Here is a 240458-nt window from a genome sequence, read left to right on the forward strand (position 1 = left end):
AGGTCCTGGTTCTGCTCTCAGGCCACAGAGAGAGGTAAGTCATGCCTGAGGCATCAGAGCATCCCTGCTACAATCCGCAGGTGGTGAATGACTATCCTCAAGGCTGCCCTTTCTGCAGGCAGAAACAGCCATAGTCTTCTGAACACAGGGTCTCTGCCCCTTTCTAAACCTGGCTGCTTCTCCAATGTGCTTCTGACCATCAGTCCACCTCAGCCTACATCCCAGGTGGGCTGCCAGGATGACCGAGGAGCTCTTGGAAAGGTGTGTGAGCCCAGGTTGGTAGAGCACTCACTCCCAGGCTTTTTTTTTTTTTTTTTTTTTTGGTACCGGGGATCGAACTTGGGACCTTGTGCTTGTGAGGCAGGCACCAGAACCACCGAGCTAAATTCCCGGCCCTCTCCCTGCCTTCTGATCCCAGTCTCTGTTTAAGAAGCTCAGGGCACATTAGTTCTGAGCCACCACAGGGCATCTGCATGCTGTGTTCAAAGCCCCTTCCATGACCAAGTCTTTTCAGCCATGCACCCCAACCCAGCAACACTCAGGCCACTGGTGTTTCAAACCTCAGAATGTTATACCTCAGTTACGTCTACTATTTACTGTCACTCAAGTCGGTTTCAGATACCAATTTCAGCACCCAGCGTGTTCTTCCCACATTTTGTTACATTTAATCCTTTGATTATTCTAACAGTCATGTCTGCAACCAGCAAGACTGAGGACAGTTACCATCTCTTTTGCATTACTATATAAAATACCTGAGGCTGGGTAATTTATAAAGAAAAGAGGTCAAGGGCCAGGGATTTAGCTCAGTGGTCCCACCACCTGCCTCAAAAGTGCAAGGTCCCAAGTTCGATCCCTGGTACCAAAACAACAAAACAAAGAAAAGAAAAGATTTAGGCAGAATAATGAACTTGCTGTTGTCTTCATTTGGATATTAAATATGATTTAAGAAGTTGAGTTTGGTTGTCAAGTGGACAAGGGGTGGATAGTGACAGTTAATCATGATTGTCAATTTGATTGGGTTAGAAATGCCTATCAAATAGTAAGACACACTTCTAGGTGATTCTGTGGGACTGTTCAGAAACGATTGGTAAGTGGGTCAGCAAACTGAGCAAGACCCACCCCAATGTGAGTGGCACCATCCAACAGGCTTCCACCCAAGATGGAATGGATGGGAAGAAGGAAGAGGTTGGCCCGCATTTGAAGTACTCCATTCCGCCTGAGTAGGTGAGCCAGGGGAAATAAGCACTTCCAGGCCATGCTCCCAGGGACCCACTCCTCTGACCAGGCCTCACCTCCCAATATCTCCTTTAGCTATAATCTCATCAGTGGATTAATCCATTGATCATCCCCCCATGATCCAATGAGCTCCTGAAAACTCTGCCTGTGCACACATGAGGTTTGGGGGCAACATCTAGAGATATATTGTAACATCTAGATATACACTAGGCTTGTTTGATCTGCAGAACTGCAAACATACATACATACATACCACACATGCATTGTCAGAGTATATTGGGAAATTTCTATTCAAATTCCTTCACACTTATTTTTACTTTAAAAGCATCTCTTCTGAAAAAAAGGAATTAAGATGCGTTACGTACATGTACCAACTTCCCACAAGAAAAGTAAACATTATGTACTACAAGCATGTACTAAAAAACTAAATGAAATTTTTAAAAACAAATGACACCAAAAAATCAAAATGAAGTCACTTACGTCAAAGTCATATGTCACCCAAAAATAAAAAATAAAACAAAGCTGTTTATCTGATCTCCAAGACACCAGGAGAAAGAAAGGTGGTAACAGCCAAATTTCCAAAACTGGATAGTTTGGAATTGGCATGAAGTAGCCTCTGTTTTAATCCTCATGCAAATAAAATTACCTAAAGTAACCTGATATTATTTTTCTTTTTTTCTTTTTCTTTTTTTTTTTTTTTTTTTTTTTGGTACCGGGGATCGAACTTGGATCCTTGTGCTTGTGAGGCAGGCTTTGGAACCACTGAGCTAAATCCCCAGTCCCCCTGATGTTATTTTCCTACCTTCTTATCCCAACTTTATAAGAAAAGTTACTTGGAAACAACTAATCTGTTTTTTGTTCTTTGTTTTGCATTCTTCAACCTTTATCTTATGAAGTGTTGCCTAAATCTAAACTTGAAAATAAAGCCAATTAAGATCTTTCAAAAATAGATCTATTCATTTCACCATATTGTAAGACCGAGGGCCTTACCAAATGCTCCGAGGAGCTGACTGTAGCGAAGAACACCCAGGAAGGAACGCACCAGACAAGTTGGAAAGTAAAACAGACCTTTATTAGTCTGGTCAGACGGCACTCTCCAAGCACCAAGCTTAGAGAGGCAACTGGCTCAGAGTCCAAGGCTGTTTTTATAGGGGCTCACAGGGGAAGTTGGCAAGCAGAAATACAAAAGTGGAGGAGAGAGATAAAACAGACCTTTTACACATTGTCCTTAAGATAACATATTCAGATATGGAGTTGGGCAAGCATGACGGAACACTACGCACACAACAGACCTTTCTGGCACAACAACAAGCACATCCCTGGAACTTGATGTCTACCTGGTGATCCGTAACAGAAGCAGACAAGTTGGGGCCCTATTACAAAATGGAGTAACTGTTGTTCAGTCTCACAATATTTAATCAGTTAACTAACCATCAACTATATATTCCATGAAAGTGAAGTATTATCTGGTCCTTCATTCTCAGATCCCAGGGACATTGAATGTTACCAAGCTTGCAGTTACAGTCACAAGTATTTAAGTATTTTCACCTACTTGTCAGGGGACTGTGTTTAAGAAATGAGAGAGAGAGAGAGAGAGAGAGAGAGTGTCTGTAAAGACAGGCTTTATTTGAGATGAAGACCTGAGAAAGGCTGCTGACTCGGAAGACTAAGGTGTTTAAAAGGGGTAGCAGAAAATGAACTGGTCGGCCAGCCAGGAAAGGTCCGGGGTAAGGCCTGATTTTGTAGGGTGGTGGCTTGATCTCGTGGCCTTCTGATGTCAGCAGGTTTCCTGGAGGAAGGCACGGAACCCACCTTTTTGCAGTGAGCAAGTTTAGGCCTCGGCGGTTTTGTAACACAACAGCAGCCAGTGAATTGATTAAATCTTGCAGCTCCGTGAGTTTAACAGAGAAAGGGCAGAGACGGGATGAAGGGGAGAGGAAGTTGTCAGGCAGGTGGATGGCAGGGCAGTCAAGGGGAGCCCTGGGCAGTAGCAGGTGACTTTGTCTTGTACACCAGAGCAGTGAATTGTATTTGTTCTTAGTCAGGACCAGAGGTTGTCAACATGGGAAACCATTGGGCAGGGGCTAGGGCTGACTTTTAGTTTGTCTGGTCCAGGGCCAATAGCAATTGGCTACTTTGATTTTTGTCAGGAGGGAAACTAACTGAACAGGTAACATGCTGGCTGCATTCATAGAAAGTGGAGGCAGAAAGTGGAAAATCTGATTTGGATTGGAGTGAACTCAGTGAAGGTGTCCTGGAGCCAAAGGTCAGTGACTATTGTGGGGAGTGAAGTTGAGGTTGGGGGAAAGAATGTTTGTGCAAGGGAAAGGGTTAAAGTGAATCCCTTATGAGCTGAGTATGTTGACACGTACCTGGAATCCCAGCACTCAGGAGGCTGAGGCAGGAGGATTGCTGAAAGTCTGAGGCCAGCAGGAGTTACACAGTGAGTTCAAGAGAATGCAGCTTCGGGGCTGGGGATTTAGCTCAGTGGTTCCACTGCCTGCCTTGAAAACACAAGGACCCAAGTTCTAATCCCCAGTACCAAAAAACAAAAACAAAACCAAAAAACCACAAGAGAATGCAGCTTCAAAGTGTGGCAGCTCTGTAAATAACAGATCTACATCACGGTGCCCAGCACCTGGCTCCTCAGGCCTTGCTGCACACCTCTGCCCATCCAGTCCCCTAAAGCTTGCCATGATCACATCACTCCCCTGCTCCACAACCTTCAGTGGCCCCCCAGTGCCTAGACCTCCTATGATTAGACAGTTTCTGTCCTTCCAAGTCCACCTTGTGCACCAGCCCCATGTCCTGGCCCTGGTACAGATGCCCCCAACCCTTTGCCAAATGCCATCTCTGTTGCTGCCTATGCCCTGTAATCTGCTTCTCCCTTGGTTTGGTTTCCTGCATCTGCAAACAGAGCTGATCCTGTCCTGTTCCTGGGAAGCCCCATCTCACGGGCCAGTGTGCAGCACCCGCAGATCTGCACCCCAAGCCCACTCCGATCGTGAGAGCCTGGGCTGCAAAGCATCTTTGGCTTCTTTACCTGACACTGTCCTGACAGCAGCTGCTCCTTCTGCATTTTAAATAAGGTCAGCCACACACAGTGCTTGCTCTAAAACTGGCATGGCTGATACTCAACTGCCACTGTCTGAGTCACCAAAAAATACCATCCCCAACGTCCTGCAGGGTTTGATGGGAAGGAACAAAGCATGTGCTCACGGGCACGAGAACACAAGGAAGAAGCAGAACCCCTGGGGATGCAGCAGTCTTCATACCCCAGGGCCCCAGACACTGAAATGCACTCCCAGGCATGTGCCACACAGATGCTAGGGCACAGGCAAGTGTCAGGCAGTCACGCTGTCACGAGGCAGTGGTGTGTAAGCTGCCCCCTCCCGGCCTTGCTGGGGAACCAAGGGGAGGTGAGCACTGGCGGGGGGCGGGGGGCGGGGAGAAGAAAGCTCTGCTCAGTCAGCAGGACAGGAGGGGCAGAAGCGGAGGATGCCCCGTTCTGGCACTGCACCCCTCTGAACTCAGCACACTCATCATTCTTCCCAGTCACGCAGGCCACCAAGGGAGCCAGAAGCTCCTAACTTCCCCGCAGCGGTCCCAGCCCCAAGCCAATGGCTGGCTACAGATTGGGGCCTGCAGCTGCCCGACGGTCAACCCACCCACCCAGCCCATGGGAAATGACCCAGGAGGGGTCCAGTCCTTGCAGGCTGAACTAAGAACCTGGGCTTTAAAATACTGGAGACTGGGCTGGGGATTTAGCTCAGCGGTTCCAGTGCCTGTCTCGCAAGTGGAAGGACCAGAGTTCCATCCCTGGTACCAATATATATATGACTGCAGTTCCCCACATCATCAGTAGGCGAATTTGAGGCGCTCTTCTCACTTGTGTGTCAGTCTATCCTTCTGCAAAACGAGGCTGCTTCATGCCAGGCTCAGTGGGGTTGCAGAAGAGACCCTGGTGGGCAAGACAGCTGTCACTGCCTAGCATACGGAAGGGCACAGAGAGGACAGAAAACTGCCGGAGTAGCGGCGGAGCGCGAGAGGCGCCCGGGTGCACCGCGCCCGCGCCCGGCGTGAGCAGGAAGCGCCGGCCACGCACGACCAACTGAAACAAAGTGCGGCCCCGCGCGCGCCCGCCGCCGCCATGGCCTCCGAGGAGCTGTACGAGGTCGAAAGGATTGTTGACAAAAGGAAAAACAAAAAAGGGAAGACCGAGTACCTGCTGCGCTGGAAAGGCTATGACAGCGAGGACGACACGTGGGAGCCCGAGCAGCACCTGGTCAACTGCGAGGAGTGCCTCCATGACTTCAACGGGCGCCACAGCGAGCGGCAGAGCGAGAGCGCCGTCCCGAGGGCCAGCAGGGCCTCTCCCGGCAACGCCTGGAAGCAGATTTCCAGCTCCACCAGCAGCGGCTTCTCCAAGTCCGCCCCGGAGGCACCGGTGATGGGCAGGGACCCCGAGTCCAGGAGCAGTGCGCTGCTCGCAGCCAGCCAGAAGCTCAGGAGAAGCACAGCATCCGCCCCGCCCAGCCCGAAGAGCATGGACCTCGCAAAGTCGGGGATCCAGATCCTCGTGCTCAAGAGCCCCACTAAGAGCAGGACCGCTGTGGACAGCTTTCCGAGCGAGGGCCCTGGGAAGCTGGACCCCGTCGAGCAGGGTCCCGAGGACTCGGGGGCGCCAGAAGTGGCGGCAGAGAAGCCCGTGGGAGCTCTGTTGGGCCCTGGGGCGGAGCGGGCCAGGATGGGGAGCAGGCCCCCGCTACACCCGCTGGTGCCTCAGGCGCCGGGCCCCGTGACCGTGACCGCAGCCATGGCCACAGGCTTGGCCGTCAACGGAAAAGGTACGTCTCCGTTCATGGATGCGCTCACAGCCAATGGAACAACCAGCATACAGACGTCTGTTACAGGAGTCACAGCCGGGAAAAGGAAATTTATTGACAAAAGAAGGGACAAGCCTTGTGACAAGCGGGTGTGTTTCACTGTGAGGCAAACAGAGAGTGCCTACAGATACAGAGATATTGTCGTCTGGAAGCAGGATGGCTTCACCCACATCTTTTTGTCCACAAAATCATCAGAGAATAACTCACTAAATCCAGAGGTCATGAAAGAAGTCCAGAGTGCTCTGAACACGGCCGCGGCCGATGACAGCAAGCTGGTGCTGCTCGGCGCAATCGGCAGCATCTTCTGCAGTGGTCTCGACTTTATTTACTTCATACGGCGTCTCACAGATGACCAGAAAAGAGAAAGCACGAAAATGGCCGAGGCGATCAGAAACTTCGTGAATACTTTCATTCAGTTTAAGAAGCCTATTATTGTAGCAGTAAATGGCCCAGCCATTGGACTAGGAGCATCCATATTGCCTCTTTGTGATGTGGTTTGGGCTAATGAAAAGGCTTGGTTTCAAACACCCTATGCTACCTTCGGACAGAGTCCAGATGGCTGCTCTACCGTTATGTTTCCCAAGATTATGGGAGGGGCATCTGCAAATGAGATGTTGCTCAGCGGGCGGAAGCTGACAGCACAGGAGGCGTGCGGCAAGGGCCTGGTGTCCCAGGTGTTCTGGCCGGGGACCTTCACCCAGGAAGTCGTGGTTCGCATCAAGGAGCTCGCCTCGTGTAATCCCGTTCTGCTGGAGGAGTCCAAGGCCCTCGTGCGATGTAACATGAAGCTGGAGCTGGAGCAGGCCAACGAGAGGGAGTGCGAGGTGCTAAAGAAGATCTGGGGCTCAGCGCAGGGCATGGACTCCATGTTGAAGTACTGGCAGAGGGAAATCGAGTTCTGATCGGTGGCCACGCGTCGGGGACACTAGAGCTGGCCTGAGCGGGACGTCGGCGGCTGCAGTTGCCACGGTCCCTCCTCACGGTCTGAAACACACTCACCCATAGCTCATCCTTGGAAGCAGGACTGGAGACAGCCAAGCTACTTCCGAGGAGCTTTTCAGTCCTCTACCTTTAAGATAAATAACCACAAAGCTCTTTTGTCCAAACAGCATTATTTTATACTTATCCACACACAAGTGTAAAAGCGGAGTGGTGAGCACTAGACTGCTCTCGGAAACTCGCTCTTTGTTTCCTTTGGCTGGTACTGTATAAAAGAGAATTGTGTTTTGTTCTTTGAGTGACAGGAAAGTCTGGAGTGTTTGTTTTCCTCATTTTTCCCTCCTAAAAGCCAGCCTCACCTTCTGTGCCCCGCATAGAGATACAAAGATCTGGGATGTTTCCTTTGCCTCCAAGGAGCCAGGCGCAGATACTTCCAAGATGCAGAATTCTAAATTAGAAGCAAAACTCAGCTTCTAGGAAAAGTGTTTCCTGGGACAGACTCAGGCACTTAGGGTCCATTGCAAAGCACCCTTGGGTTCCCCCTTCTTTCCTGGTATATCCACTTCTTACCCAGTTAACATGAGGAAACCACTGTCTCTAGAAGAAAGCCTGTTTTGCAGTATTAGTGAGTCGCTCACTAGGTTAAAAATGAATATCTAAGTTACAAGGTAGTCCTAGTGGGCTTTAAGTAGTTTTTCTGACCTTTTTGGAAAATAACTCCCTTAAGTGCTTCTTGTTGCTGGGTGAGAAATACTACTTTATATACAGTTTTGGGTTTCTATCTGCAGACATGATTGATGTATTACACCCAATAAAAGTATTTTTGTGTTTATAAAGTGTAATTTTTAGGTTCACTTAGAATATATTTTATTTACTAAGTTAAAATTCTTCTGACACACTATTAAATACAGAAAGTCCTTTCCAAACAAAAAGAACTACCTTTAGTCGACACTTAAACTGCTCTCGGTCCTCACTCTTCCTGCACGCCACGTACTATGCACGGCACGGGTCTGAGAGCACCCCGTGGGATGGGGCGCCCCCTGCAGGAGGGGGGCTGATTCCCGACTGCAGAAGCCTGTGAGTGGCTGGGGTTCTGGGTTTGCAATCATATTGAATGTATGAAGAATGCCATAAAATCAAAACCTTATTTTTGTACAGTTTTGAAATTTATACTTAGAACTGACCAACTCCCCGGCCACACGGAGAGCTGTATAGTGTGTAAATCTGCCTTTACCTTGGATCGATTGGTACAGTATTTTTGCATCTGTGGGACCTACTTTTTCGTTCAGTAGTTTGAACTATATATAAACTGTACAATCTGTAAAGGTTTTATAGAACAAATATTCAGCTGTGAAAACTGGTTAAATAAACTAATATTTCTTAACACACACACACACACACACACAACAAAAAAAAGATCAGCACTTCCTAATATTGTGTTAAGAAATTGCACCAAACGTGATAAAGGGAAAGTGGATGGAGATTAAGGAGAAAAACAAAACAAGAGGAAGAGGGAGAGGACATGAAAAGAAATTTGACTCCATGTATTTGTATATTGGTACCCAAGAAAAGCATAAAAATGTTCACAAATGGTGATTCAATAAAACTATCTTATGCACATGGAAAAATGAGTTCATGACTCATGCTTTATGCTATATAAGTTATGGTGGGTTGTAGACTTAACCATAAAGTTAACTGCTTCTTTTTTGGTCCCAGCCCAGACCCTGGCACAGAAAATGCTCAGGGCAAGGATCCCGAAGAAATTTCAGTGAAAACATTTTTCAGAATTCCCAGAAATTCAGATAAGAATTCTGAAAGGAAGGCCATTTGCCTATTTCATGTCTTATGATATCTTTTTTTTTCTTCCTTGAGGCAGAGTCTTCCTCTGTAGTTCAGGATGGCCTTGAACTCACTATGTTGTCCAGGCTAGCCTCAAACTCAGTGATCCTCCTGCCTCAGCCTCCTGAGTGCTAGGATTACAGGCAGTCAGGTCCTTTTGTGAGATGAAAATACTGCCTCTCAAAGGGCCTAATAATATAGCACAGATCCAACCTTCTTCGCAAAACCCTGACTCTGAGATATCCTAAAAGACTCCGTAAATACCTCTTGTGAAGAAGTGGTATTCATTGCTTGAAAGAGGCACCGTGCGTGGGAGTCTTTGCAGATGTTAAGGTCACTGTCTCTGTCCAGGTCCTGGTTCTGCTCTCAGGCCACAGAGAGAGGTAAGTCATGCCTGAGGCATCAGAGCATCCCTGCTACAATCCGCAGGTGGTGAATGACTATCCTCAAGGCTGCCCTTTCTGCAGGCAGAAACAGCCATAGTCTTCTGAACACAGGGTCTCTGCCCCTTTCTAAACCTGGCTGCTTCTCCAATGTGCTTCTGACCATCAGTCCACCTCAGCCTACATCCCAGGTGGGCTGCCAGGATGACCGAGGAGCTCTTGGAAAGGTGTGTGAGCCCAGGTTGGTAGAGCACTCACTCCCAGGCTTTTTTTTTTTTTTTTTTTTTGGTACCGGGGATCGAACTTGGGACCTTGTGCTTGTGAGGCAGGCACCAGAACCACCGAGCTAAATTCCCGGCCCTCTCCCTGCCTTCTGATCCCAGTCTCTGTTTAAGAAGCTCAGGGCACATTAGTTCTGAGCCACCACAGGGCATCTGCATGCTGTGTTCAAAGCCCCTTCCATGACCAAGTCTTTTCAGCCATGCACCCCAACCCAGCAACACTCAGGCCACTGGTGTTTCAAACCTCAGAATGTTATACCTCAGTTACGTCTACTATTTACTATCACTCAAGTCGGTTTCAGATACCAGTTTCAGCACCCAGCGTGTTCTTCCCACATTTTGTTACATTTAATCCTTTGATTATTCTAACAGTCATGTCTGCAACCAGCAAGACTGAGGACAGTTACCATCTCTTTTGCATTACTATATAAAATACCTGAGGCTGGGTAATTTATAAAGAAAAGAGGTCAAGGGCCAGGGATTTAGCTCAGTGGTCCCACCACCTGCCTCAAAAGTGCAAGGTCCCAAGTTCGATCCCTGGTACCAAAACAACAAAACAAAGAAAAGAAAAGATTTAGGCAGAATAATGAACTTGCTGTTGTCTTCATTTGGATATTAAATATGATTTAAGAAGTTGAGTTTGGTTGTCAAGTGGACAAGGGGTGGATAGTGACAGTTAATCATGATTGTCAATTTGATTGGGTTAGAAATGCCTATCAAATAGTAAGACACACTTCTAGGTGATTCTGTGGGACTGTTCAGAAACGATTGGTAAGTGGGTCAGCAAACTGAGCAAGACCCACCCCAATGTGAGTGGCACCATCCAACAGGCTTCCACCCAAGATGGAATGGATGGGAAGAAGGAAGAGGTTGGCCCGCATTTGAAGTACTCCATTCCGCCTGAGTAGGTGAGCCAGGGGAAATAAGCACTTCCAGGCCATGCTCCCAGGGACCCACTCCTCTGACCAGGCCTCACCTCCCAATATCTCCTTTAGCTATAATCTCATCAGTGGATTAATCCATTGATCATCCCCCCATGATCCAATGAGCTCCTGAAAACTCTGCCTGTGCACACATGAGGTTTGGGGGCAACATCTAGAGATATATTGTAACATCTAGATATACACTAGGCTTGTTTGATCTGCAGAACTGCAAACATACATACATACATACCACACATGCATTGTCAGAGTATATTGGGAAATTTCTATTCAAATTCCTTCACACTTATTTTTACTTTAAAAGCATCTCTTCTGAAAAAAAGGAATTAAGATGCGTTACGTACATGTACCAACTTCCCACAAGAAAAGTAAACATTATGTACTACAAGCATGTACTAAAAAACTAAATGAAATTTTTAAAAACAAATGACACCAAAAAATCAAAATGAAGTCACTTACGTCAAAGTCATATGTCACCCAAAAATAAAAAATAAAACAAAGCTGTTTATCTGATCTCCAAGACACCAGGAGAAAGAAAGGTGGTAACAGCCAAATTTCCAAAACTGGATAGTTTGGAATTGGCATGAAGTAGCCTCTGTTTTAATCCTCATGCAAATAAAATTACCTAAAGTAACCTGATATTATTTTTCTTTTTTTCTTTTTCTTTTTTTTTTTTTTTTTTTTTTTTGGTACCGGGGATCGAACTTGGATCCTTGTGCTTGTGAGGCAGGCTTTGGAACCACTGAGCTAAATCCCCAGTCCCCCTGATGTTATTTTCCTACCTTCTTATCCCAACTTTATAAGAAAAGTTACTTGGAAACAACTAATCTGTTTTTTGTTCTTTGTTTTGCATTCTTCAACCTTTATCTTATGAAGTGTTGCCTAAATCTAAACTTGAAAATAAAGCCAATTAAGATCTTTCAAAAATAGATCTATTCATTTCACCATATTGTAAGACCGAGGGCCTTACCAAACGCTCCGAGGAGCTGACTGTAGCGAAGAACACCCAGGAAGGAACGCACCAGACAAGTTGGAAAGTAAAACAGACCTTTATTAGTCTGGCCAGACGGCACTCTCCAAGCACCAAGCTTAGAGAGGCAACTGGCTCAGAGTCCAAGGCTGTTTTTATAGGGGCTCACAGGGGAAGTTGGCAAGCAGAAATACAAAAGTGGAGGAGAGAGATAAAACAGACCTTTTACACATTGTCCTTAAGATAACATATTCAGATATGGAGTTGGGCAAGCATGACGGAACACTACGCACACAACAGACCTTTCTGGCACAACAACAAGCACATCCCTGGAACTTGATGTCTACCTGGTGATCCGTAACAGAAGCAGACAAGTTGGGGCCCTATTACAAAATGGAGTAACTGTTGTTCAGTCTCACAATATTTAATCAGTTAACTAACCATCAACTATATATTCCATGAAAGTGAAGTATTATCTGGTCCTTCATTCTCAGATCCCAGGGACATTGAATGTTACCAAGCTTGCAGTTACAGTCACAAGTATTTAAGTATTTTCACCTACTTGTCAGGGGACTGTGTTTAAGAAATGAGAGAGAGAGAGAGAGAGAGAGAGTGTGTGTAAAGACAGGCTTTATTTGAGATGAAGACCTGAGAAAGGCTGCTGACTCGGAAGACTAAGGTGTTTAAAAGGGGTAGCAGAAAATGAACTGGTCGGCCAGCCAGGAAAGGTCCGGGGTAAGGCCTGATTTTGTAGGGTGGTGGCTTGATCTCGTGGCCTTCTGATGTCAGCAGGTTTCCTGGAGGAAGGCACGGAACCCACCTTTTTGCAGTGAGCAAGTTTAGGCCTCGGCGGTTTTGTAACACAACAGCAGCCAGTGAATTGATTAAATCTTGCAGCTCCGTGAGTTTAACAGAGAAAGGGCAGAGACGGGATGAAGGGGAGAGGAAGTTGTCAGGCAGGTGGATGGCAGGGCAGTCAAGGGGAGCCCTGGGCAGTAGCAGGTGACTTTGTCTTGTACACCAGAGCAGTGAATTGTATTTGTTCTTAGTCAGGACCAGAGGTTGTCAACATGGGAAACCATTGGGCAGGGGCTAGGGCTGACTTTTAGTTTGTCTGGTCCAGGGCCAATAGCAATTGGCTACTTTGATTTTTGTCAGGAGGGAAACTAACTGAACAGGTAACATGCTGGCTGCATTCATAGAAAGTGGAGGCAGAAAGTGGAAAATCTGATTTGGATTGGAGTGAACTCAGTGAAGGTGTCCTGGAGCCAAAGGTCAGTGACTATTGTGGGGAGTGAAGTTGAGGTTGGGGGAAAGAATGTTTGTGCAAGGGAAAGGGTTAAAGTGAATCCCTTATGAGCTGAGTATGTTGACACGTACCTGGAATCCCAGCACTCAGGAGGCTGAGGCAGGAGGATTGCTGAAAGTCTGAGGCCAGCAGGAGTTACACAGTGAGTTCAAGAGAATGCAGCTTCGGGGCTGGGGATTTAGCTCAGTGGTTCCACTGCCTGCCTTGAAAACACAAGGACCCAAGTTCTAATCCCCAGTACCAAAAAACAAAAACAAAACCAAAAAACCACAAGAGAATGCAGCTTCAAAGTGTGGCAGCTCTGTAAATAACAGATCTACATCACGGTGCCCAGCACCTGGCTCCTCAGGCCTTGCTGCACACCTCTGCCCATCCAGTCCCCTAAAGCTTGCCATGATCACATCACTCCCCTGCTCCACAACCTTCAGTGGCCCCCCAGTGCCTAGACCTCCTATGATTAGACAGTTTCTGTCCTTCCAAGTCCACCTTGTGCACCAGCCCCATGTCCTGGCCCTGGTACAGATGCCCCCAACCCTTTGCCAAATGCCATCTCTGTTGCTGCCTATGCCCTGTAATCTGCTTCTCCCTTGGTTTGGTTTCCTGCATCTGCAAACAGAGCTGATCCTGTCCTGTTCCTGGGAAGCCCCATCTCACGGGCCAGTGTGCAGCACCCGCAGATCTGCACCCCAAGCCCACTCCGATCGTGAGAGCCTGGGCTGCAAAGCATCTTTGGCTTCTTTACCTGACACTGTCCTGACAGCAGCTGCTCCTTCTGCATTTTAAATAAGGTCAGCCACACACAGTGCTTGCTCTAAAACTGGCATGGCTGATACTCAACTGCCACTGTCTGAGTCACCAAAAAATACCATCCCCAACGTCCTGCAGGGTTTGATGGGAAGGAACAAAGCATGTGCTCACGGGCACGAGAACACAAGGAAGAAGCAGAACCCCTGGGGATGCAGCAGTCTTCATACCCCAGGGCCCCAGACACTGAAATGCACTCCCAGGCATGTGCCACACAGATGCTAGGGCACAGGCAAGTGTCAGGCAGTCACGCTGTCACGAGGCAGTGGTGTGTAAGCTGCCCCCTCCCGGCCTTGCTGGGGAACGAAGGGGAGGTGAGCACTGGCGGGGGGCGGGGGGCGGGGAGAAGAAAGCTCTGCTCAGTTAGCAGGACAGGAGGGGCAGAAGCGGAGGATGCCCCGTTCTGGCACTGCACCCCTCTGAACTCAGCACACTCATCATTCTTCCCAGTCACGCAGGCCACCAAGGGAGCCAGAAGCTCCTAACTTCCCCGCAGCGGTCCCAGCCCCAAGCCAATGGCTGGCTACAGATTGGGGCCTGCAGCTGCCCGACGGTCAACCCACCCACCCAGCCCATGGGAAATGACCCAGGAGGGGTCCAGTCTTTGCAGGCTGAACTAAGAACCTGGGCTTTAAAATCTTGGAGACTGGGCTGGGGATTTAGCTCAGCGGTTCCAGTGCCTGTCTCGCAAGTGGAAGGACCAGAGTTCCATCCCTGGTACCAATATATATATGACTGCAGTTCCCCACATCATCAGTAGGCGAATTTGAGGCGCTCTTCTCACTTGTGTGTCAGTCTATCCTTCTGCAAAACGAGGCTGCTTCATGCCAGGCTCAGTGGGGTTGCAGAAGAGACCCTGGTGGGCAAGACAGCTGTCACTGCCTAGCATACGGAAGGGCACAGAGAGGACAGAAAACTGCCGGAGTAGCGGCGGAGCGCGAGAGGCGCCCGGGTGCACCGCGCCCGCGCCCGGCGTGAGCAGGAAGCGCCGGCCACGCACGACCAACTGAAACAAAGTGCGGCCCCGCGCGCGCCCGCCGCCGCCATGGCCTCCGAGGAGCTGTACGAGGTCGAAAGGATTGTTGACAAAAGGAAAAACAAAAAAGGGAAGACCGAGTACCTGCTGCGCTGGAAAGGCTATGACAGCGAGGACGACACGTGGGAGCCCGAGCAGCACCTGGTCAACTGCGAGGAGTGCCTCCATGACTTCAACGGGCGCCACAGCGAGCGGCAGAGCGAGAGCGCCGTCCCGAGGGCCAGCAGGGCCTCTCCCGGCAACGCCTGGAAGCAGATTTCCAGCTCCAGCAGCAGCGGCTTCTCCAAGTCCGCCCCGAAGGCACCGGTGATGGGCAGGGACCCCGAGTCCAGGAGCAGTGCGCTGCTCGCAGCCAGCCAGAAGCTCAGGAGAAGCACAGCATCCGCCCCGCCCAGCCCGAAGAGCATGGACCTCGCAAAGTCGGGGATCCAGATCCTCGTGCTCAAGAGCCCCACTAAGAGCAGGACCGCTGTGGACAGCTTTCCGAGCGAGGGCCCTGGGAAGCTGGACCCCGTCGAGCAGGGTCCCGAGGACTCGGGGGCGCCAGAAGTGGCGGCAGAGAAGCCCGTGGGAGCTCTGTTGGGCCCTGGGGCGGAGCGGGCCAGGATGGGGAGCAGGCCCCCGCTACACCCGCTGGTGCCTCAGGCGCCGGGCCCCGTGACCGCAGCCATGGCCACAGGCTTGGCCGTCAACGGAAAAGGTACGTCTCCGTTCATGGATGCGCTCACAGCCAATGGAACAACCAGCATACAGACGTCTGTTACAGGAGTCACAGCCGGGAAAAGGAAATTTATTGACAAAAGAAGAGACAAGCCTTGTGACAAGCGGGTGCGTTTCACTGTGAGCCAAACAGAGAGTGCCTACAGATACAGAGATATTGTCGTCTGGAAGCACGATGGCTTCACCCACATCTTGTTGTCCACAAAATCATCAGAGAATAACTCACTAAATCCAGAGGTCATGAAAGAAGTCCAGAGTGCTCTGAACACGGCCGCGGCCGATGACAGCAAGCTGGTGCTGCTCGGCGCAATCGGCAGCGTCTTCTGCAGTGGTCTCGACTTTATTTACTTCATACGGCGTCTCACAGATGACCAGAAAAGAGAAAGCACGAAAATGGCCGAGGCGATCAGAAACTTCGTGAATACTTTCATTCAGTTTAAGAAGCCTATTATTGTAGCAGTAAATGGCCCAGCCATTGGACTAGGAGCATCCATATTGCCTCTTTGTGATGTGGTTTGGGCTACTGAAAAGGCTTGGTTTCAAACACCCTATGCTACCTTCGGACAGAGTCCAGATGGCTGCTCTACCGTTATGTTTCCCAAGATTATGGGAGGGGCATCTGCAAATGAGATGTTGCTCAGCGGGCGGAAGCTGACAGCACAGGAGGCGTGCGGCAAGGGCCTGGTGTCCCAGGTGTTCTGGCCGGGGACCTTCACCCAGGACGTCATGGTTCGCATCAAGAAGCTCGCCTCGTGTAATCCCGTTCTGCTGGAGGAGTCCAAGGCCCTCGTGCGATGTAACATGAAGCTGGAGCTGGAACAGGCCAACGAGAGGGAGTGCGAGGTGCTAAAGAAGATCTGGGGCTCAGCGCAGGGCATGGACTCCATGTTGAAGTACTGGCAGAGGGAAATCGAGTTCTGATCGGCGGCCACGCGTCGGGGACACTAGAGCTGGCCTGAGCGGGACGTCGGCGGCTGCAGTTGCCACGGTCCCTCCTCACGGTCTGAAACACGCTCACCCGTAGCTCATCCTTGGAAGCAGGACTGGAGACAGCCAAGCTACTTCCGAGGAGCTTTTCAGTCCTCTACCTTTAAGATAAATAACCACAAAGCTCTTTTGTCCAAACAGCATTATTTTATACTTATCCACACACAAGTGTAAAAGCGGAGTGGTGAGCACTAGACTGCTCTCGGAAACTCGCTCTTTGTTTCCTTTGGCTGGTACTGTATAAAAGAGAATTGTGTTTTGTTCTTTGAGTGACAGGAAAGTCTGGAGTGTTTGTTTTCCTCATTTTTCCCTCCTAAAAGCCAGCCTCACCTTCTGTGCCCCGCATAGAGATACAAAGATCTGGGATGTTTCCTTTGCCTCCAAGGAGCCAGGCGCAGATACTTCCAAGAGGCAGAATTCTAAATTAGAAGCAAAACTCAGCTTCTAGGAAAAGTGTTTCCTGGGACAGACTCAGGCACTTAGGGTTCATTCCAAAGCACCTTTGGGTTCCCCCTTCTTTCCTGGTATATCCACTTCTTACCCAGTTAACATGAGGAAACCACTGTCTCTAGAAGAAAGCCTGTTTTGCAGTATTAGTGAGTCGCTCACTAGGTTAAAAATGAATATCTAAGTTACAAGGTAGTCCTAGTGGGCTTTAAGTAGTTTTTCTGACCTTTTTGGAAAATAACTCCCTTAAGTGCTTCTTGTTGCTGGGTGAGAAATACTACTTTATATACAGTTTTGGGTTTCTATCTGCAGACATGATTGATGTATTACACCCAATAAAAGTATTTTTGTGTTTATAAAGTGTAATTTTTAGGTTCACTTAGAATATATTTTATTTACTAAGTTAAAATTCTTCTGACACACTATTAAATACAGAAAGTCCTTTCCAAACAAAAAGAACTACCTTTAGTCGACACTTAAACTGCTCTCGGTCCTCACTCTTCCTGCACGCCACGTACTATGCACGGCACGGGTCTGAGAGCACCCCGTGGGATGGGGCGCCCCCTGCAGGAGGGGGGCTGATTCCCGACTGCAGAAGCCTGTGAGTGGCTGGGGTTCTGGGTTTGCAATCATATTGAATGTATGAAGAATGCCATAAAATCAAAACCTTATTTTTGTACAGTTTTGAAATTTATACTTAGAACTGACCAACTCCCCGGCCACACGGAGAGCTGTATAGTGTGTAAATCTGCCTTTACCTTGGATCGATTGGTACAGTATTTTTGCATCTGTGGGACCTACTTTTTCGTTCAGTAGTTTGAACTATATATAAACTGTACAATCTGTAAAGGTTTTATAGAACAAATATTCAGCTGTGAAAACTGGTTAAATAAACTAATATTTCTTAACACACACACACACACACACAACAAAAAAAAGATCAGCACTTCCTAATATTGTGTTAAGAAATTGCACCAAACGTGATAAAGGGAAAGTGGATGGAGATTAAGGAGAAAAACAAAACAAGAGGAAGAGGGAGAGGACATGAAAAGAAATTTGACTCCATGTATTTGTATATTGGTACCCAAGAAAAGCATAAAAATGTTCACAAATGGTGATTCAATAAAACTATCTTATGCACATGGAAAAATGAGTTCATGACTCATGCTTTATGCTATATAAGTTATGGTGGGTTGTAGACTTAACCATAAAGTTAACTGCTTCTTTTTTGGTCCCAGCCCAGACCCTGGCACAGAAAATGCTCAGGGCAAGGATCCCGAAGAAATTTCAGTGAAAACATTTTTCAGAATTCCCAGAAATTCAGATAAGAATTCTGAAAGGAAGGCCATTTGCCTATTTCATGTCTTATGATATCTTTTTTTTTCTTCCTTGAGGCAGAGTCTTCCTCTGTAGTTCAGGATGGCCTTGAACTCACTATGTTGTCCAGGCTAGCCTCAAACTCAGTGATCCTCCTGCCTCAGCCTCCTGAGTGCTAGGATTACAGGCAGTCAGGTCCTTTTGTGAGATGAAAATACTGCCTCTCAAAGGGCCTAATAATATAGCACAGATCCAACCTTCTTCGCAAAACCCTGACTCTGAGATATCCTAAAAGACTCCGTAAATACCTCTTGTGAAGAAGTGGTATTCATTGCTTGAAAGAGGCACCGTGCGTGGGAGTCTTTGCAGATGTTAAGGTCACTGTCTCTGTCCAGGTCCTGGTTCTGCTCTCAGGCCACAGAGAGAGGTAAGTCATGCCTGAGGCATCAGAGCATCCCTGCTACAATCCGCAGGTGGTGAATGACTATCCTCAAGGCTGCCCTTTCTGCAGGCAGAAACAGCCATAGTCTTCTGAACACAGGGTCTCTGCCCCTTTCTAAACCTGGCTGCTTCTCCAATGTGCTTCTGACCATCAGTCCACCTCAGCCTACATCCCAGGTGGGCTGCCAGGATGACCGAGGAGCTCTTGGAAAGGTGTGTGAGCCCAGGTTGGTAGAGCACTCACTCCCAGGCTTTTTTTTTTTTTTTTTTTTTTGGTACCGGGGATCGAACTTGGGACCTTGTGCTTGTGAGGCAGGCACCAGAACCACCGAGCTAAATTCCCGGCCCTCTCCCTGCCTTCTGATCCCAGTCTCTGTTTAAGAAGCTCAGGGCACATTAGTTCTGAGCCACCACAGGGCATCTGCATGCTGTGTTCAAAGCCCCTTCCATGACCAAGTCTTTTCAGCCATGCACCCCAACCCAGCAACACTCAGGCCACTGGTGTTTCAAACCTCAGAATGTTATACCTCAGTTACGTCTACTATTTACTATCACTCAAGTCGGTTTCAGATACCAGTTTCAGCACCCAGCGTGTTCTTCCCACATTTTGTTACATTTAATCCTTTGATTATTCTAACAGTCATGTCTGCAACCAGCAAGACTGAGGACAGTTACCATCTCTTTTGCATTACTATATAAAATACCTGAGGCTGGGTAATTTATAAAGAAAAGAGGTCAAGGGCCAGGGATTTAGCTCAGTGGTCCCACCACCTGCCTCAAAAGTGCAAGGTCCCAAGTTCGATCCCTGGTACCAAAACAACAAAACAAAGAAAAGAAAAGATTTAGGCAGAATAATGAACTTGCTGTTGTCTTCATTTGGATATTAAATATGATTTAAGAAGTTGAGTTTGGTTGTCAAGTGGACAAGGGGTGGATAGTGACAGTTAATCATGATTGTCAATTTGATTGGGTTAGAAATGCCTATCAAATAGTAAGACACACTTCTAGGTGATTCTGTGGGACTGTTCAGAAACGATTGGTAAGTGGGTCAGCAAACTGAGCAAGACCCACCCCAATGTGAGTGGCACCATCCAACAGGCTTCCACCCAAGATGGAATGGATGGGAAGAAGGAAGAGGTTGGCCCGCATTTGAAGTACTCCATTCCGCCTGAGTAGGTGAGCCAGGGGAAATAAGCACTTCCAGGCCATGCTCCCAGGGACCCACTCCTCTGACCAGGCCTCACCTCCCAATATCTCCTTTAGCTATAATCTCATCAGTGGATTAATCCATTGATCATCCCCCCATGATCCAATGAGCTCCTGAAAACTCTGCCTGTGCACACATGAGGTTTGGGGGCAACATCTAGAGATATATTGTAACATCTAGATATACACTAGGCTTGTTTGATCTGCAGAACTGCAAACATACATACATACATACCACACATGCATTGTCAGAGTATATTGGGAAATTTCTATTCAAATTCCTTCACACTTATTTTTACTTTAAAAGCATCTCTTCTGAAAAAAAGGAATTAAGATGCGTTACGTACATGTACCAACTTCCCACAAGAAAAGTAAACATTATGTACTACAAGCATGTACTAAAAAACTAAATGAAATTTTTAAAAACAAATGACACCAAAAAATCAAAATGAAGTCACTTACGTCAAAGTCATATGTCACCCAAAAATAAAAAATAAAACAAAGCTGTTTATCTGATCTCCAAGACACCAGGAGAAAGAAAGGTGGTAACAGCCAAATTTCCAAAACTGGATAGTTTGGAATTGGCATGAAGTAGCCTCTGTTTTAATCCTCATGCAAATAAAATTACCTAAAGTAACCTGATATTATTTTTCTTTTTTTCTTTTTCTTTTTTTTTTTTTTTTTTTTTTTGGTACCGGGGATCGAACTTGGATCCTTGTGCTTGTGAGGCAGGCTTTGGAACCACTGAGCTAAATCCCCAGTCCCCCTGATGTTATTTTCCTACCTTCTTATCCCAACTTTATAAGAAAAGTTACTTGGAAACAACTAATCTGTTTTTTGTTCTTTGTTTTGCATTCTTCAACCTTTATCTTATGAAGTGTTGCCTAAATCTAAACTTGAAAATAAAGCCAATTAAGATCTTTCAAAAATAGATCTATTCATTTCACCATATTGTAAGACCGAGGGCCTTACCAAACGCTCCGAGGAGCTGACTGTAGCGAAGAACACCCAGGAAGGAACGCACCAGACAAGTTGGAAAGTAAAACAGACCTTTATTAGTCTGGCCAGACGGCACTCTCCAAGCACCAAGCTTAGAGAGGCAACTGGCTCAGAGTCCAAGGCTGTTTTTATAGGGGCTCACAGGGGAAGTTGGCAAGCAGAAATACAAAAGTGGAGGAGAGAGATAAAACAGACCTTTTACACATTGTCCTTAAGATAACATATTCAGATATGGAGTTGGGCAAGCATGACGGAACACTACGCACACAACAGACCTTTCTGGCACAACAACAAGCACATCCCTGGAACTTGATGTCTACCTGGTGATCCGTAACAGAAGCAGACAAGTTGGGGCCCTATTACAAAATGGAGTAACTGTTGTTCAGTCTCACAATATTTAATCAGTTAACTAACCATCAACTATATATTCCATGAAAGTGAAGTATTATCTGGTCCTTCATTCTCAGATCCCAGGGACATTGAATGTTACCAAGCTTGCAGTTACAGTCACAAGTATTTAAGTATTTTCACCTACTTGTCAGGGGACTGTGTTTAAGAAATGAGAGAGAGAGAGAGAGAGAGAGTGTGTGTGTAAAGACAGGCTTTATTTGAGATGAAGACCTGAGAAAGGCTGCTGACTCGGAAGACTAAGGTGTTTAAAAGGGGTAGCAGAAAATGAACTGGTCGGCCAGCCAGGAAAGGTCCGGGGTAAGGCCTGATTTTGTAGGGTGGTGGCTTGATCTCGTGGCCTTCTGATGTCAGCAGGTTTCCTGGAGGAAGGCACGGAACCCACCTTTTTGCAGTGAGCAAGTTTAGGCCTCGGCGGTTTTGTAACACAACAGCAGCCAGTGAATTGATTAAATCTTGCAGCTCCGTGAGTTTAACAGAGAAAGGGCAGAGACGGGATGAAGGGGAGAGGAAGTTGTCAGGCAGGTGGATGGCAGGGCAGTCAAGGGGAGCCCTGGGCAGTAGCAGGTGACTTTGTCTTGTACACCAGAGCAGTGAATTGTATTTGTTCTTAGTCAGGACCAGAGGTTGTCAACATGGGAAACCATTGGGCAGGGGCTAGGGCTGACTTTTAGTTTGTCTGGTCCAGGGCCAATAGCAATTGGCTACTTTGATTTTTGTCAGGAGGGAAACTAACTGAACAGGTAACATGCTGGCTGCATTCATAGAAAGTGGAGGCAGAAAGTGGAAAATCTGATTTGGATTGGAGTGAACTCAGTGAAGGTGTCCTGGAGCCAAAGGTCAGTGACTATTGTGGGGAGTGAAGTTGAGGTTGGGGGAAAGAATGTTTGTGCAAGGGAAAGGGTTAAAGTGAATCCCTTATGAGCTGAGTATGTTGACACGTACCTGGAATCCCAGCACTCAGGAGGCTGAGGCAGGAGGATTGCTGAAAGTCTGAGGCCAGCAGGAGTTACACAGTGAGTTCAAGAGAATGCAGCTTCGGGGCTGGGGATTTAGCTCAGTGGTTCCACTGCCTGCCTTGAAAACACAAGGACCCAAGTTCTAATCCCCAGTACCAAAAAACAAAAACAAAACCAAAAAACCACAAGAGAATGCAGCTTCAAAGTGTGGCAGCTCTGTAAATAACAGATCTACATCACGGTGCCCAGCACCTGGCTCCTCAGGCCTTGCTGCACACCTCTGCCCATCCAGTCCCCTAAAGCTTGCCATGATCACATCACTCCCCTGCTCCACAACCTTCAGTGGCCCCCCAGTGCCTAGACCTCCTATGATTAGACAGTTTCTGTCCTTCCAAGTCCACCTTGTGCACCAGCCCCATGTCCTGGCCCTGGTACAGATGCCCCCAACCCTTTGCCAAATGCCATCTCTGTTGCTGCCTATGCCCTGTAATCTGCTTCTCCCTTGGTTTGGTTTCCTGCATCTGCAAACAGAGCTGATCCTGTCCTGTTCCTGGGAAGCCCCATCTCACGGGCCAGTGTGCAGCACCCGCAGATCTGCACCCCAAGCCCACTCCGATCGTGAGAGCCTGGGCTGCAAAGCATCTTTGGCTTCTTTACCTGACACTGTCCTGACAGCAGCTGCTCCTTCTGCATTTTAAATAAGGTCAGCCACACACAGTGCTTGCTCTAAAACTGGCATGGCTGATACTCAACTGCCACTGTCTGAGTCACCAAAAAATACCATCCCCAACGTCCTGCAGGGTTTGATGGGAAGGAACAAAGCATGTGCTCACGGGCACGAGAACACAAGGAAGAAGCAGAACCCCTGGGGACGAAGCAGTCTTCATACCCCAGGGCCCCAGACACTGAAATGCACTCCCAGGCATGTGCCACACAGATGCTAGGGCACAGGCAAGTGTCAGGCAGTCACGCTGTCACGAAGCAGTGGTGTGTAAGCTGCCCCCTCCCGGCCTTGCTGGGGATCGAAGGGGAGGTGAGCACTGGCGGGGGGCGGGGGGCGGGGAGAAGAAAGCTCTGCTCAGTCAGCAGGACAGGAGGGGCAGAAGCGGAGGATGCCCCGTTCTGGCACTGCACCCCTCTGAACTCAGCACACTCATCATTCTTCCCAGTCACGCAGGCCACCAAGGGAGCCAGAAGCTCCTAACTTCCCCGCAGCGGTCCCAGCCCCAAGCCAATGGCTGGCTACAGATTGGGGCCTGCAGCTGCCCGACGGTCAACCCACCCACCCAGCCCATGGGAAATGACCCAGGAGGGGTCCAGTCCTTGCAGGCTGAACTAAGAACCTGGGCTTTAAAATACTGGAGACTGGGCTGGGGATTTAGCTCAGCGGTTCCAGTGCCTGTCTCGCAAGTGGAAGGACCAGAGTTCCATCCCTGGTACCAATATATATATGACTGCAGTTCCCCACATCATCAGTAGGCGAATTTGAGGCGCTCTTCTCACTTGTGTGTCAGTCTATCCTTCTGCAAAACGAGGCTGCTTCATGCCAGGCTCAGTGGGGTTGCAGAAGAGACCCTGGTGGGCAAGACAGCTGTCACTGCCTAGCATACGGAAGGGCACAGAGAGGACAGAAAACTGCCGGAGTAGCGGCGGAGCGCGAGAGGCGCCCGGGTGCACCGCGCCCGCGCCCGGCGTGAGCAGGAAGCGCCGGCCACGCACGACCAACTGAAACAAAGTGCGGCCCCGCGCGCGCCCGCCGCCGCCATGGCCTCCGAGGAGCTGTACGAGGTCGAAAGGATTGTTGACAAAAGGAAAAACAAAAAAGGGAAGACCGAGTACCTGCTGCGCTGGAAAGGCTATGACAGCGAGGACGACACGTGGGAGCCCGAGCAGCACCTGGTCAACTGCGAGGAGTGCCTCCATGACTTCAACGGGCGCCACAGCGAGCGGCAGAGCGAGAGCGCCGTCCCGAGGGCCAGCAGGGCCTCTCCCGGCAACGCCTGGAAGCAGATTTCCAGCTCCACCAGCAGCGGCTTCTCCAAGTCCGCCCCGGAGGCACCGGTGATGGGCAGGGACCCCGAGTCCAGGAGCAGTGCGCTGCTCGCAGCCAGCCAGAAGCTCAGGAGAAGCACAGCATCCGCCCCGCCCAGCCCGAAGAGCATGGACCTCGCAAAGTCGGGGATCGAGATCCTCGTGCTCAAGAGCCCCACTAAGAGCAGGACCGCTGTGGACAGCTTTCCGAGCGAGGGCCCTGGGAAGCTGGACCCCGTCGAGCAGGGTCCCGAGGACTCGGGGGCGCCAGAAGTGGCGGCAGAGAAGCCCGTGGGAGCTCTGTTGGGCCCTGGGGCGGAGCGGGCCAGGATGGGGAGCAGGCCCCCGATACACCCGCTGGTGCCTCAGGCGCCGGGCCCCGTGACCGCAGCCATGGCCACAGGCTTGGCCGTCAACGGAAAAGGTACGTCTCCGTTCATGGATGCGCTCACAGCCAATGGAACAACCAGCATACAGACGTCTGTTACAGGAGTCACAGCCGGGAAAAGGAAATTTATTGACAAAAGAAGAGGCAAGCCTTGTGACAAGCGGGTGCGTTTCACTGTGAGCCAAACAGAGAGTGCCTACAGATACAGAGATATTGTCGTCTGGAAGCACGATGGCTTCACCCACATCTTGTTGTCCACAAAATCATCAGAGAATAACTCACTAAATCCAGAGGTCATGAAAGAAGTCCAGAGTGCTCTGAACACGGCCGCGGCCGATGACAGCAAGCTGGTGCTGCTCGGCGCAATCGGCAGCGTCTTCTGCAGTGGTCTCGACTTTATTTACTTCATACGGCGTCTCACAGATGACCAGAAAAGAGAAAGCACGAAAATGGCCGAGGCGATCAGAAACTTCGTGAATACTTTCATTCAGTTTAAGAAGCCTATTATTGTAGCAGTAAATGGCCCAGCCATTGGACTAGGAGCATCCATATTGCCTCTTTGTGATGTGGTTTGGGCTACTGAAAAGGCTTGGTTTCAAACACCCTATGCTACCTTCGGACAGAGTCCAGATGGCTGCTCTACCGTTATGTTTCCCAAGATTATGGGAGGAGCATCTGCAAATGAGATGTTGCTCAGCGGGCGGAAGCTGACAGCACAGGAGGCGTGCGGCAAGGGCCTGGTGTCCCAGGTGTTCTGGCCGGGGACCTTCACCCAGGACGTCATGGTTCGCATCAAGAAGCTCGCCTCGTGTAATCCCGTTCTGCTGGAGGAGTCCAAGGCCCTCGTGCGATGTAACATGAAGCTGGAGCTGGAGCAGGCCAACGAGAGGGAGTGCGAGGTGCTAAAGAAGATCTGGGGCTCAGCGCAGGGCATGGACTCCATGTTGAAGTACTGGCAGAGGGAAATCGAGTTCTGATCGGCGGCCACGCGTCGGGGACACTAGAGCTGGCCTGAGCGGGACGTCGGCGGCTGCAGTTGCCACGGTCCCTCCTCACGGTCTGAAACACGCTCACCCGTAGCTCATCCTTGGAAGCAGGACTGGAGACAGCCAAGCTACTTCCGAGGAGCTTTTCAGTCCTCTACCTTTAAGATAAATAACCACAAAGCTCTTTTGTCCAAACAGCATTATTTTATACTTATCCACACACAAGTGTAAAAGCGGAGTGGTGAGCACTAGACTGCTCTCGGAAACTCGCTCTTTGTTTCCTTTGGCTGGTACTGTATAAAAGAGAATTGTGTTTTGTTCTTTGAGTGACAGGAAAGTCTGGAGTGTTTGTTTTCCTCATTTTTCCCTCCTAAAAGCCAGCCTCACCTTCTGTGCCCCGCATAGAGATACAAAGATCTGGGATGTTTCCTTTGCCTCCAAGGAGCCAGGCGCAGATACTTCCAAGATGCAGAATTCTAAATTAGAAGCAAAACTCAGCTTCTAGGAAAAGTGTTTCCTGGGACAGACTCAGGCACTTAGGGTTCATTCCAAAGCACCTTTGGGTTCCCCCTTCTTTCCTGGTATATCCACTTCTTACCCAGTTAACATGAGGAAACCACTGTCTCTAGAAGAAAGCCTGTTTTGCAGTATTAGTGAGTCGCTCACTAGGTTAAAAATGAATATCTAAGTTACAAGGTAGTCCTAGTGGGCTTTAAGTAGTTTTTCTGACCTTTTTGGAAAATAACTCCCTTAAGTGCTTCTTGTTGCTGGGTGAGAAATACTACTTTATATACAGTTTTGGGTTTCTATCTGCAGACATGATTGATGTATTACACCCAATAAAAGTATTTTTGTGTTTATAAAGTGTAATTTTTAGGTTCACTTAGAATATATTTTATTTACTAAGTTAAAATTCTTCAGACACACTATTAAATACAGAAAGTCCTTTCCAAACAAAAAGAACTACCTTTAGTCGACACTTAAACTGCTCTCGGTCCTCACTCTTCCTGCACGCCACGTACTATGCACGGCACGGGTCTGAGAGCACCCCGTGGGATGGGGCGCCCCCTGCAGGAGGGGGGCTGATTCCCGACTGCAGAAGCCTGTGAGTGGCTGGGGTTCTGGGTTTGCAATCATATTGAATGTATGAAGAATGCCATAAAATCAAAACCTTATTTTTGTACAGTTTTGAAATTTATACTTAGAACTGACCAACTCCCCGGCCACACGGAGAGCTGTATAGTGTGTAAATCTGCCTTTACCTTGGATCGATTGGTACAGTATTTTTGCATCTGTGGGACCTACTTTTTTGTTCAGTAGTTTGAACTATATATAAACTGTACAATCTGTAAAGGTTTTATAGAACAAATATTCAGCTGTGAAAACTGGTTAAATAAACTAATATTTCTTAACACACACACACACACACACACAACAAAAAAAAGATCAGCACTTCCTAATATTGTGTTAAGAAATTGCACCAAACGTGATAAAGGGAAAGTGGATGGAGATTAAGGAGAAAAACAAAACAAGAGGAAGAGGGAGAGGACATGAAAAGAAATTTGACTCCATGTATTTGTATATTGGTACCCAAGAAAAGCATAAAAATGTTCACAAATGGTGATTCAATAAAACTATCTTATGCACATGGAAAAATGAGTTCATGACTCATGCTTTATGCTATATAAGTTATGGTGGGTTGTAGACTTAACCATAAAGTTAACTGCTTCTTTTTTGGTCCCAGCCCAGACCCTGGCACAGAAAATGCTCAGGGCAAGGATCCCGAAGAAATTTCAGTGAAAACATTTTTCAGAATTCCCAGAAATTCAGATAAGAATTCTGAAAGGAAGGCCATTTGCCTATTTCATGTCTTATGATATCTTTTTTTTTCTTCCTTGAGGCAGAGTCTTCCTCTGTAGTTCAGGATGGCCTTGAACTCACTATGTTGTCCAGGCTAGCCTCAAACTCAGTGATCCTCCTGCCTCAGCCTCCTGAGTGCTAGGATTACAGGCAGTCAGGTCCTTTTGTGAGATGAAAATACTGCCTCTCAAAGGGCCTAATAATATAGCACAGATCCAACCTTCTTCGCAAAACCCTGACTCTGAGATATCCTAAAAGACTCCGTAAATACCTCTTGTGAAGAAGTGGTATTCATTGCTTGAAAGAGGCACCGTGCGTGGGAGTCTTTGCAGATGTTAAGGTCACTGTCTCTGTCCAGGTCCTGGTTCTGCTCTCAGGCCACAGAGAGAGGTAAGTCATGCCTGAGGCATCAGAGCATCCCTGCTACAATCCGCAGGTGGTGAATGACTATCCTCAAGGCTGCCCTTTCTGCAGGCAGAAACAGCCATAGTCTTCTGAACACAGGGTCTCTGCCCCTTTCTAAACCTGGCTGCTTCTCCAATGTGCTTCTGACCATCAGTCCACCTCAGCCTACATCCCAGGTGGGCTGCCAGGATGACCGAGGAGCTCTTGGAAAGGTGTGTGAGCCCAGGTTGGTAGAGCACTCACTCCCAGGCTTTTTTTTTTTTTTTTTTTTTTGGTACCGGGGATCGAACTTGGGACCTTGTGCTTGTGAGGCAGGCACCAGAACCACCGAGCTAAATTCCCGGCCCTCTCCCTGCCTTCTGATCCCAGTCTCTGTTTAAGAAGCTCAGGGCACATTAGTTCTGAGCCACCACAGGGCATCTGCATGCTGTGTTCAAAGCCCCTTCCATGACCAAGTCTTTTCAGCCATGCACCCCAACCCAGCAACACTCAGGCCACTGGTGTTTCAAACCTCAGAATGTTATACCTCAGTTACGTCTACTATTTACTATCACTCAAGTCGGTTTCAGATACCAGTTTCAGCACCCAGCGTGTTCTTCCCACATTTTGTTACATTTAATCCTTTGATTATTCTAACAGTCATGTCTGCAACCAGCAAGACTGAGGACAGTTACCATCTCTTTTGCATTACTATATAAAATACCTGAGGCTGGGTAATTTATAAAGAAAAGAGGTCAAGGGCCAGGGATTTAGCTCAGTGGTCCCACCACCTGCCTCAAAAGTGCAAGGTCCCAAGTTCGATCCCTGGTACCAAAACAACAAAACAAAGAAAAGAAAAGATTTAGGCAGAATAATGAACTTGCTGTTGTCTTCATTTGGATATTAAATATGATTTAAGAAGTTGAGTTTGGTTGTCAAGTGGACAAGGGGTGGATAGTGACAGTTAATCATGATTGTCAATTTGATTGGGTTAGAAATGCCTATCAAATAGTAAGACACACTTCTAGGTGATTCTGTGGGACTGTTCAGAAACGATTGGTAAGTGGGTCAGCAAACTGAGCAAGACCCACCCCAATGTGAGTGGCACCATCCAACAGGCTTCCACCCAAGATGGAATGGATGGGAAGAAGGAAGAGGTTGGCCCGCATTTGAAGTACTCCATTCCGCCTGAGTAGGTGAGCCAGGGGAAATAAGCACTTCCAGGCCATGCTCCCAGGGACCCACTCCTCTGACCAGGCCTCACCTCCCAATATCTCCTTTAGCTATAATCTCATCAGTGGATTAATCCATTGATCATGCCCCCATGATCCAATGAGCTCCTGAAAACTCTGCCTGTGCACACATGAGGTTTGGGGGCAACATCTAGAGATATATTGTAACATCTAGATGTACACTAGGCTTGTTTGATCTGCAGAACTGCAAACATACATACATACATACCACACATGCATTGTCAGAGTATATTGGGAAATTTCTATTCAAATTCCTTCACACTTATTTTTACTTTAAAAGCATCTATTCTGAAAGAAAGGAATTAAGATGCGTTACGTACATGTACCAACTTCCCACAAGAAAAGTAAACATTATGTACTACAAGCATGTACTAAAAAACTAAATGAAATTTTTAAAAACAAATGACACCAAAAAATCAAAATGAAGTCACTTACGTCAAAGTCATATGTCACCCAAAAATAAAAAATAAAACAAAGCTGTTTATCTGATTTCCAAGACACCAGGAGAAAGAAAGGTGGTAACAGCCAAATTTCCAAAACTGGATAGTTTGGAATTGGCATGAAGTAGCCTCTGTTTTAATCCTCATGCAAATAAAATTACCTAAAGTAACCTGATATTATTTTTCTTTTTTTCTTTTTCTTTTTTTTTTTTTTTTTTTTTTTGGTACCGGGGATCAAACTTAGATCCTTGTGCTTGTGAGGCAGGCTTTGGAACCACTGAGCTAAATCCCCAGTCCCCCTGATGTTATTTTCCTACCTTCTTATCCCAACTTTATAAGAAAAGTTACTTGGAAACAACTAATCTGTTTTTTGTTCTTTGTTTTGCATTCTTCAACCTTTATCTTATGAAGTGTTGCCTAAATCTAAACTTGAAAATAAAGCCAATTAAGATCTTTCAAAAATAGATCTATTCATTTCACCATATTGTAAGACCGAGGGCCTTACCAAACGCTCCGAGGAGCTGACTGTAGCGAAGAACACCCAGGAAGGAACGCACCAGACAAGTTGGAAAGTAAAACAGACCTTTATCAGCCTGGCCAGACGGCACTCTCCAAGCACCAAGCTTAGAGAGGCAACTGGCTCAGAGTCCAAGGCTGTTTTTATAGGGGCTCACAGGGGAAGTTGGCAAGCAGAAATACAAAAGTGGAGGAGAGAGATAAAACAGACCTTTTACACATTGTCCTTAAGATAACATATTCAGATATGGAGTTGGGCAAGCACGACGGAACACTACGCACACAACAGACCTTTCTGGCACAACAACAAGCACATCCCTGGAACTTGATGTCTACCTGGTGATCCGTAACAGAAGCAGACAAGTTGGGGCCCTATTACAAAATGGAGTAACTGTTGTTCAGTCTCACAATATTTAATCAGTTAACTAACCATCAACTATATATTCCATGAAAGTGAAGTATTATCTGGTCCTTCATTCTCAGATCCCAGGGACATTGAATGTTACCAAGCTTGCAGTTACAGTCACAAGTATTTAAGTATTTTCACCTACTTGTCAGGGGACTGTGTTTAAGAAATGAGAGAGAGAGAGAGAGAGAGAGTGTGTGTGTAAAGACAGGCTTTATTTGAGATGAAGACCTGAGAAAGGCTGCTGACTCGGAAGACTAAGGTGTTTAAAAGGGGTAGCAGAAAATGAACTGGTCGGCCAGCCAGGAAAGGTCCGGGGTAAGGCCTGATTTTGTAGGGTGGTGGCTTGATCTCGTGGCCTTCTGATGTCAGCAGGTTTCCTGGAGGAAGGCACGGAACCCACCTTTTTGCAGTGAGCAAGTTTAGGCCTCGGCGGTTTTGTAACACAACAGCAGCCAGTGAATTGATTAAATCTTGCAGCTCCGTGAGTTTAACAGAGAAAGGGCAGAGACGGGATGAAGGGGAGAGGAAGTTGTCAGGCAGGTGGATGGCAGGGCAGTCAAGGGGAGCCCTGGGCAGTAGCAGGTGACTTTGTCTTGTACACCAGAGCAGTGAATTGTATTTGTTCTTAGTCAGGACCAGAGGTTGTCAACATGGGAAACCATTGGGCAGGGGCTAGGGCTGACTTTTAGTTTGTCTGGTCCAGGGCCAATAGCAATTGGCTACTTTGATTTTTGTCAGGAGGGAAACTAACTGAACAGGTAACATGCTGGCTGCATTCATAGAAAGTGGAGGCAGAAAGTGGAAAATCTGATTTGGATTGGAGTGAACTCAGTGAAGGTGTCCTGGAGCCAAAGGTCAGTGACTATTGTGGGGAGTGAAGTTGAGGTTGGGGGAAAGAATGTTTGTGCAAGGGAAAGGGTTAAAGTGAATCCCTTATGAGCTGAGTATGTTGACACGTACCTGGAATCCCAGCACTCAGGAGGCTGAGGCAGGAGGATTGCTGAAAGTCTGAGGCCAGCAGGAGTTACACAGTGAGTTCAAGAGAATGCAGCTTCGGGGCTGGGGATTTAGCTCAGTGGTTCCACTGCCTGCCTTGAAAACACAAGGACCCAAGTTCTAATCCCCAGTACCAAAAAACAAAAACAAAACCAAAAAACCACAAGAGAATGCAGCTTCAAAGTGTGGCAGCTCTGTAAATAACAGATCTACATCACGGTGCCCAGCACCTGGCTCCTCAGGCCTTGCTGCACACCTCTGCCCATCCAGTCCCCTAAAGCTTGCCATGATCACATCACTCCCCTGCTCCACAACCTTCAGTGGCCCCCCAGTGCCTAGACCTCCTATGATTAGACAGTTTCTGTCCTTCCAAGTCCACCTTGTGCACCAGCCCCATGTCCTGGCCCTGGTACAGATGCCCCCAACCCTTTGCCAAATGCCATCTCTGTTGCTGCCTATGCCCTGTAATCTGCTTCTCCCTTGGTTTGGTTTCCTGCATCTGCAAACAGAGCTGATCCTGTCCTGTTCCTGGGAAGCCCCATCTCACGGGCCAGTGTGCAGCACCCGCAGATCTGCACCCCAAGCCCACTCCGATCGTGAGAGCCTGGGCTGCAAAGCATCTTTGGCTTCTTTACCTGACACTGTCCTGACAGCAGCTGCTCCTTCTGCATTTTAAATAAGGTCAGCCACACACAGTGCTTGCTCTAAAACTGGCATGGCTGATACTCAACTGCCACTGTCTGAGTCACCAAAAAATACCATCCCCAACGTCCTGCAGGGTTTGATGGGAAGGAACAAAGCATGTGCTCACGGGCACGAGAACACAAGGAAGAAGCAGAACCCCTGGGGATGCAGCAGTCTTCATACCCCAGGGCCCCAGACACTGAAATGCACTCCCAGGCATGTGCCACACAGATGCTAGGGCACAGGCAAGTGTCAGGCAGTCACGCTGTCACGAAGCAGTGGTGTGTAAGCTGCCCCCTCCCGGCCTTGCTGGGGATCGAAGGGGAGGTGAGCACTGGCGGGGGGCGGGGGGCGGGGAGAAGAAAGCTCTGCTCAGTTAGCAGGACAGGAGGGGCAGAAGCGGAGGATGCCCCGTTCTGGCACTGCACCCCTCTGAACTCAGCACACTCATCATTCTTCCCAGTCACGCAGGCCACCAAGGGAGCCAGAAGCTCCTAACTTCCCCGCAGCGGTCCCAGCCCCAAGCCAATGGCTGGCTACAGATTGGGGCCTGCAGCTGCCCGACGGTCAACCCACCCACCCAGCCCATGGGAAATGACCCAGGAGGGGTCCAGTCTTTGCAGGCTGAACTAAGAACCTGGGCTTTAAAATACTGGAGACTGGGCTGGGGATTTAGCTCAGCAGTTCCAGTGCCTGTCTCGCAAGTGGAAGGACCAGAGTTCCATCCCTGGTACCAAAATATATATATATATACACATATATAAACATATATATATAAATGTATATATATATATACACACACATATATAAATATATATATAAATATATATAAATATATATATGACTGCAGTTCCCCACATCATCAGTAGGCGAATTTGAGGCGCTCTTCTCACTTGTGTGTCAGTCTATCCTTCTGCAAAATGAGGCTGCTTCATGCCAGGCTCAGTGGGGTTGCAGAAGAGACCCTGGTGGGCAAGACAGCTGGCACTGCCTAACATATGGAAGGGCACGGAGAGGACAGAAAACTGCCGGAGCAGCTGGGGTTGCTAGGCACACAAGTGGGTTGTTTTGTTTTGTTGTTTTACCAAAGAGGAGAGCAAGGAAATCCTGGTGGAGCACAGCTGTGCCAGACAGTTCCGGACACAGGTCCCATTGGGTCAAGCAAGACTAAGCAGGGCCGGGGATTTAGCTCAGTGGTGCTGCCGCCTGCCTCACAAGCCCAAGGTCCCAAGTTCGATCCCCTGTACCAAAAAAAAAAAAAAAAGACTAAGCAGGCAGCCGGAGTTGGAGGAGCAGACACACTCAGTTGGCAGAAAGCAAGCTGATGGTGGAGTCCAGTGGAGTGGGCGGGAGGAGCCGAACTCACAGGAAGAGGTGGTCAAAGTCTAGAGGCATAGAGTGGAGCCCAAGGCCTGCATGGAGCTGAAGGTATGGGCGGGGCCCATGGGAGGAGGCCAAGAGGGTGGGGTGGAGTGGATGGAATGTGTGGGGTGGGAGCCCAGTGGGAACAGCAGCTCAGCGAAAGGTACAGGCTATGGGCGGAGCTCATGGGAGGGAGCAGAGTCAAAGTCCAGTGAGGTCAGGTGAATGCAGGGTGGGCTGGAAGGAGCCAAGTGGCGGGAGGGAGCCCAGCCAACTGGCCAGCATTCCTGAGGTGGAGCCCATGGGCTTGGGTGGAACTGAGCAGGTGAGAAGGAGGTGAAGAGGGTGGCGTGTGTTTTCCACCTCCAGAGCGGAGGAGGTACGAATTCTCTAGAAATCCATCATCGTTGGGCCGCACCCCCTGACAGCCAATGGGGAAACCAGGGCCCTGGAACACCACCAGTCGAGATGTGACCGCAGAAGAGACTCGTTTCCATTCATAGCCTCAGTTTCCGTCTTTATAAACAATGAAGGGAGGCAGAAGGCCCTGGTAGGTCCAGCTCCCTTGAGCCCATCATCCAGGGACCTTTTAAGTATCAGTGTGTTGGACCGGCCTCCTCCACCAGAGTTCCTAACCCGCACACTTGAGCTGGTCAAGGCCCCAGAGTCCACCTTATTTCCATCCAAAGCCTGGGCACTGGAAGAATCCTAAATGGGAAGGTGGCTTTCCTGGTGCCAAGGCAACCTCAGGAGCCCGAGGTTAGGCTCTGCAGTGGGGAGAATGCACATGGCTCCTGCCTCTTGGGCTGGTGGGAGGCTGACTACAACCTCTTCATTCCCTAAAGGAGAGCCTGTGGAGATGGGGCAGAGGATCTGTACGGTGAAAGTGTGACCAGGGAAAATTCCCTCCTTATGTTTTTAAATAAAAACTATCACCTACCAGGCACTGTTCTAGCCTTCAGAGATAAAGGACAGGAGCCTCTGCTCCTGTTGCATAGGAAGCTGCTGTTTCGTGGACTGAGCCAAGAACTGAGGTAGCAAACAGGCCTGGAATGCAGCCTCCTTAGATATCGGATCTGTGGTCACCATCCATGGCTACATTTCCGTTGCTGAATTATTCTATACTACACAGCTGATCACAACACTTTGCTGCCAAAATGCCCTTCCTGCCTATGGGTGAACGGGAGCTTTCCCTTGCTTACTTCACTAGTGGTATCTCCTCATCCTTCCTCCAAAATTTCAAAAACAGCTGGCTGCTCAGCCCTGCCAGTCAGTGCACATCTCTGTAACTCGGCCTGCGTGTGCGTGCGGGCGTGCGTGGGTGTCTGTGTGTGTGTTTTCCTGGTTTAAAGGACTGAGCTACGCATCACCCACTAGATGGCGCCAAAATTGTACTGAAACCCTGGTCTAATGACGTCCAGGAAGCTCTTCAGCCCTCATTTTAGAAGCCGCCTGTATTTTTAGGACACTTAGTGAATTTTGTAGAAGAGGAGAGTTATTACACTGTCTACCTAGTGTTTCACTACCGTCGTCTCTGTGGAGAGCAAGCCACGGGGTTTCCTTCAAAAGCCAGGTAAGGGTCTGAATTCACTTGTGGCCTGGGCCTACAGCTGCTGTCGCTGGAGTGCTGTGCGGAACTTTACCAGGGTGGGAGGATTTTTCTTCTTTTTGACAGGTACTGATTGTCATAAACCGAGAAACAGAACCCAATCTGAAAGGATTTTTGCAAAAGGAAAAGGACCAACAGATGGCGGCAGAGGGAAGAAAGGAAGGGAAGAGGATGAAAGCAGAATTTAGACATGTTATGTCCAGCTACCAACCCCCCACGAGGAGTGTAATTCTGTACCACAAGCATGGACTAATAAAAAATAAAAACAGGAGGGCCGGGGATTTAGCTCAGTGGTTTCGCCGCCTGCTGCGCAAGCGCAAGGACCCGAGTTCGATCCCCGGTACCAAAAATAAATAAATAAATAAATAAAAACAGGAAAAAAAATCCCGGTTTTATCTAACCAAGCATATGATAAAACCAGGTATTCTGCTCTGATTTTTCAGTAACATCTATTTACCTCAACTGCAGAAGATGTATACTCTTCCTAACTCCAAGGGAAGATGAACTACATTCCAAATCAAAACAGTGACAGGATTTGGTCTCACTGGTCCTCCCTGATTTTTATTTATTTTTTTATTTTTTATTTTTTTTTTTTTGGTACCAGAGATCGAATTCGGGACCTTGCACTTACAAAGCAGGCAGCGGAACCACTGAACTAAATCCCCGGCCCCAATTTGCTATTTTTGACAGTGTGCATCACCACCCTGAGACGTGTTCTGCCACCACCTGACATTCCCATCATGAGGAAGGATTTGAGTTTGTGTAATGTTTTGGGATTTGAGTAATGCCTGTATTACTTTCTTCCTTTCCGAGATGAAAGAGTGATTTTGGGTAAGGAAAGTGCTATGGGCTGAATTAATGTGTTCGCCCAAAATTTCCATGTTGGAATCCAATCAACTAACCGATCGTATTAGCAGGTAAGGCCTTTAGGAAGTGGCTAAGTCATGAGAGATCACATTTGGCAAAAGGACTAGGTAACCTCATAAAAGGAACTGAAAGGCAGATATGGTGTCGCACACCTATAGTTCTAGCACTTGGGAAGCTGAGACAGGAGAATCACCATGAGTTAGAGGCCAGTCTGGGCTACATAATGAATTTAAAGCCAGCCTGGACTACACATAGAGAGACTCTATGTGTAGCCCAGGCTGGCCTCAAACTCTCAGCAATCCTCCTACCTCAGCCTCCCAAGTGCTGGGATGACAGGCATGCGCCACCATACCTGGCTACCCACAATTATACCTTTACCAGGAACTGTTACTGTCAATCCCAGGAAAGCAGAGCTTCACCCTGTCCACATCCGCACCTGAGCACTTCCTCAAACCTCACCAAGAATGGATGTGGATCAGCGGTGGGATCCTCACACCCTGATGTCTATTCTCCTGGAGATGTGCCCACGTCCTGTGTCTGTATTAACTCACCTTCTGTCCATCTTATAAACCAAATTCTATCATTTATTAATAATCCCTTTTCTCACAATGAAAGCACTAGGATTCAAGAGTTTGTTTGCCCTGTGTCTCAGTATTGAGAGCCCTAAGTGCCTGAATAATGTGATTTTACGTCTCCAATCTGGGCACATCAGCAATGTTCAAAAATTGACATCAATGGTGGTGCACACCTGTCATCCCAGCACTCAGAAGGCTGAGGCAGGAGGATTACCTCAAGTTCAAGGCCAGCCTGGACTACATACTGCGACCCTGTCTCAAAACAAGCAAACAAATTGGCATCAAGAACAGGTTTTGTTGGGCTAAGAATTTAGCTCCGTGGTGCCACACCCGCCTGGCAAGCAAAAGGTCCTGAATTCAATTCCTGGTACCAAAAAAAAAAAGAAGAACAAGGTATATCATTGAAATAGTGACTTTGTACCTTGCTGGGCTTGTATTCTATCAATTTTTTTTTGTATTCTGTCAATTTAACTAGACATTGGGCCTCATGTGAATCATGAGAAAATGCTAACAAAGCATTCTATAGCTTGCTAAGGAAGAAATTTCTGCAGCTATTTTAATTGACATGCTTAATGAAAAAGTGGATGATACATTGTAGGAAATGTTTCAATGTTTGCATAATAAAAGGCAAAAAACAGTCCAAAAACCTCTGTTTCATGAGTCAGCTGACCCAACTCACCACAAGTACAAGTTTTAGACTGTTGAAGATATTTGTCACACACTTTCAATGTCAGACAGTTCCCCCCTCGGGGACCCTGATCAACCCGGCAACACCACTGGCAATCAGTAAATGTGTCTGTAAAAATAATTGAGGGCTGAGCAGTGGTCCATACACCTGTCATTCCATCTGGGAGGCTGAGGCAGGACAATGCAAGTTCCAGCCCAGCCTGAGCAACTGAGTAAGACTCTGTCTCAAAATAAAAAGTTTTAAAAAGGGTTTGGGGACCTAGCTCAGTGTGAAGGCCCAGATTCAGTCACTGGTACCACACACCAAAAAGAAAGGTTTAGGAAACACATTCTGAGGTTTTAATGCACATGGGAATTGTTATCGTGTCACACAAGTAACTTGGCAAAAGTATATTATGGAACTGATCCAGGGTTGCAACGTGATATGTTCTGTATTTATTTTTATTAGTACATGTTTGCAGTACATAATGTCTACATTCCTTGTGGGGAGTTGGTACATGGACACAACACATCTTAATTCCTTCTTTCATCCCCTTTCCCTCTGTTCCCCCTTTATCTCTTGATCCCCATACCATTTGAGAAATATCTGTCTTCCTCCTTCCTGTTATCTTTTATTTTGCCCTTTACTTATACTTTGAGTTTCTCATATAAGAGAAATCAGGTGCTATTTAAGCTTGTGTGTCCAATTTATTTCACTTCAGATTATAGTCTCAAGGTGCATCCATTTTCCTACAGATGATTCAAGTTTATCTTTCTTTATGGCAGAGTAGTACTCCCTTGTATGGAAATACCACATTTTCTATTCATTCATCTATTGATGGACATATAGGCTGCTTCCAAGATTTAGCTTTATTTTAGATTTTATGAATTGTGCTACTATAAACACCGGTATGGGGGCTAGGGGTTTAGCTCGGTGGTTTTGCCACCTGCTGCGCAAGCTCAAGGACCCGAGTTCAATCCCCAGTACCAAAAAAAAAAAACATGGGTATGCACGGATCACTGTAATATGATGCCTTTAACTCTTTGGGAAGATACCTAGAAGGGGAAGAGGTGGGTTGAATGAATTTCCAGTTTTAGTGTTTTGAGGACCCTCCATACTGGTTTCCACAGAGGTTGTACTAGTTTACACTCCCAACAACAATGTAGAAGGGTTCTTTTTTCTCCACAGCCTTGCCAGCATTTGTCATTATTTGATTTCTTGATCACAGCCATTCTTTCTGGACTAAGATATTGTTTTAATTTGCATTTCTCTAATGGCCAGTGATGCTGTGCATTTCTTCATATATTTATCAGCCATTTGCACTTCTTTGGTGAAGTATCTATTCATTTTGCTTGTCCATATTTGATAAGGTCTAACTTTTTTTAGTTGTTACAATGTGCTATTTTAATATGACTTCTTATAAACAAGAAAGGCAGTGACATTTATTAGAATACAGGATGTATGAAAACACTTAAACTATTTCTAGGAAACATGTCCAGGAATTGTGAGATGGCCTCCCACACATCTGTGTTTGAAGACAGCACTGTGGCTGTCATCCACAGTCAGGCACACTCACCACAGAATAAAGCGTTTACAACATAGACCTTGTAGCAATTCAGTCAACAGACAAGGGGGCAGAGCATCAACGTGTATTCCCAACAGAGAAACAGTCTATGCAGATTCCAGAAAAAATAGAAAATATGAGCAAAGTCAGGTAGGGTGGCGAATGCCTGTAATCCCAGCACTGGGGAGGCTGAAGCAGGAGGATCGCCATCAAGGCCAGCCTGAACTACATAGCGAGGCCCTGCCTAAAAAAACCAAAAAAATTACAAAAAAGGAAATATGAGCATATCTAAAACTAAAAGGGAAACTGAGGCAGTAATTAACCATCCTCAAATGAGTGAAATCTATCAAACATCTATGTCATATTGCTCAACAGCCACACTCAAGCGCATACAAAAAAAACTTAAGAAAGGGAAGGCTTCTAAATGTATTCTGTCGGGCCAAAATTACACTGACAATAAAGACAAAAAGAGAAAACAACACGTTACGCTCTAGAGCTAGAACATTCCCCCAGAAGCCCGTGTGTCCGGGATGGCGCTTTAGGAGGGCGACTGGGTCTTGGGCGCCTTCCTCTCCTGAAGCCTCCGGGTGGCGGCGGATGAACGCGCTGCGACCGGTTCCGGGGCTGGATGATCTCTTTTCCTGGAACCGCCATTCTCTGCTTGAGCTCCCAGGACTCGAGCAGCTGACCTCGCCCCAGGCCTTTCCACCGCGCTGTTTCCGCCTTGGAGTCAGCAGACAGACTGAAACCGAGCCAAAACAAACCTCTCCTCCGGTTGACTGTGGGTGTCAGGTATTTTGTCCAGCAAAGGGAAAGTGACTAAAATCTGGCACAAAATGTCTGTTATAAATGTTGATACAGAGTCCTGCTCTGCTGTTAATACTGACGCAAGAATCTTACTCAAAGATGCACTTATCAAAACAGGATGGTAATGAATAAAGAGACCCAGACCAGTAGGATAGGACACAGAGCTCAGAAAAATCCCACATATACACAGTAAAATTATTTTGGACCAACATAACCAGTGGGTCAAATAAATGGGAACGGGACCATTTTATTTATTTATTTATTTTTCCCCATTAAGTTTATTGGTACATTTTAGGTATAAAATACAGTTACATTCATCATTGGGATCTTGTACCTTTACATGAGTATCTTGGTTCTTATTTTTTCCCCATTCCCCTGCCCTCCTTCACTCCCTCCACCCTTCCCTATTTGCAAAGACTTTGTTTCCATTTTTTCCCTTTTCTCATATTTTTTCTTTTCCCTTCTTTCCTTTCTCCTACCTCTCCCACTTCCCCTCTCCTTTAGACCTTTACTTCCTATTACACAATATCAATTATACATTTTTAAAGTTAAAATATCAAGATCTAGGAGACATTACCACAGATTTTACAGAATTTAAAAGGATATAGAAAGCATATTTCAAAAATCTGTTTTGAAATAAATTTGACAACTTCTAAGAAGTACCTTGGAAGATGAATTAATGAAACTAACTCTGGAGGAAATATAAAATTTGAATAGCACCTATTAAAGAAAGTATATTCCTAGCTTGAAAACCTACCTATATGACAACAACAGGCTCGTATACATTTTAACTGATAAATTATATCAAACATATAAAGCAGAAAAAAGAAAGAACACTTCTCCCCTCATTTTAGGAAATCAACATTGTGCTAATCCTAAAACTGGATAAAGATAATAGAAGAAAAAAGTATGAACATACACAGAAATTTGTTTAACAAAACAAACTATTAGAAGTCAGATCTGGCAGGATATAGAAAGTGGTTTTGTTATAGGGATGGCAGTGTTGGTTCAGCATTGGAAGATCCACCCCCAAAAGTCATCACTTTAACAGAGGAAAGGAAAAAGCCATATGATCCTGTCAGTAGTTGGAGAAAAAGTATTGGACTAAATTCCACAGCTGTTCATGGTAAAAGCTATCAGGAGGCTAGAAGTAGAACAGAACCTTCTCAACAGATTAAAGACATGTACTCCATACTTCCAAAATGAATGAATGCCAAAAAAAAACAAAGTTTGAGGGAATCTTTGCAGGAATGATTCCCACATGTGAGTGAGCTGATTTTTGTCAGTAGAGATAACCAAGTTTTGGTGGGGGTTTTGGGGGCGTTTTTTGATATTGGGGATTGAACTCGGGACCTTTCACTTGCGAGGCAGGCCCTGTGCCACTGAGCTAAATCCCTGGCCCCAATAACCAAGTATTTTAATGCAGCCTAAACAAAAAAGCATGTGCTTCCGAAGAACCTTCGGGGAGCCTGCCTTCGTTTTACCCATAAATTATTTGAAAAGATAGATTATAAATTCTTTGTCATCCATAATATGTTACAGCTTTTGGAAGGTCAATGTGAAAAATGCTTTGTTTGTTGAGACAGGGTCTCACTGTGTAGCTCAGGCTGGCCTCAAACTCATATCGATCCTCCTGCCTCAGCCTCCTGAGTGCTGGGATGACAGGTGTGTGGCACCATCCCCGGCAAGAAAAGTGTCCTTCCTACCATCTGTACCACCAAGAACATCTGTTTACAGCTCTGCTCTCCTTGACCCACTGGAGGAGTTGCACTTTGGGGAATGATTTTCTGTCTCAACAGGCTTCTGTGCCAGAGGCCAGATCGCTGAGCTAGCTACAGTGCGTGCCTGTTTGTGTTTGCGTATGTCAGTGTACGTGTGGATGTTTGTACAGCTTGCTAAACCCTAAGCACAGTCATGTAAGAACGTGTTCTGTTACTCCAGATAATCTGAAAGTCATTGACACTGCCACCCATCTATAGATGTGATTTTCCTTTGTGTCCCTTCTAACTCAATTTTCAATTTCCAGAAATCCTTTACATTTTTAATTAAAATATTGCATTTGACATGGCAAAAAATAAATAAACAGTGCTGGGAACAGAGAATACCCTGCTGTGAAAGGTGGAGGCTGTACATTTATTTGTGCCATATGTTAAAATGAAATCAAGAATGGATCAAAACTTAAAGATTTGTGGGCATTTTTTTTTTTTTTTTTTGGTACCGGGGAGCGAACTCGGGTCCTTGCTCTTGTGCATCAGGCAGTGAAACCACTGAGCTAAATCCCCGGTCCTGGGCAAATTTTTTTTTAATCAAGGGATGGAGGATTACTGTGGCAGGCAAGGGGCAACTCCTGGCCAGAGTGAATCTGAATCTTGGGCTGGAGGAAAGCGGTTACGCTGAGTCAGGGCTATAAAGAAAGCCAGAAGCGGGAAGGTAGATGGAAGGACAAGCTCACTGGACTGAAATCCAGCTCACGGGGTTTCAGAAAGGGAAGCCAGACAGCCCCACCTTACACCCAGGTCTAGTGTACAGACCTCTTGGTGAAGCCCCTGCTACCTGAGGGTGGGAGCGGCCTTTGCATGGCAGCCTGGGTAGACAGAGTAGGCTCCCATCTCTCTGCCTTCTCCAGCAGGAAGAAGAACAAGGCAGGTGAGGTATTCCCAGATCAGGACTTCAGAGAAATTAAAAGGGATACCCCAGGGCCTTGGGAATTTGCAAAGCACGGGTAGTAGTCTGATCAGGGACGGGAATATGAGCACTGGGAGGACTGGGACCTGGGCTCCTCGATGGATCAGCAAGTGGGGGATCAGCAGAGGGGGACCAGGCCAGGCCAACCCAGAAATGACTCAACCATTCCTTTCCACTGACAGTGGGAGTGTTGCTGTTACGGGAGGGACATCCTGCTGGCTGCCCACACCCGGGCAGTACCCACAAGGGCACCCCCAAAGCCCCCTGTTGGGATTTGCCCTGCAGAGAAAGGAGTAGTGAGTGAGAGAGCCCAGGACTTGATGGAGAACCAAACAAAGGGCCAATTACAAGCACCCTCCCCTCCCCAGATGAACTGAGATGGTCTCATCCCCCACCGAGACAAAGGCCTAGGTTAGCCACACCCAGGGAACTACTTGCAACTAGTTGGGGGGCCGGCGGGAGAGCCCTGCTGAGGGACAAACTCTTCGCTCTGAGCAAACCACAAAGGGGAGGGGACCTGCAATTGAACGCAGACCACAATATATATGGGACTGTGAGGGTGCTTTGTTTTTGGACTTTTGGAACAGCACAAGATTTGGTTTAGTTGTTTTTATTTTTGTTTTCCTTCTTGCTCTTTTTGTCTTGTTTGTTTTCTTCCCCCCTTCTACTCCCCCTTCTCTTTTCTCTTTCTTCCACTCTCTCATATCCAGTTCTCTTCCTTCCCTTCCCTCATTTCATTTGGCATCAGTAGGAGGTGTCTGCATAAGTGCAAATGAGAATTAGAATTAACCAGGGCTTTAATTTAAATCGTACCTTTCATGGCCATGTCCGTGTAACTCTTTCCGAAATCATGCATAGAGGATCTGAATGTAAACTACTACCAATATATTAACGGATCCTTCTGTACCTATGTTCTTCCGAGTTTTTTTATTTTTTTAATCATGAATGGATGTTGAATTTTGTCAAAGGCTTCTTCCATCTATTGAGATGATCATGTGATTTTTGTCCTTGCTCCTGTATTACATTTATTGATTTACATATATTGAGCCATCTTTGTATCCCTGGGATGAAGCCTACTTGGGCATGACGTAGGATCTTCCCGATGATTTGTTGTATTCTGTTTGCTGGTATGTTGTTGAGGATGTTGCATTTATGTTCATTAAAAGAGACTGAGCTAGGGCCGGGGATTTAGCTCAGTGGTTCCGGTGCCTGCCTTGCAAGCACAAGGTCCTGAGTTTGATCCCTGGTACCAAAAAAACAAAGAGACTGGGCTGCATTTTTCTTTTTTAGGTGATTCCTTGTCTGGTTTTGGAATCAAGGTATTGCTAGCTCCCAGGAACGAGTTTGGCAGCACACACTCCCTTTCGGTTTCATTAAAGACTTCACACAGGGGTTGCTCTCCCCGCCCCCTCCCTCCTCTCCCTACCAGGTCACTGAGTACAGAGCCCCACCCTCTCCGGTCTAGGCCAATCATAGTGCGCTGCGGGCCGCCAGTCTCCCAACCACAGGCCTACCCAAGACACCAGCCTCTCCGATTCCCATGCTGACTCATCTCTCAGATTTCTCCTCCTACTCTTTTTTTTTTTTTTTTTTTGTATTTTTGAGAACAGGGTTTCTCTGTGTGGCCCAGGCTGGCAATCCTCCTGCCTCAGCTGAGATTACAGTCATGTGCCACCATGGCCAGCTCACTACATTCTTTGTTTCCGATTATTTTTCCAATATTTTTTGACATTACTGACTAGAGATGGATTGAACTCAGGGCCTAGTATATCCCTAGCCCTTTTATATTTTAAAAGGATCTGGTATGTTATCCATGCGGGGCTCGAATTCGTCATCCTCCTACCTCAGTCTCCCAGACCTGACCCCAAAACCAAACCTAACACTGACCCTGACCCTAACCCTAACCCTAACCACACCACTAAATCTGTAACCCTAAACCTAATCCTGACCCTAATTCTTCTGTTTTGCTTTCTTTTTTGGTACCGGGAATCGAACATAGGGCCTTGTGCTTGTAAGGCAGGCGATGGCACCACTGAGCTAAATCCCCAGCCCCAACCTGACCCTAATTGTAACCTAACCCTAACCCCAAAGACTAACCCTAACCCTAGTTTTAGCCATAACCCTAGCCTAACCCCTAACCCCTGATCCTGGCTCTAACCCTAACCTAACTGTTATGGTTTGTATCTAGATGTCTCCCTAAAACCTCATGCGCTGGTAGGTGGGGCTTTACGGAGGTGGCTGGATCTAGGGTGTGTGAATGTGATAGCTAAATTAGTCCATTCATTGGTCTAGCATAGTTCTGGGTGTGGATAATGGCAAGGCCCACCTGAGTGGGCCAAGCTGTTGGATGGATGAGAGCCCGGAAGGCTTGCTGCCTGCTTCCTGCCATGTCATGAACCATTTCTTCTCTGCCTTGCCACCCTGCCTTGGAGCCAGCTGACCATGGACTGAAACCTCTACAAACTAAGCTAAAATAAACCTTTCTCCTTTTACTTGTGGGCACTGGGTATTTTGTCTCAGCAAGGAGAAAAGTAACTAAGACACTAACCTAGCCCTAACCCTCACCCTAACCCTAAAAAATAGGCAGAGACAACACATGTGAAACATCTGAACTGGGCTTCCCTGCTCATGAACAATTAGGGGCCTCTTGGGTACACAGGCACCCTCTGAGAACTGTGGGACTCTCAGCTTCTGAAAGCTCATTTTCCAACCCTTTCACAAAGACACTAGACCAGCCGGGCGTGGCAGCGTATGCCCGTCCTCCAGCACACTGGAGGCTGAGGCAGGAGGATCACCACGAGTTCAAAGCCAGCCTGAGCTACATAGTGAGATCCTGTCCCAAAAAAATAAAAAAGGGGGAAGCAAGGTCCGCTTGTTACCAGATGGAGGGTCCCATGGGGCTTCTCTCCAGGTTCTCAGTGTCCCAAACAAAGAATTGGCCAAGACACACAGCAAAAGCATCAAGGGGGAATATTTACTGAAGGTGGAAAGGTGTGCTCTATAGGGTGAGACCAGGCAGGCGGGAAGGCTCACAGCAGTCCGTGGACAGGGAAAGGGTTCTATTGTATCCAAAATGCCCAAGTTGGCTTCCCTATCTTGCAAATAAGGCTTTGGGACATTTGTCCGGTCAAAAACTCACTTGGCCTCATGCCAGCTTTAAACCCCCTCAGGGAAAGATTTCCAAGGCTACGGGCCAGATGCAAATGAAGTTGAGAAGATCATCTCTGATTGGTCCTGTAAACAATGCCAGATGCAAATGAAGGACTGAAAATAGCACTTTTCTGATTGGTCCTCAGTGAACAGTAGTTGTGGAGTCCTTGTGGGTCCTGTGTTGTGTGGATGTTCTCTCTTTTTAGGAAACATCTTGCTCAACCTGTTAGCCATGGGTTTTTGTGACCTTTCACATATTCCACTCAGTTGTTCAGTTTGCAGCAGCCCTAAACTCCTACATCATACTCGTGGCCCGAGGTACCTGGGAGCTGCCCAGGGGAATAGGCAGGGCCCTGAGGGTGGAACAGCACCAGAGACCCTGCCATGGCACAGGATTCGGGCACCTGTGGAGGGGTTGCAAGGAAGGGTGAGATGCGCTCAGTGCAGACTGCGCCATAGTTTGCACCTGGAATTGGCCATTTTCTTTTTTGTTTTTTTGAGACAGGGTCTTGCTATGTAGTCCAGGCTGGCCTCGAACTCAAAGTAAGCCTCTTGCCTCAGCCTCCTGAATGATGGAATGAAGGCTTGCGCCACCACACCCGGCTGGCCATTTCCTTGGGCAATAAAGCAAAGGTAACAATGAGTCATAAATTTCCAGTTTCTCCATCCAGAATGGAGCTGGAGACACATGCAGGGAGAGGCCCGTGTCGGGCAGGGTGGGGCTGCACACAAAAGAGTGGCCTCACAGTCTGGGCCGCAGAGAACTTGGGTCAGCTTAGTCTCTCTCTTCGCAGGAAGGGATGGAAAGTCACTTGCAATAAAACCACATCCCAGTAGGCACAGGACAAATGTGCAGCAGACCTCCACATCCAGGCTGAGGGGTCTGCAGAGAAAGATACTTCCTCCCCAAAAGCTTAGAGGCCAGAAATAACCACTGGACAAAGGCGCCCTTCCAAGACAGAGACAGGCAGGAAGAGAGGGGAAGGTTCCGTGCATGCATGGGGGATGTCACTCACGGCTCCCATACAGATGTCCTCAGTTTTTGGCCTCTGTACTAACACATTTTTTTCTCCATACGAATACAAATTTCACTGGGGAATGGTAGCACTTCCCAGTCATCCCAGCACTCAGGAGGCGGAGGCAGAAGGATCACTGTGAGTTCGCCAACCTGGGCTACCCAGTAAGTTCAAAGCCACCCTGAACTACACAGCAAGACCTTGTCTCCAGAAAAATAAAAAATAAAAACAGTTTCCAGGCCCAAAGAGAGAAATCTAGGACATGAGGCAGCGCTGGGTTCTGGAAGGATTGGATTCCATGGTCTCCCTGTAAGCCAGATGCTTCTCTGTCCCCTCTGTCACCAGGCCCCTCCCTTGGCTCTTCCTGACTCCTTTCCTGGTTTCTTCCAATCTCTGTGGCCGCCGAGGTGGTCAGATGGGGATGTGTGCATCTGTGCACATTGGTGAGGGGTGTACATGTGTGTCACGGCTATGTGCATCTGTGGTGTGGGAGCGCTGTGTGAATGTACATGCACTTCGTGTGCATGTATGAGTGTGAGTCCACTTGGGGGTGTCGGTCAGGGAAGGAATGTACCCTCTTCCTCCACGGAAATCCTAGATCCTCATTCTATGGGCAAACAATAAAATGCAGTCTCGCTATGTAGTTCTCATGGGCCTTGAACTCACTATGTAGCCCAGGCTGGCCTCAAATTCACTGGATCCTCCTGCCTCAGCCTCCTGAGTGCTGGGATTTCAGGTATGAACCACCATGCTCAGCTCTTCCTCTTTCAAAAAGATTACAAATTAAAGTGATGGCAGGCCAGGGATTTAGCTCAGTGGTTCCGCCACCTGCCTGGCAAATGGAAGGACCTGAGTTCGATCCCCGGTACCAAAAACATAAAATAAAATAAAATAAAGTGATGGCAAATGTCTTACTAAAATCCAAATGCCCTGTGTCAAGACTGAGCCCTGCCCCGGAAGGGCAGAGGGGCCATTCCTGCAGGCTGAGAGGTAGCGGTGGAGGCCCCCCGCCCCCCGCTTTCTGAGCCCTTTGCCCACCCAGCAGAAACAGGATTAAGTGGAGCAGGAGGTGCAGAAAGGAGGGGCAGACGCCCCAGATGTCCGGGGCCTCAGAGGAGCTGCCTGGCCTGTGGCCTCGGATCTGCAGACAGAAAAGGCCCTGGGCTCTGCAGCTGAGCCCGCTGCCCTCCTAGCTTCACACCCTGCACTTATCTAAGCCACACCTACCTGCCAAACACCAAGCCCTTTCTTTGGCCTCTTCTCCTGACTGAAGTCCAAATTTCCCCACCATTGTTCATCTTCAAACTTCTCTCTATATAGCGAGGCTGGCCTCAAACTTGCAGCAATCCTCCTGCCTCAGCCTCCCAAGTGCTGGCCTAACAGGCATGTGCCATCACATCCAGCTCAACAAAAGACATCTTTAGTGAGGAGAAACCAGTATATTCATTTCCTGGGCTATCATAATATAAGACTGCAAACTGCTGGGCCTGAAAAAGAAATTGATTCTCAGCTCTGGAGGCCAGAAAGCAGAAGCCAAAATGTCAGTGAGTCACACTCCTCCTGCAGCCCTCGGGGAGGGCCACACCTTGTCTTCCTGCTTCCTCTGCTCGATCTGGTTGTGCAGCGTCACAGAAAACATTAGCCAGTGCATTCCTGAAAGTGCAGTGCAGAGACCACTGCAGCAGAGGTGTGGAGCGGAGACTTCGTCAACTCCAGATACAGCCTGGGCCCTAAGTGGGAATTTATGGCCAAGGCCAGGCGAGATGGTGCACATCTGTCATCCCAGCACCTGGGAGGCTGAGGCAGGAGGATTGCCACAAGTTCGAGGCCAGCCTGGGCTACACAGTAAGACCCTGTCTGGAACAAAAAACAGTACGGCCGGGCCGGGGATTTAGCTCAGTGGTGCCACAAAAAAAATGAATGGCCAAGGAGTGGGGGTGGGGTGGGGAGAGTGGGTGACAGAAAATGACTAAGCAGGAACCTCAGGTGAGGGTAGTGCTGGCTACAGGCAAGGGGGTCAGGTATTACACCGGAACGCAGGAGCTGAGGAACTGATCAGAACCCGGCACGATCAGACACTGGGAGGGGTTATCCCCCGAGGTGTCTCAGCAAGGCTTTCTGTAACTCAATTACAGGCCCGGGAGAGGGCTCCAGAGCCTGGGCAGTTTGGCCAGAGATTCTGTCAGTCCCATTCTTATTCAGCAAAGGAGACGACATTCTCTTCTCCCTGTGTAATACAGGTCCTTTCTCACTTCATCACTTTTGGTCAGGGACTGGCCAAGCCACCTTCTGGGACTTGATAGTAGAGGGTATTTGCTGCATGGTGCCAGCAGTTAGGCATTCTTTGTTTTGTTTTGTTTTTTGGGATAGGGTCTCCCTATGTAGTACAGGCTGGCCTTGAACTCGGAGCGATCCTCCTGCCTCAGCCTCCTGAGTGCTGGGATGACAAGTGTGCACTATGCCCAGCAGCAGTTAAGGCATTTAAAGAGGAATTTCTATGGAAATAAGGAAAAAGTTTCTCACTGTAGCTGGAAATGCAGTTGGCAGTGCTGTCTGAATAACCCCAATGCTGGGGTGTGGTGCTCTTGTAACTCTGTCCTACACCCCCAGCCCTGCCACCACAGCAGGCTGGAGCGGGAGGCTCTGGTGTGTGGCTCCCAACTCTGAGAACCCTGTTACCCCTCTGCTGCTTTCTGGGAGACTCTGCTGAGGTTTCCTGCTCAGGAGCCTGCCCGACACAGTCCACGAGGCTGAGGGGGCCAGTGTCCAGCACGGCAGTGCCCTGCAGTCACCTCCTCTGTTTCCCCCAGCACCTCGGCCCCCTGTATGGCTCCCAGGCTGTCCGCAAATGCTCCATCAGCCTGCTCAAGCCTGACACACAAACACACAAGGGGTAAATAGGCAGGTTCAGCCAGGTCCAGTGGCATACAACAGTCATCCCAGCACTTAGGAGGCTGAGGCAGGAGAATCTCTGAGAATTTGAGGCCAGCCTGAGCTACACAGTGAGTTCAAGGCCAGCCTGGACCATAGTAAGTCCCTGACTTATGAACATCTGAGTTGTGAACATTAACACATACGCTGTATAAGACTCCCTTTGTCAGATTATGAATGAATCCGACTCATGAACTACTCCCAGAACAGAATACGTTCTAAGTTGGGGACTTACTGTACATAGCAAGACCTTGTCTCACAAAAAGAAAGAAGAAAAGAGAAAGAGAGAAAGAGAGAGACAGAGAGAGAGAAAGGAAGCAAAGAAGGATGGAAGGAAGAAAGAAAGAAGGAAAGAAAGAGAAGCAGAGAGAGTTTTCAGGTGCAGAAAAAAAACAGCAGACACTTAAAAATCAATCACCCAAATCAAAGATGTACTTGGTAAAAAATAAGTTTATGGCTCACCCACTCACTGAAAACGTAAGCCTTAAAGTTCTGGCACAGCTGGGGGACAACAACCCCTGGCACCTGCTTCAGAAGTGTGGCTAAGTGCTCGAGTCTGCACGGCAGTAGGAGGGTCGGGGCCACAGGGGTCACCGTGGTCCTCAGTGTAGCTGCACTGCGCTGGACGTGACCTCGCTCACTTCCACGCTCCATGAGCTCCGGGCCACCACCCACAGGCCCTTGTGTGCAGGTCCCTGGCTGACCCTGGTGCTCTGGGACTATACAGAAACCCACAGGCACATTGTACCCTGCAGAAGCAACACCAGTCCATTCCCGGGAGGCCCCGACCCCACAGCAGCAGGAGGGCTGGCCAGGCAGATCCTGGCCCAGAAAGGTGGGGCAGGGGGTTCCACTTGCCACTGCAATCAGCAGGGACCTGGGCCCACCTGCAGCCCGAACTGCCCACCATGAAGGCGGAGGGACCATGAGCACGCTGGCCTGTGGCCCCAGCTCAGGAGGAAGACCCTGGGAACCCATAGTGGTTGCGCTCAGCCTCGCCAAGGGCCAGGGTCAGCGACAGGCTGGGCTTGCGTGTCACCTCCCCCCCCTCCTCCTCCAGGCAGGGCTGGGGGGGCCGGGCTTTGAAGAAGTCTGAGATGTACCGGACCTGATGGAGAAAAAGAGGGTGGTCAGCTGGCAGGCTGGACAGCAGCCAGCAGGACAAGGACAGGAGGAGAGGAGACTGTAGGCAGGACCAAGGACGGTGGAGCCTGGGATGGGGCCTCAGGAAGCATCAGATCCCGAAGGGCTTGCTGGACAAGGCAGGGTGGTCCAGGAACTCACAGTGAGGCTGGCCACTAGCGCCCCCTGCAGGAGCCCGACTAAGACGTCGCTCCAGTGGTGTTTGTAGTCAGACACGCGGGTGTAGCCCACATAGAAGGCGAAGGTCACCAAGAAGAACTGGACCGTGGGCCGCAGCAGCCGCGCCCACTTCCAGCAGAGCCGGGCCTGCACGTAAAGCTGGGGTGGGCAGGGTGTCAGCCTAGAAGTTCCTCCATCCATCCATCTGTCCATCTGCACAAACCAGTGAACCCCCCACCCCTACCCCACTCCCCGGGGTACAGCTGGCAAGACTGAGGCCAGAGAAGGGGCGTAACCTGTTCGGGTTCTCAACAAGCACCACTACGGACACTCACCGCCAAGAACATCATGCAGTACATCCCGAAGGAGGAGTGCCCCGAGTAGAAGGACAGCCTGGGGACAGCAGTTAGCTGGGGTCAGCAGTTGAGAGCGGGGGCAGCACTCTCTCCCCAGCCCTTCCCCCAGTGGAGTGCAGCCGCGACCCCGCACCCACCTGGCCTCAGTGACATTGGTGAGGCTGCCCCTGCACACATCCAGCTGCACATAAGCCGAGCAGTTGACCCGGCTCCAGTCGGGGTTGCAGATGGCCAGGAAGCTGGGCCGCAGGCGGCCGATCATGTACTTGGCCAGGTCAGTCAGCGACTGGCTCACAGCTGCCCCAAACAGGAAGGTCCCCAGCACCTTGTAGACGGCGGCCACGTAGTTGTTGAAGTCAGAGCGGGAGTAGAGGCGGTCCGTGTAGACGAGGTAGGCTTCCCCCGTGGAGACCTGCCAGGGGCATAGGTGAGGGGCCAGCAGCTGCGGCTTCCCCAGCCCCGTCTTCCCCCTTCTCCTCTCAGGGCAGACCCCCGTCCGCCATCCCTTCCCGCCTTACAAGGACGACGGTGGCCGTAATGGTGACACCGGCCATGAGCCCGTGGGTGATGGTGTCTGGGCGGTAGGGGTAGCTGATGGACTCATCCCCACAGTAAAAGCCTCGCTTGTACGGGGTGTTCACCAGGGTCAGGATGGTGAAGGGCAGAGCAGCTGCAGCAGAAGGCAGGGAAGGATTGGTTCCCACCAGCTAAGCCCTGAGTCCCGAACATCTGCCGCCCCCAGGTCAGTCTTGCCTCTTGCATCTGTGTCACCCCCATCAGAGCTTCTCTGGTGGCAAACGGGAGGCTGCTGCACCCTGAAAAGCCCCTCTAGTTTCCCCAACACTGCAGATCAACCAGATTCCACCATGGGGCCCTGGAGTAGCACCACCAACCCCCGAACTCTGCCTAGCTCACACCCCAAGCCCTAGAGAAGAACCACAGGTCCCTACCCCAGGGTCTTTGCACATGACTGCTCTGCACAACACCCTCTCTGTCTCCTGACTGCCTACCCCTGGGGTCACACAGGGAGAAACCTCCATCCTTCACATCTCCTGTCCCCTGCGGAATTACAGTCACACGTGTGACACCCAACTCATTTCTCCCATCACATGTGTACAACCACAGGAACTAAGGTGTCCAGGGCTGGGGACTAGACCTGTGCAGGACCTGACTGAAGCACAGGCGGGGGGGGGGGGGGGCTTGGCACTCAGCAGCACCCAGAAGAGGGCCTGCCAAGCCTGTGTCCCTGTAGTCACCTCCATGCCAGGTCCTGAGCCATGCTGCAGCGGCACCCGGAGGCTCAGTCCCAAGCCCTCTTTCTGGGCGAGGATGGCCGGCAGGTAGGAGCCCACTGCCAGCACAGGAGGCTGTGACATCCACTGAGCCTCCTCAACGACCCAGCCCGGGGCCCTGCTCCAGGGTCACAGAGCAGAGGAGCAGGGAATAAGGGAATAATAAGCAGGGAATAAGAGCCACAGGAGGGTGTCTGGACAGAGCCAGGCTTTGGGCTGTAGAGCACAGGACAGAGGGAAGACACCCGGACGATAAGAAGAAAAAGGAGAAAGAAGGGCCTGGGGCTTGGGGGGAAACAGGCCCAGAAGTGGCCTTGCATGGGAGCTAGGAGCTGGGGCCAGGCAGAGGCCAGAGGGGACCAGGGCGCAGGTCAGGGTCCTCCCGTCAGCCCCGCCCTCCCTCGCGATCGGGGCGTGGTCCCACACTGGCCTTGCCTGGCACCTTCCGGAGTGAATTCAGAGGCCCCAGTGTGAACAGGAGCTAGGCTCATCCTCTGCCAGAAGGCTGTCCCCCCCGCACCTGGCAGGCACCTCCAGAGCCCCGACCTCACAACTCCTACCACCTCCTAAAACCTCGCTGCCCGAAGTACTCAAGAACTCGGTTTCTGGGATGGACACCCAACTGCCCCGCGCACCACCGTGGGTACAAGGCGGGCAGCGTGCTGTGCCGTGTGACTTCCACCAGGTGGCTCAGTCTCCCGGGACCCACCCAGGCTGTTTGGAAGGAAAGGTAAATTATCTGCTTGTGGCTTGGCGCCCAGCATACAGTAAGTGCCACACAAATATTGAAGTAAACAGCATGTGCGCCGAGAAAAAGACACTCAAAGGTGGCAGATTTCCAACAGGGGCCTCCTGCTGTCTGTCACCCCGGCAGGGTCTCCTCTGAGACCGGAAGGTGGGCCTGGCCTCTCCGCCGGGAAACCCGAACCGATCTTAACGGAGGGGGAGGCAAATCCGGCGCGAGTCCCCAGCTGTCAGGTAGAGTTCGGGCCGCTGTGCACCCGGGCGGGAGCAAACACTCGGCCTCTGTCCTGGGCCGGGGGAGGGCAGGGGCCTGGGCGAGCTCGCCGCAAACCGGCCCGGCAGGTTTGGTCCCCGCGCCCCAGGCCGGATCCCCGCAGCTCCGGCTCCTCAGCCGCCCGCCGACCCGAGGGCGACAGCGCGACGGCGCTGCACCCCGGCCGGACCAGCGCTCGCCGCCACTGGGGACGCGGACCCGAGCCAGAGCCCCGGCGAGTCACTGGCGCCCGCCTCGTAGCGATTTCCTGCACGGTGCGAGGCGCCGCGACCCGTCGGGGACGAGGGACGGGCGGCATCGAGCTGGCGCTGGGTCGCAGGGCCCCCGAGGGCCCGGCACTCACCGATCAGCAGACACAGCACGTCGAGCAGCACGAAGACCCACCTCCGCTCCATGCCGCCGCCGCCAGCTGCCGCCCCGCACCCGCCCGCCCGCCAGCCCGGCCAGCTCGTCCCGGCCCGGCCCGGCCAGGCGGCGGGGTCACATGGCCTCCAGCCGGGGACAGGGGCGGGGCGGCCGAGCTGGGGAGGGCGGGGCGGGGCGGCTCGAGGGCGGGGGAGAGGAAGAAGGGGGGGGACGGTTCCAAAGTGGAGCAGGGGCGGCCCGGGGGCGGCCCGAGAGAAGGGGAGGGGAGAGGTGGGGACCAGAGGTCCAAGGGGAGGGGAGGGCCGTGGCGCAGACGAGGGTCTTTGAGCCGGAAGCGGCCGCCAGACACCTAGGGACAGAGATCTAGAGGTCACCCAGGGCGGCCCCCAGACCCGGGGCAACGGAGTCCCCGCGGGTGCGTGCCGTCCTCGCCGGGCTGGACACCACATTGCCTCGGGAGCCAGGACGCGCCGTGGCTCCGCAGAGGGATCGCTTCCCTCCCAAAGCTGCGATGCTCGGCGTCGGGAGGAAGAGTCCTGCACCCGCTAGGTCTGGAAACCGAGGCCAAGGACTCCTCGCAAACGCTGTGTCCCGACAACTGCACTGGTTCTTTGGGCCATCAGACCTTGTGGTGGGACACACGCGCTGTGGTGTGGGAGTGGTAGGACCGGGATTCGAACCCAGGCTGACCCCGGAGGTCGCCGCCTTCGGCTGCCTAACCCGTGCTTATCTGCATCATCCCTCGACCCAACAACAATCCCCAAATGGGGAGTCTGGGGCTTGTAACACCGGAGTGAGCAGCGCCCACCTGTGGTGCGGGGGCGAGGGGGAGGAGGGGGACTGGAGGGCTCCGGCTCCACCCCTCATTCACTGCTCCTTCCTGGATCCTCATGCACCGCTCATGGAATTAGGGCTGGAGTTCAATCCTGGCATAAATGCAATCCGTGGATGGCATTGCTGCTGCCCCCTCCTCCCACCTGGGACGCCACCCTCAGAAAGTCCAGAGGGCGCTCAGTACTTCCTGCTAAGAAGAGGGTGCGACCTTGTATCCAAGCCCCAGAAACATAGTTCCTTATTGAACACCTACTGAGTGCCGGGCGGGGAGCCCTGCAGGGGGCAGGCAGAGCAAGGAGAGGCCAGGGAGGCTCCCCGGGAAGGAGCTGGGGTGAGGCTGGCCGAGATATGGGTCAGTCCTTAAAATCCCCCAGCAGGGTCAGGATTAAAACCTGTGGGGGCAGCAAAAATCAGGATTATGGTTAGGATTGGTGTCAAGGTTCCTATTACTGGGGACCTCCATGCCTTGAGGAGCTCCTGTCTGCCCCCCTTATGTGGGGTGCCCACAGCTGGGAGGCACCAGGCAGAAAGCCAGGACACCCACTGCAAGTAACAGAGCCGGAAGAGGGCTGGGGTCTTGCTCAAATTCTTCAGACAGAACCCACTCCCCAGGCCACGTGGTCCCAGGCAGTGGGGCCAAGGGCTCAGCGCCAGCTCTGCCCCTTAGTACCCCATTTTGACCTGAGGCCCAGAGATGTCCAAACTGTGTGGAGGGGGCTGGCACACAGTGGGTGCCAATTAAGTGCAGGCACCCCTACTCCACCTTTACTCTGCTCACCTCTCTTGGATCCCGGAGAGGTGAAGCAGGTTGTCAAGGTTAGGTTTAGGACTGGGAGGCCCCAGCTTGGGTCAAGGACCCCATCAGTGGTTCCAAGGCCTGCAGTGGGCTAGCGAGGCTAGCAGGAGGGGCGTGGGACATCAGGCACACCCCGAGGGCTGGGACCACAGCCTTCCCACTCTGGATCCAGCACCCGTGAAGCTGGAACCATAGAGCCGCACAGGCCGCCTGGACTCCACTCCTCAGTGGACCTCTTAATTTAGGATGTCCACCTCAGAGGGGGTGAACCCCAGTGTCCAGGAGCCCCCATTCTGGGTGAAGTCACACCCACCTCATGCAGGCAGTGGGACTGTGTCCCCATACATGGGGGTCCCCTGCAAGCCCAGCACCATCTACCTGGCTGTGTATTCACCCTGCCTCCAGGCTGCCACCAGGAGGGCAGGGCCTGTACACAGCAGGTGCACAACTAATGCCATTTGGTGAATTCTAATCCATCTGCCCAGGTGCCACCCGTATTGCCCATCCTAATCCACAGGGCCAGGGCAGGTGGGCACAGGGGTGCCTTTTCTGGGACACAGGCAAAGCCACCCCAGAGTGGGCCTTCCCAGACACCCTGGGAATTCCCAGGGACCAGCCTGGGGTATGTACTTCACATCCACAATGTCAACATCCACCTGTAGGGACACAGGATTTGGGCTCCTCAATATAGCAAATGGAATGTAGGACACCCAACAGGCTTTGAAACCCAGCAGGAAAGCCACCCATTTTTTAGTATAAGTATGTCCCAAATATTGCATGACGTATGTCTATATTAAAATATTTATAATTAGAATCTAACTGGGCATCCTGGATCTTATCTGGCCACCCTACCTAGGAGCTACAAACCAGGAAAACAACTCTCTGTGCTCCCCCCAGCCCCAGGTGAAGTCTTCATCCCCGGAAGCTGCCTGGAGAGGTCCCTTGGCTGAGGCCTGGCTTCCTGGCCAAGGTGGCCTCCAGGCATTTACCTCTGCTGTCCAGCGAAGACGCCCATGCAGCCAGTTGCAGGGATCACAAAAGACCCTCATTCCCAGCACAAAGAGGAGATCCCAAGTAAATGAAAACAACCAGGGCCACTTCTCAGCAAGATCCTCGGGGAACTGAGGACTGGAGGCTGTTCAGAGGAACAACATAGCTGGAGGCTGCAGAGGAACCAAGGGCCCATCCCAGACCTGGTCCAGAGCTGAGCCTGAACGGCACAGGGAGGCCTCCCCAGGGCCCGCAGGGACTGCAGACAGCAGAGGGGATAGGCAGCCTCCACTCCACCCCCAACAGGCAAACGCACACTCAGAAACACACAACAGTCAACAAAAACGCTCATCAGTCGCATTCCTCTCCCTGAACCACAACTCTGCTGCAGCCCAAAACCCACGAGGATCCCCACTGCCCCCCGTTTTCAAGTTGTCTGGCTCAGAGAGAAGGTGTTCGGTGGCCTGGCCCCCAGCCTTGGTGCTCACCCACAACGGGAAGTGTGCCCCACATGGGTGCCAACCTGGCTGCCCATGCATCTTGGCTCCTGCTGCTCCCTCTGCCCAATGCCAGTACCACCACTCAAGCCAGTAATCCTCCCACTTGGGAGGCTGAGGCAGGACTATCAGGAATTCAAGGCCAACCTGGGTGACACAGTGAGCTCAAGGCCATCCTGAACTACACAGTGAGACCCTGTCTCAAAAAACAAAAACAGGGCTGGGGATTTAGCTCAGTGGGGCTACCGCCTGCCTCAAAAGCACAAGGTGCTGAGTTCAATCCCTGGTACCAAAAAAAATGAGAAAACCCTTCTGCCTTGGTCAGTTCCCCACACAAGACCCAAGCAATCTCACCCAAGGGGTCCTACTTGAACCACTGGGCAAAATTTACACATCTGCCACGGGGAAGGACCACAGGCACAGCCACGTGCCTGAAACTTTCTGGCCACAAGGGGAGGGCCTGGGAGGAGGCAGCAGCAAAACAGCATAGGGACCCTGAAGCCACCCACATCCCTGAACAGTCCCGGAGCCTCACTCCAGCACAGGGCAGGAGAGATCTGGGCCAGAAAACCCATACAAACCAGACCAACAGTTCAATGACTCAAAGAGCAATATGCAAAATAGGGAAACAGCAGCAGTTTGTAGTAATTATTATAAAACAGTGGAAGAATATGAAAGGTGGAGCCAGGCAAGGTGGCCCAGGCCTGTCATCCCAGCTACTACTTAGGAGGCTGAGGCAGGAGAGTCACCCTGTCTCAAAATAAAAAATGGGGAAAAAAAGGGCTGAGGATATAGCTCAGTGTGAAGCCCCTGGGTTCAATCCTCAGAAAGGGAGAGGGGAGATGAAACAACGGAGAATTTTAGCAAAGAAATAAGAAACTAGGTACAAATCCTAAAAATAAAATACATAATATATGAATTAAAGACTCCCCGGTTGGCCAGGGAATAGCCTGGATTGGAGCAGAGGTCTAGTACCTTCCAAGATAGCTCCACAGAAATGATCCAGGCTCCTGCAGAGGAAAGAATGCAGCCCAGGGCTCGGGTCGAGCACGTGGAGACCAGCTGACAGGGTGACCTCCAGACCTGAGGGAGGGGCTGACCCGCAGGGCCCAGGACCTGAGTGGAGCAAGAACCAGGCTCATCGTAGTGCAGACAGACAGAAAACCACGTCAGCGTTCAGCCAGAAGATGCCAGGCAGAGGGAAATAAATAAAAGAATGACAAAATCCCCCAGAAAAAATTGGCAAGCCTCAGGGATAGGGATAAAGGGATGAGGGTGTAAAAAGAAACACAAACCAGGAGCATGTGGCACTTTTTTTTTTTTTTTGGTTAATACTGGGGATTAACCCAGGTCTTCTGCACTGAGCTACACCCTCAGCTTTTTAAAAATTTTGCGACCAGCACTTGCTGAGCTGCCCAGGCCGGGCTTGCACTTAGTGCTCCCACCAGCCCTCAGAGCTTGTGGCTGCCTCTCGATGAACACATTCACGTCTGTCGGCCAGCAGGTGCCTGGGTGTTCACCCAAATGAGTTGAAGACTCAAGTCCAACAAGAAGCCTTCCCGTGCTCGTTTACAGCTAACTGGCAAAAACATGGACACAAGCAAGACGTCCTCCAGCCGGGGCAAGATAAACCAGACCCATCCACGCCCCGGAATATATGAGCCGCAGAGAAGTGAGCCATGGACCTCAGGAGCCATGGAGGAGCCAAGAGTGGAATGCACGCGGCCTCGACGCGTTCAGAAGCAGCGGCCTCACCAGGTGCACCCTGCGCAACTGTCCGAAGCCGAGGTGCAGACAACAGTCAGGAGAGCAGCCAGGTGAGACCCAGGCGAGCTGCAGAACTTCTCTGGAGCTGGCGAAGGCTTAAGACACCCAGTGTCCTCAGAGACCAGGGGTTCAGGGCTCAGTCCCGTGCAGCGGTGTCCAGAGGCAGCCGCTGAGTTCACAACTGAGCAGCCATGAGGAGGTGGGTCGCTGGGGTGGCTGGGAACACAGGGCGCCTCAGAAAGCCATGTGCTGCCCGGCCCCTCCTCCCAGCTCTGCGTCCCTCGAGGCCTCCTGGTTGTCACATGTGAGTGGCTTTGCTCTACCTCAGCCCAGCCCAGAGCAACGGAACTGGGTGACCAGGGATGGGAACCGTGAGCCAAGGTGAGCCTTTCCTCCAGAGGCTTTTCCCAGGCATTTGGTCAGCGTGTGAAAAGCAGAGCCACACAGCACAGGATCAGGAGCACCAAGGACCTGCTGGGACCGAGTCTGGCTCCACCAGACCTGGTGACCCGCCCCCAGGGAGACCCGCTCCGGTCTGCCAGCCTGCCCGTCTGCCAGCCTCCAGGACCAGGGCCTCTGCCTGAAGTGCCGATGCTGTGGACACAGCGGCCCGGCCTCCACAGGCATCAGCTCCACATCCAGTGCTGTCCCTCATGCTGTGTCCTGCTGTGAGGTCGCCCTGTGCACCCTGCCCCACCTCACCCACAAGAGGCGCCTGGGATTCAAATCGTATTTAATAAATAAAACAGCGCAGAGGCGAAGGCAGTTTCACTTCACAGTGTGGTCTTTGGGGCGCGGGACAGTCGAGTCCAGTGCAGATGGCTTCAGCCAGCACCGTGCTGCCCACTCCAGGCGGCCAGCTGCCTGCCGAGGACCCCACTCCGCCTTGTAAACACCAACACAAACAAGCAGGAGGTGGCTGAGAGGACAAGGACCCCACCGCCTTGCTGGGCCGCCTCCAACAGAACAAAGACTGCAGGCCAGGGGTCGTGCTGGCATCCAGCCCCTCTGCTGCTCCCTGCCTAGACGCCAAGGGGAAGGGGCGGCAAAGGGGTGTGAGTCACCTGTCTCCTCAAACCCCCCAGGGCTTGCTGAGGGCCCCACCCCAACCTCAAGGCTCAGGAATGGGGAATGGAGATGGAGAGGCGGGAGGCAGGTGGGGGCATAAAGTGCGGCTTTTCCTGAAGTGGAGACTGGGAGGGAGGCTGGGGACTGGTGGGGGCCGGACAGCGAGGTATATGGCTCTGTGCCCAGACCCGGCACTGAGCTGCAGCTGCCCACTGAGCCCAGGGCTGGGCAGCTCCAAGGCCCTACAGGCGTGGAGGGACAGAGCCGACAGGGGCCAAGGCGCCTGGGCAGAGGCTGCTGGTGCGTGTCTTGTCCGTGTGCCCTGTGGGGCAGTGATGTCTGCCCCCACCTCCGCTGGCTGGAACGGGCCAAATGGCCAGCTCTGCCCTGTGTCCTGAAGGACAGGCCCTCTCTGCATCCACTGCCCAGTGGGTCCCTTGATGCAACGGCAGCCTGGAGCAGAGTGGAAGTGCCAGGCACTGAGGCCCCCTGGGCCCAGTCTGTGAGGAGGGGCGAGGGCTGCCAGCCCGGCCACCTCACCTAGTCCTGATGTCTCCCGAAGCAGAGAAGGCATCACCAAGGCCCACATGGCGGGGGTCAGGAAGACTGACGGGTAGGCCCGGCTCGGTGACAAGTCCAGTCCAGGCTGCCCACGCCCGCCTGCAGCCAGGGGTCAACAGGTCATCACGTTGCAGCTGCCAGAGAGAGGAGGGTGGGTCAGGGCCTCCCCGACCCACAGCTGAGCCGCCTGTTCCTGTCGGAGACCCTTCAGGCAGAGGGTGCAGGGTACTGGGGCAGGGTGAGGACCTGGCACCTGCACCCTCTGCACCTTCTTGGGTTTGAGCCACACAAATGTACCACCTAGTGCAAAAGTGAGTCAGATTCATGGCAGTGATGTCAGGGCTGCCACACTCAGGCCCTGGCAGGTGAGGTTCGGCCTGGGGTGCCAGGCATCTTGTAGGGCATGGGGGGTGGTACTCACTGTGACAGGGGCTCCGAGTGTAGCCCGGGAGCTGGGCATGCTGGGTGGCCAGCCAGGAAAGGGTTCACGTCTCCAATGCCAATGAGTCCAAACTCAGCAACCGACAAGGCCACCTGTGCAGGGGCCACAGGCTCCTCGGGGTCCTCATTGAGACCCACATGGCTAGAGAGGAGGGGTAGCTCCTCCGGCAGGGCGAAGTCCACAGCCAGTCTCGGGCTGGCACCTGGCTCTGGAGTGGCTGTGTCCGAGGGGTACACGGCCAGGTCGTGTACTGGTGGCCTCTGGGGCAGAGGCACAGCAGGGGGCTCATCCAGCTTCTGGAAAGGACAGGGCCCCGGCTCCGAGGATGGGAGGCCATCGGAGTCCACTCCAGGCTCACCGTGACCACCAGACACACAGTCCACACTCAGCGGCTCTGCAGGGGAGAACATAGTTGGGTGCTGGCTGCACTCAGGGAGCAGACCCCAGAGCCCACACGCCAGCCCTCCCAGACCCCACATGCACTTCTGGCCGCCACTGTGCAGGCTCCTGACTGGCCTTCTCAGAAAGATGTGCCACGCAAACACCTGAAACACACACAAGCACAGAGATCCAGCCACACAGCAGTCACGGACCCAGGTAGACACTTTTAATGGTCCTGGCATTTAAAGCTCAAAGACCAACTGAGTGGGTCAAAACCACAATTCCAAATGGGACCGGATACAACCACTGAAAAAGCTGACAAAAAGGCCGGAGGCACTGTGAGGACCCAGTAAGCATGCAGCTGTGTGAACTGTTCCCCTGAGCAGCACAGAGGCACATCATACACAATTTTGAGTTTCTGTTGTTAGTGGTGTTTTATTTTTTTTTTTGGTATCGGGGATCGAACTTGGGACCTTGGACTTGTGAGGCAGGCAGTGGAACCCTGAGCTAAATCCCCAGCCCCAGTTAGTGGTGTTTTTGAGACAGGGTCTTGCTATGCAATTCAGGCTGGCCTTGAATTCACAGTGATCCTCCTGCCTCAGCCTCTCAAGTGCTGGGATGACAGGCGTGTACCATCATGCCCAGCTCAATGCACAAGGGGAACTGGCAGGTATGCTCACCCTCTGGGCAAACCATGCTAGATTCTGGAAATGAGGCATCTCAAGGAAGCAGAGGGCCCTGCTTGTGCTCCTTCAAGGGAACGCCATCAAAAGTTCAGAGGATGTGGGCTAGTATGCCCAGGCCCTGGCTTCTATCCACAGTGTCACAAAACAAAACACCAGAACATTGGGAGAATCCATCGGTGGCCTTGCCCGGCTCCTTGGTGGCCTCCATAGCCTGGTGGTCAAGGCTGAGCACCCCACAATGAGACCAAGCCAGAGAGGCCTGTCGGATGGGACCCAGATAACAGGTGGAATCCGGCCCCCAGCAACACAACTCATGGGGTTGGTCAATGCAGCCCAAGACTGTGGGAGGCCCAGGGCTCAAGGTGGTGCCTGACCCAGGGCAGCTCCAGGGAGGAGCACACGGCTGCCCTGTTGCAGCTTACCTGTGCACGCACCCACCAGGGGCCCCTGCTCGGCACGGGAGCGGGCGGGGCCATCGGGGTCACTGCCATCCAGGTCTTGGTCCACATCCCTATGGAAAGAGGAGCTGTGAGGGGCCACGAAGCAGGGTGCATGATGTCCTGACCCCGAGGTGTCGCCTAGGTGCCCCGCCACACCCAGCCCAGCCTCGGGCAGGTGGCCCAGCCAAGGTTACTGCTGACAGCAGTGCTGCACGCACGTGGTTCCAGACGGGACGTACTTCCTCCGGCCCAGCCGTGTCTGCTGGGCAAAGTAGTCATAGCGCTCCGACTTCTTCCACAGGTAGTAATATTCCACACACTCGCCCACTGACCGTGTGCGCACCTGCAGGACGGCAGGCACCCTTTTGGCCCTGCTGCCCGGCCTCAGCACTACCTCTCCCACCTCCATCTGGGCTCACGGGCTACCGCCAATGGCCCCATGGCCCCCCACTGGAGCGCCCACCTCCTGGCCTGGGACCCTGCTGTCCCTGAATGGCATTAACACCACAAACCAACACTCAGAGGCCCCAGCCCGGGGTCACCTCCCACATCCCTGATCCAGGATCCCAGAAAGGGTCAGCGTCCACCTCCTCGACCTGCTCCTATGGACCTGAACACAGGACAATCACCAAGGATGGAGCTCCCAGAGAGAACACCATGTGAGGTAAGGGACAGTGGACAGAGTGTCACTCGTGTCCTGAGAAAGAACTGCCTGAGCATACACCTGGGTCCTATGAAACCCACACCATAGGTCACACTTAGGACATGGGAGAAGAGCGCGCCAGGGGGTGCTGAGACAGGAGGCAGTGCAGCGGTGGCAGCCCCTGGCATGATGCACACCTGGCCATTGAAGGCACCCAGGACGCCCCTGGGAAGTATCACCACAGCGCCAGGGCTGCACCACAGGAGGTACTCTGGGTGCACACACCCCACTGACAGTGGAAGGCGCCGACGCCCGGCCTCTGAGAACCATCTCCCACCCGGCAGGACACAGGTCTGAACGCACCCCAGAGGGGTCTCTGGGGAGGGCTGGGCAGTCAGTGCTTTGCCTGCATCTACACATCATGCTGACCAACAAGTGCATGGCCACGAGCCCCTAGCAGGAGAACACCTGCCATGGGCTCCGGAAGCCTCAGGTGCTGAAGTCTGAGGATGGAAGAGGGTCAAGCACTGCCTCCGACCCAGTCCTGGGCACATGGTCACCGCAGCAACATCCCCATCCAGGACCTCCTGCCTCTCAACTGCAGAGGAAGACGTCAAGGCCCCTACATCTGTGTGTCCCCAAGTCACAAGGCCAGAGCAAAGGACCAGACAACTAAAATGGGGGCCTCAGGGGTGGAAGCGCTGGTGGCTGGAAGGTGGAGATCTACCAAGAGCCTGGCTTGGGGGTCACCTCAGAAGCCACGGGGCCACTGTGCTGCTGTAAGGTGTGCACAGACTCCCAGAGGACTCACCTCCGTGAAGACCGGGCAGAAGGACCAGTGCCCCTGGATGAAAGAACCAGGAGACCGCGTTCCCACAGCTTTGGGCTAAGTGTGGGGACCCAGCCAATAGATGGGCTCCCCCCTGAGGATGCAGTGACAACAGGACGGTGCCCTGACCAAACGTGGAACACGTCAGGCACAGCTGCCAGAAGTCAACTTGAGTGGGACCTGGTTCTCTGAGGTGGGAAAAGAACCTGGCCAAGATGGTAGAGGAAACTGGAGCGAGACATGGATGGGCACACAGCGGGGGCCTCACCTTGTTGGCCTGGATCAGGTGGAAGTTCTTTCCGTGTACCCGGAAGCCATGCTCGAAGTTCCTGCACTCCTCCTCGCTCCAGGCACAGAGCCCATCTGCAGCAGAGCAGGTGGTCAGTGGGGCACTGCGGGGTGGGGCGGTCAGTGGGGAGGGCGCCTGGGGCCGCAGCTCACCTCGGATCACCTTCACATTGAACCTCAGCCTCCGCAGGGCCTCCTCCACGTTGAAGTTACACTTCACCAGCTCGTACAGCGCCTGGGGGGAGGCACTGCTCACCCTCCCATGCACAGGGGCCGGGTGGGGCATCCACACCCCCCCCAAGTAATACAGGAGGGTGTCTACACCCCCACTCCAAGACGCTGGGGGCATCTCCACCACCACCCTGAGAGAGACACGGAGGTATCTACACCTCCCAGAGTGACATGGGCGGGTATGAACACCACCATGTCTTTGTAGGGGCTTTAACTGCATTCACACCCACACTGGCTCCCATGGCCAGCATCCCTCCCCCGCCCTGGCACAGGCCCCACCTGCTCGCTGTCCTTCACAGCCTCCCCCTCTGGGAGCTGGGAGCCGGCCACCTCTTGCCACCGGCGCTTGGCAGCCCTGTACAGGAACTCCTCCACCTCCCGCTCAGGGAGGGCACCGGGGTCCCACAGCAGCTGGTCCTCGTTCTCATAGACTGCAGGAGAGGGTGAGGTCAGGCCTGGCATGGGGTGGGCACAGCCAGCCCCTCAGGCTCCTGCTCCAGGCCCACCAGCACCAGTTACATGCGGCTCAACGTACAGATCAGGACCACGGCCAGCGTGGGGCACAAGGGTGGCCAGGAGGACATCAGACTCAGGGTGGCAGGACAACAAAGCCAGGGAAGCAGGAGCCACCCGCAGGAGAGGCCAGTGTGGCCAGCTTTGGGGAGGGGCCATAAGAGGGCTTCCAGCAGGCAGCTGGCCCGCTAAGGAAGAGACACAGAAGTCCCTAGGTGCAGGGAGGAAGAGCTCAGGGCTACGCCTCTCCACAATCCAGGACAGTTGTGAGACTAAACACTAAACCAAGAACTAAAAACACACCCGACCAAAGCAGAACAGCAAGAAAGGCTCAGGAAAACTGTTCTCCGCTACAGTACAGGGCCAGCGCTTCCAAACCCCAGGGGGAGGCCTCTCCACTGCCAAGACCCCCACACAACACCACAGACACCACAGCCACCCCCTGCCGCCACCAGGCCACACTGCAGCCTGCCTGGACGAAGGGGTCCCAAGGGAGAGCAGGGCAAAGAGGGGAAAAGAGAGCACTGTGCATGGCTGGTGAGAACCAGCGAGGAAACACGGGAAAAGGTGAGAGGGAGCAGAAGACCACAGGCACTACGGTGTCCACAGATGACAACAGCGTCACATGCCAGGGACAGAGGCAGGACAGTGTGGATGAAAAACACAGGGTTTAACAAAAAACCGAAGGCTGTATGGATTAACAGCCACCAATCAGCTGAAGTCACCACCCCAGGATGGCTTCAGAATGGCCTGCACCAGCATGAGACAAGATCAGCAAAAGAAGCCAATACCACAACACACCAGAAACGGATAGAGAAAGAACCTAGTTTAGGAACTGTGTCAGACACCCAGCCACCCAGACAAGGTGACCAGGTCACAGAAGGAGCGGACCTAAAATCTGAAGAGGTGATGGCCAAGAATTCCCCAAAACCGATGAATGATGCAAGGCACGGTGGCACACAACTATAATCCCAGTACTCAGGAAAGCTGAGGCAGGATCTCAACTTCAAGGCCACCATGAGCAACTTGGTGAGATCCTGTTACAAAATGAAACAAAAAAAGGCTGGGAACGTAACTCACAGGTAGAGCAATTGCTCAGTATGTGTGAGCCCTGGGTTCCATTCTCACAGTGAGTAAAAAAAAAAAGTCCCCCACCCACAGACCCAAGAAACTCAAGCAGTGACAGCGAACCTTTTAGAGCTTTCAATAACAAACAGCCCTTGGCAGCACCTGGGCCACAGGTTTGCCATCACTGACCTCAGCATATACGTAAGGAAATAAAAGACACGTGAGCAGGTACATCATCGTCAAAAAGCTACCAGAAACAGCAAAGGAAAAGCGTCTCAGGAAGTAAAAGGGGGTCAAGGACTACAAAGGAAGCAGGATGCACACAGGATGAACAGGCAACAGCGGGGGTGGAACCTCGAATGGGAACAGAGGGCTGCTCGCCTAGAGCAGGAAACTGTTCTCAAGACAGGGAAAGCGAAGACGGTCCAGACCACAGGCTGTAAGAGGCCTGCCAGCAGACTGGCGGAAGGAGGGGACCCCACTGGGCCCGGCAGCCCCGGGTCAGGGTCCCCTCACTTGCTGCACACAAATGCTCCTGGGAGGGCAGGGCAGGGCAGGGCAGCACGCTGAGTTGGGAAGCGGAGGTGCACGTGTGGACAAACCACGTCCACACGGGAGCCGCCAGAATAAGAATTCGAAGAGTCCTAAAAGACTGAAACGGGGACAAGTCAGGGTAAACTGATGTGCTTATTCAAAAAGAAGACAATGGCTGAGTGTAACACCAGGTGCCTGCGCCCCGGCTCCTCGGGAGGCCAGCTGGATGATCACTTGAGTCCACAAATTTGACACTAGCCTGGGCAACACAGCATCAGGCCCCTCTCAGAACACAGAAGACCAAACAAATTTCAAGAGACAAGAAAAAATAAAAGAACAAGAAGCAAATAGCAAGATGGTAGACCGAAACCCAATATTTTCCAAATGAAAAAACTGGTTTTGTGAGTAATCAAAAAATGCAAATGGACGAAGTACACTACAAAGACTACTACACTGAATAAAAAGCAAGGTGAGATACGTATCCTTTATAGAGAGTGTGTCGCGTTTGCAGTGCTGCTTCCATGCGGGCATCAGAGGGACAAGGACACTGCAAACATAGCAGGACACACATGGTCTAAGATCAGCACCTCCACACACAGAGAAAGAGGAAACATAAGCCCACAGCATAGGAGGCAAGCAAGGGTCTCTCCCAGGAACTAACGGGGCAAGTTTCCCAGAAACAAGAGGCAGGAAGATAGATGTAGTGAACAGCAAGTAATTGCGCTGATCCGAGAGCAAACCTCTACCCAACAGCTGCCCAAATTCCCAGGGTTTGGGACTTTATTTTTTGAGACAGTCTCACTATGTAGCCCATGCTGGCTTCAAACTCACAGTGATGCCCTCACCTCAGCCTCCTGAGTGCTGGGATTATAGCCGTGTACAACCATGTCTGGCTCCCAGTGTTGAGGACTTAAACAGAAAAACTCACAGTCAAAAAAGAAATCACAAGGGGAACTAGAAAATGACAAATGAAATGGAAATAAAGTAGAAGAAAATAAAGATGAAAGTAAAAAACCAGTTACATAGAAATCAAGCCACAGGGAAAACTCAAGAAGCCCAAAAAGTTGGTTCTATGTAAATAAACTACAACACGAATGATCAAGGCAAGCCAGGCATGGTGACTGATCCCTGTAATCCCAGCACTTGGGAGGTGGAGGCAGGAGAAGTACCAAGAGTTTGAGGCCAGCCTGAACTACAAAGCAACAGCCTGTCTCAAAAAAAAAAAAAAACCAATAAAAAACCCCAAGAAACCAAAGAATGACCAAGACCAACAAAAAAGGAGAAAATGCAAATTGCCACATGAGGAGCCACTGCAGATCCCAAGGACATGAGGAAGACACAAGAGGAGTGGACCCAACAGCTAGATGCTACCAATGTGGGCCCTCCCTCAAAATACAACTGTCAAGACAGAAACTCTGGACAGACATCCCTAACCAACCTACCAACTACGCCTGTCATTTAAACACTCCACAAAAATAAGACAAAGCTGGGGGCATGGTGGTCCACTCCTGGAATCCCAGCACTCAGGAGGCTAAGGCAGGACAATCACAAGTTCGAGGCCAGCCTGAGCTATAAAGCTCAAGGCCAGCCTGAAGTACATAGAAGACCCTGTCTCCAAAAAACTAAAACTAAAACTAAAACTAAATGTTTAAATGCCTAAACCCTAGGCCAGACAGCTTCACTTGCAAACACATGCCATAGAGTGGTGTAATCCTGTACCAAACCTTTACAGGGACAAACAAACTGCAGGCAGGGTCTCCAAGAACAGGCACACACCAACCATCAACATGAGCAAATCAGACTCTCCTGCAAGTGAGGAAGCTCCAAGAACTCCCTTGCAGGCACTGAATTAGTGACTGCTCTGTTGCTGCCCCGAAGGGACAGACAGGGTTCGGGCTCCCAAGTACACACCGCCAACTCAGTCACACTGAAGCCACGGTCTGCAGCCCGAAACTCACGTGTGCAGGGAGATCTAACGCACAGAGCTTCCCTGTACTTCAGGATGCTGGGCAGTGCCTCAGCACGCACTTGGGGGCATTTAAGGTGCAGAACTGCCAACCAAGAGCACACGGATGTTTCATCCCATGAAGAGGCATGGAGCATGTGCCAAGCAAGGGAGGGCTTTGCCGCCACACCTCGGGGGCAGCCTCTCAAGCTACCTGGGGTCAGATAACAAGGTGATAGTGCCTCCTGCCTGGACAGTGGTGTCCCCCCTCCACAAGACGGGGAGCACAGCCAGTTGGCCACAGTGATGTCACACACAGACACAGAAAGAAAACAGCCAAAGCAAGGCAGCAGACGATGTGTGACAAATTTCAGTCCCCCAGTCCAAAACAGGAGCGCCAGCAACAGGACATGGGGCTTTTTCAACTAACAAAGATGACAGAACTCCTACAGGCGACGTCACACTTCACGTTCCCTGAGCCTGGCACAGGGCAAGGGCGTCCTCTGTTCCTTGCGCACCTTGTATTTTCAAGGGCTGAAAAAAGAAAGCTAAAGAGATCCTTAAGAAAGAAGCCAGGCTGCCCTTGGCAAAGGACATGACTGGGTACATAGGAAAATGCAAAAGAATTTTCATATCGGAATCAGTTATTTATCACAATTACTACAAAATTAAAGTAATAAGACGCATTTCTGTTAGCAAGAACCAAGCAGAAAACAAAGTATTTAAAATACCCTTCAGCATTACACAAATAAGAGGCCTAATGAGATACAGGAAGCACCCTGAAGACCACACTGATAACACGGGACCGGGACCGGGGATTTAGCTCGGTGGTTCCGCTGCCTGCCTTGCAAGCACAAGGACCCGAGTTTGATCCCCGGTACCAAAAAAAAAAAAAGGGACCTTCAGAAGCACCACCGCCTCTGGGCCAGGAAGGATTTTCCCACAATGCCACCGGGCATCGAGGGCTGGGCCTCACCTCTGGGCAGCCACCCATCCAGGGGATGGAGGAGGAAGCCCGGGCTGCAGAGGACACAGGGTCCTATCACACTAGCAAACCCTTAGAGATAGACCGACATATCCTCTGTCACAGGTGACAAAGGGCGAGCCCCGAACTGGAGAAACAGCAGTGCAGTGCACACAGCCAGCCAGGACAGCATCCAAGCTGGACTCGGGGCAGCCCTGTGCAGGGCGCCACAAGAGGGCATCCGAGTGACCCACAGACATTACCTACTGAGGACGAGACACTAAAGCCTCAAGGAGAGGGCTCGGACCCACGAGAGAGATGATGTCCATGCTGATGAGGTCGTGGGGACAGGTCTGTCCCATGAGCACTGTGGGAACTGGGCAGAGCCTGCCCACCATAGGGCACCAACTCTCCCCAGGCACTGGCACACACACCCACACTCAACTGGGGGCCTCCTGACACTGAGCACAGACAGGCACATGAGGAACACGCTGTCGCAGCATGCAGGACACATCGCAACGGACAGACAGGCTCAGAGGCGGACCTGCCCCTCGAGCAGCAGGCCCTGGCTGTCCCCTGCACGGGCAAGAAGAGCCCAGAGCATGAGGTCCACAGACAGGCTCAGGCCACACTACAGGCACAGCGGTGGTGGCACAGTGCCCTTCTCACAGGGAGTCCCTGGGCCCCCTCTGGCCTGAGGTCAGAGGTCTTCCTGAGGTCTTCCTGTGCCACGACTGAGTCCACACACCCCATCTGGCCACACCGAAGTCTGAGGCCCTGGGAGGGTGTCCACCTCCCTCAGCCCACAGCACCAGGTATCTGTCCCCTCCCTCCCCCAGCCCCGCTGCCGAGTCACAGGGGAAACACTTCCTGAGCCAGGAGCAGCCCAGGCCTGCAGGGCTCCGTGGAAAAAAGGCAGGAGACAGGCAGCAGCCAAGCAACCCCGCATCTCACACAAGAGGGACAGGGACAGGCACACAGCACATCCAGGAACAGTAAATGCCCTGCAGAGGAACAGAGTGGGACACAGGGACCAGGGACCAAAGGCAAAGTCTCTGCCTGGACGTCTACCTATGGGCTGAGCAAGGAGAGTCCAGGCCCTTGGAGAAAAAGCCATAGGCAGGGAGCAGGGCAGGAGGGGGCGGTTGGAAAGGATCCTGCACAGGGCCAGGTGGTGGATGTGCATGTGCCCGAGTGACAGAGTGCTATGGGACAGGACCGCAGATCGCAAGTGAACCTCCAAGGACCCAACCGGCAAGCTCTGCCTCCCGCTGCTCCCGGCCACGTACTCTTCTCACCGTGCCAGCTCAGGTGCAGGCTGCTCAGGTCGGCTTGGAACTGAGGCCCCACCATGATCTCCTGCAGAGGCAAGGCCGGGGTCAGGGTGTGTGGACGTTCTGGCCAGTGGGGGCACACCCATCACACCCACCCGCCGACACCCAGTTCTGCAGGCTTCCGGCGGGAGGCAGAGGCCTGAGTATGGGTGGAGAAACCCAGCATGCTGGACAGGATGGGCCACAGCACTGGACGAGAGGAGACCCCAGCCGCGCCATCCCTCCCTCGGAGAAGGGGCTCTGGGGTGCCAGCTGAGCTTCCAGGGCTTGGGATGGCCAGCCCACGCACCTTCTTACACTTGTTGGCAGGAAGAGAGTCTTCCTCGGTGTCAGAGGAGGCCAGGGAGCCCGGGTCTTTGTCCTCGCCAACCAGGAAACAGGCTTTGGGGAGAGAGAGGTGTAAGGCGCTTGCATCTGCTGCAAGAGCCCTGCCCTCTCCCTGCTGCAGCCCACGGCCCCTCTAGTGACAGCCCCTATATTGTGACCAGCTCCTCAGGCACAGGCACAGGCCCAAGGCCACCCATGAGGAAGGGGCCCCTCCACCTCCTCTCCAGCCAGGACATGGGTGGCTGGGGCTGGAAGGTCTGGGGGCGCTGGCCCTGGCCCTGCTCCAGGAACCACTGCACTCCCTCCATGTGCAGACCAAGCCCACCCTCAAGTCTCGGCCCCGGGCCAGCACAGAGGAAAGCTCAGCCAGGGCCCCAAACCCCACCTGCGTTTGCTCACACCAGCCTGAGGCCCCTGAGTGGGTGTCAAGAAGAGGGGGTGAAGCGCCAGGGATTTAGATCAGTGGTGCAGCCGCCTGCCTCAAAAGCACAAGGTCCAAGTTCGATCCCCGGTACCAATAAACAAAAAAAAAGGACGGGGCACCTACATCTATTCTGGCCAGGGAAAAGGTCAGAAGCCTCATGGGAGGTGACGGATGGGGTGAGGTCATCGGCGGAGGATTGTGTCTCTTCCTCTTCCTCCCCAGAGAGCAAATCCTTCGCTATTTGTTCCTTGTGATGAAAAAGCAAAGAAAATGCTGCAGTTCACTTTGTTTTACCCATCTCAAAATGACACCAAGGGAAATGATGGTAGAGCCACCATGCCAGCTGCCCTCCCCAGCAGCCCCCAGAGGCTCCCTGGGCTGTCACTCCCTCTTCAGACAAGAAACAGCTGCAGGGACAGAGCAGCACAGCACGGGACAGGTAGCAGTGGCCACCCACCCACAGGGCACCTAGCTCCCTCCACTGCATACCTGGGGATAAGTCCTCACCAAGACAACACTGAGCCTCCTGGGCCTGCCTCTCCTTCCCTGCCGTGCTGCCCAGGACAGCCTCCAGGTCTGCCCCTCCAGCTACCCACACCAGGACATCGACCAGCCCAACCCACGGCCACTCTCACCCTGGCTCCCCCTTGCTGACCTCACCTGAGGCTCCAGTGCCTCTCTTGTTGCTGAGCCCACCCTCCACCCAGAGGTGACCAGGGCCTTTGCTGAGGCAGCTGCAGGACAGACAGGGGCTCACCTTGTCCAGGGTCATGTCTGGGAGGGCAGGGGCCGTGTCACCACCTTCGCTTCCGCGCTCCGAGGTGGGGCCTGACGTCTCATAGCCATACAGCGCGAGCAGCTCATCCAGGGGCATGTCACTGCTCTGGGCAGGAGGACACGGGGCCTTGTCAGGAGGGGATCATCCTCCTGAGCCTCAGCGGCCACCACAAGCAGGAGCGCATGTCAGCCCCACACCCGTCCCCCACAGGGCAGTGTCCCCCGGCCGGCCTCAGGCCAGCCTCCATCCAGAGCTCTCTGCAGCGCAGGATGGGGACAGTGGGGAATCGGAGCCCAGAGGCCACCAGCCAGGAGCAAGACACACCTGGGCTCAGACCTCCGCAGGCACAGTGTGCTGCGCATGGCTGACTCTAAGAACAAAAGGACAACGGCCTGCCACCTGGCACTCAACCACAGCAACTCAGGACCTCAACACACAGAAGATGGAGAGACAGAACTGAAAAAGGCTTTGGTAAAATCCAACACCCACATCTGATTTAAAAGAAAAATCTCAGAACCCTAAGTAAACAGAAGGGTACTTTGCCGTGATAACAGCCACAAAGGCAACCCCACAGGGCCCGCAGACCGGAGCACCACAGGAAGCAGCAGTGGCAGGCTCAGGCCACGCAACACCACAAGAAGCAGGGAGGGACCTGGGCCCCTGGGGAGCAGGGGACACACGGCTGCTCTCCTCACAGGTCACTCTCTGCCTCCGGAGGCTGCTGCGCCTGGCCTGCTGTACTCCATCCTCACCCGTGTGGGTCGCCATCAGCTCCTAACTTCCTGGAGGTCCCCCCAGGAGGTCAGTACCTATCTCCCCACACGCTAACTCCTGCCCTGACTCATCCCAGGACTCATCTCAGGTCCACAGGGAAACCATTCAGTGCGCTGATCCAGTCCCAGTGGCGCGTCTGCTGTGAGGATGGAAAGTGGCCAAGACCCCGGGGTCCCTGGGCCACCCCTGCAGCAGTACCATGACACTCCCTGCACCCTCTCCTGCCATGACCCTTGCGCCACTGCTGCAGCCTCAGCAGGGCAAGAAGCTGGCACAGCCACAGCATGGCACACAAGTCGTCACCGTGGTACCCCTTCCAGATACAGACAGGCTGGACAAAACTGGTGACTTTGGGAAACCTCACTGGAGCAGAGGTTTTATTTTGCTGTGTGGGAAACGAGAGGCACGCACACCACCTGCTGGACACAGGTGAGATAGCCACTCAAAGGGCACAGGTGTGGGGAGGACAGGGAAGCCATCTACCTACCAGTGTCCTCTCCAAAGTGTGCTACAGACACCGGCCACCCCACAGGGCTGCAGGGACACTGCCTCCAACATGAACCAGGGAAAACTCACTGCACTTGCTACCATATTGAGACTTGTACTCTCATGCCACATGTTGTAACTTTTAAAAACCTGGGTCTAATCACCTGAACTTGCTACAGTAAATCCTCAGTACTCAGCAAACTTTGGATGAGACTGGTGGGACATTAACTGTAAAGGAACACTAGACAGCCTGACTGTGATGATAAGGCCTGCACAGAAGGAAAGAAAGTATAAGGGCCGGGGATTTAGCTCAGTGGTTTCGCCGCCTGCTGCGCAAGCGCGAGGACCTGAGTTCAATCCCCAGTACCAAAAAAAAAAAAAAAAGAAAGGAAAGAAAGTATAGGAGGACATGGGGGCACGAGGGCGGGGCCCTGATCCAACAGGATTAGTGTCCTCCTAAGAAGCCAGGAGCCTCCCGGGAAACCCATGCTGCTGGCTGCACCTGGGACTTTACAGCCCTGAACTATGAAAAAATGACGGGTCTCTTGTTGAAGCCACCCGGTCTCAGGAGTCACTTTATGGCAGCTCTGGCAAATCGGACACTCATGAATGAGGTTTCAGCTTTACATTGGAAGACCTGCGTGTTGGGGACTAAGGCACTGCAGCGATGCCTGTGCAGAGCTGACAGATCCCTCGTGGCTAGAGCTGAGCCAACTTCACCAGAACCAAGGACAGAAAGTTCCTGGGCACGGCCTGACACCACCGCTCTGCAGAATACCAACTGTTGGCTTCTGGCAGAGTGGAGGCCACACACAACCCCGGGAAGGCACCAGGTCTGCAGGGCTGATAACACCTCCAGCAGAAGGGCGGACGCACCGCACCCAGAGATGTGGGGAAATGCACATCCCCTCCCCTCCCTCTCTTCTCCTGTTTTGGGACATGGAGTACTTTTTTCATCTTCAAATTAACATGTATTTGGTTTGTTCCTCTTTGTTTCTGCAGTGCTAGGAATGGAACCCAGGGCTTCGCACATGCTAGGCAAGCACTCATCACTGAGCTGCACCCTGGCCCTACTGTCCGTATCACAATGAATTAGTAAATGCTATTCCTTAAATGCCTCAGTTTGACTTGCGAAACAGAAGAAGGCAACAGCTCCTGGAAGACTCTCAGCTCTCTGCATACAGGTCTTAGCCTGACAGCAGAGCCCAGACCTGTCCCACGCACCTGGGAGATGAAGTCCTTGGCAAGCTCCTCCGAGGGTTTGTCCGGGCCTCTCGAGCCCGCTGCGCACTCCTCCCGGAGACTGTAGTTCTGCGACAGGATCTCGGCGAGGCTGAACTGCTGGTTGGCAGAGCCCATGGACACCACTGTGGAGGAGAGCCCGGCCCAGGTGAGGTGAGCTGCCGCCTCGCCTGTGCCTGGCCACCAAGCAGAGGCAGACGTCTAGGGGAGGGGAGGCAATGGCAGCCCTGCAGTCCTCAGGGACAAAGCCCATGGCACACACAAAGCGGTCCATTGGCAAGGCCGGCTTCCCACATGGGGAACCGAGAGAACCCATGGCAACGGGGATGCTGAGGAGCAGGGGCAAGACACACGCACTGTCGCAGGGATGTGGGTCAGGTGCTTCTTTCCGGGGGACACTTGGTCTTCCTCATGCACAGAACCTTCAAGGGTTGTGCGGACAGGAAGCAAGAGTCAGGCAAGGGGGCAGGAGTGGAGACTCAGGTGCCAGGCCGGGCCTGTTTCCCCAGCTCTGGGCAAGCGCAGCAAGGTACTCATGGCCAAAATACAGGCCACGCTATGCAGGTCGTTGCAGGGACGAGACAGGCAGGCCACAACACAGCAGCGCGAAGAAGCCTGTGATAGGCACAGCCCACAGGAAGGGGGCCGCCAGCAGAGTGAGAGTGCTCACAGCTGACTCCCCACAGCTGATCTTCAGTAAGTCAAACACAGCACAAGCATCAAAATGGGGAAAGAGCCAGGGTTCCACCAGCCCCCGGCTGGGGCTGGGGGCCAGGCAGGGACCTGGGGCAGGGCGGCCTCAAGGCCAGCACACTGGTCAGGCAGGCGCAGCTCGAGATGCAGTCCTCCCGTGGGGTGGGGCGGGGCAGGGCAGGGTGGAGACCTGGCAGCCCAAAGAGATAGCCCGCACCTGCCTGCAGCAGAGCCTTCTCAGAAACTACCTCCAGCACCAAGTATTCCTCATGACCCCACGGGAGGGGCTGCGTACTTGATCCTCATCAGGCAAGCAGCCAGCTCAGGGGAGCCGCAGTGATGTGGGGTGCCTCCTGCCCGGCCCGTGCCCCTCAGCCTACCTGAGATAAGAACTCTAGTCCTCACTGGGACAAGAACAGGCACGGTCCTGAGCAGTCTGCCTGAGGAGGTGGGAGCAGGGCCACCCTGGACTATGGGAGCCAAGGCACCTCTGCTCAGCCGGGCCATGGGAAGGGTCTGCCTTCTCAAGTGCAAAGGCCATGGTGGCCCTGGGTGGGAGAACAGGGTGAGGAAGGTACCTGCCGTCGTCTGCAAGCCGGGCTCCCGGGGGCACAGGCTGTGAGTGAGGCAGGAGGCCACTCGAGGACTCTGCCTCTCCAGCGAGGAGGCCTGCGGAGGAAGAAGCAGGGTTAGCTTGGCAGCCTGGGCCATGCTGGGCCACCCAGAGTGGTGCCCAGGAGTGAGCATGGGTCAGAGCCCGGCTCCCGGGTGACCCTGAGGACAGCTAACTCCGTCCCCAAGGGCCAGGTCGGTGTACGGAATCTGCTGGGTCAGGAAGAGCTAAACCTGGCTCTTTTTGCTAGCGACGTTATCCTGTACCTATGTACACAGTAAAATCCTAACGAAGAACTACTCAAACTGATAAATGAGTTTACCAAGGCTGCAGAATAGTTCAAGATCAACATAGGGAAATCCATTTTACCTTCTATCTTGGGTAATCCACAAAAATTAAGAGAAGAATTCCATTCACAGTGGTAGAGTCAAGAGATCAGTAAAACGTATACTCCTTAAAACAAAGTGGTGTGGAGAAAAACTGAAGACCTACACAAATGAAAAGACACCTCATGCTTATGGCTGAGAAAACAACACTAAGAGAGCGGGCCCTCACTCGGTGACCCAGTCAGGGCCCCCTCAATCAGAACCCCAGGACTGCAGAAATCGGCAGGCGGATTTCAAAACGCACTGGGAAACTCAAGAGACCCAGAGTACCCAAAACAATGCTGAAATAGGACATTCCCAATTTCAAAACTTACCACAAAGCTACAATGATCAAAGCAGCGTGGTGCTGGCATAAGGACAGGCATGCCAACCAGTGGAACAGAACTGAGAGCCCACAAGTCAACCATCGCATCCATGCCAACTGAACTTTAGGGACAGTGCCAACAGAGCACAATGCAGAACAGACAGGCTTTCAGCAAATGGTGCCCAGACAACCGGATATCCACACGCAGAGAACAGAATTGGACCTCATTGTGTACCATATACAGGAATTAACTCTCAACAGATGAAAGACTTTGACAAAAAAAAAAAAAAAGCTAAAACGATAAAACTCTTATGAAAAAACTTAAGGAATAAGTATTTGTGACCCTGGATTTGGCAGTGATTTCTTAAATGAGACACAAAAAATAAAAGCAACATAAGAAAAAAATAGACAAACTAGATGATATTAAAATGGAAAGCTTTTGTGCTTTAAAGGACACTATGGAAAAAGTGAAGAGAAAACTCCGAATGGGAGAAAATATCTGTAAATCACGTATCTGCTAAGGGACTTATATAATACAAAGAACTCTTACGACTCAATAATAAAAAGATAAAAAACCCAATTTAAAGTTGGGCATACATCTCTCCAAAGAAGACACACAAATGCCCAATAAGCACATGAAGCCATGCTTCAACACTGCACCACGGAAAAACAGCACATTCCACACTTGTACACCACTTCTCAATCACACAGCAGCTATGATCCGAAATACAGACAATAACAAGTGTCGACAAGAAAACGTGGACAACTGGAGCCCTCACGGTGCTGGTGGGAACATGCTGCTGCTGGGCCACAGTCGGCAATCCCTCCAGAAGTTAAGTACCGTGTCCCTACACGGCCCAGAATTCCTCGCCAAGAGAAATGAAAACATTGGTCTACGCCAAAACCTGCCCATGGATGATCGTAGCAGGATTATTTACAACAGTAAAACGTGGAAATAACTGTAATGCCCGTCAGCTGATGTACAGCAAAGCAAAAACATCACACTCCACCAGGAAAAGGAAGGAAGCTCTGCTATGCTTGGAGGTAAAAGGACCTCAAAGATACCGAGCTCAGGGAGAGAAGCCAGACAGCAAAAGCCATTCATTTCACGTGAAATGCCCTGACCAGGCAGAGCCACAGAGAAAAAGCAGTTTCATGGCTGGCAGGGGCTTATTTTGAGATGATGAAAATATCCAAAAACTGATTGTGAGAGCAGTTATACAACCTTGAAAACACTAAAACCCACCGGACTGCACACACTCCAAATGGGTGCACTGCATGATAAAGGAATTATACCTAAATAAAGCTGCCGACTCCCAAAAAAGTAGATTAGAATATCTAACAAAAACTAAGGTTAAACTTGACACAGTACACAGGCCTGTCATCTCAGCACTCTGGTAGGTTGAGGCAGGAGGCTCATAACTTACAGCCCAGCCTGTATCTTAGTAACTTAGTAAAACTCTGTCAAAACAACAAAATGTAAAATGGGCTACAATGTAGCTCAGTTTGAAGCCCCTGGGTTCAATCTCCAGTACCACAAAAATAAGTAAGATATTGGGCAGGGAATTTAGCTCAGTGGCACCGGGCCTGCCTCGAAAGCCCAAGGTCCTGAGTTCGCACCCTGGAACTGCAAAAAAAAATCCCCAGACCCCTCCCCAAATTTTTTTAAATAAGTAAGATACTGGGTCGTCAAGAAAATCTTACAGGGCCAGGGATTTAGCTCAGTGGTTCCGCCACCTGCCTCACAAGTGCAAGGTCCCGAGTTCTCACAAGTGATAATTGTTCACATTGTGAACCCACAGAGAGCACCCCAGTGTTCTCCAGAGCCATCCCCAGTCCCCTCCAGGACCTCAGGGTGGTGGGCAGAGGGACTCCTGGGAAACCACTTCCCCAGGGAGGGGCTCTCTATTCCTACAACCAAGAGCCTGGACTGGGGGGTGCGGGATGGGAGAGGTGGGTGTGTCACCAAATGAGGCCACACTCTGGAGGACAAGTTAACACCACCCACAGGATCACGGTCCAGAAAGAATGAGTGCCATGATGTGGGGTCCCCTCAGGGTCTGAGGTCATGGTCCAGTCTGAGCCACCATCTAATGAGATTTGGGACCCAGAGGGGTAGAGAGCTAGGCCATCGGCCAAGGGGGATGGAGCCTGTTCCCCAGGGACCCCAGCCTCAGAGTCCCAGTTTCTCTCCAGGTGACTCCTGCCCAGGTATGAGCCACCCCTAAACATTTGGTCCCCTGGTCTGACTTCACTCTACCACATCAAACATCTCCATTAGTACGGAAAGCCAACAGAGGCAAAGCTGGGAGAACACAGAGCACAGAACAGCCCTTCTCCCAAGGGCAGCATCCAAGTTCTGCTCCCACCTTGCAAAGCTGAACTCAAAATCGCATGGCAGATTCCATTCTCCAAGGTAGCCGCATCCACACCTCCCACCCCATGCTCTTCCTCTGGCGTGATGACTGGAGGTCCTCTCCACAGAACCTGGCCAGGCCAGGACCATGGGAGAAGGGATCAAGACTGGCTCCCAAGGCTGGGTGCAGACTGCCAATCAGTTTCCACCTGGCATCTGTTGGGATAGCCACTCCTGAAACATGGCTGCCATGTTGTGAGGAAGCCCAAGCTGCATAGACCACATGCAGGTGTCCCAGCCACAGCCAGAAACAAGGGAGGAAGCCACCATGCACACTCCAGACCACTCATAGGAAGGACCTTCAGTAAGAACTGCCTGGCCCAGCCCATTAACCCTGAGGACCACAGAAGACAGAAATAAAGCAGCTGCTGTTGTGTGCAGAAGCTCAGGGCTGGTGATCCAAAATGAAGGACAGGGAATGGGAATGACCCATCCCCTCCAGTCCTCTCACCTCCTCCCCAACCACATCCAGCCCAGGAGGGCAGCTAGACACCCCAGGCCCAACCTTCCTCCTCCATGAGCATCTACTATGGGCCACCTGAGAAACAGGTTCTGCTGGTCTCCACCCACAGAGTCACCAGTCCAGCTAGGACAGACAGCACATGGGTGGATGTACACACAGCTGAGAGGAGAAATCAGACACAGAAACGAAGGAGATGGGATGGGGCTGTGCAACTGGGGCCAGGGGTGGAGAGAGGTGAAGAGCTTGTGGGCAGAGCCCACTAGAAAACAGAAGGAGCCGGAGGCTGGAGGGTCACTGGGGATCATGCCACGGGGCAGGGGTCGGGGAAAGAGATATGTGTCATCCTAAGAACAGGGACAAGCCACGTGGGCTTTGCATAAGAGTGAAAGATGGTGTACTTAGATTTTTAAAGATTAACCTAGTGTGTATGAGAGGGTGGTGATGCACTTCTATCTTCCACTGTGGCACTGATTACCTTGAGAGAAAAATACTACAGTCAAGATGCTAATATAGACCAAGCACCATCGGGTTAAACAGTCATTTCCAGGAGTTAAAAACAGCTAAATATCAGCAGTTTCATAGGCCCACCCTCTAGCTGCAAGCCACTGTGCCAAGAATAGGACAGCCCTCTTGGCTCCAGGATGCCAAGCACCACTGACCACTGCAGAGATGAGAAAACTGAGGCTGAATCCTTCTGCCACAGAGCCTCCAAGGTAGGAAAGGCCTTGGGGACAAAGACTGCCAAGGCTCAACATACTTGTCAGTCCTTGATGATCAGTGTCCCTCTCAGACTCTTAAATCCCCATGAGACAGGCCCCCCCAAGGCAAAGCATGGAGTCAGGTACTGAGGGCCTCCTGAGAAAATCAAACCAAATGCACTCAACAGTTGGGCACGGTGGTGCATGCCAGTAAGCCCAGCATTTGGGAGGTGAAGGCAGGAGGACTGCTATGAGTTCAAGGTCAGCCTGAACTAGAGCAAGACCCTGTCTTAAAAAAAAAAAGCACTCAACAGGCTCCAAGCAAAACAGCAACAGACTACATGGCTGCTGTGAGAGCTCTGTGAGCTCCACAGGGCAAGACAGAAGCAACAGCCCAAACCCTGTAGCTCTCGGGAAGGCTTGCTGGAGTCTGACCTGAACAGCCCAAGACACAATCACCTGCTAGGCCAGGGTGCTGCCTAAAGGCCCCCCAGCTCCCAGAAGGGAAGCCAGCCATGACTGAGCCAGGATACCCATCCCATCACCATGGCCCAAAGGGACACCAGACCTGGCTTCTGCCTGCAAACCCTGAGGCGAACAAGCATCCCCATGAGGACTCAGTTTCCCTAAATGTTCTCTGAGGAAGGAGAATTAGGTCTCTAAGAATGCTCTGGACTCAGCCACCCAGCAGAAGGCAGGAAATGGTGGGTGAGGTCTCGCACCCCAACGCCTACACCCTCTGGCACAACACAGAGCCTATTGCAGCCCAGCCCAGAGAAGGCCCCTGATAGGAGAGAATGGCCAGCCAGTTCTGTCTCCATATCATCCATCCATGCTGAGCCAAAACATAAACTATTCAGTGCAGCCCCTGGTCAGACCAGACTTCCAATTCCAGCTTCCAGGAAGCTGCTGTATCTCTCGGTGTGGTTGCCTTCTCCTCTCTGGGCCTCTGAGGCGCCTGAGTTCAGGGTCAGTTCTAGGGTCTGCAGGCCTGTTTTAATTTCCTCGGGACCAGAGCCCAACACAGGGCCAGCACGTAACAGCCAAACACAAAAAGTAACATTTATCCAGCCTGAGCAGCCACTGTGCCTCACACATCACCTCTCTCCTTCCTCACCAGGATCGGTAGAGCACAGGTCTGCCCTCCCTTGGCCGCCATTCTCAAACCAAGAGAGTTCCCAAAGCGAAAGTTTCCCTTACTGGTAGGACCCGACTTGGAGCTCTGTGTTGTCACCCTCTATGCTAGGCAGTGCTGGGTTTGATCAAACATCGAAGTCCCAAATCCCAGATTCCTCAAGTTGGAAAAATTCTGCTTTCCAAATCACAGCAGTCACCAAAGATTTCCGATAAGTAACTCCATGCCCCGGACAGCGGGTCTACACCAGCCCTGAGGTCAGCCCAGCCGATCACTCATTTGCAGGGCCTATCCCCAGTAGGGGTTCAAATCCCACCCGTGGAGCTCGAAATCCATCCAGGACTTCACAGGCCCCAGCACTCTGCAAAGTTGTCGAGCGCGTCGGGAAGGGGGAAGAGGCCTCTGGCCCGCCGCCCCTGCCCTTCCCCACCCCCCCACGCCCCCAGCCCGCTGCCCCCCCCCGTCACTAGTTCCCCCATCCGTGCCCTCTCCCCTCTCTTCCCAGCCCCGCCCGCCACTAGCCCCTCTGAGCCCCGCGCCCGCGCATGCGCACTGCAGCCCGCGATGTGGCAGCCGCGGGGTGGGGGGGGGGCCGGGCCGGGGGCGGCAGCCGAAGAAGCCCTTAGCCCCTCAGGCTCCGGGAGGGCGGGGAGCCCTTCGCGCTGCCCCAGAGGCTCAGTGCGGGGGTCTTCGGTCTCAGACCCCAGCGAAGCTGACCCCAGCGGCGGCCACGCGTACACAGGGCGGGGGGCCGGCTCCCCCGGCTCACTCACTCACCTCCGCCATGGCCGTGTATGCGCGGGAGGCTGTGGCCGCGCCGGGATCCCCGGATGCGGAGCCGCGCGCTCATTGGCTGCGGCACTGGAGGGCAGGGCAGGGGCGGGAGCGGGGGCGGGGCGGGGCACGTAGTAGGTGCGCGGGGTGGAGAGGGATTATCTGCCCGTAGCCAGTCGGCGGCATTAGCCGAATCTGGGATCCGCCGGGCCTGACCCTGGTAGTGGATGGAGGACGTGGTTCGTACGCCTACTAGTCCTGATAGCGACACCTGCTCGGTTACCCGTGTACCCTTCCCGATGCCAACGGGCGGGGAACAGTCCTGATGCCGTCCTGGACGCTCAGAGTGCAGGGCAGAAGGCTGGGGTCCCCACCGTGGGAATTTAGTGGAGCCGAGAGGTGCGCAGGGGGCCAGCCAGAGCCTCAGGACAATCGTGCCTCCCGGGCCCAGGAAGACGGTGGAGACTCAGGGGCGCCCCCTTCTGGACATGCACAGCCTCCAGCCCTATCCCCCAGCTCTGCCGACATGGGGGGCGGGGGGAGCCTGCTCTTGTGGCCAGGATACCGCGGAAAAACTATTTCTCTCCTTGCTCCCATGAACTAAACAAACGCCTGTGCAGCCTTCGACTGGGCAACCAGACGCCCCAAGAGGCTGCGGACACAGCGACAGGTCCAGAGCGCGAGGAAGGCTTGAGTCAGCCTGGCACGACCAGAGGAGGCTCCTGGAGGGACTTGGGGTTGGGGGGCGAGTCACCAAGGAGAGGGATGGGGTGATGAGGAGAAGGTACCTTCAAGGTCGGAGAGTCTCTCCTGTGGACTGGTGACTTGCAGTGCAAAGTGAGTCAACCTAACTGGGCAGGTGACACACCGGAACCTGGCGGTGTGGTACGTAGCACCCCGGTCTGGCAGAACCCTGGACGAAACTTTGGCGGTCTGAAGTCTTCCAGCCAGGTCAGCAAATGCAACGCGTGACCTCAGGCCGGACTCAGTGGAGGAGGGAAAGTGACACAGGGCTGGTATTGAGTTCATGACAGAATCAGAGTTAAGGTGTAGAAAGAACTATTGGATCAATGGTTACTGAAATCAATAACCGTCCCATTGTTTGGTAAAAGGGTATTCCTGTTTGAAAATTCCTACTAAAGTATTTAGGGTCAAGAGCCATGATGTATACAACTTGCTCCCAAAATGGCTCAGAAAAAATGTATTCTGTATCTACAAAATAGAGGAAGAGAGCTGGGCATGGTGGCATACTCCTGTCATCCCAGCACTGGGGGATGACAGGACTGAAGCGCAAAACGATGTCTCAAAATAAAATAAAATCGCAGGGGATTTAGCTCAGTGGTTCCACCGCCTGCCTCACAACCACAAGGACCGAGTCCGATCCCCGGTACCAAATAAATAAATAAAACAAAATCAATCGATTAATTAAATAAAACAGAAGAGAATAATATAAAAGCAAGAAGGCTAAAATGTTAATAGCTAAATCTGGGAATAGGTATGTAGGGGGTTTGTTAAACTATAATTATCCTTGCAATTACTCTGTAAGAATGAAGTGATTTTCTAATAAAAAATGAAAGAAATAAAACCCAAGACACAGAAGTCAGTGAGTCTCAGGCTGAGCCGTGGAGTGCTCAGGTGAGCCAGAGAGGGGTCCATGCAGCTGGGCCAGTGTGGGGACATCGTCTCTCCCTGGCACACTTTCCCTAGAGGAGCAGATTTCAGGGCACAGCTTGTGGGTCTGAATAGCCCCTTGGGGGGGCACTGTTTATCAGGTGCCCCAAGAGGCACTGCTTGGCTGCTGGGCAGGTGGTGGCATAGAGCTGCATACCCAAGGTCTTTCATTAGTTTGAAGAGAGCCACCTCACCAAGGCCAGGCGTCCTTCAGAGAGGCTGCCTGTATCCAACAATGGGTGGGTGGCCAGCCACCTCTGACCATTGGGAGATGAGCTGGAAGCCCCAGAGCCCCTTCAGGGTCTCAGGGAGGTCCTGCTGTCTTCCCTCTGGGACTCTGCTCCCCTTGCTCCCTGACCCAGGCTGACCCCAACCATAGATATTCCTGCCCATAATCTATCTCCTAAAGTCTGTTAGTCTGTTTCCTGGGTCCTAACCTATGACACAAAACAGGAGCCATATTTTTGAAAGATTTTAAAAGGAAACAAAAAGCTAGGCATGATGGCACATGCCTGTAATTCCACCACTTGGGAGGCTGAGGCAGGAGGATCACTGGGAGTTTGAGGCCAGTCTGGGCCACATAACTGAGTTCAAGGCCAGCCTGAACTACATAGTGAGACCCTGTCTCAAAAACAAAAAAAGAGACCCCATCAGAATTTTTTTTAAAACACAAACTGGGTAGTTAATAAAGAATGGTGTTTCTTTCTCACAGTTCTGGAAGCTAGACGTTTAATATCAAGGCACCAGCAGAATTAGACTTGGTGAGTCCCAGTCACTGCTTCCAAGGTGATACTTCACTGCCAAGGGCCAAACACTGTGTCCTCCCTGCTGGAGGGGATGGACAGGCAGGAGAGCTCACCCTCACCCTCCAGCCCTTTCAGAGGGTGCTGATCTTGGGAGGGCTCTGTCCTCATGGCTGAGTCACTTCCCAATGCCATGCCCCTCTGTGTTGTCACATCGGGAACTAAGTTTCCAGATGAATTCTGGAGGGATTACCATCTTTCAAACCCTCTACTTCCCAGCAGGAAGCAATACAGACTGAAGCGTGACATCAGTGTGCTGAGGAACTGAGAAGAAACGTTTGTCCCATCCAGAGATGCACGCAGGCTAAGCTCAGAAGGGTTAGCTGGAAGTGGTAGCAAATGCCTGCCATTCCAGCTCCCTGGAGGCTGAGGCAAGAGGATTGCCTCAAGTTTGAGGCCAGCCTGGACTACACTGGAAAACTGTCTCAAAAACAAAAAAAAGGAAGAAAGGTCCCAGGGCAAACACAACAATGCGCTGCACCAAGGGCAGACCTGGCTCCAGCTCGGCCTCAGTATCCTCCCCCACTGGGACACACACCATCCAGGCACCTGTGTCACCTGGGTGAGGTTTCATCACTGTCCACCACTGCCTGCCACAGCGTCTGGGCCCTGTTAACCGTGGGCACGGGAGCCTCACCACCGGGCACTGGTTGCTGCTAGGCTGTCCTGGAGGGCAATGGGACACAACTTTGCCCCAGGGACGACCAGTGTGGGCGACATTGTCCCAGGAGAGATCCTGACCGGGCTGAGTGCAGCTCCACTGGTCCCCTGGCCCGGATTCCACCACATCTTGTTTCTGTACTTTTTTCTGAGATTTGGATGGTTTGTATCTTTACTCTAGTGATTACTTTTAGAATTACCATTTTATATAATCCACTTAATTCTATTCCTTCACTCCTATGGTCCAATAGGAGTGTATGCGACTTAAACTCACTATGTAGCCCAGGCTGGCCTCGAACTCATAGCAATCCTCCTGCCTCAGCCTCCTAATTTTTTTTTTTTTTTTGGTACCATGTATCAAACTCGGGACCTTGCGCTTTCGAGGCAGGCAGCGGAACCACTGAGCTAAATCCCCAGCCCATGGCATTACTTTCTTAATTGAGCGAATTTGTAGCCTTTTAGTGAGGGATCTGGTAGGGGAGAGGGTACAGGTAGCCAAGGAATGTTGGCGTGGGGCTGTCTTGGGTGACTTTGGCTAAGACTTAGCCTCTAAATCTTAGAAGTGGCAGTTTTCTTACAAATGATTTCATCTCCTCTCTACCTATATTTGATTTCTTCTGTCCCACTTCACATAGCACATCTTATTTTTCCACCCCCTTCCCTCCATCTCTCGATTTCCTTCCATGTGAGAAAGATTTATGTCCCTAACTTCCCATTATCTATCCTTTACTTTGCTCTTTATTTATACTTTCAGTTTCTTAGATAAAAGAAACCATGTCATACAAGTGTGTGTCTCTGATTTACTTCGCTTCACATTATGGTCTCCAGATAGATCCATTTTCCTACAAATGATTCCAATTTATCTTCTTTATGGCAAAGTAGTACTCCATTGTGTGTAAATACATGTTCTTTATCCATTCATCTATTGATGGACATATAGGCTGCTCCGAGATTTAGCTATTATGAGCTGTGCTGCTATTAACATGGGTATGCATGGATCACCGTAATATGGCGTGTTTAACTCTTTCAGGAAGATACCTAGGAGCAGAATAGCCGGGTCAAATGGAATTTCTAGTTTTAGTTATCAGCCCTGTTATTTGTTTGTTTGGGTTTTTTTGTGAGGTTTTTTTGGGGGGGGGTTGTTTTGTTTTTTGGTACTGGGGATCAAACTCAGGACCTTGCGCTTACAAGGCAGGCATCAGAACCACTGAGCTAAATCCCCGGCTATCAACCCTGTTACTAAAAATGATATTAGTGTATGTCCCCTTTGCTCCATCTCCTCTCCCCTGGATTATAGAATTCTGTTTAACCCCATTATTTCTTTACCATCAGAGTCTCAGATATATTTCTGCTTCTATTACTGGAACAATCACTTTTAAGTAACACTGTGTTATTTTATGTCCACCACTTCTTATTTCTCTGACCCGCTTCTTCTTAGTAGTCCACGTGTGCAACTCATGCTGTTTACCTTCCCTGTGTGGGGCTGCTGCGTGTGCAAAGCACATCTTCATCCCTCCTCACCCCTCTCCTCCTGCCCTCTCCCCTCCTTCCATCTCTTGATCTCCTTGCCATTTGAGAGACATCATCCCCCCTACTTCCTATTATCTATCCTTTATTTTGCTCTTTATTTTGCTAACATCAAGATTTATTGCCTTTACATTCGAAGCCATTCTTTTTGGATCTGATTTAACGCTAATCCTCATCTTAAATGGATTCGGATGCTCATCATCTGTTTTTCCTGTGGTTTCTCTACTTGCTTTCAGTTGGTTGGAAATAATCCTCAAACAGTTTCCTTTGGAAGTTTCCTTTGATTCTTGAATGTTCAAAAACATGTGTCTGCCACCTTTATCCACTGATGAAAGATGGGCCCATGTGTGGCTCCTTCCGCAGAGGAAGCAGTGCCTCAGAGCAGTGCCAGGCGCTCCAGGGAAGGCGACTGTTTCGCGCCCTGAGCTCCCTGGTCTCATGTCTGGTACCCAAAAGGTTTTTAGGGACTGCCTTAGTGCCACCCATTGGGTGTCATTTTCTCTGGACCCAGTGAGCCTTTTCAATCTCTAAAATAAAGTCTTGTATTTTAGGATTTTTTTTTTCCCAATTACTGTTTTGTTTTGAGACGGGATCTTGCTGTGCAGCCCAGGCTAGCCTCAAACTTGCAGTGATCCTCCTGCCTCAACCTCCTGAGTGCTGGGATTACAGGCGTGCGCCACCACACCGGGCTCAATCAATGAATTCAGAACCTGGTGCTCACTTTGGGTTCTCAGATTCACAGCTCAGGACCTGTTGCTTGGCTGGTTGTGGAGACAGGACCTGTGGATGCATCATCGCCCCATCATGACACGGTGGTTGTCTCCCAAATGGTGTGGCCAGGGCCAGTGGAATAGGTGGCCTTGTCTGGGGTCCCAGGAAGGGAGCGAGGGACAGCTCATTCCCACTGTGGTCAGCTGAACAAAAGCCTCCAAAGATGTATGCGTCCAAATCCCCATGACACGTGGATATGGCCAACAGTGCTTTCTTCTTGTGATCGCATGAAGGACCCTGAGAGGGGTCATCCTGACCACCCGGGGCCCAGTGTCCCCCAGGGTCCTCCGGACAGAGAGAGGCTGAAGATGCCACTCTGCAAGCTCTGCAGATGAAGAGGCCACAAGCTAAGGGCTGCAGGTGCCTCTGGGAGCCAGGACCAGGACATTAGTTCTCCCTGGATCCTTAGGAGGTGCAGCCCTGCCGCTGTGCCCGGACTGCAGCCTAGCAATGCCAGAGTTGACCTCGGACCCCAGGGCTGAGAGATAACAAACACATATTAGTAGTAGTAGTAGTAGTAGTAGTAGTAGTAGTAGTACGAGGAATCGAACTCGGGACCTTGCACTTGCACGGCAGATGCCGAAACCACTGAGGTAAAAACACGTATTGTTTTAATTCTCCTGTCTGTGGGGATCCAGTACAGCAGCCACAGGAAGCAAACCCAGGGACGGTCTCGGTCTGTATGCAGCTGTCACAAACAGCCATTGACCACGTGGTTTCCAATCAATGGGAACCTGCTTCTCATGGTCCTGGAGGCTGGAAGCCCAAGGCCCAGATAGGTTCCTCCTCAAGTGTGGTTAGTGCTGCCGACTTCCGCTGTCTCCTTGCCTGGCAGGAGGGGACGCTGGCCAATCACAAGAGCTCACCTCTGTGGCCTCATCACCTGGCAGGGCCTGCCTCTTTACCACTTCTGGGAGAAGTATTTGTTTCTTTCTTTTTCTTTCTTTTTTTTTTTTTTTTTGTGGTTTTTTTGAGACAGGGTCTGGATATGTAGCCCAGGCTGACCTCAAACTCACAGTGATCCTCCTGCCTCAGCCTCCTGAGTGCTGGCATGACAGATGTGCACCATTATGCTTGGTGGAGAGGAGGATTTCAACTCATTGAACTTGGGGACCACGGCTTTCTCTAACCTCTTGGACCTCGCCCTCTACCTTCCTGCTCGCTGGTCGCCATGAGAGTCAATGAATCTGCAGCCTACCTGCAGGATTACTGGAGACCCATCCTGAGTTTGAGGTGCTTTGGGGCAGCTGGGAGAGAAAAAAAAATTTTTTTTCCTGTAACAGGGATCAAACTCAGGACCTTGCGCTTGTGAGGCAGGTGGCAGTGCCACTGAACTGAATCCTCGGCCCATGGGAGGGAAAATTTTGAGGCAAAGCAGTGAAGTCTGACCTCAGAGGTGTTGGACAGGACTGAAGACAGTGACCCCACAAATAAGAGGGCTGCACAGACCACAGGTAGGATGTGAAAATTCAACATTATTATTTTTGGCCTCAGCCCACAGCCCCCTGCATGGCCCTCCCCGGCCTCGGAGCCCAGAGCAAACACGTACACAGGCAGATGCACTTGGTTGTTTACTGGAAGCATGCTGGCAGGCCAGGTGCCCGCTCACACTTTCTTGGTGATGCTTTTGGGGGTGGCAAGCTCATACAGACGCGGGGATGCCCGAGCCACCAGGGAGGCTGGGGAGATGTAGGAGGGGTTGTAGCCCTCACTGAGGCCCTTGCGGACTCTGGGCTGGGCCAGGGACACAATCCTCGGACTGGCCACAGCCTTCTTGGTGATGTCCAGCACCTCCCAGCGAGGACTGCGGTCAGGAACACACTTTTCTGACTGGGCCTTAGGCACTAGAGGAGCAGGAAAGAGGGACAGCACCAGGATTCAGCTTTCTAGGTCATGCCTCCAAATTTAAATGGCCTGTCCGTCGATGAAGGAAGACACACAACACGATCTGAAATACTGAAATACTACTCAGCCAGGAAAAGGAGCGAGTCTGTGACGTTTGCCACGGCCTGGAGGGATGTTGAGGACCCTGTGCTCAGATACAGAAAGACACACAGCATGGGCTCCGTGGACAGGAAACACCCAGGACAGGTGACTCCAGAGACAGGAAGTGGACTTGTGAGTGCTGGGGCTGGGAAGGGGACAGGCGGCTCCTCATGGGGATGGTGCTAACTTTGGGGTAATGAAGTAACCTGGAGTTAGGCAGTGATGATGGCTGCACAACTCTGAAAACACCAAAGACCACCCTTTAAAGGGGTAAAGTGTAAAGAAACAATATTTCACCTGGTCACAATTCCCAGAAAGGAAGACTCAGGCACTGGCCTAAAGTGAGACAGGAGAGAAGGGCCCAACACTTCCTAAGAGGCACGTCTTAGTTTATTTTTCTGGGGAGAACCCAAAACCAGGCCGTCAGTCCAGCTATGCCGGGCGCCCCATAGCCGCTCCGAGAAACACTTGCTCTGGCCACAGCAGACTTCAAGCATGGACCGGTCCCCAGTGACACCACCTGCTGTGGCCTCCTCGGTCAGGTCCATGAGGGTCCCCTCTCTGGCCCACAACTGCCTTCTTCCGTATGAGCAGCCCCGTCCCGCCTTACCTGGTCTTTCTACGTGCTGTCGCCCCTGACACCCCAGCCTAAGTTCTAACAAAGCCTCTTCCAGGTGCGATTTTTTTTTCCTCTCCATGATTTTTATCTCGGGCAGAGCACACTGAGCTGCGACTCTACAGGCTGGTAACACCAAGGTTGCCAGCACCAAAAGCAGCCAGCAGCTGGCTGGGACCAAGAGTGATGTGGCAGAGCCATCAGCTGCTGCCTCTGGTGGCCGGGAGGGTCCTAGGCTGTGGGTAGCAGCTGGCTCTGAGCACAGGAGGGCAGCTAACACTAAGAGCTGAGAGCTGCCGGCAGCCATTAGCACTAAAAGAGCTCCGCTTTGCCAATTTGTGATTTCTGTATGAGCTGAGCAAGAGCCCTCAGCAGGTTGGTGGCACCATGGAGGCCGGGACAGAGATCCTCCTTTTAGGGTCCAGAAGAGAAGGTGACTGTCACCAGCAGGCTCAAGAACCAGCCAACGGCCAGGCATGGCTGTGGACACCTATAACCCCAGCGCTCAGAGGCAGGAGGAATGCCGTGAGTTCAAAGCCAGCCTGGGCTACATAGTAAGTTCAAGGCCACCCTGAACCACATAGTGAGACCCTGTCATAAAAATACCACACACACACACAGAAAAGGCCCACCCCAGGACCAATTCCATCTTGAACACAGCTGAGAATCCACTCTAACAGGCGACAAGGAAACTCAGATCTCCTGGTGCAGCCAGCCCGGTGGTCAGGGTGAGGAGGGACATGGTCTGTCTTTCCAGCCCACTCCAGTCCACTGTGGGCAGGGCCAGCAAGAGGACATCTCCTCCTGGCTGCCCCTCCTCCCATCCAGGGCTGCTGGGGGATGGGAGGAGAGGTGACCCCCCCCCACGCGCCTCTGACAACAACACTGCATCTCCCTTTCATCTGGAGGTTTGGGCCTTGGGTCTGAGGGGCTCCACGGCTCCTCTCCCAGCCCCTCGAGCTGGAGCCTCTCACCGATGAACAAAAGCCGCCCCTGATCCTTGTGGCAGAGAAGTCACAAGGGGTTGATGACCAAACAGCACATATGTGACCACACAGAGGAACATGCCACAGGCGTGGCCCCGACCTACAGCTCGGCCTACAGCATGGTGGTCACAGGCTGGGGCACCACCCAGCATGCAGGGGCCCTGGCTCCATCCCAGAAACGCTGGTCACAGTGCTCTGTGGGGTGACCCACCCTGGCCCACACACATCTGTGTGCTCGTGTGAGCTCCCTGTGCCTCCGAGATGCGATGCGTGTGTGCAGACAGAGGTGGGAGGTGTGTGACACTCAACAGACACCCAGGGTAGGAGGGAGCATGTGAGGGACGGACAGAGGCCCAGCAGCGGATCTAACAGCCAGGACGCGGCCTGGGAGGAAGTTGACCAACCACCTCCCACCAAGAGTGGCTCCAAATCCTAAGCCGGAGCCAGTAGATGGGAGGAGGGACAGCGACAGGGAAGAGCAAACCTATACAGCCAGTCACCTCGATGGCAGTCACCTCTAAAGCACAGGACACACGGTGGCTTTTCAAGGCCTGCGACGTCTGGGGCCTGGCACAAAATGGACATCAGGCGATGAACAGACAGACAGCCGTGTCCTGTGGAGGTTGTGGAGAAAGACTCCCCGTGCCAGAGGTGGGGTAAATCGGGGACCCCGCTGAAGCCACCAAGCCTCTGTCTGCCATGAGCCATGGAGCCGAAGCTGGCCTCGAACTGGCAACAATCCTCCTCCCTCAGCCTCCCGAGTCCTAGGATGACAGCCGTGTGCCACCACGCCTGGCTGCTGTTATGTTCTTCCTTTTTCCTTTCTGTATTTTCTGAACCCTCCTGCACAAGGCACAGAACTGCCTTGTCACGGGCAAGTTACCTTCACTGTCTCACACACAGAGCAAGTCAGGTAAATAACCGCGCCCCTCGCCTGGCCCTCGGCTCCTGCCCACTGCCTGGCTTCCTCCTCAGCCCCACTGTCCCCAGCAGGAGAACCTCAGCAGGTGCTGTGCTCACATTCACACCCCTCCCCCTGCTTCCCTCCCAGGGTGGGGTCCCTTGACCTGTGCGAGCCAGGCATCTGTTCACAGCACTTGAAAGTGCCCTGCACTTCAGGGAGAGAGGCAGTGGGAGGAGTCTCAAACCCAAGGCATCTGACCCCCCACCCCACACCCACAAGGACTCGGCGGGCAGGACCCTGGCCTGGAGGTCTACTCACAGGCCAGCTGGAGCAGGCGGCTGTAGTCTGACACATAGGGCTTGGGTTTGGGCATAGGGTCCCACTCTGCCGACAGCGTGGCTGGGGCCCTGGGCTTGGCCAGCTGAAGGATCCGTGAACTGGGGACGGCCATCTGGGCTGCCCTTGACACCCGTGACACCTGAAACAGGATTTGAGGGGAAGGAGTAAAGCAGCTCCCAAGTCCTCACAGGCCCGGGAGGAGAAAGAGCTCATGAGCACCATAAAATGAAAGAGACTGAGAAGTCAGTTTGCAAGGATTTGTAGCTATCATACATAAAGAGCTCCTGCAAATCAACAACAAGAAGTCTCAGTAAGGAACCAGGCTGATGCTAAAGGAGAAAAGCCTTCAATGGTCAAAATCCTCTCTGATGTCTAAAGAAATGTAAATGAAATAACAATATATCACTCCATGCCTACACATTTGGCAAAAATTTATAAAGCCTGATATAATTGAGCCTTGGTGGGAAGGTGGGAGGAAAGAGACCCTCATGGACTACCATGCCCCCTTTTTTCTTGTTGTTGTTGTTGTTGTTGTTAGAGGAGCACAGTTTGGGGGACTTGGCACACGCCTGTCATCCCAGGGCTCTGAGAGCCTGAGGCAGGAGGATCGCAAATTCCAGCCCAGCCCAGCCTGGGCAACTTACAGACTTAGCAAGAACTTGTCTCAAATTAAAAATTTTAAAGGACCGGGGATTTAGCTCAGTGGTTCCACTGCCTGCCCCACAAGTGCAAGGACCAGAGTTTGATGCCCAGTACCAAAAATAAATAAATAAAACCGCATTGTTTCTCTGATGTGAGAAACCGAAAGTGGAAGTAAGGACTGAAATGTATAATGCATGTGGGGAAATGGGAAGAAAGTGTTCAAATGGAAAGGGGAACAAGGAAGGAGGGAGGGAGAAAGGAAGGAAGAAAGGAACAAGAAAAAAGTGAAAACAGAAGGAAAAATGGAAGCAAAGCTTTGTACATGGGGGATGTTGAGGGGAAAAGGATAAAATAAAAGTTATTAATAAATGAATAAAAAGATGAAAAAAACCAGGGTCTGGCATATGACTGCAGGAACAGACGTCTCGGTGTACTACCAGGAGGTGCAAACTAAAGCCACGTAGAGAACCAGTGCACAGCACTGCAACTGAGCAGAAACAGAAGCAGCTAATCACGCATGTGGCGGGTGGGGGCGGGGCTTCAGAGCCGGTTACGGGGGAGGTGGGGATGCACCTGGGACCCTGAAATCCCACCCAGGGTTATGCCACAGAGGCAGGGGAGCTGATGTCCTTTCAGAGCCTGTGTGTGAACCTGCAGAAGCCGGAACCAGAAAGGGCCCGACACCTGCCCCCCTAGTGGAGCCTGCTTGTCCCATTGGTGGGGACAACTGTGTCCCTGTGGGGTGAAAGGAGCCAGGCTGTGAACGGGGCATGGTAGGGCATGCCTGTCATCCCAGCACTCAGGAAGCTGAGGCAGGAGGATCTCTGCAAGTTCAAAGCCAGCCTGAACTACATAGTGAGATCCTGTGGAAGAAGAGGGGGGCAGGCGGGGGCGGGGGGAGGAAGCCAGGCTTAGACCTCATCTCCTGGCACAGAGGGGAGGGTCCCAGAAATGGTGCCAGCACTCTGACCCCGAGCCGTACCCCAGTGAGAGTCCTGGCTCAGCATGCAGCATGATGTCTGGGCTGACAATAGCAACCAGGTCTGAGGACCACAAGAGAAGAAAGCAGTTTCCTGCCCAGCCTGCAACCTCCTGTCCCCTGCCGACCCCAAGGGCAGCCCTCCCCTCGTGTGCGGTGAGCTTCACCTACCTCGGACATGTTGATGCTCCAGATGTTATTGCGAACCCGTGGGGTGGCCAGCTCCTTCAGCCGTCCAGACACGCAGTACTCCAGGGTGGGCCGGGGGACAGGCCAGAGGGGAGAGGCCCTTGGAGTGGCCACAGTTGAGAGCCAGCCCAACCGAGAGTGGGGAAACGGCAGGCCCTGTGCATGCCAGGGTTTTGCTCTGCACCCGTTCCTGGGACAGGGGAAGCTGATGGGATTCCAGGGGACGCAGGCCTGCTCCCCGCCCGCCCCCAGAGCTGACCAAGCCCCTCGCCCTCACCTGCAGCTGTTGAAATACTCCAGGTAGAGCCTCCGGGGCCGCGCCAGCTCCTCCAAGCGGAGGGACACAGCTGTGCAAAGGGGGCCCAGTCACCCGAGACGCCGCCCCTCCCGCTTCTGCTACGGCGGAGCTGACCTTGGCCAGGGCAGGAGCTCAGTCTCACCCAGGCAGAGCAGCTGGGCACATTTGCCTTGGGGGAGGTGACCTCTCTGCCCCATCTGGGGACAGTGGCTCAGGGCTCCCGGGAGGGTCAGAGCTGGGGTTCAGGTTGGGACTCAGGGTGACTAGGTCAGCATGGACCTCGAACGAGGTAGAGGAGAAATCCCTAAAAGAAGGAGCCTGAAGGCTGAGGGAGGAAGGAAAGCTGGGTTCTGACGAGGGGCCAAGATAAGCTCTCTGGAAACCACAGAGTTGCCCACCTCTAACAGTGAAGCCAGCCTGGGGCACACGTGCTAGGGAACACCCTGAACAACCGGAAGTGACCCCAGCTCCATGATGATCCAGTATAATCTCAATCCCAACTACCCTGTGGCTGTGACACTCCCCAGAGTCAGTCTGCACCCCACACCCATGACCTGTCTCCAGGGGCTCCAGCTGCTCAGGGATTGTCCCGAGAGGGGCCCCAGACTTCCAGGGGGAACCAGGCCCTTTGGAGAAGGGAAGTGTTTGTCCCTTCTGTGTGCCCAGGCCCAGGAGCCCAATGGTCGACACAGAGAGTGTGACCAGGCCCCAGGCCAGGTAGAGGCCACCCCTGGAGCACTTCACCTACCGGGCACCGTGACACTCAGGGTGGTATCCTCAAGAAAGCGCTTGGTCCAGTACACGGAAGGCCTGGAACACAGCCAGCAGCTCAGGCCAGGGACACAGAGGCTGGCCCCACCCTGCTTTGAGAGGGAACCCGGGCTGGGACACAGATGGCAGGGTGACCCAGAGAGGACCAGAGAGAGCGTGGGAGAGCGGAGCTGCGGGGAGGACATCGGGTGGCACTGGGAAATGTGCATTGTCTGGAGCAAAGTGGATGTTCAGAGGGGACCACTGGAAAGAACAGGTATGGCTAAGACCGCCAGGCTGGCGAGCGAGTGAGGTGGCACACGCCTATCCATCATCCCAGCACTCTAGGAGGCTGAGGCAGGAGGCTCTCAATTTCCTGGAGCCCAGCCTGGGCCACTTAGCCACTTAGGGAAACATTGTCTCAAAATAAAAATTAAAAAGGGCTGGCATATGGGCCAGTGTGAAGGCCCTGGGTTCCATCCCTAGTACCACATAAAAAGGGGAGGGACCAGGCCATCTCCAGTGTGAGCTGGGTGCACAGCGACAGGCGAGGCTGGGGCGAGGGACCCCCATCAGGAGCCTTCCCCGTCCTGCACTGGGCCCTCAAGAGCACCCCCTGGAGCTGCCGTGGCCCCCTGACGCCCGACTCACCAATAGAGGCAGAAGGGCAAGTCGTTCCTGCGTGAGAAGATCCAGACGAAGCCCTTGCAGCAGTACCCCAGCCTGCAAGGAGACGGCCCCCACCTTCCTGTGGCTCGGGGTCCCCCCTGCTCCCCCATGGGCACTTCACTGTCTTTCTGAGGCAACCCGGGGCCCCTACAGTCCCCACTTTGGGGCCCTGGCCTCTTACCTCCCCCGCAGACCCCTCGTGCCTGCCCCAAGGTGACGTAGATGGGGACAGCTCGAGCAGGGTGAGGGGAACAGGGCAGGATGCAGGGCATCTGCTCACCTGTCCCTGACCACCCACCAATCGGTCTTGGGCTTTGCAAGCTCCTGCAGCCGCTGCCTCCTCCTGCCCCTGGCTGTGGGGGTGTTGGGGCGCCTCTTGGTGACAGACAGCCGGCTGTGAGGGAGACGGGGGCAGTGGCCAGGTCACCAGCCGCCTGAGCCCCCACATCTTCCTCCATGAAAGAGGACACGGCCCTTCTCTCTCTGCTTCCTGTCCCCCTGGCCGTGAGCAGCTCTCCTCCTCCAGGTCCCCGGGCCCTGCGCCTTGAAGCCAGCCAACTCCGGGCTGAAACCTCTCCGTCCTTAGCCTGTGGCTGTCAGGTGTTATGTCCCACAGGAAGGTCAGCAGCCCACCCAAACTGGACCTGGGCCTGCTGCCCACCTCATGGTAATGTCCGCCTCCAAGTCCTGGTCCAGAGCCAGCTCAGGCTCCACGAGCACCTCCTTGGGATCCAGGGCCCCCAGGTGCCACTCCCCGGCCACTTCCCACAGGGAAGCCTCCTCCTCCGGGTCCCTGGGCCCCGGCATGGCCTCAGTGTTCTGCTGGCCGTGCTGCTCCCCATTCTCCGGCTCCTCTTCTGATCGGCCCCCAGCCTCAGGGACAAGGTGTGTTTGGCGCAAACTTTGCCATCGTTCCCCCATGTGCCGGGTCCCTCCCAACCTGCAGTCTCGCTCCCTGCACACCCAGTGTCTGTGGTCACCATGGCAACAGAATTCCCTGGCCACATGCCACACAGTGGCATTCCAAGCCCAGCCATTGCAGGATGGAGTGGCAGCACAGTAGCCCAGCCCCAGCCCACATCCTTACTAACAGGCCCCATCTTGGGGTTCAGGGTTCATCCGGGAGGTCTTAGCTCAAAGGGTACAACCACTCCAGGGTTGCTTTAGGAGTGAGGCTGTGGAGACTCACAAGGAGTCTCTGGGCATGACTTTCTTGTGTCTGCTTCTCCAAAGAGACCATGTTTCTGTTTCAAGGTCACTGTTGGACCTGTCTGTGATGTCTGGAGCTCAGGTAGCCGTCCTGTGACTGTGAGGCCTGGTGGTCTGAGGACTGGTAACCTGAAAGATGAATATTTGGTGGCATTGTTGACCCTCTGCACTTGGAAAACCTGGAGGCTGCTCTCTGACTGGACTTCCTGTTACTTGAGTAAACAAATCCCTTTGTACTAAGTCATGTTAGTTGGGTCTCAGGTCCTCAGAGCCCAAACCGCTCTGATTCGGACACTCCCAACCCCAACCCCAACTTTTCATGAGAAATTACTTCCACAGAGGCTGTCCTGCATCTTCAAAATACGATCATCACTAAGAGCACTCATTTGCCAGGTGCAATGGAGCATTTGGCTGCCCAGCAACTCCAGATGTTGCCAATCAGGCTAGGGTTCTTGTGCTCAATTCAGATGGAAATCATGAATCAGCCAAGCACAGCTTGGCTAGCAGTCCAGATGTCGCCAGAAATGCTGGATGCCAACCATTGACACAACTGGTGCTAGATCTCTGTTGCTGCCACCATCTCATGCCAGCTTGTGCTGGACACCATAGGTCAACACTACTGCTGATTGTTGGCCACCAGTCTCTGGAGCTCTTCAGGGCTAACAGCCCTTCGTGTTTGTTGCTGTTTCTTTTGAACTGGTCTGTCCACACTGCTCAGCATAAGAATCCCACGAAGATTTACAGAACTTCTGGAGTCCACACTACCTGAGAAATAAATCACTAGCCAGTTTACAGGACCACCAAAGCAAGTCTTTATGTTAAGACGGCAGTGCAGGGGGTCAGTGCACTGGAGGGAGCCCTCCTAGACTAACCCAAGAAGTGTTTGTGCAGTGCTGCTTATATAGCAGCAGCAGGCTTGTGATTGGTCCAAGCACAGGCCCATGATTGGTGCAGGACTCCAGGACAGCCTCAACTGTCATGGCAATGATCCAGTGAAGGGCGAGGCTGAACATGGGGAATCTTCTGGAAGGCCTGCTGTGGGGGTGGGGATGTTGACAATGGGCCCAGCTCCCTCCTTCCCTGGTCTTGGGCATCCCCGGTGTCCCCTCCTGTCTTCAACAAAGCAACAGCAAGGAGGACATTGAAGCAAGTTGTCCCACTCCATTGGGGTAGGGGTGAGGGATGGCAAAGAGAAGCGACGGAGAGGGACATGATAGCCACTGGCCAAGCCACACACACACACATACACACACCCCAGCCTGCACAGGAAAAATGGAATTGTTGGGTGTTTCTGTCTGTCTCAGGGAGGCTGAGGCAGGAGGATCACTTAAGCCCAGGAGTCTGAAACCAGTCTGGGCAACATAGTGAGACCCCCGCCCCCATCTGAAAAGAAGAAAAGGGAACAAAGAAGGAAGGAAGGAAGGAAGGAAGGGCACTAACTCAGTATCTGACATTTCTGGGGTCAGAAGCCCAAGATGAGCCTCTCTGGTTCCTTCTAGAGGCTCCAGAGGAGAATCCTGCCCTGCTCCTTCAGGCGGTGGGCAGGACACTTCTGTGAGCTGGAGCTGAGCTGTCACGGCCCTCAGAGGCCACCGAGTCCTGGCCACCAAGTCCCTCCCACACCAAGGCCCACAGCAGCTGCTGCCTGCTGGCCCCACCTCACCTCTGACCACAGCACCAGCTCTCAGCTCCCAAGGACCTGAGTGATGTGTCCGGCTGCCTGGGTGGCCCCACTTGAGACCCTGAGTTCCTGACTTGAGACCCTGACTCACTCTCGCCACCGCACCCCCCCCAAGGCTCACAGGACCACTGTAGAGGACTCAGAATCTGACTGGCAGGACAGAAGTTTAAAACTTACAGAAAAAAGCCCAAGTGGCCATCTTTCTGTCTTGGAGCGGGGAAGGATTTTTTTGTAACACAGCATGAAAATATTCATGATTAAGGTCGAAAATTCAACCATATTAAAAGTAAGAACTAGAGCCGGGCTGGCAGTGCATCCCTGTAACCCCAGCATTCAGGAGGCTGAGGCAGGAGGATTGCCATGAGTTCAAAGCAAGCCTGGGCTACTTAACGAGACCCGGTGTCAAAAAACAAAAACAAAATATTTAAGAACTTCTAATGATTGAGGCATTTTAATAAAATGAAAAGCAAACCTAATACATAACTGATTAGTACCATAATAGATAAATAACTCCTGTAAATCAATAAGAAAAAAGCTAGAGGGCTGGGGATGTAGCTCAGTGGCACTGTGCCTGAAGGTCCTGAGTTCAATCCCCTGTACCGTAAGTCAATAAACAAAGAAGTTAAACCAAGTGAAAAATAAGCAAAGCCCCAAGGAGACAGTGAGCTCCAGGTGGTGGGCCGCACCTTTGGCATGGAGAGTAGACCTGCATCTTCCAAAGCTGAGGCCCAGGACCCTGGACCTTCCCTCCTGCACTGGCCCCTGGATACCATGGTGACCGATGGGGACTTTCATGACCCAGGTCTCTGGGGTGGGAGCGGGTCAGGGCCCATGCACAGCAGATGCAAGGCAGGCGACCTTGTGTGCTGCAGAAGCACCTGGCATCCATACCACTTGTGAACCAGCCAATGGGGTGCGGACCCAGCCCAGAGCCACCGGAAGGGAAGGAGTCCTGGCCAGGGGCGGACGGCCACCACAAGAGGCAGCCACTCAGCAGCCTCAGCCATGAAGATCACTCAGGAAACCACAGCACGGGAACAGTGCCAACACGGGAGCCGGGATGGGCCTGCTGGGGTGGCAGAGAAGGAATGACATCCTCTTGCTCCCAGGCAGGGTAACAGTCTACGGCATTCCTGACTTTGTGGACAAGCAGGCTAATGACCACACTGCTGATCTAACTCTTCACAAAGGTGTGGATATTATAGACAGGTACATTAGGTAGAAATATTCTAGGCAGTCAGAAAAGGCTGGGCCCTCGAGAGAGTCAGTGCTGAAGATGAGAACACATTTCAACTGTGGCTGGAGGCACATCTGTCGAAGGCCAGGCCTCCAGGTAAAGACAGAATGACCAGGCCTACTTGCCTGCCCGAGAGATAAGCAAGAGCGATTATACTGTAATCGGTATCACCTGGTCCAATAAAGTCCAGATAGACATCAGTCACCCAGCTGGGTGACCAGGGCATCTAGACCCGTCCCTTCCCAAAAATGCCTTTGTTCTTTCCCAATACCCTTGCTATGTGCCCCGCTTCCCCATTGGATCAATATTCCCTAAGCGGCTATCCTTGTAATCTTACTGGTTGATCATAGTTTTGACCCACGTTGTACTCACCTCGTGACTGCTCTATAAAACATTCTTAGAGAAGTGGGGTCTGTGGTAACTCACTTTCAGGTCCCCTCTCATCTCTCAGGAGCTATCTCTCCCAATAAATTTTTCCTTTTTTTTTTTTTTTGCAGTTTTTGGGGATCGAACTCAGGACCTTGCGCTTGTGAGGCAGGGGTGATACCACCGAGCTAAATTCCCGGCTCAATTTTTCCTATTCTTGGGCTGGGGATTTAGCTCAGTGGTTTCGCCGACTGCTGCACAGGCACAAGGACCCGAGTTCGATCCCCGGTACCAAAAAAAAAAAAAGAATTTTTCCTATTCTTAACCTCCATTGTTCTTTGGAAATCTTTGATTTTGGGGTACACGAATTGGGTGTATCTGATATCTGCTGATTTATTTATTTATTTATTTATTTGGTACCGGGGATCAAACTCAGGACCTCACGCTTGCGAGGCAGGCGCCGGAACCACTGAGCTAATTCCCGGCCCGGTTTTTATTTTTAATAAAGGTCTCTCTTGAAGGAGACCTGGAACCCCAGAAAGCACTGACTTTTAAAGAAAGAAAGGGAAGAGCCTGGGGGATGAACAGCAGTTTAATTCTCTGGCACTATTTGACCATCACAAAGGGAAGAAGCAAGGCTTAGTGATTCTGGCTATTGTCTTTCTGATTTTCACCTCTGGTGATAACCAGTGACTTTAAGTGACTCATAAAAGGTACAGGCGAATTCACAAATCCCCTGTTTCCGTTCACCAATCCCGTACATCAAAGAGCACACCGCAGCCCTCTTCTTATCAGATAGTATCAAGAGAGCAGGAGGATTTCAGCCAAAATCAAGCCCACCGGCCCACCATAAACATCACACATGTGCATAGTGAGTCATATCTCTCTTACCACCCGTAGAGTCATTGGGTCGCAGTCCTCTGATCCCGGAAAATGGTAAATAAGAAAACTAGGAAAACCTGTTTTTCTCCCGTGAGACTTTTACAAGGTCTCTTAAAGTTTTCTGGCATTCTTTTAACAAACAGACTTGTGGAATTTCCCAGAAACGACTTAATTCTCTTAGTTAACAAACTTCTTGTGATCTATTCTTACAACTAGATAGCTGAATTCTACCATTTCCCACAGATATCTAGCAGGTTGGAAGTTATATTGTTTGCCCTGTATCATGGACAGGGAGGGAGGAAAGGGAGGAGGGAGGTGGAGAGGGGAGGGAGGTGGATCTGGGCCAGACCCCTCCACCTTGGGAAACCTCCTGGACTCAGAAGCAGGTGTTATGGCTGGGTCTAGCTGTCCCCCAAGTGCCTCATGCAGCCTTAGGTGGGGCTTTTTCAGAGGTGGCTGCATCTAGAGTGTGTGATGCTGAGATTAAGGGCATGTGATCACTAATCAGTCCACTGATCGGTTCGGCATAGTTCTGGGTGTGAGTGCTACCCACCCTAAGGATGGAAAGCAGGTAGCCTAGATGGAATAGAAAAAGGACAGAAGGAAGCTGCTCTTGTCGCTTGTTGCCGGTCGCTTGCTTTTGCTGCCTCCTGCCTACTTGCCAAGAACTGTTTCTCCTCTGCGACGCCCCTCCTCAACGTGACCGTGCTATGGGCTGAAACTTCTACAAACTGTGAGCCAAATAAACCTTTCCTCCTTTAACTTTGGGTGTCAGATATTTTGTCTCCGTGACAAGAAAAGTAACCAAGACAGCAGGGGACCCGCGGACACACACACAGCAGAACACCAGGAGGCTCAGCTGAGCTCCTCCCAGCCCCCCAGGGTGGGTCCCTGTGCAGGCCCAGTCCCAGGTCTGGCAGTGGAGGACGACGGGCCGCAATGACGGCCCTCCACGTGAATGATGGCCCTCCACTGTCCCAGGGGGTCTGCTGGCTGAGGTGGCTGCTTCCAGGGCCACATGGTCCTCAGGGAAGGGAGGAGCTAGCCGGGCCCAGCCCTTCCAGCCCAGGACTCAGAGTCCCAGAAGCAAGTAGTCACCGTCCCTGGGAGCGCTGCTCTGCGCTGTCATGCACAGCCCTCACAAGCCCCTGCCGGTCACAGTACCTATGGGTGACAGATTCCAGCTCTGGGACGAGGACTGCTGCGCCTGCTGCCCTTCCAGCTGGGTCCCCTTCCCTCTATGTCACACCAGCCCCTCTCAGTCACCCCTGCTGCCCCTCTCAGCTCCTCTCCACGCCCCCCACTCCCCTTGAATGTCACCTTTCCTGGTCACTTTTCCTGATCCCCGATTCCGTGTTTTCTGCCCAAATCTTCTGGGGCTTGTTCGTTTCACAGGGCTAATGGCATCTTGCCTTTCTGATATATGTATTTGAGGCTTTTCAGGCCTTCAGAAAATGGGCAGGTCCAGACAGATCCCCAGGACACTCCAAAATGAGCCTTTGCAGGGCTGAGCGAGAAGCTGCGATACCTGCAGTGGCCACGAGGTGCCGCCCCACTCAAAGGTGTGCTGGGCCTTAGCGGGACCACTGGCTCCTTAGGGAGGAGGCCACTGACCCGGGAGAGGGGAGGCACTATGGTAAGGCGTGGTCATCAGCACTCTGGGAGGCTGAGGCAGGAAGATTGCCATGAATTCGAGGCCAGCCTGGACTACATACTGCAACCCTGTCTCCAAAAAAAAGAAACAAAAAGGACAAAGTCTCAGTTTAAATCCCCATGCACCCAGCACTCGGGCACAGGCCACAAATGTCACTGAGCACTCCTCTGTCATCTGGGGCTGAGCCCCTGAGGCTGCACTATGGCCTAATCCCTCTGCCACAGGATTCTGTACTCCAGGATATTTTCGCTGTGACCTTGTGAGTGTCACAACCAGGATGCGGTAGTTACACACAGTGGAGTACTACTCTGCCATAAAGAAGGATGAACTGGGGTCATTTGTAGGAAAATGGATGCACCTTGAGACCATAATGTTAGGTGAAATAAATCAGACACATGAGCTTAAATATCACAGTTTCTCTTACATGAGGAACCCAAAGGAGAAATAAATTAAAGGGGAAAATAAAAGATACTAGGAAATAGAGACACAGATCTTTTACAAAAGAGAAGGGACCAGGAGATGGAGGGAGGAGAAAGAGGACGTGAAGGGGATGAAAAGCATTAAGATGTGTCCTGTACATGCGCCACCTTCCCAAGAGGAAGGTAATCATGCTGCAAACACGTGATAATAAAAATTTGGAAAGAGCAGCCGGGGATTTAGCTCAGTGGTGCCTCCACCTGCCTCATAAGCACAAGGTCCTAAGTGTGATCCCCGGTACCAAAAACAACAACAACAAAATTTGGAAAGAAACTGCATGGGCTCCGCACTGCCGTCTACCTGATGTCCCTGGCTGCCCCATGATCTCCTCACAGCTGATTCCTGTCCTGGGCCCAGTCCCTTGGTGCTTTGCTTTGTTTTAGTCTGCTTCTTTGTTTTTGGTACCAGGGATCAAACTCAAGTCCTTGTGCTTGGGAGACAGGCGTGGTGCCACTGAGTTAAATCCCCAGCCCCTTTAGTTTTGTTTTTTTGAGACAGGTTCTCACTCTGTAGTTTAGGATGGCCTTGAACTCACTATGTAGCCCAGGCTGGACATAAACTTGTAATGATCCTCCTGCCTGAGCCCCTCGAGTGCTGGGGTGACTGGTGTGTGCCACCATGAATCTTTGGTCTCTTCCAGTCTGGAAGAGTTTTCCTCTGTCTCCCGTCACCAGCCAGTTATTTTGTAAAGTCCCCCCTGTCTCTCGGCATCTCCAACAGTCTCCGCGGTCAGTCTGAGGCTATGCGTTTTACAAAAGTCAGATCCAGGGGTGTCTGGGAGAGGGCAGCCCTTCCAATGCCAGAAAAGATTGCCCCACACACTTAGGGATTAGACCAACAGAAACATATTCTCCTACAGTTCTGAAGTCACAAGTTCAAATCACACCCAGCGTGGTAGCCCAGCACCTGGAAGGCTGAGCCAGGAGGATCACTTCAAGTTCAAGGCCAGCCTGGGCTACATAGTGAAACCCACAGCAAACAAACAAACAGAAAAGAAATCCACCCTCAGCCTCACAGGGCTCACACAAGACGTCAGATGCATCTTCTCCAGAAGAGACTCTGTCCCCACAGGTCAGAGGAGCCAGATGTTCAGGGGAAGCAACCCAGGAACCACAGCCTCAAGCTGCTGCCCCCCCAGGCACTCCCAAGGGCACCAACCTGGGAAGGATGCGTTCACACTGGGACGGGATGCCTGGGACAAGGCATTGGGGCCAGCACCCCAGATCCCACGCTTTAATTCGAGGAGGCCCACTTGCCTCCTGGGCCCTTTTGTGTGGGCAAGGCTGACTTTTGTCAGAATGCTTAGAGAAAATCTGCCCCCACCACCCATAGTTCACAAACTCTGTGCCCGGGGCCCTCAGGGCTGTGGCTACCAGACCGCTCTGGAGGAGACAGCCTAGGGGGCTCCGAGTATCAGAATCCGTGGCAGCTTTGCAGCCAACAGCCCAGTTCCTATGGAGATGAGAGCGCCTCCCTGGAGCGAGCCTTCCAGCGCTGTCACCCGGGACTAAATTAAGTCCTAAGTCCTCCCCACTGAGAGGCTGAGAGGTGGGAGGAGGGGCCGCCAGTGAGTCAGCTTGGGCTCCGAGAAAGATGGCCAGGCCGCCCACCCCCAGGGCCGCATCCAGCAGGGAAGACACTGGCCAGGCCAGGCCAGGAGGAGGCGGCGTGGGGCTCCGTCTGCTGCAAGGTTATTAATACTCATGGGCCCTGCTCCTCGGTGCCGTGCACACTGGAAAGGTTCTCTGGGGTGGGCATCCTGGGCCCTGCAGGGTTCTGAGTGGCATCCCTGGCCTCCATTTGCCCCAGCCCAGGAGAAACCAGTGGGGCAACCACTGTCTCTAGGTTAGAGTCACCTAAAAGTGAGCACTGGTCTGTAGCTGAGGCCCAGGACCAGCTAGGGGACAGCAGGACAGAATACACATCGTCTGGTTTCGGTTATTATACCACAGCAGCCAAGCATGGTGATGCACACCTGTCATCCCAGCCTTCAGAAGGCTGAGGCAGGAGAATTGCCATGAGTTCTAGGCCAGCCTGGGCTACATAGTGAGTTCAAGGCCAGCCTGAACTACATACAAGACCTTGTCTCAAAACAAAACAGTATTAGGGAGCCTTCAGCCCTTTGCCACCCACCTCACCCACCCATGGGGAAGACTCCAGATCCACTGGCTGCAAGGAAGACTGGCCACAGTCCTGTAGGCAGTCATTCACCCACACGAATATTAAGCATACGCTGAGCTGAGTGCTGACTGTGTCACCCTGGGGAGTCCATGGGGACCCAGAGGGGACCAAAACCAACACAAATTCCTGCCACAAGGAGCTGATGGATTAGACAGAGAGCATGCAGGATAAGTGAATCACCAGTGGGTCTGCAGGGGAGGAAGCACAGAAACGAGAGGGGAGGGGGTGAGAGGAAGAGTTAAATATGGTGGCCAGGGAAAGTGGCCAGGAAAGAGCTCAGAGTAGGGGAAAGAAGGATAGGCAGGCTCAGAAAGTGGGAGAGGGACAGGGATGATGGGAGGGTGATGGGAGGACAGGGGAGGGTGATGGGGGAGGATGGAGGATGATGGGAGATAATGGAAGATGGTGGAAGGATGATGGGAGATGAGAGAGGATGAGAAAGAATGATGGAGTATGATGGAGGATGCTGGGAGGATGGTGGGAAGGGTGGCAGGTGATGGAAGGACAATGGAGGATGATGGGGGATAATGGGAGGATGGAAGGATGATGGGAAGAGGATAGAGGATGATGGGTGATGATGGAGAATGATGGGAGGAGGATGGGAGGATGATGAGGGATGATGGGGAGAATTGTGAGGAAGATTGGAGGGTTGATTTGTTGCAGTCACTGATGATGCATGCAGCGAGGTGGTTCTGGGTGATTTTTGTTATATCTTTTTATTTTGTTTTTTTGTTTTTCATTTTTTTTGAGACAGGGTCTCTCTATATAGTTCAGGCTGGCCTTGAACTCACTATGTAGCCCAGACTGGCCTCAAATTCCTGGCAATCCTGTCTCAGCCTACCAAGTGCTGGGATTACAGGCATGTGCCACACCCTACCTGTTATATCTCTTTAATTAAAATATTTTTGCATACAGTAAGGCACAGATTGATATATGTATATAGCTCAGTGAGCTTTTTATTTCCAGTAGAATTCACATAAAATAAAATTAACCATTTTAGCCGGGATGTAGCTCAGTGGTGCTGCACCTGCCTGGCAAGCAAAAGGTCCTGAGTTCGATCCCTGGTACCAGAAAAAAAGAAAAATTAACCATTTTAAAATTGTCAATTCATTGTCCTTTATTTTTACATTTTTTTAACGTTTAAAAATATTTTTAAATTTTGTATTTATTTTATTTTTGTATTTTGTGGCACTGGGGCTCTGACTCAGGTCCTCACTGGTGCTTGACAAATGCTTCATCACTGCAGCCCCTGAGCGGCTGGATGGCAGGCATGTGCCAGGCGCCTGGCTTTCGGTGCTCTTCAATGTCTCCACAACCCTGTGCAGCCACTGTCCCTGTTGTGTATTGTGACATTCTTCACCCCAAAGAAATCCCGTCCCCATGACCATCACCCCTCCCCTCCCAGCCCCGGCACCCCCGAGTCCACTTCCTGTCTCTGGGTTCCCCTGTCCTGGGCGTTTCTTTCCATGGAGCCCGAGCTGTGTCCTCTGTGTCTGTCATCTGTCACTGACCACAGCATCCCTGAGGTCCCTACTGGGGCAAGTATCACAGACTCACTCCTGTCCTGGCCGAGCAATGCTCTGGTGTGTGAACAGACCACACTGCTCTGCTGTAGGCTGCTGTGAACAGTGCTGGAGTAAACATCACTACACAAGCATTTACCTGAGTGACAGCTCTCCCTTCTTTTCGGGATTCCCAGAAGCAGGATGGTGGGGTGACAGGCAATTCCGTGGTGCCCTTTTGAGGAATCGCCAGGCTGTTTTCCACGCTGGCAGCTCCGTGTCTCATTCCCACCGCAGCATGTGCCCATCCTGCTCTCCACTGCCTCCCGGACGCCCGCCGTCTTCCATTCTCTTGGCTGTAGACGGCCGTGGGTGTGAGGTGTGAGTTTTGATCTGCGTTTCCCTAATGACAAGTGGTATGCAGCTTGTTTTCATGGGCTTGCTGGCCATTTGCACGTCTTGAGAAACATCTACTCGATTCTTTGCTCTTTCATAAATTTGTCATTTTGTTGCTGCGTTGTAATAGTATTTTATATATTGTAGGCACCTGACCCTTCCAGGTGCAGTGAACGTCTATAAATAAACTTGCTGGGGTGAAACCCAACAAAGTCAGCACTTCAGGCCCTCCTGGGACCCTCACACCATCCTGCCAGCCTCTCCTAAGTGGGTGGCCCTGTGTCCTTGTCTGTCTAGCTTTGTCACTAGACCAAGGGTCATCTGTGCTGTCAGGGCCACCGTGCCCTCAGTCTCCCAGCTGGGTTTGGAAGACACAGCTAGGTTTGCAGGGAGAAGCCTGCAAGCGGGTATTCAGGGAGGGCAGTGAGGGTTTAGGCCCTGCCACCTGCCAGCCGGTGGTTCTGCTCGGGTTACTTTGCCACCTTCTGCCTCAGCTTCTCCATCTGCGAATGAGGTCAAGGGACTTGTGGCAAGGACTCAATGGGTCACCACCCACCTGGCAGAAGCTTAACAAGCAGGTTTCATAGGAGACCCAAGAGAGGACCCAGTGACACCCCTATTGTACAGAAGGGTAAACTGAGGCCCAGTGAGCTGGAGAATGCTCATGAGCTGCAGAGCTGGGACCTGCACATGCCGCTCCCTCCCCTCATTCTTCATGCATTCATTTATTCAGTTTTAAGTCAAGGTCTCACTATGTGGCTTAGGCTATCCTCAAACTCGCTGTGATCCTCCTGCCTCAGCTTCTGAAGTGCTAGGACGATAGGCATAAGCCTGGCCTCCTCTTTTTTTTTTCCTTTTTTCTTTTTTTAATTGAAGTCATTTTTCTCCTCACAGCCTAGGAGCTGGTGGCCCCTCCCACCCCCAAAGGGCTGAGAAGACAAAAGCAGCAGTGAGCCCCTCACTTGGGGGCAGGAACCCTTCCAGAGGGAGGGGAGGAAAGCGTTGAGGCGGGGCCAGGCTGAGCCTGGGTCTTGGGAGCCTGTGATTTCCGCCCCGAAGTGATTGCATTAATTATCATTGCTGCCCGTTGTGCCTGCTCCCGGCCAATGGCAACAAGCCTCTGGATTAAGCTCCGCCCTTAGAGCCTTCTGGCTCTGGGCACTCGCAGCCCAAGGCCTCACCGCCACATGGAAACTGAGGTTTGCACCCCTCGCCTTCTGCTCCCCAGCAGTTAGGGTGAGGGTCTCATAGCCCCTGGAGCTGGAGCAGAGCTGCAAGAGGCAGCTGGAACAAGCAAAGGTGGGGCCTTGGGTGGGGCCTAGGAGCCATGGGAGGTCTCGGACCAGGGGCTTAGGTCAGGGCGGGATGGCAGGGCGCCCCCTCTTTGCCCTGGAGCTGTCCCAACACCCCCCTCCCCGATAGTTCAGATTCTGCCCCTCCCATGGAGCCCTGCTTTCTGCTTCCCCTTCCCCTGCTTCTCTTTCCCATGCCAGACTGGGGCTCCGCGGGGGCCATGCTGCCTGTCACTTGCTGCCTCAGTGTCCTTCGGCTGTTGATGGAAAGGGAATCAGCTGGCTTGCACAAATAAGGCACTTAATGACCCGCTAACCAGATCCGGTGTGCAGTTTTGGACTGCAGTCACTGCTGGGTCCAGGTGCTCAGCCTGGCTCTGCTGCTCCATGCGCCTTCTTCCTGTGATGACCTGAGGGTCTCCTGAGCTGGGGAGACTCAGGATGCTCAGGATGACAGCAAGGGTGAGGCATGAGACAGTTCTGGCGCCACCCCTGCATCCTGCATCACACAAGGCCACAACCCAGGGACACTGTGGGTACAGGCAGCAGAGGCATCTGCTGGAGTTCCCCAAGAGGAGACAAGAGCCAGACCCAAAGGCCCAGCAACAGACAGGAGGGTATGGAATTCTCACAGGATGGCCTTTGGGGGTCCCAAGGGTGTGAAGTGGCCACAGTCTCCAACACGGGCACACACCTGTCACACAAGCACATGATTCACACAAAGTGCTGTTGTGCATGAGGCACACAGCTGTACATGGCCACAAGAACGCACCTGGAGGGAGCCACAGTGTGACAGAGGCCTGTCTTGGGGTCAGAGGGGAGATGGAGCCCAGTCTGACATCACAGAGGAGTTGGGGCTCAGCCTGGAGTCAGAAGGGGACCTTGTCACACTGCACTTCCTGGAGCTGGGACACCAGGGGCCAGAATGACCCGGACCCTAGGGGCTGGTGTGGTAAAAGGGCAAAGGGCAGAGGCCAAAGGCCCTTCCCCAGAGAAGGTGCCGCCTGCCTGGGTATGGAGCTGAGATGCTGGCCAGGTGCATCTGGGTCAGGCTGCAGGACCTGGGCGGGATGGCTCCTGTCCAGGTATCCACAGCCTCTGTGAGGAGTGTCGATGACTGTTCCGGGCACCTGACCTGCTGGGCCCGGGGGGCCTCCCTGCTGCCTGTCTCCAACCCAGGGTGAGACAGGATTTCTCACCTTCAGACTCCTGCCGCCCTTTAGGAATTCAGGGCAAAACTCCTCTCCAGGGATTACACAGCAAAGCAAGCAGACCTCCACCCCCGCATCCCCGAAACACCTTTATTGCACTAAAAACAGCATTTATAAACAAACACACTGGAGGGAAGTGTCTGAAAGATTCATCCACGATCAACTTCAAACACAAAGATATCAAACAGTGCACAGATATATAAAATGGGGAGCCCCCCTCCCGAGGAGAACAGGAGGTGGGGTCCCCACCAGAGAAGGGAGGTGGCCACGAGCTCCAAGCATCCAGCTCCATGCAGGGCCTGCGGTCTGCACCCCAGGTCCCAAAGGGGAGGGGACAGGCACAGACAGGGGCCCGGGCCCAGCTGTCACAGGATACAGGGCAACTCAGGCGTGCAGCAGAAATTGCAGGCTCTCTCCAGGCCTGGGGAGTCAGCTCCGCACCCCTCTCTGGTGGGTGCAGACATCCTCATCAGGAAGAAGAGAGCCAGCGAAACGGGGGAACATCACAGGTCCCACAGGGCTGCTCACCCTGCAGGAAACCTGCCCTCCTGTGACTTGCAGAATTTGTGGGAAAAAAAAAAAAGCCCAGAAATCATTCAAGGACTCGCATAACCAATAGCAAAACCCAATCAACTGCCTGGCTCAGTGAAAAGCCAGAACCAGGCCCAGCCCGGCCTGTGGTGATCCCGCCCAGGCTCCATAACCAAACCCTATTTACAGGTAGGGTAAAGGCCATGCCGGGCACTGGCTGGGAGGGCACAGGGGCCCCCGAGGGCTGCACAGGCCCCTCCTGTCAAGGTGGCCCCGATGAGTGCCAGGCCAGCAGTCGGCCAGCTCCTTGTGTCCCCGAACATCGGGCTCCAGCCTGGCAGCCACACTTTCTCCTCCATCAAGAGCCAGGTCTGGAGGCCAGGGATGGCCCCTGAGCCCCTCGCCTCTGAGCCTGGAGGCTGGGGCTGCCCAGAGCCTGAGGAAGGGAGGTGCCATGTGGTGTCACCAGCTCTCGAGGCTTCTGTGCAGAGCAGAGTGGCAGCAGGGTGGTTGGGGAGGGCAACACTGCCACAGAGGAATGGGTTGAGCTCGGCCCCAGGACTTGAGACCTGGCCTGTCTGTCCCTGCCGCCTCAGCCTCCTTGATTCGTGGGCCTCTGAGGACCTCTGTCCCCAACTCTGTGGAAAAGCAGGATGGAGCAGTATCGAGGGCCGAGGCGGATGGTCAGCCCTGCCAAGGCCCCCAAACTCTTCCTCACAGCCTCTCCTCCTCCCCCTCCTCCTCCTCCAAAAAGATCCGTTCATGAAAAGTAAGATTCTGTTCACACCGGCGACACAGGACAGCAGGATCAGCAGCAGGCAGCACAAGGCCGAGCCCCACTGAATTGAAGCCCACCTCCTCACCCAGCCCCAGCCCCCCAGCAACCGATCTGCCCTGGCCCGTGTGCAGCAGATGGGTGCCCCCGTGTGCCCCAGGAGGGAGCCGGCCAGCTCACAGGAAGGGCAGCAGCGAGGTGAGGGGCAGCTCCTTCTCCCCGAGCAGCGTGTCCCGCTTCAGGCTGCTTCCCTTGTTCACCACCTTGATGCGGAGGGAAAGCTTTCGCACACTGGCCGGCCCCAGCCCGTCGAAGAAGAAGTCCTCATTGAAGACTGGGTGGCGGCTGTTCTTGATGATGGTGCTGCGCTGCTTTTGAAGCTTGCCCGGCACTAGACACAGGCCCACGCAGCAGTTGATGCTGCGGGCCTCCCAGGGCCGCTCGTACAGACCCTCAGCCACCAGCAGCCGCACGCGCAGCCGGGCCTGGGCCGCCTCATATTCGGCCAACAGCCGCACACTGCCCCGGGGCCCCACGCGCACTATGTGCTCCCCGCGGGGCGCGGAGCCAGACTCTGGGCCCGGTTCTGGAGTGGCCCGGCGGGTCAGGCGACGGCGGACGCCGGGGCTGGTGTCCGGCGTGCTGTCGTCAGCCGACAGGGAGCCATGGCGCCCCACCGAGTGCTTGAGCTGGCTCACCTTGGCCTGGCCATCCTGCGCAAAACCTTTGAGCAGGGACACCGAGCGTGACAGCAGAGGGGACCCGAACGGGGAAGACTCGGCCGAGGAGCCTGTGTCGCTCTCCCCACCGCTGAAGTAGCGCCCGGGGCTCATCAGGCCGCCTCCAGCCTCCCTGGGGCCCCCATCCCCCCCATTGGCCTTGGCACCTGCCCGCCGGCGCCCGGCACCTGGGGAGCCCACCTGGGCCAGGGCCCCGTGCTCACTGTGGAACAGGGACTCCTTGCGCCGCGTGTGGGGGCTCTCGGCCAGCGTGGTGAAGCCGTAGGACGTCTGGGCCTTGGGCACCGAGGGCAGGGACACGGAGCCCGGGGCCTCCTCCGCCGGCCAGTCCTCGGCACTCTCGATCTGGATGACGTGTCGTGTGGCTGCCTTCAGCAGGCTTTTGCTCTCCGCTGCCAGCTTGGCGGGCAGCCGGGGGCTGCGGGGGCTGCGGCGCGGGGAGGCAGCCAGGTTCTGCTCAGACGGGGACGGCCCCAGCTCCGCCGGCCCCTCGGCCTCCGCGGGGCCCGAGGGCAGCTTAGGGGGGATGAAGAAGTCCGGGATCTTGTCGGGGGTCAGCACGTTGCTGTACAGCGGCCCCCTGGCGGCCCTGTCCCCTGCCTCGGCCCCCGCAGCCCGACCGCCGTTCTCCCCAGACCCGCGGAGCCGATCCAAGAACCACATGTTGGTTTTCCTCATGAGGGCGGCGGGCGAGAGGCCAGGAGGGGGACACAGCGTCTAGGGCGAGAAGCCGAGAGGGGGTCAGGGTGGGCGGGCATCTGTCCCCGGGGTCCCCACGTCCAGGCCTGGTCGGCGGGCACGGGGGAGGCTCACTCTGGAGGTGTCCTGGGGGCTGCGACCCAGAACAGGGGTGGGGCGCTTGCCCGACCCGGAGGGACTGGACTAACTTCTCAGCAGGGGCAGAGACGGGCAGAGATGGGTGCGGAGACGGAGCCAGAGATGGAGGCAGAGAAGGGGAAAGAGCCCGGCTGGAGGGCGAGCAAGTGAGGGCCCTAGGGGGCGCGCCCCTCTCCCGCCTCCCGGATGGGGGAGCCCCGCTTCCTACGGGGCTACGCGCCCGGCGCCCAGGGGCGCGGGTGTCCCGGCCCCGCCCCCGGCGCCCGCCCACCTGTGGCTTCTCCGAGGCACAGGTGGGGGAGGACGCGGCCAGGGCCTCGGCGGGCACAGCGCGGGGTCCTGGTGCTCTCGAACCGACCCGTCAGCCCACAGCGGGGTCCCGGCCCGGCTCACCTGCCTCGGCTCCACACGCTGGGCTCGCGCAGGCCTGGCGGCTCCAAGCGCCTCCGAGCGGCCAGCGCAGCAGCCAGGCCCCGCCCACCGCGCCGACTGGGGCGGGGCCGGAGCCCTGCGTCCAAGCGGGACTCGGGTGGGGCCGCTGGGGCCCGGGACTCCGGGCATCTGTCTCCTCTGGGACCCCAGCCCTGCTGTTCCCTGACAGCATCCTGATTACCCTCCCTCCTCTCATCTCAGGCCGCCCAGCAGGTCCAGCACTGTCCCCGTCTGTAGATTAGGGCGAGCTGTTTCTCTAGAGGTAAGGACGACCCCGAAGCCTGGTCCCAGACCCCTGACGCCCTCCAAGAGGGCTGCGGTCCGACATGTAGGTGTGCATCGGAGGGAAGGAGAAAGAGACCTCGCCACACCTCTCACAGGTGCAGAACCAAGGGAGCCAGGCCACAGACAGGCCTTGCCAGCTGCCCAGGTGACCTGCCAGGCCAGCCTCACCTTCCTAGCCTCAGTTTCTCTCCTGGAACCGAGAAAGCCGCTTGCCCATCCAGTGTGGTACATGAGGAGCCAGCAAGGCAACTCAGGCGCCTGGCCATTTATTTAAGGCTTTAGTGAGAGCCTCTGATGTCCCAGGAATGTCCCAAAATCATGTGGAGGCCCAAGCAAGGACAAGGCCTGGGTGGAGAGTGCTGGAATGTCAGCCTGGGATGGGTCAGGAAGGCAGATGGGGCTGAGAGGGCTGTGGTCCAGATGGGGAAATCAAGGCAAGCTGGAGCCACGATGCCCCAGAGAGGCCTTTGTGCTGATGGTCTGTCTGGCTGACGCACACTTGGAGGCACATCACTTCCCCACTGCCTCAGCCAGGAGCAGTCGCTGGCTGGTGTCCCTGACCCTTTAGGGTCCAGAGTCCCTGTAATGTCCTCAAACCAGGCCATGTGTACACAGACACCCTACAGCAGACCTCTGCCCTGCAGGAGGTGCCCTGGGATGGGAGGGGCAGGGCTGGGCCTTGTGATGCCAGTCCCAGGTACCTGGGGGCCCACACCCCACAGCTCCTGGCAGCTGGGGAGGGGCACAGAGCTCAATGTATGTTGAGCAACTCTAGATGCTAACCTGGAGCTGCTCAGCCAGGGCTGGAGTCCCACGCCCACACTTCCTGCTGTGTGACTTCAGACAAGTGTCCAAACTTTTCTGAGCCTACATCCCAGTGTAAGAGCAACAAATCCATGGGTCACAATTTCCCAGGAGTCTACAGAATCCCAGCCATGCCCGCTGTGGGAAGTGTGGCAGACAACACTGCTTTGGGTAAGCAAAAGGTGGCACTTGGAGACCCCAGAGCCCTGAACCCACCAGCCCAGCTCACCCTGCACCGCCACCCCTGTCCCCACACCCTATTACCTGTGGGGATTCCAGGCCCAACACCTGCCCTGCTGGCCATGTGGCCTCACCCTGGGGCCCTGCCTCTCCAGCTAGTTGCTCTGCATGGCAGTCAGCAAACAGGAGGTGTCTCCCCACCCCCACCCCCACCCCAGTCAACAGATCCTTCTGCTTCCTGCTGTGCAGCAGTCACCTCCAGGGCACCCCATGCGGCGTTCCAGGAATCAGACATCAGGCAGCACAATGGTGGCGGCTGGCATATCCATGTCCCAGAGTCTTGCCACCAAGTGCAGGGCCATTACGTTGGCCCTCCCCCAGGGTGGCCCCAGTGGCTCTAGCAGAGGGTCCAGGAGGCACAGCCAGCTCAGAGCAAAGGGCCTATGTGCCATCCTGGGTCCCTCAGAACCTGGAGGAAGTTGGCCACAAGGACTGGGAGGACCCTGCTGGGCTTCTGCATCATGGGCCTTCACTTGGGCCTGCATTCAGTCACTGACGGCCACTGTCCTCTGCAGCCTCCCACAGCACAGGGGCTCAGGGCTCCCTGAGGCACTCTTAGTGCATGGACTAGCAGGCAGGGACTTCAAAGGGAGCAGAGCAGGGGCTGTGGAGCCTGGGCCTCAGAGGGCGCAGGACCACGTGTGAATGAATGAATGAATGTAGAATGCATTAGACCCCTGTCTTCCTACACGCATCCACAACCTGGTACCTTCCCTACACTCCCTTCCAGCCCCATCCTGTCCCCCCCACCCTGTCCCATCAACACTGTACTTCCCACCTGAGGATCTCTTCCCTTTGGGAGTGAGCCCTCATCACCCTATGCTTAAAGACCAGGCAGCTCCCCTGGCACCAAGACTTACCTCCAACAGTGGGCACCCCTGTGCCCATACCAGTCCCCCTTCCATTCCCTGAATGTGCCGGGCTCCACACACCACGGGGCCTTTGCACATGCCATTCCCTCTGTGCAGGGCTCTGCCCTCTTCCCTGGGGCTCTCCCACTCACCCTCCCATCACAGCCCCTGTGTCATTCCACAAAGAAACCCTCCAGATGTCCTAGAATCTGAGTTCCAGGGACCTTTCCTTTGCACAGCTATCATTATACACCTAGAGGTGATCTGCTGATCAATGTCACCTGATTGTTAATTCCATGGAGGCGGGTCTGTCTCAGGCACCACTGCATCCCTCTTGCCCACCAGAGGTCCTGGCAGTAAGAGAGCTCGGTGCAGGCATGTTACAGGATGGCGAGTGGGGGCGGGAGTCGATGGATGCATGGGTGTATGAAATAGTGAATGGAATGAGGAGACCAGCAGTTGGGTGGATGGATGATGCATGGATAGTTAAGACGGCTGGATGAGTGGACAGATGGATGCCTGGGTGAGTTAACAATGGGTGGGTTGGTGGCTCTCAGTCTCCACATCTCTGAAATAAGACATGGCATCAGTCTCCTCCGGCTCTGGCTTGCAGGCTTCACTAGTCCATGGCAGAGAGTAGGGGCTTTTCCTCCCCACCTTCTAAGCTGAGGCCACCCCCAGGACGTGAGGTAGGGCCTGCTGCCTAGAGAGAAAGCACAGTGCCTCCCCAAGGTCTAGACCTGGCCCACCTCTGCCCTCCACAGATGTGGCCTAGCAGGGATATGGCAAGGGTCAGGACCCCGGTGGGGAGAAGAGGAGTCTCCCCTGGGAGACAGAGGCTCAGAAGTAACATGAGGGAAGAGCTAAAGCACAGATGTTGGAGTGTTTAAGAAGGAAGCTAAGCACTGGGGAGAAGTGGGGGCCTCGAGAGTCAGGGTGTCCGAGAGAAGACAGGAGAGGCAGATGGCTGAGATGGCAGGTCATACTATATAGTTCACTATGTAGTTCAATGGTCTCAAAGTTGTGATCCTCCTGCCTCAGCCTCCCGAATGCTGGGCTGACAGGCATGCACCATCACATCCAGCTACAGTTGGAGCATCTTGAGATGCCAGCCAGGGGCTTTGCTAGCAACACTGGGATCTGAGAGAGGCCACAGCATTTGGGAAGTAAACTAGGGTGTCTCAAGAAGTGGGGGTGCCTTTAGTAGGAACTGAAATGAACTTTATCTTGAAATAAAATAAAGGAGTCAGAGAGCTGGGGGTTTCTAGGGGAAGGGCTTCTCCCACCCCCAGCCCCCAGCCCCTCCTTGGAACTACTAGGGGCCTCCACCAGCCCCTGACCCAACAGGGCCCCACACATGCAGTGGGCTGTGCTCAGGCCGTAGTCACGCCCAGGTTTAGGATCCAATGTCCAGTACAGTCTGCAGCTGGAGGGCAGCTGGGGGGCCTAACTATCGCCTGGTCCTCTGATCTGGAGCAGCCAGGGGAGGCCCCGGGACTGCCTCCCCCTGTAACATCAGCATGTGCCCTGGCCTGAGACCCCCAAAGCACCTTAGTTCTCCCCCCACTGAGACAGTGAACACCTGATTTCTTGGGTAGCCTACCCAGGGCAGGACCCACATGCGCACACTGGGGCGGGGACCCTCCGTTCCATAACTCGAGTCCAGCCGGGGAGGAGGACATGGGGTCTCTTCCTATTATGGGGACCATAGGGTGCGGCCAGACAGGGCTGCACTCCTGGGTGTCTGCTTTGAAGGCGAGGAAGGCTCTGTCTTTGGTATGAGCGCCCAGCTCGGTGCAGGGCAGCAGGCACAGGCAGGAAGGGATGCCCGAGGCTCCTTCAGAGGAGGAGAGACAGCAGCGGTTCTGTGGTTCCGGCTGGACAGGCCGGGAGAGGAAGGCTGAGCGCCCATAAGGCCACGACAGGAGTGTCGGGGCAGGGGCCGCTGAGAACCGTCACCTGTGGGTAGAAAGGGAAGGTGAGGCTGGGGACCCTGTGAGAGTGCACGCACCCCCACCTTAAGCCAGTGAGAAGGGCCGTGATCGCTATGCATTGGCCTTTATGACTGTCTATGCTCGCTCGGGGTGGCCAGCAGCTGGGGCTGCAGCCCAGGCTCCCGGAGTTCGCGCTGTGTCCCAGGCATTGCCTTAACCTCTGTGCGCTGCCACTAATCCCAGGGCCTATCTCGGAAGTGAATGTGTGACGCAGGCCTGTGACTGCCATGCTCACAGACCTCCTAAAGAGACGCCAGTGCCTGCAGATGTCTCAGACAGCCTGTGGGACCTCCCCCTCCAGGCAATGGCCCTGCCTGCAGCTCCGGCCAGTGGGGGATAGGGGGAAGGGCAGGAAGTACACATTGCCATGGAAACGGGAGCGCAGCATGACCTCGCCAGCCTCTACAGGGAAATTCCACAGCCCCTGGTGGGCTCCACACTGGTCCAGCCCCAGCTCCCTTCATCTGCAGTCCCTGCCCCTAGGACCTCCTCAGTCCAGTCCGCCACTCTGGCCCGGCCCCAGCTTCCTCTGTCCCCCGCAGCAAGATAAACCACATCTCAGTCCTCAGACGGGGCCTGCATCTGTACCTGGGCATCGGCTCAGTGCTCCCGCGCAACCACGCCACGCAGGTGCAGCTCGCTCTCAGCAGCCACGATGGGCTGCCCGTTCTGCAGGTGGTAATCGATGAGGTGGCTGATGCTCTCAAACAGCACATCCTTCGTTCGCACCTGTGGGCAGAGAGGGAGCATTAGCCCTGAGCCCATCTCGGGGGACAGCTCTCACCGCCAGAACCTGTGGCCCTGCTCCAATAGTCCAAGACTTGGAGGCAAGGCCAGGTCAGAGCCTCGGGGTGAGGGTTCCAGGGTTCAAACACAGAACCAGCCCTGAATTCCAGAACTGTGGATAGACTTGGGCTTTGAAGCCACCGGGGTCTTTGGGCTGAGCCTCCTGTGATGGCCTCCACAAAGCTTGTCCAAGTCCCAACTCCACTACCTCTGTATATAACCTTATTGGTGAACTAGCCAGGTGAAGCCGAGTGTCCTAGAACACGGCCTGCAATCCTAGCACCTGGACGGCTGAGGCAGGAGGATCTCCCCCAGTTCAAGGCCAACCTGAACTACACAGTGCAACCCTGTCTCAAAAACCACCCACCCACTGGTGCCCCCTTACCACACCCTCGGGGTCCACCAGCAGCAGGTGCTTGGGCTGTCCGGCGTGCATGCCTGTGAGGACGTACTGCCCGGGGTTGGTGACGCTATCTCGTACCAGGAAGTCCCCATCAGCTCGCAGCAGCCTCTCGGCGGCCCTGCGGCTCATGCGGCCATGGTACCAGGGTTCCTGCCGCAGCTGCTCTTCAGTGGGGGCGACGGGAGCCCGACGGGTGGGAGGACTGGGCCACTGGTCCTCTGCTATGCCTGCAGCACACTCATGCAGCCTCAGGGCGTCCTCGAAGGGTCCTGTGGAAAGAACGGGTGCTGGGGGTGGGCAGGCAGGACCACTGGGCACACATCCTGGCACATCCCGGCCACGCTTACAGCACAATTACTGAGCTTCCTGACGCGAGTGTGTGTTGGTCCCATGAAACCAACTCGGTCGGGGGTTGGGGCTTTCTAAGGGCACACAGGGATGACAGCCTCTAGTCTTCTTCTTTGTTTGTGCACATTCCTTTGTGTGCTGGCCTCCTGTCCGTCTGTCACTCCCTCTTACCCAGTAGCAGGACCCCAGCATGCCACAGCCACCAGTGACGGCAGATATGACTTTCCCCTTGCTGCCTTCAGTGCAAATGCACTACCTGCTCACGCCTAACCTTGGTCCACTTGTGGTCTGGGGTCTCACACCTGTCAGGCTAAGAACCCACCTCTACGAGCCTGGCCAATCAGCACACGCATGCTGTCCTTCAGGCCAGGGATTGGCTGTCAGATGAGCACATCAACTGGGTGGACCAATCAGAGGTGGCCCAGGGGACCACCCACCTTAGAGAGCCCATATCCAACACCTGAATCCTATGCCTGGTACACAGCAGGCGCTCAATAGCTACCAGCCCACGTCCTTATTGTGAGAATGAGAAGAAACAGATGGCAGAGGGAAGAGAGCTTTGCAAACATCTGAATGAAGAAATTTCTGGCCATCTGGGGCCCTGGGGAGCCAGCACACAGCAGTCCTGGGGGAAGAGAGTGAAACTGACTGCAAAGTTGGGGGAGGTTGCTGGGGACCCTCCTCTCTCAGGCCGGGCCACCTTCAGGCAGGGAGGGAACAGCTCCACCTTGGACTTGTCCCTGCCTGCTGGGGTGTGGCCCCACCCTTCCTCATGGGATGAGGGAGCAGCCCCAGGGGCTCACCGCAGACTGAGGGCCCCATGGACAGAAGAACAAGCTCCTCCCCGAAAACTGTGAGGCCCATGGGCAGGTCTGGCCTCCCCCAACACACCCTCAAGGGAAGCAGAGTAGACTTGAAAGGCCCGGGGAGGAGGACTGTAGCCATCCTGCCCAGACCTCACGTACGCATGTCGAACAGGTCCTTCTTGGGGCTCTCCTCGGGCTGCGGAGGCACCAGGTCTTCAGGCTCCGGGGCATCCAGACCCTGCGTGTTGACGTACAGGTGCTCCTCATAGTCCCGAGGCCCCCGAGCATCCGCCTGCACATAGCCATCCCCCGGCGGGGCTGCAGAGGAGAGGAGCCAGCAGGGTCACTGAGGAGCCTGGGGAGGGGCTGGCAGGGAGTGAGTGCCCAGGACAGTGTCCCTGGACAGTGCTCAGGCCAGACTGGACACGGGCAGGGTCCACCCCGCCCTCTGCCCACATCACAGTAGGTTCACCACGGACACAGCAGGCCTTGAGCAGGGGCAGCAGTCGCCCACCCAAGTGTCAGTTTCCAAGACAGCTTCCAATATTTATGCTAAATCCCCGTATTTGAAAAATAACAGCAATAACTGCATTCTCCCTGTAATTATGTTATCAGTGTGATGCATAGTTAGGTCATTTCTTCTGTCTCTGCTCTATTTTCAGATTTGCTTTCTTTTCTTCTTTTTAATTTTAGTTTTGAATGTGTAAAGCATTCATATGGTTCAAAGGCCATGAGTGTAGCACGAGGAGCTCAGAGGGTCTTCCTGGGGCCCTCAGGTCCTGTGGGTCCTGACCACTCTGCTCTGCCTCTCAGGGACTCAGTGTCCCCTGCCAGCCTCACGCCTGCTGGGCCACAGTCACTTCTGAAGGGTGCAAGACAGCTCTGGGGAACTGATTCACGCCTCTTTACCCCAGGCTGAGCAACTTTAGGCCCCTGGGCCTCCCATTGCCTTTGTTGTTGACATTTGGCCCTGGGCAGAAGTCACCATCTGGCCAAAGCCAGCCCAGGGCCTGAGGTCACAAAGTTGTCCCTAACCCTTGAGCAGGTCTGGGCTCCCATCCCAGCTCTCCCCGCTGGAGGAGTGGGGAGCTAATTACCTTCTTGCCTCGGTTTCCTCCTCGGGCACAGGGGAAAGGTGAGACCTTCCTCGCAAGAGTGGTGAGAACTGAATGCTGGTGGGGTGTCAAGGCACACACTGTAATCCCAGCACTGGGGAGGCTGAGGCAGGAAGATCACCATGAGTTTGAGACCAGCCCTGGCTACATAGTGAGTTCAAGGATGCCCCAGACTACATAGTGAGACCCTGACTTGAAACAAACAAACGAAAAAACAGCATCCAGCAAGAGTTGTGATTCTGCATGAACACTAACTAATTCTACCCAAGCCCCTATGGTTATTGAGGGGCAGGGAGCTTCAGCCCAGGTGTCCTATCTGCCTAGTGCACAAGCTCTCCTGGGCTAATAGCAGGACTACAGGGGAGCGGAAACTGGCTTCAGGATCCTGGAGTGGGAGAGAAGACCTTGCGTGGGGCACATGGGTGGAAGAATCCCTGGAAACTGGAGGTGGGGCACTGACATATTGATAGGAGTTCTTGGCCAGAGACTTAGGAATGGCCTGACAGGAAGCAAGCACAGCGCGTGCAATGGCACTGGGACAGGAGTCACTGGTGAGCTCACAGGGAGGGAAGAGCAGCCATCATCCCAGATAGGAAGCAGACCAGGCACAAAGCACAGCTTGGCACCAGTGGGTGCCTGGTGATGGAGATTTCTTTAACCATGGGCACCGATGCTTGGCAGTGAAATGCCCAGATTATTTGTGAGGATCTAAATAAGGCTCAACACAGATGCTGGCAAGACTGCGAGGAAACAGGCGGCACAGACAGACAGCCTGGTGGGTAAGACACCAGAACAGCTGCTTGGGGAGCCGAGTGACAGCCTTGGGGGACAGGGCCAGGCTGGTCTGTGGTTCTGCACCATGAGGGGGCGCCAGGGCATCCAGCCCAGGACAGCGCTCACGGCTGATAGCAGCAGGGGACATAGGGACGGGCCAGCCTGGAAGTGACCGCAGCCCACACTGGCTGCCTCTGGGGTCCAGCTCACAACTGCCTAAGGGAGAACAAAAGCGCCCACGGGTGGGCAGCAAGCCGGGCATCGCTTCTCTGTCACGCGCCTCCTGAGTCACTCAGTACATGAGTGCTCGGGGGCCGGAAGCTCAGCCCTTCTGCTGAAACAAAAGCCCACAGCAAGCAGTGCATGCCTGTCATCCCAATCTTCTGCAAGGCTGAGGCAGGAGGGTCACAAGTTCCAGCCCAGCCTGGACAACTTATCAAGACCCTGTCTCAAAATAAAAAGGGCTGGGGATGGAGCTCAGTGTGAAAGCTCGCTGGCCTTGAACTCTCTATGTAGCCCAGGCTGACCTCAGACTCACAGGGATCTTTTCCTGACTCAGCCTCCTGAGCACTAGGATTACAGGTGTTCACCGCCACGCCAAGTTTATACTCCTGGTGTTCTGAACCTTGTGATTCAGAATCTACCTCCAAAGGCAGTGACGCTCATCTGTCTGGGGAAGAACTGACGATTCATACCCCAGCCAGCTTGGAGGCAAGCTGACACCACACAGAGGGGAAACGGGCTAGGGAACGGGCTGAGGGTTGCGTTCTACCTGAGCCAGAAGAGCTCTGGTCCCACTGCAGGCTGCGGGCGTCTCTTCGAAAGGGAGATGCTCCCTGAAAAAGAGAGGCAAGGGCACGTGGGTGTGTACCATCCTATGCCGGCCAGCACCCCAGTGCCCACCCCAACCCTGCTGGCTGCACACTTGACACCACTGGAGGTGAACCTTTGCAGGCGCCTGCCTCTCTAGCCACCAGCAGCAGCCATCAGCCCCCTAGTGCTTCCTGCGGCCTTCTCTGTCCGAGGAAGGTGGTCACCTGCCTCCACCTTCCAAATGCTGTTTGTCCCCTCTGCCTCATGCCCTTCCCAGCTGGGGTCTCCAGGAGAACTCCTCGTCACCCACTGCAGCCCAGCCTCGAAGGCCCCTGACCACCTCCAAAGCAGCCCTGTGTGAACTCCCCATAGTTCCTCTCCCTGAGGTGGCTGGGAGAGGGGATCTGGCACACAATGGCACCCTGGGAACAAAAGAGCCATGGCAGGTAAGCAGATGGGGGTGGAGGCCCAGCCTCCAGGGCTAAGGCACTCAGGAGCGGGGACCCCCTGCCCCGGCGTGGCCCACACAGACAACAGGCTGACCTGGCCAAGGGCTGCAAGGCCGCAGGGCTGCGTGATGGCCAGCCTGGAGTCCACCAGCCCGCCAGGCGGCGGCTCCTTCCCCGGGATGCTGTTGTAGTAGTTGTGTCCTTCGACCTCCTCCTCGTCCCCCCAGGCCGACTCCTCCAGCCCAGTCAGCCTGGGGCAGGATGGGGGGCAGCATGAGTTTGGAGACAGGACAGTGACAACCGCAGCCCCTATGCCCCTCGCCACCCCTTCATCTCCACCCCAACCCCAATGGGACAGGGTGGGGTCCACCGGGGTGACGCTCTCTGGCCGAGGGAGCCGTGGGGGTGAGGGGCCACCCAGCCAGGAGGCCTCCCGCTCAGTCACCTTTCGGGAGGCACGACTGCCTTGGGGGGGCTGTGCAGGTACTGCTTGAAGCGCAACTCGAAGGCTTGGCCCACGGTGCTGATGACACTCTGCGCCAGGCCCTCGCAGCACTCCAGGATGTGACAGGCTGGGGCAGGGTCACGGGAGGTCACTGCCACCGACCCCAGCCCGGCCCCAGCTGCAGCCCCGCCTCCCCCAGCCTCACCTCTCTGGTTGATGGGGTCCTTGGCGACATAGGCCACGTAATCCGTCATGTCCTGAGGACAGGCGTGCAGGCAGAGATCAGCTGGCCCAACAGGCCCCCAGCCTCACAGAGAGACGGAGCCGTGGGTCTGGGGAAGGGCAGGAGGCCCCAAGGCCGAAGGGCCATCCCACGCGCCCCACCTTACCGTGTCACCGCCCGACGCAAAGGAGATGGACTGCATGTGATGGCTGGCGATGACCTGCAGGTCAGGAGATGCACATGGTCCAGAGTGGAAGCCATGGCCGGATCGGGGCCACGGAGGCGCAGGCCATGGGAACAGAGGTGTCCCCTTAATGGGGCCCCCACAGCTGGCCTTGGCCAGCCAAGACAACTGAGATTCCCCCAGGATAGACCCCTGGGCTCAGGAGGTCACAGGCCCACAGAGGGGACAGAGCTGCCCCCATGGGAGGACACTCTCGAGTATATGTCCACTAGATGCTCACAGATATGGAGATACAGGCACACAGACACACAGGCAGACACAGTGACCTGGTGACACAACCCAATACACACACACACAGAGCAACCCGTGACTACCAGCAGCAGCAGCAGCCCTAGGCTCATGTGCGTGTTGATTTGCATGTATTTGCATGGTCCCACCTCCTCTGCCACCTGTCACTCAAATCCCCTCATGACAAGGCCAGGAGGGCAGTGTCCTCCCCAGAGGACATCCCCTCTTCAGCCCTGTGGGGACCCTGTGCAATGTTGGGTCCCAGTAACGTTGCTCCTGGGGAGCCTCAGGGTCCTGCTGCAGGATGATGGTCAGGACAATGCAGGGACACTGTGGAGTCCCCAGAGCACTGCCTGGCTCCAGCCCACCCTTCCCCTCATCCCAGCCAGGGACCTCGTGGGATCAGAAGCTGCAGAGAGGTTCCATTCCCCACAGGTGGCTTCTGTAGCAATTTCCTTATTGCCCCCAATAGCTGAGTCCTACATCATCGCCCTGAGGCCATGACTCCCACTGAGAAGCCAGAGCCTTCCTGACAGCACAGCCAAGAGTCCACCTGGAGACATGTAGCATGGCTCCATGGGTCCTGAGTCTCACCTCCCCAAACACAGATGCCCAGGAGGGTGGGAGGCCAGCCTGGGAGCTGACTGTGCATTCCTTATCCTCCTGCAGCAGCGGGGCTCCTTTGTTATGCACTGTGTGCCTTGCTGGCTGCTACAACTCCACCCCAGACTTCTCCTTTGCATCCCAGATCGGAATCCACCACCAATTTGGCCAAAGTGGGAAACTGAGTGTTCACAGCACTGAGACCCAAGCCAGTCCCAGACCACCCTAAAGTCTCTCAGCAGGGCCTGGCCATTTTGTCTCAAAGGTTTATCCCAACTTGGTCCTTTTCCCTGTGGGATCCAGCTGCAGCCATGACTCCTGGCCTGGGCTGGACTGGGCTGGCGATCCATCCCAGTGGCTGGACTGTCCCTGGCCTCAGTCTGGGGACACCCCAATGCCCTCCCCACAGTCCCTGCTGGCCTCTGCAAGATAGCCCCCTCCTCACTGCCACACACACACACACACACACACACACACACACACACACACACCCCGCTGTGATCTACAACGCTTCTCAAAGCTGGTCACTATTCTTTCGTCTCTGTTATCGGAAGCCTCGCACTGTGGACACTGGGTCGGGTGGTCCTGGGTTGGGGGACAGGTGCTGAGCCACCTCTTCCATGTCCACACCAGGAGCCCCCTCCCCGAGGGCTGGCGCCTCCCAGCTCCTGCAGCCCTGAGTGCCACCTGGCCAGCAGTGCTGCCCCCTTGCAGCAGGGCCCCTGGACACCCTTCTGGACATGTCTGTGGACACACCCACACCGAGCCCGTCCTTCCACCTCCTCCTCATTCCATCTAGGTGACAATCAGATTCCAGGGTAGTCTCAGGGTTCTGGGGATTCCAGGAGCGGCTGAGGGACACGTGGGATCGAGGGGCGAGGAGGCACTTACCTGACGCGTGGCGGGCACCAAGAGGTTGAGGCCATCGATAGAAATATTCACGGAAATGCTCATGCCCGCGAAGCGCAGGTTGCTTTTGCCCAGGATAGAGGCCAGCGCCTTGTTGGGCGCCTGGGGAAGGGAGCAGAGACAAAGCTCAGTGTGGAAGGGGCGGAGCTCAGTGTGGAGGGGTGGAGCTCAGTGTATGGGCCGGACTTTGCGGAGGGGCGGGGGCTCGGAGTGGGGCGGGGTCAGCGTGAGGGGCGGGGCTCAGCACGGGGTGGAGCTCAGAGTGGTCCCTGGAGAATCTGGCCTCGGCTTTTGGGAACTATGCGGGCAGGCAGTGTCACAGGGGCACCCAGGATGGCCACCATGTCCCCACAGCCTCAGATTCGCCTGCCAGCCAGAAGGGCTTGCAATCCTCACCCACCTTCTTCTTCCAGGAGCCCCTGACGCCTGGCACGGCCTCGTGGAGCCGATTGATGGCCTCCCTGTGGTTGGAGGGAGAGAGTCTCAGAGGGAGGGGACCGGAAAGGGGAGGGGCAGGGGCAGAGCCCTGAGAAGGATGGGGCCCAGCAGGGAAAGGAGGGCCCAGAGCGTAAGACCTGTCCTCTGCCCCAACCCTGTTCTCTTTTCTGTGTCCACTGCGTCCCTGGGAGGGTTCAGACCCGGGGCGGACACGGCAAGCAGATGTCCCTTGCCTGAGCCACCCCTAGGCGGCAAGAACCGACCCCCAACAGCGCAGGAGACAGCCACGACTCCCAGGGACACTGATGGTCCCGCGGGCACAAAACAGCCCCCAAGGACGTCTGAGTATGCAGAGACACGACCCTGACCCCGCGCAGGGTAGGTGACCCAAACGGGGCAGCTGCTGAGGAAAACAGTCGGCCCTGCCTCAGAAGGGTAAACCGAGTCACCACAGGACCCAACAGTTCCACTCCTACTGCAGCATTACTCAGCCAGGTGACGCTACGGCGGCGTGGACAGACCTTGAGGACAGCTCGGGGTGTGGTGGGATCATCTGCCTCTCTGTGACAGCCGCCCAGGACACCCCAGGGTGCCATCCACAGGTCCCCCAGCACCCCATGGGAAATGGCACTGCACTCTGCCACCTGGCCGGTCGCTTGTCTCACAGAGGGAAACCGAGTCTGGGAAGTGTGGGTAACCATCTGTGATGCATGGCAGGCGGGACAGAACTGAAATGTGGACCCCAGACCCAAGGTGCCGCAACCCGGGCATTCCCCAAGTGAGACAGGTGGAGGGAGCTGTCACCGCCGGGCCTCCTGGGGATCCGGGCACTGAGCCCCAGCCCCACCCCACCCCTGAGGGCTCACCTGGTCACCTGGGTCCGAGTGCTGAAGTCCAGGGAGCGCATGGATCTGAGCACCTCAATGCAGCCCATGTACTGGGGACAGAGAGAACCAGTGTCAGCGACAGAAACACCGTCCGGGCCCAGTGTCCTCTCAGCTAGTCTCATGCTCCCCACGCTAACCACCGCAGCCCTTCCTCTGCCCTGACAGTTACCCTGCTGCCCCAGGGCCTTGCCACCTGCCGCCTCCCCCCACTCCCACCTCATCGCCAGGCTCAACTTCAGTGTCACCCAAGGCAAGGCTCTGTCGTGCGCTATGGAGTCTGATCTTTAACTGCCGAGATCCATGGGGAGTGCGGGCTAGAAATGACTGTCACCCCCTCATCCCTGCAGCATCCTGCGGGAAGACGCAGGGCATGACCACACTGCAGGAGATCTGCAAGACAGGTGAACCCAGAGACAGGAAGTGGATCTGTGGGTGCTGGGGCTGGACCAGGGACAGAGAGCTCCCTTCTGGGGTGACAGAATGCCCTGACCTAGAAGGGGTGGGTTGCACAACGCTGCGAATGTACTAAATGCCACTGGATTATGCACTACAAAATGATGAGTGGCTAATTTTGTTTTGTTTTGTTTTGTTTTGAACCTGGGAATGGAACCCAGGGCCTAGGCTCAAACTTGTGATCCTCCTGCCTCAGCCTCCAAGAATGCTGGGAACACAGCCATGCACCATCATGCCTGCCTTGTTTTGTGATTTTTAATCCCACCTTTTTTTTTCTTTTTTTTTTTTGGCCAGGCTCTCACTATGGAGTTCAGGCTGACTTTGGACTCGTTATGTATCCTAGGCTCCAACTCGCAGCAATCCTCCTGCCTCAGCCTCCCAAGTGCTGGGATGACAGGAATATAGGACACCCAGCCTGTTTGTTTTTTGTTTTGTTTTCTTTTCTTTTGTTTTGTTTTGGTACCGGGGATCGAACTCGGGACCTTACACTTGCAAGGCAGGCAGTGGAACCACTGAGGTAAATCCCAGGTCCTAACCCAGGCTGTTTTTCACAAAATGACAATCACCCACCAACTTTGACCTCATAATTCCATTTTCAGGGCTTTACCCCACAATCTCAGCCCATATCCCTAACTCTAACCCAGACCCTGCCTCAAGCTGGAGGTGGGCACTGGGCCAGGCTGCTACTGCAGGGCACCCTTCTCCCAAGCTCCAGCTCCCAACCTTGCAAGCCTCAGTCTCCCCCCTGAGCCTGTGAACCTGCACCCCCTGTCCCACCCTGCTGGGCCTGTGGCACTGAACGTATAGAGAGAAACCGGGGCTTAGCAAGGCCCATTCAGCAGACACAAGATGCCCTAAGATGATTATTATTGTTGTCTTGCTGTTTCCCAAATAGTGCATGGGACACACACTAAAATTTGTCTGCGTTCCTTGGAGATGTAACTGGCTGAGCTGTAGGGTTTTTTTTGGTTTTTTTGTGCCAGGGATCAAACTTGGGACCTTGTGCTTGCGAGGCAGGTGGCAGAACCACTGAACTAAATCCCCAGCCCTTTTTTTTTTTTTTTTTGAGCTGTGTTTTTGCCAAAGCCAAACAGATCATGGCACTTGGGACAGAAGAGGATGCAGTTGTAACCAGAAGCAGTTGTTAGACATGTACAAGAAATCACCTCCTTGGGCCGGGGATTTAGCTCAGTGGTTCCACTGCCTGCCTTGCAAGCCCAAGGTCCCAAGTTTGATCCCCGGTACCAAAAGAAAAAAAAAAAATCACCTCCAAGAGCCGGTGCTGGTGTCACCTCATGGGACAGGAGGGACAGTGAGGAAGCTTTAAGGTGGGAGGAGGGGCATACGGGCAGTGTGCAGGGCTCAGGAGACCTGTGCCTCACATATGCGGATGAGGTGGCCTGGGCAGGGTCCCCTTGGCTGCCCAGGCCAGAGGACCTGGGCACCCTCGGTAGTTGGTAAAAATGGCCACAAGTCATTGTCCACCGAATGTGACACACACAGGGCCTCAGAAGACAGCCGCCCTCAGAGCCCTGTGACACCCCAGGGCACCAACCCAGCCTGCTGGACGAGACACAGGTCCCTGCTGACGTGGGGCCAATGGTCACAAAAGCAAGGCCTGGGAACACTCACTCCCTACACAGAATCTTGAGAAATGACAAATGTTGGTGTTTGACTCCACTAAGAAGTGGGGTGGTGAGTTACCCAGCAAAGGTTCTCGGGGAAAATGACCCAGGGTCAGCCAAGGGAGGGTCCAGGCCAAGCCAACAGCATAGGCCCAGAAGTGGGAACCGAGGAGACCAGCAGGTAAAGGCAGAGCCCCAGCATGGGGTCCGGGTGCAGGTGTTCATTCTTAGAGAGCTGAGCCATGGGAGAGTTTCTGACTTCGGGGGGAGGGGGGACTGAGCTGCCTCAGTTGGGTGGGTGCGTGGATGGGTGGTAGATGGATGGATGATGGATGGATGGATGATGAGTAGAGGGGTGGACAAATACATGGTTTATAGGTAAATCAGTGGTTGAATAGATGGTGGGTGGATGGATGGGTAGGTGGATGGATAGACAGATGGGTGGTGGATGGATGGGTGGATGGATGGATGAGAAGTGGATGGTAGTAAATCGGTAAATGGATGGAAGGATGGATGGTGGATGGGTGGGTCAATAGGTAAACGGATGGATAGATGGATGGATGGTAGATGGTAGATGGATAGATGGATGCTTGAGTAGATGGATGGATGATGAGTGGATGGATAGATACATAGAAGGATCATAAGTAAATCAATGGCTGAAGAGCTGGTAGCTGAGTGGCTGGCCGGAGGGATGAGTGGGTGGATGGATAGATGGATGAATGAGGGAGGGAAGGATGGATAGAGGATGAGCTGACCAAAGAATGGACAGGCATGGACTATATGTCCATCGTGTGTCAGAAGGGGAGCACTTCAAAGGGAATCAGTCACAGTTCTTGTCCATGGAGAGGACAGCTTTGGAGGGATGCCTGCTGCTCAGTGGATATCCTCCCTCAAGCAGAATACATGTCTCTGTGTGGGTGTCCATACCAGTGTCTGGTACTCCAGGGCCAAGGCAGGGGGTAGGTTGCTGATGCTACTGGTCTGGGTACCACACTCTCTCATCACTGATTTAAGCCAATTTGATAGCCCCATTTTTCCTTGCTATAAAGTATAAGGGCCAGAAGATGGGAGCCTCATAAAAAGAAGAGGATGCCAAAGAAAGTCTTCTCTTCTTCTAGTGGAAAGGCTGGGTCCACAAACAATGCCTGGAGCTCTGGCTGCCTCTTTGTGACCAGGAAGAAAGATAAGCCAGCACGCTGAAGATGGCCACACAGAAAGACATAGAAAGAACCTGGATCTTGAAGCTTGCTGCCAAGTTGCCTCCTGTGGGTGGGTGGTCACTGTCTACACCCTCCACCATGAGGCAAGGGTTCGATGGAAAGCAGGTAGCTTTCGCTTGTGTAGAGAGAAGTCCAATGAGTCAAGATGGAGCAAGAAGGACATGGGCCTGGGCATCCACAGACCCGGGTGACGACTCTGGCTTCCCCTTGGGGAAAGCTCCAGGTCTTGGTCCACAGAGCCAGTGCTGCTCAGATGTGATCCTTTCTGCAAAGACCCCAAGTCAGGGATAAATCGCCACCTAGGATGGGGCCGCTCCATGGGGCCCACTTCCGCCTGGGGACACTTAAATCTGACGTAAGATTTAAAATGTCTCTCTGCATCACAAAGGCCACATTTCAAGGTGGCAACAGATACAGAAAAGTCCTCTGGGCAGCGTGGGGCCACAGGAAGAAGGACCGTCCTACAGCACCCCAGCCACCAATGCAGGAGCTCGCTGGGGCACCAAGGACGAAAAATGGATCCCTGGGGCCGCCCTACCGCCACCACACACTGAGCTTCAGACAACAGGAAGGATCCGCCTGGACCTGGAGCCCAGACGTCCACCTTTGGGTCTGTTCAGGGCCCACTGCCTCTCCCGGTGTCCGGCCACGACCAGCCATCCTTTGTGTTATCTGGCTTGGGACCACATCACTCCCTTTTGCTCCTCACCACTTTCGCCCCGCCCTGAATATCTTCACACAGCCTGCTTGCTTGCTTTTCTTTCTTCTTCTTCCTCTTCCTGTTTTTCCTCCTCCTTCTCCTCTTCTTTTTTGGTACTGATGTTTTTTGAGCTACGCTCTCACTGTGCAGCCCAGGCTGGCCTTGAACTCCTCCTGCCTCAGCCTCCTGAGTGCTGGGATGACAGATGTGCAGCACTACACCTGGCTGCCTCCTTGATTTCCCTGCACCTCAGCTTTTGCAGAAAATGGGCAGAAAAATCTCCAGGTTGTGGGAGCGTCCAGCCCAGGTCTCTAGAAACAACAGGCGCAGAGCCGGAGGCCGGCTGGATCCACATCTGTGCAGGGCCCTTCCATCTGCACAGAAATACATGGGGCTCTGCCAGGGGCTGTGATGCCCAGCGGGCGTCACCTGGCTTTGAGCCCCCTGGCTGCTGGCACGCAACCCAAAATCTTGGGGGCTGCGAACAACACAAATTTATTCTCTTACAGTCCTGGGTCCAGAGGCTGCACAGCCTCACTGGGTTGAGTCTAGGTGCGGGTGGCAGGACTGCTCCTCCCGACCCTCCGGGAGAACCAGGTTGGGGCCTGGATGACCAGGGAGCAACCTTGGCCTCTCTGTGCCTCAGTTTCCCCATCCGTAACGGGGACTGCCTGGAGTAAGAGTTATGCTCAGAACTGCTGATCCCATGTCTCTCGCTGATCCCATGTATCTGTGACGGGGGTGGCCATTGCCTGACCCCACCTCCTCCTCCACCAACCAGGAGGCTTGTCTGGCATGCACTACCAGTTACCAGCACAGCCACTGCGGCCACCTTTGGCATCCACAGCTGCAGGTGTCAGCCTAAAGCTCACCTCCCGGCCACTCCAGCTCAAGTGGCCCACTTCGGCCCGCTTCTCACTGTGCCAAAGAACTGTACTATTCCTCTAGCCCTTCCCAGGCCCTGGAACTTCCCCTCTCTCTCTCTCTCTCTCTCTCTCTCTCTCTCTCTCTCTCTCTCTCTATCCCTCTCTCCCTATCCCTCTCCCCCCCCCCCCCGTACTATACTGAGTGCCATTGCACTGAGCTACATCCCAAGCCTGTTTTTATTATTTTAAGTCACTGGACTCAAACTTGTAATCCTCCTGCCTCAGAGCACTGGGATGACAGTTGTGCCCCACTTTGCCAGGTTTTACTTGCTCTCTTATTTATTGCCCCTCCCACTCCCTGAGGGCAGGGACCAGGGCCTTCTATTTCCTCCATGTCTTCCTTCCTGACTGATGGGAGTAGGCAAATACTATGTGCTCAGGAAGGTGACTGTCCACCCACACCTGGGAACCAGGACCAAGTTCCAAACCTGTGGGTCCAGGCTGGACCTGGAGATCTGCCAGAGAGTCTATGCCAGCTTGGACCCCACAGAGGGTGTGGGTGTGCTGGGTGGGGTATTAGCTTCCTGCAGCTGTTGTAACAAAGTACCACCAACCAGGAGACTTAAAACAACAGAAAAAGCCAGACATGGGGCACACATCTGTGATCTCAGCACTCAGGAGGCTGAGACAGGAGGATCCTGCAAGTTTGAGTCCAGTCTGGGCTACAAAGTGAGTTCAAGACCAGCCTAAACCACATAGAGAGGCCTTATCTCAAAACAAACCAAAAAACAAATGTATTCTCTCTCAGTTCTGGAGGTGGAAATCAGCTCAGTCTGTGCCGGCTGCACCATGCCCCCTGCAAGCACCAGGGGAGGGTCTGCCCTGCCTCTCCCAGCTTCAGGGGCCCTGGACAAGCTCTAGTGGCTCTCGGCTTGTGGTCGAGTCCCTCCAGCCCCACCCTCACCGCCTCTTGGCCTCTTTGGGCCTCTCCTCAGAGACACCAGTCGTTGCTTTGGGACCACTCTAACCCAGTAGCTCTATACCAATCTGATGACACCCACAAGTCCCCTGATCAGACTCAGGTCCCAGTCACAGATCCCCAACGCACAGAATCCCAGACTGGTACAGGGGGAGGGCAAATGATGTTGGGGACCCTCCTGAGAACGCAAGGACACCTGACCACCAGCCCCAGGCACACTCCCTCTGGGGTTCCTGTCCAGGACTTCCTGCAGTCTGGTTTTGCCGACTGCAGTGGGCGGGCAAAGACGTCTCCGAAGGCCAGCATCACACACCCGCAGCTTCCAAATGTTTTATTAAACACTAGACACAAAAGTCAGGTGTGGAGGGCTGGGGATTTACCTCAGTGGTTTTGTTGCCTGCTGCGCAAGCGCAAGGACCAGAGTTCGATACCCGGTACCAAAAAAAAAAAAGTCAGGTGTGGAGGTGCACGGCTCTAGTTCCAGCTACCAGGGAGGCTCGGGCAAAAGGATCAGAAGTTCTAGGCCAACCTTGGCAATTTAGCGACAAATTGTCTCAAATTAAAATAAAAAGGGCAGGGGGTGTGGCTCTGTGGTGAACGCCTGCCTAGCTGTGCAAAGCTCAGGGTTCCGTCCCCAGCAGCCCCAAATGATAAAAAAACAAGCTACACACACACACGCACGCACGCACGCACGCACGCACGGGAACACTGAGACAGGCGATGTCACAGTAAGAGGGGGAGAGGGGCTCATCTATCCCCGCACTTCCTGTGTGAGACTCGGCCCAGAACAAAATCCCGAAATAAATAAAGGCGAGCCTCTCCAGCCACGTCGGAGGTGTAGGTCCGTGGTCTCTCATCTGGAGCCCGGAGATCTTGGGGCCCCATTAAAGTCTCCAAAAGTCACCTCTGGTCCAGATTTCTGCAAAGGAGCTTTTCCCGGGCCAGATGGCTCCGCGCCCCATCCCGCAGCTCCTCCTGGAGCACCCCCACCCCAGGGGGCTGCACCTGCGCATGCGCCCCCTCCCACTTGTACCTCTCCCCGCCCCTCCCCACGTGACACCGTGGGAACCGGACCAGAGATGGGGGTCGGGGAGGTGAGGAGAGCCGACACCTCGCTCTCAGGGTCCAGGGCCTTTAAAGGAAGTGTGAGGTGAGCCCTAGACCCCGGAATGCAGGAAGGGGATTCGGAGGGGACGGGACCCCAGAGTCCCGCGGGCTCACTCACCCGGACGATGTAGGAGACCCCGGGCCCCAGCACCCTGGCATCGGGGTGCAGCCAGCCGTGCGCGGGCTTGTGGATGAAGCCGCTCTTGCGCTCCCACTCGTCGGCCAAGGCGTCTGGGGGCCCGGCCAAACCCCGCGCGCCCCGCGGCCCGCGCGCCCCCGAGGCCCGGCAGCGGCTGAGCGCAGGCAGCGGGCAGGGCGCGGCGCAGCGCGGCTCGCAGGCGCCTAGCACGGCGGCCAGCGCGGGGCCTGCGTGCTCCGTCCGGGGGTCGCCCGTGCCCGCCGCGCCCTCGGCCCCCGTGGCCCCAGCCGTCCGCGTCGCCCCCGCAGCTGGCCCGCGGCCCAAGAAGCCGGCGGGTGCCGCGAACTTCCACTGCGGCATGCGCGGCAGCAGCGCGCAGAAGGTGGTGGGCGCCTCGGGCTCGGGGCCCGCGGGGGGCGCCCGCCCGCCCGGACCCTGCGTCATGGCCGCGGCCACCACCGAGCCGAGCCGCCGGGTGGGTGCGCCTGGCGCGGAGGCCGCCCCGCTCCCGCCCGGCCCGGCCCGGCCCCGGCCCCGGCCCCGTCCCCGCCCCGGCCAGTGATGTCACCACCCGACCCAGCGCGCAGCCGCGGGGGGCTGCGCCCCTGGGACCCCGGCCCTTCGCGACCTGGCGCTTGGGGGGGCTTGGGGCGGAGCGATGTTTCAGCTCCAAGATCCTTGCGGCGGCTGCCCCGCTGCGCCCCAATTTCCTAGGGGAGACTTAAGAATGAACTTGGACAGATGGGGAAACTGAGGCTGGGGAGAGGAGGGGCGCGATCAGGGCCAGAGATGACAACCCCACGCCCAGGGGCAGCCCCAGCCCGCCACGCTGCTCCGGATCACACCCTGATTTCTCTCCCAGCGGAGAAACAGAGGCCTGGGCAGGCGACGGGGGTCCCAGGAGGCAGCGCGGGCAGTGCTGGGCCTGGAGGGGTCGGAGACCGGAGACCAGCATGCCCCTTGCAGACCTAAAGGTTGGGTCCTTCTGTACCGAGGACCGAGGTGTCCGGACACCCCAGAACCAGACTCCCCACCCCCACCCCGCCCCGGGCCGCTGCAGAGAGACAAAGCAAGGGCTCTGGCAGGCAGGTGGGGAGGGCGAGGCGTGGCCACCGAGGAGCGATCCGTAAATCAGAGAAATGAGGTCACCGCGCCCAGGGGGAGGGGCGCTCCCGCAGAAGGGGCGGCAGTGGTCGTGGGAGAAGCAGTGCCCCCTGTGGAGGCCCCAGCTGGAGCCCACACCCGCGCCCTGCGCAGGGGTGGGCAGTGTGTGGAGGGTGTCTGGGGCACAGGGGTGGTGAGGTCCCTTGGGGAGGAACTGGCCTGGCTCCCTGACCTAAAGGACTTGGTCACCTGGCACCATCCATATCTCTGTCCCTAGTGACCAGGGTTCAAATCCAGCATCAGACTGACAACTGTGGGAGTGGACAGGCCTCAGCATCTCCAAAGCCTTGTTCCCTCTGGAGACTATCACTTGCCTCCCACGTTGCTATAAAACCTAGGTGACATTCATCAATATCTGGGTAGTCATAGGCATCTGGAGGGTGTTACAATGCATCAAACTCCTATGCATCCTTCAAAGCCCAAGTGCAAAGTTTTATCTTCCAGAAACCCCATCTGACTCTCCTCATTCAAAACCTTGGCTCCACTCTGGCCTCCCCCATGCTGGGTCCCTCATCTGCTCCCTTCCAGGCCAGTGGAGGACTAGAGAGTCTCGAGTTGGCCTTGGAGGTCAGAATCCAGGTCTCCTTTCTAGGGCAGGAATAGACACATTAAAGGAGCCATCATGAGGGCTGTTGACAGCTGTTGGCCTTGAGAGATTTATTGGCAGCAACTCTAGGGGGTGGATGGGGTGGGCAGGGACCTCCATGGGCCCTGCTTCTCGAGAAGCAGGGATGAACCCAAGCTTGGTAGAAACTGGAGCTTTTTGGGAACCAGGCCCGGGTGGGGCTGGACACCAAGTTCCAGGACACAGGAAGCTCCACCTCTGGCCAGGAAAAGGGACACTGCCTGCCTGCTCTGGCCTGGTGTGACCGGGAGAGGAGAAACTGGGGCACTACACAGGGCCTTGGGGCGTGGCCCTGGGGACGGAGGGCCAGGCACCTAGAGAGACCTCAGACAGAGCGGGAGGGTGCCTGTGCCCTGTGGGAGTGTACCATGTGCCCTGTGGCTGCCCTGAGCCCCCCGCCGCACCCTTCCAACCATGGAGGCCTGGGTGGTCAGGGTGCGGTGTCCAGGGCCAACCTGGCCGCCCGCTTCGAGTGGCGGATACCCATGCTGTACGCCGGGGCCCGGGCTCTGTTCACGGTGACCTGCTCGGGGCTGTGGCTGCCAGGCCCAGGCGTCTCCTCCAGGGGCTGTGGGGCACGGGGCCGGCCCAGCATGGTGAAGGCTGGCCGGCGCTGGCGGTAGGCGTTGGGGTCCGGGCTGTCATACTGGCCGGGGCCTGGGAACTTGGCGGGGTCCTGTGGGAGGCGGGCAGGGGGCGTGCGGCCCACCACTGTGTAGCTGGGGCTCCTGGGTTTGACCAAGATCTGTGAGCCCCAGAGTGGCGGCATGGTGTAGGCATTGGGGGCCGGGGCCGAGGAGTCGGGGGGCTTTGGGTACAGGCGCAAGCCAAGGGTGAACGCTGGGGGGTTCCGCTGGCGCACAGGGGGCACCTTTTCCGGGCTGTAGGCCCCAGGGCCTGGCGTCACCTCCATACCTGTGGGAGCAGGGACACGGGGTTGACACAGGACAGAGAACTTCCCCATTCAAAGATCTTGCATGGCCCCCACTGCTCACATGCATCCTGGAGCTCATACGCAAACCACGCGGCCTCAGGACATTTCTCCCACTGCTCCCCATCCTCCATACATACTTTCTGCTTTCCAGTCTCCAGGGCTTCACCCAAACCTAACCAGTGGCCTGCCATGGCTTCCCTTTCCCATCCCTCCTCCCAAAAGCTGCTCCTCATTCCCCAGCTGCCAGCCCCACTGCCCCTCCTCTCTGATGGCTTCCCTGCACCCCCTTCTGGGCAGAACTCGCCCTCCTGGCCCTCGCAGGACCCCTCCTGCCTGGCTCTTTCTCTCTCCAGACACGACCACCCTGAGGGGCAATGGCCCCCTCTTGGGTCTGAGTCTACCACCAGCCTGGGCCTCATGAGACATGAGGACACCTCACGTGTGCACCACTCCCAGCACTTTGTGAGACTGAGCAGGTGGATGGGGTAATGCAAGTGGTCAAGCAGAGTGAATGGGTGAGTGAGAGGATCCATGAACACAGAGGGAGATGAACCAGTCAGTGCATGGAATGGATGGGGGACGGATGAGTGGATGATGGATGGATGGGTGGATGATGGGTAGACGGAACGATTGTGGATGGGTTCATGGGCCTGTGAGAGGGCCTGGTGACAGCAGAAGGCTTACTGGCTGGTTGGAGGAGGGGTATCTGGATGGGTGCGCGGAACCATGGGTAAACCAGTGGAAGAGCTAGCTGACTGACGGGTGGCTGGGTGGGCAGTTTGGTGAGCAGGTCAGTGGGTAGAAGAGGAGATGGGAAACGGCTTGGCAGATGGAAGGGTGAGCGAGAGTTGGAGTCAGGTGACAGGAGCTGTGGGACCCAGAGATCATTCTGCTAGACCCCTGCACGTGTGTGTCCTGCCGCCTGGGACCAGGTGGCTGCCCTCGTGGCACTGCTGCACTTGGGTCCCTGTTGCCCTGGCCTTTCCCCACCTCTGAGTCCTTTGGACTTCATCCCAGAGACACCCATGGTCTGCGGGTGGGAGGGAAGGAGGTAGAGGGAATGCCCGCGCGTCACCTCCAGCTGGTACTCACCCCGAGACTTGCCCCGGCCCTGCATGGAGTAGGCAGGGGTGCAGCTGCGGCCGAAGCGGGTGACCTTTGGGTCCAGGAAGTAGATGGGCCCCGGGCTGGTGTCCTGAGGAGGGGCTGGAGAGGGGCCAGAGTCTAAGGCCCCCGGGGAGGACGGGCGGCCTGACAGCCTGAGAAATATGTTCCCAGCTGGCAGCTGAGGCTGTGCTGTTCCACCCACTCCAGTCTCCCCACAGCCCAGCCTAAGTCCCCAGTGGCGACACAACTCCTGCACAACCCACAGGGTCTGGCTGTGCCCCCTCCCCAGCCCATGGCACAGTGGACCATGCCAGGGTCGGGAGTGCTGGGGCCACACGTGAGCAGCTAATGCTTCTCTCCCAGCGTGTCAGTAACCCCAAGGGAGAATCTGCTATGACCCCTTTCTCAAAAATGGAGCCAAGTGTGATAGCACATGGCTGTAATCCCAGCACTCAGAAGGCTGAGGTAGGAGGAGCTCTATGAGTTCAAGTTCGAAGCCAGCATGGGCTACATAGTAAGACCCTGTCCCCCCTGCCAAAAAAAAAAGTGGAACTTTCAGCGCAGGAAGTCACCGGCAAGGACATGGAAAGTAGGACTCAGTGCTTGGCTTCTCCCCTCACTGTCACATGTCGCAGCCTGTTCTGCTTCCCCCCTCCCACCTCAACTCTGTGACAAATGAAGGTATCTCAACCCATTATAATGTGTCCCACCTACCTATGCTACGGGCTCTTTGTAGAGTTCCCTTCTTCTCCTGAGGCCTCCACCAAACTCCTATTCATCCCACAAAGCCCAGATCCCAAGCCTCCCCTCCCAGTCTACCCTGGGCCTCCAGCAAATGATTTACAGTCCCCCTCAGCCAGCCTCCCGAGGAAGTTCCTGTCTTAGCACAGCCACCACAGAGCAGGGAGTTCACTATGCTCACAAGAGCCATGCAAGGGCAAGGGCCCAGTGAGGAACCTGAGGCTCAGCACTCACATCGACCGCCCACTTTTACTGGGCGCTCACCAGATACCAGGCACCATGGTAACTATCCCCTCCCCTCTGGTGCTGGAGATGAACCCAGGGCCTCAGCCCAGGCAGACAAGGCCCTACCACTGGGCCACAGCCTCAGCCCTGATGTTAACATTTTTTTCTTTTTGTTTTTTGAGACAGGGTTTCACTATGTAGCCCAGGCTGGCCTTGAACTCACGGCAATCCTCCTTCCTCAGCCTCCTGAGTGCTGGAATGACAGGGGTGGACCACCACAGCCGGCTGATGTTAACATTTAACACAGGCATAAACTCCGACACAGAGCAATTAAGCAGTTTGCCTAAAGCCCAATAGAACAGAATTGCAAAACCGACAAGGTGAACAAAAACAGGTCTTAAACATGATACACCACATCTCCTCCTTCCTTTCTATCGCTAAGAAAACAGAGGACCAGAGAGGGACAGCGGCTTGCCTGAGGTCACACAGCCAGGGCAGGTGGGCTGGTCATCCCCCAGCCCTGCCTGCTTCCTGACTCAACCAGGTAGATGTGCTCCCTCCTGGGGGACCCTAGGGGCCCCGGCAGCCCTCACCTTCACTGGGCTTCCGAGCGAGCGAGTAGGCAGGACCGGTCACCCTGGTGCAGTCGTGGTGAACGAAGCCCACGGTGGTGGGCAGGATGTACAAGCCTGGCCCGGAGCCTGCAACCCAGAGCCCAGGTCACCACGGGGCCAGGGGAGGAGCTGGACCTGGGCTCCCACCCACCGCCATGGCAGCGCTGAGGCCAGGAGCTCTGCCGCTGGGGACAGTGACACCCACTGTGAGCCAGAAGCCAGTCACAGGGTGCGAGGGGGCTCGGAGCTCCGCTGCTCCTGCATGGGGGCTCATGGGGAAGCAAGGCCAGGCGCAGAGTCGAGGCTGGTGAGAAAGCGGAGGCCAGTTCAAAAAGCCCACACCACTGGGGAAACTGAGGCCCGGGAACAGGCTGAGGACCTGAGCTGGAGTGAGACCCCAGCTCTTTTGCACAGCTGGGGAGACACAGGCGCTGCCGTTCCAAGGCCAGCGTAGCCCCTGACCTCGGTGCCCTCCCCTCGGGCCGCCCGTGTCCCCGCAGCCCCTCCCCCTCCTCTGCCTCACTCTTCCCTCCCCTGCATCCACCCATCCTGCACCAGGGAAACTGAGGCCCCTGGCACGCACCGTCCTCCGGGGGCTTCTGCAGGGTCCCCATGGCAGGTGAGGGGCTGGGGCGGCAGCTCCAGCACCTGGGCCCTGGGCGCTGTCCCCGGTCCTCACAGCTCGTGCTCCCTGTGCCCGATCCACGGCTGGCAGCGCCCAGGCTTGCCACACCTCCCACCGCTGCACGGACCGCCCCTTGTCCCCGGGCCCAGGCCGGGCTGACCGGCTGGATGCTGGCCTGGAAGTGGGCTAGGATCGAGTGTCGGCCAGGTGGCCGGGAGTCCAGGGAAGAATCCGGTGTCAGCAAAGCAGGTGCCCGGGGAGAGGCCCCAGGGCGCCGAGCCGCAAACCCAACACCCAAAGCCAAGTGGCTGCAAGGACACCGCAGATCACGGGCGGGCAAGGCCCCTGTCACAGCAGCCCAAGGTCACTCAGCACAAGGTCCAGCAGCTCCGGGCAGAGGAGCATTCGTTCACTCATTGCTTCTTCCATGCACACAGCAAGCACTTACTGCTCACCTGACTGGGCTCTGTGTGGGGTGGTGGGGACCAGACAGGAACCAACAGACCAGGACTGATGCCGTGGAGAGCAGAGAGGACACGAACAGGGGATGCAGTGAGAAGCAAGCTCTGTGGGAGTCACAGGTGCTGGGGTGCTGCAGCGGCCTTCGGTCGGCCAGGACTGGCTGCTGCCTCCTGGAAACCTGCGGGGGTGGACACTGGTCCCACACAGGACTGTATTCCTGCCTCCGCTACAGGCTACTACTGGGTCAGGCCAGAGTGAAGCTCAGACTCATGGCCACACGCAGTGGTGCTCGCCTGTGATCGCAGTGCTCGGCAGCCTCCTTGTCAGTCCCAGCCATCAATCTGCAGAAGAGGGCAGCCTGGCCAGGGCGCAGGGACAAGGCTCTGGCCAGCTCTGTGGAGCCCACCTGAAGGGTACAGAGAGAGAACTAAGGCAAGGAGGAACTGTGAAAGCCACCACTGTCTGATGGGGAGATCAGGAGGAGCTGCCTGAGAACACACAGCGCAGATTCCTGAAGCAGGGAAGAGGGGGCCCCCAGGAGATAAGGGGGAGGTGTTCCAAGCAGAGTACGGAGCCATGCAACGGGCCTGAGACCACTTGAGGACTTGGCTTTGACTCCAAGGGAGGTGAAGTTCAAGGAGGCCTGTGGGACAGAGGAGGGGTCAGTCCGAGGCAAATGCTCACAGCCGCCCTCTGGTGGCTACGGGAGGAAAGTAGCATGGGCTGAGGTAATTTGAGCAGGTCTAAAATGCTGGGATGAATGACTTAGGGATGATGGGAAGATGATAGGACAGTGATGAGAAAGGTGTTGGGAGCATGATGGAGGAATGATAGGAGGAATGATGGGAGGGTGATGAAAGATGATGAAGGATGATGGAGGATGGTAGAGGTCGATGGGAGTTGATAGAGGATGATGGGACATGATGGAGGATGATGGGAAGTGATGGAGGATGATGGGAAGTAATGGGTGATGATGGGACATGATGGAGGATGCTGGGAAGTGATGGGTGATGATGGGAGGATAAAGAGTATGATGGGAGGGTGATGGAGGGTGACAGGGTGATAGAGGATGACAGGTGAATGATGGAGGATGATGGAAGGATATGGAGGATGATGTGAAGGTAATGCAGGGCGATGGTGCTAATGGAGGATGGTGGAGGATGATGAGAAGGTGATGGAGGGTGATAGAGGGTGATAGGAAGCTGACAGAGGATCATGTGAGGAGGACAGGAGATCCCAGCCCTGTCTGTGAGGAGGGAAAGTGAGCTGTGGGTGGGTGCATCTGGGTCTCTTTTGAAACCTGGGCTCTCCATCAGTTTTTCCTGCCCTGAGGGAGTTGGGGCTCTCCAGGATTGGTGTCTGCCAACCTTGTCACACCTTTGTCAACCTCACAGCACACGCAACACCAAGAGTGACCCACAATGTCAGTTTTGGACTCCTGGGTGACAGTGATGGGACAGGGAGGTCCAGCAGCTATAAACAAGGGGCCCTTGGCTGGGGCCCAAGGTTTAGTGTTGACTTTGGACTTCTGGCCTTCAGAGCAATGGGAGAAGACATTCCCATTGTTTAAGACACTCAACCATCACACTTAGCTGTGGCAGTCCTAGCAAATGTATAGAGTGGCTTCCTAGCTGGGCTCTGAAGAGTGCATAAGAGTTTAGTGGCAGAAAAAGGAAGGCAAGGGCATTTCATGGCTACTGCATGGCCCTTGCCCCCATGCACATGGCTGAAGTGGACCTGTCCCTGGATAAGGGTGCCCCATTCCAGCTGGGGCTGCTGAGTATTCCAGGGCCTGTGTGAGGTACCTCTGCCTCAGTTTCCTCCTCCACACCATGAGCACATGATATCTTGGTCCAGGGGGTACAAGGAAGGGCTCTGGCTCCTCCTGCCCTGCTCTAGGGAGGGAATCTCCTGGCCCCTGCAATGTCTGGTTCAAAACCCACCCAGACCAGCCACAGATCACTACCCAAGCCCACCCCAGTCTGGGCCACCTTCCTCAAAACCTACTGTCCCCTGGGAGACCCCCAGACCCAGGTCCCTAAAGGCCACTCAACACGGCAGCCAGGCCAGCTTTGCACCACGGCTGACAAACATACCCTCTCCAGCACAGGATCGACACAGCACACTGCCAGTGTCCTCTCTCCTTTTGCCCCACCACACTGGCCTCATCCTGTGCTCCAAAGAGACCATTATGACATTTTAAGAGAACTTAGGCATGGCAGTGCACACCTCTCTGCCCATAGTGGAGAGGCTGAAGCAGGAGGATCAAAAATTTGAGCCCAGCCTGGGCAACTGAATAACTAAGTGAGACCCTGTCTCAATGTTTTTTTTTTTCTTCTGGGGATCAAACTCAGGGGATCATCCCTCAAATTCCAGGGATTTAGCTCAGTGGTTCTGCCGCCTGCCTTGCAAGTGCAAGGTCCTGAGTTCGATCCCTGGTACCAAAACAATAATAATTTTAAAAATTTAAATAGGGCTGTGGTTGTAACCCAGTGCAAAGTCCCTGGATTCCATCCCCAGAATTGAAAGAAAAAAAACCCACACCCCCAGACAACCTCACTGAGCCAGTTCATTTCCACAAGCAAGTCCCACGTGAAACACAGAATGCTGTGTCTTCCACACACCCGTGCGTGTGTAAACCTGGTCTCACTGAAACTTGCACTTCTTGCTGTGGGGCACAAAATATTTGCCAGCCATCCACCAGCATAAGGGTTATTTGTTTGCTTGGTGTATATTTGCTGCTGCAGTCACTATAACTAATCACAAATTCATGCTTCAAACAACACAGGTTTATTAGCTTATGTCTCCCTGGGCTGAGTCCAGGCGCAGGCGGCAGGGCTGCTCCTCCTGAGGCTCTAGGGAGAACCCGGGCCCCCATCCTGGCTCCTAGAGGCGCCTGCAGCTCTCGGCTTGGGCCCCATCCTCCATCTGCAGAGCTGGCAATGTGGCATCTTCAGCCTCTCTCAGCCTGTCACCTCCAGTCTCCTTCAGGACAAAGGTGGGATTTCCGGTCAGGTCAGCAGGAGGAGAAATTCTAGCAATGACCTGAAAGAAGACTTTGGATTTCCCTGATCAAAGTGGGAGTCACCAGGTTCTGGCACAACAGAGGGGGACAATCAAGCTGGGTCTATCAGGGTCCCTCTGGTCACTGTGCAGAATGTGGTCGGAATGTGGACATAGGGACACCAGTGGCACACACTGCTCCTGGGTGACGCTGTGGACACCGAATGTTCTAGAGGCAGAATCCCAAGAGTTTTACAGATGTGGGGTTGGGGAAGAGGTAAAGACAGAGGGGGCCAAGCACACCCCAAGCCTGGACCTGGCCCTCCAGAAGGATGGGCTCCATCTCAGCTCAGCAGTCATTGGCTCAGACTCCCCGGCTTGCCTGTATTATGCTACTCCACGCAACTCACATGTGCACACATGCATACACGCGCACACACACACGCATGGGTACACACCCACAGGAGCACAAGGGCACATGCAGAGGCAGGGCTGTTGCACCCAACCCCACACCCTGGGGTGCAGTACTATACTGGGAGTTAGGCCCAGGCCTTCACACTGAGCTCCATCCCAGCCCTTTTTATTTTTTATTTTGAGACAAGGTCTTGTTAAGTCACTATGTTGGAACTGGACTGGATTGGAACTTGAGGTCCTCCTGGCTCGCCGTCCCAGAGTGCTGGGATGACAGGCACGTGCCGCTGTGCCCAGCTGGCTCTCATCTTTCTAGAAACACATCCTGAGGCCCACAGGCAAGGATGTTTCTCCTGGGAGGCCAGGTTTCTGGGGTAAGCTGCTGTTTTCTGTGTCCCTGGCATTCAGCAGCATCAAGACAGGGAGCAGGGAGCTGATGCTCACGGGTGATGCCTCCCACATCCAGGGCCAGCTCTGCCTCTGGCCTCCCAGCCGCCAGGATCTGTCACTCCCCATCTCCCCGGGGACGGCCCGCCTTTGTCCTCCACCTGGCAGCTAGTCACCTGACTCACACCCATGTGCCTCCAGGCCGCCTGCCCCTGTCCTGCCAGGACTCTAACAAGGGAGACTTGTCCTCTCCGCCACACTCCCAAGGACACAGAGAACCTGCCAGGCTCCTCTCCTTCTCTCCCAGAAAGAGCTGCCATCCACACAGGTCAGTGAGGATCAGAGCAGGGCCAGGACCCGGGCTCCAGGCTGGCAGGTCCCCCAGCCTTTTCTGTGGTACTGGGCCCTGAACCCAGGGCCTTTTCACTGAGTTACATCCTCAGCCCTTTCTTTGTTTTTATTTTTGAGACAGTCTCACTAAATCACTAAGTTGCTCAGGCAGGGCTGGAATTTCGATCCTCCTGCCTCAGCCTCCCAGAGTACTGGGATGATAAGTTTGTACGAACATGCCTACTGCAAGTCCACCTTTTACATACAGGATACTGAGGTCCAGAGGAAGGGAGGGCTCATGTGCTGAAGATGAGGGAGCCAGAGAGGGATCTTTCTCTCTCCCGCAGCTGTGTGTCTCCCGGTTGAACACAGTGAGGCAGGGGCCTGCTGCACAGGGGTGGGCAGCACCACAAGGGCTAAGATGTGGGGGAAGCCCATGAGCTGGTTGATGCCACGCTGGCTGTAGGCCATGCTGGGTGAATTTACACCACAAGAATTGGCACAGGCTCCAGATCAGGGCTTTCTACTTTGCAGAACCAGTCCTAAGGTTTATCAGCACTGCACTCCCTGTTTATGATGCTTAGGGTTTACAGGCTTTGGGTCCTGAGCATCCCCCATATGTCCCAGTGTTAAAGGCTGGGTCCTCGGAGTGGTAGAAACTTTAAGAGGTGGCCCTTGTCAGGCATAGTGGTGCACACCTGCCATCCCAGCACTATGGGAGGCTGAGACAGGAGGATCATTCAAGCCTAGCAACTTGGCCTGGGCAACTTAGCGAGTCTCTGTCTCAAAATAAAAAATAAAAAGGGCTGGGGATGAAGCTCATGCAAAAGCCCGGCGTTCAGTTCCCAGTATGCAGGGGGCAGGGGGAGAAAGAGGTGGGAGCTAATGACAGGCCTTTGGGTCACTGGAGGGCATGCTCTCCAAGGGGACTGTGGGACTCCAGGGCCTTCTTCAGTCTCTCTCGTTTGCTTCCAGGCCATGAGGAGAACAGCCTGCTCCTCCATGTGCTCCCACCATGATGTGCTGCCTCCCCACAGGCCCAAAAGCAACAAGGCAATTGATCATGGACTGGGACTTCCAAAATCATGAGCTGAAATAAACCTTTTCTCTGAATAAGCTGATTACCTATTGTACCTATTCATTATACTAATGGAAAGCTGACTGCCATAGGGTTTAAGGTCCTCCTGCCTTAGAACATCAGTTCTTCTACCAGGGATCTATGCAGCACATGCTCTGTGGTCTCCCCGGCACCTAGAACAATGCTTAGCATACAGCATGCACCAAATAAACGTGTGTTCAAGTTAGCACTGCATGCCTGTGATCCTGGCACTCTGGCAGCTGAGGTGGGAGGATCCCAAGTTCAAGCCCATTCTGGGCAAATTAGCAAGACCCTGTCTCAAAATTTAAAAATGAAAAGGACGGGAGATGTAGTTCAGTGTGAAGGCTAGGTTCAATCCCCATACTGATAGAGTAACACTATGCAATAAGACAGGCCCTTGCCTTCCCTCCATGTTTTTGTTTTTTTTCTCTCCACAAAATGTTTTGTTCCACAAAAAAACCACCACCACCACCACCACCACAATAAATAGTAGCTGAGGATTTAGCTCAGTGGTGCCCATGCCAGTTTGTGCTGCTGGGCAGTGCTCTTGCTTTTTTTTTTTTTTTTTTTTTCAGAACCTAGGGTGAACTCAGGACCTTGCGAGGCTGGCACAGCACCACCGAGCTAAATCCCCAGCCCCTCAAAATGTTTTGTGACTGTTTGAACTTTGTGTCCTCTCAGGAACGGTTCTGTTAGCTCCACCCCCTTCAGGAACATTCTGTGACTCCACCCCCACCCCCCCACCCCCTGCTTCCCCAAGCATGATCACGTGGCATGTGTTTCAGGAATGTTCTGTAACTCTGCCCCCTCTGCTTCAATGAGCATGCTCACCTAACCTGTAGATCCCTGTATAAGAAGGCTCACGTTTCTGGTACGGCACTCAGACTTCAGAGTACAAACTCCTCTGAGCCTGCCGGTGTAGTAAAGGTTTTTCTTCACCTTTTTGAGTGACAATCGGATTCTTGAGTCTTCAAATCGCGATAGCCAAGACCAAGGGCAATAACACTGAACTGTAACACTCAGTTGTGCCTCAGAGCTATGGCACTTGGCTGTGACACTGAGCTGTAACACTTGACTATAGCACTGAGCTGTTCACTTTGCCACAACAATACCACAAAAGAAAAAGAAAAAACCTGTTGAATTAATGAATGACCTCCAATGCTCTCAGACTCTAAAACATCAGGGTCCTCACCACAAAACCATCACCTCAAACAGGACCTCAACTTCCAACACCATTGGGCCAATCCCAGAATGCCCTCCAAACTTTAAGGAAAGCACTCAAGTTCCCCACACCTTCCCCCCACCATGCAAGCACTAAACCCAGGGCCCAGCACATGACTCTATCCTAGAGACAAGGTCTGGTGCCAGAAAGACCCTACCATCATAATCCCAGCACCCTAGAAACAAGACCCTGCCATCAGAAACAAGACCCTGCCAGCTTCCTAGCACCAGACCCTTGTCATGATAATCCTAGCTCCCTAGCAACAGAACACCAGCCATGGCAACAAGACCCAGCTACAAGCAATAGAATTCAACTCCCTAGCAACAGGATCCCAGACTTATCAACATGATCCAAGCCCCTAGCAACAGCATCCCAGCCTTGGCAACGTGGTCCCAGACCTTAGCAACAGGGCCCCAGCCCTGGCAACATGATCTCAGCCCCTAGCAACAGGATCCCAGCCTTAGCAACATGATCTCAACCCCTAGCAACAGGAAACCAGCCTTGGCAATGTGATCTCAGCCCCTAGCAACAGGATCCCAGCCTTGGCAACATGGCCCTAGCCCCTAGCTCCATAATGCCAGCTCCCCTGCGATGCAAGCCCCCAGGGTGTGGAGACCATCAGCACGTGGTCCATGATTCAGGTGTCTGGTGACGAAGTTGGTGCGCGCATTGAGCAAGCACCTAGGACCTCCAAGCCACAAGCAAGACCCTCTAGCACGGGGGTCTCGGTCCCCAGAGCACAAAGGTGGACAAAGTTCTCTGTAGGCGAACACCGGGGGCGACTGGAGCGTGAGAGTGGCTGTCCTGCCGCCTTCTGCAGCCTCCACAGACCCTCCTGGGATCCGTCCTTTCTGCAGGCAAGTGCAACGCCCTGAGCGCTGGCGCGGCCACAGTGGCGGCGCGCGATGCCTTGTGGGATAGGAACCTCAGGAGCCCAAGAGTCCAGCCCTAGTCAGAGGCTGGCTGGAGTTGTGGGCGGGGCCTAGGCACAGGGGCGGGGCACAGGTGGAAGGGGCGGGGCATTGGCTTGGAGGAGAACGTCTGGGCGTCGAGGGGGCGGGGCTCTACAAGGAGGACGCGGGTCCGGTCTTGGTGTGCTGAGCCGCGGTAGACACTGGGGCGGGGCGGCTCCCCTGAGCAAAGAGGGGCGGGTCCTGGTGAAGGGGGGGCCTACTGCGGAGGGGCGCGGAGGGGGCGGGGCGAGGGCTGCCTAGCCCTAGTAGAGCTGCCTTGTCTGCAAGGACAGCGGAGTCCTGAGTGTCAACGGGGACCCCTGACCCCGGCTCTGAACGAGGCACTGACCCCCTATCCTGAACTCCGTTCAGGAACCCGGTACATTCCTCTCACCGCCCCTCTACACGCCCCGGACGCCCAAGCTCGGGGTGCAGCCCGCTTCCCAACCGTCAGAACCCTGCTCCGGGTTCCCCCCCAGATCCTCCCTGTCCTGCTGAGTTTGCTCTTCACCCCAAACTCCAGCACCCTGGCTCCCACCCTGAACCTGAAATCCGTCAGCGGCGGGCGTCCCTAGAGGTCTGTTCTGCTCTGGGGGTGACTGACCCCCAGCCCAGCCCCAACTCCCACAGTCAAGAGCCCCGTTTATCCATCTCTCACTACCTCCTCTCCGCCAGAGCGCCCAGGCCTTTGCATCCCAGTCCACCGACATGGGGCACCCTGGGCACTGCAAGGTTCTGAGTAGAGTCCCTGGCCTCCACCAGCTCCATACAGGGGCGCCCCCAGTCATGACAACCACGAATGTCCCCAGACATAGCCCTGTGTCCCAACCCCTTGGGAACAACAGGAAGCAGGATGCATCTTTGGGATTCCGGGTCTCAGCTGGGGTTGAGGAGACTCAAGGCCTCACAGCCAGCGGTAGGCGCCCTCCTGGCCACGGGGCAGCCTGCATCTGCAAGAGGCGACCTGGGAACTCTACCGCCTGGCCACAGAGCCGGTACCCTGGGTATTCAGATGGGTCACGTGATCCCAAACCTGGGGCTGCGAGCAGACACAGCCTCAAGAGTCCAGAAGCCACACTGCAAAGAGGAAGAGAAATGGGTGACATGAAATGAAATGAAATACAAATAAAAATAAATCTTGTAAATTATCAAATACCATATATCTTATAGGGGGTGGATGGTACTCCAGACTGAACCCAGGGCCTTCCCACTGAGCTACATCTGCCCAGCCCTTCTTTATTATGAGACAAGATCTCACTAAGTTGTCCATGCTGGGCTCGAACTTTTGATCTTCCTGCCTCAGCCTCCCAAGGACCTGGGATGACAGATGTGTACCACCATGCCCAGTTCTTGAACACCTTTTGTCAGTTTGTTTGTTTGTTTGTTTGTCACTATGTAGCCCAGGCTGGCCTCCAACTTGCAGCAATCCCCTTGCCTCATGCTTTGTCAGTTTATTCTTTTTTGTGTGGGGGGGGAGTACCAGGAATCAAACTCATGTCCTTACTCTTGCGCAGCAGGCGGCGAAACCACTGAGCTAAATCCCCAGCCCTGTCAGTTTATTCTTAAGTACTTTGTCCTCCCCCTGCCCCCATCCCAGTAGTGAAGATCGAACCCAGGGCCTCTGCACTGAGCTACATCCTCGGGGCTTTTTATAGTTTTTATTTATGTATTTATTTATTTTATTTATTTATTTTGGTATCGGGGATCGAACTCGGGTTCTTGCACTTTCGAAGCAGGTGGTGAAACCACTGAGCTAAATCTCCAGCCCTATATTTTTTATTTTGAGGTAGGGTTTTGCTAAGTTGTCCGGGCTGGGCTCCAATTTGAGGTCCTCCTGCCTCTGCCTCCCAGAGTGGGGGGAATTACAGGTGTGTGCCACCAAGCCTGGCTAAATCTGAAGGGCTTCTGAGCCCGGGGTCCTCCAGCTGTGTTCTGCTTGCTCCCTCAGCTTGCTCCTGCTCCATACACAGATCTGTGAGGGATGCAGGGGAAACTGCAGAGGTGGCCTCATCACAATCCACCCCAAACAGATACTACACTCCCTGAGGTCTCAGGAGTCCCTTGGGTGTGCCCCTGTCACTCCAGTCCTGTCTCTGTCATCACACGGCTGTCTCTCCAGAGGACACCAGGGCCACCTACTCAGTATTCACTGGACCAACTACATCTGCAGAAACCCTTTCTCCAGGGCCGGGGATTTAGCTCGGTGGTTCTGTAGCCTGCCTTGCAAGCGCAAGGACCCGAGTTCAATCCTGGGTACCAAAAAAAAGAAACCCTTTCTCCAAGCACGGCCACATGAAAGGTTCTGGGTGTGCCCGAGCTCCAGAGACATGAATGATGCCAGCAAGGCTTCCACCATTAGGGCAGTGGATCCAGGCTCCAATCTCCAGAGCTGTCCTGAGACCCCAGCCCTCTCAGCTGACCCCAGAGCCATGCTCCTGTTACCACCCGTGGTCGGATGATGTTCAGCCAGGGAGGCCTCATGGGGTGGGGGGATCCTCAACTCCAGAACCTGGCCCCAGCTCACTGGGCACAGAGGGTCTGGCCATTAACTGGTCTTTGCCTAGGCAAGGACAGGGGACCCATCTGAAAGGCTCTGGGGACAGCAGTTACCATGAGGGCATCCACACCCTGCTACCCCCCACGCTGTGAGCCCTACCTGGGACATACCTGTGCACTATTTGTGCCAGCCCCCAGACTGGTGACCACCCCAGCCACTGCACCTACCTGGCATGGGAATACGGTGACACACAGGAGGCACTGCTGGCCTCAGGCTGGACATGGAGGCTGAGTCACAGCCTGAGGAGATGCAGCCCATGTCCTGGGGTCCTCATCTCCTGGGAGCAAACAGACCCCTTCTCAGTGAGTCCACTGCCCGTGAGGAACACCAAGAACCAGGCAAGGTGGTGACCAGAACCTGCAGATGAGTGAGGACCAAAGAGCGTCTCAGCCATCACCCCCTGAGCCAGGGACAAGGAGGTGACAGGGTGGCCCTTAGGCAGGGGAGAGGAGGTGACCAGGGAGGCTGGAGTTGGGAGTCTAGGCTTCGTACAAGGAGATCCAGGGTGATGAGGAACAGCAGGCAGAGGGAGATGGGTGGCCTATGAAGGTCCCCAAAGAGCAGACAGTGCCCACTCCATCTGCAGCAGAGAAATGGGCACTGGGCTTAGGGAGACGGGGAGGCGTCTCGCTCCATCTGGGCAGAGGCTGGTAGGGAAGCAGAAGCTGGAGATCAGCAGGGGCAAGGACCAGTACGGTCCCAAGGGAGGGTGGATAGGGTCTCACCAGTCACCACAGAGCCAGAGGTCAGGGGCTAGGCCGGTCCACCCAGTGGACAGGGCAGGGCTCCCGGAGAGTCCCGCACAAATGCCCCAGCCCCGCTGTGACCCTGCCAGCCATGGCCCCCCCAAACACCTCTAGGGACCCCCAAGGATCCTCAGCCTCTCCTGATGCTGCAGGGGACGCCACTGGGGCTGGACACCCAGCTCCCTTGAGGTCACCTGGGCCCGAGCCATCTGCTCAGGACCCCTCCCCAGCTGGCCAGGCTGGGCAGGGAAGAGGTGAGGAGAGCTCACAGCAGGACTGTGGAGGCTGTCAGCATCCCAAGGCTGCACAGCCCCAGCCCCTGCCCAGGCCCAGTGGGTGTGGGTGGCCTGGCAAGCCTGGGTCAGCTACCAGAGCCCAGCCCCATCCTGTGGGTGCCACCAGTTGGCCCAAAGAGCCCAGTACATCGGCTTGTGGCCTCTCTACCTCGGTCCCCTTGTCAGCCCTCCCACCAGGCCCTCAGCCCGCTCAGTAGAGGTGAAGCAGGAACACGGAGGCCCCGTGGGCTGGAGCAGAGTGTGGCGGGCAGCGGGACCCCAGCCCCCCCCACTCCCGAGTGGCCCATGCAGCCGGGTGACAGCTGTCGAGTGTCGGGGTAGCCGTACCAACTACTTATGGAACGAGGCGTCCTCTCAGCCCGATCTCCATCTTGTCGCCCACCTTCCTTGGTAACCCCAGCAGGGGGCTGACGCCCACCCCAAGGAGCCCTGAGGACCCAAAACTGAGAGGGCGAGGGGGTGCCGGGACCCTTGGCTGCGGAGCCAGGCGGCCTTGGGACACTCCCTGCACAGGAGCCAGGGTTCGGGTCGGGGGCTGGACCCTCATGGGAAGGAGGCTTCCTGCCGCCCCCGCCGAGAGGACTTCCCCGGGCGGGCCGGACGGTGCCGGGAAGGCGGTGGGGCCGGACACAGGAAGCCCAGGAAAGGCGCCCAGGTGGGCGGACAGGGCCTGGCCAATGATGAGGGCCCCGGGGTCCCAGCTCCTCATGGTCTCCTCGGCCCACCAAGTCCCCAGCCAGTCTCCATTCTGTGCCCGTCTATCTCAGTGGCCCCCCTGCCCTGTCTCTGTCACTCTGCCTCTCTGCGTCTCTTTCCTTTTCCTTTTTTTCGGTTTGGTTTTTTGAGTCCGAGTCTCACTACACAGTCGAGGCCAGCCTTGAACTCTCTGTGTGGCCCAAGCCACTCTGAATTTGGGGCAATCCTCCTGCCTCCGCCTGCTTCATGCCTGTGCTGGATGGCGGGCGAGCACCACCACACCCAGGGATATGTGTCTGTTTTTCTGTCTCTCTCTCTAGCTCTCTAAGTCTCCTACTCTGTCTTTGTCTCCATCTACCTCTCCTCGTGTGTCTCTATCTCGGGCTTGTCTTTTTTTTCTGTCCCTCTCCCCAGCCCCAGCCCTTTGCCTTCGCTGCCCCCTCTGCCCAGAGCTCCCTGTGGGCCCTGCCCACCTGTCCCCTCCTGCTCACCACACACGTGTGTGCGTCTGTGTGTGTCTGTCTGTCTGTCTGTCTGTGTCCTCATCTATGTGTCTGTCCCTTGCTGTCACACAGGCATGTCTGGCCCAAGCTCCATGACTGTCCGGGCAGAGCCTGGTGGGGGGACAGGCCCACCGTGGCCTCAGCCCGCCTGGCGCCCACTGACCCCTCCCTGCCTGGCCTGTGGTGCTGGCCTTGAGGGCCGCAGGAAGCGGGGTCAGGGGCTGGGAAGCAGCCATTCTCCAGCCCGCCGCCCAGGTTAAGGGCCCAGCTTCCCTGGGAGGGCCTGCTACTTGGAGCCGCCTTCCTGTGAAGCTTCCGGCACAGGGCCTGGTGCGGGGGAGGGGCCACAGAAGCCACAGCCCAAGTCACGAAAGGGCCCACCCGGCCTCAGACACAGGCCCCTCCCTCTGGGCCTCAGTTTCTCCCTTCTACTTCCACCCTCCCTTGAGCCTCAGTTTCTGGCTCTGACAAAGTGCCTGCACCCGTGCTGCCTGGCTGCCTTCCCTTATTCCATACTGGGGAGACTGAGGCACACCCAGAGGTCACCTGAGGCCAAACCTGGACCGATGCGCACCTTCCTTCCCATATGCTGGGGTCAGTCTGGGCCTACAGCAGGCCAGCTCCCTCCCCAAGATGGACTCCATGTCTGCAGCCAGGACTGTGCAGAGGCCCGGTGGACAAGGCCCCTGGAGAAAGTCAGGTGGGGAGGCAGGGACTGGGCAGAAGCTGAGCAGGGATGGGCACTGCCTGTGCAAAGACCCTGTGGCTGCCTGAGGGGGTGGGTGTGCAAGGCTCTGGCTTTTCCTCCACAGCAGCGCAGGGTCCATGTGTGTCAGATGTCACCCCAGAGCTGTGTGGCAACAGGCCATGAAGGCATCGGGGAAACAGAGCACACACAGGGATCAGAGGGAAAGGCCAGGTGGGTCCCACAGTTGAGAAAGACCTTCCTGGACTTCATGATGACAGCTACCTGGCTGGGGAGCAGCCCAGAGCCCTCTGGACCCCAGACCTAGGTCTCTCTGTGGGACAGGGAAGGCAGGCAGCTGGCGACTTGTCCCAACTCCACAGAGACCCTGGCCCTGGGCCCCAGCACCCCAGAAGATGCTGGCCCACGCTACAGCGTCGCCATTCCTGTCCATGTCTTCAAGCCACGCAGGGGAGGACGCCTGGAGCAGGAGCAGCATCAGACATTCCCGCCCCACCAGTTCTGACCCTGCCCAGCCCTCCTCTCCTCTGCAGCATGGCTGGGCCGGGGGTGGGGGGCAGGCCAGAAAGGCCCTTGGGAACCCCCTGGACAGCAGGCGGGGCAATGAGACCCAAGCACCACTACTTAAGCGGCCGCCCGGTGACCCTGGGAGACACAGGGACAGGATGCTGTGGGGCCTAGAGCTGCTGCTGGCCCTGTCCCTGGGGCTGCTTCGGCCGGGCAGGGGTGAGCAAGGAAGGGGATGGGGGGGGTGCGGAGCTGGGGGGGGCTCAGGAAAAGGGAGGAGTGGGGGGGGCTGGGGCTCCAGCAAAGGCACTGGGCGGGGTCCGGCTGAGTGGGCCTGCGGTGAGCATGTGTCCCCACAGGCCAGCCCCTGCTGGTGGAGCCCCCGGAGCCTGTGGTGGTGGTGGCGCTGGGCACAGCACAGCAGCTGACCTGCAGCCTGGCCTGTGCCCACGGCACGGCGGCCGTGCACTGGCGAGGTCTAGACACCAGCCTGGGCACCGTGCGCTCAGAACCCGGCCGCAGCGTGCTCTGGCTGCGCAGCGCCTCCCTGGCAGATGCGGGCACACGAGTGTGCAGGGGCTCCTGCGGCAGCCGCACCTTCCAGCACCTCGTGGAAGTCCTGGTATACGGTGAGCCCCATGCACCTCGCCCACACCCTCAGGGCCACTCGCCCTCCACCCCCGTGTCCCCTAGACCCCACCTGGAACCCCTCATCGCGCGCCCCTGCCCCTCCACCAGGTTCAGCCTGACATCGGGGCTCCCCCTGGGCCCGCTCTGCCCACAGCCTTCCCGGACCAGCTGACCGTGTCCCCGGCCACCCTGGAGCCGGGGCGGGACAGGGAGGTGGCTTGCACGGCCCACAGCGTCACGCCCCAGGACCCAGACACCCTCTCCTTCTCCCTGCTCCTGGGGGACCAGGAACTGGAGGGCCTCCAGGCCCTGGGCCGGGAGGAGGCTGAAGAAGAGGCAGCCGTGGAGACCGAGGACCCTCTGTTCTGGGTGACCCAGCGCTGGCTGCTACCCACCCTGAGCATCCCCGCCCCAGCCACCCTACACTGCCAGGCCACCATGCAGCTGCCTGGCCTGGAGCTAAGCCACCGCCAGCCCCTTCCAGGTGAGCAGGTTGCTCCTGGCCACCCCAGGCCAAGGGCATCACAGTGCCCACCCTCTCTGTGGCTCCACTCGGGGCTGGCCAGACACAGTGCCCAACACATGGGGCACTTGGGAAGACTGGCCTCCATCTTCACCGCGCCACTCTGTGTCAGCCAGACAGTGAGTCATTAATTCAACAGATGTTTCCTGAGCACCTACACTGTGCTGACCCTAGGGTGCCACCCTCCCAAAACCCTCCATGGCTCCCACCTCCCTTGGGGTCAGAGTTCTGCTCCACCCCAGGCCACAGACCCCTGCACAACCAGCCCTGTTAATGTGTTCCCCCTGTTCCAGCCACATCAGCCTCCTTATTGTTCCCCGTACATACCAGCCTCTGTCCTGCCTCAGGACCTTTGCATAGGTTGTGCCCTCTGCCTGGATCACCTCCCCCAGGGACTACTCCCCTCACTTCCTCAGCTCTGTGCTCCAATGTGACCCTAATGAGGCTGCCCCTGAGCGTCCTGGGTACAGGGCCCACCCTCACCCCCAGGTGTGCCCACACACTCCTGTCCCTTCATTGACACCTGGTGTCCTCTGTGTCCCGTTGTACCTGTTCTCTGTCCCCCACCATTGGGTTCACATAGCTGGGAATCTGTGTGTCCCATCCGGGGCTATGTCCTCAGCAGCTAGAATGGACCCTGGCACACAGCAGGTGCTCAATTCCTGTGACTGACATATGTGTGGGCTCTGGGTGGTGTTCACATTCAGACTCACGTCAGGAAGTTGGCCATGGGTCCTAGCATGGAGAACTAGGGCCTGGAGTACAGGCCAGAGGCAGGGACCCAGAGGCAAGCACACTCCTGGGATGTGTATAGACCCTACGAGCCAGGCCTGACGGCACAGGCCTATCATCTCTGAGAGGCTGAGGCAGGAAGACACCAAGTTTGAGCCCAGCCTGAGCACCTTAGCAGGATTCTGTCTCCAAAAATTAAAAAGGCCAGGCGGCTGTAGCCCAGTGGTGAACACTTCTCCAGGATATGTGAGGCCCTGAGTTCCATTTCCACAAAAAGGAAGGAGGAGGAGGATGGAAGAAGAGGAAGGAGGTGGCTCAGGGTCCCCTGCCTGATTCTGCCCACTGTGATGTTCGGCATTCACCAGAGCGGTCTGGGAGGGTCCTGGAGGGGCCAGACGGGGACACTCAGGGAGGAGCTGGGCCTGAGCCCCAGTAGAAAATGGCTCCACTGTGTTCCAGTCCTCCACAGCCCGACCTCGCCAGAGACTCCCAGTCCAACCTCGCTGAAGCCCTCGGACCTGACCTCGCTGGAGCCCCCCGACTTCATCTCCACAGCACACCCCAACTCCATCATCTCGGTGGAGCCCCCCTACACCCCCTCCCCACAGGCCACCCCTGAGCAGGCCCCCTCACCCAGCCCCCACAGTCCCCACAGCTGCCGCCCTGAGATCCGCCAGGTTCCCACAGCAGCGACGGAGGCAGGGGCTGGCTGGGGGCTGCTGTGCCAGGCAACCTGCGGGTCTGGAGTGGCTGTGCGCTGGACTCTGGCCCCCGGGGGCCTGGATGCCTACAAGAGGAGGATGGCCGGGGCCTGGGCCTGGCTGGGTGCACCACTGCTGACTAATTCCAGCCCCGAGGGCTGGTTCCAGTGCCGCCTGGAGCCAGGTGGGCAGGTAGCCAACCTGTACGTGCAGGGCCGGAATGCAGACCCAAGTACCTGTGAGTCCTGGTGCCCAAGGGTGGGGACTGGGACTGGGAGGGACGGATTCCCTGGCTCAAAACTAGACAAGCCAGGTGTGATGGCACACACATGTAGCCTGGGCCACACAGTGAGTTCAAGGCCAGCCTGAACTAGGTTCCTTGTCTCAAACAAATAAACAAACAGGCAGACAAATAACTTTAGACAGAAAATGGTCTTGCCCCGGCTAGCCTCAATTTCCCAATCAGACCAGTGAGCTTCCTTGGCGGGAGATTTCTGTAGACCCTGAGCTTTACAGACTAGGAGTACAGCCTATAGAACAAAAATAGAAGTAGAAGGGGCCCGGGATTTAGCTCAGTGGTTCCACCACCGCCTCCCTCACAAGTGCAAGGTCCTGAGTTCAACACCCAGTACCAAAAAGATTAAATAAATAACATACTTGAAAAGGACTGGGGATGGAGCTCAGTGCAAAGACCCTGGATTCCATCCTCAGCACTGCAAAGAGAATGAGAGAGCGAGAGGAAAGAGGAGAAAATTCAACATGTAAACATGAAAATGTGTGAAGCCAAGCATTTCACATTATTTTTAATAATATTTTGAGTTTTTCACACTAAGTCGCAGAAAGACACTGTGGTCGTATAGGCAGCTCTTTTCCATTCAGGCATCTCCATGTCATATGCAGATGGTGGCCAGTGGCCACCTTGCGGGACAGGTCCAGCCCTTAAGGTCCTGGGTAGATCTGGGAAGGTTCACTGAGTGTCCCTGGTAAGACCTCAGCCCCCTGGGTCAGCATGGGCTGCTGTGGAGCCTGCAGAGGTGTCCAGGGCCCTGACCATCTTCCTTTTGCTCTTCCAGCGTCCAGCCCTGAGGTTGTCCAGCCATCTGAGGCCCTGTGGATGGGCAGCGTGGCACTGGGGCTGCTGCTGCTGCTAGCCCTGGGCGCCTATTGCCTGAGGAAACACTGCTGGCCAGCAGCCAGGGACCTCTCTCACCCGTCCGTCTCTCTGGGGCTGCTGCATGCACAGGACTCAGCGGGGTGACTGGCCACTCCCCGCACCCAGCTGCAGGGCTCTGGGCAGCAAAAGGGCTGACTATGCGCCCTGTTCCCTGGGGCCCAACAGGCCTGTGACCCCTCTCCCCAGCTGGCCGGGCTTCCACCACGCTGAGGGTCCACTGCTGGAGAATAAAGGCCACGTGGTCTGACCACTGGCGACACTTATCGTGTTGGGAGAAGCCTGAGACCTCTGCACATCTCTCATGGTACGCTGCACCGGGCGACTGCCCGGCGACAGGTGTTCACACATCCTCTAGAGCCAGGCCGGGGAAACCAGGGCCTGCCGGGCTGGGAGACACCAGGCTTATGCACGCTTCTGTGTGAGGGGTCACTGCAGTGTAACAAGAAATTAGGAGTCTCCAAAGGGCTAGAGAATTGTTTGGTGGGGAGGTAGCGTGGACACGGAGGGGAGGTTTATGGAGGGAAAATCGCTTGTCTTCAGGGAGAGTAGGAGCCGAGAAGGGTGGGAGAGCGGCTAGAAATGAGATCGCTAGTTGAAGGGCAGGCGATTCCAGACAGCAAAGGGAGGAACTTGGACCTGAGGGAACTGGGGAGCCATAGCAGTTTAAACTATAGCAGACGCAGTGGTAGAACGCCCCATCTGGTGGTTAGGAAGAGTACAGCCTGGGGAGGCTCAAGTCAAACACAGGCTGCTAGGCTGAGTGGCAGAAATGCGGTCTGGACCGACCCCCAACCTCGCGATAGGTCAGATTTCTCTGATACCCAGGGAGACTGGTTGCTAAGAAACCACGCTAATAAAGGACTCGCCCACTAGCAAGATGGCAAGCAATACGGCTTCATGCCAGAAATCAAACACTTCTTACCGAGCCATTTTGGAATCTGGCAAAGTGCAGGCTCAGGGCCAGAGCCGAGAGCTCTAGTCAACACACTATATGCAAACAGAAGCAAAAGACAATGCCAATTAGACTTAGGGAAAAGGATGGCTTTCTTTCGTTTTCTGGAGTTTCACGGATGGGGGAGGGGCAGGTGGAAATCTGCCCTCAAGTAAGATGGCCGCCTCGAGGCCTCTGCGCGCCGTGGAATACTACAATGCTTCCGGCTCCCGGCCCTCAGCGAAAATGGCGGCAGTGGAGAAGCGGCGGCCGGCGGGGACACCGGCGGGCAGTTTCACGGACAGTGGCCGCCCGTCGGTGTCCCGGACGGCAGCAGCGGTCGAGAGCGAGGAGGACTTCCTGAGACAAGTCGGAGTGACGGAGATGCTGCGCACAGCCCTGCTGAAAGTGCTAGAGGCGCGGCCCGAGGAGCCCATCGCCTTTCTGGCACACTACTTCGAGAACATGGGCCTGCGCTCACCGGCCAACGGCGGCGCTGGAGAACCCCCAGGGCAGCTCTTGCTGCAGCAGCAGCGCCTAGGCCGCGCTCTGTGGCATCTTCGCCTGGCTCATCACTCGCAGAGGTGCGGACCAGCGCGGGTGGGACGGGGGCTGGACTTCAACTCCCGGCGTGTCTCGCGCTGAACCCCCCCCCGCTCTCTTCACAGGCACCGTCCTGGCACTCTGGGAGTTGTAGTCCATATGCTTCCTATGACGGGGCAGAGTGGTTTGGGTCAAACTACAGCTCCCAGCGTGCCACGCGCAGACACTACTCTCCCAGACGCCGGTGCGGGGCACTCTGGGAGTTGTAGTCCGCGCGGTCCTGGGCGGGTGGAGGTGTATTTGGGCCTGTTGGGGCGGAAGTGGCTCAACCCAGGGTCTCCTTTGTCGCTGCCTTTGCGCTTCCCTTCTATGGCTGTCTTTTTTTATTTGGTTTGGCTCGGATTGGTTTTTGCATGCTGGGAATAGAACCTAGGACCTCACACTAGACCTGTGTGTACCACTGAGCTGCACCCCCAGCCCCAGTGCCTCTGGCTCTGAAGGTCCTGAAACGAGAGGATTGGCCCCAAGGTCACAGAGCAATCGGGGCCGGGCCACCCCTGCCAGCCACCTCCCTAGCATCTCCAAGTGATCCTGATCTGCTCAGCCAGAACCAAGAGCTACAAGGCTGGGCCTGGAGATGAGTGACCCAGTCCCTCAAGGCCCTGCAAACCCAGCAGATGCATTGGCCCAGAGGCCACCTTAGCACTCCAGTATGGACCACAGCTCTGGGAAGGTCTGGTTTGGGGCCGATTCGTGTGGGGTCCAGGGGCCCTCCTGGTCATTTCTGTCCCCGGGGTGGCAGTGGTCTGAGCTCACACTCAGTGTTACTGTGGATTGGGAGCAGCTGACTGACAGGTTTACGTCAGAGAGGGCACTGACTGGAGGTCTAAGCTGGTATCTCAGGGTGTCTAAGTCACTTTATTCATTGCTGGGACAAAAAACTGACCTACATCTTAAAGGAGAGGAGGTTTATTTAGGCTCCATTTTAGAAGTTTCAGTCCTTGCATGGTCAGTGGCATAGCGGAAGGGGAAAGCTGCTTACCTCATAGCGTACAGGAAGCAGAGAGTGAAGGGCAATGCCAGAAAGGGAAATAAACCCTTCCAGGCCACTCCCCCAGTGACCCTGTCTTCCAACCAGACCCCACCTAAGAACAAGTCAGCTATAGCCCCACAACCCAATCATCTTCCAAAACCCCCATCTATGAGTGCATAAGGCTCTTGGGGGACATCTAGATAGAAACCATAAAATAGGGACCCCTGGAAGCGGAGCCCAAGGCAGGTGGTTGCATGGTGCCTTTAGAGGGGTGGGTCCAGGAGGAGGAAGAGGGCTGGGAGAAAGCCAGGCAGAGCTGTGTTCAGCCAATCACCAAGGGAGGTGATGTCCCTGGGGTCCAAACTCCTGAGGGTTCCAGCTCCCCTAGGGCAGAGTCCCCAGGGAGTCCCAAAGGAGCCAGGCCAGAGAGCAGCAGGAGACATCCCTACCCCAGGGGCTGCAGGAGCTCGGGTGTCCCGAGATGACAGCAGGCAGGGGAGTGATGGGGCTGGGGAGGAGGAGAGGTCTATGGAAGGCGGATGGCACAGTGTCCTCAGGGGCTGAGCTGAGGGGCCTGCTGGGGCCGGGGTGGGGAGCACTGATGTGGAGAACCTTGCTGGAGTTACTTGCCCACAGGAGCCAAAGCAGGGCATGGACAGAGGGTCTGCAGCTACAATGCAGGCCTGGAATAGGAGGCTATTAACTGGGAGGGGCTGTGGTGTTCAGGACCACCCTCTCAGGAACCCAGCCTTGGAGAACCATGAAAATGACTGGCAGTCAAGACCAAAGAAGAAGGAGCAAGCCAAAAGGATGTGGTATTCTGGGACATCCAGAAGAGACTCTTCCAAGGAGGAAAAATGGTCAGCAGCAAGGCCAACATGGATGGTTCCCCAGGCTGAGCGCTGCCCAAGTACTCACCCTATAAGATCACAGATGAAGATATTTATATTAATCTCCCAAAGCTGCAGTAACAAACTACCACAAATTTAGTGGCTTAAAATACCTGAAATGTATTCTCTAGAAGTTGAGCAGGCCAGAAATCTGAAATCAAGGTGTCAGCAGGACCCCATTCCCTGTGGAGGCTCTGGGGTGGGGGGGTGGTTTCCTTCCTGCCTCTTCCCGCTTTGTGGCTACAGAAAGTCCTTGGTGCCCCCAGCCTTGGGGTCACATTGCCCCATCTCCTTGTCCCTCCTCACTTGACTTCTGTGTCTCTTTGCCCTCTTCAAAGCACACCGGCTGTTGGATTATAGCTGACCCCACTTACCTGGCCACACTCGAAAAAGTCCTGTTTGGAGAAGGCCATGTTCTGAAAATCCAGATGGATGTGACAGCATCACCAGTCAGCTCAGGACAGGAACATTGCACCAACAGCTGGAGGCAGTGCAGAATGGCAGGGGCCACAGGAGTCAGTCCTGGGCTGGTTCTTGAGCCTGCTGGTGACAGTCCCCTCTTCTTCCAGGCCCTAAAAGGAGGATCCCTGTCCCACCCTCCACGGTGCCACCAGTCTGCTGAGGGCTCTTGCTCAGCTCATACAGAAATCACAAATTGGTGAAGTGGAGCTCTTTTAGTGCTCACAGCTGCCAGCAGCTCTCAGCTCTCAGTGTTAGCTGACCTCCTGCGCTCAGAGCCAGCCGCTACCCGCAGCCCCAGGACCCTCCTGGCCACCAGAGGAGGCGGCTCTCAGATATCCCTAGTTTCCCATCACTCTGGCTCCCCGCCATCGTTAGTGTTACCAGCTTTGGCCACCAGCTACTCGTGTTGCCAGCACACACTACTCAAGACAGAAGTCTCCAAGAGCCAGGAATCCGTGATCCAGAAGAGGCTTCATTAGGGCTTGTGCCTTGTGCCGCAGCATAAAGGGAACTGTGCACAGAGTGACCCGGCCTGACCTACAAGAGGTCGCTTGTGTCAGCTGACATGGCTAGGACAAGGTCCCCTGCAGATCTGACCATGGAGGCTGTGAATGGACAGATCATCGGGGCAGGTCCAAGTCCCATGGCACATTTGTGGCCACAGCAAATGTCTCCTGAAGCAGCTGTGGGGTGAAGACAACCACAGCCCTCTATAGGTGTCTCTGGAGAAATGCAAAGTGCTGGCTCCCCCAGGGGCTGAGGAAGCCCAAGTGTCTGGAGATGACAGCCAGGTAGGAGAGCCACGTGCACCAGGGAGGAGGAAAGGTGATGGCACCCTCTGTGTCCCCACTGGCCTCCTGCCTTACTGGCCTGCAAAGTTCCCTGGAGCACAAACAGGAAATGCTGTCGGGAGGCCAGCAGGGAGCAGAGCAGGAGTCAGGCCTGAGAGCATGGCCCCTGAGGCCACCACATTGCTGACTGTGGCAGTCAGAGGCACGTTGACCCTTTGCAGGCCACCACCAGGAGACACACAGATGACCAGCCAGGCCAGGGCCCCTGGCTCTCGGACTGTGCTCTGTGTGGCATCCTGGGCACTGCAGGGTACTGAGGACCATCCCTGCCCCCCACCTGCTCCAGGCTAGGGGCTCCCCCAGTGTGACAGCCATTGCTATCCCACGTCCCCTGCACTGAAAGCCACTGGTCAAAGGTGGGGTATAGGGGCCGGGGATGTAGCTCAGCCAGCACAAGATCCTGAGTTCCATCCCCAGTACTGGGAGGAGTGGGGGGTGTAAGCTCCCAGGGCCCTTTCTGGAGACATCTTGTAAATACACTGTCTTTCTCTGTCAGATGCTCACAAGCCCTGCAATCTGCTCTCCCAAGTGCCCCATGGTCCTTGTCCCCATCCTGCAGACAGAACCCTGGTGGAGCTGGGGCTCACACTCAGGCTCAGAGCTCGCCGCCTTGGCTCTGCCTGCCTGTCACCCGCCCATGATTCAGCAGGAGCCGCCTGGGCTTGGGCAGCCTCTGCCAGTCCCTCTGCACTGCCCAGGTCTCAGCGGGTTGGGCTGTGGTTTCTCGCCTTGCATGTCTCCCTGTGTGAGGTCAGAAACACATGGTAAACAGCACCTGGCTAGCATGGCTAGATGGGGCCGGGGGTGAGAGACACAGGGCCTCTCCCATGTGCCAGGCACAGCCTTTGGGCTCCTGGTGCAAGGTCTATCCATCCTCACAGGAATCCCGAGGGGCAGGGATTGGGTCCGCATTCTCCAGATGAAGAAAGCAAGGTCAGAGCTCAGTGATTTGCAAGACCATGAGGCCCGGAGGTGGAGGACAAGCCCTGGAAGGCAGGTCTGGACAGTTCAGAGCCACACACCCACGGCGCCTCACAGATGTCCCAGGAACCAGAGGAGGGCCGGGGATTTCCCCCAGCTGCCAGAGTCATGGGCAGACAGAAGGCAGATGCCTCTTGTCTGATGCCTGGCAGAGGGAAACCAGGCCACAGAGCCGGGCGTGTCTCGGCCCACAGATGTTTCAGTCAGAAGCCGGGCATGACTGCACACACCTGTAGCCCTAGCACTCAGGGGCTGAGGCTGAGGCCATCCTGAACTGCATAGTGAGACCCTGTTTTAAAATTTAAAAGAAACATGCTGGGGATTTAGCACAATGGTTTCGCCGCCTGCTGAGCAAGTGCAAAGACCCAAGTTCGATCCCTGGTACCAAAAAACTAAAATAAAATAAACAGGAGCCCGGGTATTTAGCTTAGCAGCACCCTGCCTGCCTTGCAAGCACAAGGTCCTGAGTTGATTCCCTGGTACCAAAAAAAAATAAACAGACAAAAGAAGTATGGAGCAGCCACATCATGCCTAGGACTAGACACACCCAATTACCATGTGACTTTGACACAACTGGGATCTACAGGGAGGCTCCACTGCACCATCATTTTTGGTTTGTTTTTTGTAACAGAGTCTTGCTATGTAGTCCAGGCTGGCCTTGAATTCACTGTGCATCCCATGCTGGTCTCAAACTCATGGTGACCTTCCTGCCTCAGCCTCCTGAGTGCTAGGATGACAGGCGTGTGCCACCACCTGCAGCTTCCACGGCACTATCTTGACATGAGAGTACACAGCCCTGGGACAGGGAGGCAGTTCCTGGGGACAGGACAGTGACTTTATTGTTTTTTGTTTTGTTTTTTTGGTACCAGGGATCAAACTCAGGACCTTGGGGTTTTGAGCCAGGTGGTGGAACCACTGAGCTAAATCCCCAGCCCTCTTTCTTTATTCTTATTTTTTCAGGGCCAAAGATGAAACCCAGGGCCTCTCCCGTGCTAAGCAAGCACTCACTACTGAGCTACATCCTCAGCCCTTTTTATTTTCGAGACTAGGTCTTACTAAGTCACACGTTATCTGTCATCAAACTCATGGTCCTCCTGCCTCAGCCTCCCCAGTGGATGAGATGACAGGCCTGTGTCACCACGCCTAGTTTGCAGTGGCTCTGAAAGCGCCCAAGCATGACTTCCCTTCCATCGCAGCAGCTAAAGCAAGTCACACAGCTCTGCCTGGCTCAAGAGTGGAAAGACGCACTGTCCCAGGACCCTGGCATCTGTGCCTGGCACTGCAGAACTCAGAGCCACCCCCACAACAAGAAAGCGAAGGTGGAAGTGGGGCTAAGGGCGGCTCATGAAAGACAGTGGCATCTGCCTGGCTCCCTGTGGCATCACTCACTCAAGCACTGGGGACGCTAAGGCCACTCCAGGTCGGAATCGAGTGACTCCAGTAGGCGCTATGTGGGAAACAGACGCAGCATGGTACCGAGCACCAATGCCGTAGCCTGGCCTCAGTGTTCACTCTGTGACAGGGATTTGGAAGGCAGGCTCTGTGGACAGCACATCCACCCCTACGCCCTGACCTGGGCAGCTGCAGTGAGCCCTGAGGCAGTGCTGAGTGTCTAACGTATCCCGGCCCTCGAGGGCAAAGCCACGAGGTCAGGATGCAGTGTGTCAGGAACCTGCCCCTCATCTCAGAGCTGACCCCAGAGGAGACAAGGGAGGCCCCTGGAGTTGGCCACTTCCCTGCATTGCACTGCAGTCCTCGTGCTCACTACTGTGGGCCATAGGAAGAGTGGGGAGATCCACACAGGCCTGCAGTGGCCACATCTGGAAGGACAGGGACAGTGCAGTGTGCCTGGGGCCAGTTTCTGCCTGAACACCAGCTCCTGCCTGGGGCAAGAGGCAGCTAGGGGCTGCGGGGCATGATGGCACACGCCTGTCATCCCAGCACTCTGGCAAGCTGGGGCAGGAGAATCAGAAGTCTGACCACAGCCTGAGCAACTTATCAAGACCCTGTCTCAAAATGAAAAGTAGAAAAGGCTGGGGATGGAGCTCAGTGTAAAGGCCCTCGGTTTCATCTCCCAGTGCCAAAAAAAAAAGGAGGGGAGATGGAGGCAACATCTGGAGGAGGCAAAGATGGAGGGGGGTTGGGAAGCCTCGGGGTGGAGGTGCAGCCGTGCAAAGGTCCTGAGGCCAGCCTGGCCTGGCGCTTGGGTGAGCAGGTGCCAGGTAGGCTGTGTCCCCAACACCCTGTCCTCCCACCCACAGGACAGCCTTCAATAACAACGTCAGCGTGGCCTATGAGTGCCTGAGCAAGAGCGGGCGCAGGAAGAAGCCGGGGCTGGACGGGAGGACCTACAGCGAGCTGCTGCGGCACATCTGCCGGGACGGCCAGGCTCCAGAGGAGGTGGTGGCCCCCTTGCTGCACAAGATCCAGTGCCGTGATCACGAAGCGGTGCCGCTGGGCGTGTTCCGGGCTGGCATGCTCACCTGCTTCGTGCTGCTGGAGTTCGTGGCTAGGGCCAGTGCCCTGTTCCAGCTGCTGGAAGCCCCAGGCCTGGCCACCATTGACCGCCGTGTGGGCCAGGCTGTGCTGGACACCCTAGAGGGTGCCCTGGGTGCCGGGGACCATGCCACCACCCCTGCCTGCTACCTGGAGGCTGGCTCACGCCTGGGGCCAGACAGCCTGGCACTGGCCATGGACCGAGCAGCAGCTGGGAGGAGGCCCAGCTCCCCCATGGCCCGGGAGGAGTTCCTGGAGAAGGCGGCTGCTCTCTTCATCGCCAAGGTCAAGCCAGTGGGTTGAGCCCACTCTGTGCACCCCAGACCCCAACCCTAACCAGGACCTGGGACAGCAGCCAGCCGGGACTCCACGCCTCCCACACCTGCCCAGCCTCCTGCCTGCCCTGGGCCCTGCTCAGCAGAAATAAAACCTGTGTCTAGGCCACCCCTCCTGTGTGCCTGTGTGTGGCTGTGCTGCCCCTCCCAGCCTAACAAATCACCAGAAAACACATCTCACACACCTGTCATTCCAGCACTCTGGGAGGCTGAGCCAGGAGGATGGCAAGTTTGAGCCCAGGTCAGGCAACTTAGCAATTTAGTGAAACCCTGTCTCAAAAATAAATATTAGGTGTGGTGGTGCACACCTGTAATCCCAGCACCCGGAGGCTGAGGCAGGAGGATTACTGCTGAGCTACACAGCAAGACCCTATCTCAAAAAACAAAAGAGGAAATAAAAAGGGCTGGAGATGTAGCCCAATCCAAAGGCCCTGGGTTCAATCTCTGGTGCTGGAAGAGACAGCCATGAGACTCTGCCTGGGAACACAGCACCCGAGTGCTAAGCAGGGAGGCCGAGTGGGATTCTGCAGCCATGTCACCACTATGCCTCCTGCAAACAAGCTGACACTCGAGCTGAGCTGAGATGGCCCTGCTTCTCCCTGTGTTCCCTTCCTCACTCTGCCCCAGCACTGGGCCCCCTTAGGCTCCTCCAGTGATCACATCTGCAGTCTTCCTACCCTGAGAGGTGATGGGGCACAGGTTCTCTCAGGCATGTCTCTTTCTGCTTTATTTCCACGGCTCCTGGGCCACCTGAGATCATGTATTTCTTCCTAAAAAGGCACAGTAGCAGCAAAACACTACTGTCTGGGCTGGAGATTTAGCTCAGTGGTTTCGCCGCCTGCTGCGCAAGCGCAAGGACTCAAGTTCAATCCCCAGTACAAAAAAAAAACACTACTGTCTGCACCTGCCTTGCAAGTGCAAGGTCCTGAGTTCGATCCCCAGTACAAAACAAAAACAAAAACAAAAACCCTCTCCTGTGTGGGTCTCCATGCTAAGCTCATTTCATGTGTTACCTCATCTCACACCTTTATTTACTTATTTATTTTTGAGACAGTCTCAAGCTGTAGTTCAGGCTGGCCTTGAACTCTCTGCCCAGGCTAGCCTCAAACTTTTGGTGATCCTCCTGCCCCAGCCTCACAAGTGCTGGGACTACAAGTATGTGCCACCACACCTGGCACCTAACACATTTTATAGCTAAATGGAAACTTGGCTTAGCATTTGAGACCCATGTTCATGGTCATAGCAGAACCCAGACTTGAATTCAGGGCTCTTGAGTGGCATTAAAAAAAAGGAAAAAATGTATGGGCCATTTGACAGAAGAAGTCAGGTACAACTCGATCCAGGAACATGAACAGGGTTCTGGAGTCTTCTCTCTCATCCCCCAGCACAGCTGTCCTGAGTGTCAGCATCATTCATGGGCCTTGTGATAACAAGATGGTCCATAACCCCAGCCAGGTCCTGCTCAGCTGCCTCAGCATTGTGTGCCTGCAGATCTCCCAGGGCTGACTGGCGTCACATGCTGACTCCCAAACTATCCTGGAAACCTCAGAGGCTGCAGGGCTCTGCTTGGATGATCCATCCCTGCATCTGGGGTTTGGGGTCTGTCCAACTTGCCCCAAAGGACAACTTAGTGCCTTGGCCAGAAAACCAGTGGGCAAAACCCCCAATGTCCACCACCCACCGCTCTAAGATGTTCCATGGACCGGAAGCAGGCACTTGGGGGAGTCCGACTATAAACCAAAAACCTCCTTCCACCCACCCCAACGCTTCCTGTAGGGAGATCTCTCTCGGAAGGCTTGGAGGAAACCTAATTCTAATCACTATTTATTAATAGTAGCAACACCTTGGTAGAGAGTCACAGAGCACTCAGGACCCTCTGGAAGGTTCTTAACCACTAGAGTCACACTGACCCAGGCACCCCATGGTTTTCTCCAGGTCCCAGGGTGCTGGGCAGAACCCCATCAGAGGTAGAAGAGACAGAGTCCAAGCCTTGGGTGACACAGAAAGTGTCCAAGAGGTCTTTCTTGGACGGATCCTAGCCCCATCTCCAGCATTGATTTCCTTTCCCCGGCCAGCTCCACCCACCTGTCCCCCGCTGGGACACCTCATACCTCACATGGCTGGGCCCTCAAGCCTGGGCACCTGTGGGAGGGAGCCACCCTCCACCTAGCCCCAGGCATCCATGTAGCTGTCAGATGCCCAGGACCCATGTGGATGTGGCACATCCAGAGAGCCAGGGCCACAACAAACCACAGTCTTGGCTAAGCTGCCATCCCCACCGGAGCACCCATAACCAAGTGTCCAGGCAGGAAGTGTGTGGGCATCTGGGCCAGGACTGGTCAGGCCACAGCCAGGCAGGGTCCTGTGACCCCATGGTCAGGGGTCAGCTGAGGTCTAACCTGCCTGGCTTTTCCCCGCCTCAGGGCCTCTGCAAGTCAGCGCCTCATTCCAATCTGCTCTGCAGGGCTTGGGTAAGGTCAAAGGTCATTTTGAAATTAGGGCAGCCACAGAGCCCCAGCCTGGACTCCATGGGCTAGGGGAGGAGGGGTCCGGCTGTGGGGATCAGGTTGGGCCCTGTCCCGGGTTATGAGGAGTCCATGCTGCCTGATGCGTGCTGCATGGGGCCCCTGTTTTCGGCTCCATTCTACAGGAAACTGAGGCCCAGCCATGTGGAAGCCGGGTGCGGGCCTGGAGCCCCCATTCTTTTTTTTTTTTGGACAGGGTCTCACTACACAGCTCAGGCTGGCCTTGAACATGGTGATCATCCTGACTCAGCCTTCCAAGTGCTGGGATTACAGGCATGGGCAACCACATCTGGCCTTTTTTCTTTTTTCCTCTTTCTTTCTCTCTCTCTCCCTCTCTCCCTCCCTCCCACCTTCCCTGTCTCTCTTTCTTTCTTTCATGCCCAACTACACCCGGCATTTTTCCTCTTTCCTTCCTTCCTTCCCTCCTTCCTTTTTTTCTCCCCAAAACAAGGTCTCATTATATAGTCCAGGCTGGCCTTGAACTCACTATGTAATCCAGGCTGGCCTCAACCTCACATAGATCCTCCTGCCTCAGCCTCCCAGGTGCTAGGATTACAGACGTGCACCACTATGCCCAGCCCCGAAGACGCCATTCTAGACCTGGTCGCCCTCTCCGCTGACCCAGAACGACCCAGCAGGGGCCTCACCCGCCCTTCCTTTCCCAGGCTGGTAAACCGAGCCTGAGCCGCAGCCTCCGCAGTGGCCCCTCCCGAACCCCGCCCAACTCCCGCCCACAGCTCCACCCCCCGCGGGGATGTCACAAAAAAGGCACCCAAAGCCGCAGGGACCAGGCCAGACGGCACAACCCAGTCCTTCCCGCGTCCCCGGGCACACGCGTCCGCGGAGCTAGTCCAGGCGGCGCGGGAAAGGGGACTCGGCTTCCCGGCGTGCCCCGAGGGCAGGCGCGCAGGCGCAGTCGGGCCCAGCGGAGGAGCGCAGGCGTACTCAGGGAAGAGTTAGCGGGCAGGGCCGAGGGTGGGCGGTGACTCCAGAGCGAGTGGAGCGTTCGGAGTTTCCTAGCGGCGGCGGCGGTGGCGGCGGAGGCGGCGGCGGCGGCGGCGGCGGCGGCGGGGGCACAGAGGAGGAAAGCGGCGGCTCACCTCCGGCCGGCGCGCGGCCCGTCCCGTCCCGCGAGATCGCGGCGGTCCGGGGAACCGGCGCGCCCTCTACCCCGGGCCCCTCCGCCGCCCCCGCCGCTACCGCCGCGATGGCTCGGCCGCTGGTGCCCAGTTCCCAGAAGGCGCTGCTGCTGGAACTCAAGGGGCTGCAGGAGGAACCGGTAGAGGGCTTCCGCGTGGCTCTGGTGGACGAGGGCGACCTGTACAACTGGGAGGTGGCCATCTTCGGGCCCCCCAACACCTACTACGAAGGCGGCTACTTCAAGGTGAGCTCGGTTTCCCCTGCGTCCCAGGTTCCTCGCTTTGCCCGCCCCCGCCGCTGTCAGTCGCCCCAGCAGCCTCCCCTGGCTCCCTGAGCCAGCCCCACCTCCTGACAGCCTAGGCTTCCTCCATCACCCAGAGGGCAACCGGGCCCCCTCGCTTTGTGCGGGTGTGAGGCGCTCGCTGACCTCACTTCAGGGAAGAGGGCACTGGGAGCGGCTGGCACGGCCACTGCTCGGTTCCAGCAGGGGCCCGGATGGGGCTTGGCAGCCAGACCTGTTGGAAAGCGGCCACCCTTCCCCAGAGCGGGGCCCCTCCCTGGCTTTATGTAACCTGTGCCCTCGGGAGCATAGAGGCAGGGGCCACTGCGCCCACACTGGTCCCCCAGCCACACCTGGGGCTGCTGTCCTGTTCCCTGCCTGCAGCACCCCGGGGGACCCCTATCTCCCCGGCCTCCCTCTCTCTAGTTCCCCTGAGCAGGTGGCTTCTTGAGGCCCAGATCTTGCTTTCTGGGTTGTTTCTTCTGCCCCTCTGGTGGTTTGAGGCTGAAAGTCTTTGGTGTTCTTGTTGTTGGGAGCAGGGAGCCAAAGGCTGTCCCCCAGAGTGGCTGTGTATGTCTGATGTGACAAAGAACGAGGGCAAAAATCAGGGCAGTTTTCTTGATCTCTCAAACCGAGCCCAGCCAAGGCCTTGGACTCCTTTGGGGGAGTTTGGAGCCAGAGGGAGGAGGCAGGGTCTCCCCGCTTGTGAGGGGAGCGGGTGGGAGGGAGCTGAATCCAAAGCTCGTCTGGCTGCAGAGGTGTCTGTGTTTGCACTGCACCTGCCCACTGGCCATGAGCCCGGCAGCCTTTTCTACTAGGAAGGTATTCTTTTATTCATTTGTGTATTTATGTATTTAGTTTTTTCAAGATAGGGTTTTGCTGTGTGGTTCAGGCTGGACTTGAACTCGCATTGTAGTCCAGGCTGGTCCCCGACTCCTGATCCTTCTACCTCACCCTCAGGAGAGCTGGGTTTACAGGCGTGCGCCAACTTGCCAGGCTGCAGACTGATTTCTTGAGTTGCTTTCTTTTTAATTTTTATTTTTTTTGGTACCGGGGATCAAACTCAGGTCCTTGAGCTTGCACAGCAGGCGGTGAAACCACTGAGCTAAATCCCTGGCCCTTGAGTTGCTTTCTTTTTTTTTTTTTTTTTTTTTTTGGTACCAGGGATCGAACTCTGGTCCTTGCGCTTGCTCAGCAGGTGGCGAAACCACTGAGCTAAATCCCCGGCCTTGAGTTGCTTTCTGAATTACAGGAAAAGGGTGAGGTGGGGAGAGACAATGTGGACATCCTTGCCTCACAACTCAAAACAGAGTCTGGGATGAGAAACATTTGAAGTCACCAAATGGTGTAAGCAGCACACCTAACTTCTTTTGTCTGCTTGGGGGAACAATGTGGGCTCTGCTCAAAGCAGGGTTGACGGTTGCAGCAGTGGTCTGGAAGGAAAACTCAGAGTTCCCCAGCAGCAAGGGATTTCGATGGAGCCTAACCTAGGAGGATTAGCTTCTCCTTCCAGAACAGGCCTCATGCCCAGAGGGGACTTTCTAAAGACTGGGTAGTGGAAAGGCTGGCCTCCACCCCTTGGAGCTTGAAACACCTCCAGGGCCCTGGCCTTGTAGCTGGGGATCCCCAGGGAAACAACAGGGCTTCCTTGTTTACCTGCTGAGCCCGTCCGGACAGTGGGCAGAGTCACAGCCTAGGCCACTGGAGCAGCTCTGAGAGGGAGGTGGTTCAGATCCTCCCCTTGTGGCCACCCAAATGACAGGAGCAAGGCAGTGACATGGAACACGTCTCCCCCAGGGCCCAGGGTCCTGCTGACTCAGCTCCCCCACAGCCAGGTGAATCCATCCATGCCAGCCTTCCCTCAGCCTGGACACTAGGGTCTGCACGGGCCACACGCCTCCAAGGGTGGCCTGGAGCCACTGCCAGCTGATGGCATCTGCTGATAGGGGCCTGGGTCTGGACCACCCAGGGTCACAGCCCCCAGAGAGCTGGCACCCATGTTCTAAAGTGGCCACCTGGGCCTAGTCTGGCCAACTGGGCTTGGTGGTAGCTGGGATCAGCTCAGGTGACTGAAAAAGTCAAAGCAGCCTGATGTGGGTGATAAATAGGAAATTCCTATCCCTCTGGGGACACAGCCTTCGGACACCAGTGCTGGAGGGCCTTGGACACTAGTCTGCAAAGTGAGTCCTGAGGTTCTGGCCCCCCTGAGCACCCTGCTTTCTGCCCCTCAGGCCCGGCTCAAATTCCCCATCGACTACCCATACTCCCCACCAGCCTTCCGCTTCCTGACCAAGATGTGGCACCCGAACATCTATGAGGTGAGCCCGTGCTGCCATGCATGCATCTGCACACTCGTAGACACGGGCACGGGCACGGACACATGCACGCCTCCCATGAGGAGCGCTACACACGCGTGCACACATACCCACATCCCTCAGCCTGTGCTTGCCAAGTGCTGGGAGCCAGCTGACCAGTGCTACTCTCCTCCTCGCAGACAGGGGATGTGTGCATCTCCATCCTGCACCCCCCAGTCGATGACCCCCAGAGTGGGGAGCTGCCCTCAGAGCGGTGGAACCCCACACAGAATGTCAGGTGAGGGCACCACCTGTCCCCGGCCCAGACCCTCGCGGCACCCCCACTGTATCCCAGCTTGCGGCTCCTCATGTTCTGGGGTGCAGGTTTTTGTGTGCCTGGTGTCCCCTTCCCTGACCCACCGCTCCCCCAGGACCATCCTCCTGAGCGTGATATCCCTGCTGAATGAGCCCAACACCTTCTCGCCGGCCAACGTGGACGCCTCAGTGATGTACAGGAAGTGGAAGGAGAGCAAGGGCAAGGACCGCGAGTACACAGACATCATCCGGTGAGCGTCGGGGTCAGCCAGGCCCACAGCGCCTGTTACCTTCTCTTCCTTAGAAAAGCAGGCGGCAGGGCCGGGGATGTAGCTCAGTGGTTTCGCCACCTGCTGCTCAAGCGCAAGGACCCGAGTTCAATCCCTGGTACAAAAAAAAAAAGAAAACCAGGCAGACAGCAGCTGGGTGTGGTGTCGCACACTTATAATCCCAGAGCTGGGGAGGCTGAGGCAGGAGGATTGGCAGTGGGTTTGAGGCCAGCTTGGGCTATATAGTAAGACCCTGTCTCAAAAAACCACAAAAACGGGCAGGGGCTTTAGCTCAGTGGTTCTGCTACCTGCCTCAAAACCGCAAGGACCCGAGTTCAATCCCCGGTACCAAAAAAAACCCCACAAAAACAAGAAAGAAAACCAGGGAGCTTTGTCTCCTCCCGGTTGTAAAGGAGTTAGAGGTTTGGGTGTGCCTCATGGCACACACGTACACTCAGAAGGCCGCCAGGTCACCGCTTCACGCATGTTGCATCGTGGCTGAGCCTACATGCCTGGGCCACTATCCTCGGGATGGTGGCCTTTGTCACACAAGGCCAAAGCACTCAGCTTCCCCTTCGTGTGTGCCTGAGGTCATTCGATAGGCATGCTTTTCAGTTTATTGCCTGTATGTGGCTCACATATGCGGTTTTGAAACTGTAACTCTTTTCCAAAGGAGGAGAGGAGACTCTTGTGGCCCTCCCCGAGGGGACTCCTGGCCATAGAAGCAGCTTGCTGTGCAGGCTTTGTGGTGGCCCCGCTGCCTCACCTGACCCTGCCTGTCGCCATTCCCAGGCAGGGGTAGGTGGCGTCCCTGGGTAGGAAGTGGGTCAGAGGAGGGACGGCGAGGCCTCCTTGGCCCTGCCCATTGTCCCTTCAGTGGGGTGTGCTGGCTACTTGTCTCTTAGGTTTGGGGATTGGTTGCTTGGTTTGGTTTTGGGTTTTTTGGTGCTGGCAGTGGAACCCAGCACCTCGCATATCCTAGGGGAGCACTCAGCACAGAGCCGCACCCCCAGCCCTGCTGGCACATTGTTTAATGGGCTTAACTGTTCACCAGGTTTATTCCAGGTTTCTTTTCACTTTGTTCTTCATCTTTTAATCAGAAATAACACCTCACACACCAACCACTCCACCCAAGAGGAGGCAGGCACGTCCACACCAGCCCTAACCCGAAAATGCACACAGTGGCTCCATTATTCCCTGTGCTGGCACCAGCCCTCTGCTCCTCAAGGCTGGGGAGAGTGGACAGCGCACCTGTCCCCTGCCAGCCCAGACCCCAGTTGGCAGCATTTGGCCAGGCAGCGGCCAGCAGAGGCAGGCAATGTGCCTGCACCTTCACAGGAGCCCTGGCCATGTGGGCCACTAGCTTACAGGATGCAGATGAGGCCACCAGGGTGTGGGATAGGGCACAGGAGCAGGCACAGGGCAGGGCTTCCCCAGGTGCTGCAGAGGGGCACTCCTGCACCAGAATGCAGAGAGAGCTGAAGAGGCCTCACCCCAACCCTAACCCAGTGATTAAGGTCTTCCAGTGGTTTTTTGGGGGCTGAGGTTGTCTGTTTGGTTTTGGTGAGACAGGATTGGACCCAGGGACCAAACCTTTATTCTTTATATCAAGACATAGTCTCTCACTTAGTTGCCCTGGAGCAACTCGAACTTGTGATCCTCCTGCCTCAGCCTCCCAGAATCCTGGAAATACAGGCGTGCACCAGCATGCCCAGCTTTATCCAGAGTTTTAATTTTACTCAAAGGGAGTTGAGGTGTTCAGTGCCTCATGCTCACTCTGGGCTCCATCCTTAGCGCTGTAGATACAAATAAATGAATTTACAAGTATGTTTTTTATCCATAACAGACTGGTGCTGTACAGGCCACCATGTTAGGCAGGTCTGTCAGGGCAGCACACGAAGTGACTCAGCCTCGGTGGCTCACCATCTGAGCATGTCATGTGCCCCAGGGGCTGCCACCAGCCCGCTGCCAGACCTGCCCATTTCCCTTGCCTGCCCAAGGTCTGCCCTGTGATCCTCTTGTGTCAGCCTCCCAATAGCTCAGATCACAAGTGTGTGCCACCATACCCAGCTACCCTTGGTGTCTTTTACACACAGGTATTAACACGCACACAAGTCCACTTGTGGGGAGAGGACAGGCAGAGGCCCCTGGGAGACCCATGATCTCTGTTCTTCCATTGTCCAGGTCCCTTTTCTCTGAATAGAATCACATAGGCCCTGCTCTCCTGCAGGCCTGACCTGTCTCCATTGGTGATTCTTTCTGGTTTTTTGAGGGGAGGTTGGTTTTTTTGAGTCAGGGTCTTGATGTGTAGCCCAGGCTGGCCTCAAACTCATGACAATCCTGTCCCAGCCTCCTGAGGGCTGCAAAGATGGGCGTGCACCACCTGCTCAGCTATCTGTTGGTGCTTCTGTGGTGTTTGTGCAGGAGGAACTTCTTAAACTTGAGCCGTGTGTGAGCACATGGAGTCTGCGTGTATTTGCCACATGTGCCCACGTCTGCGTGTCGGAGCACAGCGCTGCCCGCCAGCTGTCACCAGAGCCATTGGCACTGGGTGTCCTGGGCAGCTGTCCTGGCCACCTTGCGCCAGCCCCCACACATCCCAGGCCCATGTGGTCGGCTCCCAGCCCAGTTCTCCCCGGCTGCCTCCAGTGAGGTGCCTCCCCCTGAGATCCCAGAGCAGAAATAAAAACCGGACTATTTTTATCCTCAGTGCTCCCTGTGGGCCGCTCCCCTGTGCCCACATGGGGGCTGCAGAAGCTGTTCTCTGCCTGCGTCTGCATCTGAAAGTGTGAGTTTCAGCCTCAAAATAGACCGTGTCCCTGCACAGTTCCAAGCAGCCACTGGAGGCAGAGCCCTGGCCTCGTCAGGGGCACAGGACTGGGCTCTGGGGTAGAAAGGGCCCTGCACAGAGCCTGTGGGGTGTGGTGTCTGTCACAGATGCCACCAGGGAGGGCTCAGCCCCTTCCCATTGTCAGTGTCCCTGGACGCCTGTCGTCTCTACAGGAAGGACTCAGTGTGTCTGTCCCCAGTAGCCATGGGGCCCTACACCCCTGGCTGGGTTTCGGGAGCCTGCGTCCCACAGCAGCCCGGGCACTGCAGTGATGCTTCGGCCTGTGCTCCCATCTTGTTTCCTCCCCGCTGTGTCGGGTGGCACCCACAGCACTTACATCTGGACCTAGCTTGGTGGCGTCTCCCATTCTGGACGCTGACATTTGCCACCTCCCTCCCTCCCTCCCCGTGCAGGCCCATTGTCCACTGCCTGGCCAGCCCTAGCTCCTTCCTCCTCCTTCCTCCCCGAGAGCGGGGCCACCACCTGGCTACCTGTCGACATCTGCTTGGGGCTCCTGGCCACTGTACAGTGCACAGGGATCAGGGCTGGCCGCGCCCTGAGCGGTGTCCTCACCCACTCCCTCCCCCAGGAAGCAGGTCCTGGGGACCAAGGTTGATGCAGAGCGCGACGGCGTGAAGGTGCCCACCACACTGGCCGAGTACTGTGTGAAGAGCAAGGCACCAGCGCCCGACGAGGGGACGGACCTGCTCTACGACGACTACTATGAGGACGGCGAGGCGGACGAGGCTGGCAGCTGCCTGGGGGACGAGGACAGCTCCGGCAACGAGGGGTCCTGACGCTGCACCCCGAGAAATAAACTCTCAGCTTTTACCTCAAGAGCAGCCTGGTGGGCTCGGCCCGCCCGCGGACTACCTCACGGAGCCCACGTGGCGCCTCCTGGTGGGTGGTGCTGGGCCCCTCCCTCCTCCCCGTGTTCTGGCTTTGCCTGTGCTGCAGAGGATAGTAGCCGCCCAAGGCCTGGGCTCCAGGGACTGGCACGGCCCAGCAGGGCCTCAGTGAAGCCAGATGGGGACAGGTGACTCGGGGGGTGGGGAGCAGGACCTACCGCCCACAGCTCAGCCAGGAGCCACAGACTCGTCCAGCGACGAGTGGTCGGTGACTTGAGGCCCCTCTCCTCCACGCGTTTTGTTTGAGTCTAAATAAAACTGCTTTATGAAGAGGCAGATGCTCTCTTGTGGGACGAGGCGGCCAGGCGCTGCTTGTCACCAAGGACTGCAGCCCAGCTGAGTCCCACCACACCAGCCAGGTCTGGGGTTGGTCGGAGGGTCCCATCTGGGAGGTCAGGAGTGGGCAGGGGGTCCTGACTGTGGCACTGGAGAGCAAACCCAGGGCCTTTGCCCTGAGACACTTCTCCACCCCTTTTAACTTTGAATCAGGGTCTCGCTAAGTTGTCCCAATTGGCCTTGATTTCCCAGAGTGCTAGAGTTGCAGACAGCACCACCTTGCCACGCAATTTCTGTCTTTTCTTACAGCCAGGAGGCCACCCAGGCCACAGCCCAACCCACCTCTTCCCCTTGGCTCTGTGGCCCTGTGCTCTCTGAAGGACAAAAGAACAAATGAATCAAGCAAAGGGGGAGGGCTGGGTGGGCTTGTTAGTGTATAATGGGTGTGGCTTCCCTTTGGAAAGGTGGGAAGGTTCTGGGGACACGTGGAGATGGTTCGCAGCCATGCGAATGTGCTTTTTCTGCAAAAATGCTTAAGGTGGTCTGTTTTGTGCATCTTTTTCTCACAATAAGGAAAAGGCTGGATGTGGTTGTTCCCAGTATAATTGCAGCTCTCTGGGAGCCTGAGGCAGGAGGATCGGAAGTTCAGGCCCAGCCAAAGCACCACAGCTTGCCAGTATCCTGTCTCAAAGGCAGTGGGGGACGGGGAGTGGCAGGGACTGTAGCTCAGTGCAGAGGCCCTGGTTTAATCACAAATACTGAAAAAAGAAAAGGCAAGAGGCAGGCTGGGACACATTTGAGTGCTGGAGTGCCTGCCTAGCATTCACGGGTCCTGGATTCCATCCCCAGCACACACACAAAGATACAGTGGTATACACCTATATCCCCAGCTGCTGGGAAGGCAGAGGCAAGAGGATCACAAGTTCAAGGCCAAGATGGACAATTTAGATCCTGCCTCAAAAGAGCTAGGAGTATAGCTAAGCAAGCACTCTAGGTTCAATTCCCCAGTACAACCACCCCCCCACACACAAAAGGGAGCTAGTGAGAGGAAAGGAGGGAAAGAATCAAAGCTGGGCTTTGCACACACCTCTGATCCCAGCATTTGGGAGGCTGAGGCAGGAGGGTTGCCATGAGTTTGAAGCCAGCCTGAACTGCATGTTGAGACCCTGTCTCGAGAACAAAGAAAACGTCACATTGATACAAACATGAGACGGGAGTTTGCACACTGTCTGGAATACTTGTTAACTTTTTAGGTATGACCATGGTAATGTGGCGTGATCTCAGAGCCCCATCCTTCAAAATACTTGTGGGGTCCTGGGGATAGGGCCAGGGCTCACCACTGAGTCAACACCCAGCCCTGGAGACCCTATGCAGGCAGGCTGTGGGAGAGAAAACCAGGCCGAGGAGGAGGAGGGAGGAGGGCACCCGTATGCAGGGTGGGGCTGTGAATGTCACAGTCCCGCAAAAAGAAGAGTGGGGAGGCCATGCCAGGCCGGCTCGTTCCTGCTGCTGCTGTGGGTCCTCGGGCACCATGTGCCAGTGAGCAGGAGCAGGAGGGTGGCACTGAGGCCCAGAGCTCTGCTACCCTGGGGGCTGTGGATGATGGGAACAGCTGCAGGTGGGAGGACCAAAGATGGGAAGGAGCTCAGGGTTTCCCAGAAATGGGGTCTCCAGGAGGGGGAGTCACACGTCCGTCCTGATTGAAAACGTGTAAATGAACAGCATGGCGGTACACACTTGTGACCTCAGTACTCAGAGGCTGAGGCAGGAGGATTGAGAGTTCAAGGCTAGCCTAGGCACACAGACCCCATCTCAAAACAAAAAGAAACATCTAAATTATGAGGGCAATGGCCACAGCGGTGTGAGAATTTCTTTTCTAACAGAAGCTGTAAGAATTTCCTTGTAGCTGGGTGTGATGGTGCCCACTTCTAATCCCAGTGGCTCTGGGAGGCTGAGGCAGAGGAATCAAGTTCAAGCCCAACCTATGTGACTTAGACCCTGTCTCAAAAATAAAACAGGGAGGGCCAAGGATTTAGCTCAGTGGTTTCGCCGCCTGCTGCGCAAGCACAAGGACCCGAGTTCGATCCCCAGTACCAAAATAAAAAAGGAAAAAAGGAAAAAATTTTAAAAATTAAAAAGGCGTAGGATATAGCTCACTGCAAAGGCCCTGGGTTCAGTCCCCAATCCTGCCAAAAAGAAGGGAAAAATATGTGGTTGATTTGCTGTGACTGTTTTTTAAGGGGCTCAAGACTGAGGTGGGAGGGTGAGAAGGAGGTTCACTTTCTGCTGATAACTTTTTAAATGCTGTGCCATCTGCCTGGAGTACATCGTCAAAAAATAGAATGTTTTGAAAGCCTGTCATCCCACACTTGAGAGGCTGAAGCAGGAGGATCACAGTGCACAGCCAGCCTGGGCTACATAGCAAGACCCTGTCTCAACAACAAAATACTAAAAACTATTTAAAAACAAAGTGCAGGTGGTTAGTCAGGGGCACAAAATTTGTTTTGCAGAGGATGGAAGCTTTGGAACTCAGGTGGTGGTTGTACCTCTGCAGACAGAACTTCCGGTGGGGCGCAGGGGAAGACACCCCGTGAAGCTGCTGTGGGGGTGAGGCCACTTCAGAAGAAAGATGAATTTTCTTTTTTAATTTGATTGAATTTTGGTGTTAGCAGACAAGCTACAAAAATGAGAACTCCTCCATGTCCAGCAGTTGCTGTCGTGCGGGGCGTGCTTTTACAGAACCGTCAGAACCGTCCAGGGCTGAGCGGCAAATGTGCCATCCTCCAGCTCCCTCCAGGTCCTGAGGGGCCTTTGAGACCTCATGCTCCATGCTTCTTGCTCTAACCGTGGCTGGCAGTCAGGATACAGGACCCAGGAGGCAGGGCTGTTAACACCCCATGTTTTGGACCAAGAAACCGGGGCTCAGCATAAAGAGCCCACCTAGGACTGCCCAGGTGGTCACTTCCAAAGCCCTAGGCTGGGCCAGGGCGGGAGCCTGGGAGTGTGAGATGGAAGGCAGGGAGCGAGGTGTCCGGAACTCTGCTGGCTCGGGGAGAGTGGGCTTCGATGAATTGGGCCTTTAATATGATGGTGCCTTAGTTACTTTTCTCCTTGCTGAGAAAAAAATACCCAATACCTAAAATTAAACTCCCATGTGTGAGTGCATGAGGCTTTGGGGAGACATCTAGACACAGCATAACAGATAGAAGCACAGGTTCCACCCATCCACGTATCATTCAATCATCCATCCATCATCCATCCATCCACCCATCCATCCACCCATCCTTCCATTGCCCTCCCCAGAAGGCGACGCGCTGGACAGATCCGAGGCCAGGACTGTGGGAGGGCCCGAGGCTTCCCCCACTCCCACCCATACCTGGATACATGGTGTCCCCCAGAAAGGTCATGACCACCAGTGCAGCGGGCCCTCATATACCCACAGTGCGTGCTGACAGCCACCCACTGCCTGGAGCACCCGTGAGTACCCCACCACCCCTGCCATCCCTGCGCCCAAATCCCCACAGCCACCAATGGGGGCTCTGAGAGACCTCAGCCAGCACAGGCAGGGGCCCTTCCCCTCTCCAGAGGCAGCTTCACGCTGGCGGTGTCCTGGCTGGTTTCACTTGTTACAGGGAGGCCTGCCTCCTTCCAAGCAAACCGATTTGGGCCACCTGAGGCCCCAAGGCACACAGGAAGGAACCCGGTCCCTGATGCCATTGAGAAGCTGCTACATTGCCAGGTGTGGTGGTGCACACCTATAATCCCGGCACCCAGGAGGCTGAGGCGAGAGGATTTCTGTGAGCTAAAGGCCACCTTGGGCTTTATAAAGTTCAAGGCCAGCCTGAACTGCATAGCAAGACCTTGTCTCAAAAAAAGAGAGAGAGAGAGAGACAGAGAAAAGCTGCTAAATAAACCCACCCTGGGGCTGCTCTGCCTCTGGACTGGCCAGTAATAGATGAAGCCAAAGTAACCAATAGGGATCTGTTGGCTCACATACCTGAGAAGTCCAGGAGGTCTGGCTTCAGGTGTGGCTTTCCATCGGGTGGCAAGGATGGATCCCTGGCGTCCTGTGGGAAGACTTGCCTCTCCCTGGTTCAGGAAAAGCTCTGAAAACTGGTGGACACACCCCACGCCAGACTGGGCTGGGCAGGGGCGGGTTCAGGGGAGGCTGAGGGTGATGGTCACAGTGGCACACTCTGGGGACCTGGTGTCGGCAGGAAAAAGGAGCTGATGGTGGCACTGGGGCTCCATGAGGCAAGGGCCCAGGTCTCGGCTTCCACATCAAGCCAGCTATGTAGCACCTGGACTACGTGCTGCTGCCCAGGCTGGACCACGACCTCATGCTGCTGAAGGTGCCAGGGACAGGGGCGGGCAGGCTGAGCACGACCCTGCAGCCCCACTCACCCCCTCGTCTGTGCCTGCAGCCGAAAGGCAAGGTGAAGCCCCACAAGAAGGTCTGGGTCCTGGACTTGCCGCGCTCGCTCCGTACCACCCAGAGGAATGTGGTCCACCATGACTGGCTGGGGGTACACAAAGAGCTCCCCATCAGCACACTCTGCCAGACAGTGATCGACCCCAAAGGCCAAGGCCCCTGCAACATCCAAGGGCACCTCTTGTAGGGGACAGGGTCATCTGACCTGGTGGGAGGATAGTGGGAGAGACTAGCATTTGCCTGGTCCTGGGCTGCAGAATTGAGGCCCAGAGAGGTTGGGGAAGAAGCTCAGGGCCACACACCCAGGAAGCCACAGAGCCCTGGTTCAAATTCTAACAGCAAAGACGAGCTACCCCACGGCACAGCACATGCAAAGGCCATGGGGTTCGAATGAGGGAGAACAGGACAGGGGAGAAGGGAGGAGGCGCACATGCAGCTGGGAAGTGGCCCCAAGCTGACCTGCTTTCTGTCCCCCCTGACAGGGTGACTCCGGTGGGCCTCTGGTGTGACCAAGGCCAGGTGGCAGGATTTTTGTCCTTTACTTCCCTGACCTGTGAAGATGTCTTCAAGCCACCGGTGGTCACCGCCTTGGCCCGCTATGTGTCCTAGATCAGGAAGGTCATCCACTAGTCATCCCACCCTCAAGCCTGAGGCTCAGGGTGACCAGACCCCTCCCCGGCCAAGTCTGTTCTGCAAGGGATTACAGGGAGGTATGGGGAGGAGCAGGGACTGGGTGTGTTGCAAGGGACAAATAAATTGTGATGAAGAATCAGAAAGTAGGGCTGGGGATTTAGCTCAGTAAGCACAAGGACCCGAGTTCGATCCCCGGTACCAAAAAAAAAAAATCAGAAAGGTTGGGGGTGCAGCTCAGTGTTGAGTGCTTGCCTGATATGTGGGAGGCCCTGCTTTCAGCCCCAGCACCCAAAAAGCAAACGAACCCAAAAAGAATCCAAGGGCCAGACAAGGTGGCACAGACCTGTAATCCCAGCACTCAGGAGGCTGAGGCAGGAGGACCACTGAGAGTTCAAGGCCAACCCAGGGCTATGTAGCTAGTGAGACCCTGTCTCAAAAACAAAGCAAAGAATCTGTGAGCCTCTACCCACCTTTAAGCTCAAGTGGCCTTTCCAGGCTCCTTCCAGCCAGGGACATAAGTGCCAGCAGAGGGTGGCACCAGCCAGCACTGGGGGCCTAGACGGAGCCCGGACGGCAGGCATCCTGAGCCACTGGAGCTGGGTATGTGCGGCTGACATACGGGTTGCGGCGGGGGGGGGGGGGCTCGCACAGGATGTCCCCACTCTCCATCGCGATATTTGATGTGTGGCATGTCCACAGAGCTGAGGGGTGTGGTCCAGTGGTTTCAGCACAGTGTTGTGCAACTTTCAACTCTGATTTCAGAACTTTCCACCACCCCAAAGAAAGCCCCATCCGTCTTCACAAGCAGTTCCCCGTCCCCTCCCAGCCCCAGCACCCTGTCCACTTCCTGTCTCTGGAGTTGCCTGTCCTGGGCGTTTCCTGTCCGAGGAGCCCACGCTGTGTCCTCTGTGTCTGGCGTCTGTCACTGAGCACGGCGTCCTCAAGGTCCGTCCACACTGTGGCGAGCATCACAGCCTCAATCCTTTTATGGCTATAAGGGAGGAAAACATACTCCCTGTACCCTCCTAGGATGTTTAACTGGGGTGTGAATTAAATTGACATAAAAGAGTGCACAGGAGAACAGAGGCCCACAGAAAATGTGAGGCTTCACAAAGGGCCAGGCAGTTGCAGCTCCTGCTCTGACCTCTAGGGGGCGGTGACAAGTTCCAGGAGGGCAAGGAGGGCATCTTGGGTTGGGTAAGCACTGGCTTGTTACTGAAGCCTAAAGCTTCTTGGGCTGGGCAGGGTGGCACAAGAGAATCACAAGTTCAAGGCCAGCCTGGAAAGTTTAGTGAGCTCCTGTCTTGAAATTTAAAAAGAATTTTTTGGTTATTGTCTCTTGAGACAGGGTCTTGCTATGTAGTCCAGGCTGGCCTTGAACTCGAGGCGATCCTCCTGTCTCAGCCTCCCGAAGTGCTGAGATTGCAGGTGTGCACCACCACACCTGGCTTCAAAATTTTTGAAAATGTTTAAAGTGCTGGGGTGTAGCTCAGTGGTGAGTGGTTGCCTAATGGGTTTGAAGCCCTGGGTTCCATCCCCAGCACATACCCCTGCCCCTCAAAATGAATTTACAGCATTGTAATTTAAGATCTTAATTGGCTTTTTTGTTTTGGTACTGGGGGTCCAACTCGGGACCTTTCGATTGCAAGGCAGGCAGTGGAACCACTGAGCTAAATCCCCAGCCCAATTGGCTTTATTTTTGATTCTGTACTTCCTCCCAGAGACCTAGGCCCATGTGGGGCCACTGTCCCTCCAAGGCTCCCAGGAAGTCCTTCCTGTCTCCTCCTTTCAGCATCCGGGGCTCCCATTTACCCTTGAAGTGTGGCCTCGTCACACCATAAATCGGAACAAGTGTCGCAAACAAAACCGGTGCAAACAAAGCTGGTGTTATATAGACAGAGAAGGGCTTGTACAAAGCAGAAACAAAAACAGGAAACAGCTGGGTGTGGTGGTACATGCCTATAATTCCGGCATTGGGAAAGAGCCTGAGGCAGGAGGATCACTGTGAGTTCAAGGCCACCCTGGGCTACATGGTGAGTTCAAGGGCAGACTGGGATCCCTAGGGAGACCCTGTCTCAAAACAAAGCAAGACAAAACAACCAGAGGCAGGTTGGGCATATTAAAAGTACTCTGTCGGGCATGCATGGCTGGTGGTGCAAACCTGTCGTCTTGGGAGGCTGAGGCAGGAAGATCACAAGTTTGAGCTCAACCTGGGCAATTTAGCAGCTTAGTGAGATCCTAGCTCAAAACAAAGCCAAAGGGCTGGGGATGGAGCTCGATGCGAAGACCTGGGTCCCATCTCCAGTATTATTTAAAAATTACCTCCTGCAGCCGGGATGTAGCTCAGTGGTTCCACTGCCTGCCTGGCAAGCGCAAGGTCCCGAGTTCCACCCCTGGTACCAAAAAAAAAAAAATTACCCTCCTACTACAAGGTCTGTCATTTTCTTGCAAGGAATTGGGGGTTGGGGCCTCACTGACCTGAGGCTGGAGCAGGTTTTGGACTTTCGCCTGTATCTCTACCGTTCTGATTCCCAGGTAAGATGAATAGCTTGGCCTCCGCTGGCTCCCTGGGACTGTGGCCCAGGTAACTTCACCTTGGTGTGTAGCTTGGTTTCAGTACTGGAGATCAAACCCAGGGCCTTTACCACATCCCTAGCTCTTTTTATTTAATTTAAATTTTTTTGAGACAAAAGTCTTTCTATGTAGTCCAAGCTGGCATTGAACTCAGTATGTAGCCCAGGCTGGTGATCCTCCTGCTTCACCCTCCCCAGTGCTGGGATGACAGGTGTGCACCCCCACACCTACCTCTCTTCATCTGTTCATCCTCCACAGATGTGGGGGCCATCTCCACCTGTGGCCTACTCTGCTGCTTCCCCAAGTCTCGGCCTCCTCCAGGCTCTCGAGGACCATCCCACCAGGCTGCTGGTCCTGGTGATTGTTCCTCAAGGCTGGTTGAGAGCCAGGGAGGTGGAGGAGGAAACGGCTGCTCTGTTGGGGCTCCAGCCAGGTCCTCAGAGGCAGCTGGACATCCTCCCAACTCCTCCTCCCAGCAAGTGCTGGGGAGGCTCCAGCTGGCTGCAGATCAGTGGGGACCAGGCTGGGTGTACAGGACAAGGCTTATCTCTGGCCCCAGGCACATCCCTGCCCAGCCCCAGCAAGCAGGGGCTTAAAGGGGCCGTGAAGCCAGGCTTGGTGGCACACGCCTGTCATCCCAGCACTTGGAGGGGTTGAGGCAGGAGGATGCCATGAGTTCAAGACCAGCCTGACCTACATAATGAGACCCTGTTTCAGAGAGAGAGAGAGAAAAGGGAGACAACATATGAGCCATTGGTTCCAGGAACAAGCTGCAGCCCCCTGGGGACAGGAAGGACCCCAAATGTCAACCTGGCCCCACCTATGACCCAAGACCCCTCCGTGGTTCTGAACGGTGTAAAAGGTGAAGAGTCTCTGAGGGTCTCATTTGGGCAGGGGTCACCTGGGAGTTGGATGCCATGCAGGAGTGGCCTATGGCAGCCACCACTGACCACAGCCCGATGACCCCCAAACATACACATTTACCTCCAATTCCAAGCCCAGAGCTCGAGACCCAGGTCTGTGCAGGGCCATGCATTGGCCTCGGGGGCTCCAGGGTCCCTCTGGCCTCCCCCAGTTCCTAGGGGTCCAGATGTTCCTAGGCCTGTGGCGACTCATGCTTGTCTCTGCTTCCGTCATCAGTTGTCACGTGTCTGTCTAGATTTCCATTTTCATTTTGTTTTCTTTCCTTTCTTTCTTTCTTTCTTTCTTTCTTTCTTTCTTTTCTTTCCTTCTTTCTTTCTTTCCTTCCTTCTTTTTTTTCTTGGTACCAGGGATCAAACACTTTCAAGGCAGGCAGCAGAACCACTGACTGAACTAAATCCCTGCTCTGTTTTTGTTGTTTCTGTTCTCGACTTGAACTCACAGAGATCCTCCTCCCTCAGCCTCATTAGTGCAGCTATTATAGGCAGCTAAATTTGGTGGAAATGTTATAGGCAGTCAGACAGGGCTAGGCCCTCGAGTCAGACCAGAGAATGAAAACACATTATAGAGCCGAGGATTTAGCTCAGTGGTGCCTGCATGCCTGGTAAGTGTGAGGATCTGAGTTTGATACCCGGTACCAGGAAAAGAAAAAAAAAAGAAAAACATTACAACTGTGGCTGGAGCCACATCTGTCAAAGGCCAGGCCTCCTCAGTGAAGCGGGCTCATTGGCAACCCACTTTCGGGTCCCCTCCTGTCTCTCAGGAGCTATTTCTCTCTCTTTTTTTTTTTGGTACCAGGGATCGAACTCGGGTCCTTGCGCTTACTAGGCAGGTGGCAGAACCACTGAGCTAAATCCCCAGCCCTAGGAGCTATTTCTCTTTCAATAAAGTTTTCCTATCCTTTTTTTTTTGGTACCAGGAATCGAACTCAGGACCCTGAACTTGCCAGGTGGGTGCGGTGCCACTGAGTAACATCCCAGCCCTAAGTTTTCCTACTCTTTTTTGTTTTGTTTTGTTTTGCTACCAGGGATCGAACTTGGGACCTTTCACTTGCAAGGCAGGCAGTGGCACCACCAAGCTAAATCCCCGGTGGTGTTTTTTTAAAGTTTATTTTATTTTTTGGCTTTTTTTGTTTTTTTGGTACCAGGGATCGAACTCAGGACCTTGTGCTTTCAAGGTAGGCTTGGTGCCACTGAGCTAAATCCCCGGCCCTAGTTTTCCTACTGTTAACCTCCGTTGTTCCTTAGAGTTCATTCTTCCATTTGGAGGAACACAAACTTGGCGTATCTGACATCTAGCAGCTTGGCAGTTATATTTATTTCCCCTGTATCACTGGATGACATGTGTGCGCCCCAATGCCAGGGTCTCTGTGACTTCTTAGGGGACACAGGCTAGAGGCTTAGGATCATGACAGCCAGGACTTGCCAGCAAGTCAGTGTGGGAAAAAAATGAGGAGAGAGACAGAGAGAGGACAACATGTTCCCAAGCGAGAATCCAGGAGAAGGCCACTGGATGTTGATAGCATTATCTTTACAACTTCTCTGTAGGGAGAGGATTTTTCAAAATACATTGTAGGGGAAAAAGAAAGAATCCAGTTGTTAGTCCCTGTGTCAAAGATACCCAAGAAACCTGGGGGCTGAACCTTGAAACATCCGGAGATCCTCAGACTCAGCAGGAGAGGTTGGCTCAGGGTCCCCACGATGTCCCCAACGCCCCCTGCCATATGCAGGTTTCCTGACCACCCACACCCACCGCAGCACCACCGTGGTGGCTGGGAAGGCCAGGAAGGGATGAGACTGCCTTTCTTTTCCTATTTATTTTGCTTTATTTTTACAGTTTGGGCCATCTGCAGCTCATCACAAAGACCACACACTCGTGTGTGTGTGTGTGTGTGTGTGTGTGTGTGTGTGTGTGAAGAGAATCCAGCCTGTGAGCCAGGTATGGTGGTGCACACCTGTGATCCCAGCACTCTAGGAGACTGAGGCAAGTGGATGTCCAAAAGTTCAAGCTCAGCCTGGACAATTTACTGACTTACTGAGACCCTGTCTCAAAATAAAAAAATACAAAAGGCTGGATGTGTACAGCTCAGTGTGAAGGCCCTAGGTTCAATTTCTAGTACTGGAAAAACAAAAAAAGAAAGCATACAATCCATAGCCAAAAGGCCCCAGAACTTGCAATTGAGGAAGTAACTGGTGCGTTTGTACCAACAATCTGCTGTTTCCTGGGGAACAGATCAGTTGACGCAGGGAGGAATGGATGGTAGTCAAAGGGTAGCCCGGTGAGAACTCAGCAGGTACCAGCTCCACCCAGGCGCACCCAGCCCTAAAGCCCATCCTGTAGCCCAGCTGGCGCCTCTGGCTTCCCAGGTGTTGGACTGCCTGCCCCTCCTGGCTCTCAGGCCCCATGCCTCAGAGAGAAGTCCCGGCTACTCATAGCCTCACATCTGTCACCTGGGCACCAAAGGCTCTGCAGGACCTCATTCCCATCCACACAGTGTGAGACTGCCCAACTGCCCCAAAATGTCCACAGACTGGCCCATGGTGACAAAGAATGAAACAGCAGACCGAGGAAGTAGGGTGCAGGCACACTTATTTAAAAGATGTAAAGACAAAGCAGAGTTCCCGTTAGCTGAGGTTCTTTGACTAGGGCAATGACGGGGAACCTTTTAGAGATGAGCTCCCAAACTGCAACCCCAAGCCCACTTATTTATCGCAAAGTGCCAACACTGCAATTAAACCTGAATACTGAGGTTCTAGTTTAGAAAAAACAACTCATACACTTGGTTCGGATGCCAACAGAGAGGGCTCTTCGTGCCCACTGTGGCACTCGTGACATAGGTTCGCCACCACTGGTCTAGAGGATTTTAAGGACCTTCGAAGGGAGCTGGGGCCCTTGTGCAAACCATATGATCTCTATCCTATGGGAACTACACACTTTGTTGTTTGTTTGTTTGTTTGTTGAGACAGAGTCTCACTATGTAGCCCAGGTTGGCCTCGATCTCATGGCCATCCTCCTGCCTCAGCCTGCCAAGTGCTGGGATCACAGGTGTACGGCACCACACCTGGCATGAGATTACATACTTTTTAGGGTCCAATCTAGGCACGCAGTGCTCCCACGGTGCCCATGCAGGGCCCATGCGCCCTTGAGCCCATGGCCTGCCTGATCTTGCTCTGGGGAGATCCCTGACAGCCACTGGCCACTTGGCAGATGTTTTTTAAATATCCCTGCAGGTGGTGACTCAGCAGACTCCATCTGAGGCCACACCCTCACTGACTAATGGAATCCTAACTCCTGTCTCAACAACGGGACCCCATCTGCCCTCATGTGCATGTGCAGCCCTGAAGCCCAGACCCAGGTCCTGAAGGGCAACATCCCTCCAAGGTTCCTCGGAGGTTTCTTAGGCCTTGTCCAAATATGACATCTGCCTGCCTCAGTTCCTCCCACCAAGTAGCTGGGATTACAGGCAGGAGCCACTGTGCCTGGAACCTCCTCTGTCTTATTTTGTTTGGTTAGTTTTGGTTTTTGAGACATGGTCTTGCTATGTGGTTCAGCCTAGGCTTAAACTCACTATGTAGCCCAGGCTGGCCTGGAACTGACTATGGTCCTCCTGCCTCAGCCTCTGGAGTACTTAGATTACAAGGGTGCACCACTGTGCCTGGCTCTTCTGCCCCTCCTAAGGACACTGTCACTGAATTTAGGGCCCACCCTGATCCAGGATCACCAGATAATATCCTTCACCAATTACATCTGCAAAGACCCTTTTTCCAGATAAAGCCACATGCCTGGGCTCTGGGGGACCTATCTTTTGGGGTGCCACCATTCACCCCATCACCACCATCTCTCTCCAGCTGGGGATCTCCTGCCTCTCCCAAGCTCCCGTGTCCAACCTATATCAGGTGGTGACTCTGTGTTGATTGAGCACTTCCTGGAGCTTGCTAAATTCCCCAGGCTGGTCTGGAACTGGCCTCGATCCTCGATCCTCATGCCTCAGCCTCCCAGAGTGCTGGGATGCCAGGGAGGGATGCAGTATTTTTTACTTCCTAAACCTGGCTCCCCTCGGGGGCTGGTCCTAGAAGACAAGGGGCCAGAACTGAGCAGCCCAGGTTGTTGAGAAGCCTCCTGGTCCCCGCACCACACAGGGCTCAGGGAGGCACTTGGCCAAGGAAACTAGAAACTGGGTCTCTGAGGGGGCCCTAGCTGCATTTGTAAACAAAGGCTAAAGGTTCCTGGCAGTGCTGCAATTTCCCAGAGGCCTCGACTTGGCAAGGAAAGGATGGGGCAGGGGGGCAGCAGGGGTGTTTGTGAGCCTGGAGAGACTCTGATGCCAGCTGGCTGCTCCTCCTGTGGCTCCCCCTGTGGCCCTTGTCCTGCACATAGCTTCCTTCTGACCCCATCTGTGTGAATTTCAAGCCCGGGGGCCCGTGGGGTAGGGGCTTTTGGTTTGGTTTGGTTTTTTGCCTCTTGAGGCAGGATCTCTCTGTGTAGCCCATGCTGGCCTCAAACTCCTAGTGATCCTCCTGCCTCAGCCTCTCAAGTGCTGGGAGGACAGGCATGCGCCACCATGCTCAGCTATTTAAGGCGTCTGAGGGTCTGCTGGGCTCTTTTCCCAGCGGTTGCACCATGTTCATTCCCAGCAGCAGTGGGAAAGTTCCCATTTACCACAATCTCACCAGCCTGCTCTAGTGTGCTTCTTAGATTCCAGCCCACTTAGTGGGTGGGAAGTCTCTCACTCTGCATTTTGGTTTTTTTGAGACAGAGTTTCTCTGCGTAGTTCAGGCTGGCCTCGAACTTGTGATCCTCCTGCCTCAGCCTCCTAAATGCTGAGATTACAAACTCGTGGCCCCCTCAGCTTGTGTTTGTTATAAATTCAGTCCTTTATCAGATGTAGGATTACAAATATTTTCACCCCTCCCCCGACTCTACAGATGTCTTTCACTTTCTTGCTGTTCGTCATAGGAAAATGTTCCCCTCCCCTCCCCTCCCCTCCCCTCCCCCCCCTCCCCTCCCCTCCCCTCCCCTCTCCTCTCCTCCCCTTTTCTATACCAGGGACCCAACTCAGGACCTTGTGCTTGTGAGGCAGGCAAGGTGCCACTAAGCTAAATCCCCAGCCCAAGAAAATGGGGTTTTTTTGGTTGGTTTTTTTTTGGTACCAGGGATCGAACTCGGGTCCTAGAGCTTGCGCAGCAGGCGACGAAACCACTGAGCTAAATGCCCGGCCCAAAAATGGTTTTAAATAATTAAGTGTAGGGAGCCCTGGGTTCAATCTCCAGCACCAAAAATTTCTGATTTTGCTGAAATTCATTTTTTCTTTCATTGCTTGTGGGGGTTTTTTTTTGGGGGGGGGGAGTCAGCTTCATAGCCCCAGGTAGCAAGAGTACTCACCTGTTGTCTTTCTTAATCCTCTTTGAAGTTTTGTCCATTGTCTTATGACATTGGGGCCTCAGGGTCCGGATGCCAAACAAAATACAGCACCAGTGACCAGTTAAATTTGAATTTCACATAAACAGTGAATATTTTCTTCATATAACTATATCCAAATATTATACAGAATACTTACCAAAAAACTTCTTTGTTCTTCACCTTGCATTCTAATTTAAAGGCTGTCCACGTATTTCTATTTTAGGAAGAGGAATCTCCCTCTCTCTGAACATTTTTTCCCCCTTTGTTTTGAGACAAGATCTCGGTATGCAGTTCAGGCTGGCCTTGAACTCACTGTACCCCAGGCTGGCCTGGAGCTCAAGGCGATCCTCCTGCCTCAGCCTCCAGATTGTTGGGCTCGGCCTCCCCAATATTAATTAAATAAAATCTAACATTAAAAATTATTTAGCAAAACTTTATTTGAATCTCATCTTCAAAAATACACGGTTTTCACCACTTCAACCCTACAGCTCAAAGCTCAATTTAGAAAGAACGAAATAAGCATCCGCCACGGATCCACCCCGCCCCGCGGGCATCACCCTGGCTTCCCAGCAACGCTGAGCCCCGCCTCCTGGCCGAGGGGCGGACTGGGTCACGTTCCCCAGCTGCTGCCCTTCCGGCTTCCGTAGGTGAGTTTGCTCAGCTGGCATTAACGCACGTGCTTAAGTACGCATGCGCAGGACGTGGGGGGTCCTGCGTGCTCTGGGCGTCCCGCCCCGGTACGTTGCCTGCGTGCGCGCGCCCCGCCGAAGCCTGCTCTTCTTATAGCGCAGCATCGGGGACGGGCGCGGCGAGTGGCGCGGGGACAGACGGGTGACATGGCGGCTGCGCTGCTTTTGGCGCTGGGCCTCGTGCTGCTGGACGTCCAGGGCACCTCCGCGGCGGGTAAGGAGCGGGCCGAGGTCGCCGGGCCCGATGAGGAAGCCTGGAGGGGCGTCCGGGCCTTGGGGGGTCTCCGCGAGGTCAGAGGTGGAAGGGGTCGATGCCCGAGGAGATGGGGGTGGGAGAGGAGCGGGGGGTGGGGTCCTCGTCTGGGAGAATGGAGCTGAAGGATGATCCTAGAGGTTTGGGGGCGCGGGTGTGCCTGGGGCGACGTCCCTGAGGTTTGGGGGTCTTGGAGGGACGGGGTGTTAGGGGTTCATCGCTTTGAGGGTCCCCACCCTGAGAGACTGGGTGGGAGATTATCCTGGAGCTTCTGAAGGGACCACATTGCCCAGGGGGACAACAGCGTCTCTGAGGATTATGGAGGCCCTAGGGACCCAGGAGTGGAGGAGGCTGCTGCCTGAGGTCCCCACCCCATCGACATAAGAGTGTGTTTGGGGGGTGAAAGTTTATCCTGAGAAGTCATCGGTGCCTGCGGGTGATGACCCTGAGTTTGGTGAACCTTATCTAGGCTGAGCTGAGCTTGCAGGCTAAGGAGCGCCGTGGGCCTGGGGGTCTCTGAAAGGAAGGGGGACAGGGTGAAGGGGAGTCATCCCCTTGGGGTTTCCCACTTGGAGGCCGCCAGGGTGAGAAGCTCCCAGTCTGGACTGCACCTGGAGGGGAGAGGTGACCCTGGGGAGTTCTGGGGGTGGCAGTGCTTGGGGGTGGTGTGCACAAGTTGGGGGGAATCCAAACCAAGGCTGACCCCAGGCACCCCCCAGATATCCCTGCCGCGGTATGTGGGTGTATAGGAGGTGTTGTCCTTGATTTTCTGTGGCCTAGATGAGGGGTATCCCTGGTCAAGGGCCTAGCCTGACCCCTGAATGAGGGCACTAGGGGCATTGGTGGCCAGGAGAAGGGAAGCCCAAGCTTGGGGGCTTGAGGAAACCCCTGGGTTGGACCCAGGCCTTGGGGCTGGTCCTAGGCCCCTCAGCCTGGGCCCCCACAGACTGGACCCCACAGGGCCTGGGAAGGATACCTGAGGAGGACCTGGGCAGTGCCAGGATGAGAGAGCCCCCTGCCCCCACATGTGACACCTTCCCTCAGGCGCCTGGACAATGGCTGTTGTGTTAGAAACCAGCCTGGGGCGATTATCATTCTTGATGGGATTTGGCTCCTTCTGGTGGAGCTCTGTTCTTCCACACGCCCTCAGGGGCTCCCTCGCCTGGCACAAACCTCTGATTTTGCCCGATGTAGGGAGGAAGGTGTGAGATGGCTTCATGGCCACCTGCTTTTTTTTTTTTGGTACTGGGGATCGAACTCGGGTCCTTGCACTTGCGCAGCAGGCAGTGAAACCACTGAGCTAAATCCCCGGCCCCCCTGCTCCATTTATAGGTGAGGAAACTGAGGCCCAAGGAGTCCAGTGTTCAAGGTCACAGCAAGGTCGCTTGGGCTTCCTGGCCAGAGCAGTAAGCACGGTTGATCTTGAAGACTCAGGGCATTTGGGGTTGGTGCTGCCCATGGGGCCATGTGTGGGGAGTGGACTCTGGCCGAGGTTACAGAGGAGTGTTTTCCAGGGACAGGCAAGACTGTGCTCTTGTGCTGGGGCGGGGGGGATTTCTTCCTTTATTAAAAACCTCATTTGTTTCTGGTTTAAAGATTTATAGTGACAACCATGTAGGGGACAAAGGGCAGAGGGTCTAAGGCTCTGCTGGAGAGAGAAGGTCACAGTGGCTGTCTCGGACTGAAGAGTGGACTGCAGGCCCCAGGGAAGGGGCTGTTCCTGACCCACTTTAACATTTCCCAGCCCTCAAAATTGACAGGGCCCCATCAAGCTCTTCCCTGGGAGTGTCCTGGGCCTGGCAAGAGGCAGGTTCTGGGGTGGCACAGATAGAAGCCCCTGGCAAGGTGAAGGCAGAAGATAAGCCACTCCTCACTGGGGAAGGCCCTGGTGGCCCCACGGCCACCCTGGGTTTTGTGGGTAGAGAATCTTTTTTGTTGTTGTTGTTGTTTTTTGGTACCGGGGATCGAACTCAGGACCTTGCACTTGAGAGGCAGGTGCCGGAACCACTGAGCTAGATCCCCGGCCCTGTGGGTAGAGAATCTTTGTCTTGTGCAGAGCCTGAACAGGGTTTCTGCCAACAGCAGGCTCAGCCTCAGGTCAGATCCCCCAGCCCTTCCCTGTGCAGCCACACGGCCATGCCAGGCAGAGCCTGCATGGGTGGGAAGTGTCCCAGTTGGTCTGGGGCATTTGTGCTTGTTTTCCTCAGCACTTTCTGTCCTACCCATGGAGAGAGTCAACAATCTGAGGGCCTGGGTGCTCGTGTGTGTGTTTACACGTGTGTGCGCTCATGCGCGTGCGTGTATGTGTGGAGAGGGGGGTACTAGTCATGGAACCTAGGCCTCTCCCATGCTGGGCCACAGAGGTGGACCCAACCCAAGCTCCATGGTCTTCCAGGCCCTCTGGGCAAAGCGTGACCATGGTTGCCTCTCCTGACAGGCAGCCTGCCCAAAGAGTCCCCCAAGGGGCCTCTGCTGGGGTGGGGCCCCCCAAGCTGGCAATCCAGGATGGGGGCACCGATTTGCTATGGGTGGGCTCCACCCAGGTGAGAGAGGTGACTATCTATGGCTCACGTCCCAGAATGCTTTGTTACTCCTATCTCCATGGCGAGGGTAGGTGCAGGCCACACCCTCCGGAGGGAGCCCCTCACCTCGGACACCCGCCTAGGCAGTGCAGGCTTGTTGACCCCGCAGCCAGCTGGCCCTGTGCCCCAACTGGCTGTGAGTGGACAGGAGGAGGGCTGTTTTTAGATGAAGGTCACTTCTGGAGGGTGTGGGCCGCAATCATGTGGCCAGGAGAGTCTGGACTTCTCCAGGGTGGCAATGGCTCAGCTGCTCCCCTCGTCCTGAGCTCTTGGGGGTTGCTTTGCCAACATCCTGGCCCTGTGAAATTTTAATGCCACCCCTGCAGGCAGCACCAACCCTGTCAGGGGCCACAGCATTATGTGTCTGAAGCTGTTTGGAGAGGGAGTGTGGACAAGGTGCACCTGCCCTTGGCAGCTGAGCCCTCACTGCAAGTGGAGGTGGCAGGGGGCAGCTGGGACAGGACCTGCCAAGGCGAGAGTGGCTGCTGCCCTGGTCCCCTGAAGAAGTGACGCTGAGCCCACATATGGGGAGCCTGTCCTGCTCCCAGGCTGTAAGACAAGCGGGCACATAGGAGTGAGAAGGGGTTTCGGCCTCTCCCTCACTTCCTACCACCCCTGAGTTCTGGTTGCCTGGAGTAGACAGAGGGACCCCAGTCCCAGGAAATGTAGGTTACTAGGAGATCCCTTGTCAAAAGGGACCACCAGAAGTGGCTGCCAAGTGTCTTGGCCTGCCCTGTGTGCCATGGTCCACTCAGGTGGGCAGGCGTTAGGCCCTATCCTGGGACCCTTGGGGCAGGCACCACCCCTGCTCCAGAGCCAATAGCCTCAGGCCCTGGGCAGTGACTTGCTCCCTACTCAGAGCTGAGCATGCGCTGTGCGTGTGTCAGTCTGCAGACAGGCTGCAACCTGATCCTCTTCCTCTTTGAGCTGAGCATGTGCACACATGAGTCTGCAGGTGCATGTCCTCATGCACACAGGTGTGGGAACCCGCCTGCCGCTGGGCCAGCCCTGCCAACAGCTGCCACAAGGTGTCTGAGTATCCCCTGCCCCTCTGCAGTTCTGTGACCCTGTGTCCCAAGCCAGCACCCTTCACCTGGCCACACCTGCTATTGGGCCCCACCCCTGTGGGCCCTTCATCAGAGATTCCCGGGGTGATTCTGAGGTTTGGCTTGAGAGGGGAGCCTGCTGTGAGGGCTGGAGGATCACCTACCCTTCTGGAGTTAGAGGGTTACTGTGCCCCACTGCTGGCCTGGCCCTCTGTGGATGGAGGAACCTGCACACGGGCAGCATCTCCCATATGATCGGGGAAGGGCTCCAGTGTAATTCGGGCTGTGCCTGCTGGCTGGGACCAGAGTTCCCAGTCAGGATGATGGGGGTTGGAGGCTCTGATGGGCTGGACCCTCGGGCCAGGGTCACTGTCCCACCCAGTCCTGTGCTTTGTTTGGAGCCATCCATGGTCTCAGTTGCTATCAGTCTGTGTCCCCACTGAGGACTCCGGCCCTGGGTAGGGACGCTGTCCCTGCCTCGGGCTCCCCTATGCACAGCAGCCACCTGGCTCCCTGGGCACTCCTCCCTGGGAGCTCAGAGGAAGCTCGGCCACCCAAGGATGACGGCCCTGACCCTCTCCCGTAGCTGGCTTTCTCACAGGCCCACTGTCCCAGAAGGGGCGGGCAGGGGGCAGCATCTAGCTGCACTGCGAGGTGGTTGGCAGCCCTATCCCCGAGATCCAGTGGTGGTTTGAAGGGAACCAGGCCAGCAACTCCTGCTCCTGCTCTGGGACGGTGCCCAGCAGGACCATGTCCACATCCACGCCGCCTACCACCAGCATGCGGCCAGCACCGTGTCCATCGAGGGCCTCACCGCCAAGGACGCGGGCACATATGAGTGCTTCGCCAGCAAGGACCCCAACCGTAACTACCTGACCTGGGCACCCAGAGTAAAATGGGTCCACACCCAGGCAAGCGTGGTGGTCCTTGAATGTGAGTGGCTGGGTCAGCTGCCTCAGTTTCCCTCTCGTGCCATCCGCCCTGGCTCCTGCTTGGTAGAACCCAGATGCCCTAGCCCAGCTCTCCGCCCAGCCCAGCCCAGCCCAGCCCAGGACTCTGACCTGGAGGCAGGAGCACAGCCTGGGCAGGAGCCAAAGGCCCTGCCTTCCTGCTCCACCCGTCCGCCCATCCTGCTCCGTCTGTCCACTCTGCACCCCTCATTGATGACCTGTCCCCCCCTGCGTGTGTCCAGTGGCTGTGGGGTCTGCCACTTGAGTGGTGTCTCGGCTCAGTGGTGCTTCTGGCCTCTAGCACTTGGTGTTCAGGTTTGGACTCCTGAGGGTTTCGGGCAGCTGAGCAGGAGGTTTGCTGAGGGTCCCCGGCTCTGTCCTGGAAAGGAGTCCTAGCCCGCCGGCCGGGGCCCCTCCCGCAGATGGTCTTCTGTCCTCACAGAGGGTTTCGGGGTGTTCTTGGCATCCTCAAGGACAGGCCCCACTTGGATGGGGCCCTCTTTGCCCACCCTGTTGTGGCAGGGCCAAGGGGACCTGGGCATCCTGCAGGCGAGGCCCTCTCCATCCTGTGCTCATCTCTGTCTTGCCTGTGGTTCCCAGTGGGCCCCATCACGACCACTGTGAATGACATTGGCTCCAAGGTGTACCTGACCTGCCTCATGAACCACAGTGACATCGCTGTCACGGGGCACCAGTGGCTGAGGGATGGCAAGGTGCTGAAGGAAGACGAACTGCCCGACCTGCACACCGAATACCAGTGAGTGGGGTGGCAGCAGGCACGGCCAGGAGCCCTAGGGAGCCTTGGGTCTGGTAGGGATCCTTGCAGCTCTGTGCTGTCACGGAAGAGCAGAACGTGGACGCCTTGGTCTGGGCTGGAATTCCCAAGGGGAGCACAGGGCCATTTCCTAGTTCCACTGCCAGGGTGCAGGGCAGGGCAGGCTGAGGGGGCTGCTCATTCACTGGGACAGGGCCCCCTCACCTGCAGGAGGGTAAAACCCAGGCCATGTGTAGCCTCCCGGGAGGACCAGGCTCACAGCCACTGCCCCATTGCAGGATGAACAAGGAGGGCAGCATGGGCGAGTACTTCTGTGTCTTCCTGCCCGAGGAGGCTCTGGGCAGGGCCGCAGTCACAGTGCCTGGTGAGTGCTGTGGCCTGGAGATGGGCAGGGCAGGGGACCCAGGAGCCCGCTCCTTGTGTGTGGCATCGGAGTGAGGGGAGCGGCTCTGCAGGGTGTCAGGTCTCTCCTGCTCCACCCCCAGGGCCCCCGGTGATCAAGGCCACCAGGAAGTCCGAGCACGCCAGTGAGGGGGAGACAGTCACACTGGTCTGCAAGTCCGACTCCTACCCCCCCATTGACACCTGGGTCTGGTACAAGGTGGTTGACTCCAGCTACCAGGTGAGGCCACAGGTCCAGGGAGGGGTGAGGCTGGGGCCATGGCCCTGTCCCTTCCCAGGTGCTGACAAGGCCCCTGTCAGGTCATCACCAACGACTCCCAGAGCAAGTTCTTCGTGAGCTCCTCAGGGGCCAGGTCGGAGCTTCGCATCAAGGAGCTGGACATGACTCTCGACCCTGGCACCTACGCCTGCAACGGCACCAATGTAGAGGGCACCAGCCACGCCACCATTACCTTGCGTGTGCGCAGCCACCTGGCTGCACTTTGGCCCTTCCTGGGCATTGTGGCAGAGGTGCTGGTGCTGGTCACCATCATCTTCATCTATGAGAAGCGGCGGAAGCCAGATGAGCCCCTGGATGGTGAGTGGCTAGGTGAGGCTCTCGGGGTGGGGGACAGCTGGGGTCTGCTCTCCATGGGCTCACCACCCTTTCTCCTTCCTCTCGGCCGCAACCGGTGTCCTCCACGGTAAGGGGCCCCTCCGCAGCCTGGGCAGCAGCTGCATGGCGAGGCTGGCTCCCCAGCCTGTGGGCTGCGTGCATGCAGCTGGGCGTGGCCTGTGCTGGGCGTGGCCTTGCGCTGCCACTTCCCAAGGTGGGGGGCTTCCCAGCACACGCTCCTTCCCAAAGGCCCTGTGGGCACCAGGCCTGCCTGACACCTCCTCTCCTCCACAGATGACGACGCAGGGTCCGTACCTCTGTAAGTCCTGGCCCTTGGGGGTTGGGGAGTCTCCTCTGTCCTCTGACTACCAGTGGTCAGTGCCAGGCCCAGGCACCACCACATGCTGAGCCCCTGCCCTGTGTCCTCAGGAAAGGCAACGCGCCCCACGTGAACGACAAAGGCAAGAACGTCCGCCAGAGGAACGCCACCTGAGCGGCACAGTGGCCCGGGTCAGGTCCCCGTCTCCCGTCTCCCGCAGGAGTCCGTCCCCTGCTGGCAAAGCGCCAGACCCACTCACCTCAGAAAACCCACGCAGCAACAGCAAACCCACTGTAGAGCTCCATATTGGATTTTTTTTAGTTTTAACTGAACTAGGGTTTTCTACGTACAGAATTTTGTTCCTTAGGTTTTGTTTTTCTCCTTTTTAAATGCATCATGAGTGCCAGGGAGTTGGCGCGTCCCCAAGAGGTGTCTCAAGTCCCCTGGGTCCCTGGCCGCTTGCAGCTCAGGAGGGTGCAGCCTGTGCCACCAGCCTGTCTGAAGCCAGCGCTGTCTCTGGTCCCCTGTGCTTTCGCTATTCTTTCCTGAAGGTCACAGTCTGTCTGTGACCTCTTGGTGGAGAGGACTCCATTTCTCTCCTGATGTCCAGTCCCCAGGGTGTGGGACTGCAGAGCTACCTGCTATCCCAGGGACAGCAGCCCCTTCTCCAGTGTTGGGCACACGGGGACCCCTCCCATCCCACCCCTGCACAATAAAGACTAAGCCCACCTGATCTGGTGTCTGCCCTGGGCTGTGGCTGCAGTGGAAGGGCTGTGGGCTGGGGCTGGGGCTGGGGCTGGGGCTCGGGCCGATGTCCCAACCTCAGTTTGAGCCAGGTTGGTCTGGGTGACCCGGGGAGGGTGAAAGTTAGGGTCACAGGCCAGGCTGGGCAGGAGCAGCTGGAAGCCAGATCAGAACCTCTCAGGATCTGCTGGGTCTAGGAGCTACTTGTTGTCTCCCTCTGAGCCTGCTTTGATCTTCTGTGGACTCCCCCACAGCCCATGGGGTCCAGGGAGGTTGGAGGCCCAGGGGCTTGAGCAGCCAGAGCCCTGGCTGTGTTGTGGGTCCCTCAGGAAGAGGCTGAGCCCAGAAACCACAGAAAGGCAGTGCTGGGGTAGAGCAGACAACCCTGGGCCCTAGAGGGTACCCTGTGCACAGCCTAGAAAGGGCCCAAAGGTGGAGGTCACCATGGATGCAGGTCCTGGGGGAATTGGACAGCCCTGGGCCTCAGGAGACCCCACAGGGTCCCTTCCTGGATAGGGCAGAATGCTGGACTGTCAGCTGGCCTGGCCAGGGGATTGGTGTCTGTCAGCTAATGGCTCAGGAAGAAAGGATCAAGCAGGAAGTGCCCCCCCCGCCCCATTGAACCCAGGGCGTTTGCGCTGAGCTACATCCTCAGCCCTCTTTTTCTTTCTTTTTTTTTTGTTTTGAGACCATGTCTTGCTAAGTTTCCCCAGTTCAACTCAAACTTGTGAACTTGTGTCAGCCTCCCAAGGTGCTGGGATCCCATGCATATTCCACTATGCCTGGATGGAAATTTGCATTTTTCAATGAGTGGGGTAATCCAGCATTTTTTATGCCAAAAAAGCCAAAGAAACCCACATCTGCCCCAGGCCACAGCCCTGGGAGGAGGCCCCACACCAGTTCTCAGGGTACCCGGATAATGCAGCCGGGTGGGGCCCTGCCCTGTCCTGGGCTGCCACTAGAGGGCGTTGTGCACTCGCCACAAGGCGGCTACTCCAAGGGCCGAGCTAGGGGCCCGGGGTTTGGGGTGGGGGCTCTCAAGGACACCTAGCCCAGCCTCAGGGCCACGCCTACCTGTCCTCTGGGCCCCTGCAGCTGGATACATAGTCCCCACCCGCCTGGCTGTGACCTTGTGTGTGTGAGGGGAATGGCACCATGCACATAAACCTCAGTGACCTTTGTGACCTTTCGGGACCCAGGAGTGAAGGCCACCAGCTTGGAGGCCCATGGGGCAGACTGCTGGGGAGTGGGGATGCTCCCCCTTTCTGCTTGGTGCTGTCTTGAGGGGGTCTCCCCACCTACTTTCTGCCTCATCCCCTGCCAAGAGTAAGGTCGCTGTGGGGTGGGGAGCCTGGGGGCCACCTGGATCCTCCATCCTGGGAGTGGAGTGCTTCCAGGGGCAGCCAGGCCTCAGCGGGCTGAGTTCCCCACAGAGAAGGGGTACACTGAGAGGGCTCCCCGTCCTTTGCATAGTGGTACATAGCCAATGAGGGGAACCCCCTCCACACTTTGTGCACCCTCCTAGCAGCAGATTTCCGCACAACATGCTTTTAGCGAGCACCTGTCTTAGCATGCATCCTTCACCTGTCCTGGGTACTGGCAGCTTACTGAACTCTGCCTCAGTTTCCCCATACGTGAGATGGGAAAACATTCGATGAGGTTATCAGGCTCTTATGACACTCAGGAAATGGCAGGCAGGGGTCTCTGGGAACCATGGGATTCAGGAGTCTCGGTCCCCAGTGGGCACAGGGGCAAGGCTGGAACAGCCTTTGAAGGAACAAGGCCTCATTCGTGGGGCCGACTCCATGTGGGCCTGGCAGCTGGCTGCTGGCTTCTGCTCCTGCCCCTGCCTCATCCTCTCCATCCTGGGAGGGGGTCATTGAGGCCATGAAAGGGACAGTAACCTGCCCAAGCTCACACAACGGAGACTGGAGGTCCCCTGGCCCCAGAGAACATGGCTGAGGGCCAGAGGAGGGGATTCCCCAGGCATTGGCAGCCTCTCCCCAGCAGGGTTCTGGGAAAAGAACTGTGCCAACCTCAAATCAACAGTAGCAGAGCCCCTGTCCCCATTGTGCAGGTGCTGGGGAAACAGACTCAGGAGGGGTATGACAGCCAGCCTTATCTGTCACCCGCCACCCAGGCAGCGGCCTGCACAGATGACTGCGTGTGGCTGAGAGACGGGTGAGACACACCGGCTCCCACACCACCCTTTCGTTGGCAGTAACCTGGGGTCCCAGTCCCGCCAGGCACAGATGCCCAGATGTTTGCTGGGTGCCCCAGTGGGCCTCCTAGCCAACCTAGTTCTGTTGTCTGGGGTCTTACAGGACCCCACATCCTACGAGCTTCCATCTGGCTTCCGACCTGGACCTGCTCTGAGGTTGCCGTTGGGAAGGGTGGAGAGGGGGCTTTGGGGTGGCCAGTAGGTCAAGGTCTACAGGGAGCAGGTCTGACCCTAGAATGGGGGGGCCAGGGCCAGAGATGGGCAGGGTGTTGGGGTCTCTTGCACAGGTGATGGAAGTTATCAGGCCAGCATTCAAAGCTCCCTGGTCAGGAGCCAGGGATTTAGCTCAGTGGTTCAGCCACCTGCCTCACAAGCAGAAGGTCCCGAGTTTGATGCCTGGTACCAAAAACAAAACAAAAACAATAAAAGCTCCCTGGTCCCCAGCCTCATCTCGCACCCTTGGGCCCTAGGTCTTGGCGCTCCTCACACCACCTGGTAGGATGGAGCCGCAGGGACTTTGCTGGGGCCGTGGACATTGCTTGCGCCTTCCTCACCCCTCTGCTGTCATGAGTTTACGCAGTGCTTCCCAGCTCCTAGTGGACAGTAGAATTTGCCAGATGTCATGTTTGTTGTATTTATTGTCAGTCTCCTCTGCCTGGCCATCAGCCCTATTCTGAATCCCTGGCCCCTGGGTCAGGCACTGAGAATCGGTCAACTAAATGGATAAACACAGAGCACTCTGGCCAGGCAAGTTGTCAGCGGGTATGAAGAGTCCTGGAGGCCCAACTGGCCCGAGCTCACCCATGAAACCCTGGCTCAGGGTGGAAGCTGTGGGTAGAGACCAGTGCCCAAGACCTTGAGGCTCAAAGAAGGGGCCAAGCTCCAAGTCCCAGCATCCTTTGTGACCAGAGGGCTAAGGGAGGTGCTGTCCCTCAGCCAGACAGGGAGGGTGCCCTGGCGGCCTGGCCTATCTCCTCCCTGAGCTCTGGCGACCTGCCCAGCCTGACATCTTCCTAGGGTGAACATAAAAGGTCCCCCTTCAGCTGTAACACACATCTGCCCCGGGGCGGGCCAAAGCCTGGCACTGCCAACTCTGCTGTCCGCCTGCTTGGAGGGAGGTGGCTGCTGGGGGAGCATGGGGTCTCGGAAGTCCCCAGAGTTAGGGCAGCTCCAGCAGGGGTGAGCCATGGGCCTCTGCCCATCCTCTGTCAGATGACACACAGCAGGGCAAGGCCCGTCCCTGTCACTACTGAGCACCTGCTGTGTGTAAGGACAGTCAAATCTCCGCCCTCCTGGCCCTGATGTCTCAGTAGGCAGAGGGCATCTAGCAAAGCCTGCATCATTGCCCACACAATGCCAGGCTGGTAAGTTGGGGGCCTCGGAGGGTCTGAGGAGGACCCAGGGGATTGCAAGTGGTCCCAGGGTACTCCAGGAGACCTTCAGGAGGGTCCAAGAGGGACCTGGGGGTCCAGGAAAATCCAAAAGAACCCAGAAAATTTCATGAGGATCAGGAAGTGCCCAGGAGGGGCCCGAGGGGGGATTGCCCCCTTCAGAGCTCCCCTTCTTTGTTCTTCTGCTCCTCCCCTGCCTCCCTGACACCATCCTCCCCTCTGGGGGAGCGGAGTGGGGTGGGAGGCACCAATCTGCACCCAGCTCAGTCTGGCTCTGCCCTCAGATGCTCCCGTGGCGGGGGCAGAGAACACGGGGGCCCTGGGCTCCCTCAGGACCCCTAAAGCCCACCAGACTGACAGGAGCACCACTGCGCTAGCGGCGCCCTGTGGAGGCGGGACTTCAGCAGGAGCCTGGGTGGCCCTTCCTATTGTCCCCTGTTGCAGGGCTGACTCAGTTCCCTCACATGCACACCGAGAGAGGGGCTGAGCGTGGGACCCCAACTTGTCCTGCAGCCCCTACATACATTCCGGGGTCTTTGTGCAGGGCAGGCCAGTGACCAAGCTCGGGCACAAGCGCCTTTTTTTTTCAGAGCTCCAGCACCTCAGACAGGAAGGAGGGGCGGGGGCGGACGCGTCCCCGCTGAGCCCTCGGGACGCGGCTGAGCTCAAGGCGCTGCTCACAGAGGCCCGGGCCCATAGACCCAGCTCCGTGACCTTGGGCGCGTCCTTCCCACCTCGTGAGCCTCAGTTTCCCCTCTGGGGCGAGGCCCGGCGCGCGCCCGCAAAGCCTTGGGCCAGGCTGACCTTGAGCCTCCCCATGGGACTCAGTTTCCCCAGAGCGACCCGCGTGGGGCGCGCGCCGGGCCTGGGTGGGGGGGCGCGGGCGGAGGCGGAGCTCGCGCCCCCGCCGGGACGAGGCTCCGCCTCCTCTCCGCGGCTCCGCCCCGCCCCGCCCCTGCCTCCCCCCTCCCTCGGGCTCGGGCCGCCGGCCGCGGCCGCGGCTCCGCTCCGCACTGCCCGGCGCCGCCTCGCCATGGATGCGCGCGGGGGCGGCGGGCGGCCCGGGGAGAGCCCGGCCGCGACCCCCGCGCCCGGGCCGCCGCCGCCGCCGCCGGCAGCCTCCCAGCCCCAGCCTCAACCGCCGCCCGCGCCCCCGCCGCCCTCAGCCCCGGTCCCCGCACCCCCACAGCCGCAGCCCCCGCCGCCGCGCGCCGAGGAGGCGAAGGACGAGGGCGGCCCGCGCGGCCGGCTCCGCAGCCGCGACAGCACGAGCGGCCGGCCTGGCACCCCTGGCACGGCCAAGGGCGGCCCGAATGGCGAGTGCGGGCGCGGCGAGCCGCAGTGCAGCCCCGAGGGCGCGGCGCGGGGCCCCCAAGTGTCGTTCTCGGGGCCGGCGGAGGAGGAGGCGGGCCCGGCCGGGGAGCCGCGCGGTAGCCAGGCCAGCTTTATGCAGCGCCAGTTCGGCGCGCTCCTGCAGCCCGGCGTCAACAAGTTCTCGCTGCGGATGTTCGGCAGCCAGAAGGCTGTGGAGCGCGAGCAGGAGCGCGTGAAGTCCGCGGGGGCCTGGATCATCCATCCTTACAGCGACTTCAGGTGCCGCCTCCGGAGGGGCGCGCGGGGCCGTCCTTGGGGCGCCCCGGAGGGCGGGGCGGCGCGCGGGCCGGCGACCTCGGGGCCCCTCAGTGACCTCGGGCGAGCTCGGGGCCCGGCGCGGAGGGAGCGGGGCGCGCGAGGCTCCACCCTCCGTGGGGGGTGGGGTGGCCTGGGGCGCACGCGGGCTCCCCTGGTGACCCTCGGCGCGCCCTGACATTCCCCGCCCTGCGGTGCGGTGGGCGCGCGCCAGGGTCTGGCGGAGGGGCGGAGAGGACGAATAGAGGGGAACGTGGGCGCGGGAGGCGGCGGAGCGGCAGGAGGGAGGGAGGGAGGGAGGGAGGAAGGGCGCCCCGGAAGGATGCGCCCGAGAGGCCGGCAGGGAAGGGGTTAAGGGGGCCGCGCGCTCCCACCGACTCCATCTGTGTCCTGGGCAGGTGCTTCGGGGTCTGCAGCCCCGAGGAGCGTGCGAGGGGGATGCTGAGCGTCGCGGGGGTCTTCAGGCCACGTCTCCCGCGATGTTTTGCGTGCATGGTGTTCCCAAGTGTCAGGGGGTGTGTGTAGGTTGACACGGATTGAACTGGTTAACGGACGGAGGAAAGGGCTTGGGCAGGGCCGGCGCGGGTGTGTTTTGCGCTCTCTTCCCCGAGTGTGCGTTGTGTCGCCGGCGAGTGTGGACAGTACGTGTCACTGCAGGCCGGGCGGGTGTGCACAGGAGCGCGTGACAGGAGGCGGAGGTCCCGGGGGCGTGTGGCCCGGGGATCCAGGGAGGCGTGTCGCTGGGATTGTGCCTGGTAGGTCACTGAGGTGGGGGTCAGGTGAGTGTGCCTGCGCCCGGGGTGGGCGAGCGTGTGCGGGTGTCTGTCCCTGGGTAGGGTGAGAGTTGGAGTACGGAGGTGTAGACAGGGCGCTCGTCATCCCGGGAACCCTGGCGCGAGGTTTCAGCACCACGGACAGCGCCAGGGCCTGGCAGCCACCGAGCTCCTACCTGGGCCGCTGTTCCTCGAGACCCCGGTCTCTGGCCTCCTGGTCCTGCAGAGCTGGACAAGGAGGGCTGTGAAACTCCTCCTTTTCAGTGCTTGACAAGTGGGGAAACTGAGGCTCAGAAGCACACAAGTCAAGTGCAAAGTTAGGAAGAAAGTCCTTTTCCAACTTGAGCCTTCAGAGCCTCCTGAGACAGGAGTAAGGCCTTGACCCAAGCACCCTGGTTTCAGAGAGGCCAGGGATCACGGGACCCGGGAAGGGCCCAGAGGGGCTACACCTGGACCCTCCCTCCCAGCCTGAGAGCCAAGACTTGTCTTTCTGCCACATGTGGCCCAGGCTGGGACAGGGAGAAGGATGGACTCCATCTCCCCATTGGCCTGGCCCTGCTGCAAGTGGGGGCTTAGTGCCAGCTGGCCAGAGGGGGCACCGGGGAGATGGGGGCAGAACACCAGCTGACAAGTGTTAGGCACAAGGCCTTTGTTGGGGCGGGCAGGTCAAGGGCCTGTGTGGCGAAGGCTCTGGAATTTGCAACTTGGGGGCAGACGGGCAGAGAGAGGCTGGCAGGAGTCAGAGATCTCCTCACCCCTCCCCTGGGCATGGTGTGTGTGGGGAGAGCCCCGCCTGGGCCCTATGGGGACAGGGTGAGTCACCCTGATCAGGTGCTAAAGGGGTGCACTGGGCTCACCACCCCCCACTCTGGGCCTGCGACCCTTCAGATTCAGCATGGAGACAGGCCCAGGAATGTCACATTAGCAATGTGGACTTCATAAGGTTACTTATCACAGGAGGAGAGAGAGATTTCAGCCAGGCCAGTGAAATCTAGGAGAGAACAGGACCTTCTGGATGGAGGTTGTGGCAGGTATTAGGGGCAGGCCATGGATCATGTGTGTTCTTTGTGCAGTGAAGATCTAACCCAGAGCATTTGCACTGAGCTACATCCCAGCCGCCCCACCCTCCCCCCCTTTTAATCTTTTTTTTTTTTTCATACTTTTTGAGACAGAGTCTCACTAAATCACTGAGTGGCCCAGGTTGGGCTTCAACTCATGATCTTCCTGCCTCAGCCTCCCAGAGTGCTTGGATTACAGGCATCTGCCACCATGCCCAGCTTCTGTGTTGATTCCTAAAATCTGTGTATGGAGCAGCAGACAGGGGCCCCTGGCCCCAGAGGATTTCCCTTCCTTAGCTTTGACCTGGTTCCCCAGTGGCTCTATCCCTGTAAGTTGGCCTGCACCCCAGCTCCTAGTTGAGGACCATTAGTGATTGGCCCCCTGGAATGATGCTGTCTGCCCAGGCTGGAGGAGGACGAGGTGGGGAAGGTGTCCCGGGGAACCCTACAGCAAGGGGAGGGTACGTAGGGGAGTCCAGCTCTAAGCTAGATTTGGTCTGTTTCTCCTGTGACTGGCTATTGCCTCTCAGCCTCAATTTCCCAAATGTGGAGGTGGCAACATGGGGCAAAGAGGTGGGTATCTGACTTCTACATCCTGGCAGCATCGTTTTTTGTTTGTTTTCTTGCTTGTTTGTATGTTTATTTATCGAGACAGGTCTCACTTTGTAGTTCAGACTGGGCTTGAACTCACTATATAGCCCAGGCTGGCCTGGAACTCCAGGCAATCCTCCTGCCTCAACCTCCCGAGTGCTGGGATTACAGCCATGGACCACCACCCCAGGGCAAGGCAGCTTCTTGGAGGCTCAAGCTGCTGTTCCTATTCTCCTGCCTTCCTTTGGAGTGGTAGTTCTGCCCTGGCTGTACCCACAGCCCAGTGAGTCTCACCCCATCCTTCTGCCCTTCCATCCCTGTTACACAGCATGTTTGCTGCACTCCCCGAGGGGTTGGGCCAGGTCCTCACCAGCTACATCCTGATACTTGCTCTGGGCAGTGTAGACACATCCAATACTGGTGAAGCCCAGCCTCTGTATGACACAGGCCCTTGGGGCCATGGGCAAACCCAAGGGAGCTTCCTGATCTCTGTGAAGAAGCAGGCTTGACCAGCATGTGGATGCCAGGTCCTTTCCTGTGCTAGACTCGGCCTGGTGTGCAGTAGATATGATTTGGGAGGAAGGAAGGGATATGTCCTGTGGAGGGTGTCCTGGGCCAAAGGCCCCACCCCATCCTCGTAGGATCATTTAGAAAATAAACACAACACAGTATCTGGGTAAGGTGCCACATGTCTGTGATCCCAAAACTCAGGAAGGCTGAGGCAGGAGGTGCACCATGAGTTTGAGGCCAGCCTGGGCTACATAGCAGAAACCCTGTTTCCAAAAAAAGCAAGAAAATAACACAGTTCAAGCTGTTCCCCCGTCTCAAGTGTTCAGACTCCAAAGGCCACAGAGCCCAAAACAAGGAATAGCTGAGCCCTGAAGACCTCTGAAGGGCCGTGGTGGGACAGGTGGACCTGGGGGACCTGGAGGGTCAGGGAGGGCAGGGGCATCTGTCCCCTGAGAGTGATGGCAGGTGGCCGCCTTCCTCTCTCCCCTCTGAGCTCCAACTCCGCCTCTCCTGCCGCTGGTCAGCTCCCTGCTCCTGACTTGTCCAGTTGCTTTAGACCCAGCTGGGATCCTCGGATGCTGGCTCTGCACGGCTCACATTCCCTGGGGTCCTGGAGCCTGATAAGGATGGGAAGCCTTGTTCCCAGCCCTACATGACCTGGGAATCCGATCAGCGAGAGTTGGGGCCGTGCTAATCCCCGGTGATGGATTCCTCCATCCAGCTGGGGAATAAACCCCATCACCAGGGGAAGTTTTGTAGGCTGGGTGGGGTTGGGGGGTGCAGCAGGTGGGCAGGAGGGAGGGAGGGTGGGGTCCAGCTCTGCCCTCTGGAGAGGAAGAGATGACAGGGTCTGGGGGGAGGCATCAGGGGTTGGGGGCCGAGGCCAGTGCCTCTCCCCAGGGCCCGGCCTGAGGTTCCCACTTCAACCTCCCAACCCCTCATAGGTACAGGGGACACTTAGGGGCCTGTCCTAGCACCCAAAGGCTTGGGCCAGGCTCTGAAGTTCAGTCTCCAGATCCTATCCCAGTACAGCAGCCTGGGACCCTGTCCGAACCCACCAGCCTGCATAGCAGGGCCCTCTCCCAAATGCTGGTCCTCTGATTCTGTCTCCTCCACCTCCCTGTGCTCTGGGCTCCTGGCTAGCCTTGGGAAAACCTGAAGACCTCACAGCCTTTTAAAAATTATTTATTTTTTTTTTTGAGATAGTTTCACTCTGTAGTTCCGGGTGGCCTTGAACTTTTGGTGATCCTCCTGCCTCCACTTCCCTAGCCCTGGGATGACAGGTGTGCACCACCACACCTGGCTGACCTCAGGACCTTTGCACCTGTGTGTCCCACTGCCTGGGTGCTGGTCCTCCCCCCTCACCACACCCTACCATCCCCAAAGGCACCTCCCTGTCCACTCAGGGTACAGTGCCCCCTGCCTCTTCTGCACCCAACACACCACAGCCCCCTCTCCGCCACAGTGCCGATCAGTGTCCGCCCTGGCACTCAACACTCAGTCCAGAAATGCCTGCCCTGCCTTGGGAGCACCCAGGAACCCAGCCGTCTTCCTGGCCATGTCCCCTTCCTAATCCCTGACACCTGCTGCTGATGTAACCACATCCAGGCTCAGGCCTGCTGATCCCCCTCTGAGCTCGCCTGTAATCCCCAGCCTCTGGCCTCTAGTCAGCCAGGATTTGCCCACTCTGTGATCCCTGGCCACTCAGGTCCTCCAGCAGGGACGCACTGTCCCCACCTCTCCACAGAGCCCTGACTCAGCTTGGGGTCTCCGGTTCCAGAGGCTGAGGACACAGGCAGAGCCCTGCCCACCCGGTATGGGCATTCTCTATGTGACCTCAAGCCCCCAGCCCCAGTGGGTCTCAGCCTCCCGGTCAGTCGCCCCAGGTGATGTGCTATGGCTCTGAGGCAGGAGGAGGACCCCTCAGTCCCTGCAGCAGCCTACAGACTGCCTGCTGGTTCAAATGCTGTGGTGTCTCTTACTGCCTCAGTTTCCCCCTTTCCCCATCTGAGCTGAGAGCTTGGGTAGCTCTGGGAGAGGGAGTTGGTGGAAGGAGAGGGTTCGGCTCATCCCTGTCCCCCATGGGTGTTCCCACAGAGCAGGGTCCCCACAGGCTCAGAGAAGGTGGGGAGCCACCCGAGGGCCCTGAGCCCTCCAAAAGAACACTGGGCACGTGAGGGCCAAGCACAGGCGAGGAGCCAGGTTCCGAAGGGAGGGGCGAGGAGTCGTCCAAGGTCACCCATGAGGTGGGCAGGTGCCGGCCCGCTCTGGCTCACGCTGTGCTGCCACGCTGAGACATTGGGTGGAGGCCAGCCCTTGGCTCGCTCGGACCCAGCTGCTGTGAACCTCTTGGTACAGATCACTCTTTAATTTTTTTCTCTCCCTTTTGGACAATTTCCTTGAGCTCAATTCCCCAAAGTGGACATCAGGCCACCCCACAGGCGGGCTGTTAATAGCTGTGTCCTCGAGGAGCAGAGCGGCCCAACCAAGAAGCCAATTACCGGCCCTCGGCACTCCGGAAATGGCAGCTCACGGGTGGCCGAGTGGGATCTCCAAGCTGGTTTGGGGAGGCCTCCATCTCTCGGGGTCTTCCCCACAGAGATGACTTGGGGATAGCCCTCCACAACCTGCCTGGATGGGGGCCCAACATCAAAAGAGCAGCGAGAGGCTGACACTACAGGGGAGGGGCCCTCCAAACTTTAAGGGCAAAATCCAGTGACTCGGCTGGAATTTTTGTTCTAGTACTGGGGATGGAACCCAGGGCTTTTCCACTGAGCTCCATCCCCAGCCCTTTTAATTTTTTATCTTGAGACAGAGTTTTGCTAAGTTGCCCAGGCTGGGATACAACTTGACATCCTCCTGCCTCAGCCTCCCAAAGTCCAGCCTCCCTGCTTAAAATTGGAGCCCCTTTGTTTTTTTTTTTTTTTTGGATCAAGCTAGGGACCTTGCGCTTGTGAGGCAGGCAGCGAAACTACTGAGCTACATGCCCGGCCCAGGAGCCCCTTTCTTTGTCAGGATCTTCACAGGGTGGACAGGTTCAGACTCTCAGTCTGCAGCACTGCTCATGCCCAAAAACCCCCTAGGCTTCGTGGTTTTTTCTTTTATAATAATAATACATCAGTAAAATTAGCCACTTAGCCATTTTAAAGTCTACAGTCCACTGGTATTAAGAACATAGATAGGGCCAGGGATTTAGCTCAGTGGTTTCGTCGCCTGCTGCACAAGCACAAGGACCCCAGTTCAATCCCTGGTACAAAAAAAAAAAAAAAGAACATAGATAGCCACACTGTGATTCAGTTATCACCACCATCCACCTCCAGAGCATCTCATATCCCCAACAGGAAGCCCCGTCCCCATGAGCAGTCACCCCTCCCCCCAGCCCCAGCACCCACAAGTCCACTTCCTGTCTCTGGAGTTGCCTGTTCTGGGCGCTTCCTGTCCACAGAGCCCCATACTATGTGTACTTCTGTGTCTGGTGTCTCTCACTGAGCATGGTGTCCTCAAGGTCCATCCATGCTGTGGTGAGTGTCACAGCCTGGCTTCCTTTTCCTGGCTGAGTAATATTCCAGTGTGGCATCAGACCCCACTGTGTATGTCCACCCATCCATCTTTGGCTCGACATTTGGACCGTATCTACCTTGGGCTTCTGTAAATCATGCTGCTGCAGACAAGGGTGCACAGTATTCTACAGGCATCTTTGCTGTTGGACCCTTAGGTGAATACTCAGAGTGGAAATGCTGGGTTGAGTACTAATCGTATGTTTTGACTTTTCAAACAGCCACTAAATAGCTCTCCCTTGGGGAGGTTTGAATTTGGATTTTCTCAGTTGCTAGGGCTGGGCACCTGTCCATGTGGCTTTTGTCCCTATAGAGAGACACTTTGCTCTCAGTACATGCCCAGCCCATCAGGAGATACATGGTCAGGTCTGCCCTTGCCAGTCTTCCCGGGGGGAGTTGAGGATTGACCCTGTGGACATCCAACCTGTGTGGGTATATTTGGGAGTGGAAGCAGCTGGTCATCACATCTGCGTTCGTATTTATTATATCACACACCCAAACATCTGCCAAGTTGTGGCTCATTCTCCACCCACCCTCACAGCCAGTGCACTCTGGCCCTGTCTGTGCTCGGCCTCAGCCTTCCTCTGCCTTTCTGTACATGCCTGATGCCCTGCCTGCCCTCTGCCACTCCATTTGCTAGTCTCTTTTTCCCCTCTCCCTAATTTATTGTTTAGGGTTTTTTTCCCCCCAGTACTGGGAATTGAACCCAGAACCTTTGCACTGAGCTGCATCTGCAGCCTCTGTTTATTTTTTATTTTGAATCATGGTCTCATTAAGTTGGCCAGGCTGGGCTTACCCTGGGTGCTGGGATGACAGGTGTTCAACAGCATTCCCAGCTTACCCTTACTAGTCTTTGAACTCCAGCCTTGTGCCAGGCACGCTGTCCCTTTCTGGTCCATTGTGAGCAGCTTCCTGGGCTCTCTAAGGTCCCCTCCCTGTGGCCCAGAGGAGGGACCTGGGCTGCCTGGGGTGGGGGCTTCTTGCTGGGAGGAGGTGTGAGTGGCCTGGCCTCCCGCAGGTTCTACTGGGACTTCACCATGCTGCTGTTCATGGTGGGAAACCTCATCATCATTCCCGTGGGCATCACCTTCTTCAAGGATGAGACCACGGCACCCTGGATCGTGTTCAACGTGGTCTCGGACACCTTCTTCCTCATGGACCTGGTGCTCAACTTCCGCACGGGGATCGTGATCGAGGACAACACGGAAATCATCCTGGACCCCGAGAAGATCAAGAAGAAGTACCTGCGCACTTGGTTTGTGGTGGACTTCGTGTCCTCCATCCCAGTGGACTACATCTTCCTCATCGTGGAGAAGGGCATCGACTCTGAAGTCTATAAGACGGCGCGTGCCCTGCGCATCGTGCGCTTCACCAAGATCCTCAGCCTGCTGAGGCTGCTTCGCCTGTCCAGGCTCATCCGCTACATCCACCAGTGGGAGGAGGTGAGGGGTGGGGGCGGGGCCTCCGTGTGGGGGCGGGGTCAAGGCTATAGGGCGAGGCGTGAGGATGGAGTGGAGCAGGAGGGGTCAATGCTTGTGTGTGACGCGGGGTGAGGCCTCAGGTATAAGGCAGCCTTGAGGGGATGTGGGGGCCATGAGGGCCGAGCCTCAGGTGAGGTGGAAGCATGAGCGACACCAGTGGGGCGGTTCATGAGGGACTGGGGCGTGGTTAAGGCTACAGGAATGGGGCATTGCGGGACATGGGGTGGAGCCTAAGGTGTGTGGGCGGGGCCGATGCTGCAGGAACGGGGGGGTGGGGGTGGGCATGAGGGGGGCTGGGGGCAGCTGGGCTGGGATGAAGGCTGCTGGGCCAAGGGGGACACCAAGACAGCAAAGCAGGGCCATGACAGAAGGCACCGGGCAGGGTTACAAAGTCCACACTGGACCGCAGGGAGAAGATGAGGCAGTGTCATGTGGAGGGGAGGCTCTGGGTTACAGGGAGCCAGGGGTGAGTTATCCAGAGGCTGATGGGGCGGGTTTAGGGGTTCAGGGGGTCGGGTGAGGGGCCTGGGGGCCCTGGATGGAATCCAGAAGAGGGTGGAGCCCTAGGGGCAGAACCAGGGCTTGGAGAGAGGCCCTGTGGTGGGGACCTGTAAGAGGAGGGATCCACGTCCTGATGCCAAGGGGAAACGGGCTCAGAGACGTAAAGCCAGCTACAACCTCCCAGGTCCAGATTTCCTGCCTTGATTCCTGGGGCTGTGGCCACTGGGGAAACTTGGGGTGAGGGGACAGTGGGATGGGGCAGGGGTCCCTGGACAGGGGTTGGGAAGGGTCTGGGCATTTCCCTGACCCTGCAGTGGGGGATTCCAGCTGGCTGTGGGTGCTCTCAGAGCCTTGGGGAGGGTGCAGAGCCCAGGATGCAGTGATGTCCAGGGGTCTGCCTTCCTCACAAAGATCTGCCCTCACCCCAGATCTTCCACATGACCTATGACCTAGCGAGCGCAGTCATGCGCATCTGCAACCTCATCAGCATGATGCTGCTGCTCTGCCACTGGGACGGCTGCCTGCAGTTCCTGGTGCCCATGCTGCAGGACTTCCCCAGCAACTGCTGGGTCTCCATCAACAACATGGTGGTGAGCCCCCGCCTGGTCCCCAGCGCCGCCTGGCCCTGTGCAGCCCCAGCTGCTCCTCAGAGCCCCTCCAGGCTGCTGCTGACTGCTGAGCCCCACATCCCCCGCCACCCATGCCATCCACAGGCAGCTCAGGTCCAGTCATTCCAGGGGCACTGTGGGATCCTTGTCACCCCAAGATCTGCTCAGGGTTGTTTTCCAATTTATTTGTCTCTACACAAAAGGAACCTAAGGCCTTCACACTGAGCTACTTTCCCAGCCCCTTTTCTATTTTTAAGTTTAAAACAGGGTCTTGCTCAGTTGCTAAATTCCTCAAGCTGGGCACAAATTTGTGATCCTCCTGCCTCAGCTTCCCAGAGTGCTGGGATGACAGGCAATGCACCACCACGCCCAGCTTACACAAAATTTTTTAAAAGAAAAATGCCCATCTCAGCCCTCCACTGGGAAAGTGGGCTCATGGGCCATGAGAAATAACACAACAGTGCCGCCTGTTTGCTGGCCTGATCATGGCTGTTAAAAAGACCACCTGGAGCCAGGCATGGTGGCACACACTGTCATCCCAGCACTCAGGAGGCTGAGGCAGGAGGATCACTGAGTTCGAGGCCAGCCTAGGCTGTAGAGTGAGTTCAAGGCCATCCTGAACTGTGTAGTGAGATCCTGTGTGAAAGCACAAACAAGTGAGCCAGCAGGTGCTGAAGTGAGCCTTTCTCCTGCCTTGGAGCCAGAGGCACACGTGGGGCCAGGCGTGTGTGGCTGGGATGCAGGGCAGGCCAGCGTGGATGGTGTCAGCAGCCCCTCCCCGGCGCCTGGCACAGCTGCCTGGGCTGAGGAGCCCATTGTCTGGCAGCCGCCTGCTCAAGCGGTTTGGTTTCCTGAATGCCATCCCCACCCCCACCCTGGGTCAGCCGAGGACAGCCAGGCGCAGGACCTCTGCCCTCCTTGCCCCTCGGAGGATTCGACTCCAGCACTCCCAACTTCCCTGTCCCTAGCATTCCCAGACTATGCACAGCCTCTGGGTCTTGCAGCTGCTCTGGTCAGATTGTTTCCCCAGGAGTGAAGTAGGAAGTGGCCTCAGGCCCACTCCAGCACTGTCTTGCAGTGACATGTGAGCACAAGTCTCCAGCTTGGGTCTGTTCCTCTTGGTCATCTCTGGCCACGGAGCACTCCCCACCTGATGCCAGGGGCGGGGGTGCTCCTTGGGGTGGAGCCACCCCAACTGCCCACCCTGCTTGCAGAACCACTCATGGAGCGAGCTCTACTCCTTCGCACTCTTCAAGGCCATGAGCCACATGCTGTGCATCGGGTATGGGAAGCAGGCACCCGAGAGCATGACGGACATCTGGCTCACCATGCTCAGCATGATCGTGGGCGCCACGTGCTATGCCATGTTCATCGGCCACGCCACTGCCCTCATCCAGTCGCTGGACTCCTCCCGGCGCCAGTACCAGGAGAAGGTGCGGGGCTGCTGTGTCCCAGGGAGCCTGAGGGGCAGGCAGGCCCGCCCTTCCCCCTGTTTGTCAAGTGCTCAGCACAGAGGCAAGGGAGGGTTTCATGGGGCTGTGATTAGAGGGTGTCAGGGCTGAGGGGCTCAGAGAGGGCAGGTCCCTGCCCCAGGTCGGGCTGGGTAGAGGTGCTGAGGCTGGGTGTCAGGGACACAGCAGCAGAGGGCACAGGGCAAGCCTCAGGGACAGCAAGGCAGTCGGGACTCCTGTTTGGCCTCTGCCTTAGAAGGACATCTGCAGGGTTGGTCCTAGGGGCTGTGCACAGCCATTGGTTCCTATGTGCCTCAGTTTCCCTTCAAGGCCCAGGGCCCACCTTGCCCCTCCCAGTGCCACCCTGTCTGTCCTGCCCCATGGGTCAGTCCTGGCTGACAGCCACAACACCCCCAGCAGTGCCAGCCGGGGAGGGCGGGTAAGCTGGGCCCCATGCCAGGCGTCCTGCTGTCCGGAAGCTGTGGGCCTTGCACCCAAATATGAGCTGGTGCCGCCACCCGCCTGCCGTCACGGGTTCTGCTGAGCTCAGGGCAGCTGTGGCCAGGCGGGGCTGGCCGGAAGTGGGGCTGGGGCACCGGGGGAGGCTATCCTGGGGACAGCAGGGCCTGGCACCCAACCCTGCCCTGCTTGGAAGGTTCTGGATAAAAGTTGGGGAGGGAGCCACACAGGGAGCCAGTCAGGATTCAGCATGCTTAGTTAAATGTGATTCTTGTTGTTCTTACGGTGCTGGGGGGGGGAATCCAAGGCCTTCACAATGAGCTACATCCCCAGCCTTTTTTATTTTTCATTTTGAGACAGAGTCTCTCTAAGTCATTAAGTTGCCCAGGCTGGTTCGAACTTGGAATCCTCCTGTCTCAGCCTCCCAGGGAGCTGGGATGACAGGTGAAATTTAAATTTCATATAGACAATAAATGCATTTCCCTTATACAAATATATCCCCAAAATGGCAAGGGATATATTCATACTATGCATTTATGTTGTGTTATTTTTTTTGGTATGGGGGATCGAACTAGGGACCTTGCACTTGCGAGGCAGGGGCCGGAACCACTGAGCTAAATCCCCAGCCCTATGTTGTGTTATGTGATATTCAACTCTGCCTCTCATCTGGCAGCCCTAGGAGTTCATTTAAAATTATTTTAGAATTATTATTTAGGGCCTACTGTATATGTGCACACCTGTAATCCCACCACTCTGGGAGTCTGAGGCAGGAGGACTGTAAATCTCAGCCCGGCCTGGCCAATTTATAGATTTAGAAAGACCTTGTCTCAAAAAAGAAAATAATAAAATAAAGAGTTGGAGATGTAGCTCAGTACAGAGACCCTGGGTTCATTTCCCAGGACCCTGCCAAAAATAACTTTTTAGCCAAGAGTGGTGGTGCACACCTATACTCCCAGCACTTGGGAGGCTGAGGCAGGAGGATCGCTGTGAGTCTGAAGCCAGCCTGTACCTTTTTTTTTTTCTTTTGAGACAGGGTCTCTATGTAGTCCAGGCTGGCCTTGAGCTCATGGTAATCCTCCTGCCTCAGCCTCCCAGGTGCTGGGATTAGAGGCATGCACCACCACACCCAGCAAATATTTATTTACTTACTTACTTATTGATTGATTTATTTATTTTTGGTGTTTTGAGACAGGGTCTCTGTGTGTAGTTCAGGCTGGTCTTGAACTTGCTGTGTAGCCCAGGCTGGTCTCAAACTCACGGCGATCCTCCTGCCTCAGCTTCCTGAGCGCTGAGATTACAGGTGTGCTCACTCAGAATAGTAAGAGTTCATGAAACTGACCAGTTATTATTTAAGCGCGGTTCTAGCTGAGACATGAGAAGACCTACTTGGCATTGTCTTGACCCTGTCCTCGCCCTCTTCCCCGCCACAGTACAAGCAAGTGGAGCAGTACATGTCCTTCCACAAGCTGCCTGCCGACTTCCGCCAGAAGATCCACGACTACTACGAGCACCGATACCAGGGCAAGATGTTCGACGAAGATAGCATCCTGGGCGAGCTGAACGGGCCTCTGCGGGAGGTGAGTTGGCAGGCGCTCGGGAAAGCCCCCAGCATACCCCACACCCAGGACACCCTGCTCCGCCCGCTCACACTCATGGGGTCACTGCAGGAAGGGCCGAGGACACCAGAGGAGAAGAGTGTGGGGCAGGCAGGATGAGGGCCGGGAGGTGACAGCGCGTCCCAGGAGGAGGCCACATCCAGGGCCAGGCAGGGGCCCCACAAGGCCCAGAGGAGGAGCCGCACGCTGCCTCCCAGGAGCCGGAGAGCACCGTGGTCATAGAGGCTGGAGTCTCCACTCCATGACGTTTCCACTACGAATCCCATTCCTTCCCTCTGTGGAGAGCGAGAACTCACAGACCACAAAATGCATTAAATTCACTGCTTTTAGCTGCGCATGGTGGCATGTGCATGTAATCCTGGCATGCTGAGAGGCTGAAGCAGGAGGGTCACAAGTTCCAGCCCATGGTGCACAGCTTGGTGAGTTAGTGGGACTGTCTAAAAATATACAATTAAAAAGGCTGAGAATGTAGCTCAGTGTGAAGCCCCTGGCTGCCATTCCCAGTGGGTTGTGAGATTTGCACCTGGCCAGGTGCTGGGCCAGGGCCCTGGGTTGTCCCAACTCTGCCTTTGAGGCCCAACGGGGACACCAGGGTCCTGAGGAACGGTGTCACTTGCTTGGAGCGGCTCCTGTGGGCCAGGCTGAGTGGCTCAGGGTCTTTGTACTGAGCTCCATCCCCAACCCTTTTGATTATTTCATTTTGCATCAGGGGTCTGAGTAAGTTGCTAAATTGCAAAGGCTGGGGTTGAATTTGTGATCCTCCTGCCTCAGTCTCCCAGAGTGCGAGGAAGATGGAGGTGTCATCACATCCAGTTCTGGCTTTTTCTGTTTTTAGAAATTCTTCATATATGGCACACACTGACCCTTTGTGACACAGATTCTATTTTGATGGCCGCTTGTCTTTTAACTTCACTTATAGTTGGGGTTTTTTTTTTGTATTAGGGCCTTGAACACAGGGAGCACCAAGCTGCATCAAAAGCTCTTTTTATTTTATTTGGATACAGTGTCTTGCTAAGGTTCCCAGGCTGGCCTCCAACTTGTGATCCTCCTGCCTCAGCCTCCAGAATAGCTGGGGTGACAGGCATCTGCCTGACTTCGGCTCAGATTTTTTAACACTGTGTCTAACAGGTGCTCCGTGTATGCTTGCTATACACAGTAGGTGCTGGATAAATGCCTGATTCATCCAGGAGGCATAACTTACTTGCTTGTTGTACAAAGTAGGTGTTTAATACCTGCTTTTTGTGTACTCCAAGCACTTAACATAAACTTGCTGTATGTAGTAGGTCCCTGATTCCTGTTTGCTGTATTCAGCAAGTGCACGATATGTGCCTGTGGTAGCCACTCAGCTCACAGAGAAAGTCAGTCCTATTTTCTTCCAGTGCTTTCTATATTGACCCATAGATCCCTGGGCCCTCTGGCTTTTCCTGGTTCATGGTGTAAGACAAGGTTCCAGTCCATCCTGCCGTCAGTGACTCACATGAGGAGTCCCTTTTACCTTCTGCTAAAATCCACTCTGTGGGGGTCTGTTTCTGGACTTTTTTTTTCTCAATAGTGGGGACTAAACCCAGGGCCTGTGCACTGAGATCTATCCCCATCCTCTTTTTTATTTTTTAAGACAGGGTCTGGCTAAATCACCAAGTTGCCCAGGCTGAACTCAAACTTGAGTTCCTCCTGCCTCAGCCTCCCAGAGTGCTGGGATGACAGGTGTCTGCCATGTCACCCAGCTTGCATTTTCTTCCTTGTTGCTAGAGATGGACCCCAGGACTTCATGTGTACTAGGCAAGCGCTCACCACTGAGTCACTGACAGCCCTGTTTCTGACCCCCCCCAGTGCCAACTGCGGAGTGAGTCGTGGGTGTGGGTCCCGCCTCCCGCACTCACTTTTCATCTCATTCCTGCTGGGTTTTGCTAACTTGTTCTTCTAAATGACCTTGGCTAGCTTCAGAGTTTTCAAAATAAACAAACCTCAGGCCAGGGATCCAGCTCAATGGTGCTGCTGCCTGCTTTGAAAGCGCAAGGTCCGGAGTTCGATCCCCAGGACCAAAATAAATAAATAAATAAATAAACAAACCTCTTCTTTTTTTTTTTCTTCTCAGTACTGAGGATTGAACCCAGGACCTTTGCACTGAGCTCCAATCCCAGGCCTTTTTTATTTTTTGAGACAGGGGCTCGCTAAATTACTGTTATCTAAGCTGGGCTTGAATTTGCAATCCTCCTGCCTCAGCCTCCCTGAGTGCTGGGATTCCGAGTGTTCGTCTTACAGTTCTGGTTGCTCTGGTTAAAGCTGCACTGAGCCATCTCCCAGGGCTCTCTCTGTCTATGTGAACACCTCTGCTCATCTGTGAGTTTCCTCCAGAGTGCTGTTGTTTGTGTGGACAGTGCTGTTTATTTTCTTGTTAAGGTGAGATTTTCTTTTTGAGATGTGTTTTACAGAAAAGGCTGACATTACAAGGACACAGCTGGACCTCTGATGAATGTCCTGGTAATCCCACCTACATCAAAGACAGAGCACTCCTGCCCCTAGTGGTTACCTTGCATAGGGCAACTATCACCCGGACTTTTGCAGGGTCCTTTGCTCATTTTTTTTTCCAGTTTTTTTTTTTTGGTACCAGGGATCTTGTACTTGCGAGGCAGGCGCTGGAACCACTGGGCTAAATCCCCGGCCTTTCTAGTTTTTTTTAAAACAGCATCTCATTGCAGTTCAGGCTGGCCTTGAGCTCACTTTGTATCCCATGCTGGCCTCAAACTTGTGATCTTTCTGCCTCAGCCTCCAGAGTGCTGGGATGAGAGGTGTGCACCACACCTGGCCACTCCCTTGATTCTTTTGAGCTTTCCAGGTTGTCAAGTTATCTGCCAACAGCTTACCTTCTTCCTTTTCAGTTCTCCCTATCGGCGTTTCTTCTCCAGTTGCTCCAGCTGGTCCCCCGTATGGGGCTAGAATAGGGGCCCCATGCTGCTGTCCTCAAGCCTGTCCTTGCCGGCAAAACCTCTGGCCTTTGCCTGTAAAGCAAGATGCTGGCTGCCAGGCCACAGCGCCAGCCCCCAGGTCTGAGACACCCACTAGTCCCCACCAGGACAGGGTGACACAGCCGCCTCCTGCCCCGTCCTGCAGGAGATCGTCAACTTCAACTGCCGAAAGCTGGTGGCCTCCATGCCGCTCTTCGCCAACGCTGACCCCAACTTCGTCACGGCCATGCTGACGAAGCTCAAGTTCGAGGTCTTCCAGCCAGGCGACTACATCATCCGTGAGGGCACCATTGGCAAGAAGATGTACTTCATCCAACATGGCGTGGTCAGCGTGCTCACCAAGGGCAACAAGGAGATGAAGCTGTCAGACGGCTCCTACTTCGGGGGTGAGCGCCAGGGCGGGGCTGGGACCCAGGGAGCCACTTAGGGCTGGAGAGGCGGGCCGTGCTAGCTCAGGTGTGCTGGAGCCACTTTTACCTGTCCACAGAGATCTGCCTGCTCACGAGGGGCAGGCGCACGGCCAGCGTGCGCGCCGACACCTACTGCCGCCTCTACTCGCTCAGCGTAGACAACTTCAATGAGGTGCTGGAGGAGTACCCCATGATGCGGCGTGCCTTCGAGACGGTGGCCATCGACCGCCTGGACCGCATCGGTGAGCTGGCCGAGGGGAGAAGGAACTGGGGGCCATGCCGGGGCCTGGTATCCCCCCTCCTTTGCTCGGAAGAGAAGCTGGGGTACCCCAGGCTGTGTGCAGTTTCTGCTCGATGGCAAATGTTTGCTGAGCACTTGCAGTGAGGGAAGGGGGAGGCCATGTGCCAGGTGGCATCAGACAGGTCGCATGTGTGCCAGCCAGGCAGGAGGGGATGCTGAGTGGGAGGAGGGTAACAGATGTACCAGAGGGAAAGGAGGGTGTGGTTCTGCAGCACAAACAGCACATCCAAAGGCCCTGAGGTGGCCAAATGTAGTGGTGCAGGCCTGTAATCCCAGCACTTGGGAGGCTGAGGCAGGAGTGAGCTCAAGGCCAGCCTGGACTACAAAGCAAGACATTGTCTCAAAACAACAAACAAGAGTGGGCTGTGGGGGGAGAGTTCATACAGTAAAGCAGGAGCGCTAGGGAGCCCTGGAGGGTTCTAGGTAGGGTGGGGAGAACCTGTTCAGATTTTCATTCTGAGGGGCCAGAATCTGGGAGGAAGACAATGGTCCACCTATTGGGTCTATATGGCCTTAGGGACAGGGAGGCTGGAGCCACACCAAGAGGCTGATCATCATGGCTGATAAAGAAGGACTGGGAGGGGTGGGGCAGGCCTCTCAGTGCACCGTGAGTGCTCAGTGGTGCTGGCGGGGCACAGGTGCTCAACATTAATGCATGCAGCAGGGTGTGTGCACAGCAGGGCCTGTGCACTTGCTGTATGCAGATGTTCCACATGTGCTGCAGTATGGAGTAGGCCTGGGCAGTTGCTTTCTGTATCCGGCAGGTGCTCCTTGTGCTTACTACACATGGCAAGCTCTGCCTGGAGAAAGCCGCCCGATACTTGTTCCACACACACCTGTTGTACACAGTGGATGCTCAACACTGGCCATTCCATGCAGCAGGTCTTCAGCCTGTATGTGGTGGGCACTTGTATACTTCTCTACACAGAGGCACTGCATGAACTTGCTGTGTGGAATGCCCCGTGCGTGCCTGCTGCATACAGCAAGGGCTCAACGGCAGCTTGTTCTACGCTGCCGTTACCACACAAATGCAAAATGCATAGAGCAGGAGCTCGGTAGCTGCTTGTTCTACACAGCAGACTATCTGCATGTACTCTGCTTGTACACAGCAGGCTCCCTGTGTGTGGTCATTGCACACAGCCAGCACTCCCCCAGTGTCACTCGAGCATGTGCGGTGCCAACCGCAGGCGCCGCGCTCAGCCGTCCCTCCCGCCCACAGGCAAGAAGAACTCCATCTTGCTGCACAAGGTGCAGCACGACCTGAGCTCAGGCGTGTTCAACAACCAGGAGAACGCGATCATCCAGGAGATCGTCAAGTATGACCGCGAGATGGTGCAGCAGGCAGAGCTGGGCCAGCGCGTGGGGCTCTTCCCGCCGCCGCCCCCTCCACAGGTCACCTCGGCCATCGCCACGCTGCAGCAGGCGGTGGCCATGAGCTTCTGCCCCCAGGTGGCGCGGCCACTCGTGGGGCCGCTGGCGCTGGGTTCACCGCGCCTCGTGCGCCGCGCGCCCCCTGGGACCGCGCCCGCCGCCACAGCCTCTTCGCCCGGAACCGGGCCAGCAGCCAGCCCGCCGGGCGTGCCCGCCAGCCCCCGGGCCCCGCGGACCTTGCCCTACGGCGGCATACCCGGCTCGCCCGCAGGTCCCCGCGTCGGGCCCACACTACCCGCGCGCCGTCTGAGCCGTGCGTCGCGCCCACTGTCGGCCTCACAGCCCTCGCTGCCCCACGGCGCGCTCGGCCCGGGGCCCGCGAGCTCGGCGCGCCCGGCCAGCAGCTCCACGCCGCGCCTGGGGCCCGCGCCCGCCACACGCGCAGCCGCCCCCCCGAGCCCGGACCGCAGGGACTCGGCCTCACCCAGCGCCGCCGGCGGCCTCGACCCGCTGGACTCTGCGCGCTCTCGCCTCTCGTCCAACTTGTGACCCTTGCGCGCCGCCCCGCGGGCCGCCGGCCGGGCGGGGCCTCATCCAGACCAAAGCCATGCCCCGCCCGCCCACCCGCCCGCCGCGCAGAAGCCATAGAGGGACCTAGGTAGTCGCATGGACGGGCGGCGGGCACCCTTCGAGCCCAGCTGTCCCCCATTGCCCGCGCCCATCCTCATCGCCCCAGGTGGCGGCAGCTGCGCCCGAGCGAGGGGCTCCCTTCACCTCGGTGCCTCAGTTCCCCAGACTGGAGGCGGGGACGGGGCCGGCCCCTGGCAGTGAGATGGCTGCGGAGCCCGCACCCGACTGCCCCGTAGGTGCCCGCCGGCTTCCCGCTGTCCCCACCGCGCTCACGCAATAACCGGCCCGGCCCGGTCCCCGTCCCAGCGCGCTGCCCCCTCCTCCAGCACGGGCACCAGGGGTGGGCATCCTGGCCACGCAGGCAGGCGTGGGGGCGAGGCCGGGTCCCCGCCGTCGCGATGAATGTACTGACAGCCGAGGCAGCGCCCACCGCGGCCCCCACGCCCCATTAACCCTCGCCCCCATTCCGCGCAATAAACGACAGCACTGGCGCCGGGTCTCATCGCTCAGCAAGGGCGCGCACATCCTCAGCACAAAGCGGCTCTGTGGGTGGTGACAGACTTTATTTACACTGTGCATGGGGCGCCCGGGGACAGCGGGCAGGACCTGCGTCAGCTGAAGAAGTAGGTGGAGCTCTTCACCTGCTGCAGGTCAAAGTCCCCTGTGGAGGGACAGGCGGGGGCATGAGCAGGCGGCGCAGGCCATGTGGAGGCCGCGCCTGCCCCGGCACCTTTCTGCCCATACCTTTCTGCGGCACGGATAACAGCGTCTCCAGCAGCTGCCTGGTGTCTGTCCCGAGCTCGGCTCTGGAGGAGGGCAGGTGGTAAGGGCAGGAGGGGAGGGCAGTGGATGAGGCTAGGCGGGAAGGGTCGGTCTGGCTCTGGCTCAGGCCACAGGGCGGCACCTCACCTGTCTGCCGAGCAGAAGCGCCTCACCAGAAAGGCGGACAGGTCCTCCAGGATGGGCTGGCTATGCAGCCTGATGAACTGCTCTCGGCACACCTGCAAAGCACGTGGGGCGCCAGGTTAGGCGGGGCCTGGGCAGCACCAGGGAGGGGGGTGGAGACAGACGCACCTGATTCATGATGGGGACGTCACACGCGTGTGTCCAGAAGCAGTCATGCACAGAGACGAAGGTCAGGCCCTTCCTGCGGCAGGGGCAGCCATGAAGGGGAGCTCGGCACAGCCCACCCCCCCACCCCCATCTACTGGGAGGGAAGGGTCAGGGTAGGGAGTCGCTCCTCAGCACGGCCGGCCGGATTCTTCCAGAGAGATGGGGGTGCAGTTTCCACCCACAGCACCATCCCAGGCCAGAGCCATGCAGATGGAGCACACAGCACCCTGAACCCCACTCAGCCCTGCGGACATTTGTGGCAGGACTGTCCACACCGTCTCCAGGCCCCACGCTGAACACAGGGCACAAACCCTGAATGACTTCCCTCTCTCCATGGCCACGGGGACCTTGTGTAGAGACCTCAAGTGTCCTCTTCCCCTTCAGGGCGACACCTCCCTTCCCTAGCACGAACATCTTGCTGCTCCCAGGACTTTGCACACACAGCCGCTCCCCACAGACTTGCAAGTACAGAGCCCACCCTGGCCTGACCCTGGGAATGGTGTCCATCTGCTGGCCTTGACCCACAGTCGGCAGGGGCCTGGTGTGCCGTGATGGCACAAGGACAGCAGTGCCCACCTGTAGCAATGCAGGGCTGTGAGCATCATGTGGCAGGAGTCCAGAGAGTGGATGAAGTTGGGCGGGAAGCCATTCTTCTGCTTCATCGTGTTGGGCTTCCTGGGGAAGTGTCCAGCCAGGTCGGGGGCTGAGCAGGGCTGGACCCAGAGCTCCCTCCCCAGAACACCCCCCCCAAGCCCCAGTGTCCCTGCTCACCTGGTGGGATCCACGGAGCTGTTCCAGGTGATGCTCTGGAGGCCGCCTCTGAGCTGCAAGTGGGGTGGCAGTGGGACCATGAGCCTTGTACAAGGACCAGCCAGGGGACAGCAGTAAGAGGGGGTGCAGAGGTTCACGTACCACCAACTTGGACTCCCGGTGGTAGGGCTGGATAATGGGAATGCCCAGGGGTGTGACCCACTCCACGGCTGAGCCCGCCTGGGCAATTAAGCGGGCGCTCTCGGTCAGCCAGTGCTGCGGGACACAGGCACCCACTCAGTCTGTTCCCACGGGGCCAGGGCTGAGCTGGGCAGCACAGACGGGACGCAGGGACACACCTGGATGGTCCGGGTGCTTGAGAAGATCTCCTGGAGGCTCTTGAAGACCAGGCGCACCAGGTAACGGGAGGCTTCCCACACAAAGACCTGGGGACAGGCTGGCGTCCACATCTGCGCCTCCCACGCCCAGCCTGGAGCAGTGGCCAGGGGACCCCTCTCCCAGCCAGTCCCAAAGCAGAGGCTCATGAGACCCCCCATTTCTGGAGTGGGAGCCCACAGAACCCTTCAACCCCGAGTGGGGGCTCTCTGGGGACTTTCAGATGAGGAAACAAGGCCTGGGATGCGGATGGGGGACAGAGCGGGTGGGGCTGGGCCTCACACCTGTGGGAAGTCACTGAGCTCGCGGAGGCGCTTCTCGATTTGCAGGCGCCCGCCGTAGAGGGTGACCCCGTAGACCACGGTCATGACTGTCTGCTTCACCACCTTGCGGCTGATGAAGCCCTCCAGCACCTGGGCCACCTTCAGCCCCTGCTTCGCATCCTGAGTGCGGAACACCTCCACCTATGGAGGTGGCAGCGGCAGGTGGTCAGTACTGTTGGGGAGGGGGTCCCTGGCTCCTGTCTCACCCAGACCCGGGGTCTGGTTCCAGGTCAGATGGGCTGAGGCTGTGGGGCCATCTGAGGGTCAGGGCCCACCTGTGCAGCCACCCCACTGTACACATCCTGTGGCTTGTCCGAGGCCATCAAGTTGACAGAGGCAGCGCCCACACTATCTCGGCCCAAGGCGGCGTAATGCTGCAGGCCATTGCAGGAGCCATCCTGTGTGGGGGCAGCCATGAGCCCAAACACCGCCCCCATCATATGCATGTGTCCCCCACCATGCAGGGGACCGGAGGACACATGCAGGCGTGGGTGACCCCAGAGCCAGGCCCACCACACCCAGGATACAACTGGGGAGCCCACAGCAGGGCCACCCAGTGCCCACCTGGTGAATGGGCAGATGGGACACATAGGCAGCAGGGTCTGGGGACCGCACAGCCCCAGCCACCTCCATGCAGCACGCCAGTGTCTGCCAGGGGTCCTCAGCTTCCATCCACCACTTCCGGCCCTACAGGGGAAGTGGGTGAGGGCAGGACCGGACTTCAGGGCCAGCTCAGGGGACATGGGCAGAAGAAAGGGACAGAAAGAAGGAACTGGGCTGGACTGAGCCCCCGGGTGTGGAGCCGACAGGAAGAATACAGAGATGGGTGGAGGGCCAGGGGTTTAGCTCAGTGGTGCAGGCCCCTGCCTCACACGCGCAAGGTCCCAAGTTCAAGCCCCAGTACCAAAAAAAACCAGAGATGGCTGGAGCCAGAGTGGATGAGGGGCCCCAAGGGCCGGAGGAATGAGGAGGAGACAGATGGGAGTAGGAGCCCAGCACACCGTCATGGGCTGGTCAGCTGAGTCCAGGATGTCATCCATCACGGTGTTGGCAAAGGCCAGGCGGACGCGGAGTGACTCACGCTTCTTGACCCCAGTGAGGTTGATCAGGTGGATCTTGAGCCAGTCAAGACCATGGGGGCCAAGTGGGCGGCCCTCAGCAAACTCCAGCAGGGCACGGGCCAGGTCGCTGCCCAGGTGATTGAAGTGGGGCGGGCAGGGGTAACTGCGGCCGCGGAAGTCCATGTTGTGCGGCAGCCAGAAGACCTGGTGCCGCAGGTGCTGGGCCAGCGACAGGCGGTACAAGGCCTCCCGCCGCAGGCCATGCATCTCCCGTGCGATCTTCAGGCAGCTGGCCACCTCCTGCCGCAGCTCAGCCTTGCGATGCGGTGAGGCATTGGGTGGCAAGTCCTCCAGCGGTGGACGCGGTGCCTCAGAGGCAGGTGGCGGTACACCCAGGCGCGCACAGCCCTTGTTGCGGAAGATCTCCAGCACCAGGTCCAGCACGCGCCCATTGACACGCCAGGCACAGTTGCCCAGCTGCGTGAGGGTGTCCAGGGCGCCATGCAGCTCGGTGGGCGGCCAGCTGTCCAGCAGGTTCTGGTGCTGCAGGGAGCCATCCACAGAGCGCATCAGCTTGGTGGGGCTCAGCAGGAAGCCTCCAGACTGTGACGAGGCCCAGGGCAGTGGGGGGCACAGCATGGGCATGTCGGTTGCCTCAAAGATCATCAAGGGCTCTGCAGCATCGTCCAGCAGCTGAATGAAGGCCGGGTGTGGCCTCAGGAAGCCAATCTGGGTGGGCGAGACAGGCAGGTGATCAGGCTCCCGCCCATGCTGCCCACTGACAGGCACCAGCTGAGAATGAGGAATAGAAGAGCAGCACCTGGGGATGCCAAGAGATTCCCCGGCCACGGGGCCTCAAGCCCTGCAACCTCAGGGCTGGGGAAGGGCCTGGCCCCACATACCTGGCGTATACCACGGAAGGTATACACGTGGTACAGCACAGGGACTGGCTGGGAGGAGGAGCTCTGAGGTAGGGCCAGGCTGGGCGGCAGCTGCACTGACTGCACCAGGATCTCTAGGAGAAGCTTGCCCAGTGACAGGAGCTCCATGAGGGGCCAGACCTGTGGTGGTGCAGGCTCGGGTGGCCCCAGCGTCTCCCAGTGCTGCCGTGGCAGGCAGGGCTCAGCCACCTACAGGAAGGGCAAGGAGGGCAAGTCAGGCTGCCGGCCTAGGCACCCAGTTCATGCCTGGGGAAACTGAGGCCCAGGACTTCTGTGCCTCCTCTGGAGGGGGAACAGAAGAGGAGGAAGGGAGGGCAGGCCGCACCTGGGTGTCAGAGGCAAGCAGCTGTAGGTACTGCATGTACCGCTGCTCCAGCGCCAGCAGCTGGCCACGGCACCGCCTCTGCTGCACGATGTGCCGCTGGAAGGTCTGCATGGCCAGCCGGTGCACCACGTACACGAACGGCTCGCCCTGGGCGGGCATTGTGTGCAGGAACTGGGGGCACAGGGACAGCATCAGCAGCCGCCTGCCCCCAGCCCTGCCCCCACCCAGGAACAGGACATCACCTGTAGGAGCATCTGCACCAGCTCATCCTCGGGGACCGTGCACAGGAAGGGGTAGAGCGTGGGATGCCCGTAGCTTGTGACCTTGGCCAGGTGGGCCTTGGCCTTCTGCAGCTGGCTATGCAGCTCAGACTCCCAGGTTGTGTGCAGGGCTGCCAGGGTCTTCCGCTGCGGGAGACAGGGCATGGGCTCATCACCCGAGCGCACAGGGCCATGGGGACAGTGTCTCGTTGGGACCTCACGGGACTTGGTATGCAGGCCCACTCTTACCGCCTCCAGGGTCTCCTGGGTTGGCGACAAGGTCTTTTCCACGGACTCAACATGGACGATGCTGGCCAGCTCCACACTCAGCTGCTGCTGGAACATGGCCTGCAGTGTCTTCAGGGGGAGGTGCAGCCTCGGGTAGGACACAGGGCCATCCTGTGGGCCCAGCGGGAGGTGAGCCCAAGGAGGCGCCCAGCCTGCCCCGCCCACGCAGTCCCAGCCCTGCCTCATGCAAGGGACTCCAGTCTGCTGCCCACGGGGTCAGTCAGGGGGAGTAGTTTTTTGTATCCTTGGATGCTAGCTGTTTTCTTTGCAGACCTGGCATGGTGTGGGTGTGTAACCTTCCAGAAACAGACAAGTTAAAAACAGGGACAAAGAGCCGGGGATTTAGCTCAGTGGTTTCGCAGCCTGCTGCACAAGCGCAAGGACCCAAGTTCGATCCCCGGTACCAAAAAATAAAATAAAATAAATTAAATTAAATAAAATATAGGGCCAAGATGGGCTGGGGATGTAGCTCAGTGGCGCCATGCCTGCCTCAGAAGTGCAAGATCAAGTTCGATCCTCAGTACAGGGGAACAAAAATAAGGACACGAGCTGGGAGTGGTGACATCGCCACCTGTAATCTCAGTGCTCAGGAGGCTGAGGCAGGAAGATCCCTGTGAGTTCGAGGCCACCCTGGACTGCATAGTGAGACTCTGTCTCAAGGGGAAAAAAAGACAAAAAGCCAGGCATGGTGGTACATGCCTGTAGTCCTAGAACTCAGGAGGCTGAGACAGGATTGCTGAGAGTTTGAGGCCAGCCTGGGTTACATACTGAGTTCAAGGGCAGCCTGAACGATGTATGTCCACACAGAGTGTGTGTACAGTTGTCCACAGCTAGAAGGCAAAATTGACCCAGGTCCATCCACAGACTGGAATATTACTCAGCCAGGACAGGAGCAAGGCTGTGACACTCGTCACGGCCTGGGATGGACCTTGGGAGCACCTTGCTCAGTGAGAGACCCCAGACACAGGACACACAGCGTGGGGCTCCTTGGACAGGAAATGCCTGGAACAGGGGATTTCAGAGATAGGAAGTGGAACTGTGGGTACCAGGCCTAGGGAGGGGATGGGGACTTCCTCTGGGGCAAGGGAATGTTCTGGACCTAGGTAAAAGGGGTAGCTGCAGGGCTGGGTGCTCCCTGAGCTATAATACTCTGGAAAGGCTGAAGGTTGGTGAAAGCCACCTCAGGCACAAGGGGGGGCTCGGCTCTGGGTCCTTGACCGTGCATGAGGCAGGGAAGGAGGAAACGAGCTGGTGGCAGCCAGTGCATTCCCAAGGGCAAGGTGGCCTGTGTGTGCTACCCTAGGGCTGCCACTGTGCCTGGGCACCGCCTCTGCCTGGCTCACCTTGGAGTAGACCTCCCGGAGCAGCGGCGAGGTGTTGACCTGTGGTGAGGGCTGTGGCAGCCGGAAGTCGGGCTTGGCCTTGAGCACAGCCCGCAGCATCGCAGCCCTCTCCTCGTTGGACAGGGTCTCCTCGTAGAACAGCTGCTCCAGCTGCACACCATCCTGGGCCATCTGCTCCAGACACCTTTGGGGGAGGTGGGCACACATGGGATGGGGCGTCCCGAATGCAGAGCCCTCTCCAGGGAACCTTGCACCCTCCTCCCATGTCTCACCCTGGAGGCCTCAATGAGCTTGCTGTGCCCAAGGGTGACAGCAGGTATCCACCTACCTTTGGATGATGGTGACATCCTGATCCACCCGCCCCATGCACTGCAGGATAGAGGCGTAGGAAAGCAAATCTGGGGTGAAGCCGTTGTATTTCATCATCCTCAGCACAGACAACAGTTCCTTGTAGGAACCCTGGGGACACCATGCCAGGGTGAGGGTCCCAGGGACAGTCCAGGTTCCCTCACTTCTTCTGCTCCCTGCAACCACTGGCTTGGGTGGGGGCAGCCAGGTGGACAGATGGTTCATGTGCCATTGGTGGGAGCTGTGTGCCCCTCAGGGGGCAGCAAAGACTGGTTAAATTTTTTTTTTTGGTACCGGGGATCAAACTTGGGACTTTGCGCTTTCGGTGCAGGCAGCAGAACCACTGAGCTAAATCCCCAGCCCTGGTTAAATTATTTTTTGAGCAGGGGATGGGGGCGCACACCTCTCATCCCAGCACTCCGGAGGCAGAGGATCACCGTGAGTTCAAGGCCAGCCTGAACTACAAAGCAAGAGCCTGTCTCAAAAAAAAAAGAAAAAAAAAAAGAAAAAGAAGCTTGGACAGAACAAGCCAGAAGAAAACCCAATACCATGGGAGCACAATCTTTCCTTTCGTTTTTGATCATTTTCAAAATTTCCATGTGACTTATATTTGAAAACCCTAAAGTAATTATCAAGGTAATGAACAAAGGACTTGTGAAGGGGCTCGCCTGTCATCCCAGCTTGAGGAGACTGAGGCAGGAAAACACCAAGCTCGAGCTCAGTCAGGACAACTTTGTGACTTAATGAAACCCTGTCTTAAAAAAATCGAGGCCAAAAAAAAAAAAAAAATCGAGGCCAGGGATGTAGCTCAGTGGCACAGCACATGCCTGGCAAGTGTGAGGCCCTGAGTTTGATTCCCTGTAACCCCCCCCCAATCAAACAGAAAACCCCAAAGGACTTCAACTGTGGGGTCACAAGCCAAGGACTGGAATGTAAGGGACAGGGCAGGCATCATCCTCTCCCAAAGGGCCCTCACCTCTCGAGCCCAGCCGAGCATGACGGTGTTGTACATGGCTTGCGTGATCCACCAGTGCTTGGACTTCGAGAAGTGTTTTCTGACCAACATGTGGTGGGCGAGGGTCACCTGCTCGGTGGCCAGGCAGCACTCGAAGAAGGCCTGAAACCTCTGCTGCCGTGCCTGCTGCTCCAGGTTCAGTGGGCCCTGTGGCTTGCTCCAGCTCAGATTCAGGGGAGCCACAGACAGCTGGAAGGGATCCCACTCCTCAGGCTTCTCTGCTAGTCTCTCCGTTCTGCCTTTCTCACTGGCCAGCTGCTCACTCACCAGTTGGGGCTCAGAGAGTGGCAGTTCGGCCATGGCTGCAGGCTTGGCCTTGGGTGCAGCTGTGACCAATGGCTTGGCCTTGGGTGCAGCTGTGGCCAATGGCTTGGCCTTGGGTGCAGCTGTGGCCAATGGCTTGGCCTTGGGTGCAGCTGTGGCCAATGGCTTGGCCTTGGGTGCAGCTGTGGCCAATGGCTTGGCCTTGGGTGCAGCTGTGGCCAATGGCTTGGCCTTGGGTGCAGCTGTGGCCAATGGCTTGGCCTTGGGTGCAGCTGTGGCCAATGGCTTGGCCTTGGGTGCAGCTGTGGCCAATGGCTTGGCCTTGGATGCAGTTGTGGACGTGCCCATGGGCTTGGTGGGGGATTTGGCCATGGCCATGGCTGTGGGCTTAGCTTTGGCTTTGGCCTTGGCCTTACCCCTGAGCTTGAACTCGGGGACCAGGAACTGACCCTTTGCCTGCAGCTTCTCCTGCAATAACTTTTGCTGCTTCTGTAGCATCTGCTGGTCCTGGTCCAGCTTCCTTCCCCAGGCCCCGGAGATCCTTAGCTTGGCCTTGACAGGTGGCAGGGTGCCACCAGCCCTGCCACTGTCAGCGGAGACTTGAGCCACCTCCACCCTCTTCACTGTCACTTCAGACACGCTCTCTGCCTGCAGCTGCCGCACCCGGGCCTCCAGTACTGAAGAGAGGGAAAGGGGACTCATTCAGGGCCAGAATACACGCTCCAGGATGCAGAAGGAACTAAGGTCATGCAAGTCTTCCAGGTCCACCCCTGACTTCATGCTTACACCCCACCACCTTGTCAGGGCCTCTCTATCCAGAGCCCAGACCAGCTCTGTAGTCCTCCAAGCCAGTTCAGCCACGTCTCCCCATCACTGGTTCCTCTCTCTCCAGGTGCCGAGGCTAAGCCCCTGGCATCTCCCATAATGCTAGGCCTCACTCTCGGCGCCTCTTGTTCTCCCCTCACTTGCTCTGCTCCAGCTCTGCCCGCTTCACTCTGTCTCAGGGCCTTTGCCTCTCCCTGAACACTCAGCTGACCCTGAGCTGCCTATTCCTAGTCTAGACCGCTGCCTGCTAATCACAGCCCTGCCTGTTAACACCCCACACTGTTTCTCTGCATCCTCGCTGGGCTGTTCTATACCACCAGAGAACGCCACACTGTCCAGTGCTGAGCACTGATCCTGGGAGACAGGCAACCCAGGCTCCTGTGTTCTCTAGTCACTTTTTATTGTTTTTGTTTGTTGGGGTTTTTTTTCCAGTACCGGGAACTGAACTCGGGCTTATGCTTGCCAGGCAGGCGTGGCGTCGCTGCTGAGCTCCAGCCCCAGCGCTGTCTGGTTTTTTTTGAGAGTCTTGCTATGCAGTTCAGGCTGACCTTGAACTATGTAGCCTAGATTGGCCTCAAACTCCCAGTGATTATCCAGCCTCAGCCTCCCAAGTGCTGGGATTACAAGTGTGCACCACCATGCCCAGCTCCAATCAAGTTTTTATCAAGTGACCAATATACAACTCTGCTTTTGGGTTTCTCTTTAAAGATCCCTTCTTTCCAGGCATGGTGGCACACATCTGTAGCCCCAGTACATAGGAGGCCAAGGGGACTGTCTTAAAAAGAAAGATTAAAATTAAATTTTTTTTTTGGTACCGGGGATCGAACTCGGGTCCTTGCACTTGCACAGCAGGCGGCAAAATCACTAAGCTAAATCCCCGGCCCCTTGAAATTAATTTTTTAAAAAACTCTTTAATATATCACACTCATTTGTCAACAATGAACTCATGGGCTATAGCTCTGGAACTCATGTGTGAATGGAGTTGATGTGACACCTCCAGTTTCTCCTTAAAGACTGAATGACAGCACTTCACATGGGGACCATTCAAAACAGCAAATTGTTGGGTGTGGTGAGATATGCCTATAATTCCAGCACTTGGGAGACTGAAGCAGGACAACTCCCATAAGTTCGAGGCCAGCCTGGGCTACACAGTGAGTTCAAGGCCAGCCTGAATTACATAATGAGACCTGTCTCAAAACACCAAAACAAGGGGCTGGGGATTTAGCTCAGTGGTTTCGCTGCCTGCTGCGCAAGTGCAAGGACCCGAGTTCGATCCCCCGGTACCAAAAAAAAACAACAAAAAAAACCCACCAAAACAAAACAAACCAGCAAGATCACCACCAGAAGACATAAAAATGCAAGAAACTTGGCACTAAACATGTCACATAAGCCTGGTGTGGTGGCACATGCCTTTAATCCCAGCACTCAAGAGGCTGAGGCAGGAGGATTGCCATGATTTTGAAGCTACCCTGGGCTATTCAATTCAAGGACAATCTGAACTACTTAGCAAGACCCTGTCTCAAAACAAACAAACAAATAAAGAGGGCCAGGGATTTAGCTACACCTGCCTCGAAGGCACAAGGTCCTGAGTTCGATCCCAGTATGGCAGAAAAAAAAGAAAGAACAGAACAGAACATGTCATATAAAGGACCTTTGCTTGTAATGCAAGTTGAGGGAAGGCAGGTAAGTACTTCACGGCCCTGGGAGTGGCGTGCGTCCCTCTGCACATGTCTGTGAGGAGTGGTTTCCACATTACACATTAATTTGGGTGAGCAGGTGGATGTACTAACACAGATTCCTGGAACAGTGAAACCCAACTGTACTTGCTGTCTGTTCTCTGCCTCTTCCACCAGGACCCCAGCCCATCTGCACATCTACTCAGCTGTGCTGGTAGCTGATGGCTGGAACTGGAAAGGGCTCAGAACAGATTTGCTGCAATGAAAAGATAAGAGTGATCTGGGTCCTCAGATTACTCCAAATCTCAAGTGCATCTTTGGAAAAAACAGATAGAAGGTGTGTGGAGAAGGAAATGAGGGAGAGGTGGTACTGGCTTTCTCCAGGGAAGGTAACATCAGAGCTGAGGCCTGGGAGAGAAACCAGCTTTGCAGGGAGCAGAGGAGAAGCAGGTACAAAGGCCCTGGTGCATGAGTGGCTCATCTTTCCCTCAGCAGAGAGGCCAGTGTTGGCTACAGTAGATGGTGGGTTCATGGTCCAGAGTGGGGAGATGTTATTCTGCTCATGAGAGGACAAAACTGGAGAGTATATGACTTGATTTAAGTTTTTGGAACTTCCCTCTGCTTAGAGGATGAGTCTGGGCCTTGCTATAAAACAAGTAGGCAGATAAGAAAGGGAACCCTGCTGCTGAAGGTGAAAGGTGATTGTACTTGTCTTTGCTCTCCTATGCTAGACTTTTCTGTAATTTTCTGTAATAACAAGTTCTTTCTATAGCCTCCCTCCCCCCTCCTCCTCCCTGGCTGCTGGCCTGCAGGAAAGGAAACCAAGATGCTGGACCCTGGCCTGGACAGGGGGAGAAAGCACAAAGACAACACACCTCCCTCTGATCAGGGCCCTGGGCCATCTTGTCAGCTAGATTTGGTCACCTAACGCTGAAAGCAGAGACAGGCAGTTGAGAGTTCAAATCCCAGCTCTGCACGTGTAGCTACACGTGGCCCTGGGTACCTCTCTAGGCTTAATTCAGAGCCTCAACTGTCTCCCTAGAAGACCGAGGCTCAGTGGGGCCCTGGGGTGGGGCAATCACACCAGCTCAGAGCCAGCCCCGCACACAAGGCCCAGGACACACATGGGATGTCTGATCAGTCAGTGCCACCCTATGCCACCATCCTAGATGGCCATGGGGACCACAGCCTGAGTCTCAGGGTTGTCTCTGCGTACTAAGAAGCCTGTTCCCTTCTTGTGGGGCCACTGTGCGAACCCAGGGGGTGACCCCAGCAGAGGATGGAGCTTCTTCTGCTTCCACTCACCCTCCAGTAGTTCTACATGGCCCCAGTCCTTCCGGCGTTCCTGCTCACAGGGGCTGGCAGAGGAGTTCCTTCTGGGACTCCAGAGGCCACCGAGGATCCCTGCGGAGAGACAAAGGAGGCTGAAGTGGGCCTGGGGGTCCTCACGGACAAATTGCAGAGTCAAAGAGCAAAGGCGCCCTATAGTCAGTAGTAACTATCAGATGTCAAGGGGTTAGGGAGCTTCTGATCAAGACTCAAAGGTCAACTTTCCCTGTGGACTCGCCTCAGGAGGCGGGGCCGGGAAACGCAGGTCTAGTCCGCGAGTTCCCCAGGACTCTGCAGGGCAAAGGGCAAAGGTTGAAAGCCGAAGGTCACAGCTGCGCGGCAGGAGACGCAGTGGCAGCAGAGTCATCCCAGGCCGTCGGGCTTCGGCAAGTTACCTTCTTTGGCCGTGTTGCAGGGGGGGCCAGAGGACCGCAACGCCCTGCTGAGATCCGCCGCACCTCGGCCCCAGCGCAGCGCAGCCATGCTGCCGCCCGGGCTCCTACACCGCGCACGCGCCTACACCGCCTACGGGGAGTTGTGGTTCAGCGGCCGACGGGAGCTGCGAAGGGTCACTTAGGCCGGAAGTGAGCTGCCAGAACCACAACTCCCCTGAGGCAGCGGGGCCAGAGGCAGCAAGGTTTGAGCTGGAGAAGCCTTCTGATTGGTATTTCCCTCTGTGCATAAGGAAAGGGCTGAACCACCGTTGCCTTGGCAATTTGCTTTTTGGGGTTTTTTGTTGTTGTTGTTTTTTGGTACCGGGGATCGAACTTGGGACCTTGCGCTTGCGAGGCAGGCGCCGGAACTACTGAGCTAAATCCCCGGCCCTGCCTTGGCAATTTGGGTGCATCTAAGGCCGTCTTTGGAAGGACCAGAATCTGGGTTTTTGTGTATGTGTGTGGTTTTTTTTTTTTGCTACCAGGGATTGAACTCCGGTCCTTGCCCTTGTGCAGCAAGCAGCGAAACCACTGAGCTAAATCCCCGGCCTTGTGTGTGTGTTTTTAAAACTATACTCATCTAGCCGGACGTGGTAGCACACGCCTGTAATCGCAGCATTCAGGAGGCTGAAGCAGTAGGATCACCACTAGTCCGAGGCCACCCTCAGCTACAAAGTGAGTTCAAGGCCAGCCTGGACTACATAGCGAGACTCTGTCTCAAACAAACAAAACAAAACAAACAAAACCTATAAAGTACACTCACCTAATAATTAGGACAGCGTTCTGCAATGAGATTCCTGTCCACATCCTTCATTGATCCAACAAGATGAGTGGGGGACTATTAATATCCTTACTTTATTGTGGAGGAAGTTGAGGTTCAGAGAGGTCAGTAAAGTGACCCAAAGATGCACAGCGTGGACATTAGGTAGATTAAAGGGAAAGTGCAGGTCTGTCTGACGCCCAACTGAAAAGCTGAGGGACAGTGGGGGCCTCGTGTTTCCTGAATATTTCCTCATACATAATATTTCCTTTCTCAGGCCTCAGTTTATCCAGTAATCCCCAACCATCCAGGGACAGGGGCGGAATGGAACGGGGAGCATGGATTAAATGGGCGTCTGATAAAAGGAATGAGAAGATCCCTGGAACCCAGATCCATCTCCAGCTTCCAGGAGACTCTGCTCCGGGAAGCCAGGATCTGAAGGGCCTGACCACCTAGTATATGGTTAGGGAAACTGAGGCCAATAACGGGGAGCTCTGGTATGTGAGGGATCCAGCTGAGGAACTGCTGGGGTGACTACAGTGTCAGCAAGTGCAAAGGCCCTGAGGCAGGGGCCTGTGAAGAGCTGGAGGGGCTGAGCTGAGTCAGGTGGGAGAAAAAGATGTCATGGGGAGCCCACTGGCCTTCCTCTGCTCAAGTTGCCACTGTCCCCAGTGCCTGTATTTCTATTTCCCCACCAGCCCAGGGAGGGTGGCACCTATGAACAGCACATTCCAGGCAGAGCCACCCATGCCACCTGCCCACCATTATGTCACCAGCCAGGAATGTGTCCAGCAGACAGCAGCAGCCGGCCTCACCTGCCCATCTCACCCTGGGATGCCTGCCGTGCTATGTGACTGCAGACCTGGCTCAGTCCCGGGGTCTCCTTCCTAACCCAGTGGACTGAATCAGCAAGGCCTGCTCCCCAGGGCCTAGAGATGCCCTCACACCCTGTGCGCTGGCAGAGGAGGGACCTTGGTGGAAGTCAAGACTTCTGGATTCTTTCTCTACTCTTTTTGTCTCAGATTCCACTTCTATTTAATCTGTTAGTTTATCCCAGTTTTTATGAGACAGGGTCTTGCTATGTAGTCAGGCTGGCCTCCAACTCATGGCCATCCCCCTGCCTCGGCCTCCCAAGTTATGAGATGACAGGTGTGCACCAACGCGCCCAGCTTTCCTCTTGGACTTGATTAGATCCCCTAACCATTATCTCCCTTAGCAGGAGTAATTCTCATCTCAGCTCCCCCGAAAAGCTCCTTGAAACATCCACGAAGAGCTCTGTCAGTGTCCACCTGTATTGGACTCAGCTCCTTGGGTGTGAGTTGTTCTTCGTATTGTATTTTCTTCTTTTTTATGTTTTCAGACAGGGTCTCTCTGTGTACTAAGTTGGCCTTGTACTGGCCAAGTTTCTCAGGCTGACCTTGAACTCACAATCCTCCTGCCTCAGCCTCCCAGTGCTGGGATTACAGGTATGCGCCACCACACCCAGCGTTTTCATTGTATTCCTTTGTGGCTTATTGTCACCATGGCAGTGTATGACACCTGTTTTTCCACTTCTGATGGTCATCTCAAATTTCCACATAAACCTTAAGTAAGGGAAATAGTAACATACAAGCCAGGTCGGGATGAACAGAACTAAGATGAGGGAATACAGCTGAGTGAGGTGATGCCCTCCTGTCATCCCAGCACTCAGGAGGCGGAGGCAGGAGGATCATAAATTTGAGCCCAACCTGGGCAACTTAGTGAGACCCTGTCTCAAAATAAAATATAAATTAAAAAGGGCTAGGGGTGGAACTCAGTGTGAAGGCCCTGAATTCAGCCTCCAGTACTGAGAAAGAAAATGAAAAAAAAGGGCCGGGGATTTGGCTCAGTGGCGCCAAGCCTGTCTGGCAAGGACAAGGTCCTGGCCGGGGATTTAGCTCAGTGGTTCCAGCGCCTGCCTCGCAAGCACAAGGTCCCAAGTTCGATCCCTGGTACCAAAAAAAAAAAAAAAAAAAAAACAGACAAGGTCCTGAGTTTGATCCCTAGTGCCACAAAATAAGTAAGATGTCTGCATTGAGAAAGATAAAGAATTTCTAGGCACAGGATCAGGTTCCTGGGGTGCTGGCACAAATTGCCACAAACTCGGTAATTTAAACCAACAGAAATGTGTTTCCTTGCTAGAGAAGTCCTGGGTCAGTGTCATTGGTCTGAGACCCAGGGCTGTGCAGGGCTGTGCTCCCACCTGTGACTCCAAGGAAGGTCCTGTTGCTTCTCCCATGTCTGGGGTTCGAGGAGTCCCTAGCCTTGTGGCCAGGACACCCCAGCATCCAGTATCTCATGGCCTTCTCCTCTTCTGTCTGAAGAATCTCCCTTTGTCATGTTGGCACACACCTGTAATCCCAGCAATCAGGGAAGCTGATGCAGAAGGATTACAAGTTGGACCCCAGCCTGGGCAATTTAGTGACTTAAGCAAAACCCTGTCTCAGAATAAAAAATAAAAAGGGCTGGAAGCCAGGTGTGGTGACACACACCTGTGATCCCAGCACTCAGGAGGCTGAGGGAGGAGGATTGCCTTGAGTTTGAGGCCAGCCTGGACTACAAAGTGAGATCCTGTCTCAAAATAACAACAAAACAACAACAATAACAACACACACACACATAGACACACACACACACACACACACAATAGTGCTGCGAATGGAGTGCAAAGGCTCTGGGTTCAATCCACAGTCCTGGGGGGACTCAGGTCAGCGAATTTTCTCAAACTGAACACATCTGTGTGAACAGGTGTTCCAGGAAAAGTAACAGCTATCAGCAGCCCCAAAGCCTCCTGGCGTCTCTGGAGCCCTTCCTAAAATGTCCCATCAGGGCGATTCCTTTTATGTCTGTCTGCTTTGAATTAGCATTGGTTGGGAGACTCACCTATGCTGTGTATGGAGGAGTCCTTTTTCATGGCTGTGTAGAATTCTGGTGTTAGGGTTTGTGGCAACACAATTACCCATTCTCCTGCAGATGGAAAGCAGAAGGAGAATAAAGAATTGGGGAGGGCCAGGGATGTAGCTCAGTGGCACCACACCTGCCTGGCAAGCGCAAGGTCCTGAGTTTGATTCCCTAACAATGACAAAAACAGAATTGAGGAGTTTGGGGCAGGGTGTTTAGGTGTTCATTGTATGATTCTTGTTCTTTTAACTGTTCTGTGAGCTTGAAGTCCTTCAAAAACTCATCAAAGGCTGGTTGTGTAGCTCAGCAGTAGAGCACATGCTGCCCGACAGAGGCCATGGCATAAAAGAAATTGTAATTAGCCAGGCACAATGGCTCACATCTGTAATTCCAGCTACTCAGGAGACGGAGGCAGGAAGATCTCAAATTTGAGGCCAGCCGGAACAATGTAGCAAGACCATGTCTCAAAATAAAAAGTAAAAAGGGCTGGGGATATAGCTCAGTCCAAGGCTCTGAGTTCAATCCCTTGTTCTGAAACAAATTAAAAGGAAAAAAAAGAAAATCACAAGGAAATGTCACTTTAACCCCTCCAGCATGGCTATAATTTCAGCAATAAATGGGTTGCCTGGCAAGTGTGAGGTACTGAGCTCAATCCCTGATACCAAAAAACAAAACAAACCAACAAACAAAAAAAAGCAATAAATGGGAAACAATGTGGAGAAATCAGAACCTCGTGCTTCCCTGGGAATGTAAAATTGTGTGGCATGGTAGAAAACAGTGTGGCAGCTCCTCAAAGGCTAAAAGTAGAGCCACTGTGTGACCAGGCATTTCGTGTCCTAGACAGATAGGTCTCCAAGAGAAAGAAAAACTCAGTCACATGAGGACTTGTACACAGATGTTCACAGCAGGACAATTCACAACAGCCGAAGTGGAAACGGCCTCAGTGTCCATGGAGGGATGAATGGACCCACACGGAGAGGTCCATCCACACCCTGGACCATCACTCAGCCAGGACAGGAGCAAGGCTGTGACGTTTGCCACAGTGTGGATGGACCCTGAGGACGTTGTGCTCAGGGAGAGTCACCAGACACAGAGGACACAGCGTTGGCTCCGTGGACAGGAAACGCCCAGGACAGGGGATTCCAGAGACAGGAAGTGGACTCGTGGGTACCAGGGCTGGGAGGAGATGGGTGACTGCTCATAGAAACAGATGAGGCTTCTTTCAGGGTGATGAAATGTTTTGGAATTAGAGGTGGTGGCTGCACAGCTTTGTGAGTGCATTAATGACACTGAATTGTCCACTTTAAGTAGGTGATCTGTATGGTATGAAGATTGTATTTCAAT

General features: G+C 55.2%; 13 protein-coding genes, 1 long non-coding RNA gene and 3 pseudogenes across 36 annotated transcripts; 9 read left to right on the top strand and 8 right to left on the bottom strand.

Annotated features, from left to right (window-relative positions):
* Positions 1-5126: 5126 nt before the first annotated feature.
* On the top strand, positions 5127-8461 carry LOC147821177 (chromodomain Y-like protein pseudogene; annotated as a pseudogene).
* A 5883-nt stretch (positions 8462-14344) lies between these two features.
* Positions 14345-17702, top strand: LOC147821178 (chromodomain Y-like protein pseudogene; annotated as a pseudogene).
* A 5906-nt stretch (positions 17703-23608) lies between these two features.
* On the top strand, positions 23609-26941 carry LOC147821179 (chromodomain Y-like protein pseudogene; annotated as a pseudogene). Its single transcript, XR_015447425.1, has one exon. The product of XR_015447425.1 is annotated as a chromodomain Y-like protein pseudogene (transcript).
* A 22779-nt stretch (positions 26942-49720) lies between these two features.
* Positions 49721-53753, bottom strand: Plpp2 (phospholipid phosphatase 2). Its single transcript, XM_004866033.3, has 6 exons — positions 53600-53753; positions 51465-51616; positions 51084-51358; positions 50926-50983; positions 50573-50749; positions 49721-50396 (listed from the first exon to the last, which is right to left on the bottom strand). Exons 1-6 carry the CDS (start codon positions 53649-53651, stop codon positions 50241-50243), a joined length of 870 nt encoding a protein of 289 aa, XP_004866090.2. The 5' UTR covers positions 53652-53753; the 3' UTR covers positions 49721-50240.
* A 5469-nt stretch (positions 53754-59222) lies between these two features.
* On the bottom strand, positions 59223-82054 carry Mier2 (MIER family member 2). 3 transcript variants are annotated; one of them, XM_021244938.2, is made up of 14 exons: positions 81950-82054; positions 75736-75826; positions 74447-74589; positions 71942-72067; positions 71308-71431; positions 70723-70814; positions 70389-70458; positions 64355-64506; positions 63998-64079; positions 63825-63919; positions 62324-62427; positions 62067-62155; positions 60557-60971; positions 59223-60269 (listed from the first exon to the last, which is right to left on the bottom strand). In XM_021244938.2, the coding sequence occupies exons 1-14, from the start codon at positions 81956-81958 to the stop codon at positions 60248-60250; spliced, it is 1614 nt and encodes a 537-aa protein (XP_021100597.2). In that variant the 5' UTR covers positions 81959-82054; the 3' UTR covers positions 59223-60247. The 3 variants fall into 3 exon arrangements, with proteins under 3 accessions (XP_021100597.2, XP_004866089.2, XP_087057556.1); XM_004866032.3 differs by having other exon boundaries at positions 62303-62427; XM_087201430.1 differs by lacking the exons at positions 75736-75826; positions 81950-82054 and having other exon boundaries at positions 62303-62427; positions 71942-72062; positions 74447-74580.
* A 6779-nt stretch (positions 82055-88833) lies between these two features.
* On the bottom strand, positions 88834-97748 carry Spmap2 (sperm microtubule associated protein 2). Of its 3 annotated transcripts, none has more exons than XM_021245109.2 (8): positions 96398-97282; positions 96017-96130; positions 95719-95790; positions 95066-95127; positions 94297-94366; positions 94002-94119; positions 92189-92348; positions 88845-89222 (listed from the first exon to the last, which is right to left on the bottom strand). In XM_021245109.2, exons 1-8 carry the CDS (start codon positions 96655-96657, stop codon positions 88984-88986), a joined length of 1095 nt encoding a protein of 364 aa, XP_021100768.1. In that variant the 5' UTR covers positions 96658-97282; the 3' UTR covers positions 88845-88983. The 3 variants fall into 3 exon arrangements, with proteins under 3 accessions (XP_087057557.1, XP_021100768.1, XP_004866088.1); XM_004866031.3 differs by having other exon boundaries at positions 94002-94209; positions 96398-97281; XM_087201431.1 differs by lacking the exon at positions 92189-92348 and having other exon boundaries at positions 88834-89222; positions 94002-94209; positions 96398-97748.
* An 11038-nt stretch (positions 97749-108786) lies between these two features.
* On the bottom strand, positions 108787-113177 carry C2cd4c (C2 calcium dependent domain containing 4C). 2 transcript variants are annotated; one of them, XM_004866030.4, is made up of 2 exons: positions 112979-113110; positions 108787-112587 (listed from the first exon to the last, which is right to left on the bottom strand). In XM_004866030.4, exon 2 carries the CDS (start codon positions 112546-112548, stop codon positions 111307-111309), a length of 1242 nt encoding a protein of 413 aa, XP_004866087.1. In that variant the 5' UTR covers positions 112549-112587; positions 112979-113110; the 3' UTR covers positions 108787-111306. The 2 variants fall into 2 exon arrangements, with proteins under 2 accessions (XP_004866087.1, XP_004866086.1); XM_004866029.4 differs by having other exon boundaries at positions 108788-112587; positions 113101-113177.
* A 3331-nt stretch (positions 113178-116508) lies between these two features.
* Positions 116509-134342, bottom strand: Shc2 (SHC adaptor protein 2). Its single transcript, XM_004866028.3, has 13 exons — positions 133853-134342; positions 126764-126834; positions 125860-125920; positions 125442-125561; positions 123642-123695; positions 123458-123509; positions 123253-123379; positions 122902-123058; positions 122318-122381; positions 119816-119974; positions 118485-118771; positions 117902-118042; positions 116509-117278 (listed from the first exon to the last, which is right to left on the bottom strand). The coding sequence occupies exons 1-12, from the start codon at positions 134315-134317 to the stop codon at positions 117914-117916; spliced, it is 1746 nt and encodes a 581-aa protein (XP_004866085.1). The 5' UTR covers positions 134318-134342; the 3' UTR covers positions 116509-117278; positions 117902-117913.
* LOC147821180 (uncharacterized) lies at positions 133279-145622 on the top strand. Of its 2 annotated transcripts, XR_015447557.1 has the most exons (3): positions 133279-133777; positions 144373-144499; positions 145477-145622. It is a non-coding gene; the product is annotated as an uncharacterized LOC147821180 (long non-coding RNA). The 2 variants fall into 2 exon arrangements; XR_015447556.1 differs by lacking the exon at positions 133279-133777 and having other exon boundaries at positions 141301-144499.
* On the bottom strand, positions 135676-141296 carry Cimap1d (CIMAP1 family member D). The gene is made up of 4 exons (XM_021244800.2): positions 140364-141296; positions 139263-139370; positions 137689-137802; positions 135676-136577 (listed from the first exon to the last, which is right to left on the bottom strand). Exons 3-4 carry the CDS (start codon positions 137711-137713, stop codon positions 136093-136095), a joined length of 510 nt encoding a protein of 169 aa, XP_021100459.2. The 5' UTR covers positions 137714-137802; positions 139263-139370; positions 140364-141296; the 3' UTR covers positions 135676-136092.
* A 7183-nt stretch (positions 145623-152805) lies between the features above and the next one.
* Positions 152806-157907, top strand: Madcam1 (mucosal vascular addressin cell adhesion molecule 1). Its single transcript, XM_004866027.3, has 5 exons — positions 152806-154005; positions 154146-154415; positions 154571-154900; positions 156131-156610; positions 157446-157907. The coding sequence occupies exons 1-5, from the start codon at positions 153675-153677 to the stop codon at positions 157628-157630; spliced, it is 1596 nt and encodes a 531-aa protein (XP_004866084.2). The 5' UTR covers positions 152806-153674; the 3' UTR covers positions 157631-157907.
* Positions 157908-158692: 785 nt separating this feature from the next.
* On the top strand, positions 158693-166179 carry Tpgs1 (tubulin polyglutamylase complex subunit 1). Its single transcript, XM_004866026.4, has 2 exons — positions 158693-159061; positions 165499-166179. The coding sequence occupies exons 1-2, from the start codon at positions 158724-158726 to the stop codon at positions 166034-166036; spliced, it is 876 nt and encodes a 291-aa protein (XP_004866083.2). The 5' UTR covers positions 158693-158723; the 3' UTR covers positions 166037-166179.
* A 3414-nt stretch (positions 166180-169593) lies between these two features.
* Cdc34 (cell division cycle 34, ubiquitin conjugating enzyme) lies at positions 169594-176899 on the top strand. The gene is made up of 5 exons (XM_004866025.4): positions 169594-169977; positions 172245-172331; positions 172508-172605; positions 172739-172873; positions 176311-176899. Exons 1-5 carry the CDS (start codon positions 169801-169803, stop codon positions 176516-176518), a joined length of 705 nt encoding a protein of 234 aa, XP_004866082.1. The 5' UTR covers positions 169594-169800; the 3' UTR covers positions 176519-176899.
* Positions 176433-191523, bottom strand: LOC147821181 (uncharacterized). 12 transcript variants are annotated; one of them, XM_087201432.1, is made up of 10 exons: positions 190848-191010; positions 184776-185252; positions 184449-184589; positions 184293-184363; positions 182441-182961; positions 181797-181942; positions 181310-181425; positions 180903-180994; positions 177993-178071; positions 176433-177663 (listed from the first exon to the last, which is right to left on the bottom strand). In XM_087201432.1, the coding sequence occupies exons 5-10, from the start codon at positions 182484-182486 to the stop codon at positions 177651-177653; spliced, it is 492 nt and encodes a 163-aa protein (XP_087057558.1). In that variant the 5' UTR covers positions 182487-182961; positions 184293-184363; positions 184449-184589; positions 184776-185252; positions 190848-191010; the 3' UTR covers positions 176433-177650. The 12 variants fall into 12 exon arrangements, 1 of the variants encoding a protein (XP_087057558.1); XR_015447489.1 differs by having other exon boundaries at positions 176433-178071; positions 180903-181109; positions 182314-182961; XR_015447485.1 differs by lacking the exons at positions 176433-177663; positions 177993-178071 and adding an exon at positions 179536-180019 and having other exon boundaries at positions 180903-181109; positions 181310-181496; positions 182314-182961.
* Positions 191524-191625: 102 nt separating this feature from the next.
* Positions 191626-199209, top strand: Bsg (basigin (Ok blood group)). The gene is given in 9 exon segments (XM_004866019.4): positions 191626-191768; positions 196022-196156; positions 196159-196368; positions 196986-197142; positions 197439-197524; positions 197646-197782; positions 197863-198139; positions 198452-198476; positions 198587-199209. Coding segments are annotated over 9 exon segments (1158 nt in total). The 5' UTR covers positions 191626-191701; the 3' UTR covers positions 198651-199209.
* A 4641-nt stretch (positions 199210-203850) lies between these two features.
* Hcn2 (hyperpolarization activated cyclic nucleotide gated potassium and sodium channel 2) lies at positions 203851-223235 on the top strand. 2 transcript variants are annotated; one of them, XM_087201428.1, is made up of 8 exons: positions 203851-204425; positions 211969-212392; positions 213361-213522; positions 214755-214973; positions 216881-217027; positions 220178-220418; positions 220520-220684; positions 221963-223235. In XM_087201428.1, exons 1-8 carry the CDS (start codon positions 203866-203868, stop codon positions 222661-222663), a joined length of 2619 nt encoding a protein of 872 aa, XP_087057554.1. In that variant the 5' UTR covers positions 203851-203865; the 3' UTR covers positions 222664-223235. The 2 variants fall into 2 exon arrangements, with proteins under 2 accessions (XP_087057554.1, XP_087057555.1); XM_087201429.1 differs by lacking the exon at positions 214755-214973.
* Positions 223236-223288: 53 nt separating this feature from the next.
* Positions 223289-235544, bottom strand: Polrmt (RNA polymerase mitochondrial). 4 transcript variants are annotated; one of them, XM_087201426.1, is made up of 21 exons: positions 235397-235544; positions 234978-235076; positions 230869-231848; positions 229873-229913; positions 229545-229728; positions 228163-228312; positions 227896-228060; positions 227654-227824; positions 227290-227517; positions 226328-227116; positions 225891-226013; positions 225602-225724; positions 225288-225467; positions 224967-225053; positions 224770-224883; positions 224629-224681; positions 224434-224532; positions 223819-223891; positions 223654-223745; positions 223489-223550; positions 223289-223405 (listed from the first exon to the last, which is right to left on the bottom strand). In XM_087201426.1, exons 1-21 carry the CDS (start codon positions 235482-235484, stop codon positions 223356-223358), a joined length of 3951 nt encoding a protein of 1316 aa, XP_087057552.1. In that variant the 5' UTR covers positions 235485-235544; the 3' UTR covers positions 223289-223355. The 4 variants fall into 4 exon arrangements, 3 of the variants coding, with proteins under 3 accessions (XP_087057552.1, XP_087057551.1, XP_087057553.1); XM_087201425.1 differs by having other exon boundaries at positions 229873-230003; XR_015447479.1 differs by lacking the exon at positions 224770-224883 and having other exon boundaries at positions 224629-224712; positions 229873-230003.
* Positions 235545-240458: the final 4914 nt, after the last annotated feature.

Source organism: Heterocephalus glaber, unplaced genomic scaffold (genome assembly GCF_053883595.1).
Source record: "Heterocephalus glaber isolate CG9 unplaced genomic scaffold, H.glaber_assembly_v1.0 deba00001760, whole genome shotgun sequence".
In the NCBI taxonomy this organism is placed as follows: Eukaryota; Metazoa; Chordata; class Mammalia; order Rodentia; family Bathyergidae; genus Heterocephalus; species Heterocephalus glaber.

Coding starts and splice junctions, on each gene's coding strand:
- Shc2 (XM_004866028.3), bottom strand. CDS start 134,317: ATGACGCAGGGTCCGGGCGGGCGGGCGCCCCCCGCGGGCCCCGAGCCC. Junction 125,921..126,763: donor ACTCGGACCCAGGTGACCAG/GTGAGCCCTCAG, acceptor CTCCAACCACAG/GGAGGCCATCAATCGGCTCC. Junction 118,772..119,815: donor GAAGGACCTGTTCGACATGC/GTACGTGAGGTC, acceptor TTCTTTCCACAG/GACCCTTCGAGGACGCCCTG.
- LOC147821181 (XM_087201432.1), bottom strand. CDS start 182,486: ATGTCCCTGGCTGGAAGGAGCCTGGAAAGGCCACTTGAGCTTAAAG. Junction 180,995..181,309: donor CTGCAGGCACAGACGAGGGG/GTGAGTGGGGCT, acceptor TTCCTGAACCAG/GGAGAGGCAAGTCTTCCCAC. Junction 178,072..180,902: donor AGACCTCCTGGACTTCTCAG/GTATGTGAGCCA, acceptor TTCTCGAGACAG/GGTCTCAACATGCAGTTCAG.
- Tpgs1 (XM_004866026.4), top strand. CDS start 158,724: ATGGCGGCAGTGGAGAAGCGGCGGCCGGCGGGGACACCGGCGGGCAGT. Junction 159,062..165,498: donor CTGGCTCATCACTCGCAGAG/GTGCGGACCAGC, acceptor TCCCACCCACAG/GACAGCCTTCAATAACAACG.
- Polrmt (XM_087201425.1), bottom strand. CDS start 235,484: ATGGCTGCGCTGCGCTGGGGCCGAGGTGCGGCGGATCTCAGCAGGGCG. Junction 230,004..230,868: donor TGCTCGGCTGGGCTCGAGAG/GTGAGGGCCCTT, acceptor TGGTGTCCCCAG/GGTTCCTACAAGGAACTGTT. Junction 227,518..227,653: donor TGCTTGCCTCTGACACCCAG/GTGCGGCCTGCC, acceptor CCCTTCCTGTAG/GTGGCTGAGCCCTGCCTGCC.
- Spmap2 (XM_004866031.3), bottom strand. CDS start 96,657: ATGGGGGAACGATGGCAAAGTTTGCGCCAAACACACCTTGTCCCTGAG. Junction 95,128..95,718: donor TTGCCCTTCTGCCTCTATTG/GTGAGTCGGGCG, acceptor GCTGTGTTCCAG/GCCTTCCGTGTACTGGACCA. Junction 94,367..95,065: donor CCTGAGTGTCACGGTGCCCG/GTAGGTGAAGTG, acceptor CCCTTTGCACAG/CTGTGTCCCTCCGCTTGGAG.
- Plpp2 (XM_004866033.3), bottom strand. CDS start 53,651: ATGGAGCGGAGGTGGGTCTTCGTGCTGCTCGACGTGCTGTGTCTGCTG. Junction 51,617..53,599: donor CGTGCTGTGTCTGCTGATCG/GTGAGTGCCGGG, acceptor CTTCTGCTGCAG/CTGCTCTGCCCTTCACCATC. Junction 50,397..50,572: donor CGCTAGTGGCCAGCCTCACT/GTGAGTTCCTGG, acceptor TTTCTCCATCAG/GTCCGGTACATCTCAGACTT.
- Madcam1 (XM_004866027.3), top strand. CDS start 153,675: ATGCTGGCCCACGCTACAGCGTCGCCATTCCTGTCCATGTCTTCAAGC. Junction 154,901..156,130: donor CCACCGCCAGCCCCTTCCAG/GTGAGCAGGTTG, acceptor ACTGTGTTCCAG/TCCTCCACAGCCCGACCTCG. Junction 156,611..157,445: donor GAATGCAGACCCAAGTACCT/GTGAGTCCTGGT, acceptor TTGCTCTTCCAG/CGTCCAGCCCTGAGGTTGTC.
- Cimap1d (XM_021244800.2), bottom strand. CDS start 137,713: ATGCAGGGCCGGGGCAAGTCTCGGG. Junction 136,578..137,688: donor GGGCCGGGGCAAGTCTCGGG/GTGAGTACCAGC, acceptor CTGCTCCCACAG/GTATGGAGGTGACGCCAGGC.
- Hcn2 (XM_087201428.1), top strand. CDS start 203,866: ATGGATGCGCGCGGGGGCGGCGGGCGGCCCGGGGAGAGCCCGGCCGCG. Junction 212,393..213,360: donor ACATCCACCAGTGGGAGGAG/GTGAGGGGTGGG, acceptor CCCTCACCCCAG/ATCTTCCACATGACCTATGA. Junction 217,028..220,177: donor TGAACGGGCCTCTGCGGGAG/GTGAGTTGGCAG, acceptor CCCGTCCTGCAG/GAGATCGTCAACTTCAACTG.
- Mier2 (XM_004866032.3), bottom strand. Junction 71,432..71,941: donor CAGACATGACCCTGGACAAG/GTGAGCCCCTGT, acceptor TTTCATCACAAG/GAACAAATAGCGAAGGATTT. Junction 64,507..70,388: donor GAGCTGGCACGGTGAGAAGA/GTACGTGGCCGG, acceptor CCTCTCCTGCAG/TCTATGAGAACGAGGACCAG.
- C2cd4c (XM_004866030.4), bottom strand. CDS start 112,548: ATGAGGAAAACCAACATGTGGTTCTTGGATCGGCTCCGCGGGTCTGGG.
- Cdc34 (XM_004866025.4), top strand. CDS start 169,801: ATGGCTCGGCCGCTGGTGCCCAGTTCCCAGAAGGCGCTGCTGCTGGAA. Junction 172,606..172,738: donor AACCCCACACAGAATGTCAG/GTGAGGGCACCA, acceptor CCGCTCCCCCAG/GACCATCCTCCTGAGCGTGA. Junction 172,874..176,310: donor GAGTACACAGACATCATCCG/GTGAGCGTCGGG, acceptor TCCCTCCCCCAG/GAAGCAGGTCCTGGGGACCA.